This window comes from Meriones unguiculatus, chromosome 2 (genome assembly GCF_030254825.1).
Source record: "Meriones unguiculatus strain TT.TT164.6M chromosome 2, Bangor_MerUng_6.1, whole genome shotgun sequence".
Lineage (NCBI taxonomy): Eukaryota > Metazoa > Chordata > Mammalia > Rodentia > Muridae > Meriones > Meriones unguiculatus.
In genome coordinates this window covers 20388444-20676801 of record NC_083350.1, presented here as the reverse complement: position 1 = coordinate 20676801, position 288358 = coordinate 20388444, and the positions used below count along the sequence as shown (strand labels likewise).

At 40.4% G+C, this 288358-nt stretch overlaps 1 long non-coding RNA gene across 1 annotated transcript; it reads right to left on the bottom strand.

Moving 5' to 3' along the window:
- Positions 1 to 262510: 262510 nt before the first annotated feature.
- Positions 262511 to 267886, bottom strand: LOC132652098 (uncharacterized). Its single transcript, XR_009589587.1, has 3 exons — positions 267317 to 267886; positions 262821 to 263038; positions 262511 to 262728 (listed from the first exon to the last, which is right to left on the bottom strand). It is a non-coding gene; the product is annotated as an uncharacterized LOC132652098 (long non-coding RNA).
- Positions 267887 to 288358: the final 20472 nt, after the last annotated feature.

Here is a 288358-nt window from a genome sequence, read left to right as displayed (position 1 = left end):
GGGACATCTGGATTGTTTCTAGCTTCTGACTATTACAAATAAAGCTGCTACAAACATGTTTGAGCAAAGGTCCTTGTTGTATACGTGAGCATATTTTGGATATATGCCTAGGAGTGGCATAGCTGGATCTTGAGGAAGGGCTATTCCTAATTGTCTGAGAAAGGACCAGATTGATTTGATTACAACCAAAGTGGTTGTAAGTTTACATTCCCACCAGCAGTGGAGACGAATTTTCCTTTCTCCACATCCTCTCCAGAATGCATTATCACTTGAGTTTTTTATCTTAGCCATTCTGATGGGTGTAAGGTGAAATCTCAGGGTCATTTTGATTTGCATTTCCCTGATAGCTAAGGATGTTGAGCATTTCTTTAAGTGCTCCTCTGCCATTTGACATTCTTCTATTGAGAATTCTCTGTGTAGCTCTGTACCCCATTTTTAAATTGGATTACTTTATTTGTTGTTTCAACTTCTTGAGTTCTTTATATATTCTGGATCTTAGCTTTCTGTCAGATATAGGTTTGGTGAAGATCCTTTCCCAGTCTGTAGGCTGTCATTTTGTTCTGATGACAGTGTGCTTTGCTTTACAGAAGCTTTTCAGTTTCGTGAGGTTTCATTTATTGATTTATTAGAGCCTGTGTTGTTGGTGTTCTGTTCAGGAAGCTGTCCTCTATGCCTGTGTGTTCAAGGCTCTTCCCCACTTTTTATTTTAACAGACTTAGTGTGTCTGGTTTTATGTTGAGGTCTTTGATCCACTTGGACTGTAATTTTGTGCAGGGTGATAAATATGAATCTATTTTTATTTCTTCTTCATGTGGACATCCAGTTAGGCCAGCACCATTTGTTGAAGATGCTGTCTTTTTTCCAGTGTATGGTTTTGGCTTGTTTGCCAAAAATCAAGTATACGTAGATATGTAGATTTATTTCTGGGTCTTCTATTAGATCCCATTGATCGATCATTCTGTTTCTATACTAGTACCACACAGGTTTTATTACTATTGCTCTGTAATATAGCTTGAGATTAGGGGTGGAGATACCTCCAGATGATCTATTGTTGTACAGGATTGTTTTAGCAAATCTGGGTTTTTTGTTTTTCCATATGAAGTGGAGAATTGTTCTTTCAAGGTCTGTAAAGAATTGTGTTGGTATTTTGATAGGAATTTCATTGAATCTGTAGATTGCTTTTGGCAGGATGGCCATTTTCACTATGTTAATGCTATCAATCCACGAGCAATGGAGATCTTTCCATCTTCTGATATCTTCAATTTCTTCAGAGACTTGAAGATTTTTTCACACAGGTCTTTCACTTGCCTGGTTAGAGTCACACCAAGGCATATTATGTTATTGCTGGCTATTGTGAAGGGTATAGTTTCCTTAATTTCTTCCTCAGCATTTTTGTCTTTTGTATACAGAAGGGCTACTGATTTTTTTGAGTTAATTTTGTATCCAGCCACTTTGCTGGAGGTGTTTATCAGCTAAAGGAGTTCTCTGGTTGAATGTTTGGGATCACTTATGTGTACTATTTTATAATCTGCAAATAGTGATACTTTGACTTCTTCTTTTACAATTTATATCCCCTTGATCTCCTTTTTGCTCTACCTGGATTTCAAGTACTTTGTTGAAGAGATATGGAGATAGTGGGGAGCCTTTTCTTGTCCCCAATTTCAGTGGGAACGATTTAAGTTTCTCTTTGTTTAGTTTTATGTTGGCTATACGCTTGCTGTATATTGTCTTTACTATGTTTAGGTATGTGCCTTGTATCCCTGATCTCTCCAAGACTTTAAACATGAATGGGTGTCAGATTTTGTCAAATGCTTTTTTGGCCTCTAAGGAGATGATAATGTGGTTTTTTTCTCCTTTAGTTTGTTTATATGGTGGATTACATTGATAGATTTCCCTATGTTGAACCACCCCTGCACGCCTTTGATGAATGAAGCCTACTTTATCATGGTAGATGATATCTTTTATGTGTTCTTGGATTCGGTTTGCAAGTATTTTATTGAGCATTTTTACATCAATGTTCATAAGAGAGATAGGTCTGAAGTTCTCTTTTTTTCATTTTCTTGGTGGTTTTGGTATCAAGGTGACCGTGGCTTCATAGAATGTGTTTAGTAATGTTCCTTCTGTTTATATTTTGTGGAATAGTTTGAAGAGAATTGGTGTTAGCTCTTCTTTGAAGGTCTGGTAGAATTCTGCATTGAACCGTCTGGTCCTGGGCATTTTTTTGGAAGAGAGAGTTTTGATGTCTGCTTCAATTTCTTTGGGGGACATAGGACTATTTAATATAGGACTATTTACCTGATCTTGATTTAATTTTGGTAAACTGAATCTATGAAGAAAACTGTCCATTTTATTTAGATTTTCAAATTTTATGGCATACAGACTTTTGTAGTAAGACCTAATGATTGTTTAGAATTCCTCAGTGTCTGTCATTATGTCCCCCTTTTCATTTCTGATTTTGCTGTTTTGGATCATTTCTCTCTGCCTTTTAGTTAGTTTGGCTAAGGGTTTGTCTATCTTGATTTTCTCAAAGAACCAGCTCTTGCTCTCATTGATTCTTTGAATTTTTTATTTGTTTTTAATTCATTGATTTCATCTCTGAGTTTGATTATTTCCAATCATCTACTCCTCTTTGGGGGTGTCTGCTTTTTTCCCCCCTAGGGCCTTTAGGTGTGCCGTTAAGTTGCTTGTATGAAATGTCTCAAACATCTTTCTGGAGGTACTTAGTGCTATGAACTTTCCTCTTAGCACTGCTTTCATTGTGTCCCATAAGTCTGGGTAAGTTGTGCCTTCATTTTCATTGAATTTTAGGAAGTCTCTAATTTCTTTTTTCATTTCTTCCCTGATCAAGCTGTCTTTGAGTAGACAGTTGTTCAATTTCCATGTGTATGTAGGCTTTTTGTTCTTTCTGTTGTTGTTGAAGTCCAGTTTTAGGCCATGGTTGCCTGATAGGATATAAGGGATTATTTCAGTCTTCTTGTACCTGTTGAGGCTTGCTTTATGCCCAACTATATGGCCAATTTTGAGAAGGTTCTGTGAGGCATTGAAAAGAAGGTATACTCTTCTGAGTTTGGGTGAAAAGTTCTGTAGACATCTATTAGGTCCATTTGATTAAGGACCTCTGTAAGTGCCATTATTTCCCTATTTAGCTTTTGTCTAGATGATCTTTCCCTTGGTGAGAGTGGAGTGTAGAAGTCTCCCACTATTAAGGTACTGGGATCAATGTGTGATTTAAGCTTTAATAATGTTTTATTTACAAATGCAGGTGTTCTTCTATTTGGGGCATAGATGTTCAGGTTTGTGATGTCCTCCTGGTGGATGTTTCCTTTGTTGAGAATGAAGAGCCTCTTTTTATCTTTTTTGATTAATTTTGGTTGAAAGTCTATTTTATTAGATATTAGGATAGTTACCAGCTTGTTTTCTGGGTCTGTTTGCTTGAAAAACATTTTTCCAGTCCTTTACTCTGAGGTAATGTTCATCTTTGTTGCAGAGGTGTGTTTCTTGGATGCAGCAGAATGTTGGATCCTGTTCCTGCAACCATTCTGTTAGTCTGTATCTTTTTATTGGAAAGTTGTGTCTGTTGATGTTGATGGATAATAGTGATCAATGGATGTTAGTTTCTTTTATTGTGGAGTTGCTGGTCTTACTGTGATTCATTGCTTGTTTCTTTTAATTTTTGTTGTAAAGTTATCTCTATCCTATGTTTTCTTGAGTGTAGCTGTTTTTGTTGGATTGGAGTTTTCCTTCTAGTATCTTCTGTAGGGCTGGTTTGCTGTGTAGATATTGCTTAAATTTAGTTTTGTCATGGAATATTTTGTTTTCTCTATCTATGTTAATTGAAACCTTTGCTGGGTATAGTAGTCTGGATTGGCATCTGTGGTGCCTTAAAGTTTGCATGACATCTGCCCAGGTCCTTCTGGTTTTAATAGTTTCTGATGAGAATTCTGGTGTGATTCTGATAGGTCTACCTTTATATGTTACTTGGCCTTTTTCCCTTGCTGCTTTTAATATATTTTCTTTGTTCTGTAGATTTAATGTTTTTATTTTATTTTATTTTATTTTATTTTATTTTATTTTATTTTAATCACAGGTCATTCACTTGTATCCCAGCCATAGCCCCCTCCTTCTTTCCCTCCCAGTCCCACCCTCTCTCCCTCATCTCTTCCCTGCCCTCTTCCAAGTCCACTGATAGGGGAGATCCTCCTCCCCTTACATTTGACCCTAGCCTATCAGGTATCTTCAGGACTGGCTTCAATGTCCTTATCTATGGCCTAGCAAGACTGCTCCTTCCTTAGGGGGGAGGGGAAGATCAATGAGCCAGTCACTGAGTTCATGTTAGAAATAATCCTTGTCCCCCATACTAGGGAACCCACTTAATGTTTTGACTATGATGTGATGTGAGGAGCTTTTTTTTGTTTGTTTGTTTTTTGTTTTTTCCTGGTCTAGTCTATTTGCTGTTCTGTAGGCCTCTTGTATGTTTATGGACCTCTTTCTTTAAGTTGGGAAAAATTTCTTCTATGATTTTCTTGAAAATATTTTCTGGACCTTGGAACCTGGAATCTTCTTTTTTGTCTATTTCTGTTATTCTTAGATTTTGTCTTTTCATGGTGTCCTTGATTTCTTGGATGGTTTGTGTTTGGAACTTTTCTGATTTTACTTTTTCTTTGAAGGATGTATCAATTCCTGCAATTGTATCTTCAGTGCCTGAGATTCTCTCTTCCATCTCTTGTATTCTGTTGGTGATGCTTACCTTTGTGGTTCCTAATCTTTTCTCTAAGTTCTCCAGCTCCAGGGTTTTCTCTGTTTGTGTTTTCTTTATTGATTCTAATTCTGTTTTCATGTCTTGCACCATTTCCTTCATTTGTTTGAATGTGGATTACTGTCTTTCCATGATGGCCTCTATTTTTTTGTTCATTTTCTCTCTATATGCCTCTACATGCGTCTCTATTTGTTTGGCTGTATTTGCCTGTATTTCTTTGATAACTTTGTTTGTTTCCTCTTTATGTGCCTCTAATAATTCAATAAACAAAGATTTGAGATCATTTTCCTGTGTTTCCGCTGAATTAGAACATCCATTGAATTTTGCTGTGAAGCCATGATGTCCTGACTTTTGTTGGCTGTGTTCTTACACTGACCTCTAGGCATCTGCTTATCTGTAACCTTCGCTGTTTGTTCTTGGAGTCTGTACTTCAGACTGGGTCCATCTTGTCTTGTATCTGTGTCTTGCATTTTCAGGAAGATGAAAGAGGTCCACCAGTTCTAGTGTGGATTTTGGTGTTTCAGCTGTCGCTAAGGGAGGAAGGTTGTAGGCACATGTGTGCAAGCACATGCCTTTGCATGAAAGTGTGCCTTGAAGGTCAGGGTGCTAGAGTGTATAGATGCCTGAAAAGGTGGAGCTTAAGGAAGTAGTGCTGATGATGTTCATGGGCACAATGAACATGCGCAGGTGCCCACAGGCCTGTCTTTCTGTCATTCTGTCTGGGATCCAGCAATTTTTTGCCTGGACTCCACTGGTAGACCCACAGAACAGAGGCTTCAATGTTGAGAATGCTGTCCCAAGGATCCCTATGTTGCCCACAGTGAGGGTGTGGGTGGGAAGGGTCCGATGCCTGGCTGCTAGCATAGAGGGACCCTGGATCTGGGGCTCTGCAGGCACTCGGCAAATGAAAATGTAGATCCACCAGCTCAGTGGTGTCCACTGTTTGGCCACTGAGCAGGGAGACCGGTACTTGGGGTAGCCACCTCTGCTGTCTCAGTCACCGAGCCCGGAAGCTCCTGCTTGGGCTAGCTGCTACCCACTGTAGCTGCAGACCTGGGAGGCCTGTACAGCCACTCCCCACAGCAGCAGACCTGGTAGGCCCTTGGCGCTGCTTCCTCTGCCTTCTCAGTCACTGAGCAGAGAGGGTCAAGGGGAAGTGCAGGGAGGTCGAATAGTCACCACTTTCAGTCCCCGGAGAGGTCCACAGGTGACCTGGATCCAAACTGTCCCAGCTCACTGGTTTTCCCCTCTCGCCCAGGAAGCCTCAATGTCAATGTTCTGGCTACAGCTGTCCCTCCACTCACTTAGAGTTTCAGATCCTGTGCCCCTCACATAGGGTGCATGCTGGTCACCACCATCTTGGACTCCCCTGCCTATGTTACTCTTATTTTTATTGTGCCTTAGTTTATTTTTCATGTGTAATTTTTTTTCTGCTACAGAAGAACCTCAAGTAGCTCTTTCAATAAAGGTGTGAAATAACCTTTGCATGTTCAAAAGTATGGTGGATTTTGTTGCTCTTTGTTCTTTGAGAATTATAAGTAGAAAGGTGGTTTTAGTGGCACATGCCTTTAATCTCAGCACACAAAAGGAGAGGTAGGTAGAGCTCTGAGTTGAAAGCCAACCTGATTTAAATAGAAAGTTTCAGGCAAGCCGTAAGACCCTCTCTCAAAAAGTAAAACATTCTACTTAGATAAAGATGTTTTCTTTATATGTTGAACTTATGATTCCATTGTCTTCCGGCAAATGTTGAATAATTTTTCTAGCTCATTCATAGTTCCTGTTTCTTCTATTTCTTGTTTTGTAGTTCTAAGAATTTGTATTGATGTTTAGGATTCAGAAACTGTAGGTCTCACTTGACTTTTTTTCCCCCTTGGTCATCTGAAGGCTAGATTTGTGTGTGTGTGTGTGTGTGTGTATGTGTGTGTATGTGCCACTGGGAATTTAACCAGAGTCTCACACATGCCACATGTATGTTACCATGGAACGAAATGCCAGCTCTCAAATTGAAAAACAAAATAAAACAACAAATCTGGTTAAGTTAAACAGGTTTGCATCTAACTCTTTCCATAGCTTAAGTAGGCCTGGAGGATACAGTCCTTCTGTCCTAGAATCTCAATTATATAAGATTACGGAACCTCGCCACCATGCTCAGCTCTATAAGGTTCTAAAATTCAGAAATGTTTCATCAAATAACCCCTATTACTGATCCATTCATAGACTTAGGATGCAAATATTCAGTAAGCCATTTGCATATCTTGAATTCTCATTCATAGTTTAAAAACTCAGAAATATTATCTAAATTTCTGAGCTAAATTTTTTTGTCAGTCCCACATTTTTTACCTTCCAGTTCTCTGTTGTCTCAGAGAACTGAGATTCCGGGTTTCCTCCATTTGTTGCATTTTAAAATTCAATGACTGTATTCTCATCTCAAAGTTGGCTTATTTATTAATAAAAAGTTCTACCTGTTCTTTTCTTACTCATGTCAACATATCTTTTTTTTATAATTTGGTCTTTGTCTGTGGATATTACTCTTTCTATTGCCTCATTGAAGATTAGAAATATATTACTCTAAAGTTCTTTTAAGATGGTTGCCCTATTATTTCTGGTTTTTTTTTTTTTTTTGTGAACAAATTCTAAGTCCTTGACTGTCCTTCATGACATTAGTTTTCTTCATGTTCTTCGAGTTACAGTATATAAATTTGTCTTAAAAAGGAAGATTTTTTTTTTACTCCTACTCCTTTTTTTCATGGCTCTTCAGAGTTCTTTATTATTCCTACTCCTTCCCTGCCAAGTCTGTCGATTTTATGCAAGCATTTCTGAAAAACCATCAAAATCCTGTCCCAGGAGCGTGGCTTGGGGACCTATCCTATAGAGATATCACAAGTCTAGTCTCAAAGGCAGTGTGAAGCATGGTTGCTCCCTACCTCCCTGGCCCTAGCTACTCCCAGCAGCCCATGCAGCGCACCACAGAGTCCCCCAACCTTGGGCTGTGTTTCCTCTTTAAAAAAAAAGTGAGTGTGTGTGTATGTGTGTGTGTGTGTGTGTGTGTGTGTGTGTGTGTGTGCGCGCGCGTGCCTGCACGTATACATATGTGCCATGTGCATGCCTGGTGTCCCAGAAGGCTAGAAGAGGGTTTCATCATATACCCTGGACCTGGAGTTACAGATGGCTATGAGATACTATGTTTGCCGGGAAATAAATCCATGTCCTCTGCAAGAGCAGCCACCGACCATATCGACTGATGTATCTCTCCAGCCCACCGCTGCCACTGAAATGTGTGTTCATTGTGACATGACCTCATTCCCAGTTTGAGTCTCCATGCCACTCTGCATTGGGTCATCTGTCTTTACAGCTGGATTAATTCTCTTCCTCTTTGAGCAGTTAGTTACCTGCTCTGTTTTCAATGCTAGCCTCTAGTCTGGTGATTCTGAGATACCTTCTTGCTTGCTACTGCACTTGGGTGGTAGTGCCAGTCACCTTGCTTTAAGGATGGTTCGGAGATTACTTTTCTTGTTGCTATAACAACATACCTAACAAAAGCAACTCCAGGAAGGATGAGTTTGCTTTGCCTTCCCTACTACATGATCTCTGTGGTCATTGTATCAACTAACTGTTTTCCCTTTCACCCCTTTTATATCCAGCTTTCCACAATTTTCTCTTGTCAATTTCTCCAATAACCTCAGTATTTTGGAATCCATTGCATCTTTCTATTGTCTTCATCTTAATGCCTCAGTCACTTTTGGCATCTTGAATATCACTGCCATTGTTGTTGTGTCTCTCCGGTGTGCTGGACACTCTGATTCTCCTGTTAACTCTGGATGCTGAATCTCAAACTATTTATTTCCTTCTTTATGACTTAAAATATTATGTTGTCATAGTTATCAACCTTAGTATTGTCTATTTTTACAAACTCTCCTTCTATACAAGTTCCCCTAGTTCCCAATGCTTTAAATTCCATATTTATACCTGCCATGCCTGAATACTCATATCTTCAGTTGTGACCTCTTTTGATTTCTAGAGCCAAATACTCAAGTAACTACCAAAAAGCTTTCCAACCTTTAAAACAGCACAAAATAACGTATTGGATTCTCTGTTTCTACCACTCATACAAGCTTAAACAACACATCACAACTCTCTAACCCCAAACTGGGTTTTAATGAGGAAAACTTCAAATAACTGACTTGCAGGGCAGTGACCAAGAAATAAAAAATGGCCTAAGAGTTTTATTGAAGATAATGCAGTTATTATCAAGGTATTCCACTGCTGACTATAGTGTTTATTAATCTTCTTGTTTCTAATGATCTCTCCTACTATGCCAAATCTATTTTTATACCGCAAGAAAAGGAAAATGCGATCAAGGCATGTGCTCACCATCTGTATAGCAGCATTTTTATGCTAGTCAAGTATGTTTTGTAAAAATGTAAACAATATTTTCTTCCCTACATGCCTCCCCTAAACTGCTGCCCTCTTGTCTCATCCCACTGAAAAGAATCCCTAACATTTGTCCTTGTACAATCCTAAAAAAGAAGAAACTCATGTTGTCTCACAATAAATCCAGCTGAGTTTATGGCCTACAGAAGGGTCATTCAGGAGACACTTCAGCAGGGCTTTCAGATTTTCCATTTTTAGTCTACCCTTTTACAACTCTTATCCATGAAGCTTCAGCTGCTTTGAACATAGCCTGAAAGTACATTCCAATCCTGGTTGTTGGGGGATGCTCTTGACTAAATAACACCAAAGAGGGCTTGTAAGAAGGCATCCCCATAACCTCCAGATGCTGCCTGTTGGTTGCTCAAAGAATCCTCAGAGCAGGAGAACAAGTAATCTCCACTCATGGCCAAGGACTCTCTTTTTGGTGGTGTGAGCTCTGGTCCCTGGACTTGGTCAGGGCCTGACATGATGCGGTAGGATCATGTATGAGCTCTATCATCATGGCTTTTGAGTCTTTACAATTTGAACTACAATGTTCTTCTAGTGAACAATACATCAAAAATGTACCAGCATACAGACATGGCAGCTTTTCATGCAGTGATAACGTCCTAAGTATGACATTTCAGCAGCGGAATCAGCAAGGCAAGAGGTGGTAAATCTGTGGGTGTTCAACTTTGCATCTAAAAATAAGAGTCAATATACTAGGAGTTATTATAGCAAGGAAAAAGTGTAATGAATCACTGTGTATCCCCTTCATGTTTGACCTAGTGTGGGATTCGTGTCTGCAAAGTTGATATAATGATGACCACTTCTTTTTTTTTTAATGAATGTGGCAAAAAGGGTGACCTGTATACAAGGCCCTGAGGCTTCTACTCTATAAACTCTTAGAAGACCTTGTTAAATTGTCATTTATTAAAAGGTAAACGTGCATTCTTTAATTATATCAGGTACATTTTTCCTTTATAAGAATTAGTTCTTTTAGCCACTAGAATAAGAAAAGTACAGACACACAAGTTGGGACAACTCAACAAATATTTTAACAGATGTTAGCTGTTATTGATACAATGATTAAAAATAATAACAGCAATTAATTGATTAATCACTTGGCACACCAGAATCTGCACTTTATATATTAAATCACATTAATTATACAATTTTTAAAAAATGTCATGTTGTAGGATGCTACTATTTTAGGTTCTCTCTGATCATTAAGTTACATAAAGCAAAGTAAGAAAAGTTATTTGTGTATCAGAAAAAGCCATTGGCTTATGCGTAAGTCTGGGGAAGTGGGTGTGTATTTATGAAGCCATGTGACTCCATTTCGGTTCCATCTTTGTTCATTTAGGAGTTGAGCTGTCTTTTTGGTTTTGAAATCTTTGATGTGTTGTTCCATTTGTCTGTATTCCCATGACATTTCAGAAAAGATATTTTTAAAGCCCGACTCTCGTCAAACAGTTTATTTTCAATCACTTGGAACTTGGTTACCCTGTAGTTGCTTGATTGAATCTGACTGGTGATTTTCAACATAACCACTTGCTAAATTAAAACAGCAAAATTTACACACAAATTTGTATGTCTAGGCCAGAGTTTATATGTCTCATCTACAGTCATGTTTTACTTGCTCAGCGCACTGTTGCTTTACCTTTTAAAGTCAATTAGTTATTACATTTTTAAAATGAAAGGATTGCCGTTTTGATCGCTCTAATTCTTGGTTTTTGAAAAAGAACAACAAACTGAAAGTCTGACAGGTCTGAACCTATGTATCTGTCCATTTCCATAACAGATAGGGGTTTAGTGATCATTCTCTGCTTTGGGTGGAGCTTGAGTCTTCAATTTGTCTTCATCTCTGACAATCCTGCCTGTACAGTGACAGACCCTTCCTGGCCTCTGTGGTAGCTCAGTTTACAGCGTTCTGCTCTATAGATTGAGTGTCTGCTCAGAGGAGACAATTTAGAACAAGAAGCTCTGTCATATGCAGGAGACATGCACATATGTCCATGCTCCTGGAACTAGTTCATCTACATTCATGGTCTTTCTCTAATCAGTGAACCTAGACCCACACATGATGTACGTAACATGAGCTGGTTAACTACAGCAAATTCTTTGAGAAGAGAACATGTGTTCACTCTACAAATCTTCACTAACCATTACTTTGTACCCAGGCACTAATGAAAATTATAAAGGGATATATCCACGGGGAGAAAAAGCGACACTTTGTCTTTTGGGACTCTCATTCCAGAATAGTCTACAAAAAATTATTACAATAATAAGTGTGTCTTCCTCAAAGCCCTAAAGAAAACCTTGAGGCCCTGTCATGTTGGGAATCAGTAAAATTTGGGTTATTTATCTGCAGTATGCTAAAGAAAGGTCATCTTTCCCAGAACAAATAACTTACAGGAGATTGTTGGCAGCAGGACACAATATTCCACCTCATTTCTGGCCTCGGTGGTAGAGAAGACTGTGTTGCGGTGCCACTGGCACAGCAGGGCTCCAGAGGCTGGCTGTGAATTTGCCTCTTAGTCTTGCCTTCCTCATTTATAACCAGAAACTAAGGTCAAGTTGAGGAGACTCACCAGAAGCTTAAAGGCGAAAGAATGGAGCAGTGAATAAGAAGCTGTCTCAAACATCGTGTATGGTAAAGACTCTCTTTTTGGTGGTGTGAGCTCTGGTCTCTGGACTTGGTCAGGGCCTGACAAGGACATGATGCAGTAGGATCATGTATGAGCTCTATCATCATGGCTTTTGAGTCTTTACAATTTGAACCACAATGTTCTTCTAATGAACACTATGTCAAAAGTGTACCAGCATACACTTGAATACCTGAAATAGTTCTCTGATTTCCACACACATGCAAGCACACATCTGCATTCACTCAGGCACCTACTCATGCATACATACACACACAGAAATATGAGCTGCATGAATGGAAAACTGCATAAGTGAGGTCACAATTTCCAAACAACTAGGTATCCCCAGATCCCCCCTTATCTATGCTCAGTTCTCCCTTACATCTTCTGAGTTTCTCTGGCCACTGAATCCAGTACTAAAGTATGATTTTACCAAGTCAGGTAGTTCTCTCTGTGACCTACAGAAGTGTGTAGCCCCATGCGGTTGTGAGTCACTTAATTATTTTAAATCCTTTCTGCAGTTCCTGACTTGGAAAGAACATATCATCAGTCCAAAGCCTTAAAATATTAATTAATTATTCAAAATATTCCAAGTTCACAGTTAAAAATTAATTTTTGAATAAAATAATAAGTGGCAGAAGATTATGAAAGATAAACATGTAAATTATTAATTTATTCCTTTTAGAACAGTGATAGGAGATGTCTTACATAGGGTTACTGTTGCTGTGATGAAACACTATAACCAAGGCAACTTGGGGAGTCCCATATAATGGTTCATCATCAAAAGCAGTGAGGGCAGGAGCTCATGCAGGGTAGGGGTCCTGGAGGCAGGAGCTGATGCAGAAGCCATGAAGAGGTGCTCCTCATGACTTGCCCAGCCTGCTTTCTTATAGAACCCAGGACCCACAGCCAGGAATGATACCACCCACAGTGGGCGGGTCCCACTCCCATTGATCACTAATTAAGAAAATGCAATATAGCCTTATCTTATGGAAGAATTTTCTCAATTGAGGTTCTCTCCTTTCAGGTAACTCTAGCTTATGTCAAGTGACATAAAACTAGCCAGGTCAGGGGACTTACGATATACTAAACAATAAACCAAGTCAAAACCATAGGAAAGATCACTATCTTCCAACAGTCTGAGACAAAGATTTAAGTAAAAAATGCTAGCTGGTAGTAGAGATTATAGACTCAAAGATTGGGTAGTCATATCTAAGGGGGTTTGCCTTTAGCTGAGACCAAATGATAACACTTGTCAGAAGAACATTCCAAATAGGAAGACTAGCTGGTGCCAAGCACAAAGTAAGAGTGTGCTCAGGGAGGTGAAGGAATAGAAGTCAACAGGCAAAAAGAGGACGAGGAAGGTGGGATGTTGTTAGGCAGTGCCTTCAAGCGTGACAATCATGAGTTTCTTGGAATTAAACTCAAAGATGGTGCCTCCTCACATGATGCCAGAAAGTCCCTCTCGTCCCCTTATGAAGGCATTCATGTCATTAATCCCAGGCATAAGAGCACAGCCCGCATGACCTAATTACCTCCTAAGGTTCTTCCTCTCAATGCTGTTGTGCTGATTTCATCAGGAAGTCCAGGGAGACATAAACATTCAAACCATAGTAATTTTGTATCAGTATTTTGTTTATTTGTTTGTTTATAGGTTTGGTATATATATATATATAATAAACACAAGTCTATATGTTTTCACATCAAGAAATTAATTTCTAGGACCCTTGTTTAATTTCTGCCAACGTTTTATGTTATGACAAGAAGTAGACTAAGCTGAAAGACCATTGATTTGAAGTATTAATAACCATTACTTAAATATTTACCAAAATTTAGCATATGATTTTACTTCCGTTTATATTACACACACACACACACACACACACTTTCGAAAATATAAATTGTGCATGAATTAAGTTAATAATAAGAAAAATACTTGATAATTTTGTCCAGTAAAACACTGTCCAATAATATTTGTAACATGTGATCTGTTTGTCATGCACAGTGATAGGTTTTAGATGTAAGGGAGGTTAATATGTGTCATATATCATGGTATATTTGTATATGTGTGTTTTTAGAGTCATTATATGTAAGTATTTAAGAATTGAAAATACTAAATACAATATAATAACCAGTAAGTATTCTAGGAGGAGATCTCACTTGCTAACAAAAAAAAAAAAAAAAAATCTGAGTTCTTTCTAGAACTCTAATCTGATGGAGACTTTGAATGATCAAGAAAATTTAGATGTAAGCAATCAACCTTTCCTCATTTAAAAACAGAGATAAATCTGATGTAGGCACAAAGCCTGGCACCATTTTGTGATCTCCTTGTCTTCATTAGAAAATGTTTGCAAAAGTGCAAAAGAATTAAAGAAGATTGAAAGTTAAAATGCAAGTGTATTCATAGTTATTGAGTAAAGAACAGAACGTCTGAAACATTCCGGAATGAGTGATCTGACAACTCACATTGGAACATCTCCGCCCTGCACTGCACCCAAAATCCGCAGCCAAGATGAGTAACAGTTCCTGGCTTGAGGGAGGGACGAATGACTCTATGGCATCTGACTGCTCAAATGGGCATCCAAGTTTCATAGCAGGTTGGATGTGTCTTTCTTTGAAGGGGTCACCAAGTCTACTGAGTCACAAACGCACAGTGAAAGGTATTTGCCACATGAAGAGCCTTTGGAAAGTGGTATTTTGTCCATTCCAAGGGGTTAGAAGCAATCTACCCATATTAAAGCCTGTTTTTCCTGACAGATTCAAGCATTCTTGAGGATGCACCCTCTTCTCTCACCCAGCAACTTGAACGTGATATTGAGCAGAATTAGGGCTTGTCAACTGGTATATTGATGCTATCTTGCAAACAGAGCTATGATCATGCTGCATGTTTGGTTATGAACTATGCATGTTTACTTTTGCTGTATCTTTGCATGGCCACTACCTCATTGGGATAAGTATCTAGTGAATGTCTGTGAACTGATACCAGGGGAAACTAAGATTGAGTGTATGTCTAGGCTACTATTCATGGTAGAAACAAAAATCTGTTTCTGGTATTTGTAAACTCCTTCCAGAAATAGTGCTACCAGAAAAAGTTACATAACCTCATGTCACTTTTGTTGAAGTGACCAAATATACATGACCAGATTAAACAACGTGAGATGAGAAGGGCATGTAGATAAATTGTGAGTTCTCTAAAGCCACCTTTAAGCTTGATTGGAATTGTGTTAATGATTAACTCAAGCAGGGTGTATTCAGGGATGTAATCTAGGGTGACTTTGGGAACAGAGTGGATTCTTTCCATACAGGTGAAATGTTTGTCTTCTGCGGAGTAAAACACATCCTACGGTGGGTTTTGAGAACCTATGATAGAGTTGCACTTGATTAGGACCTAAAAACATTGTAGACCCAAAGTAACTGGGACATCCATCCAATATTCTCCAGGGAAACCTTGGCTGACTCCCCGTGCTTCCTGAGGGCCATCTGCTGCCTTCCTCACAGAGCCAGCTGCCAGCAGCCTGTCCCGGGAGCCTTGGCAGCCACTGACTCTCTTTCAATCTACATTTTCTTGCATGAAGGAAAAACCCAGCCATGGGTAATATAGACTATCTTTTTCTTTTACATTACGAAGACATTTTGTCAATTTATTATAGATGGAATTTTTTTTTTTACGTATTCCCTACCCTCAAAAGAAAAATTTCACCCAAAGCATTCCTCCTCAAAGGGGAAGGCTTTGGTTGGGTCCCATCACTCAGGAGAGCTGGCAAGCATAGAGGGTCTTAAGATCGTCTGTGTATCAGAGCCTGCCAGTTCTGTGACTCATGACATGGCAGAGGCTGAGCTGGCAGCAAAGCCTTGTCCCCTCCAAATGTCTTCTGCCTGATCAATCTAATTCTCTACCTAATTTCTCAATAGAATAGTGTCTGGAAACTCACCACTTTGTTAGCTGTAATGTCTCACATACTGCAAACTTTGAAATTCTAAAGGAGCTGTTGTAGTCACTGTATTTTTCTGTGAAGAGACACCATGACCATGTCAACTCTTATAAAGGAAAGAATTCAACTGGGGCCTTGCTTACACTTTTAGAAGCTTGGTCTATTATCACCATAGCAGGGAGCATTGTGGCACACAGGTAGATGTGGTACTGGAGAAGGAGCAGAAAGTTTTGCAACTGCAGGCAGCAGAAAGAGACTGACTAGGCCTGGCATGGGTTTATAAAATCCCAAAGCCAATTCCTCATGATACAATTCCTCCAACACTTCCTAATCTTTTCAAAGAGTTCTACTCCCTAGTGAATAAGTTTTTTAATATATGAACCTATGGGGGCCATTAGTATTCAAACCACAAGAGGGTTGGGCTTGATGACTATGTGCTCAAAATAGTGGGACATCCCCCGTTCATTGATGAATGCTTGTCAATATACTTTACTTTATAAAGTAAAGATATACTTTACTTTATTGTTACTTATTCATTTATTTATTATTTACTTGTAATTTTTATTTTTATGAGACAAGGGCTTACCTTGTAGCCTTGGCTAGCCTTAAATTCAATATGAAGACCAGACTGGTTTTGAAATTACAGAAATCTGCTTGACTCTGCCTCCTGAATGATGAGATTAAAGGTAGGTGCCACCATCTCTACTCTAAGCTGTACTTTAAGTGGCGTACATAAAGTGTGAATGGAATCATTGTGATCACATTTTCATGATAGAATTCCAGCCCACTCTTATAGCACATTGTTTCACACCGTAACATTTTTTTAAATTAAAACTTCTTTTGTTCTTTGGCTCCATTTTGGAAAATATGCAAAACTAAAGTTTGATCTGAATTCTAGAATTATCGTAGCTCTTAATCCATCTACTTGTTGACACCATCAATCTAATCATGACATCACCCGCTAACTGTGTTTCTTACATGCTTTCTATCTACCCTTGGTGGCCAACCTGAAATACATGATAACAGATGTCCATGAGCCTTCTTGTATGGAATCATCATGTTTTGAGGTGTTGGTGAATAGCATAAGATTGCAAAATGGGCCAACAAGTCATGCAACAAATAGTTATCTTGGCCATGAAGGTAAACATGAGATCCAAGCTCAAGCCACCCTTCCAGTTAGAAAACACTTTGCATTCCACCTCTGCTTACGTTTAACTGCTAGATCCCTCAGAAAGTAAAAGCAGCAGAATTTGAGGCATACTGAATCCTAGAGCAAGAACCCACTTTAGAAATCCGCAAATTGATTCCATCTTTGACAGAGTGTTCTGATACTAGAGGAATTGGATGGCACTCCTGAAGTCTTTAGAAATTAAGTGGTAGAGTGAGAACCACAGCTCAGGTAGTGTGGCCTTTATAGATTTCCAGATGTGTTCTAATCGGCTGTAAAAACGTTATTGCATCCACAGACTTTCTGGTTCAATGGGTTTTAGAGTCAGCACTTTAAATAAATATTCCTTGTATGTATGGTCCACAGTAAATTTAGAAATTTCCTGTCAGCTATGAGCTTCTGCTGAACTTCATGGTGACATGAAGTAGACTGGACTGCTTAACTTGACCCTTATCATTGTAACTATTTTGCTGCCCAAATATTCTTGAATGTGTGGGTGGCCCACAAAGGAGAGTAGTTGACTGTCAGAGGATACAGCCTTAGAGATAACTTTATTTCCACCTCCATGAAGCTAAGATTTACCAGTCCCTCCACCACTATTGGTGGGATTGTGTGCTCAACTTCTTTTTCCATGATGTGATTCAGTCTGGCATGAGTTTTCATAGATATTGTGAATGCTGTCACAAGTGCTGCACAGATCATATGTGCAACTGCCCTGCTCTGTCCAAATGTTATCGTATAATCATCTGCTGGCTCTAGCTCATACACTGTTTCTACCCCCTCTTACACAAGGATCCCTGAGCCTTGGCAGGGGTAATATATACATACATACAAATACATACATATGTAGATATATACTAACATGTATATTAAAAACAAAACATATATTGTATAAATCAAATATATATTGCATATAAACCAAACATAGATGTGTAAATATGTATGTATATATATATACATATATATGTAAATCGCTCTGCTGTGCCATGTGATCTCTAAGGTAGTTAACTGACACCTCTGAAACCTTAAGACAAAAGTATTTGTTTCTTTCTATAAGTTAAGCTTCTTCCAGATAAGTTGGTCATGTGACAAAAAGCAAAAATAATCTAGAATAATAATACTGGGAATTGGGCTGTTATGAGTATCCCTGGTCACATGGTCTAACAGCTTTTGGATTTGGTTTGTGGGAAGAATACTTAAAAGTTTGGAGATGCTATACAAACTGAGCTTCCTGTGGATAATGCTGATACCAACTCAGAAGAACAGAATAGCTATAGGAATTTAAACAGTGAAGGCCAGGCTCCTAAGGTTTAAAGTAGAAGTAAAGGCTATTGGACTAGAAGCCAATCATGCTATATTATGGCATAGAAATCTAGATTTTGTAAATGTTCTAAGACTTTGAGTGAGACAGATTTTAGATTTGGACTAATTAATTTAGTCAAAGAAATTTCAAAATAGCATAGTACTCAGCCCATGGCATGATTATTGCTAGCTGCTTTTATCCAGGTTTATAGTGATAACAGATGACAAAAAGAACAGGGGACCATATAAATTCTAGTTACGCCTTTAAAAAACAAAACAAAACATAACTTTAAGGTTAAAGAAGGCATTTTTTTAAAAAAGAAAGGAGTATCATTACAAAGAAATCAAGTTCCTTGTATTAGAACAATAGGAAAGATATCACGAGGACATCTCAGGAATTTTCTAAGCCCTCTACAGTAAAACCTAAAGTGTATATGAAAGAGCAACTCATTGAAAAGTCCTGTTGGGCCTCAGAGGACTTTGCAGCCAGCCCTGAAGATACCTGATAAAACAGGGTCAAACGAAAGGGGAGGAGGTCCTCCCCTATCAGTGGACATGGAAAGGGGCAGGGAAGAGACCAGGGAGGGAATGTGGGGTTGGGGAGGGAATGAGGGAGCAGGATACAGCTGGGACACAGAGTTAACAAAATGTAACTAAAAAGAAAAAAAATTAAAAAAAAAAGTCCTTCATTTGGTAAGGTAGCACCACTGAAATTTCAAAGGGAAGATTGGAAAACCAAGAAATATATAATAGGGCCAGGATCCTGCAAGAATCCCTCATGTAGAAGATACATGAATCTGTGAGAGTGTAGGCTGAGGTACAGTGAAAGCTACAGAATATTAATGATGTTAGAAATATGCACATCTGCTGATAAAAGCTACCAGCAATGACAGTCAACCCCAGAAAAATGTCATGTAGGCTGTGAATGCTAAGGACATAGAAGCAGGGATGATCAAGCCCTTGAGGACTTATACTATGACACTGTATGCCCCAAATGTCTGGCATAGACCTACAGATGTTTGGATTGCTGGCTGTTAGTCTTGCTTACCTTACCCCTTCTTTCTGTGTCTCCACTCTTCTCTTTTATAATGGAAAGTTTATTAGTGCTATTATATATTGGAGGGTATTTTTGAAGGGTCTCATAGCTAAGTGTTTGCCTTGACTCTAAAAGAAGACGTTGATTGGTTGTTGGTTGGTGCCATGCAGGGAGAGGACCTAGACCCCCTGCTCAGATGTAGTCTACAGGCAGCTCAGTTTCCATTGGGTTCTGAGTAAGGGGAGCAGGGTCTGTCTCTGTTATGAACTTGGTCACCTGCTCTTTGATCATCTAGCCTTGGTGATGCAGCCTTGCCAGGCCAGAAAGGAAGAGGATCCAGGCAGTCCTGATGAGACTTGATAAGCTAGGGGCAGATGGTAGGGGGAGGGAACTCCCCCTTTCAGCTAACTAGGGGAAGGGAATAGGGGGAAAGAGAAAGGGAGAAGTTAAAGGAGGGGGCTACAATCAGGATATAAAATGAATAAATTGGAAAAAAAGGATAGAAAAAATAAAAAAAGAAGAAGAAGAATTTATACTTTTACATAATATTGGCACTGATACATACCTTGAGATACATACCTTGAGATGTGCTAAATGAGTTTTGAATCATTACATGCCAGGAATCTGTGGCAGCCAGGGGAAGATTGTCATAGCTTGGGTATGAAAAGTTCTTAATAAGCTTATATTTTGAATAGTTAAAGTGTGTAGGTAATCAAATTATTTTTTTTTAATTTTTTTAATCAGTTACATTTTATTAACTCTGTATCCCAGCCGTGTCCCGATCCCTCATTCCCTCCCAGTCCCTCCCTCCCTCCCTCATCTCCACCGTACCCCTTTTCAAGTCCACTGATGGGGGGGACCTCCTCCCCATTCATCTGATCCTGTTTTATCAGGTATCTTCAGGACTGGCTGCAAAGCCCTCCTCTGTGGCCTAACAGGACTGCTCCTCCCTTCGGGGGTGGGGAGATCAAAGAGCCAGTCATTGAGTTCCTGTTAGAAATAGTCCCTGTTCCCCTCACTTTGGGAAACCAATTGGTTACTGAGCTACCACAGGCTACATCTGAGTGGAGGTTCTAGGTTATATCCATACATGGTCCTTGGTTGAATGTCAGTCTCAGAAAAGACCCTGTGCCCAGATATATTTGGTCCTTGTGGAGCTCCTATCCTTTGCCCATCAGACTAACTCCCCTTCTTTCATAAGATTCCCTGTACTCTGCCAAAGGTTTGGTCATGAGTCTTTGCTTTGAAAACACTGCTAGTTAGAGTCTTTCAGATGCACTCAGTAGACTCCTGTCATACGTTCAATGCACATCCCATCTGTCTTTCTAAACAAGGCTTGATCATCTTACCCCATGTCCGCTCAATTGATTATCTTTTTTAGGTGTATAGATTTCATTATGTTTATCATATCTTATAGGTCTATATAAGTGAGTATATCCCATGTTTGTCTTTCTCCTTCTGGGATATTTCACTCAGAATGATCTTTTCTAGATCCCACCATTTGCCTGCAAATTTCATGATTTCCTCCTTTTTGATTGCTGAGTAGTATTCCATTGTATAAAAATACCACAATTTCTGTACCCATTCCACCGTTGATGGACATCTGGGTTGTTTCCAGGTTCTGGCTATTACAAATAGAGCTGCTATAAACATGGTTGAGCAAGTGTCCTTTTTGTGTACTTGAACAAACTTTGGGTATATACCTAGCAGTGGTATAGCTGGGTCTGGAGGAAGCACTATTCCTATTTGTCTTAGGAAGCGCCAGATAGCTTTCCAGAGTGGTTGTACCAGTGGTAATCAAATTATTTTGAGAGGTTCTAGAAAATGTATGAAGTAAGACACCAGTAGGAAAAAGTGGGTCATTGGAAGTATGGTCTCCCTGACCTTTCTATACCTTGCATTCAGTCCACTATGAAGTACACAGCTGTCCTTAGCACATGCACTCGTGGCTTTGATGTTCTGTCCAAACACATATGGACTATAGACTGAACCTGAAAGGAACAAGCTAGCTTTACAGGTTTTTTTTTTTTTTTATAATTTCTATACCCCATTTAAACTAAGTTCTCCCAGTACTTTTCCAGAAAGCAGGAGGAGGAGAAGTGGGTGAAATGAAACAAGACCCCACTCCATTGCAAAGGAATGAGAAAGGTCTCCTCCCCACTGTGGAGGAGTGTTTAGATCTGCATTATGAGACAACCGTTGCCTGGTAAACGGTCCAGATGACACAGCTCCTCCACCCCCATCTGGATGGGAACAGATGGACTTGTCACCTAAAATGAAACAATCATTTTAAAAGTCAACTACTTTACCCACTCCAGTGTCACCAAGCTTGCAACCTCTGAGATTTCCCTGCTCCTTCCTTTAAAAACCTCAGCCTTCAGTCTCTCCTTGCTGTTCCTTGCTGGTTTTGTGGGGGCAGCCACATCATGCAATGGCTTAAATAAACCTCTTGCTATTGCATCAATTCAGCCTCCTGAGTTCTCTTCATTTCTCCCTATAAGTTAGAGGCTCCCTGGGCCTAACAAACCTTCCAAATCCACAAACTAAAATAAATATTTCTTCCCCTTAGGTTGTTTGCAGTGAAAATAACAGAAATCTATTGTGTTATTCAAATTAGAACTCTCATTTGGATATACAAAATCTCATTTTAACAAAAATAATTTCGTTTTGTACCCACATTTTCAATATCTAACATAAGATGGTGTTCCATTTGACTGTGCGACATGGCTTCACCACTGAGTATTTATTCTGAATGAGCCCATCTTTCCTTCAGCACTCTCTACTCAGTAGCTGAGCGCTCCGGGGACAGGACATGTAGCCTCACGCTCCACTTCTCTACAGCTCCATGGTTTCTACCCTATTTCTAGCCTTTGCTATCCCTCCCTTTATTTTCACAATTACTTCCTAACTACCCTCTCAGCTTTCACTTTGTAATTCATTTATTGTATCGACACAGCAACAATAAAATCTCATTAAGGAAGCTATTTCCTACTAGTCAAGAGGATAAAATCTCTGGCTTGGGTAGAGACCCAATATTCCAGCTGGGCAGCCTGAAGGCCTGACTAAGAGACTACCCTTCAGGGAGGCAGACTCATGCTTTGGAAGGCAGATTCACCTTAACCCATGCTGAAAATTATCCCCTGATATTAGATCCCATACTTTCTCTCCCTAGAATTCCTGCTCCCTGGAACAGTAGCTTTAAGGGTCCTAGCTATCTGACCTATTTCTAGGTCAAATCAGATTTTTTAATTAGTCAGAAAAGCATAATGTTTTTTTTTCCTTTCTTTCTTTCTTTCTTTCTTTCTTTCTTTCTTTCTTTCTTTCTTTCTTTCTTTCTTTCTTCCCTTCCTTCCTTCCTTCCTTCCTTCCTTCCTTCCTTCCTTCCTTCTTTGTTCTAAGCATGCTTTCTCTGGTACTTTGGGCTTCTTTAATCTTTCTTTAAAGTTCCTCTCACTGACTTGGTTGCTTGCCTGCCAGGTGACTAGCTGACCTCCATGGCATCTTAACTCAAATAACATGTTTTCACTTCTCTTCTCCATTCTCTTTCTTCTTGCAGCTTTCCTGCTGTGTGTGTGTGTGTGTGTGTTTTAACTAGTAAAGTTGTTTTTGAAGTTCTGTTTCAGTCTGTCCATAAGTGCATTGATTAATGACTCTAAAAATGTTATTTCCCCTGTGTCATTTGGCAACCATGAAGTAACTCCAGTAGCATATACATTGCTGAGTAATCTTTTAAAATGTTGATCCTTTCGCCTCATAGCATAGTATAACATATTGCATCACTTTCATGCTTAAAACTATCTAGTATTACTTGGATGGAAATCAGTGTCATCAAGGACACAGTAAAACCACTGAACTGGACTACTCTATGGGTAGAAAGAAAGTTTATTAGGGATCAAACTGCCAAGAATTTATTGGTAGAGAGGAGCAGAAAAAAGAACAAGTGGAAAAGTAATCAGATTTTACAGGAGTCAACAAGGTGGGTGGCTTTGAGCTGATACAGGCTGTTGGGATTAATTAGGAACTAGATGTCCTTGCCCAAGATATTTGGCCTTTGGGAAGCATGAAGGATTAAGGGAGGTTCTTGGTAAACATAAACTTGTCTTTAGGCTTGTTTACCTGATAACAATCCTTCATTTTACCCAGTAAAAGTTCTTTTGTTTAAAACGAAGTCACGAGCACTGCCATTTGGTGCTGGTGGTAGTGGAGCTTTGGACCTAATAATCAGAGTACTCAATACGATACTAAATGACTGGGCCTCTCTTCACCCTTTCTTCCTTCCCTTTCTCTCCTATTCTCTATGCCTTAGCCATATTGTTCCTGTGTTTCTAGAGCTTGCCATTGTTCTTATCTAACTCCACCACTTTCTTCTTCTAGTAAATGCTTGGTCACTTGTCATCTCTTAATACAGGGGTCCTCACACTATGTCCTAGTAAATATGTTTTTATTTTCATAACATATTGTTGCTGTACATCATGTAATAGTTTCATTAAAATTCTCTTTACTAATGAACCATTTGGGTGCATATTTGTTTTTATTTAGCCATTTTTCACCTGGTTCTATAGTAGATACAAAAGGTATCATATAATTAAACTAAATGTTAGAAGTATAAAACATAATACATCTATGAAGTATCAGAGAATATATATCAATTCTGGGTTAATAATGTAAGAAATATCAAATATGAGTTTTTCTTTCAAATACTACAAACTTGTGTTTGAGATAATGACTTCAAATATTTTTATCTCCCAAATATTTTTATCTCCCTCACCTTGTAAGGTTTTTATGCAAATGTTTTACTCTCCTCACCCAATAAAGCCTTTGTTCACACAATGGCCCACCGTTATAGTCCAGGAATTTGATGGCCTTGAATAGAGACCCTTTTCCCTTTCTCCTTTGTGCCTTCTGTGCTCTTTTCAGCCTAGCCAGTTGAATTAAGAGTTGAAGTTGGACCCCAGTCAATGGAGAAAGACACAGTCCCCACCTGAATTGGGATAAAAACCAAATGCCCTTCCAACCTCAGTGCACTTGTTCTTATTGATCAAGAGTAAATATTACCTTGTCCAGACACTTCAGCTGGAATGATGATCACTTCCTTTATGACTCCAGCTTTATTTCTAACAACAATATGCAAGGGACTCACACTGGTAAGGTGACCCAGTTAGTAAAGCACTTATCTTGAAAGCATAAAGAACTGATTTTGACCAATGGAACACAAAGTAAAAGGCCAGGTATGGCAGTACATTCTTATAATCTCAATGTCTGGAAAATGTAGACAAACAAGTCCCTAGGGCACATTGGTTATCCACCCTTGCTACTGGAAATCTGCAAGCCAATAAGATACCCTGTCTAAAAAAAAAGAAAATTTTAAAAAGGTATATACTTCCTGAAGATCAACATCCCATGTTGCCCTCTATGTGTACACACACACACACACACACACACACACACACACACAAACATCTCACAGAAAATAATGTAAAAAAAAAAAGAACTACTCAGTAAGTAAGGACTGAGTATCATTCTCTATTAAATATACATGCTTCTAGGCAAACATTTTTGACATAGAGACATAGACATAAATAAACTACTGACAATACAAGAAATATTTGAAAATATAAGCAAGAATGTTTTATCATGGAGCTGTAGAGATGGTAGTTAAAAGCACTTGACTGCTCTTCCAGAGGTCCTGAGTTCAAGTTCTAGCAAACACAGGGTGGCTCACAAACATCTGTAATGGGATCTAATGTCCTATTCTGGTATACATGAAGACAGAACACACACACACACACACACACACACACACACACATATCTATATTTAAATAAACTTTTTAAAACTGTTCTATCCCACTTCATGTATAGATTGACGAGCAGAAAAGCAGATATAGATATATAGCTATATTTACAAACATATAAAGTATCATTTTATGAACTCATCTATATTAGCCACTTAGATATCATATTCATACTTTAGTATATTTTGTAGGGATAATCTTTTTGCATGCTATGTGAATATTATCATTGTGGTGTTCAAATGCTGATTTCTGTTCCAGCCGAGATCTTATTACAGAGCAGACTTTGGTATTGTAATTATTATGAAGCATGTCCTGTTTTAATATTTTGTAAACAATGTTCTCCATCATCTTCTTTTTGGTCAAATAAAGAGCTGGATGACCAATAGTTGTGCTGGAAAGTTTAGGTGGAACTTTAGGACCCAGAGAGAGGGTCTCAGGTGGAGACCAGGAAGAGAGGAGTTGTCATCAGGACATGGATGAATAAGTAGTGCCAGAAAAAGACTAAGATGGCAGGTTCCATGTGATGAGATGTAGATAGCTGATTTATCTGCCCAGCTATAGTGCCTGAAGCCTATGGATATAAAGATCTCCATGTCATTAGTCAAATCAAGGGTGATTGTAGAAAAACTTTACAGTTATGATATTTCTTTCATATCTTTGTGTATTCAAAAGTGTGTGTAGATGATTCCTGGTACTTTGAAGCTTGCCTTTTCTTCTTGCAGCATTTCATCCAATGATATTGGTTCCCACTGATGTTTCTTGTCTGACACAGGACCATCACAAGGCAAGAAGGGGGAGTAGATTGCAGAGATTTAGTAAATTTCTCCTACACTAACTAGATGCATTGGTCTGTATACAAGTGAATAACTGATATCAACTGTAGATAAATTAAAGTGCCTCCTTTCAAGGCTCAAAATGGTTATGGGATGACTATTCTTGGTTGTCAAGTTGATTATAACTGGAACTAAAATCTAGGTGGCTGGGTAGCTGTGAGGGATTTCTTTCTTAATTAAAACTTTAAGACCTTTAATCCAGGTCTTTTGAGGTAGGAAGATCTACCTTTAAACTGTACCACAACTTTTGTGGCAGCCTACATAAAGCATATGGAAGAAGAAAACTTACTCTCTTTGGCTGCTTGCTTTCATTCTCTCTGACAAGTCCATTCCTTCACTAGCTTTTGAGCCTACTTTATTGGGCTTCTGGCATTTAATGAAGACAAGCTTAGACACTCAACCTTGTGGACTGAACAACTACTGGATTCTTGAACTTTCTGTCAGGAGATAGTGATTATAGGACTACTTGGATCAAGCTTATAAGCCATTCTACTAAATCCTCCCCCATCTCTCCTTCTTTCTCTCTCTTTAATTTCTGCTTTGCTAGAGAATCCTGACTAATACAGGTTAATTCTCCGTGAGAACTATTCTGAGTGGATGAATCAATACATTGTTAATGTAGCATTTTGAGCAGTTGTTTTAAGCAGGTAGTTCACTGATGATCGGCAGTGGTGTATATCCTCAAGCCAATTATGATGCTTTGGTCAATGATCCGTGAATTTCAAATTCTAATTAAGTCTTGACACTTTAGGTTAGAATGATGCAAAAGGTCATTAAAGATTATGGAGTCTATAATACCTGCTTTAAAAAATACCTTAATTATGTATTTAGGCAATTACTATTGTAGATAACCATGTATATTCTGTGCATTTTAAGAAGTCTCTCAACTCAATATTTACATAAACAGCCTGGAATGGGCAGAATATCAAGTAATTAATATTCATTTTTAAATGCCAAAAATATCCCTGTTCAGAAAGTTAATTATGTATTTATGGGATATGGATGGGTAGGCAACTGATATGTATTTTTCAAACTTCATTGTTTCATATCTTCACAAAGGCTTCCTACGGTTTGTAGCAAACCACAATGGTAGATCGTGTAGCATCTTCTTTTGCAGACAACATGATGAGTCTCTTTTCATTCTGACTGGCATCTTATGAATTTCTCATTTGGGTTTCCCTTCTTTCCAAGAGCAGAGGGAAATAAATCCATAGCAGCCAACTGCATGCAAAAGAAAATGTAATGCTCCCAACTCCCTGAATTCACCCAAGAAACAATAGGAGCCCAGAGATGGGCTGGCAGTCTCTCCACTCATTTCTCATGTTGGAATTTATGTGAGGCACATTTGTGGAAATGAAAATGAGGCTGTCAGTTCAGATGGGAATTCCCAAGACAGATTTTTCTCACTTTGGAGATTCTCAACATTTATTAAAAATGGACTTCTCAGAAATTTATGTTTATTTACAAATCTCTATTATATTCATTCTAGAAGTACAGCATTTTTAGATTAAAGAAAGTTTGTGCATAGCTAATTTTTTAAATGAGATAAGGTGGTAGCTACTGCTTTATATAAGTGAAACACATGAGGAGGAAAATAATTTCTTTAGCTTGTGATAGGCTCTTGGGTAAGGGTATGTTGATACACTGAAGATAAAATAATATATTTACTGACAGATATCATTCAATACTAGAAACAAAGTCTTTGGAATACAACTCAAAACAAGTCTTTATAGGAGAATTATTTGATAAAACTGAGTGACACTCCATAGTTAAAAACTATGATTTAGCTGGGCTGTAGTAGTGCAGGCCCATAGTTCCTGTAATTTTAGCACTTAAGAGCCTGATCTAGTGGTCTGGGATTTGCACAGTGCCTAAAGGCACTCAAGGCCAAGACTGATTACCTGAGTTCAATCTTCAAGACTCACATGGTGAGAAGAGAGAACAGACTTCCACAAGTTGCCCTCCGGCCTCCATACATACACTGTGGTATACACTTTCCAACACATACATATGTGTAAATAAATAAATATTTGAAGAGTGATAGAGTTAGGAGGATCATGTACTTGACAGCAACCTGGCCTACACAGTAAATTATAGACTATCCTGGGAAGCTAAGTAAGACCTTGTCTCAAAATAAAAAACTGAAGATATGGCTTGGTGGGAAAGCACTTTCCATACAAGTACAAGGACTGGAGTTTGAACACCTAGAAACAATGGAAATTTAGGGTTGGTATAGCAGCCTTTGTGCCATCATGTGGACCAAGCTGGAGAGCCAGTCTAACTGAAATGATGACCTCTAGATTCAGGGAGAGAATCACCTTGTCTCAAGATGTAAGATGGAGGGTGGCCAAGGAAGACAAGTCTCACATTAGTTTGGTGCTTCTACATATAAACATATGTCATGCACCTTCCACCACATATGTACATAAATGTGTATAAATATGCATAAACAGAAGCATGCACCACACATATACATGAAAAAGAAAAAAGATAACTACACCAAACTTCAGAAAAACATAATCTCTTTTTTTACAAACAGTTCTTATTACATAATTATTATTATATCAATAAGAATCAATTTAACTGACATTTGTTGAACAGTACTGGACACTATAGATGAGACATTTCATGCAGAACATTAAACAATTGAATACTTTCATATATATATAAACACTTTCACATATGTAAATGCATATATATAAACACTACCATATATAAAAGTATTTAGTTTATATATTTTATATAATTTATAATTAAATAAATATTAGTTATAGATGAAAGAATTTAATTTGGCTTATGGTTTCAGAGAGTTAGAGTTCATGATAGTAGAGCAAAGACATGGCAGCAGAACACAACTGAGAGCTAAAATCTTGATCTGCAAGTAGGATGAAAAGAGAGCAAAACACACTGGGGATGGCAAAAGCCTTTGAAAAACTCAAAGATCACCTCTAGAGCCATACCTCCCCCAGCAAGGCCATACTTCATAATCCTTCCCAAGCGGTTCTACCCAGTGGGAACTAAGCATTTAAATATGTGAGCCATTGGGGACATTATTCAAACAAGCACATTCTACTCCCTCAGGAGATGTGGCCACAGCATGATGTAAAATGCAGTTAGTCCTACTTCAAAAGTTTTAATAATCTTTCAGTCTCTGATTTTTAAAAGTTCAAAGTACAAAATGTCTTCTGAAACTCAAAGCTATATCTTTTTTTGCCATTTTTCTTTCTTTTTTAATTAAATTTTTATTTTTTATCGTAATTACAGTTTATTCACTTTGTATTCCAGATGTATCCCCCTCCCTCATTCCCTCTCACTCCCACCCTCCCTTCCTCATCTCCTCCCATGTCCCTCTCCAAGTCCACTGATAGGGGAGGTCCTTCTCCCCGTCCATCTGACCCTAGTTTATCAGCTCTCATCAGGACTGGTTGCATTGTCCTCCTCAATGACCTGGCAAGGCTGTTCCCCCCTCAGGTAGAGTTGATCAAAGAGCCAACCACTGAGTTCATGTCAAAGACAGTCCCTGTTCCCATTACCAGGGAACCTAATTGGAGAATGAGCTGCCATGGGCTACATCTGAACAGGGATTGTATGTTATATCCATGAATGGTCCTTGGTTGAAGTATCAGTTTCAGAAAAAATCCCTGTGCCCAGATTTCTTGGTTCTGTTACTCTCCTTGTGGAGCTCCTGTTTTCTCCAGGTCTTACTATCTTCCTCTTATTTCATAAGATTCCCTGCACTCTGCCCAAAATTTGGTTATGAGTCTCAGCATTTGCTTTCTATACACTGCTGGGTAGAGTATTTCAGAAGCCCTCTGTGGTAGGCTCCTGTCCTGTTTCCTATTTTCTCCTTCTTCTAATGTATGTCCTGTTTGTCTTTCTGAGTGAGGATTGATCTCTTACCCAGGTTCCTCCTTATTGCTTAGCATTTTTAGGTGTATAGATTTTAGTATGATTACCCTGCATTATATGTCTAGTATCCACATATAGGTGAGTATATACCATGCGTGTCTTTTTGCTTCTGGGATACCTCACTAAGGATGATCTTTTCTAGGCCCACCATTTGCCTGAAAATTTTATGATTTCCTTGTTTTTAATTGCTGAGTAGTATTCCATTGTGTAAATGTACCACAATTTCTATCTCCATTCCTCCATTGAGGGACACCTGGGTTGTTTCTAGGTTCTGGCTATTAGGAATAAAGCTGCCATGAACATGGTTGAGCAAATATCCTTGTTGTATACTTGAGCATCTTTTGGATATATGCCTAGGAGTGGTATAGCTGGATCATGAGGGAGTGCTATTCCTAATTGTCTGAAAAAATGTCGGATTGATTTCCAAGTGGTTGTATAAGTTTACATTCCCACCAGCAATGGAGGAGAGGTTCCCCTTTCTCTACATCCTCTCCAGCATGTATTGGCACTTGAGTTTTGATCTTAGCCATTCTGATGATTGTAAGGTAAAATTTCAGGGTTGTTTTGATTTGCATCTCCCTGATGACTAAGGATGTTGAGCATTTCTTTAAGTGTTTGTCTGCTATTTTTTTCCATACAGTATGTCCTGATTATAATTTCCCCTCCTTCTACTCCTCCCAATTTCTGCACACTTGTTCTTTCTTCTGTACCACTCCCTTTCCTGTCTGTCATTAGAAAAGAAGAGGCTTCCAATATATAACAACCAAACATGACTAATAATAAAAAAGAGAAAAACTATCATATTGAAGTTAGACAAGGCAACCCAACAGAAAACAAAGAGTATCAAAAGCAAGAAAAAAAAATCAGAGACCCTCTTGTACTCACAGTCAGGATTGCCATAAAAATACTAAATTAATAGCTGTAATATATTACACAGAGGACCTGCTGCAGACCCTTGCGTAGGTGCTGTGCTTCCTGTTCAGTCTCTGTGAGCCCTTATGTGCCTTGATTCAGGGGACCTTATTTTCCTTGTATCCTTCATCCCCTCTGGCTTTTACAATCTTTCCCCATCCTCTTCAGTGGAACTCTGAGCTCCGAGGGGGGGAATTTGATGGAGACCTCCAATTTAGACTCTCTACATAATGTCTGGCTATGAGTCTCTGTATCTGTTCCCAAGTGCTGCTGGAGGAAGCCTCTCTGATGATGACTGGATAGGGCATCAATTTATGAGTAGAGCAGAATATTATTAGGAATCATTTTGTTGCTATTGTTGTTGTAGTGTTTTGTTTTTGCTTGGTTTTTTAATCACAAGTGTTTGGTTTGGTTCTAGTTCTGTGGACTATCTAGTCTCTAGTTCTTGGTTATGCAAGCAGTGTCAGGTATGGGTTCCTTCTCGTGGAGGGGGCCATAGTTCAAATTAGACATTGGTTGGCTACTCCCAACACCTCCCACAAATTCTGTGCTACCATTGCCTTAGCATATTTTGTAGGTTGTGTTGGTGTCCATGTTTCTCTTCTGGTACCCTGTACAATATCTCTCCATACCAAAGAGACTAGAATATAGAGATGAGGGCTCCATGTAGGCACCAGCTTGTCTTCCCCATGTTCAATGAGTTGTATGTGTTGTCCTCAGCAGTGTGAACCCCCTGTTTGTAGAGAACAACCTTTTGTCTTAGCAGCAGCCTAAGTTATTTGGAAATGTCTATGGAACCCCCTTGGCCAACAACTTAATTGAATTCAACCTAGTACCTTCACTGTAAGCCTCTCCTGGCTATAAGAGATGGTCAGTTAAGACTCTCTATCCCATTCCTAGAAGTCCTCATCAAGAGTACCTTCACAGATTCTAAAAAGTGGTCACACACCCTGAATACCCACCCGAATTCCAGCTATTTCTCCCTTCTCCTTTCTAACCCATCTACTCCCTACCTGATCCTCACCCCCAGATCCCATCTCTACCTGCCCATAAAATGTATTCCATTTCCCCTTCTTAGGGAGAATTCCTTTGACCCACTCCCTCAGCCCCAAAGAGCCCCTCATCTTTATCTAACGTTTCTGGATCTACGAATTTTAGCTTGGTTATCATTTAATTAATGGCTAATATCCTATTATAAGTGAGTGCATACAATTTTTATCTTTCTGGGTCTTAGGTACTTCACTCAGGATGTTTTTTTTTTTCTAGTTCGATCCATTTGCCTTCATAAAGAACATTTTGATTGATGGGCGCTTAGACTTTCAGATTGTCATTCCTGATTCATTTCTGTTTATCCTCTTTCTTTTCTCACTTTTCTAAAGGCTAGCTCCTTCAATCACTGGGAGAACCAAAAAGGCCTTCTGAGAGCATATGCTGCCACTGAGCACAGCCTAAGACCTTAGAAATAATGATTCCATAGGGGTAACTGTGTCTTACCGAAGGGGAAATCTTAGATGTGATTTTTTTCCTTCCAAAAGGTAAAAGATATTCTCAGTGTAACCTGGTCCATAGTCATTCACTTCAGTGGCAGAAAAGTTTCTTCAGAAAGGAATTTTCATGGGAAATTTTCTTCTATCTCTCGTCTTTAATGCCTGCCGTAGAGGTTAAGAGCAATATTTATGCCTGATATATGAAAATGACACAGACAGAGTATACCTCACATACCCTCTCTCAGTGGATTTCTGACCAGAATTATGACCCCCAACTGGCACTTCCTCTGTTCAGTCTGGATAGCTGTTCATTTCCTGAGTGCCAGCAGGGAAAGACAGGTTTGAATTGCTTCAAGATCTGAGCTTGATTTTCAAGTATGCAGGCTTCATTTTCCCCAGAGCCTCATAATACAGAATAGAAAATAAACACGTATTTGCATATTACATTAAGAGGGAGGGGTAATCAGCAGATGACAGCCTGAAATATTCTTTCCAGAACAGTGTCCACCCAGAAAGCAGACTGTATCCAAACACTGGGAAGAAGTCTCATGGAAATGACCTGGTCATGGCTATCAGACAGTTTTTCCCTTCTTTCTCTAATGTGAAAAATATTAATGTCAAAAATAAAGATTCTGTTATCTTGGGGCTTTCCCTAGTTTTTCACAACCCCAGTGGTACTGTGTCTACTCCATAGACCAGTGAGTGATAGTCTGAGTTATGCATGAGTTCATGATGCCCCAGGGGAATGTTTAATTTGAAGGGCCTCAGATATGTCAAAAGTAGGGGTGAGTTTGAGTTCAACACAGATAATTCATCTTAATGAGACAAAGGCTTAAATTTTGTAACTAACCATGTACTGGCTGTCTCTAAATTCCATTCAGCATAGATAGGGGATCCAAACATAGGCACTGATGAATTGATATGATCGGTCCTCATCAAGAGTTTCTCTTTGAAGAGTGACACTAATCATAGAATTATTTTTACAGGTCATAGTAAACCGAATGTTGAGATATTCCTAACATTGGAAAAAACAAATTTAAGAATAGGTTTGCTTTCTGCTTGGCTTCAGGTGGATTTTGAAGGAAAGGGATGGAGAAGGACAGATATATCCTTGGTGACAACATGAGTAAGCATGGGAAACAGGAATTTCATGTCATTGCCTTTGTGGCTTACAACTTTGTAGAGAGGAGTTGGAGGCAGATTTGGAAATGTGATGATTTGATTGATAGGTAGGTGTCTTAGTTTATTTTCCTATTACTGTGTTTAAAACAAAAACAAACAAAATGTTGGAAGATCCTGCTATTAAGGTCACAGTCTACCATATCTGGACAGCTCTTTGAGCTCTTTGTAAAATGGAGGACTCCCTTTCTTAGCTGGGTTTCGTCTTCTCTGTCTGATCCCTGGAGAACATCTCTAAGCCCAGGTACCTGACTGTATTAGGAGTATGACTTTGCATAGGAGCTACATGACTCAATGCATGAATCCTGATCATTTGCCTGCCCATATCAAAATTAGGTATCATGTTATACCAATCAGTCCTTTCAGTCCCAAACCCTAAGAACCTTTATATACTTCACCCCTAAAACAATAAAATGAGCTGCCTCTCAGAAGCTGATCCGAGAAGTCTTGTCCATCATACTCACATGCTGTCTAAACCCTATTTATTGCTTCTGCTCCCTCTGTTCCTGTGAGCTGATGGCCAACAACCCCTGGGGGAAGCGAGGACCACAACAAAAAAACTGACAAAAGCTTCTTAAGAGAGTAATGGTTTATCTACACTCTTAGTTTCCTGGAAAAACTGTTCATCATGATGAGAAAGACATGATCACAGGCAAGGAAGACATGGTGGCCAGAGCAGAATATGCTGGTTATGTTACATTTGCACTTGGGAAACAATGAATGAGTAGGAAATAGGGCCAAGCTATAAACCCTGCCTCAATAACCCATTTCCAACAGCAAGTGTTGACCACTGAGAGTTCAACCACTTTCTTAAACACCTGAGAACAACTGAGCTGTGGAGGACACTTCACATTCAAACCACAAGAACAGGCTGGTAGATACATTCTTTTTGGATTGCACATTATACCCTCCTAAGAAATTAACAAAGATATTAGTTGAGTCTACTAGATAGAGTCTATGCTTAGCATCCCAACTATATATATATATATATATATATATATATATATATATATATTACACATAATGTTAATGGACAGCCCTGGTTGAGAACCTTTGTCATAAGCAAAGGGAATGCAAAGCATGTGTGTAATAAGGGAATAACTGGTGCAACAGTTTAGTCCAGCTGCAGATTAATAACTCCCAGTATGACTGCCTCTGAGGGTCTCGGAAAACCTCATAGGTATTAACATGAAAAGACTCACAAACATTATGTTCATATTCTTTAGTTGTTTGAAGGAAGGTGATTGACAGTCTTTGAAAAGCATGCATTTATGAATGCAAATGCTTCCTACAACCAGTGGGTTTGTTTATTAGTAGAGTGGACTCCTGCAACCATGTGAAAGAAAAGTGTTAAACTTGGCTTTGACCTGATAAACTCTACTTGCTTTTTATCCTCTCATTTTATGCAGCAGCCTACAAATCCATTCTCATTTTCTTTCAGAAATCTGGCATCAAGCCATGTGTCCAAGACGGGTTCAGTAAATGTTAATTAACTTTGAGTTCAGCAGAAGAATATTCTAGAGAGAATGATGATCTGCTGTTCTTTCCAGCTGAAAATAAAACAAGAGAAATTCAACAGTACAAACATTTTTACTGAGACTGAAGTATAGGCGTGTTGAGGGTAAGGTATTAAGTGATGATGACCTCCTTTTGCTTAGATTGCAGGACAAAGTTGTGACTCTATCCATTAGTTCATTAATAAAAGGTCTTTTGGGTCTTAGGATGTGTCTCCACATGCCAGCTGCTGGCACCAGAAAAAGAGACTGAATAGTACTGAGTTGACTTCTCTGAGTAGTGTCACACCTCTCACCTCCCCTTCATGCCCTTGCTTTTGAACTTGTGGTTCAAATCTCCATTCATTCTTCTCTGTAATACAATATTCCTTTTGTCTTTAGAATCTCAGATTATTTCTTCCTTGCAGAGTTGTTTCATATTTTAGAACACTGCATTGGTTCCATTGCCAGCCAAGCTGGCACATTAGTCTACTGGCTCTTTTCTTTCCCTGTCTTTTAATGTGTCTTGTACTCAACTTGGCCCACCTGAATTGTGTCCTTCGTTTCCAGTTGTTGCCTGTCTATCAATCATCCTCATTCTCAAATTGCCCTGCATCAATCCTCTCTTGCCTCCAATGACCCCACAAATTCATTTAGTTATATACAGATCCAGCTTTCAGAATTCCACTAAGGAAGAACTCATCTCTAAATGCCAATGCTTTTTCTTAACCATCAATACCCCATCCTCCTGGAGGTCTACGGTCAGAACTATAAATCAGAGCCTCAATCCAAGCAACTTCCCTTGCAGAAAAAGCACTTGTTAGTGGCCAGAAATCTGAAAACCCACTTTAAGACCTAGACAGCTGGATAGGATGCAGATAATATAGGTAGAAAATGCTCAGTTCCTCTCATAGAGGAGAAGAATTGAATAGAGACAGTTGTGGGTTTTCCCCCAACTGGGTCTATGTTTAAACCTGTTTATGGTGTGAGACTGTCCAATATTTAAATAATTTGAGTTCCTCTTCCAAAAACACCTTTGATCATCCCCTAATCTTTTATTTTCCAGTTGAATACTAAAAGCTCCCTACTCTCCATTCTTTAGACTCCAGTGTGATAGAACCTAGGGTTTGCCTTCTGCCTGTTTCTATACAATGACCACTCCTACCCAGCTTTAGATGACAGTGGGGGCAGTTTACTTCCCATGGTTATGAACTGTCAGGTAGGTGAAGCTGAGCATCAGGGGAATATTGCTACCTCATGACTGGGGCTTTATAAATACCTTCTAAGAGGAGAAGGCTATTTAGGTTGTCTCTTTTCTGTTCTTATATCAAGACCAGAAAGGTTAAGGGAGCACCAGGGCCCTCTGTTCAAGACGGTGTGATAATTTTTCACTGGTACTTAACTGATGACACTCTAACTACACCACGTATTCCTTTTCTTAATTGGTAGGCATTTCTCAAAAAGAGAGCTGGAGCCTCATGCTTCAAGAGAGTAAAAGTGCAAGAGTGAAGGAGGGAAGATAGTCAATTCCTTTCCTTGGTGTGAGGAGATGACAGAATTCCTCAGATATCACTTTAAGTGGACAGTCATGGAATTCCTCTCCCATTCATGACAGCCACAGGTCAGTGTAGTGCTCAAGAGTTCGCTAACACAGATTACACATGAGTATATCAACACTTACACATGTAACACAATCCTGTCTTCTTTAGTTTTATTTTTGTTGCTGTTTTGTTTTGTTTCTTAGAATCATCTCAGATTTTAGATTGCTAAAATAAAGGTATAGAAGACAATAAAATTATTGGTCTTAGGCTACTTTGGGTGGTGGGGTGGTCAGAGAGAAGGTAGAATTAGTCACTAGTCCTCAGTGCTAGATACATCCCTGTTCAGAGCCCTCCTTCCAAATGGTCAGCAGTTCCTTGTCTTCTGAGAAATGACTTTCTTTTATCACTTTCTGTGTCACAATCAGAGGCAAACTGTCATTTTATTTCATTCCAAATTCTTTAAGATTTTTTTTTATCCCTTAGATATCAGTCTATAAAATCAATGCTCTTAGACTTTGCATGGCAATTCAATGAAATTTTTCAGTATCAGAGAGAGAGCAAAGGGCATCTCCAGGTTTTCCTTAGTCATTTTATAGGCAAGTGTGTATAGAAAACAGAAAGAAGATCCAAGTGTTTCTATTCAGGATCTTTTTACTGCTGAGAGAACTGGAGAATTAAAAAAATTAGCTCTTAAAGCAATTAGTCCTTGTTACAGCCCTCTACTTTGGTTGAACTAAAGAAGTGTGTTAAAGGTGGTTGTGTATTCTTGTATCCTGATTCTTCTATTAAAACTGATTGGTACTTAGTATCTTTGTTAAGGAGTCAGCCTTCAAGTCTAGGCATAGAGGATGGAACTTTTGAAATATCCATGAATGAAGAACACAAAGAAGCTCTGCCTTCATAAACCCAGTGTGCTGTTCTTGATTTGAGGTGTAGATTATAGTACCTTCCCCAAGACCCAGTTCTTTTCCTACACACAACCTTGAATACCCAGAAGGGCATTTTCTGGGAACTGGTGGAGGTAAGAAGTTCAGATCAGTTGTAGATAGAAGGATATTTTGTTCATGTTGGTTTGGTTCTTTGAGGTAGGATTAGAATATTACAGTGAGGACAGGGGTGCCTTCAGATTCATTTATGTGATAATGTGCAGTAGATTTCTCAGGCAACTGAGATGAAATCTCAAGCCATCTTGTTCAGTGTCCATCAGTCACCCTTTCCTTCCAAAGTGAGATCAAGAGACACGCTATCTTTTACAGCACTTGCACTTCCCTTGCACTTCCTGTGATTGTAAAGGCCTCTCATTTCCCATTTTTGTGGTTTATTAGTATCCTGGACATCTGTAAAGGGGCTTTTCCCGATGGGCTTGATCGCTGGTTTTATGTCCTTGATGTCAAAATCCAGATAGTTTTGATAAGACATCCTTAAAACATGGGGTAAATTGCTCTTTGGGGAAAAGAAATATCAATCATGATACTAGGTCTGGGTACTACAGGTCTTTGTGAGAGGCTGGGGATTTTTTTGTTGCTGATGACTACTCTTCCATGTATCTCCTTGAGCTCCAGAGTTCCTCTTGGTCCCTGGCACCAGCACATTTTATAGGATACCTGGTTGAGCTATACAACTTTCTTCTGCTTTTATATCTAGTCTGTCTCCATCTGTTGCTTGTAGGCAAACTGTCACATTGCCCTATAGATATAGTAACACACCTTGATTTAGCCCAGCTATCTCTAACTCACTATTTTAGTATCACCTCAGAGACACTGTAGATTGGCTAGATAATGGTAAACAAACCTGGTGGGTTATTGGCCTCATAGCATGTGCGTGATGGGGTTATAGACTTGAGGACTGTTTTATTGCCAGATACAAAAGATCCCCACATATAAGTGTATCTTAGAGCAATTATCATCTTTTTCTTCCTACAATTCTGAGTTGACGGGATCAGCTGTGTGGTTCTTCTGTTCCATGTGACAGACCAGAGCAGACCTTCCCTTGGCTGGACATCTGCTATAAGGCTGGAATTTGGCACTGGGTTTTCTGTGAACAATTAACTGTTGATATCTGGACTTCTTTGATAAACATGGATTTTTGTAACTCAGTAGTTGATCTCTATGAGAAAACTTTCCAGTTGATAAAACTGAAAGTTAAAAAAAAGTTATACCTGCCAAGTTCTGTTGGTTGCAGTAGAGCATAGAGCTAGCCCCAAATCAGTGTGATGAGGCTTGCTTCATTGGTAGCCATCTTTGAGGCCTACCTACTTAACAGATTAATTGAGTTTATTTCCCCCAATATGGTTCCTGTTCTGAGGGCACTCAAGTGGTTCAGCATTTAGTCTGTGTGTTGTTCTGTCTCTCAGCCTTTTCTTTACTTGCTCTTTGTGATCCAGTCCTACCAAGTCATCAAAAGCCACTCTGGGCCTCTGTCCCTTTACTTAATACTTCCTGCTGCCAACTGTCTTCCACAATAACCACTTAAATCTTCCTGAGATGATTTCCTCCTTTTTTCTCCTCCTCTATTTGGTGTACCTCCTAGAGAGTTTGATTTGTCCCTCTGGGATCTATTGAGCTTCTCTGGTTTGCTCATTGCTGCCTGAGGTCTACCAGTGAAGGGCAGGGTTCTCACTACATCCAATTTAGTTCTAATGCAGTTTAATTCTGAGGTACTGTTTGAATTGTTGATCAGGCCATATTTACTATTCTTCAGCTATGGGGATCATCTTGGGGTCCCCAAGGCTCAGTTGGCCATGCTGAGACACCTACAATGGTTATGCCCTTATGTCCATGGCAATATTACTACTGCATGTTATGTATGCTGATTCTGGTAGGGGAGCTTGTAACATTTGTACCTTTGCAATAAAATAACATTGCAAAAGTCAGACATACCCGGAGCATGAAGCCTTCAGCACATATATTTGGGATGTCCACAGACTTAAAGAACATGAGCATTCAAGCTCATCTTAGTTCATTTTCTCTCCAAAGAAATAGAATATGGATTGGCAGACGGGAGATTGTAGAATGTTTATGTAATGACATCGATATTTTAAGATTCTTGACTAGGAAGCAGCTTGTTGCTGCTAAAAAGCTTAAAAGAACACTCCAACCTGCCAGGACAGTCTATTAACAAAATATCATTTCAGCATGCATGTATACCTTCACTTACTGAAGTCACAACTTATTAATAGATTTGTTTAACCACATGCTTTGGACAAATCCCAGTTGGAATGAGTGTATTCTTTCTGCTTAAATTATCCTTGCCGCAACCTAGTGAAAGCAGAATAATCCACTAACCTGGAATTCTTACAATCTACTCAAACAACCAATGCACATTTGATGGAGTGAAAATTGGGTTTCTGTTAAGGAACATGCATTTCTACACTAGTGACTCCACATAGTAGAAAATGTATATATTGATTTGATTTTAACCCAAGCAATCCCTTGCCTAATTATAATATTTAAGTATTTAGTATGTTTTGAGCACTGTGCCAAGCCTTCTGCGTGTATGATTTTATTTGATACCTATGACATGCCCCCTAGATAGGTTTGGGACCATTATTGCTTACCCATAGAACCTAGATGACTGAGGCGCAAGGGGATTAAGTAACAGTACCAAATGGTAGTCACAGTGTCTATGCCTTATTGGATGTAATTCAATGGTTACAAAAATCTCAGTACAAATTTGCTAGGATTCCTATCATAGGGAACTTCATTCATTCTTTATATTAGCTGTGTATTAGCTTTGTATTTCTTGGTAGGCCCAAGAAAGCAAGAGTGAGAAAGAGCATGGTGGTGGTCATACAAATGACGTTCATACAAATGAAGCCTCCAGAGAAGCTGTCTATGTAGCTTAGAGGTCAGTTCACTCATTAGGCATGCAAACATTCATACATGTGATACCAACATACTTTCAGGAGTGAGTGTCATGAATGGCCCAAAAAGACAGTAATATAATTAAAGATTACGAGACTTTCTCTAGCCTTGTTCTTAATAAATGAATGCAGAATTATAAGGGGTTAAAGTCAAACTATTTATTTGACAGTCTTTGAGGGACGGCAGACAGTGAATGAGATCTTAGTCTCATGCCTCCCTTTGGCTGACCCTGCAGTATCTGTGGTCACTTTATACTTAGAATGATTTGTACACTTGTAACTATGAGAAGATTGAGCAGGCTCTCACAGCATCTATATCTGGAAAGAGAGCTCCCACTGCTCATGTGAAACAGTTTATGACCAATATGACTTGACTTCAGTAATGTCTATGGTTTCTCCCCTCCCCCTTTGGGAAAGGCTGAAGATGCTCCATTCACTGGCAGACTCGTTTCTGTATTTGGAGCACTTACACACACTATTGCTATGAGAAGACATGTCTTTTCAGCTTTGAACTGTGAGCTCCAACCACATCCTTTGCTCATTCCTGAAACATCTATACTGAAGGCCCAGAACCCCTCTTCAGCTTTAGAAACTTCTTTACTCTCTACCATTTCACAGAGACAGCCTGTCAAGGCCTGAGTCAGCATGTAAGTGTGTAACTCCATCCTTAAAATTCATGTGACTTTAATCCTAGCAGCTCAAGGCCAGACTGGTCTACATAGTGAGTTCCAGATCAGCAAGGGACACACACACACATACATACACACTCACACATTCGTATAAAAATGATTCACCTACAAGCTGGTGGTCTGTATGTGACTTATTGAGAATCATCTGTGTTCTCTAAGTTCCTCTGTCTGAGATACTTGGTAGTTCAGTTGACCTGAATCAATTGCCTTTGAGTAGAAGGACTAGAAGGCTGATGTACCTAAAAGTTAATTTCTCTGATGTTGTCCTGCATCAGTACTGTTATTTAGTTCCAAAGTCTCCCAAATAACTAATATCAAGTCATTAGTTTATAAGAACCTTGTAAAATGAATGTTCATAAATGACCAACAAAATGACAGTATAAAGTAGGCAATAATCTCCAATTATTGCATTGGTTCCAAAACAAAACTTTCCAAATCCCTTTGAACTCCACTCTGAAAGCTTTGGCCCATCACATGTGGTCTCTTGGATCAAATAAAAAAAATGAACAACCCAGAGAAAACGCACACGTGCTGGATCGCAATTGCTTTCTGTGACTCTGGTGGATTGTTTTTCTTCTAGAATAAACAATGCATTCTGTGGAAGTGAGCACTCGCCAAGACCTTAGCAGGGAGAATTGCATTTACAAAATCCCCCTTGATGTTGCTCATGTTTCCTGTGATTGGGACATGATCTGTAATTCACGTTGCATTGTCTAGGCTTACAAAGGGCCAGGCCAGCTGATGTGTGACTCTCGGTTAGTGGTCCCATTGTCATTCTCTTCCTGTTGTGATAAAGGCTAGGCTAGAGATAAGGATATGGTGACTCCATCAGTCACCAGATTCAGTCACTGTACCTCTATACTAATGGTGAAAGGACAGTGCCATCACAAGGTACTGGTGGCTCCTTTACAGTTATCACCCTGAAGTGAGTTTTCCTTTTCATGTGATGGCAATGACACAGATGAGAATGAGTGCTCTGGTTATAGGAGCAGGACAGAGAATGGTTGCCCATGGTTGTGCAATAAAGTTCATAAGGTATGTCCTTTGTGTTTTTCACTCTCCTTTGCTTTAGAAACTCTAGCTTCCATGTCCCCAAAGCTTTTCAGCTCATAAATGAAATCTTGAAAGAGAGCTAGGCTTGTGTGTGTGTGTGTGTGTGTGTGTGTGTATGTGTGTGTATGTGTAGACACAGAATTAATTTAAAAGTTGTCCATGCCAAAGGGTTAATAATATTTGCCCTTTTCCAGAAATTTTTTTTTGAGAATTTTTCAACTGCTCATTCTATTAAAGATGAACTTTAGGCATTGTAAAAGAAGACAATTTATTTAGAATGGGGCTTTTGTGAATTGCATGTCTCACTGCTGTGGCAAAATATCTGAAAAAAGCAATGTATTCTGTCTCGCGGATGGAGGGTATAGTCCACCCAGAGCAAAGGCAGTGTGGTGGCGGGAACACGAGGCGGCTGGTCACATCCCATCCTCAGGAGCCACAGGGAGGAATCCAGGGCTCTGCTTCCTCCTTCGTATTCAGTCCAGGACGCCAGCCCGTGTGACAGGGCTTCCCACATTCAGAGTGTCGCTTCCTAGCTCAGTTGAACCTTACTGCAGACATCCTCACAGACATACCGAGAGGCCCAACTCTAAGGCTTTGCTCAATCTTAACAGGTTGACAGTCTTACATGATTAGAAAGTGTCTTGAAAAAAAAAATACGGAACATCACACAAAATGGTGTCTTTCACTTACGTTTGTTTCAACCTTTCTCTATCTACTCTTACGCCTACATCCTAGTGAATAAGAGGCAGGAACAACACTGACAAGCACAACCACGAGGCAAAAGTTGCAGTGAAAGAACAGTCAAGAGGTGAAGCATGACTGACAGGTGCCTTCCTGCCTGAAGTTGACAAGATGCCCCGTGTTTATTTGGGAATGGTCTAGGAGTTTTACATCTGAAGTGGAGGGGGTTTAATGAGTGATGTGGAACTTATCAGTGAGGAAACAGTGAGGAAAATGTGTAATGTGGGACTAACTACATCCCCAAGAAGAGAAACGGATGAACTTATCCGTGGAGGGGCGTCTTTTACTTACTTAGTTTTACTTGTTTCATCTAAGCCTTTCTATGACATACGGGGAGGAAAACGTGATCAATTTCAAAAAGTGTCATTTATATTCGTTCTATATTAGCTGGCACTTTGGTGGAAAACAAAAAAGTGAACCAGTAGGGGAAATGACAGTAAGGACAGAGTGTGGACGTAGATGTTAATATTAAGTGGGTCAAAGTGCTGTCAGGTCACTGTTCCTCCTGCTGCGCATTAAGCAGAAATGCATGACAGGTGTACAGAGAGAGCTTCAGAGCCTGTCATTCAGAGTCTCTGTGGTGTTTTATTAGATTAAAATTGATAAATAATGTACGGAGTAAGTTTTTAAGAAAGACGAGCCAGACACCAAATAAATGATTATGTTTCATCATAAAAATTACATATGATGCTTATGGGGAAGCAGTTAAGAAGAACATAAAAACCAATGTAAATAGCATCAGTCTCATCGGTAAAAAGTAGGTACTGTTAATACAGTTATGTGTTTTCTTCTCAATACTTCATGTGTGTGTGCACATAAAAACACACGCAGGGAGACTGGAGAGATGGTTCAGTGGCTAAGAGTGCTTGTTGCTCGTCCAGAGGACCCGAGTTCAGTCGCTAGTACTCCTGTGATGCAGCACACAACCATGTGGAATACGGCTCCAGGGGCTCTGATTACCTCTTCCAGCTTCCTCGACAGCCAAACCCATGTGGCATACACACACACACACACACACACACACACACACACACACACACAGTCATATACAATAAAAATTATTTGAAAGGTATATGCATATGTCTCACAAATTGCTGTGTATTTCCAAAGCCCTTTTTGTTCTCACATCGCTAATTATTCTCCAGACAGTAGTGTACTTAGTGCTATTTTGTTGTGCATTTGAGGTTGAGCCCAATTTTTAAAAATATTATTAAAAAGGTTATGATAAACACCAAACATCTTTTTACAGCAGTGAAATGCTTATGGTTAGATTATGTTTTTATTACATTCCCCTCAAACTTTTCTCTAGTTCACCCTCCATGTTTTCCTTACCAAGCTATAACTGCCTTTATGCACTAAAGATATTAATGCTTTGCAAGATTTTTTTTCAAGTATGTCTCTAATTTCATCTTTTCACTATTTATTTCTGTGTTTGATGCTCTTTTTGACCTTGAGAAATCATGCTAGAGTTACTGATTTCCTTCATTACTTTGGAAGTTTTCCATCATTTACAATTAGCAAAATGTTCACTCCATATTTTCTGCTCATTTTAAAATCATGCACCAGCATTGTTTCTCTTGTTTATAAAAAGACAGCGAAGATGTATGAAACATAAGCAGAGGAACCTTCTTTCCCTGCATTGCTTCTCTGCCAATCCTCACCAGAGCTGTTCCTTCAGGTTTGGGCAATTTTACTTTTTACATTTCACTCTTTAATACCAGCTCGAATTTATTGTGTTGTGTGGTCTGAGGTCTGAGGACTGAGGTGAAAATCTGAGGACTAGATTTTTTTCCAGACGTTGAGCCAATTTTCCAACATCTTTGTTGAATAATTCATTTCTTCCTTTTTGGTCAGCAAAGGCCCATATTTCTTGAATTACAAAGACAGGAAATTCACAATGACATTATGTAACAAAAATAACGTGCTTACAGGGCCAGTGTGCACGACTGGCTAAGCATGTGATTGTTCATACACCTACACTTTGTGTGGGGGCAGAGCTTGTTGCTGCAGGGCATGCGATTGGATTGTCCATTTTCTGACAGAATGTTCTAATTTGCTGAACCACACAAGTCTTTAATTTTTCAGTTCAGTTCAGTTCAATTCAACTGACTTAATTTCAACCAGTGTTTATTAAATGCTTATTATGTGCATTCACTGTAGTATGCGGATTCTGGCTGATGTAGTTTTGGATTTCAACCCAGTCCCACAAGCAAGTAGGAAGTTGAGTAACTTGTCTAGCAGCTCAGGCAAAACCCAAGTTAAAAAAAAAATCCAAACAATTCTGGATGGGGGGTTGGGGGAGGAGGCTTTGCTGAAATAATTTTAAATAACTGCTTTCAGAATTTGACTTGATGTGCTTTCATGGCTGCGGAGTGCCTTCATGTTCTCATTTCCAAAGCTGACAACAACAAATTGTCCAAGTCATTTGGATTATGCCATGGGAGCAGACTGCAAGCTCATAAGTACACGATTGAGCAAAATAAATAAATAAATAAAACATATGTAAGTCAAAGAGACACATTCTTTTCCTGGTATAAAAACATAGGAAGACAGAGACGCCTGCCATTCTCGGATAACTACCCATAGTTCATCAAGAGCAGAGGGGCGAGCGGAGACAACATTCTTATCACAGATGCCATATGAATATCTAAAATAATCATGTCCACAAATATTCCATTTTGCTCTATTTACATGGCTTATCTTTTCTTTTCATCATGCTTACATTTATTTCTTTCATACCATGATATCAAAACAACCTGATGAGATTATGTATTTTTTGGGTTCCTATTAGAGAAAACAAAATTATTCATGTGATCCCATTAGAGTATGACAGAAAAGTGCTGGCAGGGTGGAAATATACCAGAGATGTTTTTCTTCTGTTTGTAGTTACACTGCCATTTTTCTTTATTACTCCTGACACTGTTGCCTATCACACCCGGTACAGGAGACTGGGGAATGCTGTCGGAAAACTTGACTCCTCCAGGGAGTTCAGAAGTACCTGCTAATTGCCTGGCACTGTTATATTTACCTTCATTCTCTCCCCTTCCCTCATTGTCTTAGACTCTCCAAAGGGTACGATTTTCTACCATCCACATAAGGAATTCTCTTAGTTTATTCAATAGCATCATTGTTTTTAAATTTAGCTATGAGACCATATATATATATATATATATATATATATATATATATATATATTTTTTTTTTCCTTAGGATGGTGTGCTTGCACTTCGTAATGTTCAGTATCATTGTGGATTTGCATTCATTTGTGTGGATACTTAATGGATCCTGTGAATCAAATTAAGAATTCAGTGAATTCAGAATTCAGTGAATTCCCAGACCAAGGTTTTCCCAGTCCCTAAAACAGTGCACATTATGGGAACTCAAGTATTTAGGCTGAATGTTGAATGCAAGAGTTACAGGACAGACATCTTGCTGGAAATGATGGGAAACAGCAAGACACACAGCATATTGTTTCTCTTCTCAAAATACAGTAGACCTGGGAGCCATGACAGACACAAAAGAGACATGTAGGCAATCAATCATGTAGGGGTATCTTTTAAAAGAAAAGAAGTGCTTGGGGCAGTCACAGTGTCTGCCAAATGAAATACTCGTACACGATCCTCAGCCTCCCTTGTAGTTAAGTGCCTAGATTGGCGAATGAAACACAACTGAATTTGTGTGTGTTTTACCTCTCTGGTGAACAAGCCTCCTGGAAGGTTGTTGTATCAGTGTGCCTATTCTATACTCTTCTTCTGCTACTGGTGGGCAAACCTGAAAAATCACAGGTTTGCAAAGGCACAACTCCAAGACGAACAAGGTCTGGATCACTGTCACTATCTGTAAAACATGATGCCGTGATGCCCAGTAGAATCTTTCAGGTCACCCAAACTGGGCTTTGAGCCAGAGGTGGACTCCCTCCCAAGCTTATTCACCAGTGTGCACAAGTAATGAGTGTAGAGAAATGTCCCAGTACAGGGACATTTGGCTTGATCTCAGGGATTTGGAAGTTTTCTGTGGTTCATTTAAGGCAGGTTTTTAGTTGGCTTTAATAATGTTTAAAATTAAGGCAGTTTGCCACTAGCACATTCTGCTAAAATTTAAGTGAAATCCCAGGGTTTCGCAAATAGCTAGAATAATTTTAAAAAAGAATAAAGTTGGAGGTTTCACATTTCATGGTTTCAAAACTTATCACAAAAGCATAATCATCAAAACACTGAAGTGTTGACATAAAGACAGATATATAAACGACAAAACAAAAACAAGTAAGTTAAGAACCCAGAAATAAACATTTACATGTATGAACAAATGATTTCACATGAGGAGCCAAGAACATTCTCACCGTGCTTAGTGCCGACTTGTGAAGGTGGTGTGAAACTACATGTTTACATGAAACACAATGAAATTGGACCTATATTTTATATAACATGCAGGATAGTGCAAAGAGGATGAGTGACCATCCTGTACAACTTTTCAAAGAAAATATCAGGAAATGCTACAAGGAACTGGCCTTGGGTTAGAGATAGCATCAGGAGCACAGACTTAGAGAAAAGGATAGATAAATTTGAAGTACATTGAGGTTTTTGAAACTTCTTTTCACTAAAGGACACTGATAGCATGTCATAGAGGCAGGTCGTGGGATGTGGGAAGATACATACAAGCTCTATACCTGAATATGGGGTTAGCATCAACAACACGTAAACAGTTCCTACAGTTCTTTCGATAGAAAAAGCCAGCCCAATTAAACACAGTCAAAGGACCTAGATAGACATGACTCAAAAGAAAATATTCAGATAAACATATATATGTAAAATTGTTCAAAATCGCTAATTTCAGGAGTGAAAATGAAAAAAAATCATTTTATACAAGGGACAAGTCACTCCAACAAATTAAATAAAATGAATATAAGTTTAAAAACAGCACCAGAAGTATGAATGAAGAGAAACTTCATCTTTTTCATGCCTTGGCGATAGAAAAAGGAATAGGTATAGTTGCTGTCGAATAGCATATAGGGGGTCTCCTGGTCGCTAGAACAACTATCACGGGAACCAGAAACTCTATTCCTAGATATGGATTCAAAAGAATACAAGTTGATACAAAAATCCTTAAGGGAGATTTACATGCTCATGCTCATTGTAGCACTATGATGCATAGTAGTTTAGAGAGGGAAGAAACTCAGATGGCCATTGGCAGATGAATGGATAAGCAATCTAGTGTGCAGACACATGCTACAATTTTAGTAAGTCTTACAAAGGCAATAAACTCTGCAGCTACAACATGGGTAAATTTGAGGACATTACGCTAAGTGAGATGACTAATCGCTTAAAGACACGCACTAGATGATCCTGCTTCTCTGAGGCATCTCAAAAGGTCAAGTCATAGCGACAAGTTAGAACAATGTTTGCCAGGGACTGGGCGAAGAGACAAAGCACACTTGGTTAGTGCCATACATACTAATTTTTTAAAACCACATACCCACTTTACAAGGTAAGAAGAGTTCTGAAGATGGATGGTTGTAGTGGTTGCCCAATAATGTAAATGTACATAACGCTACTGATCCGAACATTTCAAAATAGATGAAATGCCAGAGGTGCTGGAAAACATGAAGAAACAGTGTTTTCTACAGTTGCACTTAGGAACTCATAGGTGATTGTGGCAACACACACAAGACCTGCACAAGCTACAGCCAGACAGAAATCCCAGGATAGAGTAGGGTATGAAATGTCACCACGAGCTGAGAAGCTATTGACCTTTGACAGCTGCCTGGAGAGGGAGGCTTCCATTTTCTTTAACAGTGTGATTCCTGGTAGATCAAGCATATAGCAGGGCAGGCCTCACTGCCAAGATGAGCTAGGTACTTGGCAAATCAGAGTCCATGGTGAAAAATTTAAAGGTTAAAGAAGAGAAACAAAAGGGAGGGGAAACCTCAAAGTTGGGTGGGAAAGGGTGGGAGAGGTAGTGGTAGTTATGGGAGAAGTTAGGGAAAGGGGATTGGATATGTAACGGTAATGGTTTATAACAATTGATTTCACGGATGTAATCTTGACCACTTCTAGTGATTTCTGTTAAGGATTTATAAACAACACTGTGATTCAGGACTTTGTCATTACATTTTATAATTAATATACTTCTTTGACTGAAAAATTTAAGTCATTCTTTTCTGGTAGTCTGATTTAATGACTTGATTCTATGCTCACTAGAAGGATATTTTTAACAAACTGAAATGAGCTAAATACGTAACAAAACCATTTTCTAATGTATATTCACAACATATGTATCGTGTGTTTATGTAATTATTAAAAGAGTCAAAAGTAGCAGGGTAATGTTAGTTTCTGTGGCTTAGTAGTATAATTGGCTATCTCCAGTATTCTTCTTTCTTCTTAGAACCCTTTCTCTATTCAGGTTCATTTGTGCTCTCATATAAGTTACATGATGTTTTCCTTTAGTTCTGTGATAAAGTTCATTAAAATTTTGATTTAAAAAAAAGTGGTTAAGATGGTACATTTCAAGTCATGTTTTTGTTGTTGTCTTGTTTTTGTTTTGTTTTGTCTTGTTTTGTTTTTTACCATAGTTAAAATATTTTAAATTAATGTTAGGAGGTTAAGAGTGTCTTACTCTGTGTTCTACTTTTATTTCTGTTGACAAGACAAATACCCCAACAAAAAACAACATAGTGGAGGAAATGATTTACTTGGTTTGTTAATTCCACATCAAGGCTCTTCATTCTGGAGAAGTCAAGGCAGGAACTCAAACAGCTTGTCTGTTGCTTCCACAGTCAAGAACGGAGAGAAATGATGGTACCCATGTTGCAGGCTTGCTCAATACTTAGGCTCAGCTAGCCTTCTTCACACTCATACAGTTCAGAAGGGTCCAACCTAGGGGATGGCTCCACCCGCTATGAGGAGGCTCTTCCCAAGTCAATTAACAATCAAGGCAATCCCAGACAGACAAGCTTACAGGGAAATCTGATCTGGGCAATTCCTCAAGTCAGGCCATCTTCTCAGGTGATTCTAGTCCATGGCAATTTGATAATTAAAAACTAACCAATTCAGTCTGTGTGTCAGTGGCAAAGAATAAAGGAGCCTCTTTATTCCCTGGAGAACTGGCTCTCTGTTTACATATTTCCTGGGCATGACTATGACTCGAAAGTAACTCCAACTTTTATATTACAGATGGTTGATAATCTCTAACCTCATATGTAACAGTGGACCATCGCAGCATTGCTAATGCCTGTGTTATCAGGAGAATTTTCTCCCTTGTGCTACCTATGTGGACACACTTTTGATAAATGGAGTTTGGAGGACATGTGATTTCCCTTTCTAGTGCCACTGCTAATGGGACATTCCAGGCTACATTTCTTATTCACCAATGAAGATATTACTGCTAGAACCTTTCGTGGCCCAGTCTGCTCAGACACGTGGCTCGAGGAACTTCTTCTCTACTGATTTCTGCATTTCCCTCTGTCTTCATCATGATCTGAATGCTGAATGATCAATGCTAAAGCATTTTTAGATCTCAAAATGAATAAGATTCTTTCTTATTTGCGATGTTCAAATAGAGAGTGAAAACCAGATAAAGTTAATTAAGAGGAACTCATCAGGAAGCTGATGAAAGACCTGAAAACAGGTACGCTGCTAGTTTTCCTGGGTTCCTAGGAAAAAGGGAGAAGATGAGAATGCAGACTGGTCCATAGCAGGATGTGGACCCTGGCCTGGAGCTGGAACCTCAAGCGTGCTGTAGGCGGCCCATCCTTAGCAGCAGTAGGATGGGTCTCTCCCATCCTGAGCTCTCCGGCTTCCATCTAGCTGCCCTTGGTGGAATGCAATGAAGAAGGGGGCCCAAGAAACAGAACTTTCAGTTAACCCTCCAAAGAGCAGACTCAGGGGAAGAATGAGCAACAGGTCTGAGGCAGTACTTGAGGGAATGGTTTTTAAAATGGTTCTTCCAAACAAGGAATAGCTTATTTAGGAAGCAAGGTGCTGGACTGCGTACTGTAAGGCCCTGGGCAGTGAGCACGCTCTGGGAGCCAGAGCCTCACCACCACAGACAGGAAGACAGAAGCTGCAAGGCCTTGGCTTCTGCTCTGGATGAAAGAGTTTTTGACTGGACACGCTGAACCTCTTTTCAAAAAAAAAAAAAATCAGCAAGTTTTCTCAGCTTTCTCAACATGATCAAAATCACACGAACAGAGGAAAACATACCAACTCACAATAGTGACATCAAAATACTTTTGAAGTCCGCTAAGAAAAACATTAACACTGGCTTTGTGGCTGCTTTTGTTTGGGAACAGAGCATTAAAGAATGGAACGCTGGATTCTTATCTCAGAGGGAACAAAGGAGGAGAAGCTGGGCATTTAGAGGAAGGAATAGTCACATAGCCCTTCATAATACTGGGAGAGACTGTTAAAGCTTTGCTAATCCTCCTGCAGAAACTGAATCATGGGAGACCCAAAGAAAGTGTGATGTATCTCCTGTCTTCATGTGCTTGACCACCAGGCCATGGGTGGTGAGGAGACTTTTCAATTTACCTCAAGTTAATTTTAGTATCATAGTGAAGATAAAATAATCTAAGTTTCCCTTGTGATATTATTATTAAAACTGTCTCTGTCTGTCTCTCTGTTTCTGCCTCTGTTTTTGTGTGTGTGTCTGTGTATGTGTTGTTTGCCCATGCTCACTAATTCAGCTACATGACCTGGGGTTTTGCTTATCTCCATCCCCTGCCCTCAGCAGTAGGGTTATAGAAGCATGCTGCCATCATAGATTTCTGTATGGATCACGGGAGTACAGCTCAGATCCTACTTGTATGGCAAGCACCTTGCCACTAGGCCATCTCCTGTGGTAATAGTTCTAAAAATTAACTCCCACACTCCTGGTAATGTTTTAGTGTGTGTGTGTGTGTGTGTGTGTGTGTGTGTGTGTGTGTACACTATTAAATAAAAATAGACTTTAGAAATGCTTTCTTAAGTGCTGTACTGGTCCATTTCGCCTAGGCTGTGCATTGAGCTTCACGTGATCTTTGATTGTCTTAGCGCACTTAATTCTACTGACTGATAACAAACGGTCTATCTGGAGAAGCATTTCAGCATTAGAATATTTTCAGGTCATATGGGGCCTGTGGACCCATGGCTTAATTTGATCTGTTGCAGCAAAAGTTTTTAAATATTTGGTGGCACAGCTCCTACCTCAAAGTGATACTCAGCACTGGATCAGTTCAATATTTGATTGTAGCAGTTAAACAGAGAACTTATCTGACACAGGTGTTGTGCAAATGCTTTTTCTTTATTTAACCATGAATCAAGAACTTTCTAGGTAGAAAATTTTAAACTTAATGTTTGAAAGACGTTTAATAGAAGCAATGTCTAGGCCCTTATAGTGTTATCTTTTTTTAAAGACAGAAGATCCATGATCTCCAGGGTGTCAGTGCGAGCTGAACTGCCTGAAGTCTGGACAGTTACTCAGGAGACGCTGTGTGGAGATGAGAGAGGAGCAGGTAGCTGTGCGGAGTAAGCAGGAGTTGAGACTGCTAACATGCAGCGTGTAGCGGCTAGGCCTTACCTCTCCACAGTATGAGGAAGGACAGAGAGAACAGTAGTAGCATTGGGGCCCACACGTGTGTCCTGCCCTTGCTGCTTCTCCACCCTTGGGACCTTCTGCCCCTGAGACTGTTACTAGATTTCCCTTGCCAGGGAAGAAGAAGGCAATTCCTCAGGGAGGCCCTCCTTGATTTGTTCCATTCCCTTTGAGTGTGGTCCCACCTTATCCTCAACTTGGCAAGACATTTGAGGATTTGGGATTTGGTTTTTGTACATCTGTGGTTGTTGTTGTTTTTCTTTTCTTTCTTTCTTTCTTTTTTTAGTTCCCAGAGAGGCAAATCCTTATCACTCTGTTGGAATATTGCTGTGAAACCTTGTTTTGCACTGGCATTTTCTGTCACATTGATTGGAGGTTTCTCACTGGAATGTTTAATTATTACCTAATTAAGACAGGCTTCCATTAGTCTCTCTCTCTTTTTTTTTTTTGTATGCCTTGAGATTTGCCAGAGGCAGAGCATGTCTTGCTTGACTGACAGCTGTCAGTGGCCTGTATGAAAATAACAGATAATGTGACAGGAAAAAGATGAAAGGGTTCACCTGGACACTGACCTGTGCCAGGATCGCTTCTTTCCACTTGTGCCTTGATGGCAGGTGCCACAGCCATGTGGTGTGTTAGCTTGGTTGTTAGAAGGTTGCTTTCTGTGCAGAGATCATGTGACCCTTTGGGCTGTTCTTCAAAATGCAGACGTTGAGCTGTCTGCGTCAGACAGGCCATCTCCTTTAATGATCTCCTAATTTGCACATCATCACTTGTGATTGGAAACAACCTATGAACCCATAGAATCTGAACAAATGTCCACTGCTTAAGCCACATGATGATCTGACCACGGTGCAGGTAGCAGGTCAAAGCTGTCATATTTGAAGTTCGGTGGCTGAGGTCAAATGGTGCTTACAAAAGGCTCCAAGCCTGACATGAAGTCTCTGACTCAAATTTCCTTTCTGCTCTATTTATCTTGCCCAGTAGGCCAGAGTTACTTTTTTTTTAAGGTTTATTTTCTTTTATGTTTATGTATGTATGTATTTCCATGGCACACCTGTGAGGGTACCAGAAGAGGCCAGAAGCTGGTGCTGGGTGACAGCTGTAAGTCCCCTGGTACGGATGTTAGGATCCAAACGTTGGTTCTCTGGAGGAGCCCTGAGTACTCCTTGCTGCTGAACCAGCTCTCCAGCTCCTGGTTAATTTAAGAACATTAGCTTTTGTACCGTTAATCCCCTGTAGCTCCAGTCAGTCAGAGGCCCCTAAGCCCTACCCAACACTGACCACAGAGCTTCTTAGGACTTCCAACGTTGTTGATGTCACCAGGCATCACCTCTTCCCTCCAGCTGTGCATCTCTGCTTGACAGGATTCCACCTTGCCAAGCTCTCTCTCCACTCACCAACCTCACTATTTCCATTCTCAGCCTGAGCTTTCTTCTCTTCAAGAATGACTCTTCAACTCCACCTGACCAAAAGTCTGTGATTCCTGAGCTCACAGTCTCCCGGAGCTTGGAAGTAGGGATTTTTTTTCATCTGATACCCCAAGTGCCTGGGAGAGAAAGAGGGACTCACACACTGCCCTCCTCAGCCCCTCTGCATCTCTCAGTACCATTCCTCCCAGCTTCAGAGAACCTCAACCTCTCTCAGCATGTATCCAAACTCTTCCGCATCCTTCCTTATTGTCCTTGGCATCCAGTCAACGCGCTATTCCCGCCTCCCATTAGTCCTTATCAAAGCCATGGATTTCACTCATCCGTCATTTGTAAATTCTTCTACCCCCATAGCGGGTATCTTCAATGCATGTTCAAATAATCATTGTAACTCCAAGAAGCTTTAGTATTGCTACTTCCAATACCTTTACCACGTTTCTTTCTTCAGCATCGGTTCTGATTATGCTGAGAATCATTCCATCTCCAGCCCCTGCACTGTTTTCCACTGTACCTCCTCCGTCTCCAACCGCCACTGACTTTGTCAACTTCACTGGGTCCTTGGACTTTGGACCCATTATCACGTATCCAGCCTTGATTTCAGCAATCAGTCACGTCACCAGCGGAGCACTCCATCTCCCTTATCTCTTTGTTCTGTAGCTACACCTGTGCTCTAAGACACAGCTTCCTCATAGTCTAGCTAGGCCTGTCCTCCCCTCTCAGCAATAAATTGATGAGCTACTAAAGGAAAAGAACATGCGGTCACATGGCCCTCCAGAACTTGAAATGATGTCAGTGGTCAAGCCCCTTTATGCTCGCTAACGAAGTTTTCATAGAGGAATGCAGAGAAATGAATTGAACTAGGAACCACCGGGAGTTCTATTTTAATATGGCATAATCTTGAACAGTTTTTCAAACATATCTCTTTCTCTATGCATCTATAGCTCCTCCCTTCCCCTTTTCTTCTTTACACACACACACGCACACACACACACACACACACACACACACACTGATAAGTCACTTAAATTGTTTGTCTCTCACGGGCTATAAAACCAAAACCAGTCTTGTTTCAAACTCTGGGCACTTCTCCAAGTGGTGTTGCCTTCTCCCTTGTCTATGCAGTAGTATCACCATGATTTCCAGGTGCCTGCTATCCCCTCCCTGCCATGTTGCCGTGTTCTTGTGCAGCACTGAAGGAAATGACTTTCTTGGCCACCTTCTTGTAATTCCTTGAAAGGAGAACCTGTGTCCTACCAGTTTTTACACTTCAAGAGACACAAACCATATCTCATTTTTACTTTAATCTGCATAAGATGACCAAAGACCAAAGAAACTGATGTTGACAGAATTGCAGTTTTAAATTCTTTTGAGAGCATTAACAAGGCCATAGTCAGTATTAGAATGACATTTCAGACTTGCTCTGGTTATCATTGTTAATATACCAGCTATTTCAGCTTGAGCAAATGCTTGAGGAGTAAAGGGATTGAAGTGAATCAATGAATTTTTGCTTGGCTTATGATTTTTAAAATGAAGAGAAAGTAACAAATCAAGCATTGTTGGAGTCTGTATCAAACATACTGTAGAAATAGAATTCAAGCAGAAAATATAAGAACAGATACTTATAAATAAAGTAAAGCCTGATAATGTCCAATATATTGAGAAAGCACATTTTGTAGAGGATACAGTGGACATTTACAAAGTAGGCCTTTTTTTGAAAGTTGAAAGATAAGATATTGTTTAGTAGAAAAGCATATTTTTAAATAAATGCATGAGGAAATAAAATGAAGAAATCTAAGGATTTAACTCAAGAAGTTAGGAAGAAATCAACAAAGGCTCCTCAAAGAAATGATGACATATATGCAGAGCTTAATGAAACAAACAAGATGAATAGTAATAAAAAGCTACAATCCTGGTTTATTGTTTGTTGGGTTGGTTGGTTGGTTTGAGGGTTTTTATGATCAAAGTTTTTCTGAGACAGGGTCTCACTGTGTATCTCTGGGTGCCCTTGAACTCAATATATAGACCAGGCTGGCCATGACCTCACAGAGATTCACCTGCTTCTGCCTCCCAGATGGTGAGATTAAAGGTGCATATCACCACCATGGCCTACTATCCAAATTCTGAAATAATTAATATAGACTTCTGACAAGACCAATATGCAAAAAAAAAGTACAAATAAAGTATTTAGCAAAGAAAAATATCCAAAGGGTCAATAAAGCATAAAAGTATGTTTTAATGCAAAGATGCTGTGAATTACTATGTACTGTAAAATTTCCAATTTTAGATAACATGAATGACTTACTAGAAATATAAACATCACTAATTAACAAAAAGGAAAACATTAAATAAATTAATATGCACTAAGAAATGTTTTCAAGGAACAATTAATTGAACCTCTCTCCTTCCAAAGCAAAAGAACATTAACAATAAAGTTCATTTTATACCTCTTGTAATTCCAAACATTACTGATGTACCTCATTTTATGAATCATGTAATTATCAAAACAGGTAAGAGTAAGAAAGCAAAAACGACAACTCCATTATGCTTAATGAGCAGTTAATGAAAATTTCTTTAAAATGTCCGCTAGTTGACTCCAACATTGCTTTAGAAAATAATGCATTACGCTGGGCAATGTGAGTCAGCTGCAGAAATGCAAGGGTTATTTAACAAGCGTAAACATACTGAAATAACTTTCTACATTGAGAAAAGGAAAGAGCTCATTATTATTTCAGAGGCTTCTGAAGGACATATACTCCATTTACAAGTGACAAGATTGTAAAATACATTTTTTAAAAAATAGAAATGATCATATGCTCTTAAAGTAGATGCATTTGAACACCATCCCTAGTTGGTAGGTAGTGCTGTTTTGGGAGTTTGTGTAACTTCTGGTATGTGGCAACTTATTGATAGATGTAAGGTTGCAGAAGTACAACCAAAGTTATAGTCTGGCTTCATTTCTAGTCCAATCTTTTTATTTTCAGAGAGCTAAAAGATAGGAATGGGAATCACACACTCTTGCTGTACACCCATGTGTTTTTCCATTGCCAAATTGAACCTACTAAGAGCTACATTCTTTGAACCATGACACAAAGTAAACATATCTCTCCATGGTTGCTTCTCTCTGGTGTTTGATCACAATGTGAAGGGAATAATCAGTTCCGTACTGCTGGAATACAAGGATGGCTCAGCGTGAAGACATCTGATAAACATTACATCATATTCCATTAATATAACAAAGAACACAATCAATTAATGCACAAAAAAATTGACAAAATTCAATATCCCAGTAAGCTAGTAATTAAAAAAGCTTCAATAAACTATAAGTATAAAGAAATTATAGTAATATAATGAAGTTCATATATGAAAATCTAGAGCAACAGTGAAGTCAAGGGTGATTCTGCATATGATTTGGAAATAAGTCACTAGGCAAGGACAACTTTTCTTGTTCTTTATACACTACTAAATGTTGTAGCTAGAGCAAATAGTTGTTATGAATACACATATCAGATCCTCTCCTGATCCTTTTTTATCCCATAGCTGTTCTAATGTGAGGGCCCATACATGGACATTATATTAAAATATTATTTGACACTACAAAAAGAATGTCTTGCTAACATAACTGATGTGTCTGAACAATATATATTATATACAGATAAAGGACAACATACACACACACTTATACACACACAAGAACATAAGCATGACTTAAAAGCATAGTGCTGAGTAAGGGTAAGAAATAGAATGAGACACAAAGCAACATAATATTTTTAAAATTTTAAATAGAAGCACAAAAACAACAATGTATGTCTTCTTAAATAAGTGTAAATAAAATAATGCCATTTGACAGAGACTTTGTGAATGAAAATAAAGGAGGACAGAGGAGAGTACATAAATGAAGAGAAATTCTATGCACAATTATTATATTCCACAAAATGGGAAGTATAATGAATTGTCCCAATATTCTCTCTACCACTGTGACAAATACCATGACCAAAAGCAACCTGGGAAGGAAAGGGTACACCACCCCAAACTCTAACTATAGTCTACCATGAAAGGAAGTTGGGGCAAGAACTCAAGTCGGGAACCTGGAGGCAGGAACTGAAGCAGAGACCATGGAGGAGTGCTGAGTCCTGGCTTGCTCCTCCTGGCTTGCTCAGCTATCCTTCACATACCTCTCAGGACCACTTGTGCAGGAACAGCACCACCCATGGTGGGCTGGGCCCTCCCATCCCAATCATCAAGCAAGAAGATGCTCCCACAGACTTGATCACAGGGAGGCCTGTTCTGGAAAAGTACTTTTTCAGTTGAGACTCTTTCCCCCAAGATATGTTCAGGTCTGTATGATGTTGATAGGCACCAATCAACACAAGTATTTAATTTTTTTGAAGCTAAGACTCAGTTAAAATAAAGCAAAGTAGTTTTAAAAAAATATTTGCTGGAGCTGGGGAGATGTTTCAGTCTATGGAAGAATGCTACGTACTGGCTTGTTGTTCATAGTTTACTCATCCTTCTTTTTTGACAACCCAGGACCACCTGCCCCATCGTGGCACTGTCCACACTGGGCTGGGCCCTACCACATCAGTCATTAATCAAGAAAAAGTCCCCCACAGACTTACATATAGACCAATTTAATCAGACTTACCTACAAACCAATTTAATAGAGGCATTTTCTCGATGGAAGGGCTCTCTTACCAGATGACCTGAGGTTGTGTCAAATTGACAAAGAGGCTTACAAGCACACCCTCTTTTTCTCTTTCTACTCTTAAACCTCTTACTCCATGACTATTGATATCACTAGCAGATTTTCAAGATATATGGCTTTAATGTTTACTTCAAATTTAAATGCCATTATTCATATTATATAAGGTTATTGTAAAAAAAAAGAGGCAAACACTACAAAAGAGAGAGAGAGAGACAGATAAAAACACCAAAGTAATAGTTGAGAAATTTGTGTATGCAACGTAAGCCTTAAAACTGTCTATTGGAGGGAAACGTGTATTTCTGAGGCAATCAACATAGAACAAACAGCTCTGCTGGCTAGATCTATGTCAACTTGACACAAACCAGACTCATTTTGGAAGAGGAAACATCAATTAAGAAAATGTCTCCCGTAGATAGGTCAGTGGGCAAGCCTGTGATGCATTTTCTCAATTGGTGGTTGACAAGGGAGGGCCCCGCCTACGGTGGGCAGTGCCACCTCTGGTTTGGTGGTCCTGGGTGCTATAAGAAAGCTGGGTGAGGAAGCTGCCAGGAGCAGAGTAATAGGCAGGGTTCCTTTATGGCTTCTGCCTTAGTTTCTGACTCTAGCTTCCCTCTCTGCATGAATTTCTTAACTGACTTCCTTCAGTGATGAGCTGTTACCTAGAAATATAAGATAAAACAAACACTTTCCTCCCTCAGTTTCTTTTGATTGTGACCTTTATCACAGCAATAGAAACCTAAGACAAACTGTGAAGGTGTATGCTAGGACTTTGAATAAAAGGAAATGTCATTTAATTATAAAGGAACTACCATCTCCCCCAGAACAGAGCAAATACAAATTAAGAGTCTCCTGGTTAGTGCAATGCATCACATTTTTAAAGGCTATTTTGGAGTTGAGGAGTGCTGGCCAAGATTGACCAGAGTCTCATACAAGCCAGGTAAGGTGTAGTCACTGAGCTAAATCTTATTTTTTTTAATTTATTTTTAATTTTTACTAATTACAGTTTATTCACTTTGTATCCCCCCTGTAGCTCCCTCCTTCTCCCAATCTCACCCTCCTTCTCTCTTCCCCAGCCATACCCCTCCACCAGTCCACTGATAGGAGAGGTCCTCCTCCCCTTCCCTCTGAACTTAGTCTATCAGGTCTCATCAGGAGTGGCTGCATTGTCTTCCTCTGTGGCCTGGTAAGGCTGCTCCCTGCTCAGGGGGAGGTGATCAAAGAGCAGGCCAATCAGTTTGTGTCAGAGAAAGTCCCTGTCCCAATCACTATGGAACCCGCTTGGACACTGAACTGCCATGGGCTACATCTGTGCAGGAGGTTCAGGCCATCTCCATTAGTAGTCCTTGGCTAGAGTATCAGTCTGAGAAAAGACCCCTGTGCCCAGACTTTTTGGATCTGTTGCTGTCCTTGTGGAGCTCCTGTCCTCTCTAGGTCTTACTATCTCCCACTTCTTTCATAAGATTCCCTGCACTGTGCCTAAAGTTTGGCTATGAGTGTCAGCATCTGTTTTGATACACCACAGGGTAAAGCCTTACAGAGGCTCCCTGTGGTAGGCTCCTGTCCTGTTCCATGTTTTCTCCCTCCTCTGATGTCCATCCTATTTGCCGTTCTGAATGGGGATTAAGCATCTTAGCCAGAGTCCTCCTTCTTGATTAGCTTCCTGAGGTGTACAGATTTTAGTATGTTTATCCTATATGTCTAATATCCACTTCTGAGTGAGTATATACCTTGTGTGTCTTTCTGCTTGTGGGATACCTCACTCAGGATAATCTTTTCCAGCTCCCATCATTTACCTGCAAATACAATCCAAGAAAACTAACTACTTTCAAGAAAACACAGGAAATAATTAACTTCACTACAGTAAAACAAAAAGTAGCCAAGCACACAAAATTAATACCATAGCCAACATCAATATGAAAGGATCTAACAGCCACTGGTCATTAATCTCTCTGAATATCAATGGACTCAATTCTTCAATAAAAAGACACAGACTAACAGAACAGATGCATAAACAAGACCCAACAATCTGTTGCATACAAGAAACACACCAAAGTCACAAAGATAGACATTGCCTGAGAGTAAAGGGGTGGAAAATGGTTTTCCAAGCAAATGGAACCAGGAAGCAAGCAGAAGTATCTAATAAAATAGATGTTCAACCAAAATTCATAAAAAGAGATGGAGAAGGACACTTCCTACACATCAAGGGAAAATTCCACCAGGAAGACATCACAATCCTGAACATCTATGCCCCAAGTACAAGGACACCCACATTTGTAAAAGAAACATTAATAAAACTTAAACTACACATAGATCCCTACACATTAATAGTGGGAGACTTCAACACTCCATTCTCAACAAAGGACAGGTCAACAAAACAGAAATTAAACAAAGAAACACTAACTCTAACCGAGGTCATGAATCAAATGGACTTAACAGACATCTACAGAACCTTTCACCCAAACACAAAAGAATTTACCTTCTTCTCATCTTATTAATTTTTAAAGTTTGAGGCAGTCTCTCTCTAAGATGCCCAGGCTGGGATCAAAACCCACAATCCTTAGGTCTCCTGAGCAGGGCTGAGTAGAACAGTGTGCCACTACACTCAGCTTCCCTAGACATTTTAACCATGCTGGCTTATGTAATAAATTAACAGAATAATGAAATCTAGCAACTGAAAGGATGTGAGAGGGGCAACAAATATAAAGGCAATGGGGTAGGGGAGGAGGTGGAGGTAGGGAGAAGAATTTTACAAGTAATTAAAACAAAATATTTATACAATTTCAAATCAACTCTCGTGGCTGTGTGTAGAGAACTCTGGGACATCTCATCTCTTGAATACTTACTGGAGACTCCAGTTGTGAGCATGCTTTTGAAATATAGGACAAGTAGGATGATGTTAAGACCAACAATAACAAAGCTTTCAGCGTTATGCTGTGTGGAGAACACACCAGAATGTTAAGAAATGAAAAAAAAAAATAAATGAGGCAATGAAAAGCTAAATTGGATCAAGATTATTTTTTTATCTTTCTGTTATATTTTTTCCCAATATGGTAAAAATCATATCAGAATGCACTGTAAGTGACAAAGACATTTGCTTAAGAGAAAGACTAATTCTGAAATCAGAATAAACTGGTTATTAACATGGGTGCAATGACTCATTACAAAGTCAATGTTAGGAATCAAAAATTTTAGAAGACTCAAGAAGAAACACACAGAACCACACAAAGATTGCACCCGAAATATAAGCTGTACAAGAATTTCTTTTACGAATATAAATGGGAATTCACATGGAATTTTAGTACTTACAATTACAAGGCTCATTATAATGATAATACACCATAACTGTATGAGATTTTCTTGCAAGTAAATTTAATAATAAGAAATCGACTATTATAGTTTATCATATTTATAGAGGACAAAATCTACTACTTATATCCACACAAACTTATAAAGATATTAGAAAACTTTAACATTCACAAAGAAATATGAATAAATGTGTATGTTCCTAAGTAGACATGCTAGTTAAACAGACACCGTGGCCAAAGAGCTGGCTCTTTACTGAGTAGAGAAATACCAAAGCCTTTTCGACCAAGTACAGAAATGTGAAGGACGTCCACTAAAACCACTATTACCCAATGATATGTGATCTTATCAGCAATATGAAATCACACAAAAGAGCACTAAAGGCAAAGATATTGCTACATGCGATGAAGGACCATCTGTTCTTGAAAATATTTATAATTATCATTGGAATAAAACATCAGGGCTTGCGGTACAGGTCTGCTATTCTAGCTTGTTGGAAGGCTGAGGGAGGAGGATTACGGGTTTAAGCCCTGTCTGGTCAACTTAGAGAAACTCTGACTCAAAACTGAAGACAAACTAAATGAACAAATAACTGCAGGATTGGCATATAGCGCAGTAACAGAAAGCTCGTCCAACATGAAAGAGGGCCTGGGAGCAATCCTCGGGACTACAGACGTAGAAAACAAGAGCTGGTAAAAACCTTAAAAGTTTATAAATATAAAGCCAACCTCAAAAATTCCAAATCATTTACTTAAAAAATAAGATTCAAAAGAACTCTCTATATACTCATAAATGTAATTGCAATTAATTTTAAGTGAGCAAATAAAGATTGTTCTGCTGCTCATGTTTTAAGTGGACAGCCCAGAGCCCTTCCCTCGATTTACTGAGTTGTGCAATAAGTGTCTTAAAATTTCTTCTCTTGTTTAACTGAAATTTCAGCCGTAACTATTCACATATTCTGTTCTACCCTGGGATTTTGCCTGTGCGGTTGCTGGGCAGCGTGAGAATGACCAGAGGCAGCATTGTTCTTTCATCTCCCGTGTGGCCCCGCTGTCTCGCCTCCATCTGCAAGCTAGGCCTGCACGCCTATACTCCATTTCATTAGTTAAGGTTTGTGTGTGTGTGTGTGTGTGTGTGTGTGTGTGGTGTTCAGGAGTGTGTGCCTGCAGAGGCCAGAGGCTTTGGATGTCCTTGGAGCAGGTGTTGCAGACAGTTGTGGAGTGCCTGCTATAGATGGTTGGACCCAAACCCTTATCCTCCGCAAGAGCCATCTGTTCTCCTAACCACTGAACCATTTCTCCACTCCCTCCATTTCTAACCACAGACTATCTCCACTATCTAGCTACAAGGGAAAAATATTGGATAGATTTGGCGTCTCACACTTATAATACCCGAACTTTCAAGACTGAGGCAGGAGGATTGCCGTGAGTTCAAAGCCAGTTTGGGCAACATCGTGAATGAGCACTAGTGAATGGCACGACTCTGTCTCAAAAAATAAACAACAGGGCTGGAAAGCTAGCTCAGCAAGTAAAGTGCTGCTGAGCAAGAATGAGGACCCGAGTTCTGGTCCTTAGAACACACATAAAGCCAGGTGTGCAAGTATACACCTGTAATTCTAGTGCTCCCACTTTGAGACAGAAACAAGAGACAAAAACAGAGACTTTTCAGAGGGCCTTGGACCAGTTAGCCTCACACATCCATTGGCAAATATCAGATGACACCTTGCAGAAGGTGAGGACTCACATCTGAGATGGAGCTCTGATCTTCACAGTAGTGCCTTGATATACACAAGCCTGCAACCCCCATTCTCTCTCTCTCTCTCTCTCTCTCTCTCTCTCTCTCTCTCTCTCTCTCTCTCTCACATAGTCAAAGATGAACAACAACAACAACAAAATGAGGGGGATGAAAGAAGCAAGTTCTTATCCAATGCATTTTTCTGCAGTATGGAAGATGAGAGAGAATTCAGTAAGGATATTGTGGACTTGTCCAGCCCGTCTCAAGCACAAGGGTGAACGAGGAGCTAAACCAAGATGGATCTCAGGTCTTCGGACTCTTTCACAGTGATTGTATTTGATATTTAGTTCATTCAGCCTCTTTAGTTGTGTAATGTAATCATTTCCTCACATGCTGAAGGTGAGGCATTTTCTAACAGTTTTAGCCTACCCTTTTAGAGATTTGCTTTCTTATTTGTGTGTGTGCGTGTGCATGTGTGTGTGTGTGTGTGTGTGTGTGAGAGATGGGGGGGGCTATATGGGGTAGAGGGAATATGCCTGTGGAGGCCAGAAGGGGGTGAAAAATCCCCCGGAGCTAGATTTAGATGTGGTTGTGAGCCTCTCAGTGTGGACACTCGGACCAAACCTGTGACCAAACTTCTGGAATAGCAGAACTTGCTGTTAACCGCTGATTCATGTCTCTGCCTCTGCGCGTAACGATCCCTTTAAAATGAACCCTTCTCTAGCAGCTAACACTCTGTGAATACTGTAATAAAACTGTTTTTAAGGAGTGATCGTCTCTATGACGATCATATGATAGCATTTCTCCCCTTTGCGAGTCTCAAATCGCTTTGCTTCGCTCTTGCCTTGCCCCCTCATCTTTCCTGCCCTTACCCGCCCCCCCCCCCCCGTACTTTCTCTGGCTTCCCTGAGTCTTGGCCAGCACGTCTAAATAGTAGTCAATTATATTTTTCAATCAAGAACCTTCAAGGCTTTGTTAACTTTCCAGGAGGATTAGATATCATGGATAATTTCGCTGTAAAGCGTCCTTCACATGCGAGGGCTGTTCAGGAGAGTAAAATAATTACAAGAGTAAAATAATTCCACAATACTATCCTGCACGGGAAGCAGTGAAGATGTCGCTGGGGAGGTAACGGCGAGAATAAAAACACTTCAATCCCGAGGACCCTCATGAAAGGCTGTGCCTGGCTGTGTCTGTGCAGAGAACACCAACACTGGGAGGGGTGTCAGAGGGGAATCACTCAGGTTTGCCTCGGTCCAGGTTATAAAAGGGGAAATTATCTCAAGGAAGTGAAGAGGAGAGTGACAGAGCAGATTGACCGAAGCCCTCCTGAGGTTTCTGTGTATGCACATTGGTGTGAGCATACACACACACACACACACACACACACACACACACACACACACACGTATGGTATTTGCTCAAGCAGGTACGCAGGGGAACTCTCAGTCAGTGTGTCGTTTGGGAAGATTTTGTTGTTATTTATTTATGTTGATACCTGTTGCCATTGTGTGACTCAGACTTGTCACAAACCTGAGGCCTTCCTGCTCCAGCCTCCTGAAGGCGTGGCTTACAGACAGGACCCACAAAGCCAAGCTCCCCCTCTATGGCAGTGTATGTTGCTTTTAAACCCCCACGGGAGTTTGTTAAGCTTACGGCTCACTGAACCCTTCTCAAATTCATCCACTCCGCGTTACAGATGTGGCGTGGGAAGCTGTATTTCCAGAATGACTCCTGTTTAGGCAGAAGTTTGGGAAGCCCCACGCTGAAGTGATCAGGGGACTTTTCATGACTGCTAGAACAGGTGACAAAATGAAAACTCGGCAGGAAAGAGGCGGGCGGGGACTAACGTACACCGCAGGTTTCTTGGAAGAACCAGGACAAGAGTGGCCAGGTACACATCAGCTGGAGAAAAGACAGTTGTAAGAATGTTTACGAGAGATCTGAGTACAGCTGTTAAATGGAGGGTCATCTCAGACAAGGATTTCAAGCAGAGCTTCAGAACCATTAAAGTATCGTGGGCATAAGTGAAATGGTCATGTTTTTGTATTTTTCTAGAAAGGCCTGAGCTTTCTTCTAATCTCAAAACCCTCTGAAAATTTCTGTTTGGATGTACCATCATCTTAATTTTATTTTTATTTAATGTATATGAGTATTTTCCTTACATGTATGTCTGCGCATTGTTTGACGCGCCTGGTGCTCATGGAGGCCAGAAGAAAGTGTCAAATCTCTTAAGACTGGAGTTACAGATGGTTGTGAGGCACCCTGTGGGTGTTGGGAACCGTGCTAGTGATTACTTTACTGCTGTGAGGAGACATCATGAACAAACTAACTCAGAGAGTTTAGTTGGGGACTGGCTTAGAGTTTCAGAGGTTTAGTCCCGGACCACGATGGTGAGAGGCTTGGCACACTTCTGCAGACAAGGCTATCTATACCTAGTCCCACAAGGCCACACCTCCTAATCCTTCACAAATAGTTCCACTCCCTGCGGACCAAGCACTCAAACATATGAGCCTGTGCGGAGCATTCCTACCCAAAGCACCGCGAGAACTGAAGCTCGGTGCTCTGGAAGAGCAGCCAGTACCCTTAATCACCGAGTTGCTCAGCCCCTACGTTCAGATTTTTCTTTTTTAAGGTTTGTTTTTCTTTTTAACTATATGTATGTGGGTGTGGATGTGGATGTGGATGTGGATGTGTGTGATGCAAATGGCTGCAGAGGTCAGCAGAGGGCGTTAGAGCCCCAGGATCTGGAGTTACAGGTGTCGCGAGATGCTGACTGTGGGTGATGGGATGGGAACTTCTGCAAAAAGTACTGCATGCTTTTAATCACTAAGCCTTCTCTCCAGCCCCAACGCTCAGATTTTTAAGTGGTTGCTGTAACCAGGATGGTCTTCATTAAATTCTCTGGGAGACCACTGAGACGGTATCATACACTTTTATCTATGTACATTAAAATTAAAACCGTCCATCCCCATGCAGTCTCTCTCTGCCTTCCCTATAGGTTTAGTATAAATCATGGGGGATAATTTGCAAAGAAGGCTATTTTAAACTGCAGCAAAGCAGTTCATTTGGTGCGGTAATTCACTTTGGTGTAAAATTCAATTATTACTGACAAATAAAGGTTAGTAACTTAATCATTATAAAGAACAGACGTCTGGGTGAAAAACAAGTAAATTAGGGAATTCCCAAGCGTTTTCATCTCTACCCCCTGGTGATTCCTAAGGCATTCCAAACCTTGTTAGAGCTTTAAAAGAAATTCTCACCCTTTTTATTCTTGGATTGAATCCTTCCCATCAGTTTATTTTCAAAGTAATAAATGTGTAAATACATGCCATAGGTTTCTATGCTTGTACAATTTGGTAGCAGGGTTTTTTTTTTGTTTTTTTTTTAAATATAACTTAACTACTCAGAAAATTTGGTCTTGATTTTTCCCCTTCTGGCACAGACCAGAGAAAACCCCAGCCCATTCGAAGGAAGCCCTGACATCTGCTGATTTGTCAGTTTTGTTTAGTTAAAGTGGATTCATGTTTGTGAGGAAGGGGGCCGTTAAAGGTGCCAGCACCAGAGAAAATTAGTTCTGCTTTTACCAACATTAACTCCCCCTGATTTCGAATTAATTGCAATGCGCTCTGCGACTTGGGGTTGGGGGACAACTTCAAACAGGGTTCTGGAGCACTGGACGGTTTCATAAATCAAAATTAATATCAAAGGGGAGGTTTGGTGCAACGGAAGCCACAGGCCCGGAGATCATCTCTGGGGTTAATCAGGCTCCGCCTCCTGCCTCCCTGTGTCCTGCTTAGCTGGACTAGAAGCCTTAGGTCTGTTGAGGAAGCAGAAACTCCAAAGTGTTGGAATTTGTTCTTCCGTGTGGATTACAGTTTCTCATTTTGGGTCATTAGTATGCATTTACTGTATTCATATTTCCATCGGAGTCCACAGCTCTCTCCATACCTCCCCCATCCCCCCAAAAAAAGAAACAAACAAAAAAAAAACCTGATACTAAAGAGATTTTACAGCTCGGCATTTTAATTTTCTTATATTTTTGTAGGCTGGACAACCCGTTTAAAAAACACTGACAGAAACACACAATAATTTACAGAGCACCCAGACAGTCTTTGGGATGAACTTCCCTGCATGTCTTGTATTATTGTTTCTGCTTTTCCTTCTGTAATGGCTCAGGGAGGCAGAGAAAAGCCAGAAAGGTAAGAAAGGAAAAAAAAAAAAAAAAAAAAAAAAAAAACAGCAGTGAATTATTTGCAAGCAGTATAGGCACAGGGATAAACCTTTTAAAACCTGTATCTATAGAGCGGGCACTTCAGACGGTAAATAGGTATAATAACATATCTAGGGGGTTCCCCCTCTTTCCCCACCCTCCCTGATATTTCTATTCACACTGAATAAAGCCTGACTAGGTAGCTGGCCTTTAAGCCTTCAATTAATTGAACAAAGATTTTAAAATTGTTCAATTGGTTTCATTAGGAAGTGTACAATGAAATAATAAAGTAAAACAAATGATATAAAGCGGGGACACTAATTACCTCTACATGATTGATATAGCTTTGGACCAGGCATTTGATCTCCAGCAAAATGCAGTTCCTTGTTAAGAGGATTTTTAATTGATGTGCAGAGAGGTATTAGATGATGTTGGAAAATAATTACTCCGAAGCTATTCATGCATTTGGCTGAACATAACAAATGAAGTTTGGGCACTGGATCTGGCGAAGTGGACACGTGCTAATTAATAACGAGAAGAACAAGCATCTTCCAGGCGTTTTTTAACCCAGTATTTGCTAGGAGATTGCCGAGCCATTATGTGCCATAATGAGGTTGTCATATAAACAGGATCAACATTACTCAAGTGTCAGTTAACGGAGATCTCAAATTCTTGCATCCTATGTGTGGTTCTCCGTTGTTAAATGTTGTAATGTTGAGATAACCAATCAAAACTGCTGCTCAAGTTCAGGCATGATTAAGGAAACATGGTAAGGAGAGAGCAAGTCTTTGCTATGTTTTGGTGTGATGAAGAATGTCTCCTTAGAATAAAAAGGCAGAGGTCCTTGCAGAAGAAAAGGAGGAGGAGAAGGAACAGGAGGAAGAGGAGGAGGAGAAAGAAAGAAAGAAAGAAAGAAAGAAAGAAAGAAAGAAAGAAAGAAAGAAAGAAAGAAAGAAAGAGAAAAGAAGGAAGGAAGGAAGACTTTTCTGAAAGACGTGAAAGGCGAATAAGCTCTTCCTCTGTAAAAACTTGATGAGCATATGCACCGAGTTACACATAATTTGTTAAATCTGACAAGAGTGGTAAATTAGCATTTGGTTGATCTCAGCCAAATTCCTTGCTCAGAAAAAAAAAATGTGTGCATGTTGACATGAAATTAGAAGGGCTTATGGGTGAATATCTAAAGGCAGAAATTGTCTTTCTTTGTTTTATATAAGGCTGTTTCCTACTCCCGGCCCCATCATTCTGAATGGTGGGAAAGAAAAGTAGTCTGGGAAAAGTAGTGTTCTCAAAGTCAGAAACCTTGCAGATTTAAGATTTTTATAATTTAGACAGCTGACACTGTAAAAAGGAAAACCTGAGTTTGGTATTCATTAAGAATGTTAACTAATTACTTACTCAACTTTTGCAATAGGTCAGCTCAATTTCAGTGAGTAATTTGATGTATGTGTTTGGAAATTTTATTTACTCAACAAATTTCTATAAATTCTTAAAGTTTTCTGTTTTTTTATTTTTTTATAATGGAATCTTGATATTTTCCATTAAATGATATCATGCTTGGACTTTAAAAGCATTCTAAGTTCTCATCTGGTCAAGAAAGATTGTGTGTTGTATTCATTCCATAGATCATGGCTTGTGAGTCTATGTGAAGAATATGTGAAGAGAGTCAGAGTGAGAGGACTCCAGACTAAGGGCGTTTCTCCCTGCAAAATAAGAAAATGCGGCTGCATTGTTGTCTGATGGCAATGAATGAAAATGATGACTGTCCTCTCCATCACTAGCCAATAGTTCATCAGGGAGGGGTAAGGCCTCATGATTCTTCTCCAACACATGACTGGCTGTGACAGGCCCAGCATTATGTAGTCACATTGCAGACAACCATAGCTGCTGTGAAGTTATCCCTGCGATTTCTGTCCCATGACCAGAAGACAGCATTTGTATTCTCTTCCCGCTTACCATGTTTTAACTGCTTCCTCTGTGATGATCCCAGAGTTTTAGAGACCGTAGTCCTACTGAAATCTGAGCACACAGGTAGCTGTCCCTTATTCTCAGCATCCTGATTAGCACTGCATCTTTGCATCCATAGCTCTTCATTGAGAAAAAGAAGCTTCTCTGATTACGTCTGGGAGCAGTATTTGTCTATGGCTATAAACATAAATATTTAAGACAGTTTGACACAAAGATAATTTAGCTCAACAACAGCAGTAGGCCTATGACTTGAGGCCTATGACTTCCTCAGTCATATCAGGCATAAATTCCCTCTTGTGGATCAAGCCTCAAATCTAACCAGACATCTGTTGTCTTCCTCCACAACAGTTGTGCCACTATTGAACCACTGAATACATCTTGCCTGTCGGGTTGGTGTTCTAGAATGTAGATCTCACAGACAGGTAAGTTTTGATGCTTTTTTTTTTGTCTTCAGCATCCTGTATAGCATCTTCAGGCAACACTGTGGAAGGTCGTCAGCAGTAAGGAAGCTTCAGCTCAGTTCCAGCTTGGATTTCTCTATAATATACAACCAAGGCTTGTGACGCCTTCAGGGTCTTATCAGCTAGTTATTCTAGATAAGGAAGAAGAATGGCAGGAGTCTATCTTGTTTTAAGTTCCTCTGGGGCCTCCCTGCCCAAAACAGAGTTATATTTTATTAGAGAAAGTAATGTCATAGTTTCATAGATGTACTTGTTTTACAGTCATATGGGAACACTGGAAAGAGAAACATTCATGTATAACAATTCATAAAAAGTGAAAAAAAAAACGGAAGTAGAGAAAGGATCCATAAATTAAGTAGGAATTAGCTTAGAAACAGATAGAAATTGTGTGTGTGTGTCTCTGAATTGTGTGCATGTGACATACATTGTGCAGCTTTTTTGTTTTTTGAAGATGCCTAAATCTATGTAAAAACAAAAATAATATAAAGATGTAGGAATGCTTGAAGAAGAAAGGAAGGCTCTGGAAAGTACTGAGGAAGCCACCTTCTGCATGGGAAACTCTTAGGTTCCTGTGGACCTTGCCTGGAAAGTCAGGGAAACTAAAGACTCTCAGGCTCAGGGCAAGTGGATTCCCCCTTCAGACAGTACCTACGCCCAAGACTGAATGTGAACCTCCTTCTTCCATTGTCTTGGCGGACTCTCCTATGGGGGTGACCTCCAAGCCAGAGCTGTATTTAGGTACCCTGATAAAGGGTAGCAAAATCTTCACTCCTGTTCAGGCAGCTTAAAATAGACAATGGCTCTTTGTTAGATGTACCTGATCCTACTAGACAATCTTGGGCTTGGCAGAAGTATGTGTGTCCTTGTTTGTTTTCTATGGCTGTAATAAAGGCCATGCCGTAAAAGCAATTTGGAGAAGGGTCATTCCCTCTACCCAGATGGCACTAGCTTATGTCAAGTTGACAAACGAATAGTAGCTGGAACACCATCCTTAGCATTGCGGAAATCGTGCAACTGTCATTGTACAACCTACTTCTAGGGCAATTCAACTTTGGTACTCAGAGAATCCATGGCATTTGGGAAGTGCCCAACTAACACTGTTGAATAAAAGTGTTGAGACCACTCTATCAGCACAGAGCAGACATCTAGGTATTTCTGACCCTGGAAAAATTCAGGTCAATATTTAGATCACGGTCTTTAATGGAGCATGCTCAAATCAAAACCAGGTGCTTCCTTGGCAATGTATGTGTGTGTGTGACTGTGTGTGTGTGTGCGTGCACGTGCATTTATTTAGTTTTTTTTCTGAAGCAGGCTGCAAGGAGATCAAAGCCCTCCTGTCTTGGCAGATGAGACATTGGGAGCAAGATCCAGGCCCTTTCACTTTTGATTTAAATAGCTGGAATTGTCCCTCCTTTGTCCTGCAGGCTCCCCATGTGCAAACAAACTCAGTGTTTGTCACCCTACACCCTCACAACCTCCTGACCTAACTGTCTGTTTCAGTGACGAAGACATCAAAAGACTTTCCCAGGACTTTTCAAGATGGAGAATAATTGTTTTGCCAAATCCTGTGGTTCAACTGATTTGTTCCCCAAACTGACTTCTGCCTGGTGTTGTGCTTTGTAAGCATGCTTTTACATAAGTCTAGTTGAAGGAATTTTAGAGTACTGTTGCAATTTTTTTTAAAGTTATGGTTTACCAATAGTTGTCAAGAAATTTAATGAAGAAAATTGTCTGCGCTTGCTGTCCTCTCTTGGGAAAAGAAAATGTCACTTGAGTTTTTGAAAAGGACGATGACTTCTCCTTGGCCATTCTCTGCAGCCTTAGGAGACACTCAATAGTAGAAAGAAGAGGAAGTAGGCATTGGCTTAGGTAATTTAGGGTAAAAGGACCCCAAGGAAAAGCAACCCTTTCTTTCTCAGCTAAAAGCTAGATGTTCTGGGGACTGTCTAGCCTTGTCCTTGTAGAGGTCGAGGATGCCTGAGTGTCTCTAGTTTTGCTATAGTCAGAGGCTAGAGATACCGGGAAGAAGGTCTCGTTTTCCCTGATCTTTCTTCCTTCAAAGAATACCGCTTTCCTGGAAAACCATACAGATGGCATGCCTGACCTGGAGTGACTAGCTCATCCTTCTGTCCATTTCTCCATCCACTAAAGCCTTATTAACTCCATGGCAGTGATGCTCCTGTACTCCCCCTACCTAGAATGCTCCTGCTATGCAGGCACACCTCCTTCTTTCTCTACTAAGCTCCTAGAGTAAAATGCCTCTCTCTAAAACTTATCTTCTGTGGCTGGTGAATTTCATTCTCCAAATTCAGTAGATAAGAACCTAAAGCTTAGCTTGGAGTGGCTTTGGTGGTTGCTAAGTTTCTGGATAAGCACAACAGAAAAGAGAAAGGCTCCTTCACACTCAAAGATGCTCTCGTATTCCTGCAACAATATTAGATATCGCTGTCTCCAACGTTTCTAGTGGCACAGTGATGCTGAACTAGCAACCCAGAGCCTCACAGTGGAGAGGCAGCAGATGGCACCTGTAGACAGTAGTCATTAGGCCTCCAAAGTCACTGCTCTGGTTCCAGCGCTCTCTTGCTCCAGCTTTTAATTTTGTCTAAAGCATCATAACCTTCTGCCTCCTTTCCCCCAAAGAAAACAAATCTCCTTTGTCCCCCAAGACACCCTACTGCAAGTGCATCTATGAGAGACTTCTCCAGCTTGTCCTTAGCACCCCTCCGCTCTCCCTTTCTGCATTCCTGGTAGCTTCCGCTTAGAATCTGAAATGAGGAAGAAAGAGAGCTTGGTGTGTGTGTGTGTGTGTGTGTGTGTGTGTGTGTGTGTGTGTGTTTGTTCACCACCAAGCAATTTCCCCCCCCAGGCTTCTTCTGTCTTCCTCTTCAGTGAGTTACTAGCATTTTTGCTGAACAAGGCTCCAACAGTTTCTGGCACTATTTATTCCCACAAACACACACACACACACACACACACACACACAGGAAAAGTACACCTAGCCAATTTACCTGTCAGACAGGTTAGAATTACTGTGTTCATAGTACACAATGGCATTAAAATCTGGCTGCTGTATGTCTGGAAAGAATAGCACAGAGAACACGGGTCCTCTAATGCCTGTTCATATACACAGGGCTCTTTTTTGTTGTTGTTGTTTGTTTATCCGTAGACCTGGCTGGCTTTCTACTTAAGAGTGCTTGCGTAGTGCCTCAACCTTTTGACATCGTTGTTTAACACAGCTCTTAGCTTTCTCTTCCCTGCCATCATTCTCCATCAGTGAGGCATAACCACAGTGGTTCCTTCCCACAGTCCACGGAAAGACACTGACAGCCAAATTGTACAAAGTGTGGGGTAGAGGCAGGAGTCCTTAGAAGTACTTAGCATGGCACAGGTGCCCCCAGTACTGCTGCTCCCACAGGGTGGCCCAGGCCTGTCCCCATCTCTCCCACCCTCCTTTGACCTGCCACCCTCTGAGCTTTCTCAGCCGCATGCCTCTTTTCCTGCGGAAGCCAACTGAGAAAAATAAGTTTGAGGCAAAAACAAATTGTCCAAAGCTGTGAGGCTGTTTCTGTCAATATTTTGGTCTCTTGTTTAATTATTTTTTTAAATGTTTGTGCAGTTGTCTCTGTGTCCTTTTGTTTTGGGCCTGTATCAATATTTTCTATTTTCAAGGGCAGGTTCCTGGAGAGACAGAATTGTGTCTATGTTTCTCTTCCAGAGCGCCACAAAACACCCAAACTATGTGGTCACTTTGCAGAATTTGTTTCTGATGAGGAATTTTCTCTTCCTAGCCACCCACCCTTCCAGTCTTTGTCTAATTTTTTTTAGTAAAAACAAAACAAAAAACACTCTTTAACTCTAGGAAGTATTTGTCTTTGAAAATTTGCAAAGATTCTAACAAGAAAGGGAAGCCACCAAGTCTGTGGAGAAGGGATGGTGCCAGGACAGCCTGAGCTGGAGAAAGGTCCTGTAGACAGCAGCCTCAGGGTGCATGGGGACAGAATTTCTTTCCCTGGAGAAAAGGGAATAAGAAAGTTATGATTCTTTGGGCAGAGTTAAAAGGTAGAGCAAGAGGGCAAAGCAGCTTCGTAGCCTTGTTGACCACAGCTGACCACAGCCAGATGCATCTCAGTTGTGTGATCCTGTAATTCAAAGTCTGCTGTGTCTCTGATAGGTGTCTCCTAGAACTGCAGTGGAGGGCCAGTGAAACAGCATCTACAGTGATTGACACACAGAGTGGAACTTTGTTGGCATTCTCTTCTGAAGAGCTGTGGAAGCAATGGTGTCAGTGTTGAGACATCTTCAGTGGTTATGTTCCACTGTGGCTCACAGTTACCTGACTCTATCTGAGCTGGACCTTATCATTGGTCGTTGGCTTGGAAACCCACTTACTTGCTCTGTGCTTACTTGTTCTATGAGCCTTTGTTTTATGGATTTATGAAGCCTTTCCATTACAAAGAATAAGACAACAGAGGCCATGTATATTTGGGGGAGATGAAAGCACACATAAATTATGTATTTACAGCCAAAATTATGTAGTATTAAGATTGGGGAAAATTAGAGTCCCACTTAAGGTCCTATATCTCATTAATAAAAAAATTTAAGAAATGACTCAAAAGGAATGCCAAGGACAATTTTATCAAAGTTTAAAAGAAAAACCTTAGCCGGGCATGGTGGCGTGCTCCTTCAATCTCAGAAAGGCAGAGGCAGGTGGATCTCTGTGAGTTTAAGGCCAGGGTCTACAAAGCAAGTCCAGGGCAGCCAAGGCTACACAGAGAAACCCTGTCTCTAGAAAGCAAAAATCAAAATAAAACAAAACAACCCCCCCAAAACCAACCAACCAACCAAACAAACAAAAACATCACACAAACAAAAAAGCAAAAAAAAGAACAAATAAACAAAACAAACAAAGACCCCAACCCAAACCAAGTCAACAACAACAACAATAACAACACAAAAACCTCAGGACAGGTAAGGTGTACACCATCTTGGTAGCTGCCCAGAAGAGGAGCATAGAGAATAGAAGGGAAGGAAAGACCTGACGTTTGGATTTACCCACATGGAGGCCCACCATGTGGCAGCAGGCAGCCACGGGGTGGGCAGGCTGCTTTAGATAAAGAGTAAAGAAACCCAGGTGTTAGGAAATTCATGGTTAAAACAGGGAGAGAAAGGGGAAAAGGAAAAACTTAACCTTTTGTGCATAATTTAGAAAAAAAAAAAAAAGCCAAAGGCCAACTTCCAAACCAGGACAGTTGTGCTCCTTAACAGTCTATCTTAGGGGACAGGAATTCCTGGAAGGAAAAACAAAAACAAAAAGTGTCGCAAAAACTAAAGGCTTACGCATTGCGCCCATCTCTTCAGTATATGTTAAGGTTAACCTGCCTTTCTAGGGTATGTCACAGCCTTCCTGGGAGGTGTTCCCTTAGCTGGTCATTAATCCACACTCCCCAACCCCTCACCTCTGAGAAACATACACACACACACACACACACACACACACACACACACACACCCTAAGAGAGGAGACAATTATCTGTTTCCACCTAGAGACAGCTAGAACATTCCTTTTAACACAGCTCCTTCCAGGAATAGTTATCTTCCTTATTTTCGCAATACGCAAAAAATCCTGGCTTTGGAACATTCATTGAAATGGAGAAAAATCTAGGCAGCAACTGGAATTTTGGAACTCCATAAGGCTGGATAGCTGCTGTGGTCAGAACCTCATGCTAGTGACATCAGGTGTGGTGACAGACCGCTCCTTGTTATGGGGTTTCTTGGGGGGATTATTCGTGTCTGTGAAGCCCTGTGAGTTAGAATGGAGATTCCTAACCTCTCTCCAGAAGTTGAGAGGCATTTGCTGTATCTGCTACTGAAGCTCCAGCCTCAGCTGTGTGAGTGATGCTTGCTGAGTGAGTGGCAAAAATCCAGAGGAGAAACTGAGCCCTCTCTGCAGTGCCTTCTCAAGCTGGACAGAGGCCCAGGCTGTGCCCTGCTCTAACTTATTACAGTGAGGAGCAGTGGCTTCCAAGCTGGACCCTGCCCTGAGGGCTTCCATCTCACAGGGGCATTTGGCTCCATTGTGAGTGCAAACGGAGTGACAAGATGACTCTGCATCTGGTTACGCTCGTCGACACCACCACTTGCATTGTACAGCACCACACACACTCACAAGGCTGACAGGTAACTTTAGTCTTAAAAGTAGAAAGGCTGCTGTACAGTAAACTTGTTAAACTTGCCAAAGCACCTTAGGAACATAGGAGCACATGAGTATGTAAGAATCATAACAGGAAAACCAGGCCTGAGAACTCGGTGAACACACAAAAGGGAGAAAGGGCACAGTGTCCTTATCACCATCGTGATGATACTGAACCCTGTGATGGAGACCCCTACTGACCTGTCATCTCACCACAGTGAAGGAGGGGCAGAGAGCTGACTGTACTGTCCCCAGGACTTAAGCTTGCTCGGTTTCCAGGGCTCACACTGCAGTTCCATGTCTTGAGTCTGAACCTCCCTCTCCCCCCCACGAAACTGAATCCAAGAATACACCAAAGATATCATCCATTGTGACCAAGTAGGCTTCATCCCAGGCATGAATATATATGGAAGTCCATCAATGTCATCCACCATATAAACAAATTGAAAGAAAAAAAATCACATGATCATCTCATTAGATTCTGAAAAAGCATTTGAAAAAATCCAACACCTGTTCATGTTTAAAGTCTTGAAGTGAGCAAGGATACAAGGAACATACCTAAACATAGTAAAGGCAATATAAAGCAAGCCTGTAGCCAACATCAAACTAAATGGAGAGAAACTTAAGTCAATTCTGCAGAAATCAGGGACAAGGCAAGGCTGCCTACTCTCTCCATATCTCTTCAAAATAGTACTTGAAGTCTTAGCTAGAGCAATAAGACAATTAAAGGAGATCAAGGGGATACAAATTGGAAAGGAAGAAGTAAAACTATCAATATTACACATGATATGATAGTATACATAAGTGAGCCCAAATAGTCTACCAGGGAACTCCTACAGCTGATAAACACCTTCAGTAATGTGGCTGTATAAAAAATTAACTAAAAAAAAAGCCCTCCTGTATACAAAAGACAAATAGGCTGAGAAAGAAATCAGGGAAACAACACCCTTCACAATAACCACAAATAACATAAAGTATCTTGGTGTAACTCTGACCCAGCAAGTTAAAGACCTGTATGAAAAACACTTCAAGTCTCTGAAGAAAGAAATCAAAGAAGATATCAGAAGATGGAGAGATCTCTCATGCTCATGTATCTGTGGGATTAACATAGTAAAAATGACCATCCTACCAAAAGCAATCTACAGATTCGATGCAATTCCCATCAAAGTACCAACACAATTCTTTACAGATCTTGAAAGAACAATTCTCAACTTCCTATAGAAAAACAAAAAAATACAGAGCAGCTAAAACAATCCTTTGCAATAAAAGTTTTTCTGGAGGTATCTTCATCCCTTATTTAAAACTGTACTATAGAGCAACAGTAATAAAAATTGCATGGGACTGGCATAGAAGCCTACTTGGGGATCAATGGAATTGAATCAAAGACTTAGAAATAAACCAATACGCCTATTGACAACTGGCTTTTAATGAAGAAATCAAAACCATATAATGGAAAAAGACAGCATCTTCAACAAATGGTGCTTGTCTAACTGGATGTCCACATGTAGAAAAATACAAATAGATCCATATTTATCACCCTGCACAAAATTACAATCCAAGGGGATCAAACACCTCAACATAAAACCAGACACACTAAATCTGGTAGAAGAAAAAGTGAGGAAGAGCCTTGATCTCACTAACACAGGAGTCAAGCTTCTGAACAGACCACCCACAGCCAGGCTCTAAGATCAACAATTAATAAATGGGACCTCATAAAAGTGAAAAGCTTCTGTAAAACAAAGGACACTGTCAATGGAATAAAACAAGAGCCTACAGACAGGGAAAGGATCTCCACCAACCCTACATTTGACAGAGGACTAATATCCAGAATATATAAAGAACTCAAGAAATTAAACACCAACAAACTAAATAATCCAATTAAAAAATTGGGTACAGAGCTACACAGAGAATTCTCAATAGAAGAATATCAAATGGCTGAGAAAAACTTAAAGAAATGCTCACTGATCCTTAGTCATCAGGTAAAATGCAATTCAAAATCATTCTGAGATTCCATCTTACACCCATCAGAATGGCCAAGATCAAACACTCAAGTCATAACACATATTGGAGAGGATGTGGAGATCCCTCCTTCTTTGCTGGTGGGAGTGCAAACTTGTACAAGTACTTTGAAAATCAATCTGTCACTTTCTCAGAAAATTGGAAGTAGGACTACCTCAAGACTGATCTATACTACTCCTGGATATATATCCAAAAGATGTTCTACAATACAACAAGGACACTTGCCCAACTATGTTCATAGCAGGTTTATTTCGTAATAGCCAGAAACTAGAAACAACCCAGATGTCCCTCAACCAAAGAATGGATATGGAAATTATAGTACATTTACACAATGGACTACTACTCAGCTATTAGGAACAAGGAAATCATGAAATTTACAGGCAAATGGATAGAACTAGAAAAGATCATCTTGAGTGAGGTAACCCAGAACCAGAAAGACACTCATGGTTTATACTCACTTATGAGAGGATATTAGCCATATAATGTAGGATAACCATAGTACAATCTACATACCATAGAAACTAAGTAACAAGGAGGACCCTAGGGAAGATGCTTAATTCTCAGTCAGAAGGCAAACAGTATAGACACTAGAAGTAGAAGAGAGGGAACAGGATGGGAGCCTACCATAGATGTCCTCTGAAAGACTCCACCCAGAAGCAGATCAAAGCATATGCAGAGACTCACAGCCAAACTTTGGGCAGAGCTCAGGGAGTCTTACAGGAAAAGGAAGATACAGAAGTTCCTGGAGGGGACAAGTGTCCCACAAAAAGACCAACAACAAAGCCAAATAAATCTTGGCTCAAGGATGGCCTGCATAGACTGATGCACCAGCTAAGGACCATGCAGGGAGAGGACATAGGTGCCCTGTTCAGATGTTGCCCCTAAGCTGCTCAGTCTCCGTGTGGATTCCCTAGTAAGTAGAGCAGGGGTTGTCTCTGACATGATCCTGGTTACCTGCTCTTTGATCACTTCCCCCTGGTGGGGTGGCATTGCCAGGCCACAGAGAAAGAGGACCCAGGCAATCCTGATGAGACTTAGGCTAGAAAACTAGGGGAGGAGGATGGAGGAGAAGAAGGAGAGAGGGTAGGACTGGGAGGATTTGAGGGAGAAAGCTATAATCAGGATATAAAGTGAATAAACTGCAAAAAATAAAATAAGAAAATTTAAAAAAAAGAAGAAAAAGGAATGCCATCTCTGTGTAGGCAACAGAAACAGAAACTGTGATACCAGGACTGCTGCTTCTCCAAAGGCTTTACTCAGACCCGGAGAGGAGTTCCTCTCCTATCTCTTGTCCCCATATCTACCCCTGTCTTTCTGTCCAACAGCAATGATCAACCTCGAGCTGGTGAATTGGATCTTACTGGGAAATTTTCCACCCAGAAAGGATACTGACATTCTAAAGGGCAGAGATATAGTCCAAGGTAGGAATGCTTGAAAAAAAAAAGTCATAGCCTGGTGACTAGTCAAGATTGTTTTTGTAGTAAATAACAGAATTCAACCTGAGCTACCTGGGTCACAATGTCAGGGTTTGTTTTCAGGATGGGAGGACTGGGCAGGAGATGGCTCTACTCTCCTGGAACTGCAGTTAGAGATGGTTGTGAAATGCCATGTGGCTACTGGGAATTGAACCTGCATCTCCTGGAAGAACAGTCAGCGCTCTTAACCTCTAATCCAATTCTCCAGCCCCAAGATATGAGAATTTATAACTTTATCTGTCTTTCTTCCTAGGTTTTGCTAATTTCCAGTGATATTCATTCAGATTTTCCTGGAGAAGTCTCATGGGGTTCGCAGCAAATTTGCTTGTTATGTGGTTACATTAATGACACCCACACATGACATGTAATTGGGAAGTTTGTGTACCTTACACAGATCTCTGTGACATTATAGTTTATTACCTCAAAACCAACCAACCAAACTGTGGATGTTAGTTGAATTACTTTTTAGTTTGACTTTAACGATGTGTGTGCATTTGTTCACTGAGTACAGTGCCCATGGAAGCCAAAGATATCAGATCTTCTGGAAATGAACTTACAGGGGGTTGTAAGCCACTAAAAGTGGGTGCTTGGACACAAATTTTGGTTCTGCGCAAGAGTAGTATGTGTTTTTATCTGCAAAACCATCATCCCGGGGGAGCCAAGATGGCAGCACCGGGAAAACAGCGTGTCTGAGGAGCAGGACAGCACTTTCCGTGCAGAGACCAGGAGACTGAACTCGGGGCCCTGAAACTACATCGATCGTGTTTCCCAGGTGAGGGGAGGCTCCCACGGCGTGGGAATCGGTCGGGTCCACTCACGGCTACCCAGCCAGAACCTGGAAGAAATCCCGGGTAACGTAGGCTTTGGGTCTCCGGGCTGGAGCCGCAAACGGGCGGGTCCCAGCCACTTTCCCAGGCTGATCCGTGGGCACAAGGGTACCTGAGACTGGGAGTCCCAGTCGCGGGGGGACCCCACGGGGAAGCAGGGTTGCGGGTCTGATCGCAGGTCACCCAGTCTTTCCCCGGAAGGTCTCTGCTGCCATCACAGCCAAGCTCCTGCCGCACGCAGAGAACTTTGCGCTCAGCTCAGTGGTACAGACAAGCTGTGTGCCCCTGTACAACAGGGACTGGGAACCCCTGTCCAGAGAGGACCCCACAGAGAAGGAAGGAACCGTGCTGCTGGGGTCCCTAGGGAAAGTCTAGCAGACTGCAGATTGCAAACAGACAGAACTGAGTGCCCCAAGACACCAGAGCAGTACTCACCCGCCACAGATTACCGCAGCTGATCACTAAATTTACAGCAAGAAACCCAGAAGGAGGGCAGCTGTCTCCAGGACTTCTCCCGGTGAGAGGAGAGCCCTCTTGACTAATCAGGACCACAGTTACCACCCAGGTCTCTATGCCTGAGGTGAGCTGTAGCAACTCCTGAAAAACACCAGACATCTAGGGACTATACCCAAAAAGCTGGGAAGGCTTCCTTGAGGAAAAACCATCTTCCTACCAAAGGGATTCTCTCCACTACACCAGTCCAGGAACAACCAGAAACTAAATTCAAACAACTAAGATAGCCCAATGGGTAGAGGACAGCGTAAAAGTTCAACCAACAAAAGCCAGAGCATTATGGCATCTCCAGAACCCAGTTATCCAGGGGCAAATAGCCCTAGACACCCCAGCATAAATGAAATTCAAGGAGACGACCTAACATCTATGCTCAAGAAGATAATAGAGGAAACAAATAAAATACGAAAAGAAATAGAAGAAGCTGAAGCCAAATGGTATGTGGCCTTTAAAGAGGAAATGCTTAAATCACTGAATGAAATAAAAGAAACAGTGGATTGTTCAAACAAAGAGCTGAAGGAATTGACGGAAAAACATGAAAATACAGTCAGACAGGGGAAGGAAACCAACAAAATAGCTCAAGACCTGAAGATAGAATTGGAAAAATTAAAAAGAACACAAATGGAAGAAATTGTGGAGAGAAAGAATTTAGGGAAGAAAGCAGGAACTACAGAGGTTAGCATAACCAATAGGCTACAAGAAATGGAAGAACGAATCTCAGGTGTGGAAGATACAATGGAAGAAATAGATGTATCTGTCAAAGAAAATGTTAAATCTAAAAAATTCCTGACACAGACCGTCCAAAAAATTCAAGACAACATAAAAAGACAAAACCTAAGAATAATAGGAATAGAGGAAAAAGAAGATTCCCTGCACCAAGGCCCAGAAAATATTTTCAACAAAATCATTGAAGAAAATTTCCCCAACTTAAAGGAGAGGCCAATAAGAATACAAGAGGCCTATAGAACACCCAATAAATTAGACCAGAAAAGAAAATCCTCCTGCCACATAATAATCAAAACTGTTAGTATACAGAACAGAGAAAAAATACTAAAAGCTGCAAGAGAAAAAGGCCAAGTAACATATAATGGCAAACCCATTAGAATCACACCTGACTTTTCAACAGAGAGTGTGAAAGCCAGAAGGGACTGGACAGATATCATGCAGACCCGAAGAGAACACATATGTCAGCCCAGGCTACTATACCCTGCAAAACTCTCAGTCCTCATAGACGGAGAAAACAAGATATTCAATGACAAAAACAAATTTCAACAATACCTACAAACAAATCCAGCATTACAGAAGACACTGGAAGGGAAAATACAACCCAAGAAAGCTAGCTACATTCAAGAAAACACAGGAAATAAATAACCCCACTACAGTAAAACAAAAAGCAACCAAGCACACAACCGTATGACCACAGCCAACATCAAATTCAAAGGATCTAACAGCCACTGGTCATTACTCTCTCTCAATATCAATGGACTTAATTCTCCAATAAAAAGACACAGACTAACAGAATGGATGCGTAAACAAAACCCAGCAATCTGTTGTATACAAGAAACACACCTAAGTCACAAAGATAGACATTACCTGAGGGTAAAGGGATGGAAGATGGCTTTTCAAGCAAATGGACGCAAGAAGCAAGCAGGAGTAGCCATTCTAATATCTGATAAAATAGTCTTTCAACCAAAATTAATCAAAAGAGATGGGGAAGGACACTTCATACTCATCAAGGGAAAATTCCACCAGGAAGACATCACAATCCTGAACATCTATGCCCCAAATACAAGGGCACCCACATTTGTGAAAGAAACATTGATAAAACTTAAACCACATATAGATTCCCACACACTAATAGTGGGAGACTTCAACACCCCACTCTCAACAAAGGACAGGTCAACAAAACAGAAATTAAACAAAGAAACAATATCTCTAACAGAGGTCATGAATCAAATGGACTTAACAGACATTTACAGAACCTTACACCCAAACACAAAAGAATTTACCTTCTTCTCAGCACCTCATGGAACCTTTTCCAAAATAGACCACATAGTTGGTCACAAAGCAAGCCTCAACAAATACAGGAAGATTGAAATAATCCCTTGTATCCTGTCTGATCACCATGGAATAAAGCTGGACCTCAGTAAAAACAGAAATAGCAAAAAGCCTACACATACATGGAAACTGAACAACTTGCTCCTAAAAGACAGCTGGGTCAGGGAAGAAATAAAGAAAGAAATTAAAATCTTCCTAGAACTCAATGAAAATGAAGACACAACATACCCAAACTTGTGGGACACAATGAAAGCAGTGCTAAGAGGAAAGTTCATAGCACTAAGTGCCTTCAAGAAGAAATTTGAGACAGTGCATTCAAGCAACTTAATGGCTCACTTAAAAACCCTAGAAAAAGAAGAAGCAGACACACCAAGAAGGAGCAGACGGCTGGAAATAATCAAACTCAGGGCTGAAGTCAATCAATTAGAAACAAATAAAACAATTCAAAGAATCAATGAAACCAAGAGCTGGTTCTTTGAGAAAATCAACAAGATAGACAAACCCTTAGCCAAGCTAACTAAAAGGCAGCGAGACACCATCCAAATCAACAAAATCAGAAATGAAAAGGGGGACATAACTACAGACACTGAGGAAATCCAAGCAATCATAAGGACTTACTTCAAAAGTCTATACCGAACAAAATTTGAAAATTTAAATGAAATGGACAACTTTCTTGATCGATTCCACTTACCAAAGCTAAAGGAGGACCAGGTAAATCAATTAAATAGTCCTATATACCCCAAGGAAATAGAAGCAGTCATCGAAAGTCTCCCATCCAAAAAAAAAAGCCCAGGACCTGATGGTTTCAGCGTAGAATTCTACCAGACATTCAAAGAAGAGCTAACACCAATTCTCTTCAAACTATTCCACAAAATAGAAACAGAAGGAACATTACCAAACTCATTCTATGAAGCCACAATCACCTTGGTACCTAAACCTCACAAAGACTCAACAAAGAAAGAGAATTTCAGGCCAATCTCCCTTATGAACATTGATGCAAAAATACTCAACAAAATATTCGCAAACCGAATACAAGAACACATCAAAGATATTATCCACCATGACCAAGTAGGCTTCATCCCAGGTATGCAGGAGTGGTTCAATATATGGAAATCCATCAATGTGATCCACCATATTAACAAATTGAAAGAAAAAACCACATGATAATCTCCCTAGATGCTGAAAAAGCCTTTGACAAAATCCAACATCCATTCATGTTTAAAGTATTGGAGAGATCAGGGATACAAGGCACATATCTAAACATAGTAAAGGCAATATACAGCAAGCCTATAGCCAACATCAAACTGAACGGAGAGAAACTTAAAGCAATCCCACTGAAATCAGGGACAAGACAAGGCTGCCCACTCTCTCCATATCTCTTCAACATAGTTCTAGAAGTCCTTGCTAGAGCAATAAGACAGTTGAAGGAGATCAAGGGGATACAAATTGGAAAGGAAGAAGTCAAATTATCACTATTTGCAGATGATATGATAGTATACATGAGTGACCCCAAAAACTCTACCAGGGAACTCCTACAGCTGATAAACACCTTCAGCAAAGTGGCCGGATACAAAATTAACTCAAAAAAATCAGTAGCCCTCCTGTATACAAAAGACAAAAGGGCTGAGAAAGAAATTAGGGAAACAACACCCTTCACAATAGCCACAAATGACATAAGGTACCTCGGAGTAACCCTAACCAAGGAAGTCAAAGACTTGTATGAAAAAAATTTCAAATCTCTGAAGAAAGAACTAGAAGAAGATATGAGAAGATGGAAAGATCTCCCATGCTCAAGGCTTGGCAGGATTAGCATAGTAAAAATGGCCATTTTACCAAAAGCAATCTACAGTTTCAATGCAATGCCCATCAAATTACCAACACAATTCTTTACCGACCTGGAAAGAAAAATTCTCAACTTCATATGGAATAACAAGAAACCCAGAATTGCTAAAATAATCCTCTACAATAAAAGATCTTCTGGAGGTATCTCCATCCCTGATCTTAAGCTGTACTATAGAGCAACAGTTTTAAAACCTGCACGGTACTGGCATAGAAACAGATTGGTGGATCAATGGAACCGAACAGAGGACCCAGAAATAAACCCACACACTTATGGACACCTGATATTTGACAAAGACACCAAAACCATACAATGGAAGAAAGATAGCATCTTCAACAAATGGTGCTGGTCCAACTGGATATCTACATGTAGAAAAATGAAAATAGATCCATACTTATCACCCTGCACAAAACTGAAGTCCAAGTGGATCAAAGACCTCAACATAAAACCAGACACATTAAATCGGCTTGAAAAAAAAGTGGGGAATACCCTAGAACTCATTGGTACAGGGGACAACTTCCTGAACAGAACACCAACAGCACAGGCTGTAAGAGCAACAATCAATAAATGGGACCTCATAAAACTGAAAAGCTTCTGCAAAGCAAAGGACACCGTCATCAAAACAAAGCGACCGCCTACAGATTGGGAAAGAATCTTCACCAACCCTTTATCTGACAGAGGACTCATATCAAGTATATATAAAGAACTAAAGAAGCTGAAAAGCAGCAAACCAAGTAACCCACTTAAAAAATGGGGAACAGAGCTAAACAGAGAATTCTCTGTAGAGGAATATTGAATGGCAGAGAAGCACTTAAAGAAATGCTCAACCTCACTAGCCATTAGGGAAATGCAAATCAAAACAACCCTGAGATTTCACCTTACACCCATGAGAATGGCCAAGATCAAAAACTCAAGTGACAACACATGCTGGAGAGGTTGTGGAGAAAGAGGAACCCTTCTCCACTGCTGATGGGAATGTAAACTTGTACAACCACTCTGGAAATCAATCTGGCGTTTTCTCAGACAACTAGGAATAGTGCTTCCCCAAGATCCAGCCATACCACTCCTAGGCATATATCCAAAAGAGGCTCAAGTACACAAAAAAGAAATTTGCTCAACCATGTTTGTAGCAGCTGTATTTGTAATAGCCAGAAGCTGGAAACAACCCAGATGCCCCTCAACTGAAGAATGGATGCAGAAAATGTGGTACATCTACACAATGGAATATTACTCAGCAATGAAAAATAAGGAAATCATGAAATTTGCAGGTAAATGGTGGGATCTGGAAAGGATCATCCTGAGTGAGTTGTCCCAGAAGCAAAAAGACACACATGGTATATACTCACTCATATAGACATACAACATAGGACAAACCCACTAAAACCTGTACATCTAAAGAAACTAAGCAAGAGAGAGGACCCTAACTAAAATGTCCAATCCCCATCCCAAAAGGCAAAGAGGATGGACATCAGAAGAAGAACAAAACAGGAAACAACCTAGGAACCTACCACAGAGGGCCTCTGAAAGCCTCTGGCCCTACAGACTATCAAAGCAGATGCTGAGCCTCATGGGCAACTGTTGGGCAGAGTGAATGGAATTTTAGGTAAGAACTGGGAAATAGTAAGAGCTGGAGAGGACAGGGTCTCCACAAGGAGAGCAACAGAACAAGAAAATTTAAACACAGGGAACTTCCTAGAGACTCATACTCCAACCAAGGACTATTCATAGAGATAACCCAGAACCCCTGCACAGATGTAGCCCAGGGCAGTTCAGAGTCCAATTGGGTTACATAGTAATGTGAAGAGGGACTGCCTCTGACATGAACTGACTGGCCTGCTCTTTAGTCACCTCCTCCTGAGGGGGAGCAGCCTTACCAGGCCATAGTAGAGGACAATGCAGCCACTTTTGATGTGAACTGATGGACTAAGATCAGAAAGGAGAGGAGAACCTCCCCTATCAGTGGACTTGGGGAGTGGCATGCAAGCAGAGGGAGGAGGGAGGGTTGGATTGGGAGGAGAGGAGGGAGGGGCTTATGGGGGGATGCAGAATGAATAAAGTGTAATTGATGAAAATTTTTTAAAAAAAGGGAAAAAATAATTTAAGAACCCTAAATGACTTTCAAAAGTGGAGGAAAACATGGAGTTAGTCAATTTACATGGAGCACGTCTCGCCCCTGGGGGCAATGGTCTCCTGAACCTACTCAGACCTCGGACACCACCACTGCTAGTTCTAGAACTGACGCAGGATGTTCCAACGAGGGGGTTAAGGCTTCTCATAATATTTTCTATAAGCCCACACCTGTTTGTTTATATCCCCCATTTTTATTCATTATTAGCCAGATAGAGCCAAGTAATTGTGGTAATGATACTTGCTTTTTTGCCCAGTGCTGGAATGCTAGTAAATTTACTAGCTGGTTACTCACATGCCTCGCTGGGTGCCTGTGCCCATTGATGCCCCTCACGCTATGACTCTCTTCAGACAGAAAAGGGATCTTGGAATTACAGCCGCCATTGTTACTGCCATCTCATTGGCGGCTGTTGGAACTACCACCACGGCATTAGCCAGGAGTCATACTGTGCAGATTGCTCAGACCCTGAATAACCTTTTAGCCAATGTAGCTCATGCCTTAGATGTACAAAAAGGAATTAATGCTCAACTAAAAGGAGGCTTGATGGTGTTCAATCAGAGGATTGAACTCGTGCAGGAGCAAATTGATACCCTATGGCAAATCGCTCAACTTGGCTGTCAATGAAAGTATGCTGGACTTTGAGTCACTAGCATACAACATGAGAATTTTCCCTGTGCTGCAAATCTGTCTAAACAATTGTCTAGCTATATTTTAGGTAATTGGACTGGAGAATTCGATACTACAATGGAGCAGCTGAGAGTGGCCATTGTCACAGTAAATTCTACCAGAGTGGACACAGGACTAGCCACAGGATTATCATCATGGATTGCTGCAGCCATGAATCATCTGAAGGAATGGGCGGGCATGGGAGCGTTAGCAGGCCTTCTGGTGTTGGTCTCCTTGGTTTGCCTGTGGTATATATGCAAGATTAGAGTCTCACAACAGCGTAATGCAGCCATGACCATTCAGGCCTTTACAGCCATTGAAGCAGGACAGTCTCCCCAAGCATAGTTGGCTACCATAAAAAGTTAAAATGTTACGCTCAGGATGCGAGGCTAAGCACTGCACTCAGGGTCAGCCGCTTTGGACCTAGAGAAGAGCATGTCTGATTGCATGCGGGTTGATGCCCCAGGTCCCGCCTCTGAGAAAAAGGTATCGGACGGGTCTGATGCTCTTTGGGTGGATGACACATAAATGAACATCAGTACAAAGTCCCAATTTATTTCTAATATCAGAGATCAGACCTCTACTCTTGCCTGATGCATCTCAAACAAAAAGGGGGAACTGTAGAGAGCTGCGTAATGCTGCGCCTTAAAGATGGAGCTGGTTTCCGCCTTCCACCTTCCCGATGGTGAGTGCTCTCTGTCAGGAACAACTCCACATTTGGCTAAGGCTGAGGATCTGGCTTGCTTCCATGTATGTGGACCTATCTGCATTGCCCACGTGGCATGCTGGGGTTGGCTACCCAGAGGCTATTTAAGCTGTGGGCTGGCTTTCCCCAGGATCAGATGATTGTTCAAGGTTCCTGAATAAACTGCATTGAAAAAAAACAAAAAAACAAAAAATCATCATCCCAGCCCTGAGTTAAAGGAAGCTTGAGATTCAGACTCATTTATGTTATCCATTTCTACACATTAGCATGGCGTCTTAGGCAGCCTTCTTGTTCCCATCAATGTTTTTTACTGAAGTTATGACTCTATGTGAAGATCTATCATGAAGCCCACCTCTACAACAACAGCAAGATACTAACATTAATCTAATGCAAATCGGTTAACGACTTGACAATTTAATCTCTGTTGTTTCTGGGAACCAAAAGTGGCTTTACATCAGTTCATCATTGCTTGTATTTGTTAATATGCAAACATCTTAATAACAAAGAAGAAGAAAGCCTCACAGGTCCTGTGACCATTGGAAATTTTGCTCTGATGGTATTGGTATTCATTGCTCCATGTGTTTCCCTCTTGGCTTTTTTTTCTTTTGGTTCTCTGGACACGTTTACTTGCTGGGTCATCTCATTGATTAGTATCTTAGTATCTACACTTCTGGAAATATAAGAGAGAGGAGAGATGGGGGAAGAAGGAGAGAAAGAGATGGGGGAGGAGAAAAAGAAAATCATGTAGAAAAACCATCCATTTCCAACTGCAAGCATTCTAGTAAACATAAGCGGCATCCTTTTGAGTAGAGGTCAGAGGTCAGAGGGAGCTATGCAGTTGAAGGAGTCAATCTCACGTGTTGCTACCATGTCACACAGGAGGAAGATGCAGATCACAAAAATGAAAGAAGAGAATGAGACCTATATTCTAGGATTAGTGTAAAGATGAAATGAGCTTAAAAATGCAAGATGCATAAGACAGTGGCTCATGTATGCTTATCTTCGGCAAACATTAAATGTTCTTCCTTTTCTTCTTTTTCTTCCCTCTCTTTCTCCTCCCTCCCCCTCCTTCCCTTCCTCAGCCCTTTCTTTTCTCCCCTTCTTCTCCTACCTCTTAATGCTGACATTTTACGTTTCAATCAGAGCTGAGTGAAGACAACCAAACAATGTTCTCAGACTATAGAAATATATCTCCAAAAATATTTAATTGCTTCAAATTTTATTTTTGCTCTTGACAAGATTTTGACACAAGCATTTGTAACAGGTGACTTTTATAGGTACATTTTTAGCTTTAATTTTCACAAACTATGGGAAGGGTTCATTGTTAAACAATTTCAGAACATACAGGACAGAGTGTTACTCAGTGTTAAAGAAATTCTGACTTGTGGGACAACATGGCTAAAAACTGAAAACACCATGCCAAGTGAAATAAGCCAGGCAACAAAAGACAGCTAACGTATGATTCCACTTATAGGAAGTACCGCCAGCAGAAAGAGTCATAGAAAGAAGAAGTAACACCTGCTGGTTGCCAGGGCTGGGCTGAAGGTGAAAGGATGGAGCAGAAAGGTCAGACTTTGGAAAGGTGTTCCTTCAGTGTGTCACCCATTTTATCACCTCACTCTTCCAGTGGGAGCTGTTGCTGCAGCCATGGCTTACGGTCTTGACTTGATGCTACATCTCAGAGCTTTAAAATGATTCTAGGGAGACTATATTCTGCATCAAACTCTGGATGGCTGTTCAGTTTGCTTCCAATTTAGTATCTTTGCTAAATGCCAGAATATGTATCATCCTCCATAAACTTTTACACTAGTGTGTCCTATCCCTTCCTACAGCATAGATTCCTGAAAGTTGACTTCCTGTAGTGAAGGCTAAACACATTTCATCTTAAGAGAAATGAAAGGGAGAAAATTATTTGTAAACATCTCTCGTTTTCAACAGCATGAATGAGCTCAGACCCACACGTCTTGATCATACATACATGTTTATTCTTAACCACTGAAGGTTTTTATCAGTGTAAAGGTACTTAACTTGAGTGAAATGGTTTCATTTTTTAAATTAGATTTGCCCCTTGTAATATTTGCATATATTTTTTTCTATTCTGTTTTTATCTTTTCACTTTCCAATAAAGTATTTATTTTTCAACAAACTTTATGCTGATCTACACTATGAAATCTGACAGTGACTGTCGTTAACCCTGCTCGGTTTCCAGCACTAATCTAGAAGGTGGAAAGTCCCTTCTATGATCCATATGGCTTGTTTTCTAGGCATTTAACTGTTGTATTAATCCATGCCCTTGGAGGAATACAGCACAAGAAAACAATAACTGCTTGGTCACCCCAGTTTCTCCCTACACAATAATGCTTTAGATATGGCTGCTTCCTAGGTTCAGAAAAGGATCTTTTAAAAAGTTCTTCAGTTTAGACTTTTCTCCGTTGACCAGCTTTTGGCTGCCTTTTCACCAGACTATCTAACCAAGGATCTATGGAAAACAGCCCTACATGCACATTCATTTCTTCTCTTTTGACCTGAGGGTATGTTTGCACACGGGAGCAAACATTTAATTTTTATGAATCATGGGTATACGTCTACGTGGGAGTGATGCTCTGCTACATTATCCCAGCAGATCTCAGAAGAACAAAAGTTTCTAAAAGCAGCCATCGCACTGGTGAGTGCCGTGTGAAGAAATTTCATAACCAAGGGCCTGTTAACAGGACTGGTTATTGAAGACAACTGTGGTTCCTGTGTAGCTCTTCTTGGGCGATGTGTGAAACACGCTACTAATTTTCTCTTTGACCAAATGCTCCTGCTCTGTAATATGCCCGACTCCCCTAAAGCTTTGAAAAACAGCTTTAAGCTTCTCACTTCTTTAGTAAAGAACTTCTCAGTTGATTTCAAGTGAAATGCCAACAGTCTCGCTTTTTTTTTTTTTTTCAAACATGCTTCACAGCCATGGCTGTATACCCACTTTAAAAGTGTATGTTTTGTGGGTGGGGGGTGCTGTGTACTTTGAGCAGTTGTCAGATGTTTTATTTTTGGAAAAAAAAATTCTAAATAGCATTTGAAAGATAATTAGGGGTTGCTCAAGTTTCTTTCAGAATAAAAAAAGGTATATTTTCCTTCCTTTGTGCATTTTTGCACTCAATACTCCAATCGTCACCTCCTCCTCTATTTTATAAATCTTTTAATTAATGGTGTTTATTCTCCTCTCAGTCTGGCCTGAGTCGTGTTTTTATGATCATATTATTAGGAAGTGATAGCATGTGTGGATTTTTTTTTCTCATATCTGGGCTTGCCAATCACTATGGAAACAAGCAAATATTTACATAGCCCCGATACTGATTAATACCTACTGGTTATTTTGACATTATAGACTTACTGTTTGAATGTAAAGAATTTCTCCTGAATAGTAAAGTGTGCTATTCTAATTTATTTACATTTGTGGTTTCCCCATCAGATATTAATACTGTAACGAAGCCTGTCAAATTACAGCATGCCGGAAAGAGTCATTTTTCCAAAACAGGATTCAGTATCACAGGCTAGATGCTTAATATGGTTGCTGATGGTTTGAACAGGGGCTACTTTTGTTAAAAAGAAAGAAAGAAAGAAAGAAAGAAAGAAAGAAAGAAAGAAAGAAAGAAAGAAAGAAAAATCCTCACCTCTGCTATATTAGTAACATAGACACATTACTTAAGATAACATCAAGAGACCAGAAGGAGATAGTAAATCTCAAATGAACGTTTGTTTATTCAAAGACAGAGTTTCTTTATGTAGCACAAGCTGGTCTGGAACTGGCTATGTAGCCAAGGCTAGCTTTAAACTCGTGATGCTCTCCGGTTCTGGAATCGCGGGTATATACTGCCAGCCTGGCTTGAAGGGGTATTTAGCTATAAATGTGGGCCTCAGAGCCGGTGTCCCAGGCAGCTTGACAGAAATCTCTGAGAACAGATTTACCACACCTCCCCACCCCCACATTGTCCCCTTAGTCTGTTACATTTTCCTAAGGGAATTTTTTTTTTTAATTCTTTCTTTTCCAGCTAAGGTGTTAAAAGTTGTGGTCTGTAATTGGGAAGAGCGAGTCTCAAGTTGGAGTATAGCATCCAGGGCACCGGGCTTTGCTGTTTGTGTCTACGTCTGAAGTTCACCATAGACTGTGTTCTGGGCAAGTTCACAGATGTTGCTGTTCTCTAGGCAGCATCTGCGAGAAACATCAGGCCACAGTCTAATTTAGTCTCTTTTGTTAACCAAATGTGAAAGTAGATATGGAATGGCTGACGCAGACCTTGCAATGCATTTTGTAATAAAAGAAAAAGATCTTTGTAGCTGGATACACACACACAATCACACACAGTACTCAGGAGGCTGAGGCAGGAAGACAGTAAGTACTAGGACAGCCAGAACCACATAGAAGACACTATCTTAGGAAGTCCTAAACAGCACAAGATAGAGCTCCAGGACATGAAACGATATGGATTTATTATTCCAGGAAACCTTACTGGTCTCTGGGATACAGCTGGAGCCGAAGACTAGGACAACCACCATCTCTTACAGGAAAGTTTTCCTCATTCATCAACTGTGTCTCATTCATCAGCTCGGCTGAACTCAAATCAAAGAAACCCGTAATTAAGTGATGTGGTGTTGAAAGAGCTGAGCTTGAGTGTCTAGGCATAAACTATTGCATATTTTTCATTAATATACCATCTCGGTCTCGGAAAACAGCCACTAGTTTATGTGTTCTGCTGCGGTGATGGTATACACTATGCTCTCTACTTCCAAGACATTCATAAAACAATTTTATTGCTCTTCTAAACAAAAGCATGGCCACAAAGAAGTCACAAATTATTAGTGCCTAATGTATGGTGCTGTCATTCCTTGCATAGTAGCTGACGCTAAACGTGAACTAAGTGAGTCTTGTCTATATGTCAAAAGAAGGGAAATAGGGAGCAATTCCAGGGGAAGCAGACTCCTTCTCTGGGAGCACTCACGGCCATTGATTTGGGTATCAAACGAGTAAGTTGCAATTACAAGAGGTATTTTTTCCTATACATACTTTTTACCTCTGGAGAATTCAGATTATATTTTCATTTCGACAAAATATTGATTTAGCTGCAAGGCAGAGATTCTGAAAAGAATGACCAGAATATTTGCTCAAGGAACACCATTCAAGTGTGTAAAAAAGACTTCAATAACACTTAACGTAGAAAAAATGCATTAAAGAAATACTCTTTAAACATCAAATGTATTTGCATCGTACGAGTAGTTGTTTCAGTTTGTCTCTCTTCTGAAGAAACGGTCTCTTCATGGTCTGCTCAGCAAGGATGGCAGATGCTTTTCTGGGGAAGCTGAGCAAGGTGGTAGCATTGGAAGACTGGGCAGCAGGCCTATTTGATTTTGTTCTGGTAAAGCAATTTCTTTCTCAAATTGAACATGTCATTTCTTCTTTATTAAATTTCTGAATTATTCCTTCTCCTCAGATTCTTCAGGTGCCTCCTATTTATTTCTGGACTCATTCCCTTGCATTCTGGGCAGGCACAAGGGCTTATGGGAAGTCTATGAATCCTGCCTCTGTTGTGAGAGTCTACCATGTAAAGATTGGCTTCACAACCGAAACACTCCTAACTGCCAACTCAAGGGATGCTCTGAGAGTGAATTCATGAGACCCAGAAAAATGCAACCATGCTTCTGTTAAAACCACATTGCCAGGGGCTGCACATGCCACCACATGTTTAAGCAAGAGTTTACTTCAAGGTCTTTAGGGGAAGAATGGTATGAATATTAATTTCACTCTTCCAGCCTCCCCTCCTTGGTGCCCAGTGCCTTCCTGTGGGAGGTCAAGAAACAACCTAAAACCTAAAAGAAAATAATGGAACTTCCTGTTAATATGATTTCAATTCCATATTTCTTCACCGTACTTACAGTCTGCAACAATCCATTCATGTGCTTAAGACCCTAGTTCCCTCTCCCCTACTTCAGACAGGGACGCATTTACTTTAATTCCAGGCGACAATGCATTCAGTGAAGGACACAATTTTGATAATGTTTGAAAATGTTAACCTCTAATGTCAAACCTCTAATGGAGCCAGGATATTCCTGCCTTTCAGGAAGTCCTGCCATCTTCCCTAGCAAATTCACTAGCAACTCTAGTCCAAGTTGCATCACCAGAGTAGAATTTTACCTATGAGAAAATGTCATGCAAGGGATGAAGAAATGACTGATTGCCTAAGATCACTAGGTGCTCTCGAGGAGGATCAGAGCTTTGTTCCCAGCACCCCCATCTGGTGGTTCACAACTGCCTGCAACTCCAAATCCTCTGGCCCCTGTTGGCACTCACATACAGGTGGTGTACATATGCACGGACACACAGACATACACATAAATAAAAAGAATTTCTTTTAAAGAAAAAAGATGAAGACAATATCATGTAAATTGAATACTTTGTGTCTGATTTCCATACATTTTCTGTCCTTCAGCATAATGTCTGGGTTTCATGTGTATTGGGATAGCCCACTGATTGACTCCTTTAAAAATAATATGAACACTCCACCAGTTGGTTAATTGTTTTCCTGCCCATGGAAATGTGGGTGTTAAAGACTAACTCCTACTTCTTCCTGTCTCAAAGAATTTTCTCCCTCCTTTGTGCTTGCTACTCAAGAAACATCATGACCTTTCCTTATATTTTACATTTCCCTGAATTTCTTATTGTCCTCCCTATGTGCAGTTAATTCTTACTAGCTACAAAGTCATCACTGATGCTATTAACTTATTCCTTAAAACACTTCAATGAGCCCACAGTCCCCATTATGGCTTCAAGGTGGATTACTCATCCTCCATTCAACTTTGCCCCACATTTGCCTAGGTCTAGTTGACTCCTGGGAACTATGCCTTTTATGTAATTCTAGTCTTACTCATTCTGTTTGTTCCAAGAAGTTGAAAGGACATTCAGCATTCTAAATCCAATATGACCACTGCTTCTTCTAGAAGGACCACCGGAAATGGGTAGACACCTACAGTGATAAAGTATAATGCATTAATTCAGGGAAAACATGGTTGGTAAGGGTCTAAAACTGCCCAATTGCATAGGATTTTTTGTCCTTAGTCTGGCAGATTGGTGTATTTTTGGATTATGAAGCAGAATTTCACCATGTGGTTGAGGCTTCCTTGGAACTCACAGTGTAGCCAAGGCTAGTCTTGAGCTCATGGCAATCCTCCTGCCTTAACCTCCCAAGAGCTTTGATTACAGAAATGTGCTGCTACACGCTGTTCACCTGGTTCTCTTATAGTTCTCCTTCTCCTTCCCCTCTCTCCTTCTCTTCCTCCTTCCAGCTCAATCCTTCCCTCTCCCTGCATCCTCCTCTCTCTGTTCCCATATTTTGCCACATTTATGTGTTCATCATATTTTTCTTTCCCTAACCCCGGTCTTTCTCTATTCACTTCCTTTCAGACACCAGCCCTCCTTTAACCCAGTCACCCAAACATACAAAGAGCTGAAAGAGGAAGGGATGAAAGAGGAAGAAAAGCTTGAATCTGTTGTACAGGTGACATTAGCCTTATGGTCCAAGCATTATTGAGACATACTTTAATGGCCGAACTCAAGTCTATTGTAGGCTTGGTGGGTTTGGCCATCTGTTTAGAAAGTTTTGAAGCTAAAACAAGGGTTGTTAAGGAACAGTATTTCACCAGTATCGCATTACTGCTTGACCCACGCCCCCAAACACAAAGATGACACGATGTCTTCACAGTAACAGCAAAATATTACCTCTAGGTTTACGGCACCAGACGCTGGAAGGCAGTAAGAGAAATAGGCAAAACGGGGATGGAAAAACTCAATCCACATTGCAGACCAACAATGGTTAGGGAATTCCTGTTAAAACTTATGGTCTTGCCTACAGATTCCAGGGGAGTCAGGGCAGCTGCTTTGTTTCTCAATCATGATGCAGTTCAGCCATGTAATTAGACTGTGTTGATGTGTGTGGTTGACAGTATCCACAGCAGAGAGCACAGGACTCAAGGACATCCATCATATCAGAAGTTTTGAGTATTATTAGCACACATCAAAATGGGAGGACTTTTTCTTCATAGCTGTGAACACTATGAGACTAGGGCTACATGGAGCTTTGCAGCCAAATAGAGGATAAAACTCATTGAGGACCATAACCAACCCAGACAAAAGCAGAGCCACTAGAAGGAAAGGAAGAGGCAGTTGCTGGCAAAGGATCACCAGCGACCTTAGGAAGCCCCGGGATCCACTGATCCCCGCAGCTGCCTCCCTTACCCTCCCTATGGTGGGAACCCACATATTTGTTCACAAGTAACTGAGTTGCAATTGGATTTCTATCATTTTTAAACAGAGATCCTCAATCTTCTCAAATTTTTCTGGTTATAACAGTAAAAGTGCTTTGATTAATAAACTCAGAATTCAGAAAGGTATAACAAAAATATTATTTATATATTTTATAGTGCAAAATTATAAACTTGTACTCACTCAAAATAGTACAACCCACTAAAATTTGTAATTTCTCCACTCATGGAAAATAGGCACAACAAAACCATATTAGAATATAATTTCTTATAGGCTGTAATTCTACAAAATTCTGTATTAGGAAATAATCAACATATTTGAATTTATAGTGTTTTACCTTTTCAAAGAGAAAACTGATATACTGTAGTTTTCTGATTTTCTTTCACTAAATAGTAGACCATCTAATAAAATATAGATCCATGTCACTTTAAAGGCTGGTTTGTTTCACAGGGAATGAGCCGCAGAGTGTTATATCTGTCACTGTTGTGTCTACACACAAATTCCTGTTGCTTAGTTTATTATCTTACTTTCACTGCATACATTACAACATCTTGGGGTGGCCTGAATGATCCTGGCTTATTATTTCAAAAAGTCACCATCAATTCAAATGATGTTTGAATCAAGATAAGACTGGCCTCTCTCACACGTTTGTTCCTTACACAATACACAAATTTTCTAATTGTGCTTAATAAAAAAAAATCTCTTTTACTGGTTGCAATATTTTGTAAGTTTCATCATCTTTGTTTTCGATAAGGAGACAGGCACAGATATGCAGTGGTCAGGCCACTGAGGACTATTGATCTGCAGGGTCAATAACAACTCTAAAAAAAGGGGCATAAACCCCCCTTCCCAATGAACAACCGACTTCGTGTTAGGCTACCAGGGAATCAAGATGATGGCAATTGTTTGTCTCCCTTTCTGCTCTCAAGTTATTGACTTATTACATGGCATGTTTGTACAGTGGTCACTAAGTCACCAAACGGGAAGTGTCTAAATCAAGCTGGAATTAATGTGTTGAAAAGTGTTGGGTAATAAACCACACATAACCCCCGGGAGTGACAGATTTTTTTAGAACTCAACCCTACTGTAAGCCTGAAGCAGCAGTAGAAAACTGAGAAAGAGAGAGAGAGAGAATCCAACAACAATGCTTGCTAGGTTATTGTGGGGTGTGAAAGCCACTCTGCTGTAGAAAGGCAGTGTGAATCCATATTATGCAGAAATCAATGGCAGCCCAATCTTTGCAGGCTGCACGAGGTGCCGCATGACAAGGGCACAGCGATTCTCTTAATCAAGCCGGTTGTGTGAAAGCAAAGAGCCCAGCTGAGTTCACTCTATCCAGCTGGATTTTGTTTGCTACTTAATGGAGCAGGTCATACTTTTAACACCCCAAAGAAATCAAGCAGCCTCAGCCTGAGGGGCGCACGGAAGTGTGGGGACTCCAGCAGCTCTGTGTTGAATCACTTTGATAGGTCATCTTCAGAGAAAGGAACTCGGAGAAATAATAAGAAGTGTCGTCCGGCTGTCTGTGTTTATGATCCACCCACCCAGGGAAGGGAGTTGGGGTTCGCAGCGAAAGCAGTATAGCTAGAGAAACATTTTGTTGTTTTTATTCTGTGTATTATATAGCTCTTGGCAGGACACTGGCTACTGAAGTCAGCTTTCCTTTCTTGAACACTGAACATTACAGGGGTCTATAAGCCAGAGTGACAGTGATAAAAGGCCAATTTGGAGCTTGAGGACAATTTTTCCTAACAACATGTGTTGCCTCTTTAAACACATGCTGCTTTGCACAGCCCTTTCCAATGCAGCTTTGGGGTGGCCCTGGCTCTGAGCTGGGATGGTGAAGGCAAATGAGTGCCTCTCTCTTTATGGTCACTCCAGGGGTGTGAGCAAGACTGACATCTATGCTCCCTCTCCGGTAGGAAAAATGTCACCTTCAGAAAACACATGGAATTTACGAGAATAGAAAGAGGTTCTTGACCCTTCTTTAAATCTCAGCTGCTGACTTCGAAAACATTGAGACTGTTTTATTCCATTTACAACTGTATCCTGGATTTGAGTATTCCACATCAAATCCAGGTGTATCTTGTACATCTCTAACCCTTGCATTGGGCAGGTAGAGACATGAGGATTTTCAGGGCTCATTGACCAACTTTTAGTGGGAGATCCTGTCTCAAAAAATAAAGTGGAAGCAATAGGGGAAGACACTCTGTGTTGACCTCTGGCCCCACCTGCATGTCTATACACACACAGACACACAGACACACACACACCATCACAAAAAGTCTTCAGATTGAAACCTGCTGTACCCCAAGATGTTTTGCAACATATATAGGGATTGTTAGAGAAGTAAGAGCTATTCTGGATGGTATTTAGGAGAACAAGGGCAAAGGAAAATGAGTACCCTATTGATGTACCCTATTGATGTACGCAATAATTTCCCCTTCTGTCTCTATTGGGGAGCCTTTACTTGCAAACAGTGGGCTGATCGTTACAGCTTGCAGGCTTCAGCCACCCTGGTTGTGGTGAAGACTCATTAGGTAAAGATATAAGACCCGATAAACACCACCATCCTGTGACGCTTCATGTCAAGGGAAAATGTCTGATGACCAGTCAAAACAAGTTTGCCTTCTGCAGCCCTCCACCTCCACCCCCAAAGTTCAATAGTAGCATTTGCTTTTGTGTAGTAATAGCAAATACTGGGGAAAGGACACGTTTGCGAGTGGAACACTGCTCTCCCAAGTCTGAAGGCAACAGGCCCCAGCCAAGCTGTAGACCTCTCTCTTACCGTGGGTAGAGCAGAGTTCTGATTTGACTTGCCCCACTGGAAAGTTTCTATGAAGTTGCAAAGAAGGAAAAAAGAAGTTCTTGCTAATGTGATATCTCAAACTTCGAAAGTGACATGACAGTTTGAGATAAAAGCTAAGTCATGTGTCCCATTTAATTTTAAGTATGGCACAATAAAGTTATCTTTGAAAGGGAACAAATCCATATAACATTTATTATATTACGTTGTCAATGATTTTATGATTTGTTACATTATTGTTAACCTCTTACTGGGTCTAATTTGCCTATTAGATTTCATTCTAGGTCTGTGTGTTTAGGGAATGAACACAAGGATATACAAGGTCTGGAATTGCCCATGGTCCTGAGCGTTCACTGAGATTCTGGGAAGCATTTTCCCTAGATGAGACAGGGAGACTGCACTCAATGGTGTAAAGGGCATTACACTGCATGACAGAGGCTCTTGCTACCAATCTTAGCTCTGCTGCCATCGTATAGAGGGTTCCTCAACAATTCTTCTTACTTCTCCATGACTGAGTCTTCTTATCATCAAAGCAAGAAATCTGGGCCATGTAGCTTCTGCCTAAAATCTTGTAATACAACATACCTCACCTTAAGCATCTCCATGACACTGGGAAGATATTTGAAAGAACAGGTCTCTGCCTACCCAGCAATGGTGCCTCTGAATCATGGCAGCATGGCACAGTAACCCTAAGGATGCAATAGTGGCACACACACCTTGATGGTAATCTTCAACCAACCACCAATTATCTCTAACTGGACTTAAGACTTGCTCAACAAGCGGAAAACTATGCCTCATACTGGAAATCTAGCTAATTATGCAGTTCTCGTGACATCATGATTATTGAAGGAGAACCACAATGACTAATCTACCAACATTACCCCTAACAACAATCTGTAATAATTTGGCCTTATACCCATAGATAGGTACAGTCTTCACCTCTCATCAAGAAAATTCTCAGCTTCTTTTTGAAACAGAAGGGGACTATTATAGAAAACCACAACTAATCAAAATGCTGAGCTCTAGATTCCAGTCTCAATAATTATATCTACAAAACATTCCTGCACGTAAGGCTCAGGGAAAAAAAAAACTGTAGAAGAGGAAAAGGAAAGATTTTATGAGCCAGAGTGCCATGGATTTTGTTCTGAGGTTGTGCTCTAGTAATATTAGAAGCTACACTTATAAAATCTCACTAACATGACTGGTTAAATGGGAGGTGAACAAAGGTAACACCAGGAAACATACCAAGTTGGACAGAGACAAATCCATGAGGTCTCAACCATCCACAAAGGACTATAGACAACAGAGAGAAGCTAGGAACACACACACACACACACACACACACACACACACACACGTACTGTTATACACTCAATAACAATAAATTTTAAGAGGCTGTGAATGTGAATATAAGAAGGAAGAGTATATGATGAATTTAAAAAAACATAGAAAAAGAGAAAAACAAAATGAAAAAAAAATTGACTCAAAACATAAAATTGTAGAGCGGGGACTGGGGGATTGCAGAGGAATGGGTCTCTGCCCTATGAGTTCTGCTTTCTGGATCCCGAATCTCCCTTCTCACAGGGTGACAGCTCCCCTCCTGGGCTGTTCTCTTCTGAAGCTATCCTTGTCATTGGAGCCAGAACTGGAGGATCCTTTCTGCTGGGTAAATCCCGCCTATGTGAGTTTTGCATTTAAATGCTCCATAATGAAAAGCCACAAGTCTCAGGAATAATCCTGGGCACTGAAAAATCTTTGCACGACCAAAACGCCTCATGGTTTTGTGTTTATTAATTAATTTATAAAGCAGAAATTTTAAATGATTTAACAACAACCACAGAAAAGAATTATAAGCAGCATTGGTAAAGAAAGAGTTGACTTTTGTGTTAAAGTTGAATAATAGCCCTCCCCCCAGCCAAGTTATCAACAACCTTCTCTCTCAAACGTTTGCTTATTCTTTTACATGACAAGTGGGACTTGCAATATGATTAGGAACCTTTGGAAAAATTATCTTCGGTGTGTAGAGTTGTGTCTTAAGGATCCTTAAAAGGCCATCCCAGGACAAGAGACAAGCCAAGAATGCTGACTGCTTTGGGAGCTGGTGGTAGCAAGGCAGGGCTTCCCTTTCAAGCATCCTGAAGAAGCCAGGCCTGCCTACACTTTTTTTTTCCAATTTTTTTAATTTTTTATTTAACTTTTATTAATTACACTTTGTTCCTTTTGTATCCCCCCATAAGCCCCTCCCTCCTCCCCTCCCGGTCCCACCCTCTCCCCCTTTCTGCATGCATGCCTCTCCCCAAGTCCACTGATAGGGGAGGTCCTCCTCTCCTTCTTTCTGATCTTTTTTTTTTTTTCAATGCAGTTTATTCAGGAACCTTGAACAATCTTCTGACCCTGGGGAAAGCCAGCCCACAGCTTAAAATAGCCTCTGGGTAGCCAACCCCAGCGTGCCTCGTGGGCAATGAAGATGGGTCCACATACATGGAAGCAAGCCAGATCCTCAGCCTTATCCAAATATGGAGTTGTTTGTGACAGAGAGCACTCACCATCGGGAAGGTGGAAGGTGGAAACCAGCTCCATCTTTAAGGCGCGGCATTACCCAGCTCTCTACAGTTCCCCCTTTTTGTTTTAGACTTGTCACTGCCTACATTTTTAAGCCTGGAAAAATTCAGCGTGGATTATCTGCTCTCTAGAGCATAGGAGAGTAAATCCATATTACTTTTAAGCTACTGCTCATGATATTTTTATTACAGCAGCCATAGTAAACTGATACAACCTACATATTTTAAAGCAAAGATTTTAAAAAAATATTGTCAGGTATGATGACACAGTCCTATAGCTGTAGCTATATAGGAGTCTGAGCTAAGGGTTCACATGAGCCTATGAGTTTTTAACTAATCTGGAAGACAGCAACATACCATCTTAGAAAAATAAACGTTTCTTCCTCTTTTTTATAAAGAAATTCAGCTCAATTTTCATAATAGACGTTTGTGGAAGAGCTTGGTTCATTTAGATTCCACTTGAAAACAATTCTTCTAAGGAATTAATGCCTTTCTACATAGTTCTAGCTTTGTCCAACTAGCTATAAGAGCTCATAATTTACAACCACTTTCTTGTTTCAAATTCCTGCCAGTCACTGGAAATTTCATACCACTTTTCCTCTGCAGGTAAGCAGTTGCCACGCACACAGCGGGACTGCCCAAACCCAAACCCGGCCTGCGCTCTCCCTGCAGAGCAGCGGTTCCTGCCCTCAGCCTGACAGTAACCCTTGCACAAACAGCCTCCGAAGAAGCCTCTAAGTCCTTGATCTTCAAGCTGCAGGTAAGAAAATTTGGTCTCCTCAGACTCCCAGAATCCCCTGCGAAACAGAGGCACGAGGCATCGTTAAGTTCTGTGTGGAGGCGAGAACGAAGGGGATGTGCCATGAAGCTGAGAGCCAGCGTTTCAGATGTTTCCTCATTCTTCTGCCTCTACCATCCCCCTAATCTTTATAAGCTATTTCTAATGCCCCTTCCTAGGCTCTTGATTAATCTCGATGTAGATAAATTGCGAGAGTGCGCGATGTGATTTCGGGTTGGATATCCAAAGACGATATAAAGACCGATGTTAAAATAACTGAAGAGAAACAAATTTTAAAAGCATCCTCCGTTAAAATCTCAAAAGGTCTGCGCCCTTATCCAGAGAGGCAGGTGCTAGATGACAGGAGAGGCTGAAAGCCCTGTGCAGATGGCAGCTTATAATTCTGGCAGTGCAATTTTCAGCTAATATGGGCTTTGAGATGGAATAGTTATGTCCGACAGCCTTGTGGTTGATTCTAAATGTGATGCTTTTCCACCAAGCTGCACAGAAAGTTCACAGTTGATGATCTGAGTGGCTGAAATTTCCTCTTGGAGGCTGATTCTGGAACTTGCGATCTTTCAAGACTATACTAGACAGTGACAATATAATTAATTTTAATAGTTATAAATAAACCAGGGAAATTATTGGTATCTGAAGGCTCCAAGTCTTATTTAGTTGTTTGGTTGTTATAAACTCTTAGATGCACAGAAGTAAAATTTGAGGTTATTTTTCATCAGTTGCCTTCTTCTCCTCCCTTATCTTTTTTTTTTTTTTTTCTTTTCCTGTTAAGGCCTTTGATGTTTCCAGTATCTGTAACAGTGTAGAATCAATGACAAAATTAAATGAATTAAAACAACTTTTCCTCTGGAAATCTGTGGACTAGGCTCGGTAAGATGCTTCTTCTGCCCATCTCATATGATCTCTCTCTTCAAACTTAGCTCAAAGGGTTTCTGGGGTTGCAATAGTCTTAATAGCTCTCACAAGACTAGCTTGTCAGAGTGGATAGCTGGAAGGATGCTGTGTCTTCTCACCCCCCCACCCCTCTCCTCCTTTTCCCTCTTCTTTACCTCTCTCAGGATACTTTGGGCCTCTTTTCATGGCGGCTAGATTCCAAGGGTGAGCACACCAATAAACGAGCTATAATGAATGAGGAGTCACTAATATTCCACAAGCCTTTGTTTGTTTATATACCGCTCATCCAGCTCAGAGTCTATATGGGAGAAGGGAAAATAAATGGGACCATAGAAGAAATAAATCTCATTGTGGGCCGCACAATAAAGATATATTAACAATATCAGTTGATAAGAAGAATAATTTAAAGTTTTGTGTCATTGTTTAGCTATGTGAAAAGAAAAATGAATGAATTAATTTGTATGTCAGTGGTTATGTGTTATATTTGGTTTGCAAAATTTGACAGTTATATAGATGGTGACATTTTTATATTAGAGAAAGCAAGAGTTACATATACCAGATTCATGTTAGGGGCCACAAAATTCTCATTCAGAGGCAGAACTGACATTGAGGTCCATTTCGGTGGCTATAATCAGAAGTTGCTAAAACAATAATGTTCGTCACGTTTATGGACATTCCCTTGGCTCTTCCCATTTCCTATCAGAGGGAATTTTCTTCTTAGCATCTCAGTTTTTAATATCCATTCTTCACTTCCTCAAATAACATTTTTGGACACTGTCTATGAACTAATTCAGTGGATGACTTGTGGTCTGGCCTTCCCCTTAGCTGTTTCCAAGGGACAGTCCACTCTCATAGTCACTTATTCTGCTCATGGCACCTTACATAGAATTATATTGTTAAATAGATAGTCTGAGACAGAATTTGGAATGAATACAAATCCTTCACTAAATTAAAAAAAAAAAAACTTAATGTCGCAACACAAATCTACTTTTCTCCTTAATCTGAATTAGTGAGGCGCTTTTATCAAATTAAATCTACTTTGACAATATAATTCTTTGGCTTCCCATTAAGGTATGTATTATCTTAAGTTAGAAAACGGCAGAAGAGTAGAAAACTTCTCGCCACCGTAATATGTTTTCCTTGAGGAAAAGTTTCCCTTTGTCATTAGTTAAGGTTATTAAAATAATCAAGCAAAAGAAATCTTGTTAAATTGGAAAATAAAACTGTCACCCAAGGTAAATGAAGTGACTTAGACTCTGCTATTAACAGCCTTCTGTTTAAGGGCTGTGTGAGTGGTTGCTACACAAAGAAATTGCCAACCGTTATGGTTTTCACCTGTGACTGGAACATGCTGATAAAATGCACTCACGTTTCCTTTTCTTTCTTGGGTTATTGGTGTGATTCTGCTACATTTGTGGCTGAGTTTGAACCAAATCTACAAAGTCATTTATTGTAAAGAAAGCAGGTTTCAGAAACAAGAAACTTGACTACACTGATAAAACACAGCAAGCTCAAAGTACAAATGTGGGATTGAGTGACGATTTGATTTGTGTGCTGTGCAAAAAAACTTAGTAAGCAGAAGTGAGAGTTGTTATTGTCTTGTCTATGAATAACTATTCATAAGCACAAAATTAATATTTATTAAAATAAATTTAGCACTTCATTGCAAATATGGCCATTGTTAATAATGACCCTTTATTATCTTCTCTTTGCCCTGTTACCTTTCAAATTTTAATCACCTCTGTAAAGTAACAGCCTCAATTTGCCAAGATTTATATAAAAATAAATATCCATTTACGAGTCCAAGTTATGCTTTACAAATTGCCATGTAAAAGGCTTTTGTCTGTAGGATGGACGAGTGCTATTTGAGAAAGGGGAGAACTCCGCAACTCAGTTCCTCTACTGTCAGGAATGATGAACATGGCTGGTGGACAGTACGAGGGTCTGGACCCTGTTGTGTCCTGTTCATGCCAAAGGTGGTGACCTGTCTGGAGAGGGGGACCAGCTTCTAGAATTGTTTCTAGATTCCAAGAGTGATGGGAATTTCTTGCTGCAAAATGTCTCTCTTGTCAAGACACCAAGGCATTTGGAATTTTCCTTTTGAGTTCCTTTATTCGGGGTTTTGCTTTCTTGAAATAGGAAAAAGGCATCCCAATAGTCCTGGGAAAGTTATCGTCAAAGCAAGTAGGAGGAAAGCATGCATGAGAATGTCTCCTTCAAGTTGAAGATCAAGGCTATGGGAACAGACTGCAGCACAGAAGAGGAGAAAAAGAAGAAAATCTACACAAAGCTCTGCTGAAACCAACACAGACCAACAGTAATGACACAAGCATGAATTTTCCCACAGGCTCACCAAGGCTGACAATGTACACTGTTGGTGTAAACTGTTATTTACATTTTTTATATCTCTTTCTTCATACTCCACCCCAATTCCTTCCAACACCAGGTAGGAGAGAAAAAGGGTTAGTGGGAGAGGGGGAGAAGTTCCTTTAGCTGCTTCCTGCTGGTTAGAGCCATCAGGTTTTTTGGAGCCAGTCCAATCCTTGTTTTAGGAGATCTCCAACTTCTTGTTTCACTGTAACAACAGGAACAGGAGACGGGGGTGGGAGAGGCATAGGGGTGGGAGAGGCATAGGAGTGGGGAAGCAGCAGCCTGTTCTCTCCTGAACTCCACAACACTCTCTGGGCTCTGCCATTTATTCTCTCCCCAGAGTCCTCAGTTTAAACTATCTGCAGCTGGAAAAGAGCTCCTCTCTGAGCCTGCATAAGGCAAATAGTTTGCTGTTGTGGACCCTATGAATCAGTCCCACATCTCACACTTCAGATTGAAACAAAAACATGTTTACATTCATAACAGTACACCTGGTGTCACCACGGTGATTGTACAGACAATTATGACACCGGGAGTCATATATATATATATATATATATATATATACACACACACTTATATAATGTATAAAGAAAATATATGAGAAAATTCTCCCCAAATATTTCAATATAGTATTGTTACATTAATAGGATTTAGAACTAAAGTCTCAGACTTTTATTCCAAGTAAAAGGTAGACTCTGGTTGCAGTCTCCAGAGCCAAGGTCATTGTCATAAGAAAGGACGTTGTTTCAAGTCAGACTGACCTGGAAGTCCTGACTGGCTACCTCAATAGCTTGCTTTATGATTGGAATAGAAACTAAATGCTTACCTCATGAGTAATCATAATTGTTAAGCTTTACAAAATCAGTAGTGGAAATCAGTTTTTCAAAAGCCAAATTAGCATAATTTCTCACTGAATTATTAGCTACAATTAGCAGTGTTTCTCACTGAAAATTTACCTTTTTTTCCCTAATATGCCTGTACACTCACATATGTACATATGTGCCATCAATAAATATGTCAACGTAAACACACTGACCAGCCTTGTTTATTAATATAAGTAATCAACTAGTTGACATAGATCAAACATGTCTTTACCTTGTCTGTTTTTCTTTTCTTCTGTTTTTGTGTATGTACATGCTCCTGTGTGTACCTATACATGAGCACATGGAGGACACGGCTCAGTGTCAGTCTTCAGGCATCATCTGCTGTTTTTTCTTGTTTATATTTGTAACTGGATCTCTCATCAAGTTAGGGCCAGGTAGCTCGCCAAAATGTTCCCAAGGTTGTGGAGCTTTAGTTTCGCATACAATTTTATTTGTATTTAAAACAGAGCTCTAGGAATATGGCTCCCAAGCTTAGAACAAGGATAAAATTTGGGCCCATGGCTTTAGGTTCACAGGATCTCCTTAAAATGTGTTGCTAGATTGACAGGAGTTATTAGTTGTATTATTTTAAAAGCCTTTTTAGGGTTTCCTGTTGTTGATACAAACATGGTTTTGTTTTGGTCCCAGGTGTGGGATGTGGGACTGATTCAGATGGTCCATAGCAGCAGACTATTTGCTTCGTGTGGGCTCAGAGAGGAGCTCTTTGCCAGCTGCAGATAGTTTGAATCTGAGGACTCTGGAGAGAGAATAAATGCCAGAGCCCAGAGAGTGGAGGAGCAAAAAGAACAATGCTGCTCCTGCTTCCCGGTTGCTGCTCCTGGTTTGCTACTGTGAGACAAGAAGTTGGAGATGTACTGAAATGAGACTTGGACTGGTTACAAGGAACCCAACAACACTAACCAGCAGGAAGCAGCTAAGAAAGAAATGCGACCCTCCCACTAACCCTTTCTCTCTCCTACCTGGTGCTGGGGTGTTGGAAGGGATTAGGGTGGAGTAGGGAGAAAAAGAAATAAGAAATGTAAATGAAAGAATTTTTTTTTAAACTAATGCCAGCAGTTTCCCTTTCTCCAAAATGCCAGATCAGACCTTTGCCCATTAGTTCCCTACTCTGCTGGGAACTAATCCCACGTCCAAGGCCATTAGTTTCCGACTCTGGTGTTCCTTGGTGTTCAAGGCTGACTGTGCTTCTGAAATGGTGGGATGGGGTTTCATGGGCTGGAGAATGGATGGCCACAAGAATTCCCTGTTAAAGAGTGTGCAGCTCATCAGTTGGGCTGAGTGAGAGACTCCTCTTTTCTTTCTGCCTCAAAAGCTTGGGGGATTGATTGTACTCAATCTGCACTTTGCAGGAAAGGCCCTTAAGCAGGAAGGGACAGGGGACAGTGCTTTCTCCATTTCCTCCTGTCCTCCCACAGGACCCACTTTACTAGACCCTGCTCTGAAGAGCAGGTCTCAAGGGTTGTCTCTGTCAAAATTCACTTGCTTATGAAACTGTTGCCCACCTGTCTCCTTTGAACTGTTCTGTTCAGAACCTATGGACACTGGTGGCTCTGACAGTTCAAGGCTAGTGGTTAATTCTCCTTGTTCCTCCACCCCACTGACTGTCTGCATTCCACGCATTCTCTCCTCCTTGGAAACAGTTTTAGTTCAGTTTTCACTCACAACCTTCTTGTTCCTAACATGATGTTGTCTCTTTTGCCAGATTCTTCTTGGAATAGTAAGACCCTTCAGGATCCAAATCTGCCTGTTTCCTTACACCAAAAACTCTCCCCAGGTGATCTTGTCCAGTACAATGGCTTTAAATGTATTTATGTATCTGGTATTTGCATATCTGACCTGGATTGTTTTTCACACTCTGAATTCTTTTTCTCGGCTGGCTGCCAGTTTTTCATTTCTGGGTTTGTCTTAAACAGAATACTGATTCCCACCCTTAAACTATACCTCCTGCCACTGACTCCATTTTGATATTATTCAAGTTGTGCCCAAGTTCCAAACACTGAACTAGTTTTGACTTTTTTCTTATACTGCATGCATAAGTCCCATTGGTCCTAACTTTAAAATATCTTTAGAACACAACAGTTTCTCCAATGCTGGAAGCTAGTGTCCTAGCCTATTCCACTCAGCCTGCTACAGTAGCTCCCTAGCTAGTCTCTTGTCTTCCACACATCACATTCCAACTTTAAAGAGAAACCATAACATCCTACAGATCTATGGCTCAAGGCTAGGAGAGTCTTAGAGTAAGTTAATAATCTCTTTCTTCACTATGATTTTTTTTTCTTGAACAGTAGACTATAAACATTTGAAAATAGCTTTTTCTGTTTTCTGAATTACTATGCTTTTATGGAAATCATTACAGATATATGTTGAATTAAGAAATTAATTTATTCTGGTTAGAAACTAAATAAGTGTTGTCTTAGTTTGCTTTTTAGTCACTGTGATAAACATCATGACTGAAAGCAACTTGTGGAGAAAGGGGTTTATTTTCATCTTACAACTTACAGTCCATCAATGAGGGCACTCAGGGCAAGGACCTGAAAACAAGGACTAAAATTGAGACCAGTGGAGACTACTGCTATTTAGCACCTTGATCTTTTTTTTTTTTTCTTCAGTTTGCTTTCTTATACAACCAAGACCACCCTGCCCCAGTCTCACACTGTACATTGCACTGGACCTTCCTGTGTCAATCATTAATCAAGAAAATGTCCTCACAAATTTGCCTACAGAGGAATTTTCTCAATTCTGTCGTATTGTCAAAAAGCTAACTACTGTGAAAGGGTTGAGTGAGTGTGTGATTGTGTTGGGAATATATCTTGTCTTTGCTTTATCAAAAGCTGCTTGCATAGAAGGTTAGACTCTTCCTTTAGTGTGCTTTTCTCTGCAACTTCTCTTGCCATCATGAACTCAAAGGAGCATAATAAATATTTATCTGTAAAAGAGGATATGTTATAAGATAAATTGCTGCGAAAAAAAAAGTGGGGAAGTGTCTTAGTTACTCTCTGTTACCATAATAAAAATACTCCACCCAAAAGCAGCATAGGGAGGGAAAGGTTTCATGGGGGGAGTCAAGGAAGGAACTAAGGCATGACAACAGAAGCAGAAACTGTGAAGAAATGCTCCTCTCTGTTTTACACACTGATGCACTGACTTCTCATAGGCTCATGATCAGCTTTTCTTATTCAGCCCAGACCCTCCAAGAGGGATGGTCCCATCCACAGGAGGCCTGACCCCCTGACATGAACCATTACCAAGACAATTGCACACAGACACAGCCACAGGGCAATCTGATCTGGGAAATCCCTCATTTCAGACTCTGTGTCAAGTTGACAGCTGAAACTGACAAAGACAGGAAGAATAATTCTACTACTTTTGAACATAATTTTGATGAAGGCCTGAGAGAGAAACAGAGAAGAGATTTAAAAACAAATATGCTGGAACTTCTTCCACAACTGCTCACATCCTCCAGTGGAAGTCACAGCATTTCTGGGAGGACAGGGTGTTTCCTTCTGTTTGTTTTTTGAGACTCTGAGAAGATTCTGTTTCACAGAGTAATTTACCCCATTTCCATTACTCCATAAAGCCGAATGCAAGTGCCACTATAGTGGCATTATTTCAAACATCTCATGGCTCCTCTTACCATCAAAAATACTTAGAAGGTCCAACATGTCTTGTGGAGGAACAGGCAAGGGTGATGACGATGCTTCTGGCTGGTAAGACTTCTGAATATCTCCTTGCTGTGGCCTTCTGAACAAGTTTCCTGAGCCGAATCCCAAATGAAAACAACTTCCTGGTTTCTGCTATAAAAGGAACAACAATAACAAAACACTGAGGTAACTAAATTGCTTGAGAGGACTGGTAGCTCCTTAACAGGGTCAAAGAAGGGATGGAGCAAAGGGATACCTGGTATATGTTTCATCTGAGGATGCCAGAAGTTCCACCAGTTTAAGAGTTTGACTACCCTAACAGAAGTTATAGTTAATGTGCTGAGCATCTCTTTCTTCAGCTCATAAAATTCCAAGCCTGCATCGTTTTCACCATGGATCACAAGCATACCACAGGGGTGAGGTGTCTTGTAAAAGCATAGGTTGGATGTTAGTGGTCATTTGTATACATTATTGGTAAGTCACAAATGAAGACGTCAGTGATTGGATATTTTGTGTCTTTCCCTCATACTATGCTTCTTGCTTGAGGTTGACAAGCTCAGTCAAGTATGTCGCTTGTATAGTGACACCAGGACACATCATCTCTCCCAGTTTCTGCTGAGAAATTTTAATCCAGCAACACAGCTACTCTGGCAAGGGATCCAGCTGGAACCCCTTTGAGTATAGTATAAATATGACACACCTTTAATCTTCTGACTGGAATTCATATTGGCCTTTAGTACACTCCTTTAATCCCAAAGAAATGACATCCAATTGAGGGACAGACAATGTGACACATCAGGAAAATTTAACAGAATGAAGTAGATATAGAATATATCCAATTCTCATGTGAGAAAAAGAAAGAGAGAAGAGAGGCTACTTAGGAGTGGTACAGAGAGAGTGTGTGTGTGTGTGTGTTCTATGTCAGTATGAGAGAGACAGTACAGTACAGAGTAGCATTTGTGGAGACATGTCAGTAGAGTACAGTACAGTTCTGTGCAAGTTCAGTGTGTACAGCTGAGATCATACCATTCAGAAGCAGTTTTTTTTTTTTTTTCCAAGCAGAGCAATTCAATGAGAAGTGGAGAGAAACCAATTCGAATCAGTCAATTTGGAGAGGAGTTTTGAGCCAGAACAGCTGAGTTGAATCAGCCATCCAGAGTTCAGAAAGAACCGGAAAGGGCAATCTTATTCAGCAGTAAGTCTCTGAGGTTTAAAACATTCTAGACCTAGGTTAGTAGACAGGGGCTGGAATCTGAAGCCTTTAAGTTTTTAACTTGCAGAAGAGTTTTAACTCATACAGAGGCTAGATGATTTCAGGCCTAGGGACAGTTAGATAGAAATACTCTGCACTCAACCCAAGCCATGTAAAGCTCGGGTGTGACTCTCATTTTATCCGATCTTCTGAAGAAATAAAAACTACATTTACAAGTTTCTCAGTAGAACTACAATAGTTTTGGTACATGAGAAGAAACTTTTGCTTTCCCACATCACTATATAGAAGGGAAACCCAAGGCAGAAAAAGCAAGTATATTAACAAGGATGGAATGGAATCTCTAAAAACCTGATGCTCTGAATAAGTCCTTTGCACTGAGACCATATGTTTTGTGAATAAACACTAAGCATTTATTCAGCAGTTATGAAATGAATTTAAGTTTTTACAAAGCTTTAAAAATATTTAAAATCCTTAGCTTTCTACAATAGGCAAACCATAGTTTCACTTAATTTGTTGCTCGCCGTTTGGGCCTATAAACTCAAATACTTATTAACGCTGTAAATATGCCTTTTTACTGGCCGTCTGACAGCTCCCATGCTTTCTGCACTGTCTCCTTAAACATTTATGAGTGCTCATGAATATGCAAATGTACGATATAATGTCTGCAAATGGTTGCAAGTACAAATGCTATGTTAATATTTCATATAGTGATGGGGGCAAATCAACAATCATAAATTTTGAACAAATATGCTGGCTCTTTAATAACTAATGAGGCAGTACACAGAGCACAAGATTTGGCATTTTACACTAAAAATGGTGGTTTAAGAGAGCCTACCACTCAGGGCCACCACTTCTAAAATTTCTGTAAGTTTAAGTCCTTCCAGGGAAACTTTTGCTAGGAAGTGAGTAAATATATTTGAGACGAGACAGCTAAGATAATACTTACTTGAAAGAAAAAAAAAAAACTTCACTACATGTCAGGTATTAAAATAACTTATAAGAGCAACAGGCATGCTTAAACATGTGCTAATTTGGTGTTCCCACTAGGAGAGCTGATAAAGATATGATGAACAAAGGAGAGGGTAAACGTCTAATAGAAACAGAGATGAAGATGCTAAAACAATTTGTCCTTCATGGAGTATTAGGGGTACCAATGATTTGAATTTAATAGTGAGGCCTTCCCCAAGGCCCTGAGCTTATGGTACAAGACTTCAGATGTAAATGCCCGTGGAGATTGCTCAGAAATGCTTTTATCAAAATTGGTGATCTGGGTATGACCCCTGCAACTGACATAGACTAGGTAAGGACCAACTCCAACAGGTTGTCTATGACCTATATACATAGGTCATATATATATATATACACACATAGGTCATATATATATGACCTGTGTGTGTGTGTGTGTGTGTGTGTGTGTGTGTGTGTGTGTGTGTGTTCAAAATAGATTAGAGTATCAGGAAGATGCTTAAAGTCACTCTTGTTCTCTAGGTGATGATCTACTTATTTGTAGATTGTAGTAAGGTTATTTCTGTCTCCAGATTAAAAACAAAATAATAATTGTGGTTTTTTCCTTGGATGAAATTCAAGACGTTCGGCAAATTTTCTTGCTTTGTCAAATTATTGATAGAGCATCAGTGACCACCTTGTAGCCCTGAAAGTAGGATTTACATTAGATTTGATAAACTAGTATCTATCAGTATATTATCCATCATGTATAGCATATCCTGGAAGTACTTTTAGAACAATTTTTACATAAGCCTAATTGTTTATTATTCATTTGCTGCTTTGGAACCTATCATACTACCCTAAGGGTAGCTATTCAACTTCGCCATTTCCAAAGCATTTGTTTCTGAGCGTTACTTCATTTTCACATTCAAAAGTTGCTCTGCAAGTAGTTATATTCATCCAGTTTAATAGATTTTTTAAAATCAACCTCTATTTTACAGTTGTGGGGAAAACAGAATAAGACTGCTTAGTTGAAGGCATGAAAGCTGCATTCGCTGTTGCATACACTTTTACAAAATAGTTATATTCTTCACATCTGAAAATGGGCTCTTCTTGGCACATACTAACTAATTTACTTTTATCTTTTCTGTTCTGGTTTTGGTTATTGCAATTCCCTTCACTGGTCATATCCCCATCCCAGTAAGAAACAGAATACTGAGAGGCCAATGGTAGTTTCTCAGAGGAAGTGTTTTCTGCTCTGTGGCAGCAGCATATTAAAACACTCATTAATGAAGATCCTTACTACAATTATATAAGCTCTGTATCTTAGCTATGGAAACAGTTACAGAAATCTACAGCTGAGTTACAATGGTATCGAAACACACACACACACACACACACACACACACACACACGGGCATGGGGTTAGGTGTAGTAAGGACAGGGATGAGTTCAGAGACCCCACACTAATGAACCGTTTTATTCTGTAACACTGTGGTTTTGCACAAACCCCTTTCTCTTTTGAGCCTGTTTCCTCACTTACAATGACTAAAGCGAGTAACATAGAGTTAGCGCTTAGCCTTCAGCAAGACACCACATCCCTGTCCTACTACTTCCAAACTTCATTCACACCATCATAATATTAGGTATCTATCTTATTTTAAGAATATTTGATTCATATGAATCAACAAACTAAAATGCACTTTTGAAAATTTAAGTTTATGCTAGATAAAAGATTTCTGTTTTGATAATTACCCGTTCCTCAACCTCAAAAATAATAAAGTTGTAACTGACTTTGTTTTCTCTTTGTCTTCACTTACTCTTTTCCCAGTGCTATATCCCACCTACTAAAACACTGTTTCCATACGATTTTGATACAAATTCCCAACATCAGAACACTTCACCTGTAAATGTTTCAGAATGTATTTATGAAAGAACAAAGTTACAAAAACATAGCCATAGTTTTATTATCACATCAGAAAATAAGCAGCTTCATAGCATCATCAAATATTTGGTGTGCAAAATTTAATGTCTCATGACTTTTTAAAGATAGACTGCTTGTTCAAGTCATTCGGATGAGGTCAGAGCAGATATGTCTAATGCTGGGATTTTTTCTGCTGACCCAGCAGTGACTTCAGTCTTTCACAACAGGGATCAGCAGGAGACCTAGTTGCATAGGTCAGAACTACCACACAGAGGAACTGAAACCAATTTGCTTTTGCTGGACTGGAGTTTCTCTGAAGCCCACTCAGGTCTAAGCCTCCTACTTGATCTGTGAGTCATCAATAGGAGTCTGATGAAAAGCTTGCATTTCTTTTTGCCATGAGTGATTTTTTCAATTGTTTTCTGAGCGAGTCATATTTTAAAAATGAATGCTTGAATACATATCATCAAGGTTCTATAGGATCTGAATCAAAGCTTCCTCACTTACTAGCTGCATGGTATGAATATTATATTGATCCTTTTGGGCTATAGCTGATTCACCTGTTAAAAAGAAGTTTAAAAGATTGGTGAACATCAGTAGAGATAATTTAAGTAATTGATATACATTGAAACCAATTGAGAGTCATAAAAATTGACTGTTATAGGATAGTTATTGTAGTGCAAGCCTGTAATCTCAGTGCCCAGGAGGCAGAGGTGAGTGGATCTCTGTGAGTTTGAGGCCATCCTTGTCTACGTAATGAGTTCCAAGAGAGCTACAGCCATATGGTGAGACCCTGCCTTGAACCCCTCCTCCTCCCAAAATGCTAACAACTAACAAGGACCTAGTATTTCTAAATTACATTTAGAATTTACGTTACTAGATTATTTTAGAATGTTACTGAAATAACAGTTAAGGAAATAAGAATGATAATACTAAATATTGCATTATTTTGACTTCTAGAAACTTTAGTCATTGTGAACATGGCATTTTCCCCTAAACTGTGGGGAAAAATATTGACTTGCAATGAAAAAGAGTTTTTTAAGGTAAAAGTTGGAGCATTCCTCACCATGAAAATTAAAGAGAGGAGGCAAGACAGGGTGTTGGAGACAGCTCATTGCTTGGCTCCTTCCCTAGTATGCTTGATGCCCTAACTTCTATCCCCAGGACAAGAGGTACTAGTCCTGTTGGTGCATGAGTGTGATTTCAGCATAACAGAGTTGGAGCCAAGATGATAAAAAGTTTAAGGTCATCCTTGACTTGATGCTTATCTCAAGACAATCCAAGATAGAGTAGACAGTTAGAGATATATAGAGATAGATGATAGATAGATAGATAGATAGATAGATAGATAGATAGATAGATTGATTGAACAGTTTATCAAATGAATCTAGAGAGAGGCAACAACTCTGTTATAAGAAGCACTATTTTTGGAACCATCAATATTGGGCTAAATGGGATCTGTAACACCCTTTGAAGACATCCTTATGGTACAGAAGAATTCAGAAAAAGCATTGTCCCAATAAGATCCTCAAAAATACTGGTAGAGAAGAGAGTTATGTACCATTTTCCACAATATTTTCACTCAAGTAGAGACTGAAGCTTAAGGTGCATCTTAACTGGCAGAAAACCTCACATGTAAAGAGAAATGAATAATACTTCTCATGCAGAAGTTTTTTAGACCCAGTCTGAAGGCATTTTGAAGCTTTTTAAAAGAGCTTTATAGCAGTTTTACACCTACATCTGAGACCCCCCCCATATAGAATTTGGTGCCATTGTGTGGGTCTAAGCTGAAATTCTGCTCGTGTTCTGGTGTTTCTATCTTGATATCCTATTAGCAGCGGTATGGCTACTTTCCTTGCATACAGATGGAAGAAAGACCTTTGTTTACAGCTAGTCTCTCTTAAGGGAAAATGTTGGTGGACCTCAACTACAAAGAAGGTCTCAGGACTCTGAGGAACCTGGTAGATAAACTCTAGACCAGCCCAAAGTTGCTCTTGGTCATGCTTGATCTGTTTCCCATATAATCCACAGTAGTGTAGAATGCTGCCATATACAGAGAGAAAGAAAGAAACAAAGAAAGAAACAAAGAAAGAAAGGAAAAAGAGGGAAAGAAAGAACGAAAGAGGAATGAAGTGAGAGAGAATAGGAAAACAACAGAGACAGAACGGACAGAGGGAGGAAGGGAGAAAGGAAGGGGTAAGAGGAAGAAAAGAAAGATGGAAGGAAGGAAAGAAGGGAGAGAGGGAAGAGGAGGATGAGTGAATGAGTTGGGTAAAGTTAGGAATAAACCTATATAAAACTGAAAACAGATTGTGTTTAGAAAGTAAGATGTCTGTCTTAGTTAGGGTTACTATTGCTGCAATGAAACACAAGGACTAGAAAGCCAGCTGGAGAGAAAGGGGTTTATTTGACTTATACTTTCATACTGTAGTCATCGTTGAAGGAAGCGAGGGCAGAAACTCAAACAGGGCAGGAACCTGGAGGCAGGAGCTGAAGCAGAGGCCATGGAAGGATGCTGCTTACTGGCTTGCTCCTCGAGGCTTGCTCAGCCTTGCTTTTCTATAGAACCCAGGGCTGGCATCCCAAGGTTAGCTCCACCTACAATGGGCTGGGCCCTCCCACATCAATCATCAATTAAGAAAATGTCCTACAGGCTTGCTCATAGCCAGATTTTATGGAGACATTTTCTTAATTGGGGTTCCCTCATCTCAGATGGTTTTAACTTATGTTAAGTTGACCTAAAACTATTCAGAGATGCCTGAACAAGGTAAGGCCAGGGAGCCAGCCAATCTATACAGATGTTAATATATTGTATTCCCTTCTAATGATGCTGTTTGGAACTCTGGACTTACATAAGAGGTGAAGGTAGAGGGTATGGGGACCATAGCACGTTTTCATACTGGAGTGAGAAAGGATATGAATAGTAGCTACCAAATGCAGTGAGCAGAGGGAAATGACATCTTATGAGGCTGAGATGTGGGGTGAGGAGTGTGATAGGTAATACTGTCAACTTGACAGGCTCCAGAGTCACCAAAGAGACAAAACATTGGACATACTTGGGAGGAATTATCTAGCTTAGGTTCATTGCCATGGGAAGACCCATCTTAACTGTAGGTGACAGTGAGCTGAATGCTAGTATTCATTTGCTTCCTGCCTGTAAACGCAATTTGACCAGCTTGTCTCACACTCCTGACACCATTACTTCTCTCCTAAGACAGATACATACACCCTTGAATTGTTAACAACAAAAAAAAACCCCACCCTTCCCCAATCAGGTTAATTTTGTGAGAGTATTTACCACAGCAACTGGAAACTAACACAAGGAATGTGTTCAAAATTACCAGAGGCTTTAATGAAAACTACAGAGACTATAATGAAACTCAACACTAGAAAAGCCATTCCTGCCTTCCACCTTGATGAAGGCTTGGTTTGAAACTCTAGAGTTGTAAACTCATCATGTATAATCTTTCTGGAAGTTTCCTCAGCTTCCCGCTGTACCAGAAGCTTGCTGTTTATTCCCTTCTTCTCTCAGAAGAGAGAAAAACAAAAAACAAAACCAACTTCCTGAATAGAACACCAACAGCACAGGCTCTAAGGTCAACAATCAATAAATGGGACATCATGAAACTGAAAAGCTTCCGTAAAGCAAAGGACAATGTTATCAGAACAAAATGACAGCCCACAGACTGGGAAAGGATCTTCACCAACTCTGTATCTGACAGAGGGCTAATATCCAGAATATATAAAGAACTCAAGAAGTTAAACAGCAACAAATAAAGTAATCCAATTTAAAAATGGGATACAAAGCTAAACAGAGAATTCTCTATAGAGTAATATCAAATGGCAGAGAAACAATTAAAGAAATGTTCGATGTCCTTAGTCATCAGGGAAATGCAAATCTAATGACCCTGAAATCTCACCTTATACCTATCGGAATGGCTAAGATAAAAAACTCAAGTGACAACACACGCTAGAGAGGATGTAGAGAAAGGGGAACCCTCCTCCATTGCTGGTGGGAATGTTAACTGGTACAACCACTTTGGAAATCAGTCTGGCATGTTCTCAGATAATTAGGAATAGTGTTTCTTCAAGATCCAGCTATACAACTCCTAGCATCCAAAAGATGCTCAAGCACACAGCAAGGACATTTGCTCAACCATATTCATACCAGCTTTATTTGTAATAACCAGAATCTGGGAACAAAACAGATCTCCCTCACCTGAGAAATGGATATAGAAATTGTGGCAGGTACATTTACACAATGGAATACTACTCAGAAATAAAAAACAAAGAAATCATGAAATTTGCAGGCAAATGGTAACTAGAAAAGATGATCCTGAGTGAGGTATCCCAGAAGCAGAAAGACACACATGGTACATACTGACTTATAAGTGGATATTAGACATATAATATAATCTGTAAACCTAAAGAAGCTAATCAAGGAGAACTCTGGGAAAGATGCTCAATCCTCTCTCAGAAAGGAAAATGGGAAGGACATCAGAAGAGGGAGAAAACAGGAAACAGGACAGGAGCCTACCACAGAGGGCCTCCAAAAGACTCTACCCAGCAGAGTATCAAAGCAGATGCTGAGGCTCATGGCCAAACTTTGGGCAGAGTGCAGGGAATCTTATGAAAGAAAGGGAAGATAGAAATACCTGGAGGAGACAGGAGCTCCACAAGGAGAGCAAAAGAACCAAGAAATCTGGGCCCAGGGTTCTTTTCTGAGATTGATACTCCCACTAAGGACCATGCATGGAGATAAACTAGAACCCCTGCACAGATGTAGCCCATGGTAGTTCAGTGTCCAAGTGGGTTTCATAGTAATGGGAAGAGGGACTGCCTCTGACATAATCTGATTGGCCTGCTCTTTGATCACCTCACCCTGAGGGGGGAGCAGCCTTACCAGGGCACAGAGGAAGACAATACAGCCAGTCCTAATGAGGCCTGATAGGCTAGGATCAGATGGAGTGGGAGGAGGACCTTCCCTATCAGTGGACTTGGATAGGGGCATGGAAGAAGATGAGGGAGGGATTGGAAGGGATGAAGGGAGAGAGCTACTTCTGGAATACAAAGTGAATAAGCTGTAATTAATATATAAAAGAAATAAGGAAAAAAAAACACCACCACCAACAACAACAAAAACAAGATTAGGGAATGATAACACATAAGATCATCTCTCTTCCCATTGATTCTCCCTTCAGTCTCAAAGTTTTGCTTTGCTTCTATGATGGGGTACTGAAGTGGAAGTTTCCGGTTTCTTCGGAAACTCAGTTGTGTGATAGGAATATCTTCTTTTGTTTTGGTCACAAGTATGTTATGTGGGAATGTTTTTCCTCTGTGTAAAACAGTCCCAGAGGGAAGCAGCCTCTGTGAGAGGGCTCTCTGATTTTGGTCAGCTGAAAAGTGACTAGTGCAAGGGTTGTGGTTTGTGTGAACTGCAAAATATTCTTGTGGGGACTCTGAGAAAGGATATAAAGAAGCCCACAGACAGTGAGAATTTTTGCATTGCTAAGGTTTGTATCCTTTCCTGATCTTGGAGGAGAGAATTAGAGTAGTTTTTCTGCATCAGGAGACTCCTGCCATTTGGGTGATGTCTAGAAACTTCCTTCAGCTGCTGCTGATATATGTTGGGACAGCTGCTGCTGGTACCCTGAAGACTGAGTTTGGCAATCCCCTAAGAGTCCATCGACCCTAATCAGCAAGAAGTAGGTATAGGTGATCTACAGACCTTTCCCCTACTAATCTCCTATCTAAGGTGGGGGTGGGGGATTGGAAGGAAGGTAAAGGTGTTTAACAACTTTAAATAAAGTAGGTGTTTGAAAAATATAAGCCTATAGGAAACCAGTTAATCAATTGATTTTGAAATTGTGATCCAAGATGATTAATTCTCTCTCTCTTTCTCTCCCACTCCCTCTCTCTCTCTCTCTCTCTCTCTCTCTCTCTCTCTCTGTGTGTGTGTGTGTGTGCCTGTGTATATTCAGGTACACATTTCTATGTGTGCCTATGCATGTGGAGGTCAGAGGTCAATATCATACATCCTTGGTCATTTTTCCACCTTATTTTTGGGGACAGGCTCTTTTAGTTTACCTGAGGCTCACTGATTCCAGTTAGAGTGTCTCTGCTATTCTCTTATCTCCACTTCCCCAGTGCTGGGATTGGAGTGTCCATCATTATGCCCAGCTTTTTACGTGGGTTCTGGGGCCAAACTTTAGTTCTCATGCTTACACAGGAAGAGTGTTGTTGACTGAGCAGTCTACACAGCCCCTTGGGTTTCTCAACCCTTTCCTAATCTGTAAAGTATCACCCTTTCCTTGTCCTTAGAGTCTGAGAAAGTTTCTCTTTGTTAGACCGAACTTGTGTATCTTATAGATGAGGCATTTTCCCCCTTTGTAAACAAAACTCAACAAACTGACAAACCACGGCACAAAACACTTAGGCTTTTTCCTTCAGGACTATAGGTCAGAGGCTTCTACTTCTGAGTTCAAGCCAGATCTTGGCTCTGGGGGCAGGAAGGTCTAATTTACTCTGCTCCAACTAAACTTACAGTAAGGTATATTAGAGGCCCAAGAAAAGTAGAATAAAATGGAAAATGTTGTCACTTCTTGAGTTCTTATCTGTGACTGAGCTAGGCAGCAATTGTAAAAAGTAGAATCCAGAGGCACATGTGAATCCATATGTCCAACAGGCCTTGATGTCCTCCATCCTAGCCAGAAGCATACTGTTCCCAGAAGAGACAGAACCTTTCATCCAGCTTTTCTGGTGTTCCCACGCTGCCTCTCCAGACACAGAGTCTGCAGTGACCACGGTTACAAAATTGTTTCCTTGCCTCTAGGAGCTGTCCTCGGATGATGCTACTTAAATTCATTGAGCTTGTTGCCTCATTTGTAAAGTAGGACTAATAATGACTCCCTCGGTGGGTAATTATAATGTTAAATTGCAACATGAGAAGTTATTAATTAATTACAGCCATTATTTATAACAATGATAACAGTAAGACAGATCATTTAGCACCTAACATATACTCAAGAGTGACACCCAAAATACTGAATGAAAGTCAGGGCATAGGTACCATCCCATTAAATAAACTGGTGAGTTTTTTTTTTTTTTTTCATTTTATTCTACTTTTCTTGGGCTTCTAATATACCTTATCATGAATTTAGATGGAGCAGAGTAAGTTAGTGGTCCTGGTCCTGAGAACAAAGGTCCCTGTGGTGTCCCACATTAAAGCTTTGGTTACTGGACTAATTATTTTGGGGTGAGAACTGGAGGGAAAAGGTTTGGCGGTATCTGCAGAGTAGGTGAAACATTTGTCAGGCTTCAAGGTTCTATAGCACTGAAAGGAGAAGGAGTAAAGTGTTTCAATTCCAAATCTGCTTGTAGCAAGAGGAACAGATTAAGTACATATATCCCTGTGCTTATCACATTATCAGCACATGACATGTTCTCACTAGATTACAAGTGAATAACTGAAGCTAGACACTAAGTCACCTGCTCTGACTTCTCCAATAATAAGGCCAGTTATCTAAGGTGCCTAAGAAACATTCGCTGTTTGATTGTCAGAAAATGGATACTATGCATTGTTCCTATGTATCAATCATAATGATACCTTTTAAAAAGGTATTCCAGGAGGTTTTAACTTATAAGGCTACTAGGGAGTTGGGAGTCCTGGTAGGTTAAAGGTAATAATAAAAAAAGCTTGGTAATGAAATGTGGTGTGCCAGGTTGTCTGAAGTCTCCTTCACAAAGAGTAGAGTCTTGTGCCAATCAAACAAAAAGAGAAAGTTGTTTGTTGTACACATTGGTTTCTTTACTCTAAGGAAGCATATTGCTCTGAGAGGAACCGATTTTCCTGACTACTCTTTGAGAATACTGAAGACCAGGAGCTCGCTTTCTTCCTCCTTTCCATCTTTGCTCTTGAACATTGACCCACCTCATCAATGTACCTTCGGCCTCAGCTACAGCAGTTTCAATGTGCTCTCATCACACCTTCTAAGTCAGGGTGTTTAAGGTTGTTAAGAGGTAGTGCACAGCTCTTTAGAGGGTCTCTATTATTAGGTTTTTCATAGCACAGCTCAAATTTACCCTTCCTTGACACCTATTCTCAGTGGGCTAGGTTTTACACATCCCCACTCCACCAACAAGCTATGCGTCCTGTACCCATGAGTTATGATGACTTAGTAACCAATTCAGGGAGTTCATTCCTCCTGGCTTAACTTCCTCCTTTTGAAGATAAGGTAGCCTTTTTGGATCATCCCTCCTTGTAAAATGTAACCATTCCAGGGAATGTTTGGGTTACCTTCCTGTGAGTCAGAAGACATTGTTCAACAGGAATAACTAATGAGCACTAGGGCTCCATAACACCATCCTTTTGGTCAGGCAGACAGCCCTCCCTTCAAGAACACGTAACCAAGGGAGTAGAGGGGGTAATGGATTTGCTATGGTGGCCCTCTCTGTGCCAATGCTGCCCATGTGACAAGTTCCTTCCTGAGTCCTTAGAATGTTGGGTGCATCCTTGGAGATGTAGGAGAAGGTAATCATGCTCTGTGTGGCTCGGCATATTAGTAGAACCAGCTTCCTTGAACTGCCATCAAGGTTTTCCACCTTCATGTCTCACTGTATGTATACTACAGGAATAAGGCACAAACTGCTCCTGAACCTGCTTTGAGGTATGATGGCTACATACCTAAAGGAAGTATCTCTGTCAGGTGCTAGCAGCAGGGTCTCCAGAACAGCCTTGGTTCCCAGAGGCACGTCTTGCTCTCTTCATGAATACTTGTTCTCAGAGACATAGATTGTCTAGAAGGGCTATAAAATCAGTCATTCTCCCATTGCTGAGATTAATCTCTTGGTAACATAATCATACCTTTAATAGTCCACCATGAGCACATTTTAAAACAATATTATTATTAGTTCTTGGAATTTTTTTACAATGTCTTTCAATCATATTTAATTTCTCTTCTCCCCTAACTTCTCCCAGATCCACTCTCCAGCTCTCCATCCCCTCTTTCTCTTTTCCCTACCAAATCCAGTGTGTGCTGCCCATCTACTCCTGGGAGCAAAGATATTCACTGTAGCATCGTCAACCTCCCAGGAGCAATGCCAACAGAAAACTGGCTTTTGCTTCCCCAGAAACAATGAGCTGTTAATGTCTCCTCATCTGGATGTGGAGGATAGTGAACTTCTCCCCCATCTGTGCTAGAATGACAACTGGCTTGCTATTATGCAAGTCTTGTTCAGGTAACTATAGCTGCTGTGAATTGAGAGCATAGCAGTTCTGTTGAGTCCAAACGATGCTATTAAACAATGCATTGCTGAGACAGGTTTTTAATATGTAGTCCAGGCTGACCTGGAGCTCACAAGAAAGACCACATTGACTGCAAAGTCATAGCATTTCTCCTGTTGCAGCCTACCAATTGCTGGGAGTCCAGGAATGTGTCACCATGGCCTGTCACAAAGGAAATTTTAATTTTTGTAAAGCTAGGCTCAGCGTTTTCCAATCTTTCCATTTTGCTTTCCCTTTAAGCATCAATTTCATCACTGAATTATTTCTTTCCTCCATTTTTAGTGTTCATGGTTAAAAGCAATCTTCAATAGTTTTTTTTAGAGCTTTTTTTTTCTTCAAAATATTTTAGCTTGCCACTTTTCAATTCTGCCCACCACCTGAGACACAGAAAGGATTTTACCAAAGTCTTTGCAGCTGTAATACAAGGATGATGTTTAATCTTACCCCCCCCCCATTCTGGTTCATTTCTATCAGAGACCTTATAACCCTTAATTGTCCATATACCACCAACATTCTGATCGTGTCCTTTTAAAAAAACCTCCAAAATATTTCCAACTTTTTCTGAGATTTCTTCAGCATAGGGCCACTGCTCCATACATGTACTCTAATTTTCATTACAAATTTCTCTAGTCTTTACCCATTTTCCAATTTGAAAAATCTCTTCCATATTTATGAATGATTGCTCTTTCAACAGCTCCACATCTTTGTATCAGTTTTGTATTAATATATTCGAGTTACCATAGTGGAATGGCAGAAGCAGAGAAATATATACATAAAAATAAATTTCCACATGTTAAGAGGTTGGAAAATTTAATGGCAAGGTGACAGCTTTCAGTGAGGATCTTATTTCTGGGTCAGTTCATGGCAGGAGAACAAGAGTCTTAGTAATTATTGGGAAGCTACTCCTATAACAGAAAAATTAACTATTTCACAATGGCAGAACCCTCCTGAACTAATGACCCCAAGAAGATCCCCACTGTCAATGTAATGCATTAAGAATTAAGGCTCCAACATAGACTTTGTTGAAAAGACCTAAACCTCAGCAGGCACACACCAGCAAAAACACAGAAGCATTCCTAGAGGGCAGTCATATAATGCAGAAATAATAGAAGTAATTACAGCGAAGTAATGATGAGTTTGAGCTGTTTCTCTAGATGAGCAAAGGCAGAACATACACAACCTTTATTTACCAGATACTGTGCCAAGTCATCTGAGATTTATAAGACCTCTGGTACAAGTGGACCGATCAACAAACCTCAACAATTCCATAACATACTCCCCAAAACTTAGCTACAGCTCTGACAAGTCCTTTCCATGATGACTTCAGGTTATAGCCTACAGTTAAGACTACTGGAGTCCATGTATACATTCTGACATCACTTTGTTAGGTTGGGTGTTTATTTAATAAGCAGCATTTTAAGATTTTCTTAAAGAAAACATCTATGACCCTAATTGATCAAGACCGTGAATGTTCTAAGGATTGAGGTTGGAGAACCTCAAGTGTTTCTTGCATTCTGTGTGACTATATTGAAGGATGCTAGTCTTTCTACCCTGCAGCAACTTGACTTCTCAGTGCTATGTATTATTTTAATGTATCGAATGTATTTTCTCCAGTTTTCCCTGTTAGATCTCTCCCATTGAAACCCAAAACTCTACCCCACATCCAATCCATCCCTGTCAGAGTGCCACTGACAAGAAAGGTCTGGAACCTCTACTACTTACAACCTGATACCAAGGAAGGAGTGTTGTTAAGAAAAGCTTTTCAGTGCTGTATTTCAAATAAAGTCATCAAAGGAGGAAAACAAAAAAGAGGGGAAAGCATAAAGGTGCACAAACTGTCAACCAAAACATGAACATGTAGCTCAGTGTTCGTGCTGAAATTCATGTATCATAATGTTACACAGTATGGCTTTAAGGGGAGCATGACTTAGAGAAAGGCTCATGGAAGGAAACTCTCACTAATTTCTTCTATAGTAAGAGAAAGAAGCTTGTCTGTGTTTTATCACTATTATGATACTCTGAAGGAAAAGTAAGAGCAAGGCAACTCTTATAAAAGAAAGCACTTAATGGGGTCCTTACTTATAATTTCAGAGGCTTAGTCCATTATCACCATGGCAGGAAGCTTGGTCCAAGCAGGTATGGTGCTTCAGAAGTAGCTGAGAGCAATAGCTCGTTCCATAAGCAGAGAGTTGGGGGGAGGGGGAACACTGGGATTAGTTTGGGTTTTCGAACCTCAAAGCCTGCTCCCAGGAGCACACTTCCTCCAACAAGGTCACCTGCGCTTTGGCAACGTCATACCTAATCCTCAAATAGTGCCATTCCCTTGTGACTAAACATTCAAATACATGAGCCTATGATGCTGTTGGAAAACAATGTTAGTTTTTAAAGAGATAATTGTTCTGAGCAATTCTTGAGACTGCTTCCATGGCAAATATCAAGTAGCAGACACAGCAAAAATCTGGGAAATCGCACATCTACTAACAGAGCAAAACCTTTGGGGAAAGAAGGACTCTGTAGAACCATAGCACATAGCTGCTCCTTTGTCTGAGTCTGGCTTGGGGGGAACTGAAGTGTGTTGCTTATCATCCTCCCACACACACCCACACACCCACACACCCACACACCCACACACCCACACACCCACACACCCACACACCCACACACCCACACACCCACACACCCACACACCCACACACCCACACACCCACACACCCAGAGTGTCTCCCTCATAGAATTTGAATCAAGATGCTGTAGACCACTCTTTTTAGTCAAAAATATTTAGAAACTCCCATAAAGTAGAAACACAGCAATATACAACCCTGTTATTGCATCAATATCATCTAATGCTAATACCAGTCTGGGAATCTGGATGCAGAATCCCTGGAGACTTATAACAAGGTCAGCCATTTTACAATAGCAGAATATCTTCAACCTTGCAGGAGTGGAGGTCTTGGTCAGAATTGAAGCCCTGGATCCTGGGGCTTAGCACTTAAGAGCACGTAAGTGTTCACATCCCTTCTGGAGGACCTGAGTTGGTTTCCAGCACGCATATCTGGTGACCTGCAACCACTGAGTTTCCAGATGCAGAGATCTGATGCCCTCTTCTGGTCATCTGCATGCATGTGGTTCTCTCTCTCTCTCTCTCTCTCTCTCTCTCTCTCTCTCTCTCTCGCGCACACACACACACACACACACACACACACACATAAAAACAAAGACAACTTCCACCTTTGTTATCTCTAGTGGAGTTTCGCCAGACACTCAAGGAAGGGGAGCAAGATGGGGAAAAGAACTTTTAATGACCTTCGTATGTCCCTGGTAGACTTCACAGAGCTTTATTCTAACAGTTATCAGAACAAAACATGACTGAGAATGATTTTTGTCTCTCACGGTTCACATTCCCTGATACATCTTGTCGACTTTGAAGCAGACCTAGTACCTGGGGCTGGGCTTGTGTCTAGATCGTTGGGATCTGATCTTCCGATGAACCTAGGAAGCTGAGGTTTGAAGGAATCACCCTAGCCACACCTCCCCTCCCACCGACATATGCCTGTAAAAAGAAGGACGATTGAGAGTTACAGAGAAAGAGTGACACAGTGGCCACTGAGCTCAGTGACCTTACTGGAGCTACAGAAAAACAGCATCCTGACAGAAACCCAAGATGTGCTCACAACTGCAACCCAAACTCCAAATTAGAAGCGGTGTGGACTCAAAACGTGAGCTTCCTTCTCTTTGGGGGCCACTCTAGTGAGCGTACTGGGGGCCCAGGGACACTTCCTGTACCCAGTCCACACACTGCTTTTTCTCCTTTCTGCCTTGAACAGCCTTCTCATTTTTCTGTCATCAGATTAAAATGAACTAGTTAACCCCCTCTCACTGGTGCCTTTAACATTATGTTTGGGGAAGGGTGAGGCAGCCTTCTAGAGATAGGAAAGATAACAACCATGAAGAGAGTTGGGAATTCACTATTGGTGACACGGACTACAAACATCTTAGTGTCCAAATACTCTGGACGGAAATTTTATAGATCCGTCAGTTTTGCCCATTTCCTACTTCCAACAGCCGTGCTTGGAAGAGCTGGGAAGTTTCAACACTTGATCACCCTTAATTTAAACATTTAAGCAAAAACACAGCTGGTATAGCTTGAAGTTTCATTGATATTTAGTGTTCTTGCAATTTAATGGATATTTTTCTTGAACAATAACTACAGTACAATCATCCTTGATCTGATTTAACATTTTGTCCCCAGGGACTGTGAAACTCGGATACTATTCCTTAGTAACTTGCAAAGGTCGATGGTAGCATCAGGGTCGCCTGGATTAGAATCCCTAGAGGAAGTGGGCAGGGTAATAAAGAGCTTGTCTGAGGTCACCACTTCCTCAGCTATCTTGATTGGGAAGCAATTTGCTTTCTATTCCTCCATCAATGTTGTCTTCAGTATAGGTATAAATCTATCCCCAGGTCCCTAGCAACATGTAACAGTTTTTATTTAGAAATTAACAGAGATTATTTAGATTATTAAACAGAGATTATTTAGAAACAAAACAAAACAAAACAAAAAAACAGGCATTCAGTTTCAATTCAGGAGGCTCTCCCAAAACAAAGAACTATATTATATGTCTTTTGAGGGCTTGCCACAGAATGAAACTTGTTAAAAGGAAATCTATTTTATTTAACTTTGTTGGAAGCTCCAACAAATCTCATCACGGGAGCCCCTCATTCTTAGGAGGGTGCTAAGCAAAAAGACTGGGATTTTAATCGTATTTTCCCTCTCCCTCCTCTTCTATTGTTGAGTTCTATATTTGTATTGAAGATATTGCATTCTTGGTTCAAGTACATTCTTGTTAATAAAATAGACATGCCTGAGTTTTCTAAATCCCCACACAAATTCTTCTGTGATAAAAATCTGTTTGCTTACTAAATATCTATTTTCTTTGTTGTTGGCACTGTCTACAAAGGACAGCTCACGGCAGGGTGAGCCTGCGGTAAATGTCAGAGAAAACAGACAGAGGTCAGAGGAGTCGCTCTATTGAACAGACTGGCTTTTTTTTTTTTTAAATTGACCAAAACAACATCAAACACTCACATCTTTAGTCTTGGGGCATGAGAAACGTGATAAATAAAGGTTAGTTAAAAAAAAATGGCAACACTTTTCAAAATCTTTCCCTTTTTGTAGGAATTGCAATGTATGAACCACCGTAATTTAACAGAGCTAATAATCTGTTGTTATTTCTGTTGATGGTCGGTTAGTTTTGAGATATGATCTCACTATGTAGCCCAGGCTAGATGGGAGCTCTCATTCTTCCTGCCTCAGTCTCCTCAGGACCGTAGGACGACAGGCAGGCATGTGCCACCACTCCTAACTTTATTTTCTGTTCTTTTTTAAAGGGAGATTTTGTTTTTGCCCTAATGCAATCAGGTTACATGACTGGGGCTTATGTTTTTTTCCCCTTAACATCATTTATCACACAGCAAACAACAAACAGGAAATTCTTACCATTCTGTTTTAAATGTCTTCCTTTGAGCTGCCACTGGCTTTTGCCATTTTCATTTAAGCATAATTTAAAGAAAAAAATAATGGAAGAAAGGAAAGAAAAGATCATCCATTTCCTACCTTGGTATAAAGATGAGCCTGTCAGTCACTCCTGGAGTTCAGTGCTCACATCTGATATTACAATTTCAATGTTGATAATTTACTTTTGATGCTAATTAATTACAAGTAATCATAAAAACAAATTAAAAGCACTACACTTATCTCAGGTTTTCCTATGCTTGTGAAATAATGCATTTTTATGCATCTGTTTACTTGCTTTGCGAAAAAATGTAATAATCTATATTCATAGAAAAACAGCTTTACGGCTCTGCATTGAAGCTGTAAACCGTTATTGGTTATTTGGGCTTCCTCCCCGCCTAAGATATTAAAATGGAAGAATGAAAGTGAGCCATTGCAAGTGAAGAGAAGAACGTATTAAGAAGCAGGGCCTTAGGATTTCGTTTCTGTTTGTTTGCTGGCTGAGTTGTCATTTTACCAGACGAAAGTATTACTTTGCTCCTGAAAATTAGTGAGGAGCTAGAGGTCTAGCTTTGGCTTGTGATCCTTCAAGGGATGGCAACACACAGGGACCCTTCTATGATTCCTTGTCAGAGAAAGCAGAGGGAAGAAACACACCTTTCCTTTCCAACAATGAGGATGACTGCGTGACGAATCCATGAATGAAACCACAGAACATCCCAGCTGGATTTTCTGCTTGTACTTGATTTTCATCCTGCTCCCCCCTTCCCACTCCTTAAAAGCTACCCTGGAGGAGGCAGAATTTGGTGGCATGTCAGGTGGGCATCAAGTGACATGTGGTTTAGGGAGAGGTCCTTGCCTTTGCTAAGTCTTACCTAAGGAGAAACTCCAGTCTATTTCTTCCCCCATGACACACGTTTGCCTTCAGTATCCCCTTTGCTTCTCTCAGGGCACATGGACTGAGGCATCTGACAAAACCAATGAGGACCCTAACCCTAGCCCTAACCTTAACCCTGAGTGCAAAGCAAAGGCAACTGCTTTCCAGAAGCTACACCGAGGGAGTCAGTCTTTTGTTCCACATCTCACAGGCAGGAAAAGGAAAAGGAGGCTTCCCAGTGGGGGAAATGGGCAGCTTCAGGTGTGGTCTGACGGGATACTGTTGGCCTAGGGAAGCCGGTGTTGGCCTGCCTGTAAGTGGACAGTAGAAGCCCTATGGGGTTGGCTAGCAGGTGCTCATCTTCCTGACTTACAGCAAGTAGGTTGGATTCCTAGGCTGCTTACAGTGGAGAAGTTCCTGTTTCCTGGGCAAGTGGCTGCAGAGTGTGGGACCATGCTCTGATTAGACACCTGATCCCGCTCTTGTCTGTTTGTAAGTGTGTTTGTTCGATCATTCACGACGGTAGGCATTTGGAGAAACCATCCCACTGAGTGGCCACAGTGTGCTGTGGGTTCTTCTGTTGTAGCTGCTGCTGTTGTGTCTGCGTCTCCATGTGTGTTGGTGACATGATGGAAAAGACCAGACTAGGAAACTGAGGACCTAACTTCTCATCAATCTGGCCTCTAGCTCTATCGCCTCAGGCAAATTGCCTAATCATTTTCTTTATGTGTTTTCTCCTCTGTCAAGAGAGAATTAATGTGCATGCCTTTCTCACCCCATCATCTGTTCACAGGGAGCAATCTGATGCGATGAATGAACACATATAGTAGAGCCCTGCAAGGTGCCTACTCATCTTGGCACGAAGATACCCTCATCATCACGGTTGTCTTTCTAGTGGCTAATATCGTTTGAGTGATAAATACGGGCACCTTCACACATCGCATCTTACTTCTTCATCCCCATCTGCGGTACAGGCAGATTTTATCTTCTTATGTTGGGAAAGTCTGTCTTGTGTGTTAGGAATGAAGAACTATTATAATTTAATATCATGGCAGGCTATACCACCCAGGTGCTGCTATAGGCTTGACCTCTACTTCTGCAGAATGTTCTGGGGAAGACCTCATGCCTTAAGCTGTAGAGAAGAGTTTTCAATGCCAGGGAACTTTTTCACGGTCTTCTCCATATACTCAACTCGAAATATACTCCATATACTCTCCATATACTCAACTCCCTGGCATGAGTGACCAGGGAAGCAAGTCGTGGGAGCTAGCTATAGGCTCTAACACATATGGCTTCCTCAGTGGTTTCATTCTACCCTGTGTTCACAGTATACAAAGTATTGAACAGGTACCAGGAATTGATAAGAAGTATTTCAAGCATACACACATCACATACACTGACCTTCAAAAATTTTTACACCCCCCCCCATCTCCAACACCTTGGCTCTCTTTCCAAAGAGCCTTTTACCCTCATCTTCTTGTTTCAGTATCTGCCACCCATGGGAGGCTCAGGCTGTGCTTGGAGATGGTACTAAAGGCAGCTGGAGTTTGTTCAGGGATGTAGTTCATTTTCTCTGGATAGTAAAACATTTTAACTCTAATGACTGCTGAAGTGAACTATATCAGTTCTGTGCACACGTCGTATGCAGCAATCACCCTAAACAAGATCCTATCTTAAGACATGTTGCATGTTAGATATAAGTGTAAGTATGGCTTATGCCTGAAGAGGTCTCTGAAACCTAGATATTCGGTTCTGCATCTCAGGGATATATGGAAGCTGTGATAATACTGCCAGACTTGGACACTTCAATTTCTATGATCAACTCGCTGAGTAACTAAAGTGGAAATTGTTACTTTTAAGTAATTGTTCAGAAAGTGGTTGCTATTTAGAATTTTAATTGGCTTCTATGAAAGTACGTTTAGTTTATCTACTTAAATCATTTGCATTTATGAATGTCTGCTTTGCCCTTTTTAGTCCCTGAAAAATCCCAGGGACAACATGTCAGAGCATCTGTTGTAAACCCTGCTTCTGGCCCCGTGGAAATATCGGGGACATCAGAGCCACTGAGTGGCCGTGTGGGAACACAGTTCTCAGTCAGCACACCTGGCCCAGCCTGCCCGCCTCACCTGCGACCTTAGGCAGTTTCACCTCTACGGAATTCGGCTTCTGGGTTTATAAAACCGATGGCGCCTGTGGAGTTTAGATGAGGTGAAGTTAAAAGTGCAAGCAGGATGTCTGGCGCAGAGTTGGCACATAATAAATGTTCCTTCCCTTTGCTTCCGCCCCCTGACTTTTAGAACATGTAGCTAAAAGAAGGAAGTAATCTCTGTTCTTACAAATCAGCTTGGAGTTGCTCCCCAATGTTCTTTCAGTTCATCCAGAAGTGGGTCCACTTCCTTCTCTCCTTGTTCATCCTTTTCTCTGTGCTTAAGACTAGGGAAAAACCTAGTCTTAAGCAGACCCCTTCAGGTCACAGACTTCATTGCCTCCCACTTTCTGGGCCATTTCTGTATTCAACACACTCAGGGTGTCTGAGATGCCAAACAGCCACTCCCCTCCCTTCATGCTCAGCTCAGTGCCTTCCGGCTCCCACTCTCTTCCCTTCATGATATCTGTGTCCTCTCAAATTTACCTGTTTGGCTTATGCACTAACCACCTAAAGATCTTTTGTTTCCCCAGGACAACCAAAGAAGAACAAAGGAGTGGGAGCTGGTGGGATATAGCTGCATCTTCATTTAAGATCAGTGTCACTGACAGAGGCTACTGAAAGACGGCTTGTGGAAAGAAGGTGTCACCTTGACACCAGCAAAGCTTCAAGCCACCTTATTCCAAGTTCAACATTTTAAAAACTCCTGTTTCTTCACAATTAGTGCAGATATTCTTTTAAGTTTTAAATTCACTTTACATCCTCGTAGCCCCATCCCTCCTCCCCTCCAAGTCCCACCCTTCCTCCTTCCTCTCCCCCTCCTCTTCTCCTCAGGAAAGTGGAGCTCCCTTTTCCATCTGGCCCAGCTCATCAAATTTCATCAGGACTGAGTGTGTGTCCTCTTCCCCTGTGGTCTGACAAGGCAGTCAGGTCGGGAGAAAATGACCAAAAAGCTGGCAAGTTAGTCCCTGTTTAACGCAGTCCCCACTTTGCTTACTAGAGGACCCATATGAAGCCCAAGCTGCACATCTGTTACATCTTTGAAGGGGCCTAGGTCCAGTTCGTGCATGGTCCTTGGTTGATGCTTCAGGCTCAGCAAGCCCCTCTGGGCCCTGGAGTGTTGGCTCTGTTGGTCTTCTTGTGGATCTCCCATCACCTCTAGGTCCTTTTCTTTTTCCTCCCACTTTGAGGGTAGGGTTATCTCTGTGACAAGCTGAAGACCTAAGTCAGGGTAGGCTCCTGGGAGGATATGAGGGGCACTCAAGTAGAGACTCCTAGTAGCAGAGACCATAGAGATTGAAGAGGATAACTAGACTAGTTTCCTAGCAGAGGGATGGGAACACCAACCCACCCACAAAACCTTCGACCCCAAATTTATCCTGCCTACAAGATGTGCAGAGATAAAGATAGAGCAGATAGAGCAGAGATTGAGGGAATGCCTGGCCCAACCAAAGACCCACCCTATTGGAGAGTGCCAACTACTGACACCGTGAATGATACTCTGCTAAACTTGCAGACAAGAGCCTGACAGAGGTGTCCTTTGAGAGGCGCAACTCTTAGATGCTGATGCTCACAGCCATTGTGCAGTGTGTAGGGTGTCCCATGGAATAGCATACATATCTTTTTTTTTAAATTGTTATTCATTTTTAAATTAATTACAGTTTATTCACTTTGTATCCCAGCTGTAGCCCTCTCCCTTGTCTCCCGATCCCACTCTCCCTCCATCTTCTTCTCCCATGCCCCTCCCCTGGTCCACTGATAGGGGAGGTCCTCCTCCCCTTCCATCTGACCCTAGTCCATCAGGTCTCATCAGGACTGGCTGCATTGTCTTTCTATGTGGGCTGGTAAGGCTGCTCCCCACTCAGGGGGATGTGATCAAAGAGCCAGCCACTGCGTTCATGTCAGAGACAGTATCTGTTCCCATTACTAGGGAACCCACTTGGAGACTGAGTTGCCCTGGGCTACATCTGTTCAGGGGTTGTAGGTTATCTACATGCATGGTCCTTGGTTGGAGTATCAGTCTCAGAAGAGACCCCTGTTTCCAGATTTTTTGGTTCTGTTGTTGTCCCCTTCCAGGTCTTTCTAGCTCCTTCTTTCAAAAGATTCCCTGAACACATGCTGCATAAAGTTTGGCCATGAGTCTTAGTATCTGCTTTGATAGACTCTGCTGCGTGGAGTCTTTCAGAGGCCCTCTGTGGTAGGCTCCTGTCCCTGTCCTTTTCCCTGTTTTCTCCCTCTTCCATTTGCCTTTCTGAATGAAAATTGAGCATCTTACCCAGGGTCCTCCTTCTTGCTTAGCTTCTTTAGGTGTTCAGATTTTAGTATGTTTATCCTATATTATATGTCTAATATCCACTTATAAGTGAGTATATACCCTGTGTGTGTTTCTTAAAGACAGTTTGTAGCCACTTGAATAAACAAGCCAGGTTTCGTGTTAAAAGAAGCATGTAAGAGCACAGAGAGAGGTGTCTGCACACACTCCTCCTCTCAAACAGTGCTTCATACACACCAGACAGAGTAACACTGCACAGGGTGCTCTTCACCTCAACAAACACTTCAAAAGTAACTCTTTGGTGATTATTTCTCTTAACCATTGAGTTGTAGTGCAAGATAAATTTAACCAGTTGTCCCACTGTTCATCTGTTGTTAAGATATTAAGTCTCAATTTAAGAATTATTTACTATTCATATACAGAAATCATCTAATCTCTGTGTCTAAGAAATAGATCCATGCCCAGTGACCAACAAGAAGACCCTTTGGCACCATCTCAGAGTGATGGCATAAAAAGCCTTTGATTTTATTGTCCATACCTCCAGTGCTCATGTCTTCCAACATATAACCTGTAGCACATGAGCCAGTGATGCCACTCCCAGGTCCAGATTCATCCTCATAGGAACCTCACTAATGAAAGAAGAGACTCCATGAATGGTGTACAGCCAGCAAGAGGCAGGAGAATCATGTAGACTTTGGACCAAGTAGCATGTTTTTCTATTTATTGCTGAGGTTTTTTGTTTGTTTGTTTGTTTGTTTGTTGATACAAGAATTTGACCAATATCTTAAAGCACTTAGTAGTGGCCTGGCTTGTTACTACAATTATATTAATGGAGAAAGCTGAGGCTTAGAGTAGAGAGACAATCAGGAAGGCATGAGCATCGTAAGTGCTCTCTGATACAATACCCTTCTGGGAACTTCTCTGAGACACAAAGGTGTCCTCAGCTTTCTAAGGGTGCCCTCTCTCAGGGACTTGGAGAAAATGTTAAGAATTTCTTTACAGAGGGAAGTGGGACTAGAGAGATGGCTCAGGGGTTAATAGTACGTTCGATTCTTATAGAGAATGGGGGCCCCTTCATAGCACCCATGTGGAGTGGCTTAGCACCATCTCCAGGGGATCCAACACCCTCTGCTGGACTCCATGGACACTTGTGTTCCCATGTGCACATATTCACATATGGGCACACATCTACACATATTTTTTAAAAGTCTAAAAGTGGGGAGAAAGCAACTATAAGGAAGCATTGTGTGTAACCATGACATTCACATTTGGATAATGTTCTCTTTTTCCTGTACCAAGCCACCTGTCTTTTCATTGACTTCTTCATCTTCGTTGACCTTTCCCCAGTAGGTCATCAAAACCCACAAACTAAAAAGAGAAAAGCACATAGACTTTATTTCCCCTCAGTCCTGAAACCACATCATCTATATATAAGGCTTTCCTGGTAGCATTTATGCACTCCACACCTGACATTTCTTCCCAGAGAACAAAAATCACAAAATCTGTAAAATGCTAAATATATATGACATCTAAGCAACACATGAAGACAAATTGAATTGAAACAAAGGCAACGTGTTATAAGGAAGCATGGGCTGGACAATTACCAGGTTTAGCTGCGTTTATTAGGCCAGTGACCTGAGCAGTCGTACATAGTTTTCTTGTTTGCTCCCAAATAGCAACAGACAATGTATTCCATATCTTCAAATGGCACCTACACGAAACAGTTTTTATTTAAGTCCTCAACAAGTGATAGGCATGAAAGAGTCAAAAGGTAGACTAAGTGGGCTTGAACTGAGAGGACAGTGTTTTCCATGCTCTTCTTTTCTCTTATTAGGGCTTTACCTAGCCCAGAGATGTTCCTAAAGTTGCTCAGGCTCATTTTTTCTTTTGAGTCATTCTGGAATAGAAAACATAGAATACTTAGAGGAAGAAAGAGATGTCCCCAGAAGAAATGCTGCATTCTTTACTGTTAGGCTAAGGATCAGATTTTCTAGGAAGAGAGTTATAAATGTAACAGACAAGCAGAAACTGAAGGGGAGCCTCCAAATATTCTGGAGGAGAGGTCTTCAAAATCGAGAGTTGCCCTTGATAATTCCAGTGTAGCTCTCAGAGGAAGGAGGGAGTTTGGCTGGCTAAGACCGATGAACATTAAAATGCAAGACACCAAGATCTGGTTTGTGCTTGGATAGGATTCTTTTTAGGATGGCAGAATTTGAGGCAGGATTAGGACCTAGGAAGAAATGTAGAAAGGCTTGTGGTTGAGACTCACTCTTGGATATGAGTAGGGCAAGCCATGTAGTAGAAAGGTCAAAAGACCCAACAGCAGAAATAGCCTCATGGTTCCTCTGGAGCTCACATTTCTCTCTGTTATCTGTGGCATGCTAGACAGTGTCATGACAGGAGCTGTCTCTTTAGGGCTACGTGAAAAGCTTCATCTATAAAACTGTTTCCTATTGTGCAACAGGAAGCTATACCCTGCATCTTAGGCCTGGCTTTAAAACATCAAGCTGGAAGCCAATGGGCTTATTCATTCATTCAGTCAGTCAGTCATTCACTTTGTTTTCTGCTTCCAAGGGATTTGACCTATCATCATTGAGTAAATACCTTGTGCTAGGTGTCATAGTTAATACGTGCTGAAAATATCCACAAAAGGAATAAATGGCTCTGCCCTCAGAGAGACTCAGTCATGAATGCAGACAGTAATAAAATGCTGCCATAAGTGATAGAGGAAATAGCTGGGCAATATTAGACTAGATAATGGGGAGGGGAAAAAAGCTTACAGGGTTCTAGAAACTGGTATAATTATTTTCCATTAGACATTAGAACAGTGGTTTTCAAGCTGTGGGTTGTGACTCCCTTTCGGGTTGCATATCAGATATCCTGCCTCTCAGATGTTTGCATTATGATTCCTAAAAGTAACAAGATTATAGGTATGGAGTAAAAAAGAAGTAATTTTTTGGTTGGGGCTACCACAACATGAGGAACTGTCCTAAAGGGTTGCAGCATTAGAAAAGTTGAGAACCACTGCCTTCGAGACATTTATACATGGTAGGCAAGTGCTCTTCTATCAAACCATACCTAGGAGTGGCTAAGTTAATTACATATTGGCATATGCCACAGGCACAGTTAACTCCCCAAATATCATGTGCCATCTCAACTTTCACGTGAATAAGCCTGTGCCTTTGTTACTCAGTTTATGACTCGGAACATTCCCACATCTCAGAAAGTTCCCCCACATTCTCAGCCAATGCCCTGTGCTTAGAGCTAACCACAGCTCTGACTTCTGTCACCTCAAATTAGTTCTGACTGACTTGAATGAACGTCACAGAAACAAAATTATACACTACACCTTCATTGAGGCTCTTGTTGGCTACTCCTCATTAACTTAGTGAGAGTCATCCAAATTATGTCTTTCTACTGAAATAAGGTAGCAGTGGAAGACATTGCTGGCTTGTAGGATTTTCTTGAGGGGATTTAATTGGCTGAGAAAGAAAAAACAGATGGTGGAGTGGAAAAAAAGCATGAAAGTTTAGAGTCCGTGGGGGCAGGTTTCTGTTCTGGAGAGGCCACTCACTAACTGCGTATCCTCAAGTAATCGCTTTGAACTCTCGTTTTTGTTTCTGCACAATACCACCTACTTTACAGAGCTATCAGTGTATGTGAAAACTCACTTTTAAACTGTCAAGAGTGATACAAATAGGTTTGAAAGCAGTTACCAGTTTGCTGTTTGTGCAAAAGTTTATGTGTGTCTGTATTTATGAATGACTAAAGATACATAAAAGGCATTTTTCCTATTACTCTTTTTTATAAGCTTGCTCTTAACAATCAGTTGGGTTTTTATTACTCAAAAGCAATTTAACTAATGTTCAACAATTGCCTTGTTAAATTTAAATTTTTATTCTACTTGCATGTAATCTGAAGCCAAAGCATGAATTGATATTCTAAGTCTGGGGATCTGGTTGCCAAATCAAACAATACTTTGAATTTGCCAGACTTGCTAACACCTGTAGTAATACACATTAAAAAGTGTCCTACTTTGAGCATCTATTTCCTTCTGTTACAAGTCCTGCATAGTAAAACAGCAGGAGCAAACATTCCACAGAAGGAAGGGAAGGTTTTAGATTTCTTCTTCTTTTTTTTTCTTCCCCCCCTTCTCCTTTCAATTTGCAGTTTTCGACCACAAAAGGAAAAACAGAGATGAATGCTCCTCAAAATAAGAAGTGATAGGACATGGCTAGCACTGAAACATGACAGTGGAAGTCACGTTAGAGAAAGGAGAATTCTGAGGCTGACTTCCTCAAATTTTTCTTGAATTAATTGGCAATTCCCTACCTGCTCTTCAGAAAGAAGGTAAGTTCAAAATTAGAAAACAGTTTCATTCGAATCCTCCACTAACTTACAAATTTTCTTGCCGATGGGAAAGATGAGGAATTCATTTTCTCAATGGAGCACGTTGCCAGCCATCATCTGGAGCATTCTGTCTATAAATATGAAACCAGAAATGTTGGCGGGAGGAGACATTAACCAATCTCCTGCCCGGCTGTAAGTAATACCACACCTTCCACCTGGCACCATTAATAATCCTCCTCAATGAGCCCTTTATTATTAATATTACTGGCATAAAAAACGAGCCTGCACTTACAGGTGTAACTTAATGAGGCCCATGTTGTGGCCAGATGTCTTACAAGGCCAACCCCACCACCACAGTACACATCTTTGTGCACATTTCATAAAAAGAGCCTTCTGAAAGCATCCATCTCAAACGCATATTCATCACGCAGCCTGCGCAGTTTGAGACTGACACTCTTCCACTTAAGTTTAAACAGGTGGACGAAGCCTGAAAGTTTATATTCAGCATACCTTTAAAAAAATGATCTGATTTAACCTGCCAAATACGTTTTCTTTTTTTACTCCTTTCCTGAAAATGTTGAGTGTTGGCAAGTCAATCAAGCCCAGAGTTCAGAAGGATGCGAGTCACTCAATTGGCCTCTCCCTGCTTCGTGATCAGGGATCTTTGATGGAGTTTTTCTTTGCAGTTTTTCATCCGCATTTGTTAAAATCAAGAGCAGATTCTTGTCACATGTCAAGTGGCTGCTGAAAGCTAATTTAAGTCAGAAGAATAGCACCTAATTGTAACCATATAGAGACCTTGTTTGAACTTCCTGACCTAGGTCTTCCAGCGGAAGTAAAAGGACAAGTAAATTTGCATACATGGTCGGTGTTCATTCGGCCACTTGATTTTTACATTTTATAGCTCTGCTTATTGATGCCAGCCAGGGTGTGATGCTCTGCATCACCCATCATTGCCGGCACTCCATTCAGGTGCAGATAGATTGATTATCTCATTCTCATTAATCCTCAAAGTAGCAGAGATGATGGCTTAGTTGGAAAGTAGACAATATTAGTCCATGAAAGAAAAGTACCCTGAGAGATAGGGAAAGAACTGAAGAAAACTGAACAGTGTTAAATACACAGATGCTAATATGGGGTTCTACGCAAGTGTGGTGATTCGTTGTCATTGTCAATGTGACTGACTTAAGAATTACTTAGTATATCTGTGATGTAAATATTTCCTCAGAAGTTTAACTGAGAAGAAAACCCTGAAAATGAATGGACCCATCGCATGGGCTGAAGTCCCAAACTGATTTAATAGAAGGAAGAGGACAAACTCAGATGAGCATCAGCCTTTATTACTCCCTGGTTCATGCTTGTGGCCTTACACTTCTGATACCATGTCTTCCTGCCACAAAGAACCATATCTTCTCTTAAGTAATGAGCCAAAACAACTCCCTGTTCATTTAAATTGATTTTTCAGGCATTTTGTCACATATACAAGAAAAAGTAACAAACAGAGAAAATTAGAACCAAGAAGATGGACTGTTTCCTTGACAACCTGCCTATGTGGCTCATAGGCTTTGTAACTAGAAGGAGGAATGCAGAAGTTGGACACTGAAGGTATGGAAGCGTTCCTTCAAGTGTTGTAAGCAGGTGTCAATGGGCCATTCTGGTGGGAATGTGGAAGATAAGAATGATAATAGAAATGAACACAATGAAGTCTGCACCCATAGGTTTCCAGAGAGGGAATAGGATTGTGTTAAAGAGTGGCCATTTCTGTTACTCTCTGGCAAGGAATCTAACTGCATTCCTTCTATGACCTGAGAGTCTGAGTGAGGTTCAATTCAGAAGCAATGAACTAAGCTGTTTGGCAGACAAAATTTCAAGATGAGATGACATTCAGGCTATGGAATTGTTACTGCTCATTGCTCTCATTGAGGTTTATGGTGAGAAAACAGGATGTAGAGAGGAAAGATATGAAAATGTGGTTTGGCAAGAAAAAGAGTTTGAGTGAGTTTAAAGTAGTGGACAAGAAGAGTGCAGATTAAGTATTTGCAGTTGTTAAAGAGATTAGTTCCATAAAGGAGAAAGCACACATTCTGCACTTGGGTAACAGAAGAGCTATCTTGAGGGAAAGGTTCCATCTGTGAAAATCTCCAATTTGTAAAAATGCAGAATCATATACCAGGAGAAAGACAGAAAAGAGAATGTGGATAGAAACTGTTCCCAACTCACAAAAAAAAAAAAAAAAAAAAACTCCTAGAAAAGTGTTTCCCCAGGTTTGGCCACCAATACACACTAGAACTGTGGATGAATGAGGCTAGACTACTCCTCAAGCCAGCAACAGAATTTGACAACATCACCTGCATTGCACTATTTTTGTAGGGAAGCAAAGTGCTAGAGTTACAAGGTGATGGATGCTTGAAGCAAGTTTCCAGAAAGCTACCAAAGTCAGGCTACAAGGAACGGGGTCAGATTCTCCACAGTGCAGGCCTGAAAGTCCATTGTATGTGAAACTATATATCACAAAGCCATGAAGGAGAAGGGAAACTGTCAGTGGTGGTTTCAAGATATTGGAGATTCCAGGACTGTGGAAGATTTACCAAGAACGGCTGCAGGCACTGAGTAGATGCAGCTCAGAAGAGGGACTAAATTTGATTCTGGTAGGAGAGCTAAAGAGAGAGTGCCATTGAAGGCTGTAGAACTCCGAATATTTCCAAGTGCCTCACATGCCAGACATGGTGCTCTATAATTTGTTTTTATCCTACTGGATTTCTGTCTTGTTTTGATCTAGTTTTTCTTGGTTTTGCCAATTATTTTGCCCATGTGTAATGGAAATTTTGTTTCATAATCCTCAAAGTTTATGACTTCCTATTTTTTCTTTCTTTCTTTCTTTCTTTCTTTCTTTCTTTCTTTCTTTCTCTCTCTCTCTCTTTCTTTCTTTCTTCCTTTCTTTCCTTCTTCTTCTTCTTCTTCTTCTTCTTCTTCTTCTTCTTCTTCTTCTTCTTCTTCTTCTTCTTCTTCTTCTTCTTCTTCTTTAGTTTTACAGGGACTCACTGTTGAGAGAATTCCTTTAGTCTCAAAAGAAACTCTAGGCACTTGAACAACACTATAACAAACAATCTTATAATCTCTAAGGCTTTAGATATTTTACAAGCAGGGCTAAGTTCATTTTTGTATTTATGAGACTGACATGAACCTGTGAGGAATATGGATAAAAAATGTTATGAAATTTGGGAGTTAAGTTGATAAGGTATGTACCTGTGATCACTAGTTTTCATTAACAACTTGACTGGATTTAACATTACCTATTGGTATATCTGTGAAGGTATTTTCAGAGGTTTAAGACCTACCCTAAGTGTGGGGTGTACCATATCATTAGTGGGGTTCACAGTCTGAGTAAAGGGGTAAGAAAGAAAGGCAGAAAAATGACCGAATTCATCTGTTTCTGATTCTTACTACAGATAAAAGGTGAAGACACCCATCCTTTTGCTACTGTGCCTTCCCATCGTGATGGAATATAGTCTCTTGTAAGCCATGAGCCCAAATAAATCCTCTCATGAAGTTGTTCCTGTCAATGAGGAAAAGCAACAAACACTGTTAGCTTTTGATTTGGCTCAGTTTTGAACGTATGTGATCTTAGTCTGTTTAGAAAAGGGGACGGCGGCTCTACATAAAAGTGTAGGGGAGAATGATTAGAAAACAACACCCGAGTGCCCTCACACCGAATAAACTCAGCTACAACCTCAAACTGATATATCTCACTTTTCCAGTAAGAACATAGTGTTCAGGATGACCCAGTTTCTTCTGATGGTTGTATAAAGACTATTCATAGAGCCTCAGTAGTATCTTCCTGGGAAATGAAAGCACTGGGTCAGAGAACATCTCCCAACCCATGGGAATGCAGTTGGCTGTGTCTCACTACAAGCTTAGTGTCTTTGGAATCTCCCTGGGGATATTCTAATGTCGATAAAACATGTCTGCGAGCCTTTTAATACATTTATATACTGGGATAGCATGTATCCACTTATGTGGCTCACTACAGTCCAGCTTAGAAGTTCGCATGGCTGAAGAGCAATAAAGAGATGAGAGAACCAGTTTCTTAGTTCAACTACTTCTCAGGGCTTGGATCTCCTCTTCTACTTCCTGGTTACTGACTTGTGCCAATCATCCCCTAAGACATGGCACCCTGATTCTCCCCCTCTCTTCCCTGATGTCCCTATTAGAATGCCTGCCAGTCTATCAAGCTCTCTTCCTCCTCTCTCTCTCTCTCTCTCTCTCTCTCTCTCTCTCTCTCTCTCTCTCTCTCTTTCTCTGTGCCTTCTCGAGTTACACTTCAGCCCTTTACATGGTTCAAAGAGCAAAATCCATATCAGGTAGCACAGCTTTTAAAGTTCTTATATTCTCACCACAGTCAACTGACAAAGAACAGTCTCCCTTTGCTTATTTTAGTTGTAAAATTCATCCAGAAAGGACTCTGGTGGCATCTTCTTCCTACCAGCTCCTCTGTGCCTAAGGGAAAGTAATTTGGATGCTAGTCTAGAAACCAACTGTTAGATGCAGTCAAACATCAGAAGGCAGAGCCTTGGGAGATCCTCGGGAAACAGGAGATTAGAGTTAGATGATGCAGGATTTGAGCACAGCCAGAACATCTGATGATTCTGTTTCCAAAGAGAAATCTGCTGAAGGCAGGGGTGGAGTGGATCGATTAGACCAGAGGGAGACTGAGGCCAGGGAACCAACTTTCCAAAATAGAACTTATCTACAGGAATGCTAACTGAAGAATTATTTATAATAGCTGGAAGAGTACTAAGTACAAACCATGTGTAACAGTCAAATATTGGCTAGGTAAATCAGCATCATAATAATTTTAGACAAAGCCATGTGATGGAATACTGTGCACTCAACAAAAATCATGTTGGACACTATTGTGGAAGCATATTTCAAAGCATTATGGTGGGATTTCATAACATTTACCCTCATGGGAACCACAGATATCACATAGCACAATTGAAATCACTGAGTTTAGAGATTTCAGATTCTTCTTCACTCAACCAAAACCAACTTATAATGTTATTGTCTAAGCCTGATTAGTTAAGACTTCCAGATCTCTGCATTGTCCTTCTTCTGGTTGAACTTGCAAGGTCGTGATGGGGTTCAAAATATTTTATTGAAATACTTGCCATTAACTTTTGTTGCAAAATACATTTTAGAACCTTTTGTACAAAAATGAAAAAGTCCTTTGGTATAGATGACTTTTAATTTTAAATAAATTTTTTCTTTCATGACTCTGCTTGAGTAAACATGTTAGGAACAGACTTGACAAACCTCGCACATCTCTGCCTGGGGTGTTCCTCAGCCGTGGAAAAATACAACATTTCAGATTCCACTGTTATCAGTGCAAGCATTCTTTTGTAAGCACCAATGGTTTCGTGGACTATTCGCTGTTTAAAGAAATCCTGCTTTGAATCATTTTTTAAAGCCAGTCTTAAGAGAAGTAGAAAACACAGTAAGTGAATACATAAAGTTCAAAGAGGGCTGCAGTGACCAATGAAACAGTTAGCTGACAGAGCTCTTAAAGCGCTCGAGCCTGGAACCTCTGCATAAAACACTATCTTCTGTGAGATATCTTCAGTCACAGCTCACCAAACTAGCTTGCAAAGAGGCATCGCTTTAATTGTGCTGCAAGAAAGAAAACAGCGCTATGATCTCAAAAGGACAGAATACTTGTAAAATTTATGTAGCTCTTTAATACAATGAGCTTCGGTTTAAAGAGGAGGGGGATTTACGTGTGTTAAGAGCGCCTACAAATCTATGTTACCCTTTTTTGGAAAAGGGCAACACAATAATAGTTAAATTTATGTGTAAGATGTCGGTAGTGCGGAGCTGCTCAGATCAGTAAATATTACACAGCAGACTCGCTGCTTCTGCTTTTAATCTCTAAATATCGCCAACAAAATGCTGTGTTCTGAGTGAGGGCCGCTTAGCCCACACTCTTTAAACTTTTTGTGGTCTGGCTCTGGATCATGAGCAGAAGATTATAAAATCCAAACTCTAAATGGGCTCCTTACCCTTCTTCGCTTCCAGATTCTGCCCACCCTGTATGTGGATGTCAGCAGAGCTTCTCCTAAATAACACTTTCAAAGTGTGTGCTTTTCTATTGAATTCTGCATCCCGTCTATTTCCATCTCCCTGTCCTTACAAGTCTCCAGCAAGTGTGTCTCGCTTTTATTTTACCACTGGAAGACAAAACCTTTTTTCTTCGGCATGAACTGTATGAGATTTGAAGCCTTCGCTTGTCCATTTGTTTATGTGGACACGTTTACGAGATGTGCACTCATGAGCACACATACTCACACACACACATGCGCACACATCCACACTCCTACACACACTCACTCATGCTTTCACATTCATACACACTTCACACACATACACATTCACTCTCCCACATACAAACTCACATTTTCACACTCACACACTTAAGCACACGCACAAACTCACATACATACATATACAGACATGTACACACACAGTGTAATTAATATGGTTTACCACTATATATAAATATATATAAATATTATATATATATGTATGTATGTATATATTTGTTGTCTTCAGAGCTATTCCCAGGCAAGCTCCCTGCATGGCTGAACTACTGGTTTCCTGTCTTGTTTCACCATGAGATTTTAAGTGTTCCTTGGAAATAGTTTACAGGACCAGGGCCAGACACCTGATCCATGACTTGTACCATTTAGAATTTCTCTTTTATTTAAAAAAAAAAAAAAGCAAAAGACAAACTATGAGTCAAGAGACTAGAGGTCATGGTGGTTTCTGGCCCATGAAAAGTTGGTGCAGAGAGAGCGTCTGGCAAGAGTAGCAGGAGAGGGGAGCAGATGGTGGATCATGTGGCCCGGGAGAGAAAAGCAAGACTTGGGAGAGTAGCTGCTTGGCTCCTGATGGTTCTCCAGGTCCCAGTTCAGTCTTCAGAGGACCGGCTGTGCTTCCTGCACTGAGGCTTTTTGTACATCTCTGTGTCATTGCAACAAACCCCATCAGTTTGCAGCTAGGTGAAGATTTGGTTTCCCAAACCCAAATGAACACTAAGCTAATACCCACATATTTCGTGTGGGCCCTAAGCCTACATCTGTCACCTATCTATACACAAGTAAGTTTCTTTCTTATTTAAGTATCATGCGTGCTCAAGTCATTGTCTTGACAGAGACAAAAATAAAGGCTTGGCCTCTGCCTTCTCTCTCTTTTTAGATTTATTAACTTTATTATTTTCTGTGTTTGAGTGTTTCATATGCATGTGCCACATGCATGCTTGATACCATGGAGGTCAGAAAAGAGCCCAGATCCCCCAGAACTGGAGTTACAGACAGTTATGAGCTGCCATGTTGGTGCTAGGAATTGAATGCATGTCCTCTGTAAGAGCAGCTGGTGTTCTTAACCACTGAGCCATCTCTCCAGTCCGTGCTTTCTCTTTTTATAAATAACTTCAACTATTCCACTCAAACATATTATTAATAAAAATACATCTGGTTGGATTTGATGTTTTTGACAAGTTCACACACACAGAATATATGTGAGCCTCTCTCCTCCATTGCCCACTCTTTTCCCACTTTTCCCACACCTGCTGACCTATTTCCCTATCAGTCCTCCTCCTTTTTTTTTTTTTTTTTAATCTCTGAGTTTAATAGGGCTGTCTGCATAAAAACCGAAAAGGACTAGAGCATCAGCAACTTAACCACTGGCTACACTACTAAGGAAAATGACACCTCTTCTGGCAACCAAAGACTGCTATTAGCTCCTCAAGGAAGGTGGGGCCTCATGTGGCCTCGCCCCTCTTGCTGATGAAATGCTGAAAGGCTCAGTCTTGCGCGGGTCTTATGCAGGTTGATTCTTAGCTTCACATGACTTTTTAATCAACCAAGCAGGTACTGAAAATAAGTGTTCCATGGGAGGAAACCACATAGGCTCTAAAGAATTTTGGAAAGGAAGCCTGTGCCTCCTATAAACTAGGCTGGTCAACTAAAGGAGGAGACTGATGGGGAGGAGCCAGAAAAATAGGTGTCATTTATAACCCAATAATCCAGCATGTAGGATCTGTGCATTGATACAAGATAAGAATAAGCAGGCAAGTAGAGAGAAGGAGGGAGGGGTTGGAGAGAGAGGGATAGAGGGAGAGAATTGGAAGGAAGAAGGCAGTGGGGTTATCAAAGTTCTTTCCCTCCAGAGAGGCTCAGCTTCATGGTCTGGAAGCTCTTCAAAGGCTGATGCTTGACTTTCCTAACTCGGAATTCAAAGGGTTGAGCTGAAAAAGATTCTTAGCTAAGCCGATTGACTTTTCCTCACAGAGACTAACATTTTGGCAATTTGTGGAAACAAGATTATAAAATATATCTTTTAGTGTTTAATTTTGAAAACCGTATTTGGATATAACTGACCAGTTATGATCTCTAGGTTTGATAGGACGGGACCTCTGGTTTCTGTCTCTAAATAAAGATGTGATTGTCTTCCATGAAACTCCCTCTCCTTCTCTCCTCTCCCTAGACACACACACACACACACACACACACACACACACACACACCTAACAATATCAAAACAGTAAAGACGGATCATTAGGAGACGGAAGAAACAAGGGACCCTGAGGTATGAGTCTGAAGAGTTGAGGGCCTGGACTCTGTAGTTCTTCAGATCATGTCTCTGTAGGCAGTTGACCTTAGCAGCCTAAGCTGTAAATAGTGTCACTCATGGAACCTATCCCATTGTGCTTTGGTGAGGACTGAGAACATGCAGGTGAGACGGCCAGTATGCAAAGATGTGATACTTGAGTCACAATCCTCTTGCTTGGGGTCTTTTCCTTGGCTGTACCTCCCTTTCCTTGACTGCACTCTCATGCTTCAGACCCATCCCTGCTCCTCCCCCCATCCTCACCCTCCTTAGATTTCCCCTCATATGCTTAGCTTCACTGTTTGAAGCATGTGCTCCTCCTTGTGAAGCCAAGGCTGTTTTCAAAGCAGGTATAAATGCTTCCTCGCCTGACCTCTGGGGCGTCTCCCCTTGGATGCACCACATAGAGGAGCACATTTATGCTTTTGCTTTATGCTCCAACTACTTTTTGTAAACTGCCTGAAGGCAGAAACTAGAATATCAGACTTCAAATTCCCTTTGGTCTTTTGAATACTGTTTGGTGCTAGGTACTTAAAGAAAATAAATGTGTGTGTTTTTTTTTTTTAATGCCTTTGAATAAAAGAGATGATACTGCAAAGTCTTTGCCTGTAGGAGGGCAGATGTGCTTTTGAAGCATCTCTTTTATCTACTTGTTGCCTTTGAAATTCCTGGAAGGGGGATCACCATTCATTTAAACACACTACAAGGTAAAAAAGAATGATGCTTGCTCCTTTGAGACAGGTAGAAAGGAATGGTGTTGATGAATTCTCTCTCTCTCTCTCTCTCTCTTCTGCAGCTTGAGGAGTAGATGGTGAGTGGAAGATCTGTGTTCAGTGGCAAATTAGGTTGTGGCCTCTGGAGACACATTTTCCTATATCACATCCTTTTCTGGGCTGGTCTTGGGCATGGTCTCCAAAGAAGCAGTGACGTTAGCCCCAGGAGGACAATGTATCAATCAACCTTCCTCAGGGTGGGAAGAAAGAATTTTTAACTTTTTTTTTTTAAAAAGGTATTTTACCTTGTAAAGTTGAAACTCCCCAGTTTTAATGTATGAATAAAAGCATTATTTTATTCTAACAAAAAAAGATATTTTGAATGCATTGGTCAACAATGAATTTCTATTTTGAATAGAAAGCAGAATTTGGTGACTCCCATATAAACACTCTTTAATGTAACTTCTTAGGAATAATTCCACTGTAAGCCAGGCCTGGTGGCACACTTCTTTAGCCCCAGTACTAGAGAGAGGCAGGCAGATCTCTGAGTTTGAGTTTAGTCTGATCTACAGAAGGAGTTCTAGGACAGCCAGGGCTACACAGAGAAACACTGCCTCAAAAACAAAGAAACAACAAACAAACAAATAAACAAACAAAATAATTCCATTGTAGGGCAGCACATACATTTTTTTAAGCCAGTATGAAATTTACTTTGCCAATTGTACATCATGCTCTGATTCTAAACTCCTCAGTCTTGTTCTTATCAAAGATAACATCCCAGAAGAGGAGGCATCCTGGAGTCAGAAGAGGGAAGGAAGACAAGCTCACTTTCCTGGAATTTTCTCAATGTGCCTGCTGACCTCTGGATAAGGGATTCTGCAAGGACACAATTCATTACTTCATTGCAGAAGGTACCCGAACAAGATCTAACCTCTCTCCATGGTAAAAGACCCCCAATGAAAAAAAGATGCCATAACATCATGGTTGAGATTTCAGTACTTGGATGAAAGATGCAGTTTCAACATCTACCAGTTGTGTGATACAGGAAGACTACCCTCCTGTGACTCAGTTTTTTTATCTTTAAAACTGTCTGCCTGGTGGCTCTGAACTCAGGTAGGGGTTGAAGAGGTAGCAATCCTCAGCCCATGTCACTCAGTCTGGTTCAGGACAAGTTCTGATTCCTCACAGAAAGCCTCCTTACCCAGAGAGATGATACTCTCATAGTTTTCCACCATCACTGCCTTGTAGAGTGACCTCTGCACAGGGACCAGACACCTCCACTCTTCATCTGAGAAAGTCACAGCCACATCTTCAAATGTTACCGATGCCTGAAAATACAACCACACTCTCCCTTAAAATCCTTAAAAGATAAAAAATAAAATAAAAAACAGAACCAACTCTGAAACATTTGAGCAAGAACTAATGACTGAAAATTTGTAACAAACTCACAAGGTCCCCACAAATAATGAATATTCTTTTAAATATTAATCTGGCCTTGATACATGCCTGATAACTGCTTAAGAGGGAAGCTGAAGCAGAGAGCAGATGAGAATACTACTGGTGAGGAAGGGAGTCAAGTATATTGCCACAGCTTGTCTTCCTAGCTTCAAATACCCTTTTCAGGTTTTCTTTCTGGTGACATCATCAATCCCCTTACCTCCCAGCTCTTGAGCTGAATTTCTCCAATACAGACCAACCCTATAGCAGTGCAGTGTAGACACTCCATCTGACTTCTCCTGGGGCCAGGGAATTCCTTGTGGTGAAAGCTACTCATGCATTGTGGGATGCCAGCAGCAAACCCTCCTTCACACACATCCCTATTTTCTAGGCACTGCTCTATCAGTTAGGGGGCAAAAATTGCTTTTGCTTGAGAATCATGGATGTAAGCTCATCTTGGATCTAGTAGTTTTATTTTCTGGCTGTTTCTTCCATGGAATTTTGTCTATTTTACTAGACCTAAGGGAATTTTAGGCAAGCACCAGAGTTGATTCTTGCCCAGCCACTAGCTCAGGCCTACATCCTCAGACATCACTTAAGTACTGACTGTTTTAACTCAACACAAACCATCTTGCTAGTTGGTTAATATTATAATTTCTCATCTGTGCTGATATTGATCAACAGAGAGGACACCAATAGGTTATTTCTACTCATTCAAGAACACCTTTTTCCCCTTAGAGCACTTCAACATAACAGAAAGGTTTTTTAAATTACTTTTTGTCTTTTCTGGTGTCTCAGTTCTGTATGTATTCCTCACAATATCTGGGCCCTAAGAAGTTTAGGGAAAATTGCCATCTATCCATTTCCTTCTTTACAATGAACCAGAACCATCTCAACAACTCTGAGGACTTTGTTCTGGAGATCATTTTGTGACTGCTGTCATGATATCTGAATTTTCAATCACGAAGATGTTCAGCCAAAGAGAAAGCATGGGGGATTCTCCTCTGCGTCTTGCACATGGCCTGGCAGTGCGTGCTCATAATAGCCCTGGCAAGGATTCCAGCGGAGACTGCTTGTTCCCTTGAGAGGTTTATTATTCTGACATTTACCACATCCTGATAAATACAAATTCCACAGTTCCAGTTTTGCAGCAATTTTATATTTTATACTTCTTTTTGCCTTGCAAGTGGAGACACTCATGTGAAGATGAATACAAGGAGCACTGGAGAAAAAAAATCATCATTGCTCAGCTCATCCCTTCACTGAGAACCACAGCTTTGGGTACCAAAGTGTGGAGCTGAGACTAAGGAATGAACTTCTTGTCTCTGTCCGCTGGAGCCACAGGCACCTTCCTATCACAGATGAGGGGCTCACAGGACACTGTTCAGAGTTCAAGAAGCAAATGCATGTCCTGAAGGGAAGATTTTTAGAGAGAAAGTATGCATGCTAGAGTTGCTGTGGGATCAACTGTGACTCTCAGGCTTAGGTCTCAGGAGATGAGCAGTTGTACGGATGGGAGCTAGTGTCAAGGGCAGTCACAGGAGCATAGTTCTTGACAGGGGTGTTCTTGTCCTTGAAGTACTCCAGAGACTTGTATACAATATGGAAAGTGGAGCTGGCATCTAGAAAACATACTGTCTTTGTAGGTGTTACCAGGACGGACCAGATGGTCATCAACAAAAGGCAATCAAGTGGGCTTAAAGGATACAAAGTGTCATGGATATGTGTCCAAAAGATGGACCACTTTAAAGCTGAGACATCTGAGCTATCCATACTCCAAGAAGAACACATGCATTATCTGTACTTGGCCAGGTAGAATTCAGTTCCATGGAATTCTTGCAGCTCCATCTTTGGTAATATTGCACTCAAGAATACACCTTCCTTGTTTCCAGGGCAAATTTAATTCTTTTTGTCTGATGCCCTCTTCCTTAAGAGAAGTTGTTCTCTAGCAGGTCTTGGATGTTTCTGGCACCCAACCCAGGAAGCACTAAGTATGTGGAGAGCCTGAAGGCAAAAGAGACTCAGCTACTGAGAAATGATTAAAATACCAGATCAATGTGGATGGGAAAAACAAAATAAAGATATCTCTTTCCAAATGATTCAGAATATCTCTACTTTTGTTTTCCAAGTGTAGGCTGGTAGCTTACCATACAAAAGACAATCTTATTTTTCTCTCTTTTAAATTTTTTATTTAAGGAGGAGCTGAGAGGGAACCACACTCTTGGCTGCTATGGGAATGAGTGTTCAAGGTGTGAGACATGTATTAGGTGCAAGTCCCAGGAGAGTCGGCACTGCCCAAGAGGAAGAGTGCAGGCTCCTGAATTCCCAATGAAATCCCAGCTCTCTCATTTTCCTACTCTGGGCAATTGGTTCTCCTTCCGGCCCTCTTTCTTCATCTCTACAGCCATGTGGTTGTTTGGATAAGAATGTGCCTCATAGGCTCATATATCTGCACGCTTAGTTCCCAGTTAAAGAACTGTTTGGAAGGATTAGAAAGAGGGGTCTTCTTGGAGTGGTGCCTCCTTGCTGGAGGAGGAGTGGACTTTGAGACCCAGTCTCTCTCTCTCTCTCTCTCTCTCTCTCCTCTCTCCCTCCCTCCCTCCTGCCAGAGGATCAGGATGTAAATCTCTCAGTTACCTCTCCAGCACCATGTCTTCCTGCATACCACCTTTCTCTCCACCATGATGCTAACAGACCAACCCTCTAAAACTGGAAGAAAAGAAATTAAACTTCTTTTCTAAGACTTGCCCTGGCCATGCTGTCTCTGCACAGCAACAGAACAGTAACTAAGGCAGACAGGAGCCAACAAGAATTCCAGGCAAGGTCACATGTAGTGAGCAACGGATAAGTTAGTAAAAAGTCGAGATCTTGCCTTGCCTATAACACAGCTCTTGTAAAATACCTTAGTCAATTTAAAAAAAAAGAACATGTGAAAACATTCATTTAACTGTAGGCACACAAGTAAGTATATGTGCACATGCCTAAACATGCACAATCATGTGTGAGTGTGCTGTGCACACCTGTGCATGTGCAGAAACCAGAAGAAGGTGTCACAATGTCTGGCTTGTCACATGGGTCTGAACTTCAGTCCTCCTAAACCACTCTTAACCACTGTGCTATTTCCCCAGAAAACAAACAAACCAAAACCAAAACCAAAACCAAACAAATATTTTGTTAATTTTTTTAAGGAAAAAGAATTCATTATATAAGCCCATTTCAAATGTCTTATATGCCAGTCCATAATTTCTTTTTCTCTCAAACATGAAAAAGCTGTAAGAGTTGCAGGTTCTGAGAATTTTCAAGATCTCCCTCACTCTCCTCACTGTGTGCCTAGTTATGATGTGAGAGTACGTGTAGAAGGTCGCAGAGCTGGCAGCCACCACGGGAGAGTAATGGAAGGAATAAGAATTATTTGCCTTGTTTCCTGACTTCCCACCAAAGAACTCTGCATTGGTCTGGATGGCCACATCTGGTGACATTCACAGACTAATTCTACCAAACAACAAAAACCAGGACTTTAATAAATCCCACTTTCTTTTTATTTGGCTTACAAAAGGTGGGTAGATAGTTAGATAGACAGATGAGTTTACCTGTGGACCAGTGGGTAGATGAGGGGACAGTGTGTTTTCTCCTCGTTAACTGTGCCTAAAAATGTGTGCGTTGTTGGTGTAATCTACCAGTAATAATAACAGCAATGCCTGCAACCAGGGAAGAGACAAGAATTTTCAGGGCCATCGGTATGATACTGGAAAGTAAGACATCATCACCTTAGGTTTAAGAATTCCTGCTCATGTCAGTACTTGGTGAGATGAAATAGCATTATAAATAGATTGCTACCTGCAAGCAGAGTGGTACCAGGATCTTAGGACCATTTAGAAAAATTATTTAAGGTCTACTAAATTTTCTGTGAGGAAAAAGCAAATCTTTCTGCAAAGCCTCCATTACCAGGAAGAATGGGATAGACACTCAGGAACACACAGCATCGCTACATTCAGATTAGGACGGGAAGTAAAAATAAAATAAAATAACACATCCAATTGAAACTGCAGGAGGACACAGTAGCCAGAATGTAATTAGTTGGGTTGACTGTCAGCCAAAACCTCAGGCAGCCACCCCCTTGCTCTTATGAAAACTGCCTGGAGATTTTTAATGATGTGGAGCAGTTAGGATCTTGATTTTAAATCTTCCCCGAAATGCAGGGCGCCACTGTTCCCTCCAGCGACATGAGGATATTGGTTGCCGTTTGGCAGGGAGGCACTCGGGGAAAGGTGAACTCTAATTCCATAAGCACCAATGATTCTGTCTCCGTGTCTGGTACCGTCAACTCTTTAACTCCGACCCATCCAGCTGAATTTGTGATGGTTTACATGATTTCGAAAGGAAGACGCTTTGCTTTATGGAATTGATTTTCACGTGGTTCCCACTATCACAACCACCGGAAAGGTGTGACAGGAGGAATTCTGGAATGGAGTCATCGAAGTGTTATTTTTATGTCCAGACATGAAGCTCAATGGTGTGATGTACATAAACAGGTGCCACCAAATTCTCCTGCTGTCTCTCCTCCAGATCCCTCAAAGAGCCCATGAGGAAGAGAGAGAGAGAGAGAGAGAGAGAGAGAGAGAGAGAGAGAGAGAGAGAGAGAGAGATGGGAGGGAAGGGGTAAGAAGAATATGGGCAGCTAAACCAAAACACCAGCACTGGCTCTGAGGCCTAGCTCTGTCTTTTATGTGACATATGGCCTTTGACAGCCTTGTGCAAGCAAACCGAATCTTTCACTGAAGGAGCAAAGGATCAAACATTTCCCCAGGTACAAGCATTGACAGTGCTCTCCTGAGCTACGACTGAGAATCTGGAAGCCAGAGCTGATCTAGGCCTCCTTTCACGCAAGTTGTGTGTTGAAACTGTCCTGTGGCTAATGACTGCAGCTGCTTCCGGCAGAGGCTGTTATAACATCTATAAAAGGCCGAAATACTGTGGTTTCAGAAGCAGGTAATGAGCATACACTGAAACCACATGGATTTTTTTTTCCTTTTTCTTTTTCTTTTTTCTTTTTTTTTTTTTTTTTTTTTTTTTTTTAGTTTGTGAGCTCTCTGCACAGGAGTTCATGGGTATGATGCCAACTCTAGCAGACAACAAGGATTTATTGTATTAATAATCTGCAAATTATGGATTGCAAAAACAAAGACATTTGGGGGATTTCATTGAACTTCTACCAAAAAAGATGCCTCCATGCTGAGGTTTTCAAGTTCTTCGCTGTGCCCAGTTGAAATTAATTATAAACTATACATCTATTTGCATATTAATTATGAAAACATATCATGGAATATATTTATGATAAAGTTCAGTAGAAAAACAACAACAAACAAACCATGCATCCTGGATACAAATCATGTGAAATACACAATCAACAAGATCTTCCAATTCTAGGCTTATTAATGTCTTTTTTCAATAATGTAGTTTAAACCATGGAAATAAAGAACAATGCAATTTGCATTTAAAAATCAGACCATTTACACATAATAGTACCTACTCAAGCACTGAGGGAAAACCAAATGTAACATGACTTTGAAGGTATAAGGAGGGGGCAATTCAGTTGGTTAAATGTTTGATTTGCAAATATGAGGACCTGAGTTCAATCCTCCTAACTCACATAGAAAAGCCAAGCATGGTGGCACATGTTTGTAGCCTCAACACTGGAGTAAGCAGAGCCAGGAAGATCCATGGGGCTGGCTGGCCATCCAGTCAGGCTCTCTATGGAGCCATGAATTCATGGAAGATCCTGTTTCAAAAAGTGAAGAGGGTGACACCTAGGAAACAGCCTGAAGTTGCACTTCGGCCTCCACAGGCTCCCGCATGTGTGTCCTCATACACAGTGGCCATTCTCACATGCTCGGACGTACACAAATGACTTGGACATCTTTTGAGTTATGCTCGTCAACATGGTAGCACCTGGTTCTATCGGTCTCTCTCTGGTTGGGACCCAAAAGATGGAATAGAAGTTGTGAAAAGTTTTGGTTCTAAATGTAAATTTTCTTGGTCTGGAAATTTTATAGAGGACCTCCATTCCGTTCTCACCACCCATGTCTGGTTCCTCATAGCCACCCGTAACTCCAGTTCCAGAGGATGGAGACGCTCTCTTATGGACTCTGAGGCATCTGCATATATGAGTTACACATACATCGCTCAGGAACACAAACACACATAAAATAAATAAATGTTCATTTTTTAAAATGATTTTTTAAAAAAATTACAGACCAGCTTAGATGCCAAATATGTACTCTTGGCATTGTGTAGTCTCCGTTTTTCCTTCTGGGAACGCTTCCCAGGGCACCCCTTTACCTGTACACTCTTGGGTTTAGGTGACTTGCTAACATCCCCACATGTTCCCATTCTGTGGTTTCTTCTCAACTTCTGTCCCCGGGGCTATTACCTCGGATGGGAGCAAGGCAAATGCAGCAGACACTGGCAGAATCACGTTCCTTATTTATATCACCAGAGGATGTCTGCGAGTGACATTAGCTCCTTCTGGCTAGACCTTCGTGTCCCACCCACACTGTTAACTTCTGACCTGAAACTGTAGGACTATGCAAGGGAGCATGGGGGTATTTTGTGGGCCGGCCAACTCCGTGTAGCTCATGGAAAGACTTTTATTTTTCTCTGTGTCTGTGTTTGTGTGTGTGTGGCCTCCTCTATCACTGTCTACATTATTTTTTGAGGTAGGGTCTTTTCTCTGTCTCTGGCGCTTCTTCACTTATACAAGCTGTCCAGTGAGCTCCTGGAGTCCTGCCTTTACCACACCAAAGCTGGGGTTACAGACACATGCTAGCGATGCCTACCTTCTATGTAAGTGCTGGGAACCCAAACCCAGGTCCTTCTGCTTGTACAGCAAGCATGTTACCGGCTGAGCTGCCTGCCCATCAGCCTATGCGGACATTTTTTGATAGACAGCCCATTGTCATGAGTAGAGAAACAGAAGCCAATGGTGTCTTACAGTTTCTCTTAAAGCCAATGTGCCATTGCTATTCCATCCATCCACTTCAGAAGTCTGGCTCTTCTTATGAGAAGAGAGAGAACAGAAGAAGAGAGTCATCCAACCCAAAGAGGGGGAAAAACAGAGAGAGGGATGCATGACTTTTTCAGGCTCCTTTATGTAACCAGCACAGTGCCAGGTGCTGTGAATGCAGATCTCAGCCACAATCCCATATTAGGACTGACTTGTAAAAGTCTGGAGATGTGTTTTTAAAAAGGAGAGAGGCAGGGGGGAGGAGGGAGAAGAATGGGGGAAATAAACAGAGTGTCTCTGCTCAGACAAAGAATTGCACCACCTCTTCATAGTGGTATTCCATATGGGCCTTTATCTGTCCCTTCCCCCAGAACAGCAACTCTCCCCGCAGCCTCACTCCATCCCACCTCTGTCACTTCCTTCTGTCTCACACACAGCACTCCATCTCTATCTCTCTGTGGGGTCCCTAGTTTTAAGTCACCTTTTGTACTGAGCTTCCCAGTCTGATTTTGGCTCTACCGTACCAATTCGACATTTAACCTGTCCCTCCCTGCTCCCAACCAAATCGGTCTTATCATTAGTAGACATATGTCCCAGTGTGGCATTTAAAATACTTGAACCACAGGCTGTGACCTGTTTTCGGGCCTGTCTCCGTCATCCTCACTTTCAGCTCCTCATGGAGACTTACATATTTTAATTATACCTCATTGCTCAGGGCACTGTCCAGATGCTGGCTTCTCTCAGTTCTAGACACATATCTTCTGGACTTTTTTTTTTCAGGACAGGGTTTCTTTATGTAGCTCTGGCTGTCTGAGAACTCACTCTGTGGACCATGCTGGCCTGAACTCAGAGATCTGCCTGCCTCTGCCTCCCGCGTGCTGGGTCTAAAAGTGTACGCCACCACTACCTCTGGCTTCGACATGTTCTTCTGGACCTACTTTCTTGGAGGAGCTCCTGAATGTGGCCCTCCCTTTCCTCCCTGGGTTATGGGTCTCTGAGCTTTTTCTGCACTCATAGGCTGTTCCAGTTATTCTCGCGTAGCATTGGGATCATCCGTCCAAGCATAAAGTCTTCTACCAGATGCTCCCTTCCTCTCACTGTGGCCTCCAGCACAGCTACAGTGCCTGGGCCATGTGGACACTTCTTCCCAGGTCCTCTTCTTTTCCTGTGTCATCCATGTCCAGGTTTCACATGCCTCATCTTTTTACCACCTCCCCTATTTCATCTGCCTATTCAGAGTCCCATTAGGGTTGTGTTCTCATTTAAAAAAAAGGGGGGGGGGCACAAGAGCAATGCAGTGGGTAAGGGAATGAAGTTTGTAGCCTCTCTAACATTTTCTCTGACCACATCTGGAGTAAAATTTTATTTCAAGGTTGCCTCATTTAAAACATAGCAGCGTTTTTGTAATTCTGCATGACTCACCTGTGGGACCTGACAGATCATTCTGTTTGATTATTTATGTATAAATTATTAATGAGCCAGATACTGGTGTTTATTGCCGAAGCTAGGCACAGCTCTTTGGCAGTTACTTTTCTCAGCAAGAGAATCAACTAAATGAAAAAAATTAAAAATTCATAACATTTAAAGGCTTCTTTTTTGTATAACAAGTTATAAATTAGAAGGAATGATTTTGTTTAAGACTCTTTCCCTAAACAAGAAGTGAAATAGCAGAGACCAGAACATCAGTCAAGCAAGCATGGATCCAGCAAGCAAAAACAGTATGACTCCTTAAAGAAATTGTTTTGGCCCATTTGTTTGCCTCACTCTGGAGAAAAAGGACAAATTTTTCCACTTTCTCCTCCTTTTTCCTACATATAGTCAATAACACAATCCCTTTTTATCCAAAACAGTTTAACCCATGAATTTATGCCATTAACATTTTTAATACCTTACAGTTTTAGCATAAATCACTTAGGTGAAAGAGACTTAAACATTAGAAGGATTTTAGTCTTTGGCTTCTCTGATGCGGTATAGGTACTCTTGTAACTCTTGTTATTAAAGAGAAGCCACGCAGTATAACAGATGAGCACAAACATAGAATTGAACGAATGCAGCCTCCTGTCTCAGAACTTTGACTTATCAGCCACGAATCTCAAGTGTTCACTGGTAATTTTCACTGTCAGGTGTCTATCCATAAACCCAGGGTAAAGGTGGTGTTTTCAGGAGGTTGATAACAATACAAATCACACACAAGTGAGCTTCTTTTGTGTCAAGCTGCTTTCCCTGCCTGTTGATTTTTCTCCTGTGATTCTCCTAACGCCAACATGTGTTTGGCATATTGTATAGATGAAGAGACTCAGCACTATGGTTTGTGTATGATGTGAGGATATGTCCCAAAAGCATGTGCTGAGTGCTGCATCCTCACTGTGGTGATGTTGAAAAGTGATGGAACTTTCAAAAGGTGAGGCCTATGACAAGGATATTAATTTATTGGTATACTGCACTCAGAAAGTAGATTTTAGTAGATTTTAATGTAGATTTTAGTCTGTGGAAGATTACACTTGATTTCTACAAGAGCAAATTATATAAACAAGCAAACAAATAATAATAAATTAAAAAGCTGCCTGGTCCCTGAAACTCCTGACCCCTCTCTCAATGCTTGAACTCTCTTTTGATGCCACCTACCATGCTGGGATGCAGCAAAGAGAACCCACACCTGAAATAAAACAGATCAGGTCACCCCAGCTTGGGCTTTTTGTCCCTAACCTGAAGAGTTATAGAATATACTTAGCAACAACAGAAAACAGCTTAAGACACTCAGGCTTCTAGACTTACAATTTTCCCCAAATCTAAGGAAATGCACAGCAAAGCTAGGATCTGAACCCAGACAGTTTCAGTTTCACCCCAGAACATTAACCATTCTGTGGAATTAACTATTGGTTTCTTTCCTCAACTCATGCCTAAAGGATTAGAAGAAGAAGGAAGAGGAGAAGAAGGAGGAGAAGGAGAGGAGAAGAAGAAGGAGGAGGAGAAAAGAAAATACTCAGCTAAAAAGTTCTCATTGAGGTTGGCTATTTTGAATGCATTTTTTCTAAAATTATTATATAAAAGTATAGATCACTTCCAGGTTATTGAAGGCCATGAAATACGTACAGATAATAAATCCTAAGTGCAAATAAACAGCATACATTTGTAATAATACATTGAACAAGACTATTGCTAGAAGACACAGGACAAACGGCACAGGAAGATATCGTACAATGAATGAATGGATCAGCATGGAATAGGAATAGGATGGTTGAAAGAGTCAGAGGTAGTGCACACCTACAGAAAAGCAGTATTTGCAGGACATGACAAGGCCCTTGCACACATGAACTCACAGTCAATGTGACTTCAATAGATCAGGCTAGCCAAAATCCCATTGAGGGGGGGGTCCATGAAATACCACCCTTGTCACAGGGGCTATTGACAATTGATTGCTCCTGGAGGTTACAGGATTAGTTTAGTTTTCTTTATGTATGTGGCCATTCACAGGCTACTTATGTTTCAGTAGAGGGTCCTATGCCCTCTTAGATTTAAAATGCCAGAAATGAAAGAGCACAGGAAGTCGGGAGGAAAATTGTTAGCAAAAATAGGGCAAGAATAGAGGGGCGGGGATAGAAGGTGGATTGGATCCAATCACATTATATGCATCTATGAACTCATTAAACAGTAATTTAAAATGTTTCATTTTTCTTTTTACAAAAACACTGTGTGCCTAAGATCCTAACTGGATAAGAGTGAAGAAGTGAGTGAAATTGTGTATGCAATGGGGGCTGTAAAAGAGTTTAGCAGGACGGAGTCTCCTCAATGGCACACGTGCCTGTTTTTGTTTCATCTCCTTTTAACATTTGTGAATTTCTTTCTCCTCAGTACCGCTGTGTCACTCGTGGTGGCCTTAGGATTATTTTGTCTTGTGGGAGAGAAGGAAGAGAAATGGACAAAGGAGACAATAAATCGTAATAGGTACCATTAAGGGAGAGAGAGAGAGAGAGAGAGAGAGAGAGAGAGAGAGAGAGAGAGAGAGGAAGGAAGGCAGGAAGGAAGGAAGTTTAAGACCATGTATCCAGGTTTGATGGCATACACCTTTAATCCCTGCACTGCAGGTGCCTCCCTGTAAGCTCCAGGCCATCCAGAGCTGTAAAGTGAGTTTTGGGCTACCCTTGGCTATAACGTGAGTTCTAAGTCAGTCTTGGCTACGAAGCAAGATCCTGTCTAAGAGAATAAGAAAGCTCCTTGTTTTCTGGTGGATTTGGAGCTTAGAGTTTAAAGCTCTAAACATGGTCTTAAACTTCCTTCCTTCCTTCCTTCCTTCCTTCCTTCCTTCCTTCCTTCCTTCCTTCCTTCCTTCCTTCCTCCCTCCCTCCCTCCCTCCCTCTCTTCCTTCCTTCCTCTCTCTCTCTCTCTCTCTCTCTCTCTCTCTCTCTCTCCTCCCTCTCTCTTTCTCTTTCTTAATTGTGACTCAGAAATATGTTTGTACAGATTTCAGAGTTATACAGACTCCTCGGGGCCCATGGGTGAAAGTCAGAGCATTGACCAGGAAGAAGCAGGAGCCCTTGACCTTGAGATGAGGCATCAGGGTCAACTGAACCAGAGGTGATTGAATCCAGCACAGCTGTGAGACCCTTGCCACTGTCATATCAAGGCCCACCCAGTTAGTTTTTATGCTCTCTCACTCCACAGACCTTGACATTACCACCAGGAGGGTAAAGTTCAGAGCCATTTGGTCCCCTGGGACACAGGTTATGTCAGTATTTTGATATAATTAGCCACATTGCTCAAACAACTACTGCCTGCCAAGAAATACTAACATCCCCGCCTATCAGCAGGCCTCCAGGTTTGTACTGAAACCTTACAAACACTCAGGGGATGAAGGACGAGTCAGATCCCCCCTATCCACCTTCATGTGACTAACCAGCTTGTTTCGGTCACAGGGCAGAGAAAGGTGGTCCTGGAGGTGCCAAAGAAGTAAAATTGCTGGGTCAATCACCATATCTTTCAAAACATTCCCAAGGCAAATGCTGCTTGCCAGTTCTTGGTGGGGCTGAGATGTGGCTGAGTGAAAGACAGGCTTCTGTTGCCTGCTGTGGCTTCCTACCATGGCTGCTGTGTCCTTCTGCCTTACAAATTGGGCACATCTTCCAGTACCATGGGGGACTGCAGCAGCAGCTCCCGTCAGTGGACCCTTCTGGCACCACATTCATCGCTGAGTCCACAGTCTGGCCCTTAAGCCCTGTGGTCAGATGCCCGTGTATGATGTGGTTTAGGGCTGTGGGTGCCTGCTGCTTCTGCCTTGATCTCCACCACAGCATCGGGCATGATTTGATGCACTGGGCCTGAACATGTTTTCAGTTACTCTGTATTGCATGCACATGTAAAACAAATCTGGGAGCCTGCAAGTGTGTGACCAATTATTTTGCTCCTCTGCAAAGTGTTTATTAAATTTTGAAAAATGAGATGATACAGAGAGGCAAACAACAGAAGCAGGAGCAAACCCCAAACAGTTTTCAAATCTATAAACAATTTTTGACAAACATTCAAGTAACTTTCCAACTAAGCTGCCAATACAGTGTGGAAAACAGATCTCTCTGAAGATTCAATTTTCTTTTTAATGTGTCAGGGTGACCTGTGCAGGCCTGTTTTGATGCCCCATCTGGTAAACAAATCATGGGAAAGCCCTGACATCTGTTTCTCATGGCACCGTGGTCATAGAAGCAAGGATGTGCAACCTGGCTGCCTTTGGAACCTGTAGATCTCCCAGAACCCGGAGTCAGGAGACCTGGGTTTAGGGTCAAGTTCTGCCTCTGTTCATATAAAGAGTACTGTAGGAACAATGTTAAGTCTTATTTATCTATAAAATGAAGCTCCTGTTGTTGTGGCTGGAGGAGCTAAAGTCACGGGCTTCTCTTCCAGAAGATCCCAGTTTACCTCCCAGCACCCACATGGCTGCTCACAACCATCAGTAACTCCAGTCACAGAGGGTCTGACGCCCTCTCTGGACTTCAACAGGCACCAAGAACACGTATGATGCACAGACACAGATACGAGCAAACCATGCATGCTTGTAAAATTAAAATTAATTAGTTAATAATTAAAGGAAATTATTTTAATTAAAAAAAATTTAATATCCTATATTTGGATCATATTCTTTCCCTCCCCAACTCCCTCCACATCTTTTCTTCCCTCTCCTCCCATCCAACCATATATTCTTTCTCTTAAAACCAAACCAAACAAAAACAAAAGCACAAAACAAAAACAACTATGTAGTCCATTTTGTGTTGGTCAACTACTCCTGAGCACGGGGCTTGCCTGAAGGATTTGATGTAGCCAGTGTTCCACTGAAGAAAACTAATTTTCCCTCCCACAACAGCTATTAGTTCCAAATAGCTTTTTGGTTTGGAGTGAGCTTTGTCCTCACTTCTTTCCTGTTCTGGTTTGAACTTGTACAAATTCTGTAGATGCTCTCAGAGTCTCTGTGAGTTCATGTGCACATCAGCTCTGCTGTGTTTGGAAAACAATTTTTCTGCCTCTTCTTCTCTGAGCCATGAGGGGAAGGGTGTTATGCAGATGTCCCGTTTAGGACTGAGTCCTCCAAAGTCTCTCGTCCAGTGGCAGGCATGTGTTAATTACTATTTACTGCAAAAAGACAGCTTTCTGATGAGGCTTCAGTCATCAGTGAGGTAGTGATTTATAGGTCAATTACTACATTGTTAGATGTCATTTTTATTGCTATGTTCATTAAGTGGAATAATTGTAGTAGGTTCCCCCCTAGGGCTTATGACCTATTTAATCACAGGTTCTTAGCCTCATTAAGAGGGTCCCATCTCAAGGAGTTGGCCTTAAGTCCACTTAAGGTGGTTGGTAACTCCCATACTATTTGGGCCACTATTGTACCAATGGGTCATACCTTGCAGGCAGCTTGCTCTTGTAGCTTACAAGGTTCATAGCTGTTTGAAATTGATGATTATTTTTCTGCTCAAGGAGCACATTAGAGCTCTATTTATTCCATGTTCAATGACATAAGTATATGGTGTCAACAGGGTCTTATCATCAGATTCTACAGGGTAACAAATAGGATCATCAATAGACTATAATGTCAGGGAAGGATACTCTTTGGCCAGCAACTAAAAATGATGTAATCCATATCTGGTACTGAGTGTTTCGTTTGGTACCATATGATATCTACTTGGGGCATTGTCTTCTGCATTGTATGGGAACTCCATTTAAATTTCTTTGGTGTATGTAAGTATGTTAGGGAACTTCTATAGTGGTAGGTTTCTTGCCTTTTAAGTTCTACAGTAATAGTTTCCTTTCTTTCTTTCTTTCTTTCTTTCTTTCTTTCTTTCTTTCTTTCTCTCTCTCTCTCTTTCTAGACAGGGTTTCTGTGTAGCTTCAGCTATCCAGGACTCACTTTGTAGGCCAGGCTAGCCTCAAACTCACAAGAGACCTAACTGCCTCTGTTGGGATTACAGGCGTGTGTCACTGTGCCTGGCTAGTTTCTATATGGCCTCTCTAAAGGCCTTTAAAGTTATCCCTCTCACATCTCCTTCTCTGCCATGCCCTCCCACCCTTCCCCATTTAATCTTTCTATTCTCATTTCTCCTTTCTCCCTTTATAATACTATATTCTATTTCCCCTTTGTCATAAGATTCTCTCCTCTTTTTTGGGGGGTGGGGAGGAGCTTTTTACTAGGTACCTAACTTCTACAGATACTCTGAATGAAATACACTTATCTAAAACTTAAAAGCTAACACCCACATTTTTGAAAACAAAACAAAACAAAATGTTTGTCTCTCTGAATCTGGGTTACCTCACTCAGAATGATTATTTCTAGCTTCATCTATTTGCCTGTCATTTTCATAATTTTATTTTTCTTAACAGCTGAATAATATTCAGTGATGTAAATGTACCACGTTTTCATTAGCCATTCATCAATTGAAGAATGCACATACAATAAAAATTAATTGATTAAGAAGTTTGAAATGTTTGAAAAGTCCGTTGTCTGTGCCATTTTGGTGTGGACCATTTGTGATGAGTCAGGTGGTTTCAGAAGCACGTCAGTCCCAGGCAGCATTTACAGTAAAAACAGCAGAATCACAGCGAGGAGAACGCATCATGGAGTGTACCCAGCAGTAAAAATGCCACGAAACTCATTGGCACACCAATGTCCATCCACAGAGCCATTATTTCCCTCCTCTGGAATATGCTTACTCTAATTTTTGAGTGGCGTGACATTAGAAGCAGCACGCAGAAGCCATCACAAGCAAGAGCTGGCTTTTCACAGTTTCTGAAAACGTTAACTTCCCATTCTAACGACAAGTAATTAAAAGCCTGTTTTGCTGTCCATTTTGATAACTCAGTGACTAAAAGTGCTTGACATATTAAACTGTAAACTTGGCGATCTGACTTTGATCTCCAGAATCCACAGTTGAAGAGAGAGACGACCAAAACTTGTTCACTGATCTTCATATTTGAGCCAGAACACGTGTGTATCTGTACTGTTACACTCACACAAATAAGTAAAAATATCCAGTCTGCCCTGAGACTTTTGATCAAAAGCTTTGAAAAACTTTGCTGGAAGTTTCTGCACAGTTCTGGTACTCTCGAGGTTCCAGGAGATCTACAGGGCAAGCTCACTGAGTCCAAAATGCTGATCGGAGTGTAAGCGGCCGTGCAGTGCTTACTCTATTTCCAGGCACGTGTTAACTGCTTTCCATACATCATCTCACGGAACACTCCCATCATCCTATGTGTTAGGTAATCGTGATGCTGTTTTACGAGGACTGGGGAAATTAAACAATCTTGGAGACATTCGGAGCGTATAGTTGGCAGGAGAGCCATGATTTGGAACTCATCGGCTGACTCCCAAGTCTTTCATTTTTCCTGTGATTTGCTGCCAAGCGTGTGAGATTTTGAGCATCAGTTAGCAACTGGGCCTGTCGCACAGCTGAACACAGGTCTTTTGCCTAGATTCCACACAAAGTCTGGTAGTGAGGCATCCTCCTGCCTCCGGACTTGAGGTTGGAGCTGATGAAATCCTCCCCAGGGCTGGGCGATGACTCAGTGGGTGAAAGTACTTGCATAAGCAGAAAAAGGTCCCTCTGAATTCCCAGAATCTACATGGACACACGTAGTGGCAGACACCTGGAATCCAGGGCTCTTGAGTTTCCAGAAGCTCTGAGGCCAGCAAACCTGGCACAGGCAGCAGTGAAAACACATAGAGCCCATCTCCAACAAGAGGGAAAACTGAGACTGATATCCAGTACTGTTTTCCAACCCCTGTGCACGTGCTTACGTGCACACACATACAAGATAAAATTAGTCTCTCCCTTTTACTCATCTGTATACGGATTTCTCTTTTAGTCTCCCAGAGTCCTTATGAGTGTGCAAGAAAATACAAGTAGTATTTATGTGGCTTCATATAAAGTTAAACTTAGGCCTTGAGAATTTCCCAGTGGTTTCCACCCTGGAAAAGAAGAAAACTATAACTGTGCACGGGGCAGCAAGAAGGAAGTGGAGCTCCCTTTGAAGAGCGCAAAGGGAAGTAGGAAGGAGTCATCAAAGGTGCTCATAAACCTTGCCTGGGATCTTCTTTTTTTAATAGTCACTTCCGCCCATGTACATGGATGGGAGGCTGACATGCCCAGAATGCAGAAAGAAGTGTCTATAATCCAAATCTTTCCTTTCTTACATTATTTAGTCCAACTGACTTGCATGAAATTTTGCCTTCCAACAGTTGTTCCTTTTGCCTGGTGGCTTTGTGTGTGCAAAAATCCCTAACTTAAAAAAATAAAGAAGCCTTCCTATGGTTCACATAGGAAACAATGAATAGACCAAGTAGCTGTTTTATCATCCTTAGAATCTAACAGTTCCATTGATATATAAATACAGTAAGTGCAACGGAAGGTTCAGACAAAAGATTCATAGTGATTCACAAAAGCACTTTAAAGGAACTCTTTTAAGGCAAAGGGTCAGAGGTCCCATCTGGAAAGGAAGGTTAGGTCAGGGTCTAAGTGCAAAAGGAAATTAAGCTGACAACTGTCAGAGTAAAGCTTTGAGGCCACCTCCTTGTCACATCCAAAATGACTACAGTCGTTCCACAGAACCTGTTCCCATTTTCAAAATATTATCCTGTTAACAGCTATCGTGTCCCTTTGTGTGTGGGTGGGTGTGGGGGGTAGAGATTCCAAATAGGAAACTAAGAGTGAGAGAAGTGCAGTGACCTGCCCAAGGTCACTCAGCTGTAAAATGCCACACATTCCAAATCTGAGCTATTTCAACAACTGCCCTGTAGTGTCCAGGTAGGGGGATGATGCTCAGCGATTCTCCTTCCCATGATGACAGGCGTCCCCTCCCTTTTGACATGTGCAGGGAAGTAAGAAGACTCATGGATGAAAACAGGATGCTATCTTCAATCCTCAGCAAGGCAAACAAAACTAGGCCTGTGAATGCCTGTGTTACAGGCATCGGCCCAGCAACACAAGCAGACATGGCAAAGAGAGGGTTGCTTGAAAGAGCGACATCTGTCCTAGCTTCACAATTTACCCAGGAATTACTGGTGATTGACTGAGGTGTGTTACCATCTCAGATTTCCCCTTGACTTTCAGCCCTGTTCTTTCTCCCCCCCCTTCCCTCTCTCTCCCCGCCCACTTTTTAGTGGCCTTTGTTCTTCATTCCTGAGCCATCTGGTTGCAAAGTATGGGAAGGAGCACAGTGCAGCAGGCTCATGAAAAAGCAGTACAAAAAAAAAATAGTAGGAGTGAAAACAAAAGACACGAAGATCCTGAATTTTTAATGTCTTTTTCAAACTGAAATATCATTGCTCCTAGTCCGCATGTGAAATGGGAGAGTGTGCGGGGGTCTTGCAATAAATGATTGACGCAGGCAGAAAGAAGGAAGTCTGCTCCTGGGCCCTGTGGCGGGTCAAGGCAGGGCTAAAGCAGGTCTGGCTAGGCTGTGAAAGCCTCTCTGGACCCCACCACTTTCCAGAGGACGGCGCGAAGAACGGCCTCCCCACACCTGCTTGCAATGGTTCCCCTGACTGTGTGTGCAGCCCCTTTGCACCACGGAACTGTGTCTTCCGGAAGCCAAACCTCTGAGTAACATCTTCATACACAGAGCAGGGATGTTTATGTCCATGCTTTTTGCCATGTGAACGCACGCAATGACTACCTCAAATATCATAAATCCTCTCTCTCCCCCTTTCTGTCTGCCTGTTTATCTACAATCTGTCTATTTAAATTCTTTTTAAACAAGAAGGGAATATCTTTATGCCTGTTTGTAGGAATATTCTACACCCATCTGTTATTTACATCATTCGTTTTCCTGAGGTGTCTCCAACAAATCCTGGCTGGATGCACTGTATGTGTTATTAATAAAACAGCTGTAAAAATATTAACTGTACGGCCTAATTGTCAGCCCTGATTAGGAGCCAAGTTTATCCCCAGACGGATGCGGAGACTCAGACTTGGGCTCCCATCCAGATCTGACCCTTGCAGCTCACTTTACATTTTGTTCTTTGACCATTTAAGCTTCTTTGGCTTTTTTCCCCCCTCCCAGGAATCTGTGCACATCCGGACTTCCAGTCTCTGGAATCCTGCAGGTGGCGCTGCTCCAGCTTCCTGGATGTTCCTGGACAGGTCTCTCCTGCTTGGAGTTTTGTGAAACTCCATAGTCATATGCTGGAGAACCACCCTCTGGTAACTTACAAGACGAGTGGAAATATTGTCATCATTGCCTCACTTTGAACATTGTTGGGATATAGGGCTTAGATAATCGACACCAGAAACACAACCCTATCACAAGCATGAGGTTCGGATCCTGAAAACCTAGAGTGATTTGCAGACATCCCCCAGTATCTGCAATCAGGTAAGCATTTCAACCAAACCTCCTGAATTGAAATATAAAGGAAGAGGTTATGACACATTTTACTTTTAATAAAGTGCTTAAAATAAACAAAAAGACTGCAGATGTTAGCAAACGAGATGCTTCCTCTGTAACCCCCTCCTCTGGAGAGTTGGATTAACCCTGCCTGACTTCGATGTTACTTACTTGGTCAAGCTAAATGAGGCTAAGATGTTTACTGCAGCCCGGCGATGGCGGCACATGCCTGTAACTCCAGCACTCGGGAGGCAGAGGCAAGCAGATCTCTGGGAGTTTGAGGCCAGTCTGGTCTACAGAGTGAGCCTCAGGACAGCCAGAGCTACAAAGAGAACCCGTATCTCAAAAAAAAAATGAGTAGAGGAGATAGGTGTGTGTGTGTGTGTGTGTATACACACACATATATATATACATATATATATACACATACATATATACATATATATACATACATATATACATATATATACATACATATATACATATATATACATATATTCATCTGAATCCTCTAGTTCTTTGCCGAGGAGAAGTAACAGAAAACTCATCAATTCAGATGGCGAGGATGGTTTGCTCCATTGAGTGCAAAATGCTTAAGTACCACCCAGAGTTTCATAAGACAAGAGAAAGCGATGTCCTAAAAGGCATAGATCTAGCAACACTTAATAAAGTTATCATTAACTCTTAAGACATTAATGTTTTATACTACTGAGAACTTCCTGTTTGGGGTGGGGGGAATCCAGTAGGAAATTTATAGAAATAGACTTTAATTTTCCTTATCTTTCTGGAAATATTCTGTTGCAGTTTGCTTTTCTGTTGCTGTAAACCACTTACCGAAAGCAACTTGGGGGAGGAAAGGGTCTGTCTGGTTTACGCCTCCAGGTCCCGGTCTGTCACTGGGTGCAGTCAGGACAAGGATTCAGAGCATGAGCCTAGAGGCAAAACCCAAAACAGAGGCCAAGGAGGAATGCTGTCGACTGGCTTGCTCAGTTTACTTTCTTACACACCCCAGGGCCACTGTCTGGGTATGTTACTACCCACTGTGAACTTAAGTCTCTGACATCAATCATTCATCAAGAAGATGCTCCACAGACATAGCCACAGGCCAGTCTGATGAGGGGGATTCCTCATTTGAGGTTCACTCTTCCCTGCTGACTCTAGTTGTGTCAGGTTGACAGTACCTAACACAGATTCCAGCACAGTTTCTTTTCATAGAAGAATACTTCTTGGATTCCTTCTTGCTTCGTGGGTTAAGACAACTCCTGCAAAGGTTACTAAACAATCAGGCCAGGATGGGATCATTGGTGGGTATGATGCTAATGGTTTGTTTGACTTTTGTATCATTTAAGCAACCAGTTGCGAGGTGAAACTACCCTATCGTCTCCAAAAATGTGATGACATGTCAAGAACAGAAAACCGGAACTTCTCATTACTGTCCTTCAAAGAAGCATAGGCAGGATGGAGCACTCTGCTAAGAGTGGACCTTCATAGGCATTCCGATATCCTGCTGTCTTTGCTTTAAAATACATAATATTTCCTCCATCCCAAACTGTCTGCCTTGTAGAACACATCTGTCAGACAACTGGACTAAATCAGAAATGACATCGTGAACACCAACTGTGTTTAGCTTTGAAAAGAAGTAGTAATTGTTAGATGTTTCCACAGCAGCTACTTTCTCCTCCTTTGTTTACCTAAAATACCTGGCTTTAAAAATGTTGGTATTCTATGGGCCATATCTAGTAAATGTATGACAAATTGGAAGCATCTTCATAAATCAAAAGGAAGCAAAGACTTAATTTTCATGAGTGGAAAGACCTCCTTGATATCCCCTAATACACAAATGTATACCAGTAGGCTGAGTGTTCCTCAACTAACGGCCTGCTTCATCAAATTCTTTGCTTGGAATATTGCAGAGGACTGAATTCCATATTTTATTTCAGCTTTTATGATTCATTCTGAAAATTTAAAAATGTTTAATTTGCTATAATATTAAACAGAATTTGTTAATTCCTCCTATGGGTAGTTAGCACTGTGATAAGCACGAAGATGGATCTATAGTAAACATGGGACATGATTCCTGCCAATAAACATATCTAATCTCTCTGTGTGGAGCCAGCATGTATGTCTCGAAGGGGACTTCATATAGGGTGCTATAAAACGGTCGTCACTGGAACTAGTCAGAGAGTGTTAATAAACACGACAAACCTCGTGTGACAGACAGTGCAGAGATTTAATGAAAAAGAGAAGAAAAAAAAGAACAGAAAAGATAAGCAGAATACATAGAGTCGTGCATCTTGTCTCCGTAGTCTAAACCTAAATGCTGTCCTTGTAACAGATGGAGGCTGGCTGCTGAGTTCCAAGTTTGATGATAAGACAAGTTTTTCTTCTCTTCAATGTTTATGATGTGAAAAAAAAATTGGACTTGACAGTGTGTTGTGCCTGACTAATGCACTGGGTATGTGAAAGACCGGAAGAAACCTTAAGTCATCATTAGAGTGCACTATAGCTCAGCATGCCTACCTGAGAAGCAAACCCTAATGAAGGCTTCAGGGGCAGACAGTGCTGGGTTACCCAGGAAGAGGAAAACAGGATAAGTCTAACTCATGTTGTTCTAGAAATCCCAAGTGAAAAAAGTTTGAAAATTATAAATTCAGGAAATGGTTATCATTTTAAATGGTATCGGCTTTTCATTGTTTTCGCCTGGCAGAAGTGCAAGTACAAACTTGGGGAGGTGGGTGTGGCGATGGCACCTTTTCCTGTAAACCGTAACTCTCCTATCTTAAAAAAAAAAGTGATGAAAGGGAGAGAAGGAGCACAGAAAGGAGAGAAAGAGGGAAAAGGAGAGAAGAAGAAAGAGAGGAAACAGAGAGAAGGAGAGACACAGAGACAGAGAGAATGATTGATTCAGGGAGGGGCTGCTGAGATGATACCTCAGCTAATGGAACTCGACACCAAGCCTGACAACTTGAGTTGACTCCCATGGTAAAACAAGGGGGCAGACTACTTAAGGTTGTTCTTTGACCTGAACACCTGCTGTGGCATGTTCTCTCCCTCCAGTAAATAAATACATGTAATAATTTTCTTTAAATCTAGGGAGAACAGATGACTGTTAAAGAACAATGGCAGTTAATATTGAGCTGAGAATTGTTTCCTCTCCTGTGCTGTTGGGAAGCTACCCTTTCCATTTCTGAAAGCTGCTGTCAACATCTGTCCAGAGATTGCTAGCATGCTGGAGAGGACTGGGAAGCATTTAGCATGGGTCATAGCAGTGAAGAAAGACCACGCTGGCTACTGGGCTGAGAGATTAGACTAGCTAATCTAGAGGCAGGGTGCACAGACGTGGCCTTCAAACAGGAGTTTCAGAAGTTTAAAAGTTTGGAAGATTCTTTCCTGGAGAATCTATGTCCTATCCATATTTTATTTGGACAGTAAATGAAACAAAGACATCAACCTTCTGACATCTAGGTTACATTTCTCCATACATAATCATCTTGATAACCCAAACAAGAACCATCCATCCATCCATCCTTATATCTACCCATTTAATACATACCAAGGATCTATTGAAAATAAAGTAGAACACTACAGGTGACACAGTTTCTTCCTTTCATATATTGATTTTAAATTAATGTAGACATCAAATGTATTAAGGATGAAAAAAGCTAAAAATCAGAGTCCTCAACTGAGAAGAATGTAACTCTGGTGGGCAGAGGAGAGAGCTTTAGATGGTAGCAAGGTTGTGAAGCCTACAGGAGTAGTGAGCCTGGTTCAATGACTTGGATTGAAACAAAAAAGGAACAAGAATAAAGTTGGTGACCGCTCTTCATATGTGATACCAGTTTATAATTCACTGTGCAAGTTTTTGGTTAACGTCTGAATTGTAAACATAGTCTGTAAAGTCAGTGTTATTATTCCTATCTCTGACATGAAGAAGCTGAGGCTCCAAGAGATTTGTTCAAAACTATAAAAAAAATGGTCACACAAGTGAGTCAGTAAGAAGAGTAATTGATAATTTTCTTGCAGAGTTAAGGACATTCTTTGACTTCCAACACATTTAACAGTTTGTTATAAATATTATATTAAAGTAACTGTGCATATGATGAATTAAACTACAGAAGATATGTCAAGAAACACCATTTAGGAGCTTATATGTTATGCATTTGATAGCTAGTTTCCCATATTTTGTGACTGATTCTCAAAAATGTTATGGGTGGGTCACTCTTATCAAATACATAATAGAACTAGAAGCAGTTTTCAGACAGTGTTTAGGCTTTGCTAAGGTCCTACTTCTTTTTGCTGTCTTAGTGTGGCTAGTACCAAAGAAATAGGAACTACAATCTCTGCCCTAAAGAGTCAAATTTCCTCCAGAGACTTTTCTCCTTTTCGTGAAAGATCTATGATGACTTAAGCTTCCAGTGAAGAGATAAATTACAGAGATTATACCCAATGAAACTAGGTAACTTCTAACATTACATTCGTCTGAATGAGTTATGACAAAGAATGATTAGAACAAGCCTCTTTTCCATACTCCTGACAGCACTATATCTCTAAATGTCCTGCACCCTTACTCCTACATCCTTACACATTTCTTAGAGAAAGTAAAAACTTCCCTCTCACCAGACATTCACCCTCCACTCTCTCTCCTTAGGCCTTTGAGACAGTGTAAGAAGAGTCAGTTTAGAAACAAAGCCAACAAGAGCCAAAGGAAACCCAGAAACATCCAGATAGCAGCCCAGAGCACAATAGGCATTCCAGCAACGGGCTTAATGATAGCTGTCTAATTGAGGGGATGATAAGGAAGACACTGAATACCATCAGCCACATTGATCTTGAAACTTCCCAGTGTGTGTAACTATGGTCATCTTTGCTAACTACAAAGAAAAACTCCTGTGTGACCTGGAACAGTGACCTGAGTGATTCTAGAGCACCAGCATGGCACCAATTACAGGTGACCAAAGGGGCCATAGTGATTATGGTAACTATAAAGAGATGGAGAGGTTTCTCTCACTTTTCCCTATAACACTCATATAAAGTCACAATTTTAACTTTATTACTATTTTTTTATTTTTAAGATAATTCCCCGTGTCTGTGTGTGTGTGTGTGTGTGTGTGTGTGTGTGTGGCCCATGTGTGGAAGTCAGAAGACAATGCATAGGATTCATTTCTAGCCTTCCATGATGTGTGTCCCATCAGGCATCTTTACCTGCTGAGTCATTTCTTCAGCACCAAATCAACATCTGCAAAGAATGTAGTAGGGGTCCTGCTTTCCAGGAATGTGGTGCTTGTGGTGGGCTCAATTCCCAGTGAGTAGAGAGTGCATTTAATGCTCCTCTCTCAGTGTAGTGAAGTGAAAGTTTCATGAGCAGTTGATTCTTGGTAGCCCTGGATTCCACATTTGGGGGGGGGGGGGGAAGAGTCTGCTACTCATGAGGCCACATTTCCAGTCCCTCAAGAATAGGAACAAAATGGAATATTTTACTATGCCCCTTTCCAGTTGAGAGTGAATAGGGTGAGGGCCTACCTTCTTGATCATCTTCCATGCTGTAAACAAGTGTCATGGTCTTTTTGGTGGCACCTTTTGATCCTTTTCTCTATTGTTTGGAGTGGCCCCTAAGGAGATGGGTTGATAGTAAAAAAACCCTGCGAAGCATTCACAAAATCCTGAACTGACTCTCTGGCACCTACAGCAATGATAATGAAAATGGCCCTGCAGTGCATTGCTGAGCTTCTGTCTGGTGGAATCGAAAAAATGCTGTACCATACGTTGTGAAGAAAATCTATCAGGTAGGAAAGCATCCATCAGACACAAGGTGTGCAATGCTGCTGCCCTTGAGTTCAGAGTTGACCAAGATGTACATTAAATGAGGTGCTTTTGTTCATAAAACAAGGTTATAAATTGACAAGTTGGCCAAAATATCATGACAGGAGGCTCCTAGAAACTCAACCTTGGCTGTTTTGTTTTTCTATGCGTAAAATGGCTCACTTACTGGCATACCCAGTGATTACTGTGGCTCTGTAGAATATGGTGAACAAGAATAATGGGGAAATACTGTACTAATTCTCTCTGACACAACTAGTTGGGTTTAAGTACAAAGAATCACACTGGGCATCATATTAAAAAAAAAAAAGTAAGGCAAAACAAAACAAGAACAAAACCCAAAACAAAACTAGGTCTAACTTCCACAGATCCTAACACACTGCAATGTGGGAACCATCTACCGTGGCAACGGGGAAAATTCAATGTATGTTCTCACTCTAAAGAGGATTTATATTTGGAAGCAAAGGAAATGCTTACAAGGCAGTCATCTGTATGGATGGCTGTACAGGTCCCAAAGCTTGGAGGACTAGAAGTCTTTAAGGACACAGATGGGGAGACTTTTGTGTACTTGGGCTCACTGCTTTGTTTTCAGGAGTTGGATTCTTAAGCATCTGAACTCCAATGAGATTTAGTTTGTTGCACGACAGTCTGGAGATAGGCTTTAAAGTGATCAGCTGGACCCTTTCCTGAAGTGTAAACTAACAGAAAGTACAAGACCTGTGGCTCCAGGGTTGTGGACTTGGAACCTGTATGAATGGAAACTGGTGTTTACCAAATGAATGTGGCTGGTGATAGTAAAATGTGGCTTGCCAAAGAGGAGATTGCCCCCAACTCTAACCAAAGCCAAACAACTGAAAGCATCTCCTTCACTTGCCCTCAGGAAGTCCTTAATTAAGTCCTAGAGCATGTTAATCCCAAAATTTAGCATATTGTCTCAGTTACGTAATTATGTTGTCAAATGAGTGATTGCAATTCTCAGGCAAGCTTTTGGGGTAGTTGAAATGAGGGGCAGTGTATTTCTGAAGACTTGGTAGTGAAATAATAACTGAAAGGTGGTGAAGCCTTCTGGAAGGTAAATATCAGGATGAGAATGTGCTCCTTCCTGTACTGCTCTGGGCTGTCTCCCTGGAGCCTCTGCTCAGCTCTGGACAGAGTAGCTCCTGTAACTGTGTTTTTTTTTTTCTCGCTTGTGGTCTTTCTCTCTGGGTCCAGTGTGTCCAAGGCTTCCCTTTGTCTCCTGAGAAGGCAGCAATTTCAGTGAGAGGAAACCAGTGGATGTGAGGGGCCGGTTCCAAGGCTGTGAATCAAGGAACCAAGTCCCAATCCAACCCTGACGCCAGTTGTATTAATTTGGACCATTTTGAAAGGAGATTCATCACTCTTAAGCAGGACCCCTCTGCCATGATGTTTTAAGTTCTTTCTAAGCAACTGGAAAATATGGATAAAAGCTCTTATATAAAATGCTCAGCTTGGTTTAAAAACAAGGACTTGACAGCCGGCTGCCAGAAGAGGAAGCTGGAGGACCACATCTCAACTTCCCACAGGAAGCTTCAGAAAGAGCAAACCGGAAGTGTGAACCCCAACCCCTACACCTAGCCGGAAGTTCCTCCAGCATGGCTCCACGCCCTAAGAGTTTCATAGGCATTCCAAACAGCACCACCAACTGGGAGCCAAGGGTTCAGACAGATGGATCTCTTCTTGTTCAAATCAGAAGTCTTTCTCATGTGCTAAAAATGCCACTAAGTAGAAGATTAATGCAATGAACGGTATGTTTTAGCCTATCAATACGCTCAAAGATAACAGGATTGTTAAAAACTGTCAAGAGATTACACCAATCTGTTTAAAATTCTTTGTTGTTGCTGTTGTTATTTGATAAGAATACCTTTAAGATACAAAATAACAAATCTGCAAGTTTTATCATGATTTGAAGTCTTGTATTTGTAGGTGACCAACTCAAAATCCATTTTTTTGCAATTAATTAGATTGCAGATCCAATTAGTTAGTTATTAATGATTTTATTTAAAATATTTTCTACATTTACATGAAATATTTATACATTTCTAAAATATAATGAACAGAACATGATATCATCAGAAGTCATGCTTATTCCAAATCTACTCTACAAAAAGTTACTAACGCTCTTTAAAAAGGGCTATTTTTAAAAAATTCTTAATATTTATTCTCCCATTCTTTTTATTGAATATAACTATTAAAATATGAACATATTCACATTTCTCTTTATTTTAAAACTGGTTGCATAGCAGGGACACTTTACATATCCTTTCTTTTTTCTTTGAGATTGTTACAAAGCAGTTTATAAGGATTTCTTTTTTTTAACCATCTTCAGAGCTGTATGCTGCTTAACTGTGTCTTGTTAAGACTCATACATTTGACCTGGTCCTTATTTGAGTTGTTTCTTTTATTTTACCATTTAAATGGCTGTAATAGGTGCAAGATACACTAGATGCTCTTTTTAAAAGAAAAAAAAAATGTTTTTTCTTCCATCGAGACTCAACAGTGAGAAAGTGCAAGTTTGCTACAGATTGTCAAATTCCCATTTACACATTGTTCTTTCCACAGCAGAATATTAGATGCTGGTTCACTCAGCATTGCCAACTGTGTGTAGTCTTCAGCTCCTGGATCTGTGCCAACCTGAGATGTGAGAAATGGCGTCTCAGAGCTCATACTTCCCTTTCCTCTTATTAGGAATAAGGCTGAGCATACACAGAAATGAGCCTCTGCTTCTCCTTTTAGAAAAAGCAGTCTGTTCATCCCCTGTCCCATTTATCAGCTACATGGCACTATCTCTTCTCTATTTTTAGAAACTCTTCATATATTAGCTATTAGATATACCAGCCCTTTGTGACAAAAATCACAACTATTTCGTGTATGTCTTCTTTACATTGCTTAGAGTGCTTTTCCTTAGAAAAAAAAATAGTCTTTCTATATCATCCCTAACTTTCCCCAGATGCTTCTGAGTTGTGATTCTGAGTAGAGATGTTTTTCTTCTTTCCTGAGACTGGAAGAAAGTGCCCACATCTCCCCCACAAACATGCATAGTTTCATTTATTTCACATTTAGATGGAGTCCTTTGGGATTTCTTCCTTACTTACAATGTGAGAAATAGATCCAATTTTTATCTTTTATTTCCCAATATTTATCTCAGCATCACTTATCTAAAAGTCCATCTTTTCACCAATTTGAAATGTCACCTTTATTGTGTATTTCCATATGCAATGGATGTATTCCCAGAGTTTTGATCCATTGATACATTGGTAGTGTTCCTGTACCATTATGGAGTGAGCAACTACCCTTTTAAAACACATAGACAAGAGGCAAGATTATGGCTTAGTGGTTAAGAGAACTAGCTGCCTTTCCAAAGGACCTGGGTTCTGTCCCCAGCAATCATGTAGCAACTATTTGTGCATCCATTTCTAGGGCGACTAGTGCCCTCTTTGGACTTCTTCTTCTTCTTCTTTTTCTTTCTTTTTTTCCTTTTTTTAAAATTTAATTTAATTTTATTTTTAATTACACTTTATTTACTTTGTATCCCCTCTTTAGTTCCCTCCCTCCCTCCTTCCATTCCAATCCCTCCCTTTCTCCATGCATGCCCCTCCCCATGTCCACTGGTAGGGGAAGGTTTCTTTTTCTGCCTTCTGATCCTACTCTGTTAGGTCTCATCAGGAGTGGCTGCATTGTCTTCCTCTGTGGCCTGGTAAGGTTGCTCCCCCTCAGGGGGAGGTGATCAAAGAGCCAGACACTGAGTTCATGTCAGAGACAGTCCCTCTTCCCATTCACTTGGACACTGAACTGCCATGGGCTACATCTGTTCAGGGATTCTAAGTTATCTCCATGAGTATGAGACTCAGGAAAGACCCCTGTGTTCAAATTTTTTGGTTCTGTTGCTCTCCTTGTGGACCTCTTGTCCTCTCCAGATCTTACTATTTTCCACTTCTTTCATAAGATTCCCTGCATTCTGCCCAAAGTTTGGCCATAAGTCTCAACATCTGCTTTGATAGTCTGCAGGACAGAGCCTTTCAGAGGCCCTCTGTGGGAGGCTCCTAACTTGTTTCCTGTTTTCTTCTTCCTCTGATGTCCATCCTCTTTGCCTTTCGGGAAGGGAATTGAGCATTTTAGCCAGAGTCCTACCTCTAGATTAGTTTCTTTAGGTGTACAGATTTTAGTAGGTTTATCCTATATTACATGTCTATATGAAGCCTCTCTGGGCTTCTGTCCACATAGTTCACAAAATGACTGTCTGAGTAAGTGACTCACTGTATTACACGCATTTCTGACTTCTCTGTGCCTTCAACAGCTTAGGTATGTGGAGAGTGACAAGAATGAGGTGGATAACAGCTCATGGTTTTGCACCCAGTTCATTCAGCACCCCATTGTTCATCTTCTTCAGGGGTTTCCTCACTACTGAGGCTGCTTATATTCTTCTGAAGGGTATTTTTGAAAACATGAAGTTTCTAAGTCAGAGCTGATCCCTGTCCATCAACAAAATGAATAACTTTGTATTTCTTTGTTTTCTTTTGCACTCTTCGTGAGTATTGTTACTGTTCTCATATAGGTTTACAGGATTTTCATTAATGTTTTATGCTTAAGTTATTTACTATCACTCTCTTAAATGAATCTATGTATTCTGTAATGACTTTTAGTTTGTATATGTGTAATTTGTTGTTAAACTTTTTCGGATTTTTTTAAATTTTTATGGTATTTATTTTCTTTAGGTGGAAGGCACAGGTGCGTGGAAGTCAGAGACCAACTTGCAAGATTTGGTTTTCTCCTCCACCATGTGGGTGCTGAGGCTCTAACACATTTGGATAGTCCTGTTAGCTAATACCTTTACTCACAGGCCAACTTTTGCACACTTTCCCCCTGTTTTCTACTATAACAAATTCTTCTCTTATTTACAATGCTTGATCTTTTACATATTGTGGTGTGAGTGTGTGTGTGTGTGTACTTGTATGCACGCATGTGTATGCATATCTGTGTGTATGTTTTCTGATACTAGCTATGTCTTATGTCTTTATTCTTCTTTTATACTTTCATGGATGGCATCTTTTAATCTACTTGACTTTTACTATCTCTTTTTTTCTATTCACTGTGCAATATCGTCAAAGGATTTCTAATACACAGTTTCAATAATGAAATGTATTTCATCTTATGGATGTGCCTACACGATTTAACCATCTTTTTGAAATTTGAATTTCCTTCCTAATGGTTTTGTGAATAATGTTTCAATTGGCATTCTTGTTGGTGTCTATTTCTGATTAAGTCGTAAGCACATACTTCAAGGAATAGAATCATGGGGTCAAACAACATACCAAGTTCATTGAGTCTCATATTAGCAGGGGAACACTCACGAAACAATTGCTTCAGAGCTGATGAATATGTGGGGAAAGGGACAGAGCCTTCTAACTTACATGGACACGGTGGCTGCAGTCCACATGAGGGGCATTGCTGCTTTCCTAACGAGATATTGCTATCTCTGTGAGGGAAGTGTCTAGGAATTGGCTCTGGTGAGGAGTGACTATAAAATCATTTGGCCTTTCAGGGGCCTCTTTACATTTTTTTTCATTCCCGGGATATCTGACTTAATGTTAATCTCTATTATGGAACCATCTCAATGAGGCGTAGTCTCTGACATCCATTTGACTCACTTAGATGTTCTTGGGAACACCTATTAATGGGAGTGTGGGGTGCTGCTTGAACAAGCTATCGTGGGACTCTCTTGTTGTTCTCTTCCCTGCCTGGATGAGCATGGGAACAAATCAGAAAACTGGTTCACTCTAGAAGGAAAGGTGCACAGCTGGGGAAGTGGTACCCAATCTTTCTCTCCCTAGTGCCTTCAACCACAAAGTGGTTTTATTGGAAGGCTCCCTATTGCTGTGGGAGCACAGAACGCAAGGAGCTAGCACAATGCCTCCCTGGACTCTGCATCAGAAAGGCAGTGGGAGTTTCTGGTGCGGGTGTAATAGTACCCCATTCCTGGTCACTCCCAGTTATGATTCAGATCCCGGCCTGTCCCCTTCCCAGCCGTAAGCTTGCATAATTGATGTGGGATCAGCCTGTAGTAGCTGATGTTTTCACCTCTGGGCCTTTTGTTGACCGTACAGCAGCACTGGAGGCCCCGTTCTACACCCTGCCACACCCGCTTTTATGTATACTGCTTTCCTTAGTAGAGAGATTAGACAGTGTTCACGGTTATTAAATGTATTTCTTTTTATGCGATTTGCCTGTTTATGACGTGTGCTTTCGTCTTCCAACTTCTTTCTCTTTACCTAGTGGGGCTTTGTGCTTTAGAAATTGGCTGGCCTGACTTCCTTTGGCTGTATAACTTTATAGCTCCACTGGTTCTGAATTTAACACAACTGTTTTCCAATTGTAGTTCCTGCCTTTAGGGTGTTGGTATTAATATTCAAGATACAATGAGCTAAGAAACGGGATATACAGATCTGCCACTTGATATTCAGCATCTGGCTTATAAATTTATGCTAAATATGCACAAACAGTGATATACATATTTACATGTATGCATGAATACCTATTATATAAAGATATGACATGATGTTCAGAATCAGCTTTTGCTTCCCATTTAATGTCTCTGTAGCCTCTGAGCCATTTATTCAATCTAATAACAGCAATCCTAATCAGAGAATCAATTTATAACCCTACCAGGTGGTAAAAGGCTTCTCCAAGTGACCCCATGGGGATCCCTTCTGGCTATCTTCTGGAAAATAGGAGATTAAAAACATGTGTGTTCCCACAATACTGCATTCTGAAGATGTTTTATCTCCTAGTCCCGCCCCCACGTAAGTTATGTAAGACCAGGGAAACCAACAAAGAGCAGTTGATGCCTTTGACTGGGTGGTTGTTTTTGAGGATGGACCTAAAAAGTGGAGAATAGCGCAAACGCAGGCAATCTGAACATACTGCCAGGCTCATAGAAAATTCCCTTCTGACTTTCTTCCAAACAGAAGAGAAAGAGAATTCTTGGTGTCTTGTGTGTCTATTAACTTCTGGGGATAGGCATAAGATGGCTTTAATTTAATATAGGAATGCTTTAGTACCAGAGCTTAACCTGGGGAGAGGGAGCTGAATGTCAGTGTAAGGGGTTGGGGGCTGGCTGAGAGGAAGCTCCTGGAGTCGTTGAAGAGTGGTGAGTGTGCTGCTTTTGTTACTATGGGGATCACTATAGTAACAATTCCACTTCCCTCCATTTATTAAGTTATTTTGTTATGAAACCAAAAAGTAAACCGAGCATCCAAAGGACAATAAAGAGATTTTGCTGTTTGTGCAGCCAGGCCGCATGTTTCAATGAAAGCACTCTGAGGGGGAAGGACAATATTGGCAGATAATTTAATACAATTGCAGGAATGAGATTCCTCAAGGTTTCCTTTGAGACCAGAAAAATAGCAGCTGATCTATGTCACAATGCAGCACTGAACTTGAACATTTAGCAGTCTTGATACTTGGACCTCTGAGGCAACTTGGGAATTATTCCCACTCTCCTACACTGACCCTTCTTCCTTCCTTTCCTCATTCCTTCTGCCCTTTAGCAAGCAAAAGGAGAAAAAGCAAGCTGGACAGAAAATGAGACCTTGATTTTGCTGTGTTTAAAGGCATTCGATGTAGAGTCCTACCCAGGAGGGCCACAGTGAGCCTCCAGTCCACTCTGACCCTGGAAACGGCGGTTTGGAAATGGAAAAGAGAAAAGGAAGAAGCCACGTGCTCTTGCCTTCATGCTTTATTTTTGGTTCCTTGATGATCTCTGCTGGGTGGGTGAATCATTATAAAAAATATTCAAAGTCTGAAAACTAAAAGAAGGGACCTAAAGAAACCTCTGTATGGGGGGTTATCCTACCATCTCTCCCAGTAGGCTAGATTCTTGTAAAGGGGGGAAAAAAACAAAGAAGTAAAGAAAACAGAGTACCTAGGAAAGACAACTCTGCAAACCTTTCCACATTTATGTAAGATAATTAATGATTTGAAATATTTGAGCAACTCGGTATCCCCTCCCTTTCTCAACCCAAAATGCACTTCTTTTCATCACAGTTCAGCCAATCAAAGCTAAGGTCTATGAACAGATGCAGTTATCAGAAGAGGTGAGCATGTGGAATAGGAATCTCAAATACATGGAGAGCCAAAGCTGGTCTAAGGAGAAGTTTAGAAAACAGTAGAAATAAGTCCTGTCTCAACTCACATGTGTAATTTAGACAAATACATGCAGCAAATAGAGCTTGCATGTAATTCCCAGTAGTAGCCTCAAAGTATAGATGGAAAAGCTGTGACACAGACAACATAGGGGACTTGTATACAGTGAATGTTCAGAAAAGAGGCAAGCCAAGTTGTGAAAAACGTAGCTGACTCCAGGTCCATGTTCATACATTTGACCTGTCCTGCTTCTCCAGACCAGACTACATAAGCCAGAATCTAGGAAGAGGGAGTATTTAGCTACTCAAAGCCAAATGTTCTCTGACAGTCTTCCAAGGTGCACCACAGCAGCCAGGCCAAGCACACCAAACCCTGGGTAGAAAAATGTGGATGCAGGATAGCACCTTGAGCGTTCTCGACCTCCCTAATTCTGAGGCCCTTTAGTACAGTTCCTCATGTTGTGGTACCTCATCTATAAAATTATTTCATTGCTACTTCATAAGCATGATTTTTTGCCACTGTGAAGAATCATAATGTAAGTATCTAGTATACAGAATGTCTGATATGCAAATCCCAAAGGGGTTGCAACCCACAGGTTGGGAGCCATTGACCTCGAAGAATCTACAACACGCAGAGTCCTAAATTAGTTTTCCCCAAAACCACACTGAACCCATGGGTTCCCCTCAGGCATTTAACTGACTAAAACAGGATATAACATCATTCTCTTTCTTTGTTCCTTCACAGGCTGTAAAGGCTGAGAGAATAATATACAAAAATCAAACACTTGGACTTTCCATTGCAACTGTTAATGTGAGTAGCTTACAGACCCCTCCCAATAACGGAAGTACATGCAACGCTTTGTATGTGAACTGCTGCCACCCACAAAAAAGAACAGAACATCTAGAGATACAGCCTCTGTGGGGCTCCATCAAGAGCTGACACAGCTTCTGGCCTCATCTTTAGGAAGCTCCCAGCTAGTTTATTTGGATTGCTTTGCTATATTTGGTCCTTAAAAGTTGCAAGGATTTCTCCACCAATGACTTCAAAATTTAAAGCAAGGCCAGAACAAGATAGTCTGGGGAAACGGAGAAAGAGAGGGTGTAGATGAAGCTCATTAACACTGGAGCCCATGATGGGGAGGAAGCAAGGAAGCTTCCAGAGAATTCACATATGGATGGTGTGTGAGTGAGGGCTTGTGGACATGTGCAGACCTGTAGGCCAGGGCGTCTGTGGCTGAGGAAGGAAACACTTCTTTTGACTGTAATTAAGCCTCCTCCAGTCTATGGGGTTCACTTACAGATGTGTTTCTGGTTCTCAAATCTTCAGTAACTATGTGAAGTGTTTAGTGCCTCAGAGTCCCCAGATCTCCTTCCCTGAGAGCCCAGGAAATCCTACATCATACTAAGCAGGAAGTTTCTGATCTCCAGGGATGAGTTAATATGGGGTTAAAAAAAATTACAGCACTTGGAAAGTCTCTAGGTGCTGCATACTCAAACGCCTGGGGACAGAACATGAAGGAAAGAGTAGTGTAAGGGAAGAAGTCAGGCAAGAGAATTAAACCCGCTAAATGTCTTTTCATTTTATAAGGTGCCAACATGAAGCTAGCTGTATTTTGTCCACACAGTAAATATAAGATTACTAGGCAATTATACTTAAACATTACAGAACCTCCAAAAATAATTGCTGTGTTCAGGGCAGTTTCTCAATCCCTTGATAACAGTATAGTTTAATGGATAGAAGCAACTATATCATTTATTCCTCTCACATAAAGCACTGCCAATCATTTAAGTACATGATCTATAATGAAGGTTTACTGTGGGTGTACAGCCATTCCTATAGGACCAGCCTCATATTACACAATAAGAAGTAAAATGAGAAGCAAAATATATGGTAGAAAGTGTTCAACAAGGCCAAGACTCTGGAGGCTTCCCAGTGTTGTATGAGGAACAATGTCAAAGCTAAATATACATTTCTCAAAGCATTTTGAGGGATGTATAAATCACTAATAACATGGGTACCTTTGGAATAGAGAGTTTTCCATTGCAGTTTCTTCTATCTGGTTGAAATGAAGCTTAGGCTGATGAGAGGGACTTGGCAGTAGGTGGAAGGAAGGCTCCACTGGAGATGAAAACCTTTGTCTTTTGACTCCAGGCCTTTTTTTGTCTCCACATTAGAAAGAAAATGAACATAGTGGTTTAGAGGCAGGCTAGGACCCTTTGCAAGTGCAAATTTTTCTGGATCAAATATTCCCAGGTCAGCCATTGTGTCCTTTGGGTAGTGTTTCTAAAAATGATTGAATAATAGACTGCTCTTTTGGAAAGAGTGAAGTCTTTGGAAGAGAGTGAGGAAGCAGGAGCCGAGTTGACTTATTCCCTGCGACCAACATGCAACTTTAGTCATAGGAAGTGCCAAGCTCTCTGAGTCCTTCAGATTGGGTTAGGACCATATCTCATGACCAAATCACCTGTACTAATTACTTTTCTCAATGCCCTGATAAAACGCCTGATGAAAGTAACTTGAAAGAATGGATTTATTTTAGCTATGATGTGAAAGAATAAAGTTCAGCATGGTGGGGGAGGCATGACCCTGAGGAGATGAGGCAGCTGGTCACATGTCAACAGTCAGGAGGCACCAGGAAATGGATGCCCGTACTCAGATGTGTTCCTTCTTTCTCCCTGTGTATGTAATCTGACACTCCAGTCCATGGATGCTATGACCTGTGTTCATGATAGGCATTCCTTATCCCTTAAACCTGTCTGGAAATCCCCTCACAGACATGCCCACAAGTGAGTCTCCTAGGTGATCTCGAGTCAATGTGAGGATGACAATTAACCATTACACTGCCTCTCCTCTCCTTACTAGTTGTTAGTCTTTGCTAAAAGCTTAGTGCCTTCTGGGTATTATGCTAGACATTTTGGTTGCAATGACTCATTAAAATGTGATAATACCATGGAATATGTCTACATTAATGAGACAAAAGGAACTGGAGTTCTGTCAAGTTGTTTTGTTGTTGTTGTTTTGGTTTTATTTTTGTTGTTGTTGTTCATGATAAGGCTAGGATTCAGCTCATAGTCTCTGAAATCTATTAATCACCATTGCTTTTGTTTTGTTTTGTTTGGCAGCCTTCTTTCCTCCCCTGTTCCCCCTCTCTATTTCCTTGCTTATTAGTTTTGCTGAGTAGTAAACCTAGCGTTTCTTTTTATTTTATTTTAATCACAGTTCACTTACTTGTGTCCCAGCCATAGTCCCCTTCCTCTTTCCCTTCCAATCCCACCCTCCCTCCTTCATCTCCTCCCTGCCCTCTACCAAGTCCACTGATAGAGGAGGTCTTCCTCCCCTTCCATCTGACCCTAGCCTATCAGGTATCTTCAGGACTGGCTGTAATGTCCTTATCTGTGGCCTAGCAAGGCTGCTCCTCCCTCAGGGGGGAGGGGAAGAAAAATGAGCCAGTCACTGAGTTTATGTCAGAAATAATCCTTGTCTCCCATACTAGGGAACCCACTTGAATACTGAGCTACAATCATCTGAGCAGGGGTTTTAGGTTATATCCATTCATGGTCCTTTGTTGGAGAAACAGTCTCATAGAAGACCCCTGTGCCCTGATATGTTTGGTCCTTGTGGAGCTCCTGTCCCCTCTAGGTCATATTAACTCCCCCTTCTTTCATATGATTCTTTGCACTGTGACGAAGTGCAAAGTCTCAGCATCTGCTTTGATACACTGCCAGGTAAAGTAGAGTCTTTTAGAGGCCCTCTATGGTAGGCTCCTGTTCTGTTACTTGTTTTCTCCTACTTCCAATGTTGATCCCCTTTGTCTTTCTAGGTAAGGACTGATCATCTTACCCCTGGTCCTCTTTCTTATTTACCTTCTTCAGGTGTACAGATTTTGGTATGTTTATCCTATCTTATAAGTCTAGTACCCATTTATAAGTGAGTATAAACTGTGTGTGTCTTTCTGCTTCTGGGATACCTCATTCAGGATGATATTTTCTAGATCCCACCATTTGCTGGCAAAATTCATGATTTCCTTGTTTTTAATTGCTGAGTAGTATTCCATTGTGTAAAAGTACCATAATTTCTGTATCCTTTCCTCTGTTGATGGACATCTGGGTTGTTTCTGGGTTCTGGCTATTACGAATAAAGCTGTTACAAACATGTCCTTGTTGTGTACTTGAGCATCTTTTGGATATATGCCTAAGAGTGGTATAGCTGGATCTTGAGAAAGCACTATTCCTAATTGTCTGAGAAAGTGCCAGGTTGATTTCTGAAGTGGTTGTACAAGTTTACATTCCCACCAGCAATGGAGGAGGGTTCCTCTTTCTCCACAACCTCTCCAGCATGTGTTGTCACTTGGGATTTTGGTCTTAGCCATTCTGATGGGTATAAGGTGAAATCTCAGGGTCATTTTGATTTGCATCTCTCTGATGGCTAAGGATGTTGAGCATCTCTTTAGGTGTTTCTCTACCATTCTATATTCTTTTACAGAGAATTCTCTGTTTGGCTCTGTACCCCATTTTAAAACTGGATTGCTTGAATTATTGTCTTTTAACTTCTTTAGTTCTTTATATATTCTGGATATTAGCCCTCTGTCAGATGTAGGGTTGGTGAAGATCCTTTCCCAATCTGTAGGCTGTTGTTTTGTTCTGATGACAGTGTCCTTTGCTTTATAAAAGCTTTTCAGTCTCGTGAGGTCCCATTTATTGATTGTTGCTCTTAGAGCTTGTGCTCATGGTGCTCTGTTCAGCACTCCTGTGCCAATGAGTTCTAGGCTCTTCCCCACTTTTTCTTCTAACCGATTTGGTGTATCTGGTTTTATATTGAGGTCTTTTATCCACTTGGACTTTAGTTTTGTGCAGGGTGATAAATATGGATCTATTTTCATTTTTCTGCATGTAGACCTCCAGTTGGACCGGCACCATTTGTTAAAGGTGCTGTCTTTTTTTCATTGAATGGTTTTGGCTTCTTTGTCAAAAATCGAGTATTCATAGGTGTGGGGGTTTATTTTTGCTGTCCACTCTGCATGGTCTTCTCTGCCAGGCTCATGACTCCATCAGTACATGTCAAGAGCTTCTTTGCTCTAAGTTTTCCCCTCTGTGGTCCTACTAATTCAATGTCTTGTCGTCTTCAAAGTTCAGCTTTCTTTTCCTTTCTACACTAAGCTACCCTGATCATGCCTGTCATATTTCCTTGTGACTTTCATCATTACCTTAATTTCTAAAGTGGATGGTGACTATTCTGTTGGTGTAGTCAATGCTATAATGTTCTTAACTCAAGTTTTGATGCCAGGAAGGCTCCTGGAGTTCTCCACAAACAAAAACCTCTCTATGACTTAGGCTAAGGTTAGTTTCACATGTAACTAATTTTCCATTATATAGGAATGAAGTTGGCCCTCTCAAGTTCCTTAACATATGTGATTATACATTACTGTAATCAAACACCCAAAAAGGATAAATTAAAGGAAGAGGGTTTCATTTTGACTTGTTATCTGAGGGCACAGCTTACCATGACAAGGAAGGCATTGCCACAGAGTGTCTTCACTTGTGAAGAGTGACTTCTCACCTCTTCACAAATCAGTGGGTGGGGAAACAGAGAGCCAGGAATGCTGGTACTCCCCAGCCTCTCTTGATCATCTTCCTCCTTTTGTTCAATCTGGGTACCAGCCGATGTTTAAGGTGGGTTTGACTCCTCTACTAAGGCCTCACAAACACATCCCCAGCTGTGTCTTCTAAGTCTCTCGAAAGAAAGAAAGAAAGAAAGAAAGAAAGAAAGAAAGAAAGAAAGAAAGAAAGAAAGAAAAAAAAAAAGAAAAAAGAAACAAAGATGGACAACATCTGGGGATGACAGCTCTGGCCTTTCCGACCTCCAAGTACATACACAGAGACATGCGCTCATATGTATACCTGTAAACACACATACACACACACACAAACACACACACACACACACTTGTACACCCCCCCACACACACACCTCTTTCCAACTATCCTGGCCCTTTCCAACTTGCTTTGTCTCAGTACTTCCCTTAGCATACACTGTTGAGCCCACAATTGTTACGTTCACTATGTTTTCACTTATAGACATTTTGTTTTTTTAACTGTTTCCAAGAATATTTCCTCTTCTCCTGCTTATATGTATGCAATTTATAAAATCATTCCTCTTTCTCTCACAGCACCAAATAAAGGGCCTTTTGTTGCCTAGTAAATGCTTATGTTTGTCAATGAAGAGAACTCCAAGTCATTTCTTTTTTCCTAATGAGTATCAGGAATGACTCAACCAGGCCCTCACAGTGATCAGAGAATGGGCCAGGACTACTTCCTCTGAAAACTCACTGGGAATATGTCCCTCATCTTTTTTCTTTTCATTGTTGTTGTGTTGAGGCATGGTCTCATTCTGTAACCCAAGAACGTACTGTGCTGATCTTGAACTCAATAATCTTCCTGCTTCAAGCTTCCAAGTGCTAAAGTTACAGGTCTGAGCTGCCATAACTGGCTTAGATCCCTAAAGTTTTGAAATTCTCTCTGCTACACTGACTGCAACTATGACTTAAACCATTATCCATTTTTTAGAACTACTTCTCAAGTGTATTTCCCTCATGGTATGTCCATTACTTCTAATCATTATGGTATTATTTATCAGGAATCTCCTGATAAGACTGAAAGACTACAAAAGGGAAAGCATCCTTCAACTCAGAACAGTAAATAATTTCTGCCACAGTGATAGCCCTGCCTGGTTATTTAACTTGCAATTGCATCTGTAAAACCTGAAAAATTTCTTTTATTGGGTTCTATACGGACTGTTTTTGGCGAGATTCACACCCTAAAATTCCAATGGGTGTGAGCCAAAACTGCATAGTTTTGTAGCTAATAATAACAATAATAATGAGCACATTTCAAATGTGCTAATTACAAATTCAATTGGCCCATGTTCTCATTAGAAATGCTGCAGGTTTGCTGCCAGGTTGCTACTTCACAGCAGTATGTTTTCCAACACCTGCTTACCTTTCCCATCCCCACTTAGAGTCAGAAAGAGAAACTTGTAGTTGAGACACATATTAAGTCTTTACATGTATTTTCAATTTTTTCAATATTTTACCCAGAATCCTTTTCTGTAAAAAAAAATGAGCAAAATATAACCACACACACACACACACACACACACACACACACACACGCTTCATGTAAAGAAGACACAAGGTTTTAAATCAATTCATGGAATAGACTCCAACAGAATTTGTTTTAGAGGTGTGAGGGGAGAAAAAAGAGAATTATCCTTATAATTGTCCTATACCAAGAGGTCTTTATTAATGACAATTTTGTTTCTGTCTCTATCACATGAAACCTGGAATGTCAAGCTGCAATGGTGAAGAAGACATTGCTCTCATACAGTCTGGGGAAGGGAATGTCCCTGTCATATGGTAGTAAGCAAAGCCTGAAGAAAAGACCAAATGTGGAATTAGGACATCAACTGCCATTGAGAAGGTAGCTTTTGTAATTCACTTCTGAGTGGTGGTAAAGATGGCTACCTAGAAGCACTTACAGAGATCCGATGACCTGAGTTTCAACCACATATCCCACAGGTGGCAATAGAGAATCTCCTCCTCACAGTTGTTCTTTGATCTCCACAAGTATGCCATAGCATGTGTACGCAAACACATGTATATGCTAAATAAAGTACATAATTTTTAAAAGAAAATTAAAAATGAAATTCTGCTAATTTGAGCAATCATAAAGTCTTTCTTGAGTGCAGAGGCAAGAAACCAGACTAAAAATGGAAACTTTGCTATCATGACTCTTATATGCTTAGCAGTAGACATTCTTTTTGTGTAGAAGGCAGGTCAGAGATTCTCTAGCACCCCATCTCACAAGAATGATATGTGCTTTAGACAGTAGATACCCATCCTGCAAGACCCACTTGGAAGCTCTAAAAGAATCAGCACTCCAACCTAAAGGAGTCAGGACTCCCGGAAACCAGCACAGACATTCTTTAAAAGCTCCTTGCTGCCTCCACTGTAAACTTAGGGTAGAAAATGATAATCTTCAAAGATGTGGGAGATGCTAAATGTAAGAGCCCTCAATCATTTTTATTCTTAGCAGGGTACTGAAAACAATGCTGTTCTGGGGTGAGTCACACAAAGAATGGGAACCAGCCTTTCCTTTTTTGTTGTTGCCTGTCATGTCTGAGATAGTCTGTCTTCACTCAGCTGCAATCCTCTGTTCTGCTTGCAGACAGGAGCCTAACTTGACTGTTGTTTGGGAGGCTGCAGCCAGCAGCGGATGGAGTCAGATGCTGAAACTTGAACCCAAGCATGGGGTGGAGCTCTGGGGAAGTGTTTGGGAAAAGACGGAAGGCCCTGGAGGGGACAGGAACCTCACAAGAAGGCCAACAGAGACAACTAGCCCAGTCCCACGGGCCCTTTCAGAGACTGAGACATCAACTAAGGAGCATGCGTGATCTGGACTTAGGCCCCCTGCACACATGTAGCCAATGGGCAACTTGGTCTTTATATGGGGCACCTGGCAAGCGAAGCGAGAGGGCTGTTTCTAGCAAGGACTCTCTTGTCTGCTTTTGGATCACTTCCACTTCGAGGAGCTGCCTTGCCTGGCCTCAGGGGGTGAAGATATGCTCAGTCCTGATGTGATTTGATGTGCTAGAGAAGGTTGATATGGGGTTGGGGGAGGTCTCCCCTTTTCTGGGAGAAAAGGGAGAGAAAATGGAAAAGAGGAAAGGGGAGACTGGGAGGATGGGAGGAGAGGAGGTAGGGGGCACCCTTGGGATGTAAACTGTAATTTTTTAAAAAAACTAAAAAAAATTGCAGTGGGACTTCTCATGAGCCAAAGATGGGGCAGTTTGAGCATCATCAATAATAACTGACACTAAATCAAAATTTATCAGTTATATGACAACATATGAGTTCCTAACTTTTCCTGAAACACGAACTCAAATCGTCATTTAGACCATCAGCAATCGACTCATCTATCATTTGCGATGACTTATCTGTTAGAGGGAAATCTCATTTTTAAATTCATTTTTCTTCTTTTTTGTGTGTGCTCTTGTTTAAATCCATTTTGTACACAAGTTTTAGAATTTTAAAAAATAATTTATTTATTTTTATTTTATGTACATTGGTGTTTGGCCTGCATGGGTGAAGAGGGTCAGATCCAGGGGAACAGGAGTTACAGGAAGCTGTGAACTGCTTTGTGGGTGCTGGGAATTGAACTTGAGTCCTTTGGAAGAGGAGCCAGTGCGCTTAACCACTGAGACATCTCTCCAGCCCCCACATCTCTTTTATTTAGGTGTTGGACTAGAAAAGAAATGATTAGTTGCTGATGAGAAAAGCAGCCATTGTTCCTATGGAAGAACCCTGTGTAACAAGCACAGGGAAAAATTAAAGAATTTGAAAATGGCCTTTCTACTCTTCAGTGACACGATGAATCTACTAGGCAGTAATGAACATGGTGGCAAAAATGATACCTGGAAAAGTTGGTGGACAGCTTCTTCAAGGATAGGCAAGGCAGATTGTATATTCCCATCCTATGCTGCTCTAACAAAATTATTTCCTCATTGTTAAAAGTCTGTTTCATTGATTGGAAATCAGGGTAATAAAATGAGTCCAGACCTTCTGGGTGCTCTCTGGGGGAAGTAGTATACTTTTCCCATTTTCTGCAGCTGTTAGCATCTTTGTTTTGTGACTGTATCTGCTTTAATCTCTGTTGCTATGGCTGCATAGCCTCCTCCTCTCCTGCATGTGTGTCTGTGTACAACCCCCTTATGTGGTCATGTGTGATGATTTCTGGATGGAACTCAATCAAACAATACAGTGTAGTAATCTCCATCTACAGTGTCTCACTACAATGTGAGCCACACCCACAAAGATGGCCTATCTCCCTTTATTGTATAAGGTATTCAGGGGAACATTCATAAATTCCGAGGGGTAAAGTATGGATTACTTGAGTTTAAAGGACCAGTTTTCCATGTGCACAACAAATTAATCTCTAGTTAATTTGAAGACAAAACAGGATGAACCTATCATCACCAATTGCTGAATATGAAGAGACTAGAGTATAGAGCAACCCACCTCAGTCTAATCCAGAAATCTCTGGCTCCAATTACTGATGTAGAGAAAGAAGACTGTGCTAAATAATACCAAGAACATATGATAAGGAAAAATCTAGCAGTTTTGTAAAAATATTCCACAGATTTCTTATTTTCTGTGATAAATGCACCAAAGCAAAGTGAACAATCAGTAAGAAACGAGCTTTAGAAGCCACTGCAGATCTAAGTCAGTGGTTGGGCACTTGCCTAGACTGTGTAAGGTCTTGGGTTTAATCCCTAACACTGAAAAACATAACTAGGGGAAGAAATAAAAGGAGGAAGAAGATGGAGAGAAAGTGAAACAGAGAGGCATATGTAGAAGATCGTATAGAGTAGATTAACTGTGGAAAGTTTACAGAATCTTCCTTAGATGCTAAATTGAGAAAAGCAGGCAGCGCTGACGCGTGTCTGCAGTCCCACCTGGGAGGGAAAGGCAGACAGTTTACTACAAGTGTTAGGGTAGATGCTTTGGCTCTGGTGGCCTCAGCCAGCCAGGCTCAGCCACACATTCCCCATTATGTCGTTACAAACATGAGTATCGGTGAAAACCAGAGAAAGAAGGTGTATTCAGCGTGGCCAGTGAGAAGAGGAATAGATAAAAGGGTTGTGTAACTCTCAAGTGCATCTTTTGAGTACTGACATCTGTTGTAAGTTAAAGAGAGGGTAAGAGGGGTACCTACCTAGGTAGTCTTCCTCAAGGTGTGATCATGCCCATCACTGACCATCTCAACCTCTGTTTCAAAACCTGCTCCCATAAATTACCTTCTGTGCAATCTCTTCCTGGGAAACAAGTGTCTTCTCTGGATGATGCCAGGCTTCAGGCTCGCCCTTCTCCTAGCATGAGATTCCTGCCGACATTTTAGTTTTTTAGGGTGTGTTGTTTCAGTAGTCAGATAATGAAAGGAAGAGATCAAGTGTGTGTGTGTGTGTGTTTTAAAATTTTAATAATCTATTCTATTTTTGAGATTATAATTGCATCATTTCCCCTTCACTTTCCTCTCTCTAAACTCTCCCATAGACCCTTCCTTGCTCTTTCAAATTCAGGACTCTTTTCTCATTAATTTTTATTACATGTATATATATATATATATATATATATTTATATATATGAAATATGTGCTAATATATATATAGTAATATATATATATTAGCACATATTTCAAGACCATGTTAGAGGGTGGGCAAGATAGCTCAGTGATAAAGGCACTTGCTGTCTGTCACCCCAGGAATTCAATCCCTGGTACCAAGAACTGAACTCTGAATTCCACATATACATACACATTAACATGCGTGCACACACACACACACACACAGGCACACACACACATCAAGAGAGAGACTTTAATAGCATTTTTAAAACTATAAAAACATTTAAAACAATATTTAAAATGCTAAGATGAACCAATTATACTAGTGAATTGCAGGGTGATGGGGTTATGATTTTAACACTGTAGTTATGCTTAAAAAGTAAGGTAAGCACTCATACAAATAGATATAAGTGAAATAATGAAATAACATTGTGTCTAGAGTTAACTTTAAAATACCTCAGTAACAAATATAACAAAAATAAACATGAAAGATTTTACATGATGGTTGACAGATACATAAAATAAGAATAGCAAATGTCAGTTGCTGAAGCTAGGTGATGGGTGTGTAGGAGTCTATTAAACTAGCCTTTGTATTTTTAGGCATGCTTAGAAATTGTCAAAATAAAAAGGTTGCATAGATGGAAGTGCAATGTGTCTCTATCAGGCAGCATTTACCTGACTGATCACATACCTAGCCTTGTTTCCAAAGGACAGGCGAAGAAGTCAGAGACACCCACTTTACCTCGTAAGAGCTTTGGAAGAGTAGCATAGAAATGGGCAAGAAAAAAGGGTGGAAAGATGGCTCAGCAGGTGAAGTGCTGTCTTGCAAGCATGAGGATATAAATTTGACCTATGCACCAAAGCTGGGTGTGGAGGAAAACACTTGGGATCCCAGTGCTGGGTAGCTGGAGAGAAGCAAATACCTGGGGTTTGCTTACCAGCCAGCCCAAACTACCTGGCAAGCTAGAGGCCAAAGAGAGACTCCATCTCAACAAATTTATTGGTAGATTGCATCTAGGAATAACACTGAAGGTTTTCCTCTGGCTTACACACATACACACACACACACGTGAGAAAGAGACAGACAGACAGACCGACAGACAGGAGGGACTTTCCTAGGAAGGGCATCAACACAGGCACCCAGTGAAGAGCACTGACATTTCACTAAGTGCTGTAGTATGCTTCTAGAATCTTAACTTTCCTTATTCCTCCTGAATTTCAGTCTAAAATAATTCCAGGTCAAGTGAAAAAGAGGAAACAAAAACATACATGTGAAATAGAAACCAAACATCCATTAGAAATGAATGGACAAAAAACCCACACAGAAACCACATCTAGATTCATAAATATTATTATTGGTCATAAATAATATTATGAATATTATTGAGCAATAACAAAGCATGAGATACTGACACCTGCTCAGTGTGGATGAGGCATGAAGACATTAAGCTAGGTGAAAGAAGGTCACCATTATGTTCTGTTTCCATTTGCAGGAAACAGAACATATCAACCTAAACCTACAGAATGCACATATGGCTTTACCAGAGGCTGAGAAAGAGTGGCTAATGGATCTAAGTCTCTGGCAGGAAGGATAATGAAAATGCTGAGCAGTAGGAGATGGTGGTTGAACACGAGCATGAATGTGCTAAAAGTTGCTGCATTGCTTACTCTAAAATGGTGAGTTTTATGTTGCATGAAGTTCCCTCCTCCCTACCAAAGCAATGATGTTCCACTCTGCCTTGCTTTCCTCACCAAGTGTCAGTGCTCTGGGCATCTCCAATCCATATCTCTTTGGGGAGCAACTTGTGTATACAAAGTACAAGACTAGATGTTATGAGGAAGCAGAAGGCAGAAAGGAAAGCTAGCTGTGAAACTGTCCTTCAGGATGCTTACAAACGATCTTTTTGCACAGCCATACTGGTGTGCATCAATACCCTGGCTGAGGTCTCAAGAGCATCAACATGGCTGAGGAGAAGCAAATGGCAAGTCCTTATCAGGTTGCCCTTCCAAAGCCATCACCTAGACTATAATCATATTCAGTAAGGTGGGTTGTACTAGTGAATTTGGAATCCCTGATGATCACAAGAGCAGAGCAGATTGCTACAAGCCCCATGAGCAGGTTAAAAATGTATGAAGGAATCAGCCCTTAGTTTGATATGTGACTCATCGACCAAGAAAAAAAAACACATATAATATCCTGCTCCCTTCCCATCAGTTTGCTTTCTTTGTACTGACATCCTCAGCTGGAAACGCAGACCATAAAGAAGCAAGACAAAAACACACAGGAGAAGTACTTGTTTCTTTTTTGAGGAAATTTAAATATATACATACAAATAAAATATTTCACTGGTGGGAGGGTGTGGGGAGATGCTTATGAGAAGTTTGGGTACTAATGTAAAGAAAATAAGACAAAAATCATCAAAAAGCTGCTGTAAAGCCTGTAAAGGATTTTCACCACTTTTTTATTGTTGTTGTTGGATGACATGAAATACCATTTTTAAAGCCTGGAAATATATATATATCAGATAATTGATAACCATTAAAAACAGTAATGAAAAATTGGATACAATTTAAAATAACAAGCAATTCACTAATTATCATCTGCATGAAAACAGTTGGAAAGCCCAAATGTATTTGAGTGTCATATTCTAGCACTTTGACCTGATTGTGGACACTAATATTCTTGAGACTGGCTTATTAAGTTATGCAACTGACAAATGTTTTACTCATAGAGCAACCACTGGGTGACTATTGGAAGCAATGACCTCTTTCTTTGTGCACCCCTCAACCTGCAGACAAGGAGGAAAACTAGCAATCAAACAAGTCTACATGATCACCTCAACATTGTTCCATATTCTTTTGCAAGCCGGGTTAGGAGGACTTCATGGAAAGTCAAGCACCCGCCAGGTAGTAGAGACTCAAATATAACAATGATTTGTGTTTGAAACCTTAGTTTAAATATAGGCAAGATTCATATAGCCATATATACATATGTGTGTATGCATGTACACATGCATGTCCGTGGATATTACTAATCAAGTAGTGATCAATATCACCTTAATGGGTCTCCAGAAAGAGAATGTTCATGCAGAGGAGAGATGGGATCGGAACAATGTATCAGACTCCACCAAAGAAAATTAAAGTATGTAACAACTACAGGAAGATATTATTTGAAGCCATTGAAAACTATTTTGGAGCCAATTCCATGGACTTCTTCTTGGAATGAAGGAGAGACACAAACAAAGCAGAAATGGCTGTAATGTTGAATAGTACAAAGGAGTGCTGAGAGATGCCCTAGCAGTTAAGAGCACTGGCTGCTCTTCCAGAGGTCTGAGTTCAATTCTCAGCACCCACATGGTGGCTCACAACCATCTATAAAAGGATCTGATGCCCTCTTCAGGTATACACATAGAGTACTCATACATAAAACATAAATAAAAAAATAAAAGAACAAAAGGGGAAAAAAGCAATAGTATTGCATTGGTAACTCTAGACTAGCAATGGTTTTCAAAACACTGTAAACAGTATTACCCAATCAGAAGAGAGTAAATACCAGTCAGAAATTACCAGGAGCATTGACAAACTCAAGGTCATGCCTATGGCAAGATCTCACAAAGGGTAAAGACAAGCCCCTCCTTTGACTAAACTAGTAAATGCATGCAGCCTTAACAAAGTGACTGTATGTTTGGTGTGACGCCATCAGTGGCCTTGGGTAGCTCTTCATTACTCTTCATTGGCTCCATAGAATGTCCTCATTGATAACTAAAGCCCTTTCTGGAGCAACCTGGGTGAAAGCAAAGGTGAAAATCCGGGCCCCCCAAAATGAATCCTACAATTTTCTCCAAATGAAGACCAGGGTAGCACCCTCCAGGTTATAAACTTTGCAGTTTGCGTTAAAACCATCAAATAAGGCATTTTGTTTTGGATTCTACAAAGTACAAACCAGTTGAATCAAGACATGAAAGAGCTGTCATCTCTGATGATTTGTGCAATCAAGAGACTTAACTTGGCAATGTAGAGCTGCTTTCAAAGATAAACTCAGAAGCAGGTAACAAAAGAAAAAAAAATGTCTACTGTTTGTACCTGTGATTTTAAGTCAGGGTACTGGATGGGCTCAGCAAAGATAAATTTGAGCAAGGGCAGACGAAACACCTTCTACTTGGGTGTGCCAGAGACGCTCATTTGGACTGGCAGGAATTTAAGGTTTAAATCAGAAAGAACAGCTTTCGTCTGTAATCAGGAAGCAAGCTCTCCAAGGTGTATTTTTATCCCAGCTTCATCTGAGCTATGACAACTCACCTGGTTAGTTTCTGCCATTTGAGTTGAGAGAAACATCAAAGTGACAGGCCATCACTCTCCCTGTTCCTCGTGAGCTGTGATGGAGAGGGAAAACAAACCTCGGAGAGTGGGCTTCAGTGTGTTCTCACTACTGCTCAGATCGGAAAGGGAACTAGGGCATTGTGGATATTTCTGATTGGGAACTCTTCTAAAGTTCTTGCCTTTTTTTATTTACATGCGCACTTAATTTGTCTGCTTTTTTTTTTTTTTTTTTTTTGACTGTCACCTTTCTCCTGTACTTCTAACTATTAAAACCTGAAGTCCTAATTAGCAATACTCTGAAACATTTTTATTCAGTAACCTCCCGCCGAATGGTTAGGCCACCTTGTTGCTGGCCTGGTTTGTCTTTTTGTAGATCGATGTCTCCAGGATACATAATTCTATACAGAGGACAAAGTAGAATCCTGGGCCTTTTTAACTTATGGGAAATATGGGTAATAACTACTTATTTATATGAACACAGATGCAGAGGTTTGGAAGTACAGATAATCACAGATGTTATAACTATTAGAGAACTTCTAAGCACACATTTTTGCTTTTTAAATCAAGCCCTATACCGTAATTTTCCAGATGAAGTATATTTTTGCTGCTATTGCTGGTAGTATTTATCTGTTTGGATTTATGATAATTAAGCACGTATTACAGCCTTTCCCGACTTGCTTTTTGCTTTTTTACTGTGGTTGTGAATCTTAGTGTCAACTTGATTGAAAGTGAGAATCCTTCCTGGAAGGACTAGCGAAGGTGGGGAGACTGCCCATCAGGATGGTGCATCTCTGAGATGGTGAGGCAATATAAAAAAAATCCTAGAGATAGGGCAGTGCTGCGTTTGCCTGCTGGTCCTCACTCCTGCTGGTGAGTGCATATATTCTGCTGTTGCTGCTGCTGCTGCTGCTGCTGCTGCTGCCATCATTTCTTAACATCAGAACTGAGCCTCTTCTGCCTCCCACCTAAACCAAAGATCAAGGACTCTCCAGGAATCCAGCAGGCACTGGATGCCAGTTTGTGACTGCCTACCGAGACGGTTTCGTGGAGTGAGGAGCCACTCATTTCTCCACTCTGCAGTGCACAGGCAGCCACTGTTTGACTACCCCGCCCATATCATATAATCCAATTCAATAAACCCTTTTAACGTTTATTTGCTCTATTGGTTTTGTTTGTTTTTTAGTCTTGAGAATCTTGCTTAATGCACTTGCTACACCTTTTCTGCGGTCTTTTCGTCTCTTGATTTACCCTGATGTCACCGGGTTTCTCATCCTCATGATTTTTTCGATTGCTCTGAAAAATACATACTTTTCTTCAATTACACTGCTTGTCATTCTAAAGGGATCCTGTGGTTGCTGTTTCAGAGACATGGTGTCATGTAATTCAGTCTGACCTTGAGCTTCCTATGCAGCCAAGGATGACCTTAAACTTCTGATCATCATGCTGGCACTTTCTGTACATGCCACCATGCCTAGATCATTCAGCGCTAGACTGAACTCGTCTTTGTACATGCCAGGCATGCACTCTGAGCTCCATTTCCAGAACCCAATCTAAACATTTTCATATGCTTACTGACCTTATGGACTCTAAGGATCATTATGTTCTACTTTTAATGGTCAATGTGTCAGAACACTCTAACTCTACCCCCCTCCTCCTTACATGCTATTTTGCCAATTTTTTAAAATTTGGTTTTTCGAGACAGAGTTTTCCTGTATAGTCCTGGTTGTTCTAGAACTTCCTCTGTAGACCAGACTGGCCTCAGACTCAGAGATCCACCTGTCTCTGCCTCCTGAGTTCTGAGATTAAAGGTGTGCACCACTGCTGCCCAGCTTTATCCAATATTTTAGTTCTACATAACTTTTCTACCCTACCAAATTATTCATTTTTTAGCATCGTTGCTTTACAACAATCATTGCTTGTTAATATAAATCAATTGCCAGTTTCTTTTCTCATGATCTTGCATCCCATTAATCTCTATGAAATTTAAGCTTTTTGTTCCCTCATTGTAGTAGGAATGAGACTCATTGACTTGTTGATGCTAAAGAAGCACACTGCCTTTGATCTACAACCATAGCCTTTAAAATTTTTGTTCTTGAAGGTCATCTTTTAAGATTCTGACTTAGGATTGGTATTGAGAAGCATCCAGCTTTTAATGTGTATGCAAGTTTATTTAGTGACAGTGTGACTGGGTATAAAAATCCAGATTGCATCTATTTCCTCTGAAGATGCCAGTCTTCTCCTCCTATCCTCCATTGGTACTGAGAATATTATAGTTAAAATGATTATTCTGCTATAGTTTTTCTGTCTTAATATTTTTAGGCTTTCTAAAAATATTAGTTCAGTAAAATGTATCCATGTATTATTTTCTACCCTTGCTTGAGCCTCCTGAACCTGATGAAATGCTCTAATGAAGTGTTTCTAGGACAGTGTTTCCATGGTTAAATGATGCATGAAAATATTAAAAACTCAGATAAAATAAATATGATAGCAATATAATTTGGGTGTTCTATAGCAACCATCTCTTCAGATAATCTAATCTGAATTGTCAGAAACAGACAGTACCTCCCCAAGAACTGACGCTACACGGTAAGAAGGATGAGACTAGAACTAGGTAAATGGGATAAAGATACTGGGACCCCTTTCTGGAACTCTTCACCTGACTTACTTCTGTTGCTTCTTTAGTCTTCAAGATCAATAATCCTTCTCAAAAAAACCAGTGTTCTCTTTACTGTGCCATGGTTCTCCTTGTTTCTCTCACTAGAGTTATTACCATCAAAGTCAACCATCTTTCTTCCTATTTAGTTATAAGGGTAAAAGCAGGGTGGTCCCTTCTTTCATTTAACATGTATTTATTTCTCACTGTAGATACAGGAAAACTTAGGGTAGACAAAACTGCTGCTCTTGTGGGAATTATATTCTGTAGAAAGACAGAATAAGGAAATATACAGTGTAGTTAAAACACATGAGTGATAAATATGACGGAAAGGAATCAAATACAAAGCAGAGCTAAAGAGTGGTGGAAAGCAGAGTGCCTATATGAGATCAGACAGGCAGGAATGGGCTCCCTGCTCTAAACACTTAATCAAAACCCGAATGATGCCACAGAGGCACTGTGAAATTTTCAGAGATTAGCATATTTGATTAGATAAATGAAGGAGAGAAAACTGGAATGGTCACCATAGACTCTGTTGGAGGTGAGTGGATTTGGAAGGTCCTTCAGGGTTTACAGGTGGATGAGTTTACTGACTGCACCACTTTTTCTGAGTAGAATCTAGCTTTGTATCTGTGAAGTGAATGAATGAGTGAATCGATGAATGCTTGCTATCTAGGCCTTCATGTATGAGATAACTCCTGTCAGGGAACTAAAAATGCTCAGATGCTGAGGAGAGGGATGCTTTGAGTTGCTGTATTTCAGACAGGCCTGATTTTCTAACCAGTGGGATTGACATATGATCTGGGTCATTTTCTTCCTGGACTGGAACTTTTGGGCTTTGCTAATGGGATTTTATGTTCATTTCCCATTTTCTAGAATTTGGGCTTTTTCCATGTTAGCTCTAAGACCATAATACAGACCATAATATACTCACCTCAGCCCTCAGGTGTTCTGAAATCCTTATCAAGTTTATGAGAACCAAATTTAGCAGTAAGAAAGGTTTTGACTTCACAGTCAACAATGGGAAGGCCACATTTTTTTTTCTGTGAATTTGATTCTGAACAATGGCTACAAATTGGTAGATAAAATGACTCTGTTAATGAGCCATTTGCCTCTGAAGTGAGAAGACCTGATTATAATCCCCATTTCCCACAACAGAGAAAAAAAAAAGAGAGAAAAAAAAAAACAAAACAAAAAAACAACTATCCCAGTAATGGCCAGTTAGGATGTAGGAACAGGTAGGCCCTGGAAGCACATGGCCATTAGCTTGGATTAGATGAAAATTTTCAGGCCTGTGAGAGACCTTATATTAGATAAAATGTGGAATGCATCTGAGAAAAGACACTTGAATTATCCCCTGACCTCCTCATGGAGTCATGTACACATGTATGAACAACATACATACAAAGTCTGACTTTCATGAAATGGGAATGTCTTCACATTTCCAAGGCAAATAGCTCGCTAACAGAGCCATTTTATTAACCAATGCATATATGTCATGCATCCATCTCCCCTATACACACAAAGGCACACACACACACACACACACACACACACACTTCACTGCTCGATGAAAGAGCTCAAGTTACGGCTTAGACACTCTCTGCCTCTTGAAGCAATCTGAGAACTATTTAAATGCTGGTATGGACATCCCTACCATTACTTTAACTGATTTCAATAAAATCTGAAAGTGACAGAGACAAATGCCTTAAATGAATCTGTAAATTCATTGATAATTTTCTAATCAATCCTACTTTCATTAAATTATCTTTTGAAAATATAATTAAAACTTTAATTAATTCCATTTATGAATCGCAATAATGTCTTCTAATTATGTGATCGCACCAAGTGGAGTCTGCTGCTCACGGTACTGGTTAACATGTGTACAATCATCAGAAATACATTCTCTTTCCTCTCTAATATACATAACCCAGAGCATTGCCCTTGAGATTAGTATATGCTTCATATAGTACATTAGCAGACTGCAAAGCTCTGGTACTACGACAAATGTATGTGTATATAAACTGTGCCAAGGGAAATTGGTGCCAAGTGTGTTGGCTTTCATGGTAGCATCTTCACAGAAGGTAGCTAGGCGGTTAACATCTATTGCAAGGAAAACTTCAAAGATCAAAACATCATGGATTGGAAGGAACTTGAAAGATGGGCTCCCTCCTGGCTTCCATTGATGGATGAAGGTTGAACCTGATTTGGAATTGCAGCCCCCTTTGCGGTGCTGATCTTAATAACCCATTTTTGTTCCAGCAGCCTGCCTGGCTCTGCACAGGATGATTCCAGGGGGAAGATAATCAGGCTTCTCACACTTGGTCATCTCAGAGGCTGCCAGAGTCTCGGCAAGACTGCCACAGGTTGCTGGCACTTGGCAGTTTGCTTCCCGGTAGAAGTCAATGGGAGCCAAAAAGATTTCATCTCTAAAAAGGAAAAGGAATGAAACGTTATGGATAGGGCTGGGCTGCAGATTTTACACTGCTCAATCAAGGTTGCACAGAACTTAAGAGGGCCTGTGAGATTCCCCACTAGCAGCTCTTTCAAGTGTTTTAGACTCCTGGGCAGGACCACACACAAGCTGATCAGTCTTCCATGGGGCCTTTGGAGAAATACAGCTGCTGCCACTAATGGACACCTTCTGCCCTGTGGACAGCATTCTAGGTCTCTACGACTGTGAGAACAGCTCACTCTGAAGCTAGACTCTCTTCTCCCTCCATCACATCTGTCCATCACTATGGTGGTAAATGTAGTGCCCATTTCACAGTGGTTGACATATTCCCAGACAGAAAATGGTCTAGGTCAGTCTTTACTGCCACACCAGTCTCCTTTCTTTCTTTCTTTCTTTCTTTCTTTCTTTCTTTCTTTCTTTCTTTCTTTCTTTCTTTTTTTTGTTTTCATATTTGTAGTTTATTTTTTTCCTTCACTTTGAAAAATGACTTTTTTTCTTTTTTTATTTAATTTTCTTTTATTAATTACACTTTATTCACTTTGTATCCCCCCATAAGCCCCTCCCTCCTCCCCTCCTGGTCCCACCCTCCCTCCCCCTTCTTCACGCATGTCCCTCCCCAAGTCCACTGATAGGGGAGGTCCTCCTCTCCTTCCTTCTGATCTTAGTCTATCAGATCTCATCAGGAGTGGCTGCATTGTCATCTTCTGTGGCCTGGTAAGGCTGCTCCCCTCTCAGGGGGAGGTGATCAAAGAGCAGGCCAATCAGATTATGTCAGAGGCAGTTCCTCTTCCCACTACTATGGAATCCACTTGGACACTGAACTGCCATGGGCTACATCTGTGCAGGGGTTCTAGGTTATCTCCATGCATGGTACTTGGTTGGAGTATGAGTCTCTGGGAAGACTCCTGTGTTCAAATGTTCTGGTTCTGTTACTCTCCTTGTGGAGTTCCTGTCCTCTCCAGATCTTACTATTTCCCACTTCTTACATAAGATTCCATGCAATCTGCCCAACAGTTGGCCATGAGTCTCAACACACCAGTCTTTCATTAATGATAGGAATAGTTACCAGTTATTTCCTGCTAATCACGGCATAGTAGTGTGGGTACTGAATGATGCTTTGTTTACTGGAGAAAGAGAGATAGAGACAGACAGAGAGACAGACAGACAGACACACACACACAGAGAGAGAGAGAGAGAGAGATTGATTTTGGGAGCCTGAGATCTGTTCGAAATCCTTTTACTCACTTTACAGCCACAATTTTAAGTCAGCTGTCTGATTCCTGAAGCAGGCATTGAACCCTAAATGAAGCTGCATTGCTTGTGGCTAGAGGTCGAGGATGGATGGAATGAGACTGCCACCACCTGCCCTCACACCTGGCACAAGTGCTTGGAATTCCAAGACACCCCTCAAAGCACAGGCTTATGTCAACAAGAGTTTTCTAGCGGAGCAGAGGTTTATCTGAGTATCTGGCTGCCAGCATTCATTCTCTGATCTGCCTGCTCCATCCAACAACATAGACCCGACTTTCTTGCCAGCAGCCAGCAGAGCAGGGCAGCCAAGACTAACAAGTGTAGGCACTGTGCAGGGTACAGGGCATATGAATAGCACTATTCTTTGCTGGCCAACACTGGCCCCATTGTTTCAGTCACTGAATAGAGCTGTGTGGAAAAAAAAAGAAAAAAACCTCACACACAAAGTAAAAGCTGCAAAATTTGTCTCTTTGTGATGGTTTCAAGACTGGGTGAAAAAGTCGTTCTTCACCTGGTGCTGTTTTACATATTCTTTCATAAATAGAAAGCACTTTCTGGCAAGGAAAGAAGCTTTCACTCAAAACTAAAAAGTTACAGGTCACAGTGCAGGTGGGAGAACTCGGAGTCAACCTCAAGGCTTTAGCATCCGCACTCATCGTGACAGGATGAAAGGATGAAGGTCATTCATCATCAGGACATCAGCTAGGAGGAGCCGAGCTGAGCTCCGTCGTTGCTTGCCTGGTCATCTTCATCTACTTGGCAGAGGGTTTTTGTTTGCTGACCCAGCCAACAGAGAGAAAGTTCAGCGCCTCTGGTTAATTACGATATAGGATCAGGCACTCTCTCAAAGCAAAGAATGGCCGATTTCTAGCTGCTTTCTGTGGGGCTAGGCTTGGGGCACATTGCTGAGCCCCTGTCAAGCACAACCGGGGTGATCACCTTTGCACTGTGTGTGCTTTTGGATGAAGTCCGGGCCCCACAAAGCTACTGAATGAATTTAACTTCTCTGTGTGGAAAACAAATTCCTCCATTATGAAAATGTTGTAACAGATAGTGCTGAGTGAAGCCTAGCTCCTTTAAGTGTCGTCTTGCCATTGTCCAGTCACTTATAAAATGGCCTTTGCGGGTAGGTGCTTCTTGATATTAATAATACTAAGCAGGGTGCCCACTGAATTACTAGTTTCTGTGTATCTTGGTGCCATACAGTTTGTGAATCTAATTTCTCTACAATGATTACCTTTATTTTTGTATTTAAAAAGAGAAAGAAAGAAAATACTCCAGAAGCAGTCAAAGTCAGCAAGAGCATGCATGGCATTAGGTTCAGCTGACTTAACTCTTGGCCAGCAGATCTGGGAGGGGACTCTATTTGCAAAGTTATAGTGGAAAAGGCCTTTAGATATCTGTCACCCTGCTGGAAGTCTTAATATTTTTTCTTTCACTTTGAAGAGTCATATAAAATTTAATGTATGTGTGTGTGTGTACTAAATATTTGTGTCCACGTGTACACCTACAGATAGTTATGTGAGGAGGCCAGAGGTTGACACCGCTGTCTTCCTCAATCCTCCTCCACCTTCTCTTCTTCTAAAACTGTTGTAAACGGTTATTGATATTTACTATTGTTTTAACTTCTGGTAATGATGCTGTTAATCCTCAGCAGCTGTATAACCAAATCACCACACAGAGACTGGGTTTTTAGTTAACCTAGAACACAATGCTGGGCAATATTTACTCCCTCCTAAGTCTCCAAGCCCTCAGTTTCCTAACATTTAGATTTCCCACATTATACTTGCTTTTTGTGAAATCTTAGGGCTGGTTCATGCTCCACAACCTCCAAGATCTCCTCCAGCTCTGCTCTCCTTGTGCACTCCTCTCCTCCAGCTCCTCCTCCTTCTCGCCCCTTCCTGTTCTCTAGCTCCTCCCCTCTTTCCTGTCCTCTGGCTCCTCCTATTGCACAACATTGTATCTAGTTGCTTTATTTGTGTCCTGTTTACACAAGAGTTGAGACAGGATGCTTATAGTGAGTATCACAGTGCAATATCCAGATTGAAACCAGAGAGTTAGGGGTGGGGAAATCAGCATTTGAATTAACAAGGGTAAGGCATATACATTTTAAAAGAACATTATACAAACATAAAACTTTTATTTCGTATGTGTGTGCGCGCAGGAGCATTCACATACAGCTCAGAGAAGAACTAGTGGGAGGTGTTTCACTCCTTCCATCACGCAGGTCCTGCAGCTGGATCTCAGGTCCTTAGGCTCGGAGTTCTGCACTGCTGCCAACTGAGCCATCTCACCCACCATCTACCTTGTCTCTCAACGAGCTTGGTGCTTACTAACTGGCTAGGCTGGCCAACTAGAGAGCTCCAGGGGTCCAAGTGTCTCAGCTACTACTACACTAGTTTTACAGATGCACGTGGCCACATCCAGCTTTTTTCATGAATCTCTGGGTGTGTGAACTCAGATTTCATGCTTGGAAGACAGACAATTGCAAACAGGGTGTCTCCTCAAGCTGGAGGTCTGTATTTAAAGGACAGTAAAGTCACCCTCTAGTTATGATACCTGGTTAAGCATCTCAGTTTCTGTCAGTCTTGTTATCCCCATTAACTAATTTGGGTCAACATGGTCTGCACTCTTAGGACTGATGTGAACGTTAAGCATCGTAGGAGAAATGATGTGGCTCTCCTGAGCCACATACATATAGTCAGAAGTATAGGAGGGGCTTCCTGTTAATACCTTCTTTGAGGACAATATCTTAGAGTTTGATTTCTAAGCCTTAGAGGAATTATAGATCCCTGGAAGAGGGGGGAAAGACTAAAAGCAATGACACTAAGTCACAAAGATTTAATTGGTACACTAATGAAATTACGAGATTGGTTTCCTTTTTTGCATCTTTCTAAGAAAAAAATGTTAATTCTATCAGATTAGACACACCTTACTCTAATTCCTTTATATTTTTTTTTCTGCAGATATTATACAACCTTGGAGATTTCAGGTAATATAGAAACAATCCAGGTGACTGGATAAAAAGCTAGAACCAGGCCTTGCAGTATAATTATGATAAAAGTGGTTGCTTTGCTTCATGAATGCTTTTCTAGCTTTGGCATCGTATTCACCTTGTTTCTGTGTCTCTGCCCTCTCTCTGTCCTTCCCACCCTCCCTCCCTCTCTCCCTCCCTCCCTCCTTCTTTCTCATGCGTGTGTTTTCATATGTGGTAATGTAATCATGTGATCGGAGCTCAGAGAACAACCTCCCTGTAAGTCATAACCTTCCACCTTGCTCGCTGATTCCCCGCTGCCTTTTCTGGATTCACCACCCTTGAGCTTCCGCTCTTTTCCAGGCTCATGGTTCTGCATCTGGCCTTGTGTGTGTTCTGGGGATCCGAAGCCAGGTCCTCATGATTGCGCTGCAAGTGCTACCTCAGTCTCCCCCTTAGCTTAGCTTTTGATCTGCACAATCAGAAGCAAACATTCTTCCTTATTTATCTAACAATCTAAAACATTTACCTTCAATTAAAGTTGAGGAAAACTGATCCAAGTAAATGGTCTCAGGAAAAAATGAGGAAAGTCTCCAACAGGCATCCCCAGCTTCCACTCCATTTTTTCTGATTGCCGTTTAACACCTACAGTGACTTTCCCAGCATTTAACCTAACAATGCTTTTGAAGATTTAATATTACCCTATTTTTTCCTCAAATGATATTTGCATAAGCCATAATTAAGTTTTTGTAGTCTTATGAAAAATCCTATTTGAAAGGAAGAAAGCAACGAAGCAAACATTATAAATTGGAAGAGCTAATCACATGAAAAAACGTAACTGCTCCCGAAAGTAAAGTCAAAATTTACTCAAATTCCCTGAATGTTATGACTATTAATATTTTGAGATCTATTTATGTGAAGATACAAAGTTGCTTTCTAATTTGCTCTTTTATTCAAAGTGATTTTTAACTACTAAAATCTTGTAACCTGATATCATAATCAAGCCAGTGAACTCTTAAACTGAAGACAGGTTCCCTCTAAAATGCCTCATTCTCAAATATCAGGAGATGACATTTCTTTGAAGATGAGAAGTTTTAATTGTTCAGGGAGGTAGGGGATCCCTTGGACCTGGAATACCAAAGTGAAGTATCCTTTAGCATGAGGAATCATTTGAAAAGATGGGGAAATCCATCATGGCTATTGTAGCTCTACCATTGATTTTCTATTTTGTACATACAATACACTTCCTTGTGCTGCCATTCAGGAGTCTATGTTATTAAAGTCCTTGGAGATTTTACACACTCTTAGAGAAGGGAAAATGTATGTGTTAGGCTGCACTAGTATAGACACAGTGTGCACACAGTTCATATCACAGGAGGCCTAGAGGCAACAGTGAGAAGCTGCACCTCCTCCAGTAATGCTTGCTCTAGTCAACCCTCTGTGAGGGGCTTTTCTCCCTCCCTCCTTCCCTCCCTCCTTCCCTCCCTCCCTTCCTTCCTCCCTCCCTCCCTCTTTTCCTTCCTTTCTTTCTTTCCTTAATGCCTTTTTTTCTTTCTCCTGGGCTTTCCAAAGTTCCTGGATGATTAACATAGAAAGAAGTTAGGGTTAGGGATATATGATCTTGAGAAAATACAAATATGTAAACAACCAAGAAGAACTATGGAGGCTGAGGCAGGGTCATTGCCCTTGGAAGTGATCTCATACAAGCCCTTCAGGAAGCACATTTTTTCAAAACTTTGGACAAAAAAAAAAGTGTTAATGGCTTACTTTTGAAGGTGACAATAATTTTCAACATTGTATGAAACCTAGTGATAAAATGACAGGAACCTTAAATTAAGTCTTTACATGCTGCTAAAGTAAGCTTTGTGTGCCAAGCTCAATGGCAGCAGCTCTACAGACATCTCTTTCCTTCCTTCCTGCCTTCCTGCCTTCCTGCCTTCCTTCTTTTCTTTCTTTCTTCCTTCCTTACTCCCTTTCTTTCTTTCTTTCTTTCTTTCTTTCTTTCTTTCCCTCTCTCTCTTTCTTCTTTTTTATCAACTTAACTAACGTTTGTTTTCAATTTGTGTTTGACAATAGACTTATTAAGCTCTTTTACCTTGTTAAGATTTATGAACGGTGTTTCTCATTTCCAGGATTTGTCATTTGCATAATGGTAAGAGGGGGGCATTTTCATTCCTAGCTTCTAGACACCACCATTTTAATTTTCATGGTAATAGTAAGTGCACTTACCAACAATGGTCCATTGATCTTACCTGCCCTGGAGCAACTGGACAATTGTTAGCCACAGAAGCCACAAAACAGATAAGAGAATCGACCATTAGTGTAAAAGCGCTGTCTATAATGGTTTTAATAATAATTAATATGCAAGAAAGCTAGCCCTGTCACACATCATTTCAGACTAGAATTGCATCTGTCAGTCCAAATCCTGACTCCATTCGAGGCATCCAGCACTGAATCTAGTTAGACAGTTAACTGAATTAAAACAAAAATCTACAGATGCATGATAAATGCACAGGATGCTGTGTCACACATGAACGACTCCCGTGCAGGCCAAATGACAGATGTAGTTCCGCGACTCCCGGCCAGGCTCCAGCACAAACCACTCTTCATTTATCAATAATTGGGCCTTAATTTCATTTGGCAGTGATGGAGCCTCATGCTCAGCTTCCTCTCCAACAGAGGAACACTAATTAGACTTTTTTTTAAAGGGGTGGGGTGGGGTGGGTACCAGTCTTTGGACTTTATTTCAACAGTCAACCATAATCAAAGTTAGAGCTTGTCCTTTGGAAGAGAAGGGTCGGCTTCACTGACAGCTCACTATTAGTGATAATAACGGGCAGTGGGAGCCTCTCAAGCACTGATACTCTGTTTCCAAAGGATGACATGCCAAGGGGAGAAATGATGAAGGAAGGTCTGTAATGATAGATGCAACACTCAGAAAGCACTTACTCCTCTTAGTCTTCACTGGGCTTTGCCTTTTAGGTCAGTGTGTGTGTGTGTGTGTGTGTGTGTGTGTGTGTGTGTGTTAGAGATAAAAACATAGACTCATAAACACCATAGGCAAATGAGTTAGCAATAAAAACAATTACACAATTCTTAATTTTTTAATATCAGTGGAGAAAACTATTGGTATTATTTTCTTGGGCCATCATGTGAATTTTCCACAGAATTCTGTTGTGATTGCTGATACTGCAGTGATATTATCACGATCATAATAAAATGGCTGACCAGATCCTAAAGCTTTAGTGTTCTCCACTCCTGTACATAGAGTGAGTGCCTTCTTCAAAGGGCTCCTGGCTAAGTATACACCAGAATAAGCCAAAACTTATCATACAAACCAAGCCCAGAATTACACACACACACACACACACACACACACACACACACACAATGAGGCTCATATATAAATTTATTGGTCTCTTTTCTCCTTATATTAAGGGGATTAATATTCTTTCATGATGTTTGCTGCAAACAAGATGCAAATTGATATGGCAGATTGTGTTCTGTGCCCTCCTCAAGTTGGCCTTCTCTCCAGGTAAAATGTGGTAGTCATTGCTTATTGGGGCTGAGAACCAACCAGCTCTGCTTTTCAAGTCCCCTTGAACTTTTCTTCTCTTCCTTCCAATCTCATCCTACAAGGAGTGACAGAGGAGGGCTCTGTCACCCCTCCTTCATCTCTCGCTCACAAGCTTTATGTCAGCAGGCAGCCCAACTGATCTTGCTGGCGATGATGCTGTCCCCAGCTGCTCACACCCCCCTTTGAAATCACATTCATTATTCTTCACTGGCATAGGTGAAGGCAATGGGGCTGTCCTGAGGACTGACGGCAATGCCCAGATGATCAGTTGAAGTTGGCTGCCTGATCCAATACACGGCATAATTGAGGAGGGCTAGGAGCATAATCCATTCCCGTTTCACCCCAGTAACTATGCCAAATTCAACAGAGAGCTCTCCATATGGTCTAACACAAGTGAGGTAATGTGTATATTATGCCATAATAAATGAAGTCTCGTAGGTTTCAATGGCTCATAGTAGCTATCAGGAATTTTTCCTAGCAACTCATGGGAAACTGAGCAGCATGCCATAAATGGGAAAGCCATAAATAATTCCGCAGCTCAGCCACCAGGGCTGTGGTGGAATGCTGTGCTTGCATTATCAACTATAAACACTGACATGCATGTGAGCATGTCTGCATGTCTGCCATTTTGTAAGCACTGAAGGACTGGCAGTCATTTGTGAACATCTGAAGGCTGAAGGAGCTGTGAAGATTCTGGGCTGGTTACTATACCACCGTCACAGGGTTTTAAAGCCTGTTGGCGCTTGTATTTCTCAGGAGATATTTCATGAGCAAGATAGAGCAGAGTGTTCATGGGGTAGACAATATCCATTGAGTTTCTCGAGTGGCATTAGGCTTGGCCACATGACGTGATGATGAGACAATGGAATGTGTGAGTGGAATTGTCACTCCGCAACTCTTGGCAGGAGTTTGAGGAACCTTCAGATGATCTTCCATGTTCCCAATACCACGAGACCAGTAACAAAGCAGATAGGGGCTGCTTCGGCAGTGTGGGCCCTGGGGTAAAGGCATATGTGTAGGCAAGCTACAGCTAATGTATGATGAACGGGATCCTCATACAAGGATACAAAGATGTGTAGATAACTTATTACTGCAAAATAGAATCTAAGTGACCGATAGAGTTCCCATTGAAGATCACACGAATTACTTATTTCTGACTGCATTGGCCGATGGTGGCAATCCATTCATCTGAACAAATAATGATAAGCAAACTTCTTGCTAACTTCCGCACCTTTAACTTCCTCTTCTACTTGTACTTTTAAATTAACCTACAGATGTTCGCAACCAGCGTGTTTCTGGTATTGCTTTTCCAAGAAAATGCCACTAACAGGTACCTCTTCTCTTACCTGCGTGCCTTGTTTATGCTTATTACACTTGCTTAGCAGCTCCCCCAAAACACACACCTGGCTCCTATAAGGAACAGATTCAGAGACCTAATATGAGCTACTTCAAGGTATGTTGTTCCAAATGTATGTTAATAGTGTGTCTTGTCAATGGTATTGTCTTGTGCTCTAAATGTTGAAATCCTAACCCAAAGTGATAGCATTAGGATGTGGTGCATTTGGGAGGTAAAATACTGCTTTAGGAAGTGTTCTCCAGTGGAATAGAACCAATGGGATGAATATGCATTATGCATGCATGCATGTGTGTATGTATGAATGACTCTATCTATCTATCTGTCTATCTATCTATCTATCTATCTATCTATCTATCTATCTATGTATCTATGTACCTATGTATGCATTCATGCTGACAAAGTCTGTTCCATCTATTTATTTTTATTATTTGATAATCTTTTTATTATTTAAGAACATTCATGGGGATGGAAGGATGGCTGAACAATTAAGAGCACTTACTGACCTTGCAGAACGCTTGAGCTGGGTTCCCAGCATGCAAGGCAGGCAGCCCACCATGCCTTAACTTTATCCTAAAGTGATCTGAGTTCAAATTAAAATACATATATAGGAAGAATATTTGCATCTCCTATCGTTGTGGAATATTGTATGCACTGCCACCAAAGGCATAATCTTGGTGAGTCTTTTGTGTCATCGGCTCTTATTAGCTTGCTTTTGTATACATAGTCAATTTAATTTTCAGCATAGTAGACTTTTTTCATATTGCAAAAAGGAAAACAGCTTGTCAGAATTGGATGCATGGCTTTTACAAAAGGGAATAAATGCCTCTTTAAATGTATTACAGTGCAATGTGATAATTGGTAGATTAACTGAGTATTTTGTAGTAGATTAGTTCATAGTCACTATTCCTGGTTCAGGCTCCATAAAATTTAAATAGAAGTTAAAGCATGACGATAACCTTTGCCTTCTGTGCCCTTGGTAGTCAGCTGCTCTCTCTTGTATTGATTATCTTGCCAACCTGTCGGTGCTCGGATGCCTTGTGCAAAAGACGATCATGCTGACAAGCAGCAAGCTGCCAGGAAGGTAAGGGAGAGGTGATGCTAGCAGGAAGACTACCCTTGTCCCCATAATCGATTGAATCGCACTTAGTACCATTCTCAGAGTGTGTTCTTTGTGCTTGGAATGACTCACTTGCAGTCTGCTCAGAAATAAGGAGTCATATGGAAAAGCTGATGCACATTGGAGGGAGAATATTTCCAAAGTCTTTTTATCTTGGAGTGGCAGTGGCAGGGGAGAGGGAGGCTCCTGCAAAGCTGGGGGCCTGCAGACTCTCCAGGCCATCCCTCCCAGATCAGCCCCTTCGCTAGTCTAGAGTTTCAGAAAGTAACACAATTGTCTGAGATACAAAAGTTAGGCCAAGCCTACCTAGTTGAGTCCCAGCAATTTTACGACCAGGTCCCGTGAGAGGTGCTGGGCAAATGGCCCACATTCCCGCAGCTTAAGTTTCTTTGCAGTGGGACTGCAGGATTAAGTGAAACCGTCTACCAGCAGCTTCTGGGCACAGCAAGTGCTCCTTTGCTAAGTTTAAAATTAGCTACCAGTCAGTGTGAGCATACACAAGGGCTCCTCCGAAATACCAATGAAGCAAAGTATCACTACCAGAATTTACTGATAGGGATACTAAATTTGAAGAGGATGAATAAGTATGAATTTGGACTCAAAACTTTGGATTCTAAAGCATATGCGCTTTCTTCTGAGTTTGGGGTTATTTTTTTGTTCTTAAAGGTCTAGAGCCAGTGAGCATTACTCAAGTCCTTAAAAGTTTACTTTTTGTTGTTGTTGTTGGGAAGTGTCATACACAGAAAATTGTTTATTTTGATTTTAAGAAATATAATCCTTTAAGGTACAATGGCTAATGATAAAAAATATAGTGTACAATTGGTTAAATCTTAAAAATATTTGAACTCTAAATTTCTCTTTTTTAATTAATTTATTTATTCACTTTATATCTTAGCCCCTTCCTTCCTCTCCTCCCCATCTTACCCTCCTTCCCTCCCCTTTCCCCATTTCTCCTCCCTTATTCCACAGAAGGGAAGATTTCCCCTACCCTAGAGTCTGAGGCTGCAGGTAGAGCTCAGTTGATCTTGGTTCTGGGCTCATTCCCCAGCACCGCACAGACTGGTCATGGTGGTCTGCACCTGTGTCCTCACACTTGGGAGAGGCAGTAGGATTCCAAGTTCAAACCCATCCTCAATTACAGAGCATGTTTGAGACAATTCTTGAAAACTGACTACCAGCAAACTGACGTTTCTATATATATATATGTGACTCCTTGATGACACAGGAAAGGGTCAATGATACCTTCCCGACATCCCCCTCTTACTTCAAGACCCATCCCACCAATTTGGGGAAGGGTGCTGTTTCTTTCATGAAGCTAAACCTAACACTGTTTAAACACTAATGCTAGACATAGACAGGACTCTTGTCAGAGACCAGCTATCCCAAGGGTCAAGTGTTTGAATTTTCTTTAGGTAATACTTTGGCTCTGAGAAAATAATTTCATAGAGCTTTGGGCTCACCAAAAGTGAGTTGAAAGGCATATTATACCACAGAAATGAAGGCTGTTTTCTTTTGTAGGTAAAAAATTATGTCTCAGTAGATTTTAATTTTTTGGAAAAAGTTTATTTTCCAGATGTTAGTCCTATTCCTGGTGGACGTGTATTTTTTTTCTTTTCCAAATACTCAGCTCTTATTGGGCATTAGCTGGTGGATATGGATGTGTTTCTTTACCATTTTATATCAATGAAGAGTGTTATGTATATATTGTCCACACAGGAACATCAGATGACAAGCTTCACTGCTCTGGGGAAGTCTATCTGCAGTATTTGAGGCCCCAAATAACTCACATTTGGGATATGCATTGATATAGATTCAATGAAATGTGCTTAAAATGAATATTCTAGACTAAAATACATGCAGAAATTAATTTAAGAAGAAAATGAATGAACAAACAAAAAAAAAACAAAACGAATTTTGAAAGCATTCTCTGTGGAACCTTAGACATGCCTGGATAAGGAATCCTCCATACTCTGGTGTAGAGTATGGTGGAAGTTCAACCTAATGTGACTTAGCCATGAGAGAAAATCACAGACATTGGGAGAAAGTAGATAATAGTTGAGATAAATTATTACCTAAAAATTTCATGCTAAGAAATGTTCTTACTTTTCACTTTTGAAAGAGTTGTAGTTAAGATGATTCTGTGTATTTTTGTCAACACAATGAAAGTTCTTTCCTTATAGAGATTACATTATCTTTTCTGAATCCCTCACATAGTACCTCTGAAGACAGAGTTGAAAGAAGCAATCTTAGCATGATAAGGTTCAAAGACAAAGATTTTGAGTCCCTTTTCATAGCCTAAACAAATCTAGGCATTAATGGAAAAAAAAAAACATTGTGTGTATGTGTGTGTGTGTGTATGTCTGTGTTATATGTGAATCATCATTTGTTCATATTGTGTTCATGTGTGTGCATCCAGATACCAGAGGAAGATTTTGTGTATCTTGCTCTACCACTCTTCACTTTATGCCTTTGAGACTGAGCATTTCCCTGAATCTAAAGCTGGGTTAGTGACAAGCCAGCCCCATCAATTCTGTCTCTGCCTCACACAGATCCGAGACTGTAGGTACATACTGCTACAAAGGCCTTCTAAAGGAGTGCTATGGATTTGAACTCAGATCCCCCTACTTGTGTAGCATGAAATAAGGACTTCCTGTCCCTAGAAAACAATTTCACAATTCATGAATGTACCCTTCTGTTCATTCTTTGTTTCCATTGATCAACTCCAGGAAATGTTTGCCATGAGTCTTACTATTCGCAGCTAAATTATGTTGTATCCATAGCAATAAAGTAAGTGGTCTCTGTCACCCTTTATGTTTTCATAACTTTTCCCTAATTCATTGTTAAGCCAATATTTTATGTTATAACATATATTAAGACACTGTACAATTTTGACACTGCAGTACAACTTATTAGCAAATCTCTTTTTCAGACCTCTTAAAAAATAAACAACCAGCCAAATAATAGGTGAACAAGCTGAGTCAGAAAACTAAGTCTCCCAAATGTCTAGCCCTGTGCAGACTGCTACTTAGGTAACATAGTCAGCATTCTCATAATAAATACATTAAACACATAAATTAGAAAGGACTCATTAGGATTGGTGGTGACAACAACGTTGCTTGGGATGCAAATAGCATGATCTATTGCCCCATAAACCCTAGCCCTCTATTCCAGGTAGGAGAAAAAGTCCTGACCTGTGCTCTCACGGATTCCCATTTGCTTATTAATACTGGGAGGATATCACTACTTACATAACTGTTAGGTAATGTACCCCGTGATGTGGCACCTACGAATTCTCCAGCATTCACAGCCATTCCTCTCCATAGCTGATTTCCCAAAGTGATGAGGAATGAAAACCACTTTTAAGTCTTTCTCTCCATGCCTTCAATTGTATACAGTAAACAGAAATCATCATTATATATCAGTATACCTATCTGGTCCACAAAGACCATCTTTCCTCCTTGAAGAAAAAATGGTGGCCCTAAAAAAAAGGTGCTGTGGACGGATGTGGGTGCTCATCTTCTTAGTGAGCTCTTAAGGTGCAGCAACCAGATCTGAGATGCTTTTCAATTTATACTACCAATGGAAACTGCAAATGTAAAGACCATCTTGTACACCAAGGGTCTCACTTAGTCCTAAGCACAAATGTTACAACAATCTTACCTTCACTGAAGAGTCTTAAAGAAAAAGAGTTTCTCCTCAAAATAGAAAAATAGATTTTTGCATCTAGACTCATTCTGAGCTAAAGATTCTTAGACTGAAGTGGAAGGATTTTAACTTGGAGCCTAGTGTCATTAACATGAATGTGTTGTGTTTTTAAGACAACTGTGGCAGAAATTCAAACCATTTCTTAGATATCAACAATGTGAGTTAGACAGTTTTGAAGACTCCCGTGTAAATTGATCAAACTCATATAGAAGAAATCTTCCAAAAATGTACACAAGATCAAACAATTAATTCAGAACAACTCAAAATATTTTGGAAAAGAATCAGTGACAGTCCTTTCAGGTCACCTGTCCCGCTTACAGGGTTTAAAAGCACTTTTGAAACTTTGTAAAAGTTCTTCAAATTGGTACAAGCTTCTCTTTGTTACACTGATAACATTAGCCCTCTAACATCTTAAACAGAACTCCAATCGATAAATAATCAGACAGGCCACAATTCGCACAGGCAATATTTATCCTTAGGAACTGAAGGAAATGTGCAGATTTCTAATATTGGAAGCTGATAGGCATCAGAAAAGAGAGTTTCTAATCAGAACCTCTTGACTCTACCTGCTACTCTATAGAAGAAATTTACTCAAAATAGATCTTTGACCTAAATATAAGTGTGAGATTTAGAACTTTTTTAGAAGAATGCAGGAAACTCTCTCTCTCTCTCTCTCTCTCTCTCTCTCTCTCTCTCTCTCTTTGGATTAAATGATGGCAAGAGAACGATAAATAAGATGAACCTAGTCAAATTGTAAAGGTTTTGTACTTTAAAAGACACTATCAAAAAAGAAAAAGAAAGAAAAGATATCTCACCAAATAGAAAAAATATTTACACATTGTAAAATTTATCAAGAGCTCAAGTCAAGCACGTATAAAGGATACCTAACATACAGCAATTTAAAAAATAATAATAAATGAATAAAACAGTGTGGTTTTCCCAGCTAACATGGAAGCTGAGGAAGGGATATCACTTGAGCCCGGAAATTTGGCACTTGCTTGGACAGCATAGCAAGATGTCACCTTAAAAGAGCAATAAATGAGTAAAATATTTGAACAGGCCTTGCTCCAAAAGAGATGTACAATAGGACAATAGCCCTATGCAGTGGTGGTCACCATCATTAATCATTATAGAAATGCAAATGAAAACTATAATCAAACAGCATTTTTGTTACTACTAAAAATTCTACAATGGAAAGACAGATTAAATCAAGAGTTTATAAGAATGGAGAAACAGGAACTTTCTCTTGATGGAAATAAAAAGTGATACAGCTACTTTAGCAGCCCCTTAAAATAATGAACACACTTACCACAGAGAAATTCCAAGACTGGATACATATTTAAAAGTATTGAAAGCTGTATCTACATTAAAATGTTCACAGGGGCATAATTCATAATGACTCTAAAGTGGAAATTACCTAAATGCTTATCTGCTGGGGAATAGACAGAGGTTACATACCCTTTCAAGTGATATTATGTAGCCACAAAAAGTAATGAAGTATTGATACTTGTAGAGGAATTTTAATTCAGAACATGGCTGCTTTGGCAAAAGATCACATCCTTCTAGGTCTCTGTGACCTGGCTGGAGTACAGATATGCCTTTAATCCCAGAAGACAGAGGCAAGCAGATGTCTGAGTTCTAGATGTTCTGTTCAGTCAGTTCTCTTGAGTCAGTGAGTTGAGAGCAGTGCAGTGGAGCTGAGTTCATGGCAGTTCGGTTTGTGGAATTCAAAGGAGTTTTTACCTGAAGAATTTTACAGAGAAAGAGGTTGAAGACAGAACCAGGCTAGACATAGGTGAAGACAGAACAAGCCAGAGAATGAGAAGGAGCCAGAAGATTAGAACAGATTGCAAGAGTTAGTTTGAGGCCAAGCAGAGCAAAAAGTCAGAAGCCGAGAGAGAAGCCAGATTGAATCAGTCAGCTAGGAGAGGAGTTTGAGCCAGAACAACTGAGTTGAACCAGTCAGCTAGAAAGGGTGTGTTTATTCAGCAGGAATCTCAGGGGATGAAAACATTCTAGGCCTAGATTAGGTCGTATGGAAGCTAAAAGCTTCCAGGATTAGGCCTAGATTAGCAGACACAGGCCATAAGTCTCCAAGACAACATTTAAAACAGGTGAATAAAAGACAGTTTTACAGATAACACACTAGTCAAGGGCAGATCTTGAAAACTTTATATTAAATGAAAGGAGCTACATATTTTAAGACTCCATTTAAATGAAATACTCAGAGTAGAAACATATACACATACACACAAACATGGGGTTTTATACATATATATGAACAAATGTTCTCATATATATATGGGGGCTTCCATTGTATATGTGAAGATAAGGAGATTGGGAGTGACTGATCATAGCTATGGAGCTTGCTTCATCTTGCTCTAGCAGAGTACAGTTACTTGGATGGCTGAAGCAACAGGAATTTCTCTCACAGTGTGGGGGCTTAGGAGTCCAAAATCAAGGTTCTAGCCTACCTGTTTTCTGTTAATTGCTTTCTTTCGGTATCACAAATGGTCTCTTCTTGCTATGTATTTACATACATTTTTCTTGGAGCATGTGTGTAGAGAGAAAGATCACTTAGTTCCTTTATAAGGCCATGGATTACATTAGGCTTAGAACTCTGTCCCTATGTTCTTATTTAGCCACAGTTACCTCCTAAAATATCAGTTTCTAATAGCATCATACTAGGGGGTCTCCATTCTACACATGAACTGGATAAATACAAATTTACAATCCACAAGATTTCTTTTGAGGGTGCTAAAAGTATTTAAAGAGAGATAGCGATAGTAATTGAATGACATATACTGGAGTTCCTAATTTTTATGTTCTAAATGTCAAATTTCTGTAATTTTGGAAATTATAAAGCTAATATTTAATGAGCAGACAACAAAACCAGAGGCAGTTATTTAAGTCTCGTATATCAACAAGGGTGGTGGTTCAACATGTTAATCCAAAGAGCAACATTTTACACCATTGTCCCTTCCCTTCTGAAACTACAGAAGACAAGGCAGCCATGCTTGGGTTTTGGTGTCCATAATGCACCAGTGCTGATGAGTGTACTGGCTCTTTGGCTTGTTTATTATAATCCCTTTGACACTCCCACTAGAGAACATTTGTTCCAGGGCAGGTGTGAAGGTTTTAGCTTGTAATGACCTCAGATTTGGTCTGTATGCTTCCCTGCTCTACCATGCTTAAGTTAACCATGGGCACTGGCCATGTGCACACACGGTAAATAAGTTACATCAGAAGGAAACATTGGAGCATCACCATCAGCAAGGAGAGGGTTTATTTCACAGGGGGCCTTAGAAGAATGAAAAGATTCCTATTAATTGGGTGTCCCATTGAAGGGTCTCAAAGCTTCCCACACGGCTGGTATGCTGTGTGTCCTGAGCTATCTTTATGCTTCTTCTGTAGCTCACCATTAAGTCAAACAGTAGATGCTTAAACAGAAATAAGAGTGCACTATGGTAATAAAAGCCAAATAAAAGGAAATTTGCCTTGTAATCAACAGAATTATCCCAGGATTTTTAACAAGAAAACGGCAAAATCAGGGATGCTTTGCTTCTTTCTTCTTTCTTTTTCTTTCTTCCTTTCCTTTCCTTTTTTCCCTTTCTTTCTTCTTTCCTTCCTTCCTTCCTTCCTTCCTTCCTTTCTTTCTTTCTTTCTTTCTTTCTTTCTTTCTTTCTTTCTTTCTTTCTTTCTTTCTTCCCCCTCCTCCTTCTCCTCTTCTTCCTCTTCCTCTCCCTTCTTGTGTGTGTGCACACATACATATGTTCAGTGCATGTGTGTGAGTGTGTGGGTATTCAAGCCTGGACACGTATCTACGGATATTAGGACAGAAACAAATTTGGTCTTGAAGGGTTAAAATAAAATGAAAGAACAAAAAGTTGGGTCAGGGAAAAAGAGTAGATCTGGGTAGAGTAGAGGGGTCACTATGATCAAAGCACATTGGATAAAACTCTCTAAGACTTCATATTTTTTAAAGTGCAATTAGGAAAAAAAATTAAGAATCTTTGAAAGAAAAAGTCAGTTGTTATTGACATGTCATGTTTGTGGTATACAATAAAGAATGGAAGACAAACTCCTAGACTTCAATATTTTGTATTAGAAATAGAAATTTGAGAACTGTTGATAACCAATTGAAGAAGACTTTGATGCAATGTTGAAAACAGATGAGAAGTGCACGTCAGTATTTGAGAAGAGCAATATCAGCAAAAGAGCACTAGACAGAAGCAAAGGAGAGGGGATTCAAAGCACCGCAAATAGAAAGCACCAACTATGAAAGTGAGTGTAGTCCATTCTTTCAGAAAATGGGAAGCCCAGTTAGATCAGGAAGTAAATAAAGCATACAGGAAATGGTTTTCTTCATTTGTTTGATAGTTTAGTGAAACATTTCTCTGAAAAGATTTTCATATCTTTATAGGCCTGGAGGAAGGGATATGAGGTTTGGTTGCACTGGAGGAGTTATGACAGGTTGGTTGCACTGGAAAAAGTTTTGAGAGTTTGGTTTCTTGCCCATGTAGGTAAGAAGAAATGGCTCGCACAAGTCACATAAACTTATGAGACAATGCAAGCAAGTCTACATATGATAAGTGCTCTATGCATTATATCAATGAACTTTGTGATAGCTTCCAGAAATTGGAGGTGTTAAAAGTCAGAAAGCATAAATGACCTTACCCTTACCGAGGACCAGCTGTTTTCCCTCTCTGCTTCTCTCCAGTAATCCTGCCTTATTTTCCTCAGATTTATCCTCTCATTCTGTTTACAGTCATATCTCCATGACAATAGTATCACCTGGGATGAAGGCTTACTGGGAGGATACAATAATTGGAAGTAAGTGGGAGAGTCAGTTAGTGGTTAATGTATATTAGCCTGCTGTTTTTATTGTCATGGCTCCAATCACTGTCTCTTCTGTAATGGAGTCAGACTCACAACAGAGCCACTGTCTACCCTGTACTCCCCAGGAGTGTTTCTATGATGGATTGTATGTCCTGGGGAGTATAGAGATGCTCTCCTCAAGGCTATTTTAAGAATTGTTCTTATAACATGGTTCATCAGGTATTAAACTAGGTAGAATAAATATAAGGAATTTTTCTTGCATGGAGTTTTTTCTCCACTCGCTGTCAGCTTGCTAAAGAACGTCATAAATCATCCTGACAGCTGTGTAGTGGCTGATCCTGAGCTCTGCCAAAATGGAATGTTAGAAAGTTATGTAAAATTCACAAAATATTGTCTCATTTTTACTGCATGCAGTAATTGTATCCAGATTTGGGAATGAGATATACTCAAGGAATGGGGAAGTAATGGAGATCAAGGTTTTGTTCACAAGGATGCAGACTCTTTTCTGGACGTTGACGAGGCTAGGAAAGTAGGTGAAACAGGAGGTACAACATGATCATCAAACACACTAATTATCTAAATGATCAAACAGAATCCCGCCTTAGCAGTACCAAAATGAAACAACATAGAACATTTCTGTTGTCCCAACTCTTAGGATTCTCACGTGAACGCTGCAGTGGTATTTTTCCCTTTGATAGTAAAATAGAAACTCTAGTTCTACAGTCAAGATCTGGAGTGTCACCCTTTTGCTTTAGTTACTGATTTCTTAATTTTTGGAGTCTCTTTCCTCTTTCATCAGAATGTGAATACTGTAGTTTTCTTTTGCATTCAAATGTCAAAGTATAGGGTGAGCAAGATGGCTCAGTGGGTAAAGTCACTTGTCTCCCAAGTCTGCTGACCCGAGTACTATCTCTTGGACCCACAGATGGACCCCCATCTTGTCCTCTGATGTAAATATTCTATCTGCCTGTCTGTCTGTCTGCCTGTCTCTCTCTCTCTCACATACACACACAGGCAAATTCTATGGGATACATGTGTAGATAAGAGGAAAACATCCAGGGTCAGTTCTCTCTTTCCAGCATGTGGGTGCTGCGGATTGAAATCAAGTTGTCAGTCTTAGTGGCAAGCGACTTTACCTACTAGCCAGGTTCTTTCAGTTTCTTTCTTTAGCATGAAGACTGCCAGTTATTGTTCACAGTCTGCTATGTGCTCAAAAAATAACACATCAGAACTGTGGTGACAGCTTAAATAGGTATTTATAAAGCCTTAGAACATATACACAAATAGAAAATTCTTAAAAGAAACATTTAACTATGATAAACTTATAAACAAGATATCTGTAGATGACAAGAGCAAGTTTTCATCTTGAAAGGAGAGAAAGGAAAGAAATTTAACATTAGGAAGTACCCATGAATTCACCACAGATGTTAAGAGAAAGTAGGGAAACATTAGGTAGTACTCAAGAATGTGCCACAGATTTTTGAGTACCTCCAACGAGAGAGGCTCAAGCAAGCTAATGGTGAAAAACATACAAATAAGTCATGCTTAAAATGAATTTAATTTCTTTACAAAAACAATACTCATCTTGCAATAAAGATAAATGATATTCTCTCTGCCAAAGATACATGCAAAATATAGTAACTTAAGAAATCTTGATAAATTCCAATCAGAGTCTGGGAAAAAGAAAATTGGTATGGAAATGTTAGTTTCAGACAACCTGAAAATGCTATTGAGTTGGCATTATTGAGCAACTTTATATTAATAGAACTTAGAACTGCAGCTATAGCTCACTGGTCTTGTAGAAGATTCACATTCACTTCAGCTCATCAAGTTGCATCAGGATTAAGCATGTCTTCTTCCCCTGTGGCCTGGCAAGGCAGTCTCACTGGGGGGGGGGGGGGGGAGAGATAAAAAGCTGACAAATGAGTCCATACTGGATACAGTCCCCACTTCCCTTACTAGAGGACCCACATGAAGCTTAAGTTGCCATCTGCTACATCTTGGTAGGGGGCCTAGTCCAGTTCCTGCATGGTCCTTGGTTGATGCTTTAGTCTCAGAAAGCCCTTCTGGACCCTGGTTTGTTGGCTCTCTTGGTCTTGTGGAGCTCCTGTCACTTCCAGGTCCTTTTCTTTTTCATCTCACTTTTCCACAAGACTCTCTATGCATCGCCCAATGTTTGGCTGTGACAAGCATCTGTTTTGAGGACAACTCCAACAGGCTCTTGTCTGCAAGCTTTAGTCAAATCACCATACATGGAGAAACACTATTGGACCAAATGCACCTAACAGATATGAGGGCCTAACATACATATACAGAATGTTCTATTCCACAAACGAAGAATAAGGATTTGCCAGGATATATATTAGCCAAAAAATAGTATTTACAATTTAAGAAAATGGAAATCTTGTCAAGTGTCCTTTCTTTCTTTTTTTTTTGTTTTTGTTTTTGTTTTTGTTTTTGTTTCTCTCGTCAGTCTTTGCAGATAACTCCCTCTCCTTAGGAAGTACTCAGCTTTTTGTATTATCATAGCTGTGTTTTTGTCTATATTTTCATATAAATATTATTATGCATTTTAGTCCTTTTTTCTCTATTATATAGATCAAAGCCCTTTACATGTTCACCCTTATTGTTCTGTGCATGGATATTCTGTTTCTTTCTATTGTAAATGCTCCTAATACGGATATATCGCACTTGTTTATATGTTGGTTAGTTGATATATAATTGGCTATTTTTGTTTTAGTTACTATCAATAAAATCCATATAAACTTTAACATCTATGTATGTGTGAATAATTTTATGTATTAGTAAGAATGGGAGTGTTGTCTCAATGGTAAGTGTATACCAAGAGTGTTTACCTTTGTAGAATCCCCGAGCGTGTTTTTACAAGGGTCCCTATTTAAATTTTTTAATTGAACTGGGAACATCTAAGAGTTCTAGCAGTGTGTGTACTTCTTTTTTTAATTTTTTATTTAACTTTTATTAATTATACTTTATTCACTTTGTATCACCCCATAAGCTCCTCCTTCCTCCCCTCCCGATCCCACCCTCCCTCCCCTTTCTCCATGCATGCCCCTCCCCAAGTCCACTGATAAGGGAGGTCCTCCTCTCCTTCTTTCTGATCTTAGTCTATTAGTTCTCATCAGAAGTGGCTGCATTGTCATCTTCTGTGGCCTGGTAAGGCTGCTCCCCCCTCAGGGGGAGGTGATCAAAGAGCAGGCCAATCAGATTATGTCAGAGGCAGTCCCTCTTCCCATTACTATGGAACCCACTTGGACACTGAACTGCCATGGGCTACATCTGTGCAGGAGTTCTAGGTTATCTCCATGCCTGGTACTTGGTTGGAGTATGAGTCTCTGGGAAGACCCCTGTGTTCAAATTTTCTGGTTCTGTTGCTCTCCTGAACTGCCATGGGCTACATCTGTGCAGGGGTTCTAGGTTATCTCCATGAATAGCCCTTGGTTGGAGTATGAGTCTCTGGGAAGTTCCCTGTGTTCAAATTTTCTTGTCCTTTCTAACTATAATGGAATGAAACTAGATATCAGCAATAGCAGAAATTCTGGAATATTCTCACATCTATGCAAATTAAACAATATGCTGTTGAGTAACCAATTGCTGAAGGGAAAAAAATCATAAGATGAATAAAAATATATATTGTATTAAGTGAAAATGCAGACACCATACAAAACCCTGTGTAATGTAGCAAACGCAGTTCTAAGATGTTTGTGTTATATATTTTAAAAGAAAGACCCTAAATAATCTAATTTTCTACCTCAGAAAACAAACAAACAAAAGCCAGAAGACTAAGCTCAAAATCAACAAAAGAAATAAAATAAAAATAAATGTAAGAGCCGACATAAAATAAAGAAAAAAACACAAGAGCAAAATTAAGAACGTTTTGACAAGTAAACATTTCCAAACCTTAGATTATGACAAAGAAAGACAAATATAACTGAAAGGGGGTCATTGAAAGTACCTCTGCAGGTACAGAAAGGATCACGATGCTAATATGAGCAATAACACATGAAAGGCTAGATAACCAAAGAGTGAAGACTAGTTGTCTATCAACTTAAAACAAGCTAGGATAATCTGGGAAGAGGAAACCTCAGCTGAAGAAAAGCAACCATACAATTGGCCTGTAGGGAAGTCTGCGGAGCTTTGTTTTTATTTTTTTAATTAAAGATGGATGGAGGAAGGACCAGCCCACTATTGGTGGTGACATCCCTGGGCAGGTGGGGCCCAGGTTGTATAAGAAAGAAAGCTTACTAAGCCAGGAGGATCAAACCAGTAAACAGAGTTTAGCCCTGGTCTCTCCTTCAGTTCCTGTCTTTGTTTTCTATGATAGCCAGTATCCTGAAAGCCAAATGAATCCTTTCCTTCCCAAGTTGGTTTTGATCATAGTGAGATATCACATTCATAGAAATCAAACAAACACAGAAGCCAGTACCAGAGAAGGGGCTGTTACTGTGACCTGTATCTATACATTTGTAGTGAATTGCCTGGGAGTAAAAAGCAAGAAAACAGCCCTGTGTGTATATAGAATCAAAAGATAAAATATACAAGAATTAGTTAGCCAAAAGGTGAAATATTTGTGAATAGAAATCTAAAACTATTAATCAAGTAAACTGAAAAAGGCATAGATACCTGACAGATATCCTTTTTTTTTTTCATGAGTTGGAAAAATTAAAACCGTTAAATTGTTAAATTCTTCAATACTAACCAAAGGAATCTAGAGATTCAATGCACTATTTGCTCTTTTTTTTTTTTTTTAATTCTGGTACCAGTTGAACAGAAGTAGAAAAAAAATACTAAAATTTACATGAAACTATGAAATATCCACATGGTTGAGCTACGCTTGGACCCAGAGAACAGAGCTGGTGGAGTCATGTTGCCTACCTTTACAAAGCAGCAGGAAGCTCTGCTGGTCCAGAGGTGCATGCCATAAAAATAAATTTTATATATACATATACATATATGTGTGTGTGTGTGTGTGTGTGTGTGTGTGTGCAAATAAAAAAAATCAGCAAAAGAGAGTCCAGACATCAATACACATGTCCAGTTGTTCTTAACCAACAAAATCCTGAGACAGTATGATAGGGAACAGTTAGTCTCTTCATTCAGTGGTCTAGGAAGGGCTGGTGAAGTAGCTAACCTGTTTAGAGCACCTACACACACACACACACACACACACACACACACACACAGCTCACACTGTCTGTAGCTCTAATTCCAGGGGATCTGAAACCCTTCTCTGGTGCCAGGTAAGTACTAGACACACATATGTAGTTCACATACATACAAGCAGAAAAACATTCATGTACACATTGTTTTTTATTTTTAAGTGGTATTGGGAAAACTGCATGTCAGTTCTGAGAAGAGTAAAATCAGGTGATATGAGACCGAAAACAACTGGAAGAAACACAAGAAAGCTTTTAGACAGTGGCCTGTGTTCACATTGACTTCTTAGCTTTAGGTGTGATACCAACTAAGACATAGACAACAAAGCAAAAAGGGCAAGTGGTAGCCAATGGGACAAAATCAAACCAAAAATATTTTGCCAAATAAAGGAAATAAAATGCAAATAAGATGCAAAGACAAGCATCTAATGGGAAATACATTTAAACATGCATGGAATGATGGATAATTATGGGTTAGCATGAAACTATCTAAGTAAATAAAAAAATGCAACAGCAAGAAGACAGCCCAGATTTAAAAATAAGCAAAAGACTTATATGGCTATAAAAATAATAAAGTTTGCCATCACTAATAATCAGAAAAACTCAAATCAAAGCCACAACTGGATGCCCTTTGGTAACTTAGAATTGCCATCATAAAAAAAATAGATTGTGCAGAAGTGGATTACTTGCTCAGTAAGACCCTAGGTTCACTAATGTTTAGTATGTGTGGGGCTGCATGGACCCAGACCACAGCAAATGTACAGAGGGACAGAGAGAAACAGGAATCTTGCACATGATCCAGATAGTCCACTTCCAGGTGTAAGTTTAAAGTTGCTGATGCCACCATGTTGAATGATAGCGGCAAGCCTGTGTCAATGAGGTATTACTGCAATGAGCAGAGATATAGAGTCAACCCAAATGTCTATTAATGAGAGAACAGACGATGGAAATGTGACAATTTTGTTCATAAGTATTCAGTGACTAAGATTTGGAGACCTAATGTACAACATGATGATCACAGTTAATAATATTGTGTTATGTAGTTGAAATTGGCTAGGAAATAAATGCCAAATATTGTCACAATACTCATACCACTGATTTTATAAGGTACTGGATATGTTAATTAGCTTAATAGTAGTGATCATTTCACAAGGTATTCATGTGTCAAAATGCACTGTACACTAAATATATCAAGTTCTAGATTAACTATGCATCAGCAAAGCTAGAATTTAAAAACCTGAAGAGTTTATTTTCCAGTAAAAATAAAAAAAGTGGAATGCAAACAAACATGAAGGTATCGGTCTTATACCGAAGACTGAGGATTGAGATAGAGATTCATATCTCTCAGGCTAGCCTTGAACTGATCACGTAGATGAGACTAACTATGAACATTACTATTTCCCAATTACCAGATGTGCACCTCCATACCCGTCTTTAAATATTTAAAAGGAAGATGCTGTATCAGAACAATGTGTCAACAAATATGACAATATAAAAATTACATAAGAAGAGATGGAGAGACATTATTACTGACAAGGTTTTTAAGTGAAACAAAAACTGAACTGTTAAAGAAATCAGCAAATCCGTGTGTAAGTCATGAGAAAATTCAGACTGAGGCACATAGAGAAGTGGAATAAAGAAAAATGTGCGGCACCTCAGAGCCCCATACAACAACACCAAGCACATCACTTGCACAGTGGAAGACACCCCCCCCCAAAAAAAAGACAGGGGAACATGAAATGGGACAAGATGTACATGAAGAAAAAGTAGTCAAATCTTTCATAGTTAACAAGACACATGAATTTATACATTCAGGGTGTTTAGGGGCCTAGACAGCTCAGATCAAATGGTCAAAACATTCAGACAACGAATAGGGAAAAAAAAAAAAGAGCAAAGCAACTCTTGAGGACAAGGGTTCCTTAGAGAGATCCACAGCTGAGTCCTGAACGAAAATTGTTTAAGCAAGCATCGTCCAAACGATGTTCAATGTTCATTTCTTGTCTAGGACAAACACTGAAGAACTAATAAGGAAATTAATAAGTTAATTAATATGGTATAATAGAAATTATCTATATAACCTGAAAGGCAGCAATAACAAAATGTGTGTTATTGTGGTTTCACTTTTTTATTTTGCTGTGATAAAACTCCCTGACCAAAAGCAATGTAGAAGAGGAAGGGGTTACTTGGTTTACAATAATGCCAGATTACAATCCACCATGGCACGGAAATCACAGAAGAATCTAGAGACAGTTGCTTACTCTACATCTGCAGTCAAGAAGAAAGAGAAATGAATGCATGAATGCTGCTTGCTTGGTTGCTGTTTTATTCATTATTAAACAGCTCATGGCCCAGCCTAGGGAATGGTGCTACCTACAGTGGGCTCTGAGCACTTCTACACCAATAATGAAAACAAAGACAATGCCCCAAGAGGCATGCCCAAGGGCCAATTTGATGTAAGCAAATCTCTCATTGACCCTCTCTTCCCCAGGTGATTCTAGGTTATTTCAAGTTGACAACTAAAGTTAGCCATCATAGAAAGAAAAAAATAAAATATTAATAAAATTAGTATATATAAAGTCATCCTTCCAACAAGTATATTATATAAAATTCATTTAAATTTCAATTAAAATGTTTACAGACTATGAGACATTTCTTTTGGGAAGAATTGTCACTAGCCAGACAATGCCTATGAAACTGGAATTTAAAAAAAATGATCTTGATACACTTTTAAAAAATAAAAAAAAATTATCAATTAAAGAAGAAAAAGATTTTGACCTTTCTGTGATATTCTCTGCCAAGGACCCATCCCAAGGAGTTTTTTCAAAATAGGACCTAGGCTTACTTACTTTTCTATAGACTTTGCCCTTGGTTTCTTTCTCTTCTTTCCTTGCCTCCATTCCTTCTTTCCCACCCAGTCTTTATTGAGTCCTTCCTATTTTTGGTGGTGGTGATTGAACCCATGGATTCAGGAGTGCTAGGCAAGCACTCCATGTTGATCTATGCCCCAACTCTGACAGCCCTTTCAAAGTCATTAGAATTTCCTTATCGATATTGTTCACGTTCCTTCGGTGCAGAAGTGACAGCGTTGAGGGAGTAATATTGCAGGAAGTGAGGGAACCTGGTACACAGGTCTGTGGCCTTAGAGGCACAGCCCTAACGTACGAAGGCCTACAGTTTGAGTTGGAGGTGGAGTAGGAATATAAGAATGATACCCTTGTAACACAGTAGACAATTGTTTGAGGCAACTGTTCTCCTGCTGCCTTTTGGAAGTTTCCCTGTGACGTTGATCTTAGACAGCCAATCACAGGGCTCTGCCACAGGTGCCAATCACTTTCTCAAAGATAAGCCATCCCATGAGCAGCATATTTGAGGCTCTCTTTGGGAGCCGTCACTAATATCATAACATTGCCTGGCTTCTGGCTTTTTTATTTTTATTTTATTTTTTAAGAGCTTGGTTTTATTTACTAATCTTGCTTCTGTTTAAATATTTGATATTTTGTTCATAGTTGATTTTTTTACATTTAGTCTTATTTTTCTTTAATGTGTGTGTGCGCGCGAGCACGCGTGTGTCTTGTGAGGGTGTGCCATGTGTATGTGGATACCCATGGAAGCCAAGATGGCATCAAATCCTCAGGAACTGGGATTACAGGTGGTTGTGAGCCACAGTGTGGTTGCTAGGAACCAAATCCGGTCCCTCTGGAAGAGCAGCAAGTGTTCTTCACCACTGAGCCATCTCTCCAGCCTCCATATGGGTTTCTGCATTCCGTTTTCATTCATTCCTTTTTGGTACGTGTGATTTTCTCTTTAAACTATTCCATCAAAACACGATTTATCTTAACTGTGGAGCATTTGACACCACTTAAGTTTGGCATCTTCAGACACTTCTCTTACCTCGCCACCATCTTGGCCCTTTCTTCAGACTTTGATCCCACAAGTGACAGTTTCCTGATCCAAATAAGAAGAATCTGGAAACCGAGTAAGTCTGGCATAGTCAAGGAAATAGAAGAACGAATATATCTAATGTCAAAAAAAGAATGTTGCTGCCTACTTGGAACTCTCAAGAAGAAAACTATAGAAACTATAAAAGCTGCTTTAGTGAAGGAGCTGGGTCCAAATATACAAACAAATTAAATGGGATGAATGAAAAAAAAAAAACTTCCTCGCTTGCTCTAAGCACATATGTAGATATATGAACACTTATAAAATTTGGAAATAAATGAATGAATGAAAAATGGGCAGATCTTATTACAGAAAACTACCAGGAGAATAGAATTGGTCTAAACAGACTAAGTGACATCGCCTCTCTCCACTGGATTATTTAATGATATAAAATGCCAGTTTTATGAAAATTAATGTTTAATTTATACAATTCTAATTGGTTTGGGAATGGTTTAATTAACTAACTTACCCAAAATTCATCTCAGAAGACGAACTTCTTAAAGCCACAAAATATTTGAAGACTGAGTGTTAGAATCTAAGACAAATAACAAGACTATAAAGTTGTGGTGGTTAATATGTTCAACCAGGCAGGATCTAGGATCTAGAAGACAAGCCTTACCCCCAAATAAAAGGAATGCTGAACTGAACTACCAATGTTCTACCTGTGCAGCTCATCCCTGACACACTTAGTGAGCAAAACTCACTGCAACGTCTGCAGATGGTTAAAATCATACTTAGGGAAGGTTGAGCACCATTCCCGGCAAGAACTCTCATTACACAGAGGAAAATTCTTTAGCATAGTGTAGTAACTGCTATTCATTTTCCCAGTGTGTACCCTCCCTTCTTCTTTGGTGAGGCTCGAGCCTGACCCGAGCCTCAGACCACATTTACTGCTTACCAGAAAGTCCCATTTCCTTGTCTCCCAGCAATTGCTATGAAATCTAGCTTTTGGGTCTCTTTGTTACCAACTTACACTTTTCTCCAGTGGAGTATGAGGGTAAGTGATGAATGTAACCTTGAGCACCACCCCTTACCCATAAGAAAGTCAGTGCCCTCCATTTCCGTATTCCTCTCTGTACTGAAAAATAGACAAGGTGGTGCTAGTTAGAATGGAAGCAGGCTTACGAGAGAGAAAATGGTGTTTCCTAGGAAGAAACAAGACACAGTGAGTCTGAGCCCCGGGAACTGAAGAAGGAAACCAATGTTCCATTCTGGGATGTTTCCTCCCTCCGGAGCCAGTATTAGCATTGAAACATTTCAGACTATCCCTGTACTGGATTTTCAATATCTTGATGCTCATTAGGGAAAGCAAACATAAATGTTCTTCTTCATATTGTATATAAAACTTCAAGTTTTACACATATTGGAAAGTTTAAACATTTTTCATTTTTATTAATTAATTCAATTTACATCCAATCACAGGCCCCATCCCTCCTCCTAGTCTCACCTTCCCTTCCATATCCCCTCTTTCCTATTCCTCAGAATAGCGGAGTCCCTTTACCCAGACACCCCAACTCACCTATTCACATGAGGACTGAATTCATCTTCCTCCCTATGGCCTGGTAGGGAAGTCCCATCAGGGGGAAGTGATCAAAAAGCAGGCAACAAAGTCTGTGTCAGAGATATTCCTCATTCCCCTAACTAGTGGACCCATATGAAGTCTAAAATGCTCATCTTTTGGGGGTCTGTGCATTATAGTATGTCAATCTAGCCCTACTCAGAAAACTGGGAATAGCCATACCTCGAGACCAGATATACCACTCCTGGGAATACAGATTGAAATCCTTATTTGAATTAAGTCACAGTGAAAGTGCCATCAGGAATTTTACACACTTGAAATTTTTCATTCTGAATTTTGCCTGGAATATAAACAGCAATAGTATTTGAGGAAATTGCAGCCCCTCTACTCAGTGCAATATGCAAAAATTATCTCTGGTACATATACAGAGTTTCTATCAAAATGGTGAAATGCTTACATAATGAAGAGATATCAAAGTCTTTCTTTTTTTAATATTTATTTATTTTTATTATGTATACAATGTTCTGTCCACATGTACACCTGAATGCCAGAAGAGGCCACCAGATTTCATTATAGATGGTTGTAAGCCACCATGTGGTTGCTGGGATTTGAACTCAAGACCTCCGGAAGAGCAAGCAGTGCTCTTAACCTCTGAGCCATCTCTCCAGCCCCCAAAATCTTTCTAATACACCATATTATCTCAACTCTTGACTGACACTGCAAATACTAAGACAGACACAAAGACCAAAAGCAAGTACTCCAATAGTAAATGAGTTTGCAGAAATGAGAATTTACAAGTCGTCCACCCTTCATCTTTAATATATATATACACATATGTCTTCGAACTTTCTATAATGAGTGTTTATGAAAACAAAACTCTACTTTACAAAACTGGATGGCACATTCTGCAACATAAGCTGCCCATGCACAGGGCTCTGGGGATGCTAATTAGAAAATGATGAGTTAATTAAAGTTGTGTGCTTAGTCTCTGTGGCAAGGATTTCCTTTAATCCAACAGCATTGTGTGTGAGAGAGTGTGTGCATGCATGTACATTTTCTCCATTTGCAGAATGTGGTTGCTGGATGAAAACTGAGAACAGGCTGACCCTCTGGCCGCAGCTACTCACGTCAGGGAGGCCCAGTTGCAGGTGCGTGCTGTTTGGTTCCCTTTGCCAAGTCAAAATAGTTGTGCTTCCCGCCGGGTTCTGAGTTTCTAAGCTGAGACAAGAGGAACACTGAACAGTTTGCCCTTTGCAGATGGATTGAAGTAGCGCCGGAATTCACTGGGGTTCATTGGAGAGGTGTGTTTGTTTGTTTATTCCACGCTGTTATCACCGCCCTGAAAATAAACAAGGAAGAAGAGTGGCGTGCTATATGTGCTCTCGGTAACTGAGCAAATGAATGCTTTCCTGGGCGGTTCTGGGGCTGCCTTGCCTCTGGCTTGACGTGAGAGCAAAGGGAGAACTATATCAAAGTTAGACTTTCCCCTGCCCGCAGCGTAACTCTATTCCAAAAGCTTGGTGGCGCAGGAGAATGTATGTCAAAGTTTCCGGGCAGGAAGTGAGCCTGTCCCTCATGGGTCTCGGGGTCTCTCAAGGACTAGCGCGCAGCTGGAAAACCTTGGGACATAATCTCATCTCATCTCCCAGGGCAGCTGACAACCACTTTTTTCTATGGTTTCGTTTCCTCTCTCCCAACCCCATTAATGTGTTTGAGGATTAATTAGTTACTGCTAATTAGGGCCACAAAGCTGAAAAATCACCCCCTGTATATGGAAGTAGTGAGATAAATTTTTGTTATCTCTTATAGTTGGTTCCATTCTGGATCAGAGAACACTTCCTGGGACTACTTTTTCATTGACACAACTCACCAAATTCCTCCTCCCGGTTCTGCCAGGGGGCTGGGGGGGGGGGGCTTTGGGAGCTGGCCACAGTGTGGATTACTTCTACCCTCCCTGCACTGCACTTTTATCGTTCCTAGAGCGTGAGAAGTCTGAGACATGGGCAAAAGCTAAGAATTCCCAAAGCAAAAATGAATCTTTGGGGGGATTCTAAGAGGGTACTCCGTACACTCATGATTTAGCTAGTGAAACTTTCTCAGCAGTCCGAACTTTGAGAAGGAGAAATTTCAAGCGTGATTTAATTAGAAAGAGTCTTTGGGAAGAACGTCCTGGCTAATACACAAGCAGAAAGATGGGCACAGGCTCTTGTGCTTAATTCTTAAACATATTGGAAAAGTGCAGTTCATAATACACATTTATATATATTCAATATATATTTATATAAATGCAATTAAATATATATGGCAAGTGATATATAACCAAGGAACAAATGTCAATGATAGGCTAGAAAACAAGCCACCACACTGCCTCCACTGTGCCATTCAACTGGATCTCCTTTGACAATGACAGAAAATAATCGACAGGAATCATGGTTAGCTAATGCAACACCGGAAGGCAACTATTAGAACCCTCATTTTACTGATGAGAAAGGAGATGCACACAGATGGGAAATGACTTGCTCACCCAGCTACAGATGGCAACCTGGCTTCAGAGGTTGCGTTCTTAATATCAAGAGCTCAGTGCTCCTCGAGGCCACCGCATCTGAGTTTCGAAGCTATAAGCCCATGGTGGTATGCTGCACTCTCTTGTAACTTCAAAACACATGTGACTCTCAAAGAATGACAATTTTTTTTTCAAAATACTGAGGTATTCATATACAATTTACCCCTTTGAAATATTGAAGTCAGCACTTTGAAATGTACCAACGAGGTTTTACAACCATCACCGCTATGTAATTCAAAACTATCTTTACTACTCTGAAAGCAAACCCTGTCCCCTGTAAGAACTCAAGTCCCAGTTCCTTTCCCCTCCCGCCCAGCCCGGGCAACACCAGTCTGCTGTCTGTAAATATTCTCTTCTGGCTAAGTCATGTCAGTAGAATCATAGGAAATGTGACCGTTCATGTCTGGCTTCTTTCTTTTGACCTAATATCCCCAGGGTTCTTTCAGGTATCATGTGTCAATACTTCATTCATTTCATGCCTGACTAGCAGTCCATTCCATTGTGGGGCTACATCCAGCCATTGTGTTCACGCAGTCATCCTAGGACATTTGCTTTGTCTCATTGGGGATGCTGTGAACGGTGCTATGAGTATCTGTGTGCAAGTAGAACTAGTAACGTGGAGTAGAATGCCTCAGTCATATGACAACTCTATTTGATTTGCTGCGGGGGAAAGAATACTTTAAAAGACGGCTTTTAAGAAAAGGTTACTTCTAATATTTTAAAGCTCATTCTTTGCAGCTACAGAATATACAAGCCTTGATACACCTAAAAGTATTTTAAACAACTTGCAAAACACTGCACAAAGTGCTTGCAATACACTTGTTCAAAAAAGGAGAGGCCCTCGGGAGCAGAAAACCAAGGAACGGTGTTGGAACGAAGCCTGTGAGTTTCTCAGTAAAAGAGTGTGGAGATCCAACAGGCTTGAGCACAGACAGCTGCCCTGGTGCTCTTTTTGAAGTGAGGAATACCAAAGAAAACTTGATGTCTGAATTTTCTCTTTTCCTTAGGCAGTTTGCTAAAGGCCACTGTGATTCCATACCACCTCAACGAGTTGTGCTCTGCAATCCTTCACCTTAGTTAAAATACATTGATTGAAAGCAAAGAGGCCCCGGGGCTTTTCTGTCAGCGGAAATGGGTTTTCCCATTGTTTGCATCCAAAAATTATTTTCTTTTCCCAGCCTAGTGGGGCTATTTAATTGCTGAAAGTTTTACTATTGACTGTAACAGAGTTCTGTCTGTTTTTATACAGACACTATTTATACAGAAGCATCTATTTTTCTGAAAAGCATCTCAACTTATTCCATAAATTGAATGACCCGTGCCTGATGGGAAGGAAGGGGTCTCTGGCACACACCCCCACCCCCACCTCACCCGCTGAGGTTGGTCCATCCTCAAAAGGAATTGCTCAGGAGTCTTGGCCTGTTCATCCCACGAGGAGGAGAAGGCTGAGTCCCTTATTTGTTGTCATTAAATTCCGCTGCTACCAGAAATTGGTGTCACGTGTTCAGAGAGAGGAGAAGATTCCTTTCTGCAATATGTTTTCCTTATTAGCTGCCTGCCAGGGCTACTACACAGAGAGAAAACGGAAAACTTCAATCTGTGACCATATGTCCAATGTACGTCCTTCTCTCTGGCTCCCAGGGGATGTTCTCATTTTAACTTCCTGGCTACATGACTTTGATTCATTGTATTTTCTTGACCAGAAACACCATCATCTACGAATTTATAAGGTCTTTGTAAAGAACCTGTTTCAGAAGTGAGAAGTTCAGTGGCCGAGTGGAGAAGTTTTGGGTTTTGAAGGAAGCAAGAAAGACCTGGATTTGGAAACTGTCTTCCCATCTACTAGTTACAAATGCACACATTCTTTTTGACATTTTCTTTTGTATTCGTTAGTATATGTGCGTGCATGTTTGTACAGCTTTGCGGGTGTATGTGTGTAGGATATGTGTATGTTTGTGGAGATCGGGAAGTCAACCTTGGATGCCATTCTTTTTTTTTTTTCAATGCAGTTTATTCAGGAACCTTGAACAATCATCTGACCCTGGGGAAAGCCAGCCCACAGCTTAAATAGCCTCTGGGTAGGCAACCCCAGCATGCCACGTGGGCAATGCAGATAGGTCCACATACATGGAAGCAAGCCAGATCCTTGGCCTTAGCCAAATGTGGAGTTGTTCGTGACAGAGAGCACTCACCATCGGGAAGGTGGAAGGCGGAAACCAGCTCCATCTTTAAGGCGCGGCATTACGCAGCTCTCTACAGTTCCCCCTTTTTGTTTTAGACACATCAGGCAAGAGTAGAGGTCTGATCTCTGATATTAGAAATAAATTGGGACTTTGTACCGATGTTCATTTAGGTATCATCCACCCAAAGAGCATCAGACCTGTCCGATACCTTTTTCTCAGAGGTGGGACCTGGGGCATCAACCCACATGCAATCAGACATGCTCTTCTCTGGGTCGAAAGCGGCTGACCCTGAGTGCAGTCCTTAGCCTCTTGGATGCCATTCTTGAAGACACTGTTTGCCTTGTTTTGAGACAAGGTCTCTCACTCACCAAGAACTCAGCACTTGGGCTATGCTGGCTGCCCAGTGAACCGGTCCACCTCTACCTGCCCAGCTGCACAATTTCCAGTACCAGCATGACCAGCTTTTTATGCAGATGATGGGCTTAAACTCGGCTCCTTATGTTCCCTTGGCAAGTGCTTTACCAAGTAAGCTAGCTCTCTAGCACCATGCGTGTGTCTTTAGGAAAAACCACCGAAGTCCTCGAGTCTGGATGCAGCAAACTGTCATAGTTCAAACTCCGCCAATTAGTGCCTGGAACACAGCAGTAGTTCAGCGAATAAGAGCGGTTCTTTTAAAGTCCTGGTGGCTGTAATGTGCGTTATGAGTATGATATGACCAAGTTGCTAAGCTAACATACAACACGGTTCAAACATTCCACTTCCTTCATTTGCTTGCTGCCTCTGTTCACTTTTGTGTCCCTTTTTTTCCTCAGGAGACAAAGCCTTTCTGCTGCTTGCTGTTTCTAAGTTTCACCCCTGCTCGCTCGCACATGGCTGCTCTGATCCCAACAGCCCTCCGGTTTTCACAGTTAGCACCCCCAACACGTCCAGCCGCCATGGGAAAGGGAGCACAGCTGTTGAGGGCTGTATTCACTCTGGGGCTTTTCTCCATGTTGAAAAAGAGTCCCCTTTGTCCCTCGCCCCTGGCGTGGCGCAGCAGCTCTGCGGACTCCTCGCCTCCTGCTACTGGCTCTGGTGGAGGCACTGGTGCGCTGGGGGATGGGCCAGCTCACATTAGCTCCGGGTCTGTGGCAGAGCAGCAATTGCAGCTCAGTGATTGATTTACTCCGGAGCCCCAGAAAGCCCCACTAGCTCAGCCGCTCTTTATGACATCTGGCACACACTGTAACTTGCTTCCAGCTCGCTCGTGGAGCCGGGCTCTGTCCTGCCTTAAAACTAGCCCCAGCTCCTCAATTACCTTCTGCCCTTATTCATGCCCTGCCAATTCCTCTTTGCTGGAATCTGAATGAAGCTACTGCATCTGCCAAGGCCAAAAAGCTCCTGCAAGGACTTGTGGGCCTTTCCTTGGAGGTGAAGGTGGCATTTAGAAACAGGCTGGTGGAGCGATCATTCATATCCTGTATTGAGAGGAGGCAAGGTGAAGGTCTCTGAATAAGTCTTCTCTTTGCGTGTTTCTAGGAAAGAGTTGTCTGCTCTGTGGTTTCTGCTGGCCCCCTGCCCAAATCAAAAGACCACAGGGCAGGTGTGAATGAACATTCTCTTCAGTTTGTCTCTTTGGCGAACGCACTCAGGCGCTCCTGACAGCTGCCGTCTCTGTTATCCACTCGGCTCATGTCAGCCAGGTGGGACCATCTCTCCATATCCTCAAGACCTGAAGGTGTTCACAGGACTGAACCCCTGAGAGACGCCGCTTCTTCAGGTCAATTCATCGACTTTTAGCAGATGGAAATACTAGATGTTCAATAAGGAACTGAGAACTTAGGATGGGGAGGACGGAAGCAGGATCTTTGTCTCAAGCTTGGGAGAAGTTCTGCAAACTGCGCTTTTAAATTTGCCAGGCTTTCTTTCCTTAGGCCTTGCCTCACTGTGGGTTTGCCGTTAGCTTGCCTGCGCACATCACAAAAGAGCGGTACAACTACCAAAGACGCTGGCCTCACAAGAAGAGTAGTGTCTCCCTAAAAATAATCTCCCAAGTATTGGCAGGAGTAGGATGTGAAGGTGAGAGGACACAGCTGAAGAAATAATTATTCTAGGCCACATTAAGACTCTCTTCTCCCTTGCCCTCTCTGTTCCGTGATACCAAGTGTGCACCCTCCAAGCTCCACTTCTTAACTCTGGTGTGACGTTTTGCAGGTGAGTGCAATTCTATGGAAAGTCACAACCTTGATCGTTAAAGACACATGCTTGTTTCCACACTCCAAACACACTGAGCACCTGGCCCATAGTAGAACACAATATTTGTTAGTAGACAGAATGTGTAATTGCCAAGGACCCAGCAACTGCCCCCATTTTTGTAGATTAGAGTATCTTCCAAATGCATATTTCAGTAGATAGACCACTCAGAGCCCTCGTTCTGAAAATCAACTCAATCTCTAGTTAGCTCTACTCTGGAAATGGACATGTCTTATAGGCTATCACAGGCCTTTTGGCTTGATCATCAGCAGGAGACTATCTCATACAGAGTGAAAACATAGGCTTCCTTATCCCATGAGAGATAAGCAAATGCCACGAGCAGAGAATGCTGTTCTGACTTTTGGAGGTGAGCAGCAAGTTTAATGTGTTGCCCTCACCATCTTTACACAGTGACTTCAAATACAAACGAATATCATAGTTGACTTTAAAATTAATTAGAAACTACAAATAGTAGACCAATTAAGTCAACAGGTGTTCTAGGAATAGGTGACTGGGAGCCTTCACAGGGGTAGAAAAGCAAATCTGGTGTAGCGGCTAGAGAGAACATATGTCCAAAATCACTGTCCTCTTTTCACCCCATTTGCTTTAGAATAAGCCAGTGTGTGGGTTGATTGCACATCCTATGGCTAATGATTATGCAAATATTTGCAAATAGCTCAGATCATCCACTCAAGCAAAAAGGAGGCAGAGGAAAACCAGTCATTGCTGCTACTCCCTGCAGGCAATAAGAGCTCAGCCTTAACTCAATGAGCACACCACTGTATCCCTACTCATAGGAGACTGGACCGGCCATTTGAAATTCTGAGATCTAGAAACTCCTTATGCTTCAGAGCTAGTAAATAGCTCCCTGTGTTTTTCTAGCACAGGTATTCAAGCCGCTATGTTTAAAACAGGAAGTGAACTCACCCTGTTGTACACTGGCAAGAAGAAGGAAAGCCGCTGGAGCCCTGAGTAGCAGCAGCAATTATGGATTCACAGGGCTTTTCAACCAAGTTTGTGTAAGCACCAACAACAAAGTTTGTCTAGGAAATTTGGGTCTTTCTTGAGTCAAACTGGGTACCTGGCAGTAAGGAAAGGGGACATCCTAACGGTTGTGGTTGTCCTCCTTGAGGTACCAAGCCAACCCATCTGGAAATATGGAGAAAGAGGGACATCTTTTCAGCCTAGACTAACAATGCTGATTGGGGAGGATGGCCACTGCCTGGCACCACACGCTTTCCTATTTAAAAGCAGAAGGCCAATGGGCATCGCTGGGCACTGTACAAGCCTCCTGTGTTCTTGGCTGGGAGGTAATTAATCCTCTCCATCTGGACTGTACAGCCTGAAGCCAGGTTAACTGGATCGTAACAGGAGAAAGGCAGAAAATGTCACAGTGCTGAATCCTGACGATCACAGAGAGTTCAGATCTACTACTGGCTTGACCATTAGAGAGCTCTCATTTCCTTAGTGCAAGGCCCCCCTGGAAGGCCATGCATCTATATTCTTTGGTACTGTCTATAGAATACCCTTTATTGTATCCTATAGCTTGAAAATGTCTTTTGTTCAAATGTTATTTGCATACTAAAAATATCAATGAAAGTGTTTTGGACAGTAAGAAATAAAAGCCATAAAATGGCAGACACAATTTAATTCATTTATATTTTCTGATTTCCGCCCCCAGAATAATAGCACTCTAAGGTCTGTCACATTTGTTTGTTGTGTCAGATAACATTTATTTTCTACCTCTAGTTATTACGTCTTAAATTTGAATTTCATACAGTAAAATTTAATACAAACAATCGGAAATAGTTTTGAAGATGTGTTTGCATTATCACCCTAAATTATTCTCTAGAAAACTACCAACAAAAGAAATCTAAACTATAGCTACACAATCACTTCTTTCCAAGGCACCAGGATTGTGGTTTCTCCTTTTCGATCAGAGCCCATGAAAACATGTGCAAGCCTCAGCTTCAGGAATAAAAGTGAAAATGACTAAGAGTTGTAGTATAGTCATTGGTCACAGTATTAAATACTTTATTAACAAAATGTGTTATTATTTCAACCTGTCATCAACGTCTGATGTGATTGTTAAAATCTTTGCAAATCACTTGGACTATCCATAATGTGAAGATCGATGTTAAAAACAAAAAACAACTCTACTTCCTGTAGCTCAGGAAAACAAAACAAAATACTGCAGAGTCAGCCCTAACAGTTGGCAAGCACCATGGTTACCGAACACAAGTGTAGAAAAATAATAAGCAACATTTAAAACTTCCATAATTTAAGAGAAACGATTCATGTGTGCTCCATTGACAGACCTATGTGTTCATAGGTGTGCATCTGTATGCACATGTAAGTGTCCATGTACTTTCACATGTTCCAACAGAACTGACATATTAACTCATTGCTGATAAAAAAGAATAGTTTCAATCATTTATTGTCCAATGTGGTTAATAATTTTTAATGTTCATAGTTACACACAAAAGAAAGCCTAAATCACTTCTCTTAACAACAACCAAAAACTCTTTTTTAAAACCTTGTAATACATTTGACATCCAGAGATTTCCTGGAGGGTTGTTCAAGCATTGGTTCATTTGGTTGTTGAAAAAGTCTTAGCGATGGAATTTCTTTTCTTTTTCTTTTTTTTTTTTTTTTGTATGCTATGTTAGTGACAGTTAGGTCTAGCCACCATCATCACGTTAAGTCTCTCTCTGATGGTTTGAATCTAAGCTGTCCCCCAGAGGCTCATGTCTTTGAAAATTTGATCCCTGGCTGGTGCGTTTGTCTTGGAAGGTTTGGACCTTTTAGAAGAGAGGCCTTTAGCAGAGCTGGAAGAAGTGGGTCGCTGGGGAGAAGGCCTTGACATAAATCTCCTGACCTTGTCTCCCTCCTAGTCTCTGCTTCCTGATTCTCCTGAGCATGTGTGAGCACAGACCCTTGGGCCACTGCCGTGCAGCCAAGAGCTACTTGCCACCATTCCTCTCCTGCCTTGATGTACTGTCAAGTCATGAATCAAGTCAACTTTTCTCCCTATGTTTCTTTCAAGTATTTTATCAAAGCTCTGAGAAAAATAAATTGTATACCATTGTTGCTCTATACAATTTACATAGTTGCTCTATACAATATACATAGTTATGTCTCCATTCCCCCAAGGGGCAAAAAGTGAATGAATGAAAAAAACAAAAAACAAAAAGCAACAAACACTGAATTCTTCACTTGCTTTGAAATCTAAGAAGTCATTCCTCTGCTTAGATGTGTTGAACAGAATAGAATCATATTATTTTTTCTAAGCTAATGACTGACTAAGTGGATGCAATTATTATGACTAGCCTAAGCCTTGTACTGGAAGATGGAACAATTCCTGGAAATTGATGACCCAACAGAAGATGACCGACAAGGAATAAAAGCAGGGTGCCCCTGGCAAGGAGGGGAAATTTGATATAAAGTATACAGCATCAAGTATATTTATCATTCATGTCCAAACTTATATCTGTACCCTTGGACCTGTTAATTCTGCTTGTAAAAACGTGATGTTAGGAAAATATATGTATTTTTATATGATTCCTCATGGAACCCTTTATCTTAAGACTACAAATATCCAAAAATGTAAAAATATTTATTTAGATTACTCCAATTAGATGAAATATTACAGAATTATTGGGATAATGATTGCAAAATCTTATGACAGGAAGGAAGAATTTTTTGCAATGTTATCTGCAAATAGACACACTAAGAAGAACATGACCAAATCCTGTCACTCAGGGACTGCCACCCTCAGGAGAGCAGGCCCTGCAGCCCACCTTAGGCAGCACAGTAGAGCTGGATCTGCTATTGTGGGCAAATGTGAGCCAGCCCTGAGGGCATGAGAGTGGAAGAGCTAGCTCTGGCCCTGGCCAGCTGTGGCATTGGATGAGCTAGCTGAAGCAGTCCTGGAGAGTTTGCCCTGGCGGTGTGGGTAGGGGAGAACTGGTGAGCTGACCAGCTCAGCTGCCACCAGGCCCAGATCCAGGGTTATGAGTCAGCACACCCCGACTTCTACCCCTTCTATGGACTGCTGGAGCAAGTGAAGGGGCCAAGCTTTGGGATCCCCATGACACAGGGCTACAACAGGATCTCTGAGAGGAGTCCCAGTGAGGATCCCAAATTGACAGTGTAGCAGGAGCTGGAGACCTGTAACCAGACCAACAATTTATTGCAATGAATATTTGCAAGTAATATGTGGACAGATTTGTATTCTGTGGGACATACTGTTACACAGTACAGCTTCCACAATAGATTTTTTTTTCCTTTTGGTGGTGGCGGGGGGGGGGGGAATTGCAAGGACAGAGGGCAGATATGAAGGGTCAGGGAGCTAAGAGGGATGGGGTGCATGGTGTGAAATTCACAAAGAATAAATAAAAAATGTTTTTGCTAATTAAAGACATGACCAAAATATTGAGGATAAATATTGATTATTGACTGCCATCTCTGAATGAGACATTGTTACTAACCCCCTAATCCAAGATTCAGGGAGGGTGAGAAAGATTACAGTGAAATGATGTCTTCTGGGCATCACCATCTCACTTGTGAACTCCCAACAGCTGTGATCAAGATGCTCAAGATCTGCACAAGATGAAGCCAGCCAGGATGCTGGCATAGATGGGGACGGCTCACTCTACCTCCAGCTCCTAACGGGGAGGGCTTGGTGACTGCCAGTGGCTGGGGGAGGAATGATCCATCTTTCTTCATAGTCTTCCCACTGCATAGGTTTCCTATGCTCCCGTGGATGTACCTGTGCAGCTATGTGTCTGTCGACAGCGCTAACTGAGCTGAGTGAGTTATCAAAAAGGGTGTGCCTGTGTGGGGATGTGAGGTTGGAAAGCAACGTATTAGAAGGTATGGGGGAAGGTGAAAGAAGGATATGGGCAGTCAGTGTGATCATGTGTTGTTGACTGTAGATGTGTATGAAATTCTCAAAAATAAAAAAAAAATTAAAATATGATCTGATAATAAAATTGTGAATTTCTGTTAGGAAATTGCATAAATACAAGGCTCAGAAGTCAATTATCTACATGGAAGTAAGAAACTCCTAAACTGATTTGAACGTGAGACATTTATATTACTTTATATGTCTCAAATTCATATTATGAACAACACAAGGAAAATGTGTAATTTTCCACATTACCTAGCTAAAATGCATGTGTGTGTGTGTGTGTGTGTGTGTGTACAACCCTATGAGAGAAACTTTGTCTCTTCTATATTTTCTTTTTTTTTTCTTCTATATTTTCAATGACTCCTGTAGTGAAGTCTTCAACACATTTGTTTGTTCATTTCTTTGGGAAAAGAAGGCAGACAACTAATCCAGTTTTCCATGCTGGAGATCCAGAGAGCAGACACCTGGGAAAGGCCTCTGAACTTGAATTGACCTTCCCTGTTTCTGAGACTCCTTTCATAACGGTCTTCCTCCTGGGGTGACCATGTCATCAACTGTCATCATGAAATGTTTATAAATAAAATGTGGAAGGGGGGGAGAGGTGAGATCATAGCTCAGGATCAGACTTAAGCCATGTCTTTGGGCTTGTTGCCATAGCAGAAATGTATCCAGGATCAAACAACACTCTTGGATAACAGACTTCCCTGCTCTCCCTACAGAGCACCTGGCTTGTGGAATGCAGTCAGTGCCTCCCAGAAAGGTGCTCTTTAGACCCTCACATCTAAGGGAAGAGACACTAACCACCGAAAAGAGGCAAGGTGGCTCCACATCCTTCGTGGGAAGTTTAGTAAACAGCCAATGAGACAGCAAAAATGTAACGATGTGTTACTCATAGTCATGTTACAAGGTGAGGCTGGAGAATTTTTTTTTTTTTCTGGTTTTTACAACTACTCCTCAAGCAACCTGGAAAAACTGGGCAGACTTCACTAGGAACAGCGTACCTACTGACAGTGTCCAAGGAAATGTGGGAATCCTGCTTTTAGCTGGCATGCTCTTGTGTTCTTTACCTTGGGTTTGCATTTCCCTGCGTTTGCTAACCATTCAATTAGCTGCAGAGCAGTGGTTCTTGTTCCTTTCCGTGGGTTCATCTGTGAGAAGATGGAAGCCCTCTTCAGATATGTGGATACACTCATATACATATGTGGATATGTGTGTGAAAGTGTGTGTGTGAACACAAAACTATGTGTATATTTTGAGGTCATTGATATATGCCCAGACAACTGTAAAGTGTCCATGAAAACCAAAGTAAAAATTCTTTCTCCAGGGGACTGAAGATGAGGCAAGTATTGAACACACAGCTTAGGTCTGTCTCTTAGCTCAACAGATACTTATGTGAGCTACAAGTTCTTTCAATAGTATATCCTCACTTCCCACACAAACAACTCAATGCTAGACATTCCATATTTTCCTGTTGCTTCAACTCTCTTGGATATACAAACATGGTCTTATTAGTATATAAAGTCTGCAGATTTTCTGTATGTCCAGATAAGTAATATCTTTCCAAATTGCATTAATCCTGGGTCATGTATCTTCATACCTCTACATCTCTGGAATTGGAATTAACTTGAAGTATAGAAATACATTAATGTATAAACTCAGCAGGAGATTTTTATCCCATTTTCCTGCAACATAAAAGCAGACAGGATATGAACAAATGTGAAACAAAAACTTAACAAGTTTAATCTGGTAGGCAGATAAGAACAACAAATCAAATGAAGACAGTCTGATTTCCATTCAAGTTCATTGCAATGGTTATTAAAGTGCACCAAAGGCTATGTGTGAACTTTCAACAGACAGCGTGATGCTGACAGCGGAGTGTGCACCCTGACTGCTCTAGAATTAATGTGAAAATAACAAAAGCATTAGGTAGGCAAATTTTACAGAGTAAACAAAATGTGTGGAAGTGCATGTATCAAAGAAGAAGAAATTGGAATAAAAAGTGAAATAAAAGATTATGAATGAAGAGTATATTTTAAAAGTTCATATATTTTAAAATGAGAAGCCGAAAAAAATAAATAAAACAAATGAGGTAAGTATTTTTCTCAAGGATTTAGGAAAACAACTTCTTGTTGGGTGCAGTGGCACATGCCTTAAAACCCAGCAATCAGGAGGCAGAGGCAGAGGCAGGAAGATTTCTGAGTTGGAGGCCAACCTGGTCTACAAAGTGAGTTTCAGACAGCCAGTGCTACATAGAGAATCCCTGTCTCGAAAAAAAATATTAAGAAAATAGTTTCAAATTAAATGCTAAGTAAATGAAGGAAGTAATAAAGAAGAGAGTTTAACTTAACAAAATTTATAGCAAATGTTCCACAGACAAATTAGGAAAACCAAAAGTCAATTCAATAAGAAGAATAGTAAACTTAGTGATTCAGAATGTGACTGTCCAGGACAAAGGAGAAAGAGAAGCCTTCATAACTAATTAGGAAAGTTAAAAAGAGATACCGATCCCACCAATGATCAGGAAAATGCTATAAGAAGGAAACTCTTTAAGATTTTAGATAAATAATACAACCCTTGAAAATTACAACTGACAAACACTAATAGGAAGAAAGCTTTAACTTCAAAAATTATTTACATATTAAAATCTCCCTGCAAAGGAAACCCTACCAGATGGGCTGGAGAGATTTCGAAGCATTCACAGAGATACACATCAAATCTTATAGCAATTCTTCTACAGCATGGAAAAAGACATAGCATTTTTAAAATTCGTGTTTTAAGGCCAGTAAGTAGATGAAACATTTCCATGAAAACCCAACAAAGATACTCAAATGAAGAAAAATAATGAGCAGTCAATCTAACACAAAATTTAAGGTATAGAATAATATGCTAGGACCATACTGAGTATATCACAGCAGTAAAGTTAAGTGCTATAAAAATATCAGTCAATAAAATTTACTGCATCAACTGAAATACAGAGAAAATTATATGGCTATGCCATTGTACAGAGTAAAGCCCCTTTGATAAAATCCTCTGTGTTTTAAGCTCTCCGGCCTACGTACCCCTGAGCTATAATACTTATATAATAGAGGCTTTGAGTTCAGAGGAATCATTTCTTAAATATCTGGATTTCGGATTCGAAAGGCAAAAGTTTACTTGTGTTTGTCTCTACACACTCCTCTTTTTAAGTTAATTTTGAGGGTCAAGGTTGAGCCTTGTCTTGGATGGATTAGGCTGGTCTGGGTCTTCACTGGCCCCACACACACACACACCGAGGCTTCAGCCTCGGTGATAGATGAGACTTGGACAGTGCAAAGAGACAAGTATGGCTTTGTCTTCAGCAGCCAGATGTGATGGAGGACTCCATCCTTCGTGGAATTACACCTAGGTGCTGCTTCACAAAGATTTCATGTCACTGAATCAGGGCAAAGCTTGTTCAAGTCTTAACGATGTGTTGTATGCTGCTCTCCTTTCTGACAAACTCTTTTCTAATTTGTTACTGGTCTTCATTCCCATTGTTACGGATCCTCTGAGAGGTACTGCTCTTCTTTCACGGGTCAAGCAAAACCGGGCAGCTTCCCGCTCTTGGTGTCAATGCTACTATTAGGATTCAACATTACTGAAGCTGCTGTGGAGACCCTTTGGATCAGGCACATGGGGTGTTAACAGAGAACCCAGAACCCTCTCTCTCCACAATCAGGTTGCTTTCTGTCATGCCATTTGAAATCTCTGCCTTCCTCTGAAATGATCTTTACAAGAGGCTCTCAAAATCAGCCCAGACTGTAGGACATTCATTTTGTGTGGCCAACATCTAGAAACTACAGCGCCTATTTAATTGAGCCAGTTTGGTGCATGCAAAAACAAATTAAGAAAACCAAAACCCACTGTGGTTCTCCGTTTCCTTGAAATTCAAACACTTGTTAATATGCTCATTGACAATTTATTCACATCTTACTTTTGTTTATTCTTTATTATTCTTTATTGTGTTACTTTATGATATAGATCCCTCATATATTTTATATTTACGATCTCTATCACATTGGATGAGTTGTACAAATATTTTCTGGAAGTCATCTTTTTGGCTTTTCTGAAATCTAAATGTTTTCAATTCGTAAAATCTATATCCATGTTAAGTACGTTTTGTTTCTTTTACCTGTGAAGACACATCTACTGAGGTCATAAATGTGTATTCCTATGTTATCTTCTAAGAGTCCTGTGATTTGAACGCTTACATTGAACTTAATAGTCTATTTTGAATTACTTAAGAAACAACTTTCATTCATCTATATATGTATGTATCCAATCACTTCTTTACTACCTAACCAAAATAAAAGTTTCTATCATTTTTTTGCATCCCTGCCAAAAATCAACTCACCAGAAATATAAAGGTTTATTTCTGGATTAATCAGTTGATGCAATATAAAGAATATGCAAGAATAAGTCTATTCTTATGCTAGTACCATACTGTGTGGATTATTGTAGCACTGTAGAGAGTAGTAAAATGAAAACAAACTTATTCTCCTGTATTGAACTACTTGGAACATAGTTTAGCTTCTTACCATGAGATGGAGAGGTGGGGGAATCTTCCCTAAATTATACAATAGCCCAAGACTTAGAGATGGGGGAAAGGAACCTGTATCATCTTGGTACTTATGCTCAGGGCAGGTCTTCTGTAGCACATTTCTAAGAACAGAGACAATGGACCAGACTTGATGCAAATGTGCTAGACTCTAAAGCTTTCATTGAGATGTAGTAAATTTTCTTAAAAAAATGTTTCATTTGTTATATGCCTCTGGACAGTATCCAGAGAATTCAACTGCTTACTCTATATTTTCATCAGTTATTTTGGAATAGGTGGATTTTAAGGGCACTGACCCTTTAATTGTTATTTAAGTAAAATCTGAAGGCTGATTTAAAAAAAAAATCTCTTAGAAAGATGACTGTGGAGGTTGGAATAAAAATGGCTCCCACAGACTCACAGATTTGAATTCTTAGTCACCAGGGCGTGGCGATACTTAAGAAGGGATAGGAAATGTGAGCTTGTTGGAGTAGGTGTAGTCTTGTTGGAGGAAGCGTGTCACTGGGAGTGGGCTTTGGGGTTTCAAATGTTCAAGCCAGGCCCAGTACCTCTCATCCTGTTGATCTGGATGTAGAACTTCAGCCCCCTGTCTCCCTTTAGGCTGCCATGCTTCCTGCCATGATGACAATGGACTAAACCTCTGAGCCTGTAAGCCAGCCCCAATAAGATGCTTTCCTTTGTAAGGGTTGTTGTGGTCATGGTATCTCTCCACAGCAATAGAATGTTGACTAAGATGGTGACCATGAGAAACGATCTACTTACAGATGTGTCTGAAATCTGCAAAGGAGCTTGCTGGTAAGCATGGCTGTTTAGCTTATTTCACTCTGTTGAGTCTGGACTGGTGGACTCATAGCACTCATTAAATACTCACTTGATAATTCTGTACACATTTAATGAGCATCTGCCATCTTTCAGATACTTCTGGGTGTTGAGCTTGGGAAGGTACCAGAACACTTCATGAGGCTGTGATTGCTACTCCACACAAATTCATAACATAACACAATATTCCCAAATATTTACATTGTTCTTTTTACCCAAGCAGAGAACTCCATTCCCTTGTGATAAGGTCTGTAACTATAGCACTATTACCAATTTGTAGTCAGTTTTTAGGAATCCTTAAGGCATCAAGATTTTTTTAAAAATTAATGAGAAGAAAAGTAACTTTCAGCTTTAAAGGGGGGTTAAGTTGATGCTGGTATGTCCATGTTAAGGCTTGAACTTGGATATCGCATCCTTTTAATTGTTTTCAAGAAACTACCTCTCTAAAACACAGACTGGAGTCTGATTCTCAGTGTTTGCTAATTTTCATGTGTCCATAGTGACGGCAGCCAGTTTTAGGGCAGTGAAAAGTCAGGCCTGTGGTTTGGGGAGATAGGAGCACACGTCTATCCAACTGATACAGTGTAGCCTGTGCAGCACAGAGAGACCCTGCCCCTAAAGAATCAAGATATGGGGAAATATACTCCTGATCTCATGTCAGAGAGAAAAAAAAATACATAGCTATATACAGGACAATCAGCTCTGAACGCTAATGTCTTTCCCAGGGGGAGTTAGTTTAAACCTGCAGTCCTTTCTGACCTTACAAGGACTCCTACTCCTGGCTTCCAAAGTCTGTCTTCTCTACTTAACCACCTATTTTTCTACCTTGTTGCAAGTCTGTTTGGACATTATATTTTTACAAGTAGTACAGGGTGCATTATGCAGTAGTCTCCTTTATTTATGTTGCTACTTTCCAAGATCCTTAATAGATTTCTGAAGACAGCATTAGAGCCAAACACAGGGACACACACACACAGGAACACATACAAAGTATTTTCTACATGATAACTGTAATAAAGTTTAATTTATAATCTAGGCATAGTAAGAAATTAGCAACAACAATAATAAAATATAATAATAAAATACAATATATAATGTTACATATAAAATATAATATAAAAATCAAATAGGTTGGCAATCTCAGAACTTCAATACACAATAATTTCCTTTTTCCTTCACTTATTAACAACTTTCACCTTTCTACTGTAAGATTGTATGTACTCTTCAGTTTGAGGCCACCACCACTTTTACATGTTAGGGCCGTCAGTAAGTAAAACAGAGGTCATTTGAACACTAGCCCTGACAGAACGGCAGGGTCAAACTTATATTTCAGGTGACTATTAATTAATGAATGGTCAGGTAGCATGTTCAGCATGGATATGCCAGGAAAAGGCATGATGAACATCACGGACAGGCTATAGAACGAAGATCCATGATTTTCCCATGCTCCTCGGAGCAGCTGGCATATTCAAACATGAACTGCTTGTTTGTATAATCTTGCAGTGAATATTTTGGAACCATAGTTGGCTGCATGTAGTTGAAATTGAAGGAAGCAGTAAGTACAAATAAGAAGGACTATTGCATAATATTAAAAAAAATAATCTGCTTCTGTGCTGTAGGAGTAGCAGAATTCCTCCTAGGGGTTTGTCTCCATTTGGAAATGACTATAATAAACGTTTTAGTTAGGCTAATCTGAGACTCGGGATTTTGGGTGGAACAGAAGTAGCTGGGATGGCTTTTATAGTACAGAGCACCACTCTGCTTGATGAAATGAAATAGCAGAACCGCTCTGCCCCTGCCCGTCGTCAGCTGGTATACCGGAAGGCAGGAGTTTGGGAGCTTCTGAGCAGACTGGAAAGGATGAGGTGAGAGAGGATCTAAACCAAGAAGCAAAAATGGCCAAGTAATGACAGTGGGCCGTTGCCTGGGGAGGACCCCCAGACATCAAGCTTCTATCTTGGTAAAGGAAGGCTTTACTAACACAAACATAAGAAAGGAGATGGGAGAGATCAGTGAGAAATATCCAAAGCCGAATACCATTTAGTAGCCTAGAAATAGCTTATGGGGTTGATCAGGGAGCAAGCAGTTTGCAAAGAGAATTCATCAGTGATGAGCAGTGATAAAGACCATGGAAAGGAATTCCTAGGGACCTGAACATGACTTCCCTTCCACCCCTGGAGTGGTGTTGAGCTATGAAAAGGAGGTGGGATGACCCAGAAGGCTTGAGGACACAGTGAGTTACTATCCGCTTTGCTGTGTTGGTCTTCTTGAACTCTTCACTTCCGCTTTCAGTATTGGTCTTGTTTCTCCAGCAGTTTCTCTGCCAATTTGCCATGTGATAAGCACACATGCATGTGTATGTATGCATGAATGTTTATATGTATATGCTAATGTAAGTGGGCCTTTGTGTGTCCTGAGACTCCTGGCCATAACTTTACAGATGAAAGGTGTTCTCTCGGAGGTCTTGCTGAATAACTGCGAGAGGGGTCAGCAGTCATCAGCTTCTTGCTCGTTTGGTTTGTTACCCTTTATTTCTTGTTGCTTCAGCGACAAATCTTCTCAATTTTGGTAGTCAATCTGTGCAATTTTTTATTTTTAAATGAGAACTCTAATTACTATGAGTCCATAATATATATGTATAATCTCCTGTTATATCCACATACCTGTTTCTTTTACATGTGGTGTCTATAGCCTTTCTGTATGATACATTCCTTGGTTTAAATCCATACAGACAGTCCCTGTGGTAAGATTGAAAGCCATTCAGTTGGCATTTCCACAGCAATGGAGTCTCTGTGTTCCAAGCTGCAATAGCATAGATGTCAGATGCCACTTTGGTGTTGCATCAGATTTGGCATTTATGTAAATATCACGACTGTGCTAATAATTATTGGCAATTCTAACCTCTATATTATGTCATTAGCATTGCCAATTTCCAGAGAAAACTGGAATAGAAGAAGGTTGTGTCAAAATACAGGAGGAAGCACTATTTGGCAAGCTCAGATAACCACTCTTTACTTCTAATAGCATCATTAAACACAAAAGAATATTAAGTGGGTACGTGCTTGGGCTCCATCACTAGAGTAGGCTGAAAGGAAGGAGCCACCGTATGAAGCTAGGTAGCCCTTGTACTGTCTGGCTCAAAGCACTTGAAGGAGGTATCATAATGAAGATACCCTTTTTCTGGTGTCTCAGAGAAAGTGAGACACCTCTTCAAAGCCTCTCTCCTAGGAAGTTTACACCACATGACCCCCCAAACATTTTTTGTTTTATTGTGACTATCGTAGGAGTAATCCCCCAGAGATATGTTCAGAGAGGAACAGAGGGAAAGCCAGTGCTGTGCTAAATAAGGTATACTGATCAGGCCCTCAAAACACACCCTAAACGTAAAACAAGCTGTGTGTTTCCCACCAGCCATACCGTAGGCATATGTAGTGGTCATACATAGTATAAAAAAAAAAAAAATTGATGTAACTATGCCACCTGTGCCTGAGTCATGCCTGCACACAACATTAACCATGCCACAGACTATAACGGACTATTATATTCTACTGAGTAATGGACCCTTTCATTGTAATAAAATGATCGCATTTCCTGTAATGTAGTCTGGCCTGAACGTGCTTTATCTTTCAATAAGTAGACCAGTAGACCCCAAGTTTCTATTGCTAAATCTTAGCATGGTATTTGGTTTTCCTTCCTTTAACTGTACTATACTTCTTTCTTTACATTTAAAGTAACTTTGTTTTAATGCTTTTATCATATTCTTTATTGACCTATTCAATTATTAGTCTTTGTTATTCAGTGGTTGCTCTGGTGCTTAGAGCATACAGCAGTATTTCATCTAAACATATTATACAAACTCACATGCCGTTTCATGTAGCATACCAGAAAGGCACAATGCCATGCAGTTCTCAAATTTTGTGTTACTGTTTTACCACATTTTATTTTTCTATATGGTATAGCCTTCACATTACATTATTGTGTTCCTCTAGTCAGTTACTTAGTAAACCGATTTAAATGCTGATGAAAACATTAGTGTATTTGTCTTTTTTTTTAATTATTTGCCAACGAAGATGGTGTTTTCAATACATTTCAGTCCTTTTCCTGATTCATCTTCCCATCCCCCTGAATGGCATCATTTTCCACCCTCCTGAAGCTCTTTCATTAATTATAAGTCTGACAATGATTAATTCTTTCAGCTTTCATGTTTAAAAGGTATACAAATTGTCTTTGATTTTAAAAGACAGTTATTTGACATGAAAGCCTAGACTGGCATTTGTCTCATTTAAAGCTGCATTGTTTTAGATCTTTAAAAATCTACTAATATTCTTATCTTTTATTACTCAACATGGATGGATGTATCCTTCTCCTCATCTGGCTGCACTTGGGAGTCTCTCATCATCAATGTTTTTGAATCATCTGGTTATAACATGACCTGTAGTTTTCTTTGTACTTCTTATAGCTTCACTGAATTTCTTAGATCAATAGGATAATGCTGTTCATCAGATTTGGGAATGTATCTCCCCTTATTGCCTACCCGCACTGGAGATTCCATTTTTGCTTCTATTATCCCACTGAGTTTGTTCTGCAACTGAACGATGCTCTGTTCACTCTGCAGAATTACTTCTCTCCATGTCCCTTTAAATAGACATACCTCTGTGTCTTCAAGTTCCCTGATCTTTTCATTTCCGAAATGTCTAATGTGATTTTAATCTCAGACATGGAAGTGGTCTTGTTTGAATGTCCATATCACTAATTTTTTTAAAAAATCTATTTAACTAATAAGCATATAGTTACGATACTGTTTTGTCATGGCTAGCCAGTTGTAATCTTACGTCTATATGATAGTTTCTATTTCCTGACTTTCCTTCATGGTTGAATCCTTTTAGGTACTCTGCTGTTTTTTATTTCTATAAATATTCTTATGTTTTTGTCCTTCCGTGTAATTAAGTTACTTGGGAAAAAGTTAATCCATTCCAGTCCTCTTTTTAGGATTTATTAGGCAGGACATGGCTGTTCTATTTCTGGGGTTAATTATTCTGCACTAGTAATACAAGCTCCTCTTGAGTAACCCCCACCAGTGTACTGCAAATTTTTAACCCTCAGATGTTAAGGTGCTTAAAGGAAAAATTGCCTTTAACACAAGCAGCTGATGCTCACAGAAATCTATCTGATAAACAATAAATGGTCGGGGCTTTTTATCTGCAATTCTGTCAGGTGACTCTTTGTGGCCTTGAACAGCTTCCTGACACTTGTGCCTGACCAGCATTGAGCTACTGTTGCGAGGGGACCCTGTGCAAAGCCTGAGTTCCTTCTCTGTGCCAGGACTAGGTAGCTCTCTTTTCCCACACACTCCAGCTTTTACAACGTAACCATCTTGCTCTTGTTATTCTGTCAGTACTACCTTTTCAGCTCAGGGATTCTCCTGGGCTTTCTGCAGGGCTTCCCCTCCCTGTGCGTAACCTAGAACACATCCCAGGTCAGTAGTCTCGCAGAAAGATGGGAGCTGGTTGAATTAATTGTCTTAAACTGTTTTTAATTGCCTGTTGGTTGTACTTTCTCTTAGAAGCTGTCATTTCACACACCAGCCCACTTCAAAGTTAAAGCTAAACCCCACTGTTCCGTTTTGGCCAAGAATAATTGCACTTATTATGTTTGAGAGTGATCTTTTCTCCGAACACCCGTAATGTATTTTCAGTGATGGAAGGGGCTTATCTTGTACCTATGATATCTCCATGAGTAGGGGTTGAGCATTCAAACTTTATGCCCCTCCTCCCCCTTGCTCTCTCCTCTTACTCTCTCTCTCTCTCTCTCTCTCTCTCTCTCTCTCTCTCTCTCTTACACACACACACACAAGATATATAGTTTCAAGAGAGTATCCTTGCAACATCATATCCTAAGACATTCTCAAGTATATCATAATTGAAAAAAAAAGCCACTAAGTGGTGAGAAATCACTCCATTGATGGTATAATAAATTTACCTTTGCTCAGTTGATTCTCTCTTCATAAAAACATGTAGAGAGTGTAAGAGAAGTCACTGGAAAGGGTTGAAGATGCTTAAAAGAAAAACTGTTTTTAACATAAGCAGGTAATTATTTCCAAAGAGCTTTGATCATTTTAAAACCACCATTATCTTCTTATTTAAACCGGTTATTTTATGTCTCTGGGAAGGATGTAATGAATGGGGATTTTCAAAGCCTACTGGGTGAATCTGCCTCACAGTGAATTTTCTACAAATTCTTTTAGTCACCACATTAAACACAGATAAGCTCCACAACAAGTGAGATTGCCCTTTTCTCATTTGTACTTAAAAGTACGTTTGTTTTCTTTTAAAAGCATTCTCCTATTCAACCTACGTTCACTTTTTTAAATTGAGAATTTTCCATATGCATAAGATGCATTTTTGTCAGATCCAGCCCCAGCTTTCTCCCATTCAACTTCTCCTTATCCTTCTACCACTTTTCCTTCTCACCTCCATACGCTCTTGAAAACAACAACAAAAACCCACTGAATCCACTTAGTCTGCCTATAGGAGCATATCTAGGCTTTGAGAGGCCATATCCCTGAGGAAAACTGGCTTTCCCTCCCAAAGCAGCCATCCTTTGCCAGTACTTCTTCAGATGCGGATGGGGCATCTTGAGTACCTTCCTCATCCACATAGACATTTGTGCTGGTTTGGCCTTGTACGGGTCTTGTACAGGCAATCCCAGCTGCTGGGCATCCACGTGCAACAGTGCTGTCATGTGTGGCAAATGCTGTTTCTCTGCAAATGTCTGCTTTCTTACAATCTCTTCCCTCTTCTGGCATGATCCCTTAACGTTGGGTGTGCGTGATCTAGCTGCCCAGTTAGAACTTGACACTCACACTCTTATTTTCTGCACAGTTAACTAGTTGTGGGGCTCTATATTCACCATCACCTACCGGAAAAAGACATTTCTCTGATGAGGGATGAAAAATGCACTACTCTATGGGTATAGAGATAAGAGCTTAGGGAGCAGCTTGTCCTTATGTTTAATTAGCAGAATAATCTTATTAGGTTCTTCCGCAGGATTTAAATGTGCTCCCCTCTGACTTAGCCAGCCAGGAGATTTTAGCCCAATCAACCATGCCAGGTGTGGGTTTTGTCTTGTGCATCATACTTTAAGTCCGATCAAAAAGTGATTGGATACTCACATAGCATTCATGCTATTACTTTGCCAGCAGACATGTCTTGCCAGGTGTTAATGTAGCTCTCGGGGTTCACTGTCAGGTAATGCTATGGGTTATTGTTACACCCCAAGTAGCATGCATAGCACCATCAATCTCTCTGAAGGAGAGCCAGGAAAGGTGAAGCTTTCAGATTTGGTACCAGCTTGATTCCATTATGTCCAATGATCCAGGTAGGTAGTATCCTCAGCAACAGAACCCCAACAAGTTCCAAAGAAGAGCCAAAAACAGTGTCAGTAGTCTGCCGTGTTGGGGATCCCACTGACTGAAATCCCCAAAAGAAGTAATCCGTAACTGGCACTGAGCTTATTACTGGATTGCCTACGGTGCTTGGCAGAGGCATTGTCCATCAAAGACTTTTGGTGTACAAAAGCAGTATTCTTCGGTTTAGGTGATGAAATGCTTCTGGAAGCAGGGCCTTATCAAGCCCCATTACCTCAGCTCTCTCCTTTGACTAGTGTTTGAGCCAAAAAGAAAGATATTATAAACCGAAAAACGATAACCATAAATAAAGTTCTGCCTGTCTAAGAAGAGACAGCAAGAAACAGGACTCTTCCAAACACATTTCAGATTATTAAAAGTTCGCTATGTTCTTGTGAGAAAATACTCTAAATTCTTATTTCCTCTTGTCTGTGAGTTGAGTCCTGCATCCTTTTAGCCTTCAAAAATCGTGCAGGTTTTTTTTTTCTTTTTTCCTGTTGGAATCCAGGTGGGAAGATAAGTGAGAAGGTGGTCCATTGGGCATGAAGTTTTGAAGACAGGCCTTGAATCATAGATTGCATTTCAGGTTTTCTACCAATGGAGACAGTTGAAGAGACATAGCAAAGAACCTTCTGCACTAAGCAAGAGGAGAGAGAATGATCTTTCTGAAGCAGTGTCTGTGTGGAAGAATGATGACAGCTAATTCTTAAAGAATGTTCACTATTACTGTGAAAGGACTCAGATACTAGGATAACTCTTTTGTTCTTAATTTAGAAGACACATGATTTGGGGCCATGTGGAAATAGATATCGTGCGATATGAAAAGATGTGTTGTGGGAGCACAGTGTGGAAATGGAGATTAGGTTAGATGGTGGATGAATGAGGGACAAAAATAAAGGCCTAGAAGTCAGAAGAAGAGGTGATGGTTCCCTAAATCTGATGACTTTTCACAGATCACAGTGCTTTCTCTGATGTATAGATTCTTATTTGATCCTTATAATAATCCTGAGATAGAAGCATGGGGGACCCCCCACTTAACAGGTATCAATAAAAGTTCACATCAGGTGCTCTGGTTCACACTGATGCTCTTCTCACTTTTCCACTGTTTCTTGGGAACTTGAAGACCGATCTTGTCATTGTGGTCCTTGAGTAGTGCTCAGCCTTGCAGATTCTGGCACTCTTTTCAGGACTGCAGTGTAGATTTTTGGTTCTCAGTTCAGCTACTATTTCCAAAACTACTTTTCTTACATATTGAACTTTAGTATAAGTTTTTCTTTAACATAATCTTTCCATAGGCAAAGAAGTCAAAAATAAAAATAAAATAAAATTGCCAACTCACAGACTTGGCACTTAACTATAGACAATGATAGAGGGGAATCAAGACTTGTCTCCAAAGCTTTGGGCCTGGCTACAAAAGCAGAAGCAAGCCCAATCAAGGGAAAAAGCAGGCTTGCTTTGGGAAGGCCCATATGATAAGCTTGGCTTGAGATAAAGATAAAGATACTGTTTAAGCATCCTGAGGGATGTGGAAGGAGATTGAGTCATAATTTTTATTGACAAAGATTGGAAGTTTTCACAAAACTCTCTAGCAATTAGTTTTCAAGAATGAAGTTGAAATCAATAATTCGACCAATAAGTACTTTTAAAAGAGAAGCTCTTTGAAGAGGAATGGTGGAAGCACTTGGATGATTATGAAAATTTTTTGACATTTGACAGAGAATTATACACTTACAAAATGTGTCCATTCTGGGTGGCATCAATTTGGTAAAAGGCTGTGGTTTATAACTTTTCAGATGTGTTAAGATGAACTCACTTCATGACATTCACATATGAATATGGAAGAAACTTTTTTTCTAAATCCAGAGAGAACCACTGTTGACCTGGAGGACTCAGACAGTGAAGGCTGGATCTGAGATGGTAATAGCCACACCAAGCCCACATTCAGAAGTCCACCATGCCAACTGATGAAACCGTTAGCCAGCTTTCAGGTTCACACATGCATTCAATGTTGCCAAAAGAGACCTCCAGCAAGGAGAGAGAGCAGCAGCAAATGTCACAAAGAAGAGTGAGAACGAAGCAGAAGATGAAGATCGCAGGCTGAAGTCCTGTTGAGTTGCTCCCAAGTACTCATGAACCATGGCTTCATCAGTTGGTTCTGATGTCACTGGCCACAGGTAGGAAACAACTGAAAATGCCCTAGGACAAGAACACACCAGAGAAATTATATATATAAAAAAAAAAGCCAACCAAACCAAAAACCTGCCATCTGAGAATGCTGATGTTCTCAGAATTAAGTCTGAACAAAAGAACTTAAAACGTTCCCGTTTCCATTGTTCTAAAAGCTTGTAAAAGTTTTCTAAATGTAATTTTATCACCTTTTTCTTTTTCTGCTATTTATGAACATATGTGTTTTTATGATATTCTCAACATGCTTGTGTCACGAAATTCAAATTTGATTTCCTGCAATTACTTCACAATATGCATGGCAAAAAAACCTGATATAAAAATGACAGGAAATAATGAAGAGTTAACTCCATTTCTGCTAAGTTACCTTTTTGAAATAAAACTCAAGTGTAACGCAGCTGAGGCTTCTGACTGGCTGTCTCCAGCCCATCTTGTTTGGAGGCACTGGTAATAATCGTTAGAATTGTTCAAATGTTCCAAAGTAGCAGGGATTTAGTTTATTGGGAAGTTATCATCCTGCACACCCGGGTTGTAACTTCCTTCAAATTTCCCAGGAAATGTGGGTGGTTGGATGCTAGTCTGTCAAAGAGGTTTTGCTCCTTTCAATTTAGATTCAAATGAATGTAACTGAACTAACTTACACATGACATAATGCACTTCATTCCTTAAAGGTAACGATCAGAACCTTGTGAACAAAAACTTACTTATGATAGAGGTATAAGAGAAAGTCTTCCTAATACGATCTCCGTGGAGAGACGTGAGTTCAGGACCAGAAAGTTGTTTTCTCTACCACTTACTGCCCAGGAATAAAAATCTTCACCATGCTAAATATCTCCAACATTAGAATGGTCATTTGATGAGTTTCTACCTCATAGATTTCTGGGTGATTGAGTGACGCAATGTACATCATGAGCCTAGTATAATGTAATCTATCAGCACATGCCAGTGACTGTTAGGACATGGTAGTCTGAGCAGCAATTAAGCTATGTCCAGGACTCTCTTCAGTGTAGAAAACAATGGCTAAGCTACACTGATATCTGTGTTACAGAACAGCAAGTTCTTTTGAATGAACCACACCTCCTACCTGTTTATTTGCTTAGTTCTAATTCAGGCATCCATAATAGAGACAGAACATGCTTTTGTCATACTAGGTAAAATTTTTGTGACACATAATCTCTGACTTGGTTTCACTTTCCCCAAGTGGAAGAAAATTCTCAAGTAAACTGGAAGAAAGAAGGAAGGAAAGAAAGGAAGGAAGGAAAGAAGGAAGAATTACAAAGATGGTTGAACTTTAAAGATATTGTTTGAAAAACTATGAAAAAGAATCCAAGTGAAAGATCAGCTGGCATTCTTTTTCTAAGAAAGGCACACGGTGTCTATGTGACTGATGCTTAATGGCTAAATTTCTGTGAGGAACCCAGTCTTTAGTGTTTTTCATTCTATAAAGGCACAAAACAGTCTTTCAATCAAACTGAATAGGGCTTCCTGTTCTGTTTGCTTTCTTGAGCAAACTCCATGATAATAAAACCCTGTTATTGAGACATAAATGCTATAAAAAGAAACTACTGAAAACCTCTTCATGTATGTGCACTCCCAGATTTGTCATTATTTCTTCGTGTTTCACTAGTCTTCAGGCCCTTAGTTGAGAGATGACCAAAAAGTAAGAGTCTAGGATAAATTTAGATATGCTGAAAATATCTGCCCAAAAGACTATTATGATTCAGCAAGAAGACTGCTAAAGAGAGAGAGAGAGAGATTCTTTGAAAGTGATTGATACAGAGTAGGAAATCACTGATCATTTCTGTTTAGTATTGGCTGTATAGGGTCCCCTGTTAAGAGATCTATCTTCTGTCTTTACTCAGATAGAACAAGGACAAGTAGAGATTGGTTATTAGGAGCTGATGTTATCCCACCTATAGAAATTGCATGTTTATGTCATCCTCAGATCTAATTTGGTAGCTTATCTTGAATTATAAAATAGACCTATGTACAGGGGACAAATTAATAAATTAAATATAAGAGGTGGCATGATAGAAACCTATTTTCTTAAAGTTCCCTCTGGTACTTGATTCATGAGAATGAGTTAGTGTGAAAACTCTCCTCTGACTCCCCATGAGTTTCAACAGCTGTACACCGACTAGCTGCTTCCTACCGCTTCCTTCCCTACCCATTCACAAACAGTCACGGTCTTTTTAATGACATGACCAAAAAAAAATGTTTGATACAAATTTGAATTTTGGATATAAATTTATCATCCAGAGATTTTTAATCTCTTTAACTTCATGGGCTTCTCATTGGATATTGAAACATTTTAATTTAAAAAAAGAGAGAGAGTATAATGATCCTCAAGTCTTTGTCATTAGACACACTTCCATCTTGACTAGCAGGTGGTGTGTTTTCAAATCTCACTAATAAGCTAGTACATGCAAACAGTGGCTTCCACCAAAAAACCATCTTGAAATCATGTTTCGGCACAGACCAAGTTCCCCACGAACAGAAGTCTCACACGAGCAGAATTTCCACTTTATTGGAGAGTGTTGAAACAATCCAGTGGTGTGTGCTGAAGGCCTTTTCCTGGCCAAGTGTCACCAGACTTGTTCCCCTCAATGAATCAACAGACCGTATATGTGAAACGTGTATGGCTCCATTGTAATATACATGTAAACATTAACAGAACTGATTTACTGGGATGCTTGTTTTCCTTTAAATTAATGCCAAATGCTTTTTTTTTTTTTTAAATGTTTTGAAATTAAGTGTTTCATAAGAGTTGCTGCTCATTGAAAACAGCCCTGGCAGATGATGGCTGGGCATTTTGATGTTGGCTCCCACCTGTAGGAAGCAAAGTGTAAGAATGAGAACTCTTGTCATAGGGTGCAGCAGTCAAAGTAGGATGTATCCCACTCTGGCCCTTCAGAACATACTCAACGCATCGTTTCCAGTTTTGTTTCCTTCCATGTAAGACTGTACAGTGACGAGTGGAGCCAAGACTGACCACCTGGGGACAAAAGTAATGGGGAAGGAGGTTCGGAAACCATCTTGTAGGAGAAAAGAAGCAGATCCGTGCTTTTTAGTTCTGTGTCACCTTTGTGTTCTTGTGAGAATGCCCTCGGAAAGGGAGGAATCCTCTCTATATTGTTTCCTAGAGCAGAACAGGAAAGGGAGAGGAGATCAGAATATCAAATTTGTTCAGATAGTCAAGTGGGTGTATTGAAAAATCTGAGAGATGAGTTCTCCCAGTAAAGCTGTTCTCTGTGTTGGTGGCCAGGAAGGGCTTCCCTTTCCCACAAAGGAGAGGCAGCTAACTCTAGAGGAGTCACAAAATCTCTGTTATACGTAGTCTTTCACTTCGCTTCTATTTAACTTTCAGAACAACTGTGTGTATGGATATGCATAGTCTACATGTGTACATGTATTACCCTAAGAGTCTATAATTACTTAATTTGGAAATTGTGGTGATCAAATTTTTGTACACAAATCACATCATAAACATTTATACAGTTCCTTGTTACTGACTAGATATAAATTGTCCCTCAAACATGTTTAAACCCTTAGCCCCCAGCTGGCAGCCCTATCTTGGAAGACTTGTGGAGCCTTTAGGAGGACCAGCTGGAAGAGGTGCATCATGGCTAAACAGGCCTTTAGTTCTACAGTCCAGACCAACTTCCTGTCCCTACAGCTTCCTAGCTCACTGAGATGTGACCAAGCAGCTGCCTGACATGTCAGTCATCTTGGAGGCACAGATACTTGCAGCCATGCCTTTCCTTCCATGGTGGATAGTATCCTCTCAAACTGTGAACCCAAATAGCCCTCTCTTCCCTTGCATTGCTTGTCAGGTCAGGGCAGTGGGGAAAGCTTAAACAAAACAAAAACAAAGAGAAGAAGAAACACTCATTCCTTAAAGGCTGCAGAGCAATAAGTCTGTTTAAAATCCTTTTGCAAATAAGGACATCTGAAGTGAACATTTTCTTTTCTTGAACTGGCTCCTTTTGCAAGGAGAACATCTGTACACATCAACAGCCAAAGAAATCCCGAGCCTGTTGGAGTTACAGCTAGAACGTTGCGGCACCACCCTATCCCTCCTCTCATTGAATAAACACTTCATTAGAATGATTCACACTGGAAATATTACCACCTAATTAATGAAATTCAGTGCCATCGACAGCTGCAACATTAACTTTTTGTGCCCAGTATGGCGATAAAGCGTCTTTCCTGGCGCTCTTCGCACGTCTGGCATTAGCTACAGGAATCGGCTTCACCTGTTTGAACCTGAGCTTTCAGGTGTGAGGAAAGGTAGACGCAGAACTGCAGGTCCTGAGCAGAGAGGATTGCATCCGAACACAAAACCAGATTTGAAATATGTGATTCAAGGCGTTGTGCTACGGCGGCGCCTGCACGGCCTGAAGATCAGGCCGTCTCAGGGAATCACGATCGGTAGCAAGCCTCATCAGTCAGCCATGTACCAACTGGCCGTGCGCTGGGGAAGGGCAGCCTTTCACCCCTGGGTTTCTAAGACAGTTAATGACTAGAGAGAAAGAGCCTGTCTAACGCACAGCGTGGCAATGACGCTGTCTAAAGTTAGGTTCAACTGCGCATGTTTAACAATGCACACTCGGGTTAACTCTCAAAAGAGGTTTGACGTTACCTTAGGAGAGATGAAACTGTCTTATAATCTATTACATCTTATTTTCAGTATGTGGGGTCTCTGGATTTGATTGGAGGGAGACTCATGTTTTGTATTTTCTTGGTGCTTTTATTCTTTAAATCTGTCTGTTTGATTTCCCTGACTTTTCTGATGAGTAGCAAGTATCCACATTCCCACTGAGTGATCATTTACCTCATCATTCAAGCCACCAATTTCTCTCTGAAATGTCCATAGCCACAGATCCATCCAGACTGTATATCCAATCAAATACATCCCACTGCCTGCAATGCTTTATCTTCTATTACACACAAAAGTTATTTATGTTATGTTTCTATTTATAATCCTTGGTTCCTGAAGATAAGATTTCAAATTATTATCAAAATGTTTTAAGTAAACTATTCCAAAGACCAATGGCCCCTGATAGTGTGACTAAAGCTTATTTCTGTCCAGGGTCCCACAGAGTGTGTCTTCTCATACTCCATATGAGGAAATGTAATCTATTAGAAGCCACAATTTCAAATCTCAAAGAAAGAGTCAAACTTAGGTTAGTTAACAAAGAATAAAAGAAGTAGGGATAGTATTTAGAATTTGTTGAATCCTGTAATCAATTTATAATGCCAATTTTGTAAGTCCTTGACTAATGTAACATGTGCCTTCTGGGCTCAGGATAATACTCGTCATTCTGTGGGTGGAGAAGAAAGTACACTGAGTGTGCCGTCCCTTCTTCAACAGCAGGAAAACTAAGAGACAAGAAAGCCACACAGCTCTCAGAAGCCTTGGACATTTACCCGTCTGTTTCCCGTGTTACATGGGGAATCCCTCCTGGAGAGGGTTCCATGATGGCTGAAGCCTGGAGATTGCAACTCGGGTAGACTGAACAGAGGCTTCAGTGGAGGCCAACGGAAAAACTGGTTCTGAGAAAGCTTTTAATAGATTATTCCCCTGACCGTCTCTTCATAAAATGGAGAGAACACCAAAGTATAGTTCGAAGACCGGATTTTTCTGCCTTGTAGCTTGTCACTTTATAGCTCTCAAATCCAGGTGCCCTTTGAAGACACTTCTCCGAAGTTTTCCCAGACTGGTCTGAGGATATTTGTACCCGATTTATCCAGAGATGATAGGCTCTTGTCCTGCACACATGGCTGACATATTTGGGATAAAGCCATCTCAATGATTATTTTTATTGATTTTTATGATGGTGATAAAAAGAAAGTGCACCACATTTGAAAAGGGTTTTAAAATATAACTTAGCTAAGGTATCTGGTTGCATGCTCCTAAATCATCAAAACAAATGACTCTGTCTAAATTTGAGACATACCAAGGGGGAGACTGAAGAGCTTTTGTGTGACATAAGGCATACTAGGGCAAAAGTTAGAGAGAAAAAAAAAATGCCAAGAAAAATTCTTGTTAGGGCTTCTCTGCTTCTTAATGATTGAACAGCTTAGATCATACAGATCACAGCATTAATTGTCTACAATCTCCACATGATAGGAAACCTCATGGCAGATTAGTTATTAAATTAATGGGGTTTTTTTTTGTCTCATTGGTCTTTTGCTTGTATATTTTTGGTGTCCATTTTTGTGTATTTGTGGAGATTTGCTGTCTGATTCTTGTTTTTGTTTGTGTGTTTGTTTTTTTAATGAGAAAAACAGAATGGAGGGCAAGGATGTGGGGAGGATCTGGGAGAATGGGGGGGGGGTGGAAAGTGTAATAATATTTTGTATGAAAAACATTTTTAACCAAAAAAAAGGAAAACAAACTACGTCAAAGCAGACTCCAGTTAGACAATGCTTTGTCATGTCCAGGACTGGGGAGTTGTGAGGACGGCCACTGAGTCCCATGCCCTCTTGGAGGCTCATTTTGGGAGTTGTGCAATGTGAGGCCTTATGGGAAACATCTAGCCACAATGAGAAAAAAAAAGTGATCTGAAGATTTTCATATACAGTTCTGCTTCTGGCTTAAAAAAATCACACATTTGCCAAATGCTTGTGTCATATTTCTATGGTGGCCTCATTCATAAGCAATACTCAAGGTCAAGGAGTGATAGAAATCCTTGGCAAGACTAAGAGGAGCTATTTCTGGTCAGTGTTAAGTCACATGGTTATGTTGTACTGTGATATAGGCCTGAGGAGAGGTGGATGGTGTCAAGCATTGTTTTGTTTTTGCCGCTAAGGACTGAACTCCTGGGCCCTTGCCTACTGTGAGCAAGCATGCCACCATTGACCTACAGGCCCTGTTCTTCTTGCTACCCTCTATAGCAAGTTCTCACGAAGTGTCCCAGGGTGCCTTCTCTTGCAGTATAGTCCAGTCTTTGAAGTAATTCCCCAGCTTCATCCTCCTGAGTGCCTGGGATTACAGGCATGGCTCAGGCTCTTCTTTAAATTGGGTAAGCATTAAGCAAATTCTATCCAGTCACTCTGAAGAGTGAGAGAGAGAGAGAATTTTTTCCCAAGGATGGATTTATGCCCTTACCTACCCAATCTAGAAAAGTCTACACTTTTGCTTCCTTTTTCTTATTATCTTAAAACACTCATTGTGTGCATTTATTTTACATGGTGCTGTGTTACATAAGAATATTCCATACAAGTATGTATTGTAAGTTAAACATATTTTTCCCATGTTCTACTTTCACCATTTCCTCTCTTTCTAGCTACCCTGTTCCCTCCTCCTACATACATGCATTTGCACACACATGAACACTTATGCACAGGCATACACACAAGGAACTTGGACCCTGGCTGGGCTGGGCTGTAAACCAGTTTGTAGAGAACTTACCTAGCATGAAGAAGGCCCTGGGCTTAATCCCCATGGTTCACAAAGTGGCTGTGGCTGTGCAAACATCAAGATTCAGCTCAGCTCCATAGTAAATTTGAAAATAATGTGGGCTCAGTGAGACCCACTTGAGAGAGAGAGGACAGAGAGAAGAGAAACAGAGAGAGAAGAGAGGAGAACAGAGAGAGAAGGGAGGGAAGAAGGAAAAAAGGGAAGAGGAGGAAAGAAAATGGGAGGAAGGAGAGGTGGAGGAGAGATGGGAGGGGAAAAAAGGGGAAGAAGAGGAGAGGGGACAGGAAGGGAAGAGAGGAGAGGGAAGGAAAAAAAAGAGAAGGGAAAGAAGACGGGGTGGGGGGAGGAAAGGGGAGGAGAGAGACCCAAGCTTAGAAGTTATTTATCTGGGGTGCTAAAAATGAAAAAGGAAGGCCCACCCTGAATGGAGGTGGTAACACCCTATGGCTTGGGCTGGTGAACTGAACGCAAAGGGATAAAAAAAGAAAGAAAGCTGAGTACCACGTCCATCTCTCAGTGTCCTGACTACAGAAGTCATGTCACCAGCTGCCTCACTCTGTCTCCAGCATACGGTAGTGTAGTGGAAGTTTTGGTTGTGCTGTGTGAATATACAACTTTTGTTGTAGTAACAAGTGTGGGATTCTGGATTTTTTTTTTCAATAGCTGATAGCAGCCTAGTGAGAGGAGCAAGATCTTTGTCAGCTGATAAATAGCCTCTGGAGAGGAAGCATGATCCTTGTCAACAGGAAACTGTCTCATGCAGGGTGGCGTGGTTTTGCTAGCTGAAAAACATCCTGGTACAGACAATAGAAAGGGAGGGTGGAAGAGAAAGAGAGGGAGAGAGAGAGGGAGAGAAAGAGGTGACAGGCTTTGCTTCAATCCTCTGGAGTTCTCTGGAGAACTCTTGATGCAGCTTCCACTGAATAGGGCCACTAATGCTGAATCATGCCTCTTCTGCTGAACCCTGCTGGTGATGATGGTGGTGGTGGTGGTGGTCCTTGCTGCTTTTCTATTCCTGGATTGTTGGTTTGCTGGCTTGCCAGTTTGCTGGACTGCTGGATAACCTGACAACAATGAAGAGCAGAATTGCTCCAAGGAACTACATCTAAAGAGGTCTACATCTGCTGTCCCTACTAATCTTCTTTCTCTTCTACTTAGGGTTGGAGAGTTGGAAGGGAAGTAGAGGAACCCCAAATAAAGTAGGTTTTAAAAAGTCAAAGCCTACACCTTAAGAACTATAGTGGACTGCATTCCTTCAACTATGAGCCAAAATATGCCCTTTCTTCCTCATTTAGATTTTACCTTGTATTTTGTCAGAAAAACAAAATAAGAAACAAGTGCTGTGTTCTAAGCTAGTCTCAAGCTTACACCTTTTGTTTCTCAGCCTTCTCAATGTATGCATGCACCACCACAGCTACCTTTATATCTACACTACATAACCTGTGCCTGTACATAGACAAATAAGCTAAAGCATGTGAAGGTTTGAGAAAGTGTCAAATAAGGACTGTGTATTAATGTTCTATTTACTTCTCTGCTACACAGACAACATGGCCAAAAGCAACTTGGAGAAGAAAGGATTTATTTTGTCTTACAGGATATATTCCATCTTTGAGGGAAGTCAGGCAGGAATTTGAAGCTGGAACCAGGAGGGAAAAATCATGGAGGAACACTGTCTCACTCCCCTCCTGCTCATGCTAGTCAGATTCCTTACACAACCCAGGAACTCATTCTCAGGGGTGACAGTGTCCACAGTCGGCTAGACACTCCTCTACCAATTGGCAATTGAGGAAAATGTCTCACAAGCCAATCTGCTGGAGCCTGCTCCTCTTGAGGTTCCCTCCTTCCACATGTGCTAACAACTAATATCAGCAATCACAAGACACAATGAGGTATTCAGGAAATATTGATATTGACGGCAGGAATGTGCAGGTCCCAGAGAGCCACCTGTCTCATCTCTACATCCCTAGTGCTGGGAAAATAAGCACATGCCACTGTGCCCAGCTTTTGGACATGAGCTCATGGACTTAAACTCAGGTCCTCAAGCTTGCAAAGCAACCGCTTTACTGCCATCTCCCCAACCCTAACACACCTCTCCATCCCAAACCCCAACACACAGTGAGCATGCCCCGAGGAAGTCTCACCACAGGAATGAAGACCCATGGTAATAATATCTGTTCCCTCTGCACAGATACAGGTCTCATCAGGAGTGGCTGCATTGTCTCCCTCTGTGGCCTGGTCAGGCTGCTCCCCGTTTAGGGGGAGGTGATCAAAGAGCAGGCCAATCAGTTCATGTCAGAGACAGTCCTGTTCCCATTACTATGTAATCCACTTGGACACTGAACTGTCATGAAAGAAGAGGGAGATAGAAAGACTTGGAGAGACAGGAGCTCCACAAGAAGAGAAAAAAAAAAAATCTGGGCACAGGAATCTTTTCTGAGAATGATACTCCAACCAAAGACCATGCATGGAGATAAGCTAGAACCCCTGCACACATGTATCCCATGGCAGTTCAGTGTCCAAGTGGGTTCCATAGTAATAGGAACAGGGACTGTCTCTGACATGAACTGATTGGCCTGCTCTTTGACCACCTCTGACTAAGGGGGGAGCAGCCTTACCAGGCCACAGAAGAAAACAATGCAGCCACTCCTGATGAGACCTGATAAATTAGGATCAGATGGAAGGAGAGAAAGACCTCCCATATCAGTGGACTTGGGGAGGGACATGGGTGGAGAAGGGGGAGGGAGGGCAGAATTGGGAGGGGAAGAGGAAGGGAGCTACAGGGGGATACAAAGTGAATGAATACACTGTAATTAATAAAAATTTAAAAAATCAAAAATTTAAAAAATAAAAAAAAGAAAGTAAAAAAAATGCCTGTTCCTATCATAACTGTGAGGACAAAGTGAGATGCTACAGCTTTTACAACATGGCAAACAACTAATAAACACCACCTTTCTAATTATAATTAATTAAGTATAAAATAATCAATCAATGCTAAGACTGATAATCTCCGATTGTCTAAAGAGTGCTGGCAAATGGCCTTGCAAAAGTGCTATAGAATAAAGTTTTATTAACGATTAGTGTAGCACAGAAGTCAGTTAACTTCAGTTCATAGCCATTCAGTGTAATTACAAATGCTGTTCCATCTTGCGGCATCTTTCCTCAGGTGTTCTGAACAAGTTCAATGATGGAATACACTGATCTCTCAATTTTTTAACAAGAAATTCAGTAGTCTTCTTTGAACAAGTAGTAATATCATATGGCTTTCTTTTCCTTCTTTTTATAGTATTTCATTTTGGGATCTAAAGCAAGAATGAGAAGTGTAGAAAGAACTGATGCAATAGTCGACAGTCAGGTTGGCCATTGAAATAATCAGCCTTTCCCAGGAAACTTAGCCAGGAGAATCGGGATGCATGCTGTAGAAATAGAGAACGGATTTCAAGGAACAGCTGTTCTTGTGGGTAAACCTGCACAATTGAATAGATCTGTCGTTCACTGAGTTTGCTTGCATCCACAGCCAAAATGACATGTCTAAAGAGCACCATGTTGATGCAGGCATGGAAATCCTGGAAATAGTACTGGTAAGATGTATAGTTCCCAGGAAAACCAGGATCCTGAGTTTGAGTCATTTGTGGCTTACATTGAAGGAAGAACCTTACAAAATGAGACTTTCTATTTCTAGGAAAGAAAGGCTTTAAAATCCTATAAACAAGTGTTCTAAGGCTTCTGGGAAACCAAATAGCTTTTACCAAACAGCATTTGATGAATTAAGTGCAGGCATGTGGATTGAATTTCTTTTAAAGTGCACATGGGTTTAAAAGTTAAAAGGGAAAAATTCGCTTTGTGAAAGTCAATTTGAGCTTTGTTACACCCAATAAAAGGAGGTGGAATTGTGTTTGCTCCCATGAATGTATCAATGTATTAAACACTCCAGTAATAATCACTTATTGTTCAAATCCTATGCTACTCCTTTGGGTGTGCTGAGAATAAAATTCTGTATTACAGCGTTACCTAAGGTAAGCCTGAGAGGAGTGCCTTGACTGACCACAGGATGAGTTAAGATTCTCTTAGACAGGTGCCAAGGGATTGCAATTAATAAGCCCATGGGCTGGGCTGGGTGTTCTCATCTTTCAACTGCAAAGAGGATTTTCAATGAAAAGAATACAAACTATTCAGCAAAGGCTCTGTGATTCTCTTCCAGCATCTCCTTTGACAAGTGCATCCTGGGAAAAGGGCTAGCCGTGTCTGAGTCACAGTTTACTTCTGGATAAAGCAAGAGTATTCTGAGGATACCGAGAGATCTTAGGGAAAAGATCTCAGTGAGCTATTCCTGATTTCAAAAATACAGTTTTCCACCAATGGGGGAATACAAAGGGAATAAAGTGTAATTAATAAAGAAAAAAATGTAAAAATAAATTTTAAAAAAATACAGTTTTCCTTGGATTCTAACGACACTTACTGGGATTTAAACATATAACATATATTTAATTCACTGGTAGAGTTTAGAAGCATACTCCGCAAACACTTCTAACAGGTTGAGCTGCCAAAAGAACCCCAGATGAGAAAAATCGTGCAATAATTTTGCATTTGAAATCAACTAGAACCCTAGTTATGCTGAGCTTTGCGCCCCGCCCCCATTCATATGCAGAAATCTTACCTACTGCAGCGATGACAGAGAGACAACCGAGTGTCACATAAAGGGTCGCCATATTACATTACTCAGGGACAATAAAAATACGTTCGTGTTCAGTATAGAGATAATGTTTTTCTGAATAATAATAATTCAAAACCCAGTTATGCAAGTTTGCAGATGCACAGTCCCAGGTATGCAGGGACCACCTGAATTATGCCCTAGAGAGAATGCACTTTAATTCAGAGAAGAGCTTTGGAATCTCTGGGGAAAACTGAAATGCTGGTGAGAAGAGACATGTTAGAGTGGCAGGGCTCACACCAGACATCCTCAGTTTTCTCTGTGGGGTGGGTTCTCAGTCCTGAAGAAAAAAACAGTCCCTTTAGCTTCCTGAGAGAATCTGCCCCTTCCCTCCTTTCAGGAACTAGCTGAAGGTTTGGACCTGAACACATTAACGATTTCAATGTTTTTAATTGTGATTAATTTTGAATATATAGAGAAACCATTAACTTTAATTTAGAACTAGCATAGGCATGCTGATAAAAAAAAATCAGATTTAATTTTGACGAAAAGTATCATTTCAATTCTAGAAAACTGCTTATGTAACATTTGTAGTCATTGAAAGACTTTAATAACAGACCTTTCTGTAGGGATGTGTCTATATGTTGTACTCTGTCTTGTGCTAGCATTTTTCATCTCCAGTCCCTGACTACCTGTTGCTTCTTTTTGGAGTATAAATGTATTTTAGTTCTTACAGCCCAGGTACTCTGCTTACTGTTTAATGAGTACATACCTTTCCCATGAATTACCTCTTTCTGGGAGAGTTTTTTATTTTCCTCCAGGGAGCAAAGAACTTTGTTTACACATCACATTCTCACCGTCTTCCTCTGACTCTGTAGGAGTTGCTACCAGACAGCTACCAGGGCCAGGTTCCACCAGATTTTGTGTCCCAGATCAGAAGGATGTCGCCTGAGTGCCACACTCAGCCTGGTCCACACACAGGTTGTTCAGACCCACGGAGACCCACTGTAAATTAACACCGAAAACCAAAGCCCAGCATCTGGAATGAGGTGGCCTCAGTCCCTATTCTACAGACCTGGAGAAGATGATAAGTGAATAGTATGACGCCCCTGATATCAACATATCTGAGAGACTCAATTAAACACGTGGGTTCTTTAAAAGGCACCATTTTGAAATGATGGTTGGGTTGTGCAGGTACAAATGTGAAAATTCAACCCTATCCCAAAGTAATAGTATTAGGTAGGACATGGGACCTTTGTGAGCTAATCATAATTAGATGTGGCTGCAAGGCTGGAGTTGTTATGAAAGAGATGGATTTTTATTATTATATTAATTGCTGAGGTTACAAGAGTCAGCTTGCTCCCTTTGCCCTGTGCCATGTGAGGGGCAAGCAGACAACAGTCAAGCAGATAAGCAGACAAAAGAGTATCATCACTGTGCTCACCATGCAGGTACCATGATCTCAGACTTCCAAATTCCAGGACGGTGAGGAATCATTTTTCTCCTGTTTATAAGCTGTTCCATTTATGGCATTTTGGTTTAGCAGGCCATCCTGAGTACTCACAAACCTTGAATACTCATACTCACAAAAAAGCTCACAAAACACCAAAGCTTACTCAGGTATTATTGACGCCACCAACATTCTCTAGATATTAAGAAAATTGAATGGAAATTTGAAAAAAAAAAGTTCAAAACCCAAATTCCAAGCCAAGATGACTTCACGTACAACCATTTATTTAACATTTAAGAAAGGAAATATGAATTTATGCTTTTTTTCCAGAAAATTTCTGTTTATTTTTGTTTGTTTGTTTGTTTTTGTTTTTGTTTTTGTTTTTTGAGACAGTATCTCATCTATCCCAGGCTGGCATGGCACCCACTATGTAACTGAGTTTGACCTTGACCTTCTGATCCTCTTGTGTCCACCTCCAAGATGCTGAGAGCATATGCTGTTTATGAGGGTCTGGAACCATGGTTCTCAATCTGTGGGTCTTGACCCCTTTGGAGGTCAAATGACCCTTGCACAGGGGTCACCTAAGACCACCAGAAGACACATAGCAGTAGCAAAATTATATTATGAAGTAGTGACAAAAATAATTTTATGGTTGGGGAAGAGGGTCACCACAACATGAGGAACTATATCAAAGGTTTACAGCTAAGAGGGTTGAGACCCACTGCTCTATGTATAAACTTGGGGTTCTGTGCATGCCAGGCAAATGTTGTATGCACTGAAGTGCAACTACAGCCTCGGAAAGGTGTGCAGGATGACATTCTTGACACATCTTCCTGAGACCAGCATCAAGCCGACTGAAAACATTACAACAAACTTTAATAAATCAAATGTGGCAAAACTCAGAAGTACAAAAATTAAAAGAAAAATACAGAAATCTGAGTGTCTTTAGTGTGAGCATTAGTTTCTTGGACACAAACTAAAATCAAAGTACATTATAGAAAAATGATAAACAATTTTTCAGGCGGCTCTGTTCCACCATCCAGCAGGCACCTATACTCCTTCTTTCTTGCCACTTGACCACTGAGAGTGATCTCAACATCTGTGTGGTCAGAGCTAGCTAACTACTACTCCTTCTAGATGGTAATGAGAGCACATTAACGACTCTTTCAATAGTTCCAATAGAGAAGTTATGTGGGTTTTCTTTCTTTTTTCACTCATGTCTGATGATTTTAGCCACCTGAACATATCAGCTGCTAAAGGCCACTAAGTCTATCTCTGAAAAGATAAAAAGGTAAGTTCAGGGAGTCTGTCTGTTATCTGCTCAAAACCCTTTTTCTAGTGATGTGATGTGGACATTGTACCGTAGATTAGTTTCTTCTATTCATGAAACAGTGAGAGTCTGATGCGATCTAACTGAACCTTGGGAAAATTAGCCTAGCCAACTCTTAACATCCCACATCAACATATATTTCAGGAAATGTTGAACAATCATTACAATTACTTATATGTGATCTATATTGCATCATGGTAGCTATCTTTCTTGGGGAAGGAGAAGGGTATAACAAGATGGTCTTATGCTCTCATACTGAGAAATATTTCAAGTTTAATAGTCAGACCTCAAATATCTTAACTGAGAATTTATTAATGAGTGAAAAGAAATCAAACCAAGAGGGGGTAAGTCATGAAACCTAATGAAATATCATGCCCTGAGATGATGTTAACTATAATAACTCATAATTAAACATAAATTATTTCCATGTTTGAATTTTTAATCAAATAACAAAGCTAGGAAAAATCAAGATGTTTCAGATCTACCAATCCTCAAGAGCAAGCTACCGTAAGAGCCATTCAAAAGCTCTAATAGTTCTCCTGTCTCAAAACCAAAGAATTCACCATATTCATGACATCAGTCTTTTCTTTTCAAAATCTGTTTATTTCCAAAACATGAAAGTAATGTCTATAAAACAAAGAAAATGCTGAATTTTGAAAAATAGAAAGCTCTAAATCTCCCCTCAGGGTGCCAGGAGGAACTCAGCCATAAGGTGATAAAGTTCAACTTCTGATGCTAAAATAAAATGAAATCATTGTCTCAAAGATGTTTTGTAACATACTCTGTAGTAAATGAGTACAAAATGACTTCACATGGATTCCCTGGTACTAATTTTATAGTGAAAGATGTCTTATATTAGTTGGGCAATAACTTCAAAAGAAGAGCTCTAAAAAAGACTTGGTTCTAGAAATGTTTTCAGGATGGTTATGCCACAGGGTGTGGCTCAAAAATCCAACAACTGCAAAATCTAGGCACGATGGAGGCAGGATGGGATATGTCATAGAGGGTGCTTTGGCTCTGTCATCAGTTTATGAATTCCATATTTTCTTTCTGCTCATGTCAAGTTTTTCTAAGCTGACAGCAACATCTTTTAGGAATCTGGTGAGGCAGGTCTTATTTCATACTTTTTCCAGTGTAACTCTATTATATACACATAAAGCGTATATACGGCAATTTGTTATGACATAGAAGCTGCTGTTGGAAGACTGAGTAGATGGGAAATGGCTTTTATTGTTAGAATGGTCATCTCAAGGCTAAAGGATCCAATTTCTCATTGTTTCGAAGGACTGTCTGTCTGTATCGATTTTTTAAAATCAATTAATAGTATTGTTTTGCTTCTGTGTGTGAAGGCACCTCGACCATCTTCTGGACCATACCACCACAGACTAGCCACTGACAGGCAAAATCATACAACTTTCATTCTAGTGACCAGCATAGCGTTTATCTTTGAAGCAGAATTGGGAATCCTGGCATAACAGTACAATGCCTGCAATTCTAGTACTTGGGAGGCTTGGGCAGAGTAATTTTTTAAGCTCAAATCCATCCTAGGCTATATAGTGAGTTTAAGACCAGCCTGAAATATGGTCAAAAGCATTGTTCAAATAAAATCAATGAAGAAAAACTTTTACAGTTTCAGTGACTGTCGTGCTTTTGCATCACCCATTTAGGGGTAGGGGTGCTGTGGCATGATTTGTTTGTGATTGCCTAAAGCATTTCTTTCTCAAAGACAGAAAAGATATATTTTTTTATTGTGTTGCTGTTACACAAGAGCATAGACCACCTTATCCTTAACAGAAGATCGAAAAGCGTATTCAAAAGTAGTTACTGCAGAACATCCTGTCTGATTCAGATGGCAACAGTGGTGCACAAGTTCTAGCTTAAGAGCCAGCATGGATAGGCATAAGTCTATATGTGTTGGCAGTAGTGGGGTACAATAGGATGGTCCTTGAAGTTCATTTGGGGTTGTTGCTGACAACATAATCTCTATTGATTGATTCTCTGGGATTTTGTGCCCATTGATACCATTTAATAAATTTTATCTTTTTCTTGAGCACTGTCTGTTGCTTACAACTAAGCAATCCAACCAATACATTTTTCAGCTTTTGCAACCAAAAGAACTCATCCAAACTCCTTTTTGTAGGCTTCTTTTACAATATAAGATCTTGGAGGCTGGTTGGATACTTCAGTGGATAAAAGTACCTACCACCAAATCTTATAAGGTGAGCTCAAGTCTTAAGACCCATGCAGAGGAATGAGAGAATCTACTCTCAAAAGTTATCCTCTGAGTACTTCTGCTAAAAAAAAAAAAAAAAAAAAAAAAAAAAACAGTGAACAGAAGAAACTACAAGAAGACAAGAAAGCAACTCAAAACCCAGTGGGGCAAAGATTTCTATACCCAACCAAACTATCAGTTCACTGTGACACCAAAGTGAATCTATTCTACATAAAGAGCCAAATATGTATGACCTAACAGCATTTAAGAAGCTGTTAGAAAAGGAAGGTGCAATGGCTCAGGCTTTTAATCCTAACACTTGGGAGGCACAGAAGGTGGAGCTCTATGAGCTCCATGGCGGCATAGAGAAATTTAGGCCAGCCAGAGTTACACAGTGAGACTATGTCTCAACAAAAAGAAAAAGAAAAGAAAAGAAAGCTATCAGAAGATGTAAATCCACAGAACAGAACAAGGGAATATGTTACCTGAAGTAAATATAATACCCAACAAATGAGTAGCAGTAAAGAGAAATCTAGGAATGAAATTTGTGTATTGACCTTAAAGAAACAAAATAAAGATTAGAAAAAAGAATGATTTCATAATTTAAGCAGATTATGGAGGTGAAGGTGAAGTTGGTGAATAGCTATGCTTAAGTCTAAATTAAAATGCAGAAACTGCAGTTTATTGTTCAAATTAGTTACTTTTTAAAAGCACAAAATTTGAAAACTCAAAGATCATTAAAAGATTTTTATACAAGTGAAAAGGCAGATGTTCTTTCTATAATGATATCACACAAATATAATTATGAAAACTCATCAAGACAGGGACAGTCCTAAAAATAAAAGGTATGGTTAACTCATGAGCTGCAGAAACTATATTCGTCCTCACTTAAAACTTAGGCCAAATATTTGAAACAAAAATGTCCAGAAATGTATGAAGAAAATTATATCATAAAGGGTCATTTTAATAAAGTCCTCTCAGAATTTCACTTTTTTAGAAGAAAAATATTTATTATGAAGGAAAAAGACAAGGAAAATATTAATTTTTAAACATTTGTATGGAATAGAGTCCTGTTTTCAAATTACTTCACAGTTATCCTAAAAAAATCATTCAAATAAAAAATTTTTTTTCTTTTCTTTTAATATGTAATGTTTTTCATTCCATATATTCTGATCATGGTTTCTTTTTCCTTGTGTTCTCCAAGGTCCTCCTTCCCTCCCCATCCATCCAACTTCACCCATTTTCTTTTCTATATTTAAAAAACAAACAGGTCAATTTAACAAACAAAACAATAAAACAAAGCAAATAGACAAACAAAAGGAAAAAGAAAAGGCACAAAAAACACACTTGCAAAGACCCACACATTCTCTCTCTCTCTCACACACACACTCACATACACACACACACACACACACACATATACACACTCCATAAAAACACAAAATTGGAAGCCATGCAAAGTAAGCAAAAGTTAATTAAGGGTAACTAAAAAATGCACAAAGCGTTGTGAGACAAAACATCTTCAGAAATATCACTAAGTTCCTTTTGTCTTGGCCATTTACTGCTGGGCCTGAGGACTTAGCTCTAGTTTGTATATGCAGTGATACTCTGTTGGATAAAGCTAACTTTGCCTTTCAAGCACTTGTCAGCTTCTGGGGTAGGAATGTAAGCTTGTGCCCAGTTCCCCTCTCTGTACTAGGACCCCATCTTATTTGGATCTGTACAGACCCTTCCACAGTCCTTGTGCATTCATGTGTTTTAGAACTGTTGTGACTGGAAGGACTTGCTTTTTTGGTGTCTTCCATCCCCACTAGTTCTTACACTCTTTCCTCCCCCTCTTCCACGTAGTTCCCTGAGCCCTGAGAGGATGGCTTTCATGAAAACATCCCATTGAGGACAATGGTTCAAGGTCTCTCCCTCTCTGCACATTGTCCAGTTGTGAGTCTCTGTTTTGGTCCCCATCTCCCAGTAAAAGAAGCCTATCTGATGATGGCTGAGTGAGATACATATTTGTCTTTCTGGGTCTGGATTATCGCATTCAATATTTTGTTTTTAGTTCCATTCATTTGTCTGTGAATTTCATGATTTCATTTATTTTTTAACAGCTGAGTATTTGTGCATTGTGTAAATGTATAATATTTTTATTATCCCTTCCTCTGCTGGTGGGCATTTAAGCTGTTCCTAATTTCTGGCTGATTCCCAGCCAGTGTGGCCATTCTACTTCCCAGGTAGAGAGTGTTGCTAGGTATGGGTGGCTGACACAAAGGTTTTCAATGAAAAGAAGAATTATTTTGACTATAGAACATTTTAATAATAGTTAACAAAGTGGTAACTATTGGGGTTTTGTGATGGGGTTTTCTTTTCTTTCTTACTGACATAGTCTCATTATCTGGAGTGCTAGAAAAGTATAAGTAAATGCTACAAATTTCCAGAAGAAAGAGAGAGGAAAGATGGCCACATCTCACAAATAGAATTTTTTTTTCTCCAATACAGGGTTACTCTTTGTAGCCTTGGTTGTGCTAGAACTCACTTTGTAGACTAGGCTGGCCTTGAACCCATATGATCTGTCTGTCTCTGCCTCCTGAGTGCTGCGATTAAAGCTGTGCATCACCACCTCCTGGCTGAAAATACACATTTTAAGTGTACGTAATACAAGTATAAGAACCAACCAGGTTCCAGGCCTTGAGAAAAAATGATTACACAGTAAAATTTCTTAATCTCATGGCAAGACTAACATTAATAGATTTTTTTTTTTAGAAATCATTATCTCATTTTTTTATAGAATTTGAATCAAACCCTCGGTAATTTTTTAAAGTGAAATATTGGCATTGTAGAGAGAGGGGAAATAGAAGTTTCTTGTTAGTCATATCTGCTGTGATGGTTTGAATGAGAAATGTCCTCCACAGGTTTATGCATTTGAACACTGAGTCCTCAGGTGCCTCTCTTTTTGGTTATGTTACTTTCAGGAGATGGAGAATTGCATCACTGAAGGTTAGCTTGGGAACTTACAGCATTACCTCACTTCCTGCTCTCTCTCTCTCTCTCTCTGTCTCTCTCTCTCTCTCTCTCTGCTTTCTGTGTATGATAAAAATGTGATCAGACAGTTCTCTGCTCCTGCCACCATGCCATGCCTTCCTTGCCATGGCACACTCTATCCCTTTGAAACCATAAACCAAAATAAGCTTTTCCGTAAGTTGCTTTTGGTTGTGGTGTTTTATCACAGCAACTGATACAGAACTCTGTTACCAAGAAAGTTATGGCTTTGGAGCGACTGACCAAGTTGTCTGGAGGAATGTAGAAGAATTCGGAAATTTAAACTAGAAAAAGCTGTTGATCATTGTAAGCAGAGCTTAATTGAACAGTCCAATAGGATCTTAGGAAGGCAGGTTTGCTGCAAGCATTGCAGACAGTGGAGGCCTGGCTTGTGAGGTTTCTTTCAAAGTGGAACAGGGACATTATGAACAACTAAGATAAGGGATGGTTATTGCTGAATACTTTTATGATGGAGTGCAAAGAAAGAGAGCAACACATAGGATAGAACACACTAGGAATCCTGATGTTGTAGCCAAGTCATGAGCTGGAGATAAGGCAGTGATTTTGTTTTGTTTTGTTTTCCAGGTTTTTTTTTTAATTAATTACAGTTTATTCACTTTGTATCCCAGCTGTAGTCCCCTTCCCCACCCCCTCCCAATCCCATCCTCCCTCCCTCTTCCATCTGACCCTAGTCTATCAGGTCTCATCAGGACTGGCTGCATTGTCTTCCTCTGTGGACTGGTAAGGCTGTTCCCCCCTCAGGTGGAGGTGATCAAAGAGCCAGCCCATGATTTCATGTCAGAGACACTCCCTGTTCCTATTATTGGGGAACCCTCTTGAACACTGAGCTGCTATGGCTACTTTGTGCAGGGGTTTTAAGTTATCTCCATGCATGGTCCCTGTGTGGAGTATCAGTCTCAGAAAAGACCCCTGTGCCCAGAAGTTTTGTTCTGTTGCTCTCCTTGTAGAGCTCCAGGTCTGTCTCCCCCCTCTTTCATAAAATTCCCTGCACTCTGCAAACATTTTGCTCAACCATGTTCTCAGCAGCTTTATTTGTAATAGCCAGAAGTTGGAAACAACCCAGATGTCTCTCAGTTAAGGAATGGATACAGAAATTGTGGTACATTTACACAATGGTATACTACTCAGCAATTAAAAACAAAGAAATCATGAAATTTGCAGGAAAATGGTGGGATCTAGAAATGATGATCCTGAGTGAGGTATCCCAGAAGCAGAAAGACACACATGGTATATACTCATGTAAGTGTGGACATTAGACATATAATATAGGATAATCATACTAAAATCTGTACACCTAAGGAAGCTAATCAAGAAGGGGGACCCTGGTGAGATGCTCAATCTTCATTCAGAAAGGCAAATGAGATGGATATCAGAAAAGGGAGAAAACAGGGAACAAGACAGGAGCCTACCACAGGGGGCCTCTGAAAGACTCTACCCAGCAGGGTATCAAAACATATGCTGAGATTCAAGGCAGTGCTTTTTTAGGAGATTATTTCCCCCAAAGAAAAGCCTCTTGATATGCATTGGAATGGTAGGGACACCCTTGAGACAAGACTTTATACAGCCAAAACACCAATTTTTAAGGAAAAGAAAAGTCTAGAGGGTTTCCTCTTCTGCAAATCAACAGCATACAAATGCAGAAGGAACTGTGGTCCAAACGAAAGGTGTGTCCCAAGCTATCAGCTGAACTTGGTAGTGTCATCCACATGGTACATGGCTTTGGAGATGAGGAAAATACAAGAGTAAAAGTATCATGGATTCTTTTTCCATAGTTTTAGATACTGAGGACAGATCTTATAAGGAAGACCTGAGAGGATGTTGGGCGAAGCTATGAATCATGGGTTGCAATGGAGATGATGGAGATGCCAGAGTCATAAGACATCTATGAAAGAGAGTTTCCCATAGAGAAAAGAACCATGCCAAGAGAAAAAATGTATATTTCATACAGCAAAGCAAGGGCATCTAAGCCCTTTGAAACTGAAGCCCCAGATATGGGACATGGAGCTATAGGAGTTGGTGTTTGCCTGATAAGTTCTGATCTTGCTTTGGTTCACTGTTTCCTCACCATCCCTCTATGCATTTCTTTTGGAGTGGGAATTTATATTCTGTGCCATTGTATGTATGTTAGAGTATGTAATTTGCTTAGCTTTCTTGATGTATTTATTTTATGCGGGAGTCACAGTTAAGAGATTGCCTTTAGTTTCAGAAGAGACTTAAACAGAAGACTCTTAAACACTGCAGAGACTGCTAGAGACTATGGGGACTCTTGAGGTTGGACTAAATGCATTTTGGATTATGAGATGGCCTTAAGTCTATAGGGGCCAGATGCCCACTGTGCTGGTTTGAAAGGCAACTTTCCCACATATGCTGTGTATATGGACAGTTACTCCCCGGTTGGTGGCAGTTGGGGAGGTTATGGTCCTTCTAGGGGATGCAGCATCGCTGGCGGCAGTACATCATCGAGGGTAGGTTTTCACGGTTCATAGCATCACCACACTTCCTGTGCTTTCTGCTTCCTGTGCGGGTTTAAGATGTGATCTGCCAACTTCCTGCCACTACCTTCCTCATGATGGACTCTGTCCCTCTGAAACCACACAAGAAACTAAAATCTTCCCTAAGTTTACTTTTGTTCATAGTATTGTATCACACTATGACCCAATTACAAAGAGTAGTTGATACACTTACTTACTCTGTGCATAACTAGAATTTTTACCCCAAGAAACAAGTCACTTACCTTTAAGTTTAAGTGTCCCCTGTTATAACATTTGGGTCTTGGACTATGTTTTTGTGGCCTCAGGTTTTGAACTGTCTACTGCTTACAATTACAGAAGTCATGCAGTGACCCACTAGTTTGGAACTCATTTTGAAGACCAGGCTGTTCTCTAGCTTGACTCAGTCTCAAATGCTAAGATTAAGGGTGTGAGTGAGCTTTGGACACACGGCGTTCATGTGCCATGTTGTAAACAATAAAAACTACCATGTTCCATATAAGATTAGTTTAAAAAGACATTACGAAGAAGTTCTCACACTGGATGTTTAGGAAAGTGGATGTGTGTAGGTGACAGCTGAATAAAATGCATGGAAGGATGAGCATTGGCTTAAGGAGACAGGCAGCATATGAGCATACATGCAGTAAAGATGTACAGGGAAAGGTAGTTTCTGTAATGCATTCTCTGTCATTAAAGATGGCCTCATAGGGTCAGCAATTTTTCCAGCAGAAATAAGCATTGTACCTCGATCTGGAATGATCTTGGTGTTCGGCTATGCTTCCTGCCCAAGTTTAAAGCCTCAATATTCATTCAAACTGTCACAGTACTCCAATTATCTCTGGTACAAAATATCCCACAGTTCAGTACTGTAAGACATTGTGTAGCTTATAAATGACTAAGATTTGCTCTGACTGATAACATTTTCCCAAAGTCAAACAGACTCTGCTTTTGTCTCTCCCTGTTTCTCAATATCGCTTCACTTTATTTCAATACTTCTCTTGTAATTGAGCAATTCCATAAAATCAAATAAAATGATTTATAATGGAATGATTACTCCAGGGTAACATTTCAAGTGAAATTAAGATTGAAATCTAATTTAAAAGCTTTAATGTAAATGGGTCATTAGAGGAGGTTCTCCGGGGAATTTGCAATTAAACTAAAGTGACAAGGGTTTTGTAGGGGTGCTGGGCCTAAAGGTGTGACAATCCTGATACACTCTCATTTCCGATGAACAATCCTTTTCACAACCACTCTACAAGATCTGAGTGGCTGAATGAAAGCTGCAATCAAAGACTAGCAAAAATATTCCCACCCACTATAAGACTTCTCCCTGGGAGGAAAAAAAAGTCCTTATTTATGAAAAGAGTTCAGTGAAGCCAGTATGTATAATTGACACTAATTAATCTACTTAGCTATTGTGAGCCAGCTCCAAACTATTTCCTTATTAAACATCCACTCTTCGTAACTATACCTGCTCTTTAACAATTAATTGAGTTTTTATTGATATTATTTTTAACATATATATGTGGTCTTGAAGTACTGTGATAGAATATTCTAAGATACTCTCTACTTCTCTTAGCATCTTAAAAAATATATTTTATGTGTGTGCGCACATGCGTATTTGCACATTGTGTGTGCATGTGCATGCCTTCCTGTGTGTGCGTGTGTGCATGCATGCACACGTGTGTGCATGTGCTTGGTGGTGCGGAGGCCAGAGGTTTTACTCTGTGTTAATCTGGAGTTACAGATGTGGAGGGTGTGGGCCTCCCAGCATTATTGCTGGGAGCAGGATCTGGGTCCCCTAAAAGAGCAGCACTGTCCCTTAACTGTGAAACTATCACGAGAACTCCCTTTATTAATTAGAGACAGTTTTACTTTCTAGGATTTCCATTTTGACTGTTTGGCTCCATGACAATCATTTACTTTCTTTCTAAAAAAAAAAAAAAATTATTATTATTTTCTTTTTAGTTTTTGTTCTTAGACATTCTACTGATAATTAAGCTTCACATGGACAGATCCCAGTTTTCCAAAATGTAACTATGTTCAAATCTTTTCTGAGTTCATATAATGCTTGCATTATGGCATTACACATAACAAAAGCAATAAATATTTGATCTTATTAACAATAATGATTATGGTGATCATTAACTTTTATTGATCATTTAAAATGGAAGACTCATTATGCTAAGCCTTTATGTAAATGTTCTTTTAATATTCACAGTTATCCTTGATTGTGGAAATATCATCTCCAACTTTAAAGACCTATAAATGGAAGATTTAAAATGTTTCAGTAACTTGTCCAAAGTCACAGAGCTGATAAATGGAAGACCCAGAACTCGAGTCCAGCACTGCCCATCTACAAAGTCAAGGTGAAACCCACTGGGTTGCACCACTGAAGACTGGAGATGGGTAGGCTCAACATCAAAAGCCCCTCAGGATGGTCCTTTCTTAGTCTGTATTGCTATACCATGGATTGGCTCTGTACACAGCCAGACTGAATTCATCACAGATCTCCCAAGCTAGACTCATTCAAAAATAATAACAATAAGATTCCTAGGCCATCTCACAGATGTTTCCAAATGTTTAGATATATTTTTATGAAGACTTTATAAAATCGATTATAATTCATATGCTTTAGGTTTGGGGGTGACAGAAGTCTTGAAAATATCTAGAGAGAAAAGGGGCTGATGTTCCGTTTATTGCTTTTGCAGTTCTCTGATTTTATACAGCTACTGCAGAAGCGGCAGTGTGGGTAGCACACATCCCACTCTTTCTGTTAGATCTTATATATGACATGACAGTCCAGACGCTGCAGATCATGTGCTGTGAGGCTTGCAGGCAATCGAGATCACACATACCATTCTAAGAGAGAGAGCATGCAGAGAAAATAGACTGAGGACACCTGTAACCCTTATCCCAGAGTTACAAATTCCCCGAGGCCGTGAACATAGTTCCATCACTCCTTCTACTGTTGGCACATTGAGTGGCTTCGATAGAGCTGATTGACAGGGCAGTGGAGCAGGCAGATTACGGTAAGGAGTTACTGTCCATGGATAAAAGGATACAACAAGTGAAGAGATCATCAGTACATATAATAAAATAAAACAACCATATAATAAAATATTGCTCCCACAGAAGCTCACATGGAAAAGAAGGTTTGGGATTGTCTCAGAAAGCAGCCATGTGCTCCTAGCCTTGTATTTGTTCACAGTCTCAAGAACAAATGAGAACTGCTACCAGTGATCAGAAAGATAAAAATATGACTGAATATGAGTATTCACAGTTTGCTTCTACCTAAAGCCTACTTTTAGGAGAATTGGTTTTTGTTTGTTTGTTTTTCCATATGAAATTGTGAATTGTTCTTTCAAGGTCTGTAAAGAATTGTGTTGGAGGATCTCAAGGGCAGGCTCTTTGACTTCCCCCCGACCCCCCCCAGGGGAAGAGCAGTCCTGTTAGGCCACAGAGGAGGACTTTGCAGCCAGCCCTGAAGATACCTGATAAAACAGGGTCAAATGAAAGGGGAGGAGGTCCTCCCCTATCAGTGGACTTGGAAAGGGGCAGGGAGGAGACCAGGGAGGGCGTGTGCGGTTGGGGAGGGAATGAGGGAGTGGGATACAGCTGGGATACAGAGTTAACAAAATGTAACTAATAAGAAAAATAAAATTAAAAAAAAAAGAATTGTGTTGGTATTTTAATGGGAATTGCATTGAATATGTAGATTCCTTTTGGTAAGATGGCCATTTTTACGATATTAATCCTATCAATACATGAGCATGGGAGATCTTTCCATTTTCTGTTATCTTCTTCAGTTTCTTTCTTCAGAGACTTGAAGATCTTTTTTTCATACAAGTATTTCACTTGCTTGGTTAGAGTCACACGAAGGTACTTTATGTTTTTCTGTGGCTATTGTGAAGGGTGTTGTTTCCCTAATTTCTTTCTCAGCCTGTTTGTATTTTATATCCAGGAGGACTCCTGATTTTTTTTTTTTTTTTTTTTAGTTAATTTTGGATCCAGCCACTTTGCTGAAGGTGTTTATCAGCTATAGGAGTTCCCTGGTAGAATTTTGGGGTCACTTTTGTATACTATTGTATCATGTGTGAATAGTGACACTTTGACTTCTCCCTTTCCAATTTGTCTCCTCTTGGTCTCCTTTAGTTGTTTAATTGCTCTAGATAAGACTTAAAGTAGTATATTGAGATATGGTGAGAGTGGGCAGCCTTGTCTTGTCCCTGATTGCAGTGGGATTGCTTTAAGTTTCTCTCCATTGAGTTTGATGTTGCTATAGGCTTGCTTTATTATGTTTAGGTATGTGCCTTGTATCCCTGATCTCTCCTAGACTTTAAACATGAATGTGTGTTGGATTCTGTCAAATGATTTTCCTGAATCTAAGGAGATGATCATATGAGTTTTTTTTTTTCTTTCAGTTTGTTTATATGGTGGATTACATTGATGGCTTTTTATATATTAAACCACCCCTGCATGCATGGGATTAGGCCTATTTGATCATGGTGAATGATATGTTTGATGTGTTCATGGATTCAATTCATGAGTATTTTATTGAGTATTTTGTGTCAATGTTCCCCTCCAGATCATTAACACTCATGGCCTATGCTGACCTTTTTAAAGACTTGTTTTAAAAAACTGTGAATATCACATTCTAGCAAAACACTCTTTTGGTCTGATGCTCAGTGCACAGACACACTTAGGATAAAATAAAGCATGGTTTGATGTATACCAGTGGCAGACAAAGCACGTGCTTAATCGCTGGAAATACTGGATGACTCGAACACAGACTCTATCTCCTTAAAAGCTTTCTATACAGCACCACTCTTCAGTGGAGTCCAATCTGTCTGAAAAGGTAAACCTGGGTTTATTCTGTAGAAATCCAGGTGAGGGACCCTTTCACACGGTCCGTATTTCAAGCAAGAATGTTGCATTCCTGCCTTTGCCACTCACCAGCTGAGTACATGAGCAAGTTGCTGACCTCTCTATTATGGTTTGACTGTTTGTAAAGCCACAACAATAATGCTACACACACATGTATAGGGTTAATGATTTGATATCTGTAAATCACCAAGAATAGTATCTGCCTTATGTGAAGGCTCAGAAAAATGTTTTTATCATTGTCATTTAAATAAGTATATAAATAGAAAATAATGCTGCCAGGGTGAAAATTAGGTGGAAAACTACCATCTACTATATTAGTCATCAATAATTTATGGTAAATTATTCTTCTCCATTGTATTTCATGAAATCTACAATTAAGATCATTTTGTCTAGTGATTTGTGCAAAGAATAGCCCCCAAGGCAATATAAGAATATACTCTTTCTCAATAGAACACAATATAGGTCCCTCCCTTTCCCCAAAACCTGTTTGTCTGAGCACAGAACAAAAACAATAATTTTGTGGTTTAAGAAAACATTTGCAGTGACTCACATGATTAACTTCATATCTGATTGATTGCAATTTGCCTGTGGTTCGTGAAACGTGAAATTTCTATATCTCCTGTTCTGCTTCCCTTCTCTACCAAGCAGCTAATGGGATCCATGATTTTATATGATGTGTGGCCATGAACTCCCACTCCTATTCCCCTTTTTATTTTGTGAGCGGGTGAAGTGGAGGCACTAACAGTGTGTGATAGCCTCCAGTGAAAGACAAGCCACTGTCAGTGAAAATTGTTGGGTTAGTTCTGATAACACTGATGATAGAATGGTGTGAAACCAAAGGTTTTATAAGAGGGGGTTCTTCAGCTTCACGATACGAATAGAGAAATAACCAGATCTCTCCAGATAGTGTCTGTCCAACTCCTCCAGCCCTACCCTTGCATTCTAACTCCTAATCTCAAATAA